This window comes from Cetorhinus maximus, chromosome 17, assembly GCF_964194155.1.
Source record: "Cetorhinus maximus chromosome 17, sCetMax3.hap1.1, whole genome shotgun sequence".
Classification (NCBI taxonomy): domain Eukaryota; kingdom Metazoa; phylum Chordata; class Chondrichthyes; order Lamniformes; family Cetorhinidae; genus Cetorhinus; species Cetorhinus maximus.
Window position 1 is genome coordinate 31316230 of NC_135895.1, and position 288358 is coordinate 31604587.

At 41.2% G+C, this 288358-nt stretch overlaps 5 protein-coding genes across 8 annotated transcripts in view; 3 read left to right on the plus strand and 2 right to left on the minus strand.

Moving 5' to 3' along the window:
- Positions 1 to 2473, plus strand: part of pcsk9 (proprotein convertase subtilisin/kexin type 9) — a 25865-nt gene extending 23392 nt beyond the window's left edge. Inside the window, 2 exon segments of the mRNA XM_078561829.1 lie at positions 27 to 190; positions 1237 to 2473. Of these exon segments, the coding sequence (XP_078417955.1) occupies positions 27 to 190; positions 1237 to 1440 (368 nt within the window). The 3' untranslated portion in view covers positions 1441 to 2473.
- Positions 2474 to 5104: 2631 nt separating this feature from the next.
- On the minus strand, positions 5105 to 205242 carry usp24 (ubiquitin specific peptidase 24). 2 transcript variants are annotated; one of them, XM_078560934.1, is made up of 67 exons: positions 204673 to 205242; positions 176744 to 176909; positions 175826 to 175893; positions 175303 to 175446; positions 171162 to 171284; positions 168224 to 168259; positions 166458 to 166523; positions 165822 to 165887; positions 165544 to 165618; positions 164374 to 164532; positions 160810 to 160924; positions 158969 to 159072; positions 158385 to 158492; positions 146798 to 146893; positions 146488 to 146649; positions 139039 to 139146; positions 127563 to 127712; positions 125488 to 125619; positions 125031 to 125142; positions 123323 to 123399; positions 119796 to 119936; positions 118984 to 119037; positions 118784 to 118899; positions 116500 to 116566; positions 115250 to 115360; positions 113625 to 113723; positions 108769 to 108927; positions 108115 to 108200; positions 107376 to 107469; positions 105112 to 105273; positions 104120 to 104217; positions 97267 to 97362; positions 95091 to 95322; positions 89505 to 89667; positions 88582 to 88737; positions 87655 to 87725; positions 84866 to 85026; positions 82006 to 82067; positions 76116 to 76307; positions 69071 to 69188; positions 68772 to 68916; positions 67308 to 67427; positions 65476 to 65604; positions 63428 to 63526; positions 63262 to 63344; positions 61437 to 61578; positions 59019 to 59138; positions 57080 to 57300; positions 56768 to 56892; positions 55956 to 56097; positions 54855 to 55005; positions 52751 to 52846; positions 49798 to 49901; positions 45947 to 46060; positions 43020 to 43116; positions 41022 to 41138; positions 40340 to 40429; positions 39629 to 39731; positions 37323 to 37423; positions 36773 to 36889; positions 34085 to 34150; positions 33332 to 33398; positions 25248 to 25326; positions 15975 to 16050; positions 15442 to 15528; positions 14218 to 14328; positions 5105 to 13187 (listed from the first exon to the last, which is right to left on the minus strand). In XM_078560934.1, the coding sequence occupies exons 1-67, from the start codon at positions 204997 to 204999 to the stop codon at positions 13125 to 13127; spliced, it is 7797 nt and encodes a 2598-aa protein (XP_078417060.1). In that variant the 5' UTR covers positions 205000 to 205242; the 3' UTR covers positions 5105 to 13124. The 2 variants fall into 2 exon arrangements, with proteins under 2 accessions (XP_078417060.1, XP_078417059.1); XM_078560933.1 differs by having other exon boundaries at positions 105112 to 105276.
- An 8657-nt stretch (positions 205243 to 213899) lies between these two features.
- LOC144692292 (selenoprotein Pb-like) lies at positions 213900 to 223869 on the plus strand. Its single transcript, XM_078560935.1, has 5 exons — positions 213900 to 214140; positions 214731 to 214952; positions 218634 to 218846; positions 220263 to 220395; positions 222098 to 223869. Exons 2-5 carry the CDS (start codon positions 214747 to 214749, stop codon positions 222332 to 222334), a joined length of 789 nt encoding a protein of 262 aa, XP_078417061.1. The 5' UTR covers positions 213900 to 214140; positions 214731 to 214746; the 3' UTR covers positions 222335 to 223869.
- Positions 223870 to 229818: 5949 nt separating this feature from the next.
- LOC144692744 (uncharacterized) lies at positions 229819 to 247216 on the minus strand. 2 transcript variants are annotated; one of them, XM_078561830.1, is made up of 3 exons: positions 247160 to 247216; positions 246805 to 247035; positions 229819 to 230896 (listed from the first exon to the last, which is right to left on the minus strand). In XM_078561830.1, exons 2-3 carry the CDS (start codon positions 246818 to 246820, stop codon positions 230127 to 230129), a joined length of 786 nt encoding a protein of 261 aa, XP_078417956.1. In that variant the 5' UTR covers positions 246821 to 247035; positions 247160 to 247216; the 3' UTR covers positions 229819 to 230126. The 2 variants fall into 2 exon arrangements, with proteins under 2 accessions (XP_078417956.1, XP_078417957.1); XM_078561831.1 differs by lacking the exon at positions 247160 to 247216 and having other exon boundaries at positions 246805 to 247095.
- A 745-nt stretch (positions 247217 to 247961) lies between these two features.
- On the plus strand, positions 247962 to 261519 carry dph2 (diphthamide biosynthesis 2). 2 transcript variants are annotated; one of them, XM_078560937.1, is made up of 7 exons: positions 247962 to 248239; positions 249389 to 249551; positions 249819 to 249931; positions 251196 to 251416; positions 252029 to 252745; positions 253006 to 253188; positions 261287 to 261519. In XM_078560937.1, exons 2-7 carry the CDS (start codon positions 249399 to 249401, stop codon positions 261409 to 261411), a joined length of 1512 nt encoding a protein of 503 aa, XP_078417063.1. In that variant the 5' UTR covers positions 247962 to 248239; positions 249389 to 249398; the 3' UTR covers positions 261412 to 261519. The 2 variants fall into 2 exon arrangements, with proteins under 2 accessions (XP_078417063.1, XP_078417062.1); XM_078560936.1 differs by lacking the exon at positions 247962 to 248239 and having other exon boundaries at positions 249378 to 249551.
- The last annotated feature ends 26839 nt before the right edge of the window (positions 261520 to 288358 follow it).

Genomic DNA, 288358 nt, shown 5'->3' on the forward strand with positions numbered 1-288358 from the left:
AATAAAACTTCATGTTTTTTTTGTAGGCTGCAGCTCCCATTCCTATGCAAGATTCAGTGATACAGTGATGCCTCGAGCAAACAAGCAGTGTACAGGACAAATGGACATGATCTCACATGCTACTTGTTGCCAAGCACCAAGCCTCGAGTGTGAAGTGAAGGAACAGAGCTCCACAGGCTTCACAGAAAAGGTGAAATTATATCCTAAATATTGGGTGATTTTATTTAAGAGAACAGTTAAAGTTAAACATGAGGACCACATTCTCAATGTAAAACAACAAAGAGCAATGGGCAAATCTTGAAGGTTCCAAATATAGATTTGTTAAAATTAGTTTTGCTGAAGGAAAACTATAGCTTCCAACATCTGTTAAATGTTTACACTTGCAGAATAACAAATCTTCACTAGTAGTAATTTTCTAAACACTGCCTGATGGATTCATTAAGAAAACAAGTGGAGTTACCAGGCAAGTAACTAAGAACCCGTAATTTCACTTCCATCAAACGTTTAACAGATTTGGAAATACAACAGCAGCATTCCACGTTTGTCACGTTCCAGTACTTTCTTAATTTTGCCTAAATGCACACTATCAGATGATGTGATGTAACATTATCAATTACCATGCAAAATACCATGCTGGATTCCAGTATTGTAGTCCTAACCTGTCAGTGTCTAGTGAGTTTATATTTTCAAAAATACATCTATCCTTAATTACTTATGTAAATAATAAAATCATAATTAGTATTAGATTTGTCTAAGTCTTACACTTACCATACAATTATGGTCAAAGAGAAACAGAAGATAAAACTGCTTTAGCAGCAGAGCCTTTTGCAAAAAGATTCCAACCTTTTTTTATAAACAGCTCCCATCTCCTGATCTATGGAAAAGGATATTTCCTACAATTTTAATGGTGTCAGTCCATGGCACAGTTCTGTTTCCATTGACCTAGTTTCAAATAAGACTTTGTAACATTTCGCTTTGATTTAATTTTGTTTTTATTTGACTTGTACTAGTTTGGGTGGGCCATCCTGTAATTTTAATAATGCTGACCTTTACAGAAACATTTGCTGCAAGCCAGTGAGGTTGGGTTTATCCAAATCATATTATTTTCAGTGGTCCACTGGAAATAGGACACTACATCTAAGGCAGTTGATTCTCTCAGGCAGGCAGTTGCAAGTTGTACATTGTCCAGATTGATAAATTGAAGTTTGTTTTACTGACCTGTGTTTTAATTTCCAGGTGATGGTGTCATGTGATGAAGAATGGACACTAACTGGGTGCAGTGCATATTCCAATGGTTCTCACACTCATGGAGCATACACTGTGGATAACAGATGTATGGTAATTTGTTCAGGAAAAGGGAAAGGTATGGCAGCCATTGCCATTTGCTGTCGCAAGCGAAAAAGAGTATTAAAGTACGACCCCAACCTTAATTACAAGTAAAATACAATCAGTTGGCTGTCCCCTCCTCCCTTCTTTTCGCTTTTCCTGCAGGCAGAGACTCTTGTTGAGGTGAGATTCTATGGGAAAGGGCGGCTCTGTTATTTTGCTCAAGTAGCCATGCTTGCTGCATTAGACGATGGCAAGTATTGGTGAGCTATTTGACTGTGGACAGCTGAGCTTAATCCTATCCTCAATAGACATTTATATACTTTACAGCATCAGTCATTGGATAGCAACTGGACATCATAAACTGCCTAATTTCCATCTCCACCCCCCCGTATAATGCCACAATGTCAAAAGACTACAGCGGTTTTTAATTCAACTTTTTTTAAAGCTTTTTTATTCAATACTCTAGTGAAGTGCTGACAGCCTATAGTTTTACAAAATTAAAAAACGCAAATAGTCATATAATCAGTGAGCACACTGATCATGTTCATTGTAATCATTTTTCATTGCAAGGAAAGGAACCGTCACAATTAATGGCTGTTGACTACTAGACAGCTGAAATGAGGAAAATGTGCAATGTACTATTCTGATACTCCATGGCAAACATGTTGTGTACCGATATACTACACCACCCACCTGTACTGTGAGCCTTAAATGTCCATTTTTGCACCTGTTCCAAGTTTATTCAAAGTCATCCACTGCAGGCAGCAGTACAAGAAAAACCACACAATACCTCATGCTATACTCATTCGGATTCAATGGTAATATTTTCAATTTTCATTTGAGATATTCATGGAGAAATAGTTAGTGAATAATGAAACTATTTCTACTGTCTTAGCAATATCATACTCATTTTATTGAAAACACCACTATTTTGATGGAATATTCTATGTATATCGTTAAAAGCAACTTTGATATTGACAATTTTCAGTTCCCATTAAAACTTAATCAAAACTATGGCAGTTTTTCTTCTACTGTTGACTGTGACCATCAGTTTTAAATGAACTGTTAGGTCTAAAAATGGACTTAAGACCCACAGTATAGATGGGTGATACAATATTTGCACCTCAAACTATTTATCATGGAGCAGTAGGAAGCATGATTCCTGGTGAAATTTAGAAGAAAGCAGAGTAATAGGAAAATTTCAAATCCTTTTGTTTATATCGTTGGAGGGAAAAAGACAGAGCATTTCAACATTTGTTTCTTTACTGAACTAATAAGCAGCATTTTAAGTAGGGGAAAAAACCCAGTTTACCAAAAAAATAGTTCACAACATTAAAACAAATAAGCAATGGAGTTTTCAAAGTTTAATTTTATCCTTTTTTCAAGGATCTATTTCTCTCATTTGCAAATCTCTGTCCACTATCTGAGGAGCAAACCAACCAATTGCACTGAGAGGTGAGCTTAGAATTTGTCCATTTCTAATCGGAGACACCCACCACCATAGCAATTCTGAATGACATCGATATTCTGTTAGGTCTCTTAAAGTTCAGTCATAAGGCTGTAGGAAGTGTTGAACTGATTTGGTGAAGAGAACTTGAAAGTCACATCACCTGCTCAGAAAAGCTAAAGAACTCATCTGGAGAAACACACATTTTAAATAATTGCTGAGGCTGATGATTTAAGTTTTATTCATTCACAGGACATAGGTGCCATTGGCAAGACCAGCATTTATTATCCAGCCCTATACATCTGATTGAAATGACCCAGCAAGGTAGAGGGCAGGTAAAAGTCAATCAACCACTTTGCTCTAGGTCTGGAGTTACATATAGGACAGACTGGATAAGGACAGCAGATTTCTTTCCCCAAAGGACATTTTAAAAAAAACAACCCATCTGGTTCACCAATGACAATCCAGTAGCTTCATGGTCACCATTACAGATACTATCTCTTAATCCAGACTTATTTAATTAACAATTTAAATTCCTAATTGGTATTTGAATTTATGTCTCTGGATCATTAGTCCAGATCACTGGTTTATTGGTCTATTAATATACCATTATGCTACTATATCTATTGAACAGGCAATTTAAATATATTTTGCATCTGTGAAGGAACATACTTTCAAAAGAAAGAAATTCATTCCTCAGTAGGGTAGGTTCCCTCTAATTCTACATGACTATTGATTATATAATTCACATTTTATTGGATGCCGGAAGATTAAAAGCAGTAGCTCAGTTGTGCTTTATTGTTAAAGTGCTGCACTTCTCAAAACTAAATTACTAGCCAATGTTCATTAATATAAAAGTTATTCCCTCCATCCAATAATAAAACCACCATGTATATAAATAGCCAGCACCATTGTTCCGAATATTTGTAAATATTTTTGAGGATGTCTGATTATATACTACATTTTTGTACTGATTTTTGTATGCTTGACACTTTTTATTAATAAAAAGCTAAAATTCCTTTATCGGTATGAAGTTTTTCTTTTGCCTCCGACACAGATAGGCATAGAAAAGATAAACTGAATTTCCTCCACCAGCAGCATTTAAAAAAAAGGAAAAAGCATGTCAACTGCATGTTTTAAATCTGCCTTTGCTATATTCCATTGCTATGGTCAGGTCATTGAGGTGGTAAATAGGTGAAATGAGTAAGGCAATCCAGTAATGAGAATAAAATTTTGATGTTAGTTGTTTTAAGCTTTCAATATCTAATTTAAAAAAATTTTACTTTCCTTTCTCTTTACATTCTACAAGCACATGGCATTCAGAAATGTAAGCTCACCTTTAAATAGTCTTTCCTGAGCGTGGAGATAGTTGCATTTACTTCAAGCTTTCCCTCTGATGTACATATGTGTACTATATTGCTGTAGAAGTTGTTCTACAAGGGAACAGACGCATTGGAACACCGCCACCTGCAAGCTCCCGTCCAAGTCACACACAATCCTGACTTGGATCATCGTTTCTTCACTGACATTGGGTTAAAATCCTAGAATTTGCTCCCTTATAATGCTGTGGGTGTACCTACATGGGCTGCATCAGTTCAAGACGTGGCTCACCATTGTTCTCTCAAGGGCAATTAGGAATGGGCAATAAATGCTGGTCTGGCCAGCAACACCCACATCCCATGAACAAATAAAAATAAATTCAGTCGTTAGTGAAAGTAGATAATTTAAAGGTGATTCCTTCAGTCACTTTGAGTGGAACATTCACCTTATGGTGTCCTGGTAATACTTTGGAAAGAAAAGTTAAAGACCCATATGAAATAGCACCGATTTAGGAAATCCCCCTAATAGAAACCCTTTCCCTGCTGCCAGATGCAAAAGCACTGTCCTGGCTGCAGGCTAAATTTAAACAGTAAAGCCTGGAAAACATGTGAGGGATAACAGTCAAGGTTAGGAGATTTTGCTCATTCTCCAGAATTAACTATGGAACCATTAAAAATGTTTTTACCTTGACATTGTGTGCAATTGAGAAAAATAATACATTTGATGCATTGAGCCATTCCGCAATAGTGTTCTGTTAAGAGCTATCCAAGGTCATCTTCTGGTATGATACAAATAATTGACAGGACCTTAAAAAGTCAAGTTTGGTCAAGATTAGCACTGAGCAAATTTACCAAACACAATTTGATGCTTACCTGGGTTAGGAGGTGGTGCATAATCTTAATTTCAGGGTTAACTGTTTTATAGAGTCTTTGCCATTCTTGGTTCCACTACATAGCAAGCTAGGTTGCTTCAAACTTTGCATATTAAAATCAACACATTAGGTGGCACTTCATTTTTTAAAATCATTTTATTTTATTAAGTTACTTTTCATACCATTTTTTTTTAAAAAGGAAGATTGACATTACAGCATACAAACATTCCCTGGGCAATACAGAACTCAACTGCCAACACATATGGGCAATGCACCATTACTTGTCTCGCATTGGTATTGATTTAGGAATGAAGGACAAAGCCTTGCTGGTTGCACTTTTAGCCTCTTAGGTTAAAGAACAAATTCAATTTATCCCCCCACAAAACACATAGGCTATTCATCCACAAACAGCAGTGTGCCTTTAAGAGTCTACTTTATGAGTCAAGGCCCATAATCTATGAGATACTGGTCAAACATGCAATCTAAATCACATGGACTGGAGTTTCTTCTTTTCATCCTCTCTTCCAATTTCTGAGTCTATGGGGTTATTCATTCAGCTTTTTTTTTGAAATTGTGGTTAAAGAGTTAACATCCTGCAGAACAATAAACACATCTTTCGCAGAGTTGGGTCATTAGAGAGAGGCAGCCATGAGGGAATGTACACTGACCATAAGATTTTTTTTCCAGAAGATCTGCAACATGACATGTGTTTTTCCTCCATGAAATATTTTGGAGGCAAAATATAGAACTGATGTACATCATGTCTGAATAAAACACTTCGATACTCAGTTTTCAGAAACATTTTCTCAAGTGAGAAAGCAAACAGTATCTTAAATGGCACACCTGTTTTCCCAGCAACAATGGGAATATAAATGGGATTTTTTTTTTGGATAACAAATGTTTTCTCCCAAACAGCACAAGATGATCAATGGCACTGGGAAGTGTATAGATCTCAAAATTATAATTGTCAGAGGAACATAGTTCTTTCCTATAACAAGAGACTGCAACATACTCGTTGCACACTCATAAATCAGATGATTAAGATGGTTACAAATTTTTAGAAAGTTAGTGTCAGCAGCTACTTAATACATTTACTAAATCAAAAATATTTTTCAGTGGTCATTAAATCAAAACTACCGAAGTTCTCACTCAAAGGAATATTATACCCAGGATTTTCAATAAATTCACAGATTCACTAAGTACTGCTAATCAAGACTGTATAGGATCTGTAAAAAAAACTCCACTGCACTTAGCATAGCCCTTCTTTATTTAATGAAGCCACTATTTTACTCATCTTTTGTCGACCCTGGAGGTAACCAAATTGTGATCAAGGGCCATTTCAAAAGGAAAAGGCACTGTTACACCAAGAACATCACAATTTCCGTTTCCATCATAGTTGTATCCCAAAAGGAAAGTGGCTTGGAAATAGGATTTTAATTTCCATTTTGCTATTATCAGTTACTATGCTGAATTAAAGTCAAATTTAACTTCCAATAACTGGGGTGATGACTAGTGTCTGGGAATCCGTTTACGAGGGAATGCTGCCTTTAGTTAAGGGATATCACAAATGCAATCAGTGGATTGTGGCAACATAACCTTTTGAGTACTATTTAGAGCTTTCTATCAAAATAAGATCAACAATTCTACTTTAAAATAAAACACAAATAGTTCCATCAAGTTTCAAGTGCTACTTTACATTACATACATGGCATCACATTCACATGCCGAGGTGAGAGGAGTAACTGTCAGAATCGTTAGTCATAAAGCGAGCTCTTGCTTTATCTTGCTGACAATGACAGTAATCATAAGGATTGTTTTATTATACTAGAATAAAACATACTGAATTCATTTAAACTATTAACTGGAAGATTAGAAAGGCATACAACCTTTAGCCTGTGGAAAGTGGGGTGGGGCGGTGAAGAGGAGTGCTTTGTGTGGGAACAAAAATAAACGTTGTCCATGCGCAATGCAAAATTTCTCAGAGGTTTTGTTTTCAGGCATTGACATAGAAAAAATTTAAAAGTCCAGTACTCAAAGGGTTAAAAGCTGTAATTATGTTCTCTGTAAGCCATCTTCAATCAACTGAAGATGAGCTATACATGGCTGGAAAAGATTTCCAATTCGGTGCAAGTTGGTAAGTCACAAAGGAAATTCTACCCTGGCACAAAAGCAGTAAGTGTTGATCTTGGAATACACACACATACCTTGTTACCTCACTTCAAGATCCAAAAATCTAATTCCAACCCTGTCCTTCTGTACCCATTAGACAGCCATCTGCACCAATTGGCAGAAGCAGCAACAGAAGTGGGTCATTTGTTTTTGATGACTGACCAACCTAACATTTTCCGTATTAGAATATTTTGTGTACTGCCCAGAGATAAGTTGTTTATCTCCTCTAAAATTTGTTCCAATTAAACAATAGCTTTTCTGAAACCTGCCATTTTTGATCTCAGCTAGATTAGAACCAACTGAATGATGCTTCTGAACCCACAAACTGTCTGCCCCTGATGTGATTCCCTTTGACTGGAGACAAAGTTTTCAAACTCTAACGTGCACAAAATGATAAGATTCTAATCTCTGCTCAGCTAATAGCGGACAGACTTTTTGCAGAAATCCAAGCTGCAAGTAATGGCTGCTTTGAACTGGAACAAATGCCCTTTTGGAGAACTTTTAAAAAGCACCATCTGTGTGTTGGGAAGGGGGAAGAACTTCAGTAATAAAGTTAGTCTGTTCTGGTGGTGATCCTTTTAATATGTTCAGCCTATACCTCAATTTAGTTCAAACAGTAATACCAAAACTATTTTGACAATGTATTACAGAAAAGTTGACTGACCATAATGTTAGTCATATAAAAAAAGTGGAAGGTAAATAGTAAATTGGTTGAAAAAATAAGTGGGCTGTATCATACCTGTTCAGTCAATTTTTGTTATCTAATTTTTCGAGGAAAAGAAATATACAAACCAATATTAAAGCAGTGCTAGAAATTTCTAAAGAGCCTGGGCTACAGTGGTCAGATAATTGGAATGCAGATTACATTTAAGTAAAACTATTGTAATCATAGCCCATCTTGGCGCCTTGTCCCAAATACAACTTCTCAGGCCTGTGTTTGGTGTTCGGAGATGGAGCAAAGGGAATGCAGCAAGGACTGAACTCAGGCATCCCTTTTACAAGAGAGGGTAAAAATCTCTGCCACTTTTGCTTACTTCCTTGTAGCATTTCAAATACTGTCATGAGGAAGTCTGGTAACTTTGTTCAGCTCATGGACCTGAATCCATGGGAAGGAACAAAACAAAATTTTGGGAGAGAGGTAAAAGAGAAGAAGGATTGTTGTTGGAACCTATTTTGTTAACTTGTTAGATTTAACTACCAAAACCAACAGTCGGGATTACCAAATATGTTATGTTCAGGGCTGAGCAGTGGAATAAGTTAAAAGGCTGTTCACATCAGTAATCTGGATTCAAATCCAGCTCCAACACAAGAGATTAAACAATCTTCTCTCCCGGTTGGCAGCCAAAGTTTCTCAAAATTAGTTTAAGATGATCTCTAAACTTGATTCATAGTGAACGTGTGCCTTCATGTCTTGCAGAACTGCCCAAAGGCTTGATATGGAAAATAGAAATGTCATACCAGCGTTTTTCTGAGACTGGGGATAAGGCACATAGTTTGGGACACAGCAGAAGGATCTTAACTCTGCATCTAGACTATGATACCTGATGTCAAAAGGTGGACAAGTTGCCTTCCAGCAGTAACATCCCTCACTTTGATAAGCACAAAGGAACTAAAAGATGTGGGCACGAGAACACTAGTAACTTTTAACTAATTTTAGTCTATTTTCAATTATGTCCACTTTAACGATAAATGGTCAAACTATGGCAGAACATACCGGGTGTCTACCCCATTGCCGCTGACTTAATTTGAAACAGGTACTGCAAGGTAATTTTTATTTGTTAACACTGACGAGCATGTAATTTTCAATATTTCTGCCCCTCAGCATTAGGATTATCAAAGTGGAAGTTGGGGATTTGCAATTAATGTTATTGTGCAGCTCCAACAGGTGCACACTTGATGAACATTTAAAAAGACAGCCAAGGTTAGAACCTAACCAATCCCATTATCACTACTTGGTGGCTTTTGTTGTGCCAAGGCTTCATTTTGCGATTCAGCAAAAATAATAAAAAGGCACTTGTGGCCATCGGTGCCTTTGGTTTCATGGCCCAGAGCGGACACCATCATCTGATGAAAGCCCTACCCCCCAAGATGTACACTCTTGGTATACTGTGACTGTACAGTAAGGCAGAAGATCAAAGGCTTATTCATTGAAATATTGGCAATAAGAAAAAAAAACACACCCATCATGGACAAATAAAAAAATCTCTTGCAACACCCCGCCAAAATAAATCATAAATTGGCACAATATAAAGGCTAAAAAGGTGACTGGGATGCTGACAGCAATTGTAACTTGTGTATTTCTCACTCACCACACAGTCATTCCACTTACACAATTCAGCTCATGCAATCTCATTGGTTTCCAGTGATTCCCAGGAGACGATTTACATTATCCTAATTGATTATTCTGTGGTAGCATTCTGGCGGACTGAATAGTCAGCTGACAATTCAGTAATGAGAAATGATGCTGCAGTCAATCCACAAATAAGTATTCAGATTTCGAAATATTTCCAAACACACTGGAAAAACAAAAACCAATGTGCTCTTAACCCTTTCACCGGCATAAACCTAAATATAGGTCAACATAAATGCCTCCAGGATGATTCACTTGTATTTAGGTTTACTCTGCTACCTTCATCTTTGTTTGCAATTAACATAAAGGCTCACATTGGTCGGGCATTTAAAGTAACCGTAGCCTGCTTATAACCATAATAGAATTTGAATACAGTGGATGTTAGCAGTCCAAGGTTTAACAGATTTAACCATTTTGATTAAAAAGAGCTGTTCAACATACAGTAACAAAACAAAGCACTTTAAAGAAAAACAGAAGTTCATTTTTAAACATTATACAAACATCTTTAAAACCCAGTCAGAAAATAGTACTCTACTATATGACCTATTCTAAATTTTTCACAGGCCGGTGAAGGGATTAAAGTACTGTGCACTTGAGCATTTTTTAAATTATTAGAACATTTAAATAGCAACCCCAGTCCAGCTGCTTACTCCTGGATCCATTTCAGCAGCTGACTTCATAGCTCCAATTCCAATTCTGTTTGGAGAGGAATCATTTTAACGAGTCCACACTGTCTAACAGTCACTGTCCTAGAGTTAGACAACTAACCATTTCAGGTATAGGTTTATATTCACTGGTTGTTTGAATCAAAGTATGGAGGGTGGGAATAGTCAGAGATGTTACAATATTCAGATACCCTACATAATATTGTAGCTTTTCTACAGCTAATTTAAATTTATACAGTATTTTAAAGTTTATACTATTACAACTCTGAGCCTAGAAGGTGATCATTTACCTTTTCAGGTGGAGATGATATGAGGTGCTGCAAGATTAACCGAATGAAACATTTTGGGGGGGTGGGGAGGGATGCAAAATCTCACTAAATATGTGCTGTAGTTAACATTGTGCTGCGTAAGATTGACAATCTTCCCCCTTTTTTTGCAGGAGACAATAATTATAATTACATTTTAAAATATGGAAAGGTCTGATTGTTCTAAATTAATACTTAATCCAATTTTTAATTGACAAGATGCTTTTGAGAGTTATGGTTAGATGAATGTTTTCACAATACTCCGAATGGACTGTTCTGCTAATTGTGAAATCTGAATCCTTTCATTCCTCAAAGTGGGGGTTATAAATTTTAAGTCTTCTTAGGTAGAAGCAAGTGCCTACCTGGTTTCAGACTGACTGGGGGGACTAGAAATTAATATTCTTTTGAGAATTACATCATTCATTTTGACATCCCTCTCTATGAATTATTAAAATAGCAGATCCAGGATTTTTGCTCATCAGTAAGTCAACTCAATCTCCACTGGGGTTACTAACTTAAAAGACAACATTCTCCCCTTGGTTAGAAACTGCTGAGAACCTCTTGGCCAAATCTTTATGGGTCAACACATGGTAAATGCAGATTTAAACTCTAAATAATAAAAAAAAATTCTGGACTTAACAGGCATAAATAACCAGTTAGAAGCCAAGGAAGAAACTAATAACTGCCTACAATATTCAAAATTTCCCACTGTAGTTAATCAGAACTTCATCATTTTAAAAATGATTTAATTTATATTTATTTTGTCAATTTTTCAATCTATGCCAAGTTTCTGTTGTAATGATTATATCAACGATATTCCACAGATTACAATTTGTTGCATCAACATTAATTTTCTCTCATTCCCCTCCCGGTTCAACATTTATGACTAACACTTACAACATGGCTGTTCCACTAAATACGAACAACTATGTAATGGACAAGTGGTCAATATCAATTATATAACTGACTGTATTATGTCTAATAAATGGTTGATAGTAATTATTCAAAATTTTAAATCAATAGGTCACAATTAATAACTCTTTAATGGGATGAAGGCGTGTACATGACATGGGACATACTGGAAATCAGCACCCACCATACTGCTGACATTTGAAAGTAAAAATAATTCTCATAAATAATACTCTGCTATAGCGCAGGAAGTTTGAAGTACCTGTAGTCTACACTACAAAATGGCCACATGTGGGTCTGTGCCAGCAATTCCCCACATCATAAGCTCATCTCACCAGAGCTACCACAAGAAGATGCAAGGTAAAGCTAGTAATCTTACAAAGAGGTGAAAACTCTCAGCCAAGTCAGTATGCACAGCTTCCAATGGATCGATTTACAGAATTATGAGGACTGGCCTAGGAGCAGGTCATCCACCTATTTGGCTGGAGATATTATGTCAAATGGGAGATAGATAAATATAAATATTTTAAAGGCATCTCACCTTCAAAAATGAAAGGACTTTTAAAAAAAAAAAGAGCTATTTCAAATTTTTAATCTGTCAGGGCCATGTCATGGTTATAAACTGCCCAATGTCATTTCTGCTGTCTAAGCCCACTGACCGGATTGCTGCCTTGTATTTTCAACCAATTATCCAATGATCTGTGTTCAGGAGCACCCTTCTCTCCAAACTTACCAGGGTTACTTCAGAAGCTACACACGACAATGTCATCAATTTATTAGTGTAGGTGAACTTCAGTCAAATAAATATTCCACACTTGCCAATTACATATTCTATTTATGTTATACAGGAGTGAAGAGTGATTTTAAAACAAATTATGATTATTTTAAAAATTGAAAACAGATAAGACACTTTATGATGTGATCAGAAAAGGTTTTGTGATCTTATAACATCAGTTATGAATAGTGAAATATCAGTTAATATCACCAACTAGAATTCTTCCCTATGGCCATAAAGATTGGACTTTGAGTTTCTCACAACAAAATATACATTCTCAATATCAACCTAATTGGAAAATGGCTGCCAGTCGTATGGATTTAAAAAAGAAAAAAGTTGCCTTTATTAAAGTATTCGTCTAATATTTAATAAAGTACCAGGTTGCTATTAAGGTTAAACCATGAATGTGCTGAGTCAGTACATTCTTGTAAACCTAAACTCCTTGCAAAACTCCTGGGACCTACTAAACATTCTGAGACAAAATTTCTGCGACCAAGTGAACAGAATTACCAGATGTTCTATTGTACAAATAAAATTAAATCTATATAATGTATTACCACACAGGATTTTGATACTCTGAAAAATCTGAACTCTGGGAACTATTATACACAAATCAACAAGTTCTCCTTTCCCCAAGACTGTACTAAAACCTTAATCAAATCCTCCGTAGTTACTACTGAAAGCATTTAGATAAAAATTTGTCTTTTTGGATATTCACAAGCACAACCACTAGTTATCCTTTTCCATACAAAACCTTCAAAGAACAGGGGAGGAACTTGCATCAAGTCTGGAGCTTCAACTGTTGACGTTTACTTCACAACAGTCATAAAGGCCTGCTGTCTGCAACCTGGGTGTGTGCACACCTTCCCCAAATCGATTGGTGCCTAAAGCCATCTGGTATGGTGCCCAGTCCTTCATCGTTAAAAAGGTTAACTGACACCAAGCAACGATAATTTACTATGCCCATGGCCATTCCAGTCATCTTTATGGATCCATGTCATCAAGGTCACTTTTAGAATCACCAAGCATCATGGGAGACTCGGAGCCCTTAGTTTGAAGAAATGAAGGAAAAGTTATTGGAACATACATATGGCCTTAAAAGGCAGTTTATGATATACCAGTGGAGTGATGATGGAAAGGGAAAGCTGGAAAATATGTTGCTTCACCATTGAGAACATTAACCTTTTAAGTGCTGGCTGCCAAGTGTTATTTTCTCACACACATGTTCCAATACACTCCATTGTAATTTGAGAAAAATATAGAAATTGAAAATGCACAGCAAGTTTGTCAGCATTGAAAGAGAAAGATAGGTAGGTTGGCTGCTATGAAGTTCTGGCCCAAAATATTAACCCCTCTTTCTCTTTGAGGTGTACACAGAAGATTCCTTGCATTGAAGCTTTATGTTTTGTCTCTATAGGGCTTCCTCATGTGATGACAGAATTCTACTTGTAATAGGTTTGTTTTATATTTAGAAGAAATTATTTGAGACAGTTTCATCATCCATGTTCAAGTACCTCTTCATTATACAAATAAAATATTCACAAAGGCATCAATTTGAATAGTTCCACTTTTCAACCTTACGGCAGCAAGTCTTTCTTTGGAGACAGATAGTTAGTGAATCTACTGCTCCCACCATTATACCATGCAGTGCCTATGAATGTGAGGAGGGGGCAGGGGTGGGTGTGCTGATCAGGAGCAATGTACTTCACCAGCTCATCAAAAAGGCAGCCTTGATAGAACAGGAGTGCACTTCTTTTCCAAACACATTTTTACAGCAGATCGCTGTAATGTAGCCCTGTAATATTGGTAATTCCAACAACAAACTCATTTAGGATTTTTTAAAAAATTAACATTTGTGGCATAGTTCTTTAGATAAAAGTAACTTGGAACTAATGAAATTATTGTTTTAGTATTTGTATTTTCTCTATTTTCTTGTGCCAAATTGGGGGACCAATTTTGTAGATTTGCAATATTTAGTTACAATTATTTTAAGTATTTTCTGTTAAAATTTAATTGCTTGACACATATCTAATGCAACAATTTAATGTTGAAACTCTCAGTAAGGAGTCCTTCTTACCTGTCGGAGGGTTCTATCTCCATTCTCTGTAGCAGGGCTGCCATCTGACCCATTACTGCTCCCAGATTGTTCCTTCTCATTCAAAAGGGCTGTAGCATAGGCTAACGTGTCCTGTAATGAAGTATGATCAATCTTAGGGTTGCATGTCTTAACTGTGGCAATTAAATTTAGGCTTTTTATACTGCTTATTTTTTTAGTTAAGACGGAATATCAATCTCAAGAAATACAAAAGAAAGCAATGAAACAAGGCAGTTTTTGTATGCGTGTAGCAGGACTTGGATTCATTTCTAAATCCTACCCCAACAAAGACGTTCTATTCTCACTCATGTGGTCAAGAAAGGCAGAATGGAAGCCAGTTCCTGTGGTTGAGAGAGGAAGAAAGAGAAAGACAAGGGAAAGCTACCCTGGGCCATTCCCCACATCTCCTTGTAGTTCGATTCAAGTTGTTCTGAAATCTGGGAGCAGATGATCCAGCCCCCAGATAGAGAGAGTAAACTCAGAGCTTTGCAAAAGGGAAGAGAAAAATCAAAATACTTTAGAAGTATTAGTTTGTTCTGGTGATAGCTAACTTACTGAGTTAGATGGTTACACGTTCCAGTTGCACCCCTGGACTTGGACATCCAACATTTCAGTGATATACTGAGGGAGTGCCACATTGTTGGATGAGGTATTAAACCAAAGCTCTGTCTGCCTGTTCAAGTGGATGAAAAAGATCCTATGGCACTACTCAAAGAGGCATAGAGCAGTTCTCCTGACCAACAGTTAATCCTGAATCAACATCAGCAAAACTAATTATTTGATCATTTATTTAATTGTTGTTTGAGACCTGGCTGCTCCTTAATTGGCTATGGCCCACATATCTCCAAAAGTAGTAGTTGGCTGTGAAATACTGTGCGATGTCCCTAGGATCTGAAAGACAATATTTAACTGCAAGTTCTCCCTTCCTTCTTTTGTGAGCAAGGTGTCAGGACCAATGATCAATATCAGAACCAGGATAAATAATTCTGACTCTAGTTTGTTTTGTAATATTTTTCCCAAAAAATATTTCTCTAGTCAAAAGCCAAGGGAAGAAATAGGGGATATGCACAGCATTGCTTTTTTTAAAACCAGAATGCTATTCCTCTTTCTGACAGTAGGAAAGAACCAAAGAAATTGCTACTTGAGGTTGATTTGTTTTGCCTTGCCTAGTTGTTGCTATAAGGAAAATTGAGGAAGCTGAAATACCTGTGCTGAAATTGTGCGCTGAAATGTCTTTGCTGTTGAAGTTTCATTTGATATGTTGCTCTGTGGGGCCCAATAGTGTTCTGACATCTAAACAGAAAGGAAAAGAAAAAGACACAGGCAGTTCAACTTTAGAACACACAAATTGCACCAGTCTCCAGGTAAACGACTACCTCCAGAAATGACATATGTCTTTAAGAATTGCTTCAATATTTTAGGGGCTCTAACATGGAACCCAGCCATAAGAAACTCAACAGATCTTAGGTCATTAAACAGCTTGGAAGAAGCAGGTGACTTGATCTCACTGGAACATCTGAATTATGAAAACAGCACACTTATCTTCCTTTTCCTGGATGTTACAGATCATTTGTTTTTGTAGCATTATAACTGAAAATAAAATGTGGCATCAAAGCCAGTTTTGCATTGTTAAGTATGGTTTATACAATCTGCTTCGTTCTGGTATTAAAGTGTTCGAAAAACATTAGTAGGTTACAAGTGGTCTCAAAGTGGATAAATACATTGCTGTCAGTCCTCACCTTCTTTTGTAACCATTGCACAGCCCAGCTCCAGTGGTGAGGATGTTCCCGAAAATAATCCTTAGCAGCTGAACATCTGTTGAAGAGGGAAGTGAATGCTTATTACGTGCATGAGTTTTTGGAAGAAGGCCGGAAAATAGGAAGATTTAAAAAAATCTGGATAGCCAAACAAGATGATACATGTTACCTTCTGGGGCCCAAGTTTAAACAGGTTAATCTGCAAGTTTTATTTCTCTCGAAACAAACTAGTGGGATAATTATTCTTGAGTGATGACAGCTGTTCCCAGGTTGGAAGAGGGTCCATGGTCAGGGGAGACCAAGTGGGAGGGCAACTAGACAGATACTTAAACAATCAGGTACAAAATATTGCTGGGCTTTTCATTCATCCTTGCTTAATTAGGCCTTTACTGGAATGTATGTTAATTAGTGTGTGAAATAGAATAGGCCTTATTTTAGTGAATCACTTCATGGTTCAAAAGTTTGATAAAAAATAGCAGTTGAACTAAAAGGCTGTTATGCACAGCTTGCTAAAAGGCCTTACAGTCTTAGACAAAGAACTGGTGGTAGAAAAATTAAAAATAATGAAACTTCTGCAAGTTAGCTTTGAAGGCTAGAGATGGAATGTTGTTGGCGAGTTATGGAACAGGCCATGGAGAACACCCTAGGATGTGATGAGGAAAGGATGATACAAGGCCTAGGGCCTGATTGATCAAGAACATCAGATAAGTGCGAAGGTTCAAGAAGCTAATGATTGGTGAATGACATTAAGGGCAGACTTTTCAACCCAACAGCTTAGATAAAGAAGTTGGCGTTTTATAGGGTATTTCAAAATAAAGCAACTCTTTATAGAGCAAAAGGCCTAGTTAATAAATCATCCATGTCCACCCCTGAAAAAGGGTCTAAAGTGAAAGAATTTGCTGCCTACTGCACTGAGCCCTACCAGAGGGAAACTCCTAAAGGTAGATCCATGCTAACACTCTTGGGTTGCTCGAGAAGTCACGAAGACATGAGGCAACAAGGGGGAAAAAAAGAACGGGTTATTCATGAACACCAGCCTTCCTACCCAACCTGGGCTGGTACTCGCTACTAGTCATGGCCATACATTTTTACTGTATAACTAGTGCGTTACATTCCATCTTAAACTCTGATTAAATTCAACATACCCACCATACTGATTATAGTTGATCCTGATTGAAAGATTGAAATCACTGCACCAGCAAGGGTGAGCATTCTCATTCCAGTTCTTAATGGCTGAAAACTTACAGTATAAGACTAGTCATTACCTTTGCACCTGTAGGAGAATCCCCAGAGAAGGGATCACAGCTAATGAAGGAAAAAAGAAATGACAGCGTACGTAGGATAGTTAGATCAAAGCATGTTGTCTGGCCTGTAGACAGAGCAATTCTGCTATTTGCTGTTCTGTTTAAACTGGAAGGATCACACACTGGTGAAAAAGTTCTATTTTTCAAACTGTATCTCCCTTATTTGAATAAATATTGTCTCTGAATAGTTGAATCAGATCACCTGGTGGGGTCTTTTTTTGTTAATTTATTCTTTCGTGGGATGTGGGCCTCACTGGTTAGGCCAGCAAATATTGCCCATCCCTAGTTGCCCTTGAGAAAGTGGTGGTGAGCTGCCTTCTTGAACGCTGCAGTCCATGTGGTGTAGGTACAACCGCAGTGCTGTTAGGAAGGACTGCACATAGACTGCAATGGACTCCCACCCCCACCTTAAACCAGCTTATATTTCACCTCTTATCTATTTTTTCTTAGTTCTGGCGAAGAGTCATACAGACTCGAAACGTTAACTGTGTTCCTCTCCGCAGATGCTGTCAGACCTGCTGAGTTTTTCCAGGCATTTTTGTTTTTGTTTCGGATTTCCAGCATCCGCAGTTTTTTGCTTTTATTATAATGGGCAATAAATGCTGGCCCAGCCAGTGAAGCCCTCATTAAAAAAAGGGAGTTCCAGGATTTTTACTCAGTGACAGTGAAGGAACAGTCATATAGTTCCAAATCAGGATGCTGTGTGGCTTGGAGGGGAACTTGCAGGTGGTGGTGTTCCCATGCATCTGCTATCCCTGTCATTCTAGGTGGCAGAGGTTGCGGGTTTGGAAGATGCTGTTGAAGGAGCCTTGGTGAGTTGCTGCAGTGCATCTTGTAGATGGGTACACACTGCTACCACTGTGTCAGTGTGGAGGGAGTGAATGCTGAAGGTGGTGGATGAGGTGCCAATCAAGCAGGCTGCTTTGCTCTAGATGGTGTCGAGCTTGGGGGCAAAATATTAGCATGGATAGAAGATTGGTTAGCTAACAGGAAGTAGAAAGAGTAGGGAAAAATAGGTTATTTTCTGGTTGGCAAGATGTGATGAGTGGAGTGCCACAGGGATCAGTCCTCAACTATTTACAATTTATATCAATAACTTGGATAAAAGGACCAAATGTATGGTTGCTAAATTTGCACATGGCACGAAGATAGGTAGGGAAATAAGTGGTGAAGAGAACATATGGAGTCTGCAAAGGGACATAGGTTAAGTGAGTGGGCAAAAATTTGGCAAATGGAGTATAATGTAGGAAAATGTGAACTGGTCTACTATGGCAGGAAGACTAGAAAAGCAGCATATTATTTAAATGAAGAGATTACAGAACTCTTGAGGTACAGAGGGATCTGGGTGAACTGGTACATGAATCAGGAAAAGTTGATATGCAGGTACAGCAAGTGATTAGGAAGGCAAACGGAATGTTGTCATTTATTGCATGGGAAATGGAATATAAAAGCAGATGTTTTGCTACAGTTATACAGGGCATTGGTGGGACCACATCTAGGGTATAGTGTAGAGTTTGGTCTCCTTATTTAAGAAAGGATGTAAATACATTAGAAGCAGTTTAGAGAAGCTTCACTCAATTGATATCTGGGATGGGGGGCTTATCTTATGAAGAAAGGTTAGACAGGCTGAGCCTGTATCCACTGGAGTTTAGAGGAATGAGAGATGGTCTTATTGAAACTTATAAGATCCTGAGGGGGCTTGGACTGGGTAGATGCTGAAAGGATGTTTCCCTTTGCAGGAGAAACTAGAACTAGGAGTACACAGTTTAAAAATAAGGGGTGTCCCATTTAAGATAGATGAAGAGAATTTTTTTCCTTCAGAGAGTTGTGAATCATTGAAACTTTCTTCCTCAGAGAGTGGTGGAGGCAGGATCAGTGAATACCTTAAGGCAGAGGTAGATAGATTCTTGACTAACAAGGGAATCGAAGGTTACTGGGGGTAGGCGGAATGTGGAGTTGAGGCCACAGTCAGAACAGCTATGATCTTATTGAATGGTGGATCAGGCTCGAGGGGCCGAATGGCCTACTCCTGTTCCTAATTTGTAATTTCAAATGTCCTTGAGTGTTGTTGGAGCTGCACTCTTCCAGGCAAGTGGAGAGTATCCCAACACTCTCCTGACTTGTGATTTGTAGATTGTGGACAGGGTTTGGGGAGTCAGGAGTTGAATTACTCGTCGCAGAATTCCCAACCTCTGACCTGATCTTGTAGCCACAGTATTTATATGGCCAGTTCAGTTTCTGGTCAATGGTAATCCCCAGGATGCTGATAGTGGGGGATTCAGTGATAGTAATGCCATTGAATGTTAGGGAGAGATGGTTGGATTCTCTATTGTTGGAGATAGTCATTGCCTGGCACTTGTGTGGTGTGAATCTAACTTGCCACATATCAGCCCAAGCCTGGATATTGTCCAGGTCTTGCTGCATATAGACAAAGACTGCTTCAGTATCTGAGAAGTTGCGAATGGTGCTGAACATTGTGCAATCATCAGCAAACGTCCCCACTTCTTACCTTATGATGGACCGAAGGTCATTGATGAAGCAGCTGAAGGTGGTTGGGCCGAGGACACTACCCTGAGGAACTCCTGAAGTGATGTCCTGGGACAGATGATTGAACTCCAACAACCACAACCTTCTTCCTCTGGGCTAGGTATGACTCCACCCAGAGGAGAGTTTCCCCCGTGATTTTCATTGACTCCAGTTTTGTGAGGGCTACTTGATGCCACACTCGGTCAACTGCTGCCTTGATGTCAAGGGCAGTCGCTCTCACCTCACTTCTTGAGTTCATACCAAGGCTATAGTGAGGTCAGGAGCTGAGTGGCCCTGGCAGAACCCAAACTGAGTGTCAGTGAGCAGATGATTTCTGAGTAAGTGCCGCTTGATAGCACTGTTGACGACCCCTTTCATCACTTTGCTGATGATCGAGAGTAGACTGATGGGGTTGGAATTGGCTGGGTTTTGTCCTGATTTGTATACACAGGGCACATTGGAGCAATTATCCACATTGTTGGGTAGATGCCAGTGTTGTAACTGTACTGGAACAGCATGACTAGGAGCATGGCTAATTCTTGAGCACAAGACTTCAATGCTACTAGAACCATAGAACACTACAGCACAGAAAACAGGCCATTCGGCCCTTCTAGTCTGTGCCGAAATATTATTCCGCTAGTCCCACTGACCTGCACCTAGTCCATAACCCTCCAGACCTCTCCCATCCATGTATCTATCCAATTTATTCTTAAAACTTAAGAGTGAGCCCGCATTTACCACGTCAGATGGTAGCTTGTTCCACACTCTCACCACTCTGAGTGAAGAAGTTCCCCCTAATGTTCCCCCTAAACCTTTCCCCTTTCACCCTAAAGCCATGTCCTCTCGTGTTTATCTCTCCTAATCTAAGTGGAAAGAGCCTACTCGCATTTACTCTGTCTATACCCCTCATAATTTTGTAAACTTCCTATCAAATCTCCCCTTATTCTTCTACACTCCAAGGAATAAAGTCCTAATCTGTTTAATCTTTCCCTGTAACTCAACTCCTTAAGACCCGGCAACATCCTAGTAAATATTCTCTGCACTCTCTCAATCTTACTGATATCCTTCCTGTAGTTAGGCGACTAGAACTGCACACAATTCTCCAAAGTTGGCCTCACCAATGTCTTATACAACCTCACCATAACATACCAACTCCTATACTCAATACTTTGATTTATGAAGGCCAGTATGCCAAAAGCTTTCTTTACAACCCTGTCTACCTGTGACGCCACTTTCAGGGAATTATGTATCTGAACTCCCAGATCCCTTTGTTCTTCCGCACTCCTCAGTGCCCTACCATTTGCTGTGTATGTCCTACCTTGGTTTGTCCTTCCAAAATGTAACACCTCACACTTTTCCGCTTTAAATTCCATCTGCCATTTTCTGGCCCATTTTTCCAGTTGGTCCAGATCCCTCTGCAAGCTTTGAAAGCCTTCCTCGCTGTCCACAACGCCTCCAACCTTAGTGTCATCAGCAAACTTGCTGATCCAATTTACCACATTATCATCCAAATCATTGATATAGACAACAAACAACAATGGTCCCAGCACAGATCCCTGAGGCACACCACTAGTCACAGACCTCCAGTCTGAGAAGCAATCATCCACTACCACTCTCTGTCTTCTCCCACACAACCAATTTCGAATCCAGTTTACAACCTCTCCATGGATACCAAGTGTCTGAACCTTCTGAACTAACCTCCCATGTGGGACCTTGTCAAAGGCCTTACTAAAGTCCATGTAGACAATATCCACAGCCTTTCCTTCATCTACTTTCTTGGTAACCTCCTCGAAAAACTCTACAAGGTTCGTTAAACACGACCTACCATGCACAAAGCCATGCTGACTATCCTTAATCAGCCCTTGGCTGTCCAAATAATTATATATCCGATCTCTCAGAACACCTTCCAATAATTTACCTACTACTGACGTCAGGCATATTGGCCTGTAATTACCTGGTTTACTTTTGGAGCCTTTTTTAAACAACGGAACAATATGAGCTACCCTCCAATCCTCCAGCACCTCACCCGTGGCTAAGGACATTTTAAATATTTCTGCCAGGGCCCGTGCAATTTCTACACTAGTCTCCCTCAAGGTCCAAGGGAATATCATGTCAGGCCCGGGGGATTTATCTACCTTTATTCGCTGTAAGGCAGCAAGCACCTCCTCCTCTACTGGAATATTGTCAGGGCCCATAGCCTTTGCAGTATCCAGTGCCTTCAACCATTTCTTGATATCATGTAGAGTGAACTGAATTGGCTGAAGGCTGGCATCTTATGATGCTGGGGACTTCAGGAGGAGGCCAGGATGGTTCATCCGCTTGGCACTTCAGGCTGAAGATGGTTGCAAATGCTTCAGCCTTGGCTTTTGCACTTATGTCCTGGGCTCCCCATCATTGATGATGGAGATATTTGTGGAGCCTCTTCCTCCTCCGGTTAGTTGCTTAATTGCCCACCACCATTCACGACTGGATGTAGCAGCACTGTAGAGCTTAGATCAGATCCGTTGGTTGTGGGATTGCTTAGCTCTGTCTATCGCATGCTGTTTCCATACAAGTAGTCTGTGTTGTAGCTTCATCAGATTCACATCTCATTTTTAGGCATGTCTGGTGCTGCTCCTGCACTCTTCATTGAACCAGGGTTCATCCCTGGCTTGATGGTAATGGCAGAATGAGAGATATGCCGGGCCATGAGGTTTTGGTTGTATACAATTCTGCTGCTGCTGATGGCCCACAGCGCCTCATGGTTACCCAGTCTTGAGTTGTGAGATCTGTTGAAATCTATCCCATTTAACACGGTGGTAGTGCCACACAACGCAATGGAGGGTATCCTCAATATGAAGACGAGACTTCATCTCCGCAAGAGCTGTGCGGTGGTCAGTCCTACAAATACTCTCATGGACAGATGCATCTGTGTCAGGTAGATTGTGAGGAGGAGGTCAAGTGGGTTTTTCCCTCTTGTTGGTTCCCTCACCACCTATCACAGACCCAGTCTAGCAGCTATGTCCTTTAGGACTCGGCCAGCTCGATCAGTCAGGTGCTATTGAGCCACTCTTGGTGACAGAAATTGAATTCCCCCATGTAGGTTACTTTTTGTGTCCTTGCCACCCTCAGTGCTTCTTCCAAATAGTGTTCAATATAGAGGAATACTGATTCATCAGCTGTGGGGAGGCGGTAGGTAGCAACCAGCAGGAGGCGTTCTTGCCCATGTTTGACCTGATGCTATGAGCCTTCATGGGGTTCAGAGTCGATGTTGAGGACTCCCAGGGCAACACCTTCCTTACTGTATACCACTGTGCTGCCACTTCTGGTGGGGCAGAACATACCCAGGGATGGTGATCATGGTGTCTGGGAAATTTTCTGTAAGATATGATTCCGTGAGCATAACTATGTCAAGCTGTTGCTCGACTACTGTGGGATAGCTCTCCCAATTTTGGCACAAGCCCCGGTATGTTAATATTGAGGACTATGCAGTGTCGACAGGGCTGGGTGCGCTGTTGTCGTTTCTGGTGCCTATGTCTATGCAGGGTAGTCCGTCCAGTTTCAAAGACTTTTTAAAAGACTTCATGGTGGTTTGATACAACTGAGTGGCTTTTCAAAAGGAATTTAAGAGTCAACCACATTGCTGTGGGTCACATGTAGGCCAGGCCAGGTAAAGACAGTTGAAGCAGATGGATTTTTATGACCATCGAGAATGGTTTCATGGTTAGTAGAACTGTGACTAGCTTTTTACTTTCAGATTTATTAATTGAATTCCACCAGCTGTCAAGTGGGATTTGAACCTATGTCCCCATAGCATTAACCTAGGCCTCTGGTTACTAGTCCAGTGACATTACCACTACGCCACCACCTCCCCATAAGTCTGAGAATGAATCACTGCATCTGAACTGCCACTTAAAAAGCAGAAAATGGCAGAAACACTTATCAGGTCAGGCAGTGTTATGATTATCTGAAACCTTAACTCTGATGCTGCCTGTCTTGATGAGTGCTTCCACATCTGCCATTTTTACTTCAGCTTTCCAACATATATAGGATTTTGCTTTTGTATCTGAATTGTTCCTAGATTAATTGTACAATTTAGAACATCAGGGCCTTTCACTTGATATCACTTGACCTGGTGTTTCCTTCTTGGACACACCCCAGAAGTTACACCCAAAAGTACAGCTAACGGCATCAACAAATTTGACATGACAAGTTATGCCTAAGTATCCTTCCAATCTCACTAGCATGGCCAGAACATAAAATGGGCATCGATAGAAATAAATCAACCTAAACAATTGGAGCTGAAGGCAAGTGTCAAACCTGCATCATATATTTCTTTAAGTATGAAAGAGTAAGTTTCAATTTATTTAACCACCATTAATAGACATCAGACAAATCATGTTTTGGAACCTGTAACTGGAGAAGCTTTTGGCTTTTTCATATGACTTATATAAATGCCATCCAAATTTATTCAAAGAAACAGAAAATAAATAGATCTCAATGAGGAAGAATTTTGTAAAAAGCTCAAATAATTTAAATTAAAAACAATAATGACTTTCTTTCCTGCTTGAAAATCTGGTTGAGGTGTTAAAAGATGCCCCAAACAAAGACACTCATAATGAGGTAAAGGACGTGGTCAGCCACGTGGACTGTTGCTCGTTTGGGTAAATGATTTGATGAATGGATATAAAAGGCTGAGTCGATTTGAGCACAATGCCGTTATACCCCTAACTCACTTGCGCTCAATTTTCTAATCTTTTAAGTCATACAATTGGTTTGTGCCTATGTTACACACATACCTAGCGCAAATGAAGGGAGCTCGAGGCCATCATTGCTGCTATTATAGGCTACTAAGTACTAGGGAATCAAGCCAAGGTTGTTACTTGTTTGGCAAATGCCACCTCAATTTACAGGAGCTGGTTACAAAAGTGCTCTAATTTAAAACTACTTCTATTTCACTAACTAACTATGCCTTTGAGAAGCAGCTTTCTTCTTAAAGACACCAAATGTGTGGATTGGAGAAAACCTAACCAGGTTTAAGTACCAGAATGAGTGGTAAGGTATGGTTGAGCCAAACAGTCTTGGCATTCAAAAACTTCAACTGTGTCTAATGCTTAAGACTCAACTTTGGATACAAGTTTGAGTTTCCTCCTAGCACACTCTGGCCTCTGTGCAATATCCCTCCCACCTTGGATAACAGAGCTTGCCGCTGCCTCAGTTCTACTCATCGTTACTCCTTGCTTCCCTATCTTCCTTTTTACCTTTGTAATGCTCACTTAAGTTTTGGGTCACCTCTTGTGCCTCTTACAAGTTCCTTTTTTGCTTCGTGAACCACCTTTACTCGTTTTCCAATGTTAAAGTGGTTACGTAAATGCAAGTTGTCCATAAGTAGCCAGCAAAATCAAAGCTTATCTTTTCAAATCAATTTTAAATTTGGAGTACTTACTTCTGAGCTAATAGGACCAAGAATTTGATACACTGGTAGCAGCGGCTGCTGTCAACATTGTTACTCTGGTGCATCAGGGCTGTGGAAATGAGGGAGAGAACCATTAATAATTTAAATCCAGATCACAGCTACAGAGTGGCAGAATGTGCTGTTGGAGACAAGTTAAATTACAGATCGTTCACATTGGACACCAGCTGGTGTGGTTAAGCTAGACACTGGGTCATCAGCCACCAGCTGTGTGCAAACTAGAGGGTACATACACAAACACATGCACACACATGGCAAGAATAAGAGGGGAGGAAGACACAGCTAACACAATTTGATTGGTTGAAAAATATTCAGAAATGTACCTACTTGTGGTTTAATGGGTAAATGCAGTACTAAGCCTTTCATACTTGGAAGGCTGAGGTGAATCCGTGGCATGTGCTGAGTTAGGTGATCTCAGCCAGAATGGCAGGAGAAAACTGGCCTAACCCTAAGCTTCCCCAGGGAAAGGGCAAGAGGAAAACAAAAGCCTTCCAGTAGTCCCATGAAAAAAAGTGCATTTGTGAACGTCAGGCTTAATGTGATGCCCTCATGGCTAGATAATCTGGCAATGCTCAATGTATATGCCACAGCACAAAAACAGTCCAAATCAAAGTTATAACCTGTGTGACTATGACCATGGCGCATTATAGCTCCTCCATCTCATATAGCTTCTGACTACAACATTCTCCTCTAACATCTCTTCACAATTACCCAGCTCAGCTGAAATTCCCTTGCTTGGTTTCAAGTCTTACTTATCCAATCACAATGACAAGATCTCCAGCAATGACGTTTCTTCTCACCTCGTTACCTGTGGACTGCCCTCAATAACCATTCCACTTCATTGTTCACATGCTGCTCTTTGTTGAGATCATGAAAACGTAGAGTCAGCGCCCACATGTACCTTGGCATTTAGCTCCAGCCCTCTACCACCTCTTTCCACCCTTCCGCTGCCTCTAAGTGGTCAGACTGCTTGTCTGATATCCAATCTTGGGTGAACCACAATTTCTTGTAGCTAAACTTGGGGAAGATTGAAATCTTAGCCTTCACCACAAATTCTGCAAAATTGACATTGGCTCCATTCCTGTCCTCAGCTACAGTCTTGGGATGAATCAATTTGGTTGCAACTTTGACATCCTATTTGACCAAGTTAAGCTTCTGACCCCACAAAATCTCTTCCATTTTCATAGTATCCCCACATTCCATTAACCCAGCCTTAGCCCAACTGTTGCTGTAACCCTCTTCCATTCCTTTATTACCTTCAGACATTACTATTCCTATGCTCTCGTGGCTGACATTCCACCCTTAGTAAACATCCACTCATTCCAAACACTGCTACCCAACACCCCTCTCATCCTAGCTCAATATTTACATTGCTTCCAATCCCCTAAAGTTCCAATTTAAACTGTTCATCTTTATGTTTAACTTACTTTTTATTTATTCATTCATGGGATGTGGGCTTCGCTGGCTGGGCCAGCATTTATTGCCCATCCCTAGTTGCCCTTAAGAAGGTGGTGGTGAGCTGTCTTCTTGAACTGCTGCAGTCCATATGGTGTAGATACACCCTATGTGCTGTTAGGAAGGGAGTTCCAGGATTTTGACCCAGTGACAGTGAAGGAATGGCAATATATGTTCAAGTCAGGGTGGTAAGTGACTAAGTGACTTGGACGGGAACTTCCAGGTGGTGGTGTTTCCATCTATCTGCTGCCCTTGTCCTTCTCGATGATAGCGGTTGTGGATTTGGAAGATGCTGTCGAAGGAACCTTGGTGAATTCCTGCAGTGCATCTTGTAGATGGTACACCCTGCTGCTACTGTGCGGTGGTGGTGGAGGGAGTGAACGTTTGTGGATATGGTGCCAAGTAAGTGGGCTGCTTTTTCCTGGATGGTGTCCAGCTTCTTGAGTGTTGTGGGAGATGCACTCAGCCAGGCAAGTGGAGAGTATTCCATCACACTCCTGACTTGTGCCCCGTAGATGGTGGACAGGCTTTGGGGAGTCAGGAGGTGAATTATTCGCTGCAGGATTCCTAGCCTCTGACCTGCTCTTGTAGCCACAGTATTTATATGGCTAGTCCAGTTCAGTTTTTGGTCAATGGTAATCCCCCCAGGATGTTGATAGTGGGGGATTCAGTGATGGTAATGCCATTGAACATCAAGGGGTGATGGTTGGATTCTCTCTTGTTGGAGATGATCATGGCCTGCCACGATGCAGGTCTTGCTGCATTTGGACATGGACTGCTTCAGTATCTGAATCGTTGCGAATGGTGAACATTGTGCAATCATCAGTGAACATTGTGCAATCATCAGTGAACATTCCCACTTCTGACCTCATGGTGGAAGATGGTCATTGATGAAGCAGCTGAAGATAGTTGGGCTGAGGGCACTACCCTGAGGAACTCCTGCAGTGATGTCCTGGAGCTGAGATGACTGACCTCCAACAACCACAACCATCTTCCTTTGTGCTACATGCTATATGACCCCAACCAGCAGAGAGTTTTCCCCTGATTCCCATTAACTCTAGTTTTGCTATGGCTCCTCGATGCCACACTCGGTCAAACGCGGCCTTGATGTCAAGGGCAGTCATTCTCACCTCACGTCGGAAGCTCAGCTCTTTTGTCCATGTTTGACCTCCTGGATTGAGAGTAGGCTGACAGGTAATTGGCCGGGTTGGATTTGTCCTGCTTTTTGTGTACAGGACATACCTGGGCAATTTTCCACTTAGCCGGGTAGATGCCAGTGTTGCAGCTGCACTGGAACAGCTTGGCTAGGAGCGTGGCAAGTTCTGGTGAACAGGTCTTCAGTACTATTGCCGAAATATTGTCAGGGCCCATAGCCTTTGAAGTATCCAGTGCCTTCAGCCATTTCTCATGTGGAGTGAATCGAATTGGCTGAAGACTGGCATCTGTGATGCTGGGGACCTCCGGAGGAGGCTGAGATGGATCATACACTCAGCACTTCTGTCTGAAGATTGTAGCAAATGCTTCAGCCATACCTTTTGCACTGATGTGCTGGGCTCCTCCATCATTGAGGATGGGGATATTTGTGGAGCCCCCTCCTCCAGTGAGTCGTTTAATTGTCCACCACCATTCACGACTGGACGTGGCAGGGCTGCAGAGCATAGGTCTGAGCCGATGGTTGTGGGATCGCTTGATTCTGTCACTTGCTGCTTATGCTGTTTGGCACACAAGTAGTCCTGTGTTATAGCTTCACCTCATTTTTAGGTATGCCTGGTGCTGCTCCTGGCATGCCCTCCTGCACTCTTCATTGAACCTGGCTTGATGGTAATGGTAGAGTGGGGGGAATATGCCAGACCATGAGGTCACAAGTACAATTCTGCTGCTGCTGATGGCCCATAGTGCCTCATGGATGCCTATGAGTTGCTAGATCTGTTCGAAATCTATCCCATTTAGCACGGTGGTGTCACATAACACGATGGAGGGTATCCTCAATGTGAAGATGGGGCTTAGTCTGGACAATGACTGTGCAGTGGTCACTCCCACCGATAAGGTCATGGACAGATGCATTTGCTGCAAGCAGGTTGGTGAGGATGAGGTCAAGCATGTTTTCCCCTCTTGTTGGTTCCCTCACCACCTGCCGCAGACCCAGTCTGGCAGCTACATCCCTTAGGACTCGGCCAGCTCGGTCAGTAGTGGTGCATTGAAGCCCCCCATCCAGAGTACATTCTGTGCCTTTCCCACCTTCAGTGCTTCTTCCAAGTGGTGCTCGACATGGAGGAGCACTGATTCATCAGCTGAGGGAGGGTGTTACGTGGTAATCAGCAGGAGGTTTCCTTGCCCATGTTTGACCTGATACCATGAGACATCATGGGGCCTGGAGTCAATTTTGAGGACTCCCAGGGCAACTCCCTCCCGACTGTAAACCACTGTGCCACTACCTCTGTCCTGTCAGTGGGACAGGGCATACCCAGGGATGGTGATGGTGGTGTCTGGAACATTATCTGTAAGATATGATTCCATGAGGTGACTATGTCAGGCTGTTGCTTAACTAGTCTGTGAGACAGCTCCCCAAATTTTGGCACTAGATGTTAGTAAGGAGGACTTTGCGGGGTTGATAGGGCTGAGATTGCCATTGTTGTTTCTGATGCCTAGGTCGGTGCTAGGTGGTCCATCCGTTTCATTCCTTTTTTGTGACTTTGTAGCAGTTTGATACAACTGAGTGGCTTGCTAGGCCATTTGAGAGGGCACTGAAGAGTCAACCACATTGCTGTGGGTCTGGGGTCATACATAGGCCAGACCAGGTAAGGACGACAGATTTCCTTCCCTAAAGGACATTAGTGAACCAAATGGTGTTTTTTTTTTTTTACAACAATCGACAATCATTAGACTTGTAATTCCAGATTTTTTTTGAATTCAAATTCCACCAGGATTTGAACCCGGATCCCCAGAGCATTACCCTGGATATCTGGATTACTAGTCCAGCGACAATACCACTATGCCATCGCCTCCCTTAGCTTCATGGCCATGCCCCTCCTGATCTGTGTAAACTGCGCCAGCCCTAAAAGCCTCCTACTCACAAAACACACCGGGCGGAATTGTCCGTGCCCGCTGGTGTCAGGCGCACTCGGCGGAATGAGCGGACAATGTGGTGAGAAGCCCAAAAATCGCTTTCACAATGTTGTGAAACCAGTTTGCATTCGCCCACTCTGCCAATCAATGTCGGGCTGCGTTCCCTGCCATCGGACGTTGGGAACCACATTGTAATACATCTGCATATCATTATAGGGCCAGCTCATCAAACTCCTTCTCCCACTGCTGGATCGTCTGTTGGTGTGATTGTCAACGTTGGTGTGATTGTATGCCGGTGCAGAACATGTCTCCACAAATGTGGCGTGCAGAAGTTGGGACTTGCTGCCAGGGCCTTGCTCACATCGCGGGCATCTGAGGAGCAAAAGATGCTGGAGCTCGACACCAACGGCACACTGGGGGAACGTCCATGGCATGCAGGGTGGATTCTATTGGATGTGGCTTTGCTGCGAAGCAGCCCATGGAATTTGGAAAAGTCACCGTTGAAGGTCTGCTCAGAATGGATGATGATCGAGGGGGTGGAGAGGATGGACTAAGTGTGGCAGAAGTAGTAAGGTGTCTGAAGGAGTCAGGAACGGGGAAGGACCAAGGGGCGGGGAGAGGGAGAGAGGACGACCAAGGTGGTTGGGGGGGGGGGTTCCTGGGAGGGGGAGCGGGGTGGGATGTCCAGGTGAATTTGCAAGGAAGGGCTCTGATGAGTCCATGACTGCATCCTGGGGAGCAGACTGAGGGTAGACGTGGAATGAGGAATGGTGAGAATGACCGAAAGCAAAGTGAGGTGGTAGGGTGAGGGTTCGACAGTAGCGAGAGAAGGGACGGCAAAGCTGGTTGGTGTGGACTCGTAGGCTGACATGAACCCTAGGCATGGGAAGGTGGTGGCCAGGGAGTTGAATGTGGATTGGGGTGGGATTTTCGGGTAGGAATGGAGCGTGCACATTCACACGGACATTCCCAAGGGAAAAGAGCTGTGACTCATAGGTCACAGAGAAGAGGTGGAAGGTGATGCCTGGGGGTCAACAGTGATGGGGGAAAGGAAATGGGTGTCTGGGGGAGGGGAAAAGACAGGGGAGCTGACGAGAAAGCAAATTCAGACCATGCGGCCTAAATCCAAAGTGAAAGGACAGTCATGGTGGGCAAGATCAGGTGCTGCATGGGAGTGTGGTCATTGGGTGGGTGGAGATGCAGGTCAGCTCATACAGCCAACTGAAAGTGAACCCCAGCAGGCAGCATTCAAAGTGCTCAGGACATTGAGGTATGATATGTGAAGGATCCATGTGCATGAAAGAGTGCTTGCATGAGGCATCAAAAGGCCCTGCCACACACACACTTCTTCCTCCGGAATCACTCGTTGGCCAGCTACTCCCTTTGCGGTGACAGAGAACGAGGTTGAGGGGCTCACAGGCAAAGGAGACTCAGAGGGAGAGGAGAGCCTCTGGGATTTCTGAGTGCATGACCCAGGGGTGCCCAGTTGCTGCTCCTCCTCCCTTCGGGTGCCCTGGCCTTGATGGGATGGGGCACCTGAGGGACGTCGAGGTGCCCCTTTTCCCTTTTGAATTGCCACTGCAGGAACTTACCCATGGCTCCCGCAATGGAGTGCAGGTCTGCACACATCTCTGCATTCTGCTGGAGCAGAGTCTCCATGGTGTCTGCCTATGGAGACATCCATACACGCACATGTGGGTGCCACTTTATCAGAGAGCAGGCAGACGCACTCCTCCGACTCGCGTGCCACTCTGTTGAGGGCTTCCAACAGCTCTGCGTGATGTTCCCATGCCTTCTGCTGACTCTCCAGGATGAGTGGGAAAACCAAATCCGGAGGCTTGTCATCTGACCTCACAGATGCCCGATCCCCAGCGGTCTTCCGAGTGCCAGGGAGCTCACACGAACCTGTCTCCAGCTGTTGTGGACATCTGTCCGTGTGGTGACCACCAGATTGTGAACCCGAGCCTGCTCTAGATCTAGGTCCTACCGAGGTGTGTCTCTGCACTGGTGGAGGGTGTTGGTAAGCGCTGTGACGGGTGTTCCAGGCTGCTTATTTCCAGCTCTTCAATGGAGAAGGTGCCCTCTTGGCTGCATATGAGGTTGTGGATGGAGCTGAGGGACTGGCTGGCTGAGAGTGTTGGACACTTGGCAGGGCTCCCTGTGAACCAAAGTAGAGATAATTAGTGCATGGGAGCAGAGTCAAAAGCAGGAGAGAGAACACTCATGTTTGCATTGAGAGAGAGGTGATGTGGTGCAGGATCCTCATGAGGATGTTCGCTACTGGCCTCACTGTCACTGCAGGCACAGTCCTTGTCTTCATCACCAGTCAGTACGATGGCGTGCTCCTCAGTGAGTGAGGTCCTATTGTGGGCCACTCCACCCCTGCTCTGGGACCTCTTCCTGCTGATGTGAGCAGGCTTCTCCTGCATGAAAATAGATGGCGAGTGAGAGAGCACGATACATGGCACTGCGTGGAATGTTTGTGCGGTGAGTGGAGCCATGGACAGGATGAGGACGCGAGCTGGAGAGGATATGAGCCTGATGGAGATGTGAGGGTTTGTGTGAGAGTTAGTGGTGTTGACCGTGGAGGTGTGAGATCCCTGTGGATGTGTGATGGAGTTGAGAGTGATGAGAAGAGTGAGCTACCCTGGCAGAACAGATGAGGCCATTCATCCTGTAGCAGCACTGGGCGGCTGTCCTCTTTCGCAGGGCATTGGCACTGACCGCTGCTGTCACTGCCTCTCATACTGGATTGGTGCTGCAGCTGCCCATCCTGCGGCTGGAGGAGGGGTAGAGGACATCAGAGCTGGTCTCCATGGCGTTCAAAAGCTGCTTGAGGGACGTGTCACTGAAGCAGGGGGCTGCAGTCTTGTCTGTCTTTCGGGGCCATCCTGTCTTCCGTGCGGCAGTCCTGGGCTGGAAGCACTGAGAGGTCTGTGCGTGGCCACACTTTAAATGTTGCACCCAGCGTGATGAAGCAGCGTGGTGATAGCCTGCCTATCATGGAAACGGCATGTTTCCTGTGAATGCAGTGGGTTTGGGATGATACGGCGTGAAAAGTTGTCACTGTGGACAGCAGATAAAACCCGCCCATTACTGCACTTAGTGCGGACCTGGAATATTCCACCCATAATCTGGCCTCTCGTGCATCTCCCCTTCCACTCGACCAACCAGAGAAGGCTGTCCCCTTACTGTCAGCCCATACTCCAAATTTCCTTTCCAAAAATCATCCACATCTCCGACTCTCTCTTCTTAAGATTCACCTTAAAATCCATCTTTTTGACTAAGCTTTTGGATAACCCTCCTCAATTGTGCAATTACGCTTCTATGAAACACCTTAGGATGTGTTTCTTTGTTAAAATGCTATTCAAATGCACGCTGGTGTTGCCGTTGGAGAGATATATGGGGAATAGCCCCATGAGAATGGCACTGAAGAGCTGCCAGTGTTGCAAAAATGTACCCCACAATAAGTAACAACATTTAGTGAAGAAAATTGATCAGGGTGAGGAGAGTGAAGACAAGTAACAAAGATGTACCTAGTAGCCCTTTTTCTGACTCAAAAGCAAACTTCAGCCGACGAGATTGCAATGGATCTTCAATGACCTTGATGAAAGGGGATAAACAGAATAGGTTACCAATGAGTACTTCCTACATAGTGACTCTTCACCTCATGGTGGGTGGGCTCCTGGTGCATTCTGCCAGCTGGCCACCCAAAAGTTAAAATTCAATGCTTTTTGTGTTGTCAATTACCACCATCAACTGTGACATGTCAGCCTGTTTTTGGTAGTTCTGCCCATAACAGAAGTAAAGCTACAATTACACAAAATTCATTTATTTTATAACAATTTTTCCTCCACATCATTTGTTAGCTTTCTTCAGTTTTTTCATTTGATCTCTTCCTTCCCAGACAAACTGTTCCAAACCCAGGAATTACTGCACTGAAAAAATATGTATAAGCCAACCAAGGATCCTATTTTCACTTTCTTAAAGCAAGATGGCTGTGGCAGAAGGGGATAGTCTAGTCACAAGTCTTTTCTACAGTCGCCCCCAGTCAGACTCCGATAAGCTTTGTCTTTTTTTGAATGTGGGGAGTTCCAAGATTGAACACAAAAACAAAGCAACATTGAAGGAAATTGAAGGAATACCAGTTGCTTGGCCCACTTTGACCATTTACATTCCGACAACTGGTTTTGGACACCAAAGAGTCATGTCCATTCTGACCTATTTATTTGTTACTTCTTTGCACAGAAGTCTAAGAAAGGCACCAGTTAGAACAGTCTCTTACTTACCAGAATTTCATGCAGTAACTGGAAGATGTTCTTCAGTTCATGAGGTGGAGCTGTCTCCAATTGATTCTACGTAACAGGAAATAGGCACAAACAGGCATACTTAAAAAGCCAAATCAAACCGAAACTTGACAATTCTTCAGTGAACTTTTTTAGTGCTATAACAAGATCCTAATAAACATGTTGAAATAGCTGAATGAGCAATCCTACTCAAGCACTAAATATGAATGGATCAAACTTCAAATTTAGCAATTAAGCCATAGAGTGCCACAGTAAGAACATGGCACTTTAATCTCCAAAACCAAGGCTGAAATCTTGCTTATATTGAGAGGATAAAAATCTACCAAATAGATAGGAATCCCCAATACAAAATTGCATACAACTGAGCATAAATCATTTGGGTAGCTTTCCAGGCATTAACCATAACTCAGTGAAAGCAGTTTGCCTGAGTTAGAAGGACGTGGATTCAAGTCCTATTCCAGAGGCAAGTATATAACTTAGGCTGACACTTCAGTGTAGTACTGAGGCACTGCAAAGGCTAAACAGAGCTATGTCTGTCCACATGGGTGGATGTAAAAGATCCCAAGGCACTATTCAAAGTGCAACAAGGTACTTTTCCTGGTGCCCTGGCAAATATTTATTCCTAAATCAACTTCACTTTTAAAAAAAAAAAGCCATTACCATATCGATGTCTGTGCAATCTAGGTGTGCGCAGATTATGCTATTTTATAATAGTGATTATACTGCAAGGGTACCATTCAAAGAACAGGAAGGGAGATTCTGATGGGTGCTGTATAAATGCAATTTCTTTCTTTACTCACCTTCAGTATGGGCTTCAATCTGATAATTCAACTCCCACAAAGAAAAGCACATTATTCATAGGGGGAAAACTACCAAGACACAGCTCTTGCAAAAACATGGTTCCACATAGACAAAGATGTGGGAGGTATCTTAACTTGCCTGGTGGGAAACAGACAGGATCAGATTTGCTTCCAATTTAACATCCCACCTGACTTTACTTTCCATTGTATTTCAATGGAAAATGTAAAATTGGTCAGGGTGTAAGCTGAGCAGTTGATTAAGTTCTATCAGTTTCCTGCTGGGTTAAAAGTTCAATCATTGCCTATATACAGTTAACCTTCTCCAACCAGGATAAAAGGTGAAATGCTACAAAAGGCTGCATTTTCTCCAAGATTAGAACCGTCAGATCAATACAATGATGTTTATGACAGTATACAGTCTAAGATAGCTACACAATAAAATATTTCCAAATTAGTTCATAACAAAAGAAAAATCAATTGTTACTTTATTGGATGGTTCTTGATCCAGTAACGATGGAGATGCATTCTATTACCATTTCAGATGCCACAGTGCCCTGGTAAGAGGTTTAATTCCTGAGTACTAATTCGTCAAAGTTCTTCCCTAATTGTGTGTAATTTTAGATCAGATGAAAACATAATTGTTTTTTTAAATGTCAAACTTCTTCCCTAACTCCAGACTACTCACTGACAGCACTGGCAGGTAGGAGTTACCTATAACCAGTCTCTATTGAATTTAACAGGAGTCAGACATTTAAACATGGAACAGCATAAGCCAAAGAAAAAAATCACTAGATTGGAACATCTTAAGCAGTTGGTCATATTTTTTCTCAGCATAATATACAATCAAAGCTGTTGAAAATCAAGTGCCTTTGGCAGCCTCTGTTGCATGGTGTGGTGCTAAGCTCAAAGGAGTGGTATCCTAGTGTTCTCTTCTCCCCCCACTCATTTATATCTTTGTTATTCTCACCACTTTCACAATGCTCCTACCTATGGAAGGGTAATCCCATTGCCCTGCACACTCATTACTGCCTTCCTCTATTTGAAACATTTATACAATTTTCCTTTTAAGGTGCAATGGTCTCTGCCTCAATCACTTCTTGTGTTAAAGTACTCCATGCTCCAACAACCCTCTGTATAAATACATTTCTCCTAACCCCTTTCCTCACTCTGAACAAAAGTGGACCCAGCACCAACCACAGGAATTCACAAGTTCCAACCATCTCATAGTCTACACCTATTATCTCTAGTCTATCAAACAACTTTTAATCCAAGTTGCCTCATTTTCTTCTATGCCATACACCTGAATTTTTCTAACAAGCCTCTAGCAAGATACCTGATCAAATATCTTCTGAAAGTCCATATGTACCTAGTTTATCTTTTTTTAAATATTCATTCATGGGATGTGGGCATCGCTGGCTAGGCCAGCATTTATTGCCCACCCCTAATTGCCCAGTTAACTGGGACTAGGGAAATTGCACATGCAATATGCTGAAATCCCAATTTTTTTATGACATGCATCTTCTAAAGCCTAAATTCAATCAATCAATTCTCCAAACATAACTCCTACATTTGTCAAATATAATTTGTCTTCAATAAAACGATGCTGACTGTTCTTGATTAACCAATGCATTTACAAATACTTACTATTTTTACTTCACAACCCTGCCACTTACTCATTAATGTCTGAGCTGCCAGGGAAACAGCTCTATGCATCTTGTGTGTTCCAATGTAGAGTATCTTTTCTGCCACATTGGAAGATGTGGAAATGTTCCACTTTGAATCACAGGCATCCTTTCCTTTTGTGAGTAACAAAAGCAACGCAAAATGCTGAAGGATAAAATGCTCTACTCCAAACAGTCTTGTCATTTACCTTAATTGTTTGTAGCACCTGCACCAAGGAGAAGTGCTCATTGCAGAAACAGCAGTAAGTCACCATCTCAGAGATGACTGACAAAGATCCAGTCAACTCTCGCATGGCATACATAACCTGAAACAACAAAAGCAACAGTTAATAAAAAAAATTACTCACCTCCTTCCAATTTATCACAAAATCATACGGAAGCACAAGTCTTATTTTCAATTCTTATGAATCATGAATTTGAGCATTCATTTTGCACCATTTTTCCAGGAATTTGCACCTTACAAATGGAAGGTCACAAGAACTGCCCTCAGTCCTGTGAACATCACACTGTTTCAAGGCTTTAGAAAGTGCACATCACTCAAAAAAATTTTGAATTCCAATATATTGCAAGCGCAATTTCCCTAGTCCCAGTTAACTGATTTGACTCTAATCATTTATATCTGCTTCCCCTCCTCTAATTTTAGGACCACATGTACTAACCATTTTACATATCAGTAGAGTTCAATAATAGAAAATAAAACACAAGATGCATCACTTCTTGAGAGAATAAAATAAATACCTCAAGCAGGTAGGCCTGTCCTTCAGGTCTGAAGAGAGTTTCTACATCTGGGTGCAAAGGTACTTGTGGGGTAGGTGTATGCCATTTATACTGTCCAGGATCTTGAACCAAAAACACAAACATATCATTTGCTGTTTGTATTCTTCCACTTGTTATTCTTCAATATGAATTCCTTGGTTCCCAAATCTAAAGCATGCAGCTGACATGAAGTGAATAACTGAAAAACTTATTTTTAATGAAAAATATGCACTCAATATTGAACAATCCACATTGGGAGCTGCTGACATTTAACTTAGAAAAGCAAAGCATTGATGCCATAGAATTTTACATTGCATTTACTAGTCCCAATATTACAAGTTTAGAATTTTAGCTGCATCAGGAAATAGCTCAAAGCAGAATCGTCATAAGCAGGGAGAGGAATGGATTGAAGACTGCCTCCTTTGGTTGCTTTTAATCATGCCCCAGTGACTGGTCAAGATGACAAGTTGCTTAACTTTTCCTGCCCTGCTGAAAGTATAGTGAATAGTGCAAAATGAATTACAAGTGAAGGGAACAAATCAGGAATTAACATTAAATTTTAAAAAAAGCACTTAGTTTCTCAATGAAGCACAAGTTGATCTGAGGAATGAGAGCAGACAGCTTAGTTTCCTAATATTGTATGGGCAACCTCCATTATTACTATTCAATCACAATTTCGTTACTGGTGGAGGTTCATAAACTGAAAACATCTATACTCAGAAACTCTTGCTCTGGTTCAAACAGGAGCAGGAACTCTCTGCTTCTATCAGCTCCTTGAGAAATGAATGGTTGACAGGATTATGTTTGAAGACAACCTCAGGAAATTTGCATCATTTGTGGTCACCTACCACAATGAATTCCCTACCCTATAGCACAGAGAAAATATGTAGTAATTTTTGATGCTAAGTTAGAAGTCAAAGCAAGTAATTATTTTGGATAGTGAAACACGAAGAACTGTTTACATAGAAGGCAGTGACAAGTGGTATATTCACCAACCATGAGGAGAACTGGTAGTTAGGATATAGGAATCGCTGCTGTCTAATAGAGGGAGATATATTTAATGATGCTCTTTAATGCAGCAAATCTATTCTGTGAGTAACTGAACCACACAGATCAGGAAGGTTCCATCCCAGCTCTGTGCTGACGTCATTTATCTGAGCCAGGGTGTGGTAGCTGGATAAAAGCAAAATACAGTGAATGTTGGAAATCTGAAATAAAAACAGAAAATGCTGGTGAAACTCAGCATCTCTGGAGGCAGAAACAGAGTTAATGTTTCGAGTCCATCTGGCTCCCCTTCAGAGCTAATTGTGGCAGCTGGAACTCAAAACACCTTAGAAATCTCCTCGGCTGTTCTTCAGGTAGGGAAAGCTGGCCAGGGTTTCCACTCCCAACAACATTACATCCTGCAAATGAAGATGTTGCACCAGGGCAGAATCGGGATCAGCAGTGTGCCTTTAACATGTGAACAGCTTACAGTCACAATGAAAACTCTCACATTTAACAACTGCTACTTGAGTGAGGTACCAGAGTTTATATAATACTGTTGAATAATATCCAGCAAAGCAAAATATAAAATTAATGTAGTGACTATCTCAGGAGTAAACATCACTTCAATCTATTATGTAATCAAAGGATTCATTTCAGCATTGTACTACTTCTTGCAATACAACTTCTGCAAAACTTTGTTTTTCATTTGAATATTTCATCTTCTACCTCCCCAACCATATCTTCTTCAAAATGGGTATTTATCACCTGAAAACCATGCTATTTTCCTTGTTTAGATCTCCTCAATGTTACCACTGGTTATCTTACACTCCAAGTGACTCACTGGCAGCAGTTTTAACATGGATTTAATCTCACCCTGCTCTGATGTTCCCAACCTTTTTTTCCCATTCAACTTCATCTTCTATAACCATCCCAATAAACTATTATACAAGACCTCATTATCTCCAGTGGCATGGTTGCTAATGGTGCAATCTTCGATTATGACAGCTCATTTGCCATACAGGTTCTCAATCATACTAACAAGTCAGTTACTTCTGTTAACTTGCTAAACAATGGTCTTAGTTCTATCTTCAAGGCCTCATCTCTAGTGGATCTTGGAGAGTCTCTCAACTCCACTCCATGGGTCACAATCCTCCTCTTTCATTACTTCCTTATTTTTGAGCAAACAAGAATTAAAATCTACATGGAAGTACAGGTGATCCAGAATTCAATGATTCCTAATTTTTTGGCAATATTGACTATAGACCTACACAAGTTAACTTCGAAAAGAAAGCTCAACTCACCAACAGTCAACAGAGATGAAATGTCTGAGTGTAAGACTAGTGATGCCAAAGTGATATGGAGATACCAGAATTCACGGGCCTGTGCCGAGCTCCAGCGTCGATTCTCATAGAAAAACAAAGCTATGTTTAGTGCTGAACGATGAAAACTTCATTTGGAGGGGTTCATGCCATACAAATATCAAAAAGCTCAAATGTTTCGTTGAGAGAGTAAAATATTATCTAATACTACAGCAAGTACTATGGATACTGGAAATATGAAATAAAATATGGAAAATACTGGAAATGCTCAGCAGCATCTGTGGAAAAAGAAACTGAGTTAATGCTTCAGGTTGGTTTCCCTCTGTCAGAACCGACTTGAAGCATTAATTCCATTTGTGTTTCCACAGATGCTGCCAGTCCTGAGTATCTCCAGCATTTTCTGTTTTTATTTATGTAAAATAGACTGCCAGCCTTAGGATTCTTCTTCTGCTTCATCCAAAGTTAAGAAATGTAGTTAGGAAAATGCAGGAAAGCATTACAATTGATCGACTGAAGACATAGCTAGAGAAAGGCATCCCTAAGCAGTAAGTGGATATTTTATCAAATGACCAGGTTGGAATTACAACACTGTTTACTTCACTGGCTAACTTAACAAAAACCAATTAGTAACATGTAGTATTCAATAACAAAGGCTCTAACTTTAGTAATGCCCTAAAAGAGCATCATACTTACTTGGTTGTTCTGTCTTGAAGGACCCAACAGGAAACAAAGCATACGTTTGAATGCAGAGTGTTTGAATAGTAGCTGGCAGGCCTTGAAACCCTAAATGACAAGAAAGTGACTGAGAAGAGAGCAGCAAAACATCACAAACAGTCTAACCTACTTAATCATTTCACAGTTCAAATACGTGAAAGAATCTTCTGAAATCAAATTGCCTGATGTTTGACTTGCAACAGTAATAGTATTTTGGGGGAAGAGGCAACAAGGCAGGGAACTAAATAAAAGCTCTCACTCATGAAACTAATCAAAGTCCTAAAGGTTTTAAAACATCCAGGATCAAAGCTTAAAAAAAAAGAGACAAATTTCTAGCTGAAATGCTGCAACAACAGATGCTCAGCAAGTTGCCAAAGTAAAGCTTAATTTATTAAATAAAAAGATTTAAACTGCATTCCAATTTACTTCACAGTTCATACATATTTTCTTTGCAGGGCCCTTGCCATAAAAATCACAACTGATTCTGAACTTGGAATGATACTCAGCTAGCTTGAAAACAATAGTTTCAGACAATTCTACTATGGCTAGTTTTGAATAAGTGTACAAGGACTCCCCAGTATTTGAAAACTTAAAATTATCTTGAGAGTTAATGTGGTTTCTTTTGGTAGCACAATTAAAATAGACCAGCTACATACTTTACCTTCTGTACAAAGTTGTTGAAGAGGATGAAGTACTGAGAGCAATTTTTACAATTCTCTGCTACATCTTTATCAAGCAAGGCAAGCAGCACATCCAGCAACTGGTCCAATCCTTTGAGCTGAAGAAACAAAACCTTTCTTAAAAACTTTCAACACAATTTAACAATTAAAACAAACACTGCATTGTTAAAAATGAGCAAACCAATTGTTTGTAATGGAACAGGAAATCTTCCACAGTAATTTTTTGTATTCTCATTGAACATGCCCTCCAAGGGTATCAAGCTTAATTTATTTTTTTATTCATTCATGGGATATGGGCATTGCTGGCTGGGCCAGCATTTATTGCCCATCCCTAATTGCCCTTGAGAAGGTGGTGGTGAGCTGCCTTGAACCGCTCCAGTCCCATTTTTGATATCCTGGCACTCAGTGTGGGCCAGTTCAGAGTTTGGATTCATCCATTTTTAGTGTGTGAAGCAGAAGTAATGTATACAAATTTTAGGTGCATGGTCTTGTACCTATCTGCACCAATGGCAAAGCTATCACCTTATTAATCCTTACTGTATCAGTGTACCTAATAGTTGCTTGGCATCAACCTTGGATCAATTTAAACATGCAAAATAGGGTCTTGCACCTGTTTTAGAAATGTACTGCAGAATGCATGAAAAACTATGTGGACCATGCGCCATGCAATATCTACAGCAGTTTAAGCAGGGATCACTGGAGGACACTGAAAACACTGTGGGTAAATTTTTTATATATCCCCTTCTGAGGAGGGTACTCCTCTAGATCAACACTACTGTGATCATCTGCCGGCCTGTACTTGGTTTTCAAACATGTCACTGCTCCATACATTGGAGCTTGCAATTCAAAACCAGGACATAGAGATACCATTACATAGTGAGAATCTTAAGTCTCTATTATTGTTCCTCATTTGCTCAGCAATGGAAACTATTAGCCTCTATTTAACAACAATAAATGCCCAGGTTCTATTAACTCTTTTAGTGGCCTCTCCTTTCTGATCTGCTTCCACTCATCACAGTTGCTGCTCCTGGTTCTGCAACAGACATTGGGCTCTACACCCACCCAACCACATTCCCCTTTCCTCCTGCCCTGCACCCACCCAGAGGAGCCCCAAGCCTTAATATCCCTTTCTTCCATAACTGACACCACCCCCTCAATTTCGTGACCACTATTTGCCAGTCTTGCTTTCTCTCCCAAACTTCCTTCTCCCTACCAGGAGATACCCTCCCCATCACCCTCTTCTCCCCTGTTGATCCCCGCAGTCTCAATCTCTCAACACCCATCTCCCACCCACTGACGGAAGTGGGGATAGGGAGGGGGCGATAACTTGTAAAAAAGCATAGCTCTCTCAGTCTGTAGGAAGCAGTGCCTAGAAAGCTCTGCAGCCCCAAACACTGCGCACACTGCAGGGTGGATGAAAGTTTTCCACAGGCAATATCTTCAACACTCCTGATGTAACAAGCCTCACGTCTAGCCCCCTGAGAGGCAACGGTTTTACATGTACTATTAAAGTACCAACTAGAAGGAACATTACCCTGCAAACAACCCTGACCTGGGAATAATCTGATGCTGGTACAAGCTATTAAAAAGGAAGGGTATTGCCATTTTTCAGAACAGACATTCAATAAAACCAATTTACAATCTGCAATGTTTTTCTTCAGGTAGTATTTTTTTTTAAATCATTAGTTGTGGAAGAAAGAAATAAGACAACAAAATTAAAGATGATTTTTAAAAATATTTTCTACCATTAATAATTTTAATAAGTGATCTAGTCTTTGCCTGAACTTTTAATAAATTAGTCAGTACAGGGACTTTGGGCTTAATTCAGTAAGAATTCTGCAAATATTGAGCTAATTTGTGACCCTATCACATGACGTGCAAAACGAACTGCTTACAGCTCTACATAACACAAACATATGTACAGTAACTATGTTTTTACTAAATTAAAAGCAGGCATTCCACATATGTAATTTACTAACCTTTTCCTGATAAAGCAAGGCACTCTCGAGGGCTTTTTCTAGGATGGTAGCAACAGTTACTCGAACCTCCCGGACAGAGCACTCCAGAAGGAAAATCCTGGTGTCCACGTGCAGAGAAAAACAAAGGGACTTTGTAAAGTCATTTCCTACTTTTCCCTCCCCATTCCCCCTCAAACTGTACTACCCCCAACCAAGTGTGACCACCAATGGGAGGGAGGAGATGATGGGAGAGAGGAGATGATGGGAGAAAGGTTGAGAGATGAGGGGGGAGGGGGTAGAGAAATGGGAGAGGACTGGGAATGGAGGGAAGTTTCCCCTTTTAAAATAACCACCACAAACAAATGCTGTATTTTAAAAAAACATAACAAAGCAAGCGGAATCAGGAGAAAGGGTTGCGATGTATCAGCTGCATTGCAAGTGCAAACATATTGGGCAGCACTTTCTGCCTACCAGGCGGGCGGGCCCGACCTAATCTCCGGCGGGCGGGGAACCGATCCCCGCCGGAGAAGCGGGCCTCGCTGCCATTTTACGTGGGCGGGCCAATTAAGGCCCGCCCAGCATGACGTCCGCCGGGAAGCGCTATGCGCTCCCTGTGCGGGCGGGGGAATTCTCCAAAAGCGAGTGCGCTCTTTCGCACATGCACACGAAAGAGCGCACATCTCCCTGGGGCTAAGTGCAGCCTCAGGGAGATCGCTTCCAGTTTTGAAAAACGTTAAAAATAGAAAGAAAAAAAAATCTTTATATGTCCCCCTCATGGGACAATGAGATGGGATATGTTCACAAATTACACTAAAACTTTATTAAACTTTTTAAACCCCTACATGAAACCTCACCCCGCCGGTGGATGAGGTGTCATGTTTTTTCTATTGCCCGCTGGGGCTCCTGGCCTGCCCGCCAACATTAAGGTTGGATGGGCAGGTCCTTTAATTGTTTCAATGATCCTGTCAATGGCCTCAATTGGCCATTGACAGGTCAGCAGGCCTGCAGCTGGTTTTGCTGCGGGCCCGCCTTCCTGAAAATTTAAATGGCGCAGGATGACGTCGGGGGGAACCCCCGACGTCATCCCGCGTCGGCGAGCGGGCCCTACCCCCTGCTCGCCGACGGCAAAATTCAGCCCATTGTACAGGGGCATATACGTTGTGGGCAAGAGCAGGAGATCTCAGCATGAGGGCTGTATCAGGAGCTGGGCCGTTATGAGTACACACATTGTCTGTCACCTCTCCTCTCCCCACTTTATTGTGTCTCTTCTTCCCTCTCTTACTACTGCCCCTCTTTGCTTTCAGTTGTCTTTTTGCAAATTAAGTTAAAGGAACAATGAGGGGCTATAAATAGGAAGCCCATTAAGGATCATAAAATATATTTCAGTGCTGGGTGGTAGAAGGAGACCAACATTAGGAGGAGTTTCACTTGAGTGAACGAGTCCTATCGTGTGATCCACACAGCATTACCTTCAACAGTAAAGATATTAGAGTGTCGTGATCAGTGTTTTTAATGTGCCAGACAGATTCAGCTTGGAGCAGTTAAGCTTGTGCAGATTCTGCTTCTAGTATTCTGGTACAGAATAAAGGGAGATTTACTTTTCATTTGGCTGTATTGTTCCAGATCTGAGGTGTCATAGGTCAGACGTACCCAGGATTTTTGCCTTTAAGGTCACATGAGCATGCACCATGGAGATTTAGGGAACTGCATGTAGTCTGATTACATCCTTGTTAATTTACATATTTATCTAAAGTTGTCGATACAAACAGGACCAAGTACTCTGAATTAGGATTTAAGAGACACTGATGATTCAGAATTGCAGAGAAATTAAAAATGCAGCAGTATGGCCCAAAGCTAGAAAGAAACTGAGGACTGAAAGCATCAAATGAGCCAAGCTAAATCTATTTTTCCATGTTTAATCTGATAACGTGATAACGTGTCTTAGCTTGCCTTCAATAACACACATCCTGTCCCCACCTCTTTTTGAAAGATTGCAATTTAACCTGTCCTTGAACATAGATGGGCTGATGTTAGCTCATCATTACCATGCGAGCCAATGAGCCAATCACAAAGATCAACAGTCTCAAGGACCACCTCCATTGATAAAGAGTTTTAACGACTAAACATTTATATTAGTGAACATGTTCACATTCAAATGCACAAAGCAGAATATAGACATTAGCTGGAGGTCAAAATGAGCAGGCTTCTCTGTAGATGCTTTATGACTTTACAAAATTATTGCAATGAGTCAGCGTGAAATATTGCAACCATAACTCCCAGACACTACTAAAACATACAACTGAATAATCTTCATTTGCTGATTTCAGAAATAATGAATTTACACTGATATACTTAAACATGAAGTAGTGCATTATATTCATCGAAAAGAAAATGAAAACAAGAAATTTTGTCATATTTAAAGAGCAAATTTCATTAGGGCTCCTCCAAATATTGGTAAAAATGTCAAAAGAACTTTTAAGTAATGACTCTGCTGGTAACATTAGAGCAAGTTCCTGAAATTATTACTGATCCTGACTGGGATAAACAGAAATTAATATCAAGTTATTGATAGTCAATGAACACTGACACTGGGGCTTCAGTTCTTCCTGCAGCATGTTCTCCCAAATTGTTCTCACATCCTGAGCACCAAGCAGAAAGATATGTATCTTTTTAAATATTAAAAACAATAGCAAGGTTTTGAATCTCTTCCCTCCCGCAAACACTTGTATTAGCATCATGCAAATATTAACAAAAAATCTAAGCCATGATGAGCCAAACAGAATTACTAACTTGAGAGTAATAGCATTTAGAGAAATCTGTCGTGCAGCCATTGGCATCCTAAAATTTCAAGGTGTAGAAATTCTACCATCTTCCTTAACAAATCCTTTAAAGTCACTCAAAAGGAATGAGCACGTTTATCAAAATTCAAAGTCCGTTTTTAGACTCACTTTATTAGTTCTCGTCCCTCAGATCCAGTCAAGAATTCAATCAGCCACTGGCACGCCTCACAACTATTTGAAAGCAACCTCTCGATGAGGGTAATCCATTCTCCTGTGTCCACCCTGTAATAAAGATCAGAATCACCACGTACTGAAAGGTTTAACATACCAACTACTATCAAACCCAACTATTAACAATTCAAAACCAGGTTAGTACAATATATAAAAGAACAAGTGTGGGGGCTTCTAGTGTGTTTAAAAACTAACAAAGCCACACACAAAACCAAATGCAAATTTGCTTCTATAGCCTTCTGACGTCTGTTATGAGGAATAGATATTTAATCTTCTAATGGAAACATTTCTCAGAATAAGTCCTTAGACAAAGGATGAATGGAGCAGTTAGAAACTTGGTGGAAGCCCAAAGCTCCTCAGCTGAGACCTGACTAGGGTGTTGCAACATGGCTGATGTACAATAACACAGATCTTGTTTATTACATTTACAAATGACCAGGCAATTAAAATGATTTAATACCTTCCAGACAACTTCTTTCAATCTTTAGATGACATAAATTTAAATGAGGGAAAGTTAAATTTTAAAAAGACGTCAGGAAGAACTTTGTTAAATTAAACATTGACTACTGTTTGCAATTACTTCCCTGGTTGAGGGAGTTAAAATAGAAATAAGAACAGAAAATACTGTACTCAGCAGGCCAGGCAACACCTGAGCAGTCACTAGGTCAAAAACCAGGAACTCCTTCCTAACAGTAAATGGCTGTATGTACACCACATGGATTGCAGAGGTTCGCGGTTCAAGGCAGTGGCTCACCTTTTCAAGGGCAAATTTAGATGGGGAACAAATGCCGGTCTTGCCAGCAACACTCATATCCCATGAACGAATTAAAAAAAAACATTTCAGGTTACCATTTCCAGCACTTTTGGCTTTTATTTCAGATTTCCATCATGGGCACTCAGTCAAATACAATTAGATAATTAGATGCCAGGATGACTTGGGTGGGGGGGGGGGTAAGGTTACATGAACTTTGATGTGCTGAATGATTTTTTCTCATCCTGACTTTCCTGTATATTTATTATTTATTGCAAGCTTGTTGCATGCAAACTTTCTAGAATTGTATGAACCATTTTGAGAGATTTTCTTCCCTTATCTTGACAGCTGTACATACATGTAATTAAAAATCCGAAGAGCAAATCGCAAGTGAAGCAAATCACACTTACTAACAAATTTTCCCTCCAATGGCGACTTACATCCATCTCAGTAGTACAGGACCAGGCAATCCTGCAAAAGCTGGAGGGCTAGAATGAAGCAGTTATGGACTGCAATACACATCTACCTCATCTCTGTACTGATTGCATACAAGATAAATGGAGGGGATGTTTAAAGAGGAAGGGATGGAGTGCAATCCTTCACTCTTATCCAAGTTCAATTTTTGAAAGGAGGAGTGTTCAACTCGAGGAGGTGCACTCAAGGGTAAAGGGTCCTCAGTGATTTACCATCTATATTAATGACTTAGATAGAAGAGACCAACAATAATCCATCCAAGTTTGCAGATGATACAAAGCTGTCAGTAAGCTGTCAGGAGGACACAAAGGCTGCAGAGAGATATAGACTGGTCAAGTGAGCAATAAGGTGACAGATGGAGCATAATGTGGGGAAGTGTGAAGTGATTCACTTTGGGAGGGGAATTAGAAAAGAAGACTATTTTTTAAAAAGATGTGAAACTTGTAAATGTGGATGCTCAGAGAGACTTGGAGCACTCTTCCAAGAAACACAAATTTAGCATGCAGGTACAGCAAGCAATTAGGACGACAAATAGAATGTTGGTCTTTATTGCAAGGGGATTGGAGTACAAGAATGAGGAAATCTTGCTACAATTGTCTGAGGCTTTGGTGAGATCACACCTGGAGTAGTACATGTAGTTTTGGTCTCCATAATTAAAGAAGGATTTACTTGTATAGGAGGCAGTACAATGAAGGTTCACTGGATTGGTTCCTGGAACAAGGAGGTCATCCTACGATAATAGGCTGAGTAAATCGGACTCCTACTTTCGAGTTAAGAATGAGAGGTGATCTAATTGAAACAAACAAGATTTTGAAGGGGCTTGACAGGATTTCCCCTGGCTGGGGAATCTAGAACATAGAGGCAGTGTCTCAGGATTGCGGGGTTGGTCATTTAGGACTGAGATGAGGAGAAGTTTCTTCACTCAGTGGGTTGCGAATCTTTGGAATTGTCCACCCGAGGGTTGTGGTTGCTGCATTGTTGAGGTTGCTGCATTGTTGAGCACGTTTAAGGCTGAGCTAGACAGAGTTTTGGTCTCTCTGGGAATCAAGGGATATGGGGAGTGGACGGGAAAATGGACTTGAGGTAGAAGGTCAGCCATGATCATCATGAATGGTGGGGCAGGCTGGAGGGGCCTTATGGTCTACACCTGTTCCTATTTCTTATGTTCTTATGAAAATTTAAAGAAATTTAGGCTTTTCACTCAAGACAGACCTTTGGAGTTCCCCCTGAGGCCATACATCTATTTAAGGCCATGAAGTATGCTGATGGGTTGAAATTTTACATTTACATATTTTCCGACATTATATTCCACCTGACAAGTTTTTTCCCACTCACTTAACCTGTCTATGTCCATCTGTAGACTCCTTGTGTCATCCTCACCACTTGCCTTCCCATCCATTTTTGTCTCATCTGCAAACTTGGCGTAGTCATTAATATATATTGTAACTAATTGCGGCCCCAGCACAGATCCCTGTGGCACACCACTAGTTACAGGTTGCCATCTCGAAAATGCCCCCCTTATCCCAACTCTCTGTACTGTATTAGTTAGCCAATCCTCTATCCATGCTAATATACTACCCCCAACACCACAGGTGCTTATCTTATTAAGTAGCCTTATGTGCGGTACCTTATCGAATGCCTTTTGGAAATCCAAATATACTATATCTACTGGTGCCCCTTTATCTATCCTGCTTGTTGCCTTCTCAAAGAATTCTAATAAATTTGTTAGGCATGATTTCATGAAGCCATGCTGACTCTGCTGATTAGATTATGTATTTCTAAATGCTCTGCCATTACATCCTTCATCATAGACTCCAACACTTTCCCAATGACAAATGTTAAGCTAACTGGCCTATAGTTACCTGTTTTTTTTGTCTCCCTCCCTTTTTGAATAAGGGTGTTACATTGGCTGTTCTCCAGTCCTCTGGGACTTTTCCAGAATTTAAGGAATCTTGGAAGATTACTATCAGTGCATCCACTATCTCTGCAGCTTCCTTTAATATCCTAGGATGCAACCCATCAGGTCCAGGGGACTTAGTGGCCTTTAGCCCCATTAGTTTCCTTAGTGCTTTTTCTCTAGTGATGCTGGAGGTGGGAATCAGGCCTGCTGGTTGAAAACAACCCTCTGAATGCCAGACTTTTATCTGAATTGTACAATCAAGATAGTTCCAGTTTCACAGACTACACATGGCCGTAGGCTTCATACTATGATCAAACTGTATACAGTGAAATATAAAATGGGGGTCTCTGATGACTTTGCGTTGTGGCATTGAGTCATACAGACCAGAAGGTCTCAAGTTCAATCTTAAGTTGATCTGGGTTAGCTACTATAGTAGTAGGAATGCTATAATTGGCCTCAATGTCTTGGGGTTAAGGTGAAAAAAGAAAACCAGTTGGGGGCTCCTGCTCCTGATCACTACCCGATGATCTCTTCTGTGTATGAATATTAGCTGAGGACAAGAAACAGGCTGAAACATGGTGTCTTCTGAGATTGAATAGCCTCTACGTTAAACTCCCTGTTAAATGAGATAAATCCATCAATATTCCATGGACATTTTCATACCTGAGTTTTTTCTTGGTTCGCAAATAGGTCTGGAAGAGGAACTGGATGGCTAGCTTCATGCTGACCTTTGCCATTGTTTGGTACATAGGGTGTTTCAGTTTAGTCTATAGGGAAAAAGCGCATCAGAATGAGAAACAGGGTAAAACTGAATTTTAAGAAAACTTAAGTTGTAGAAATTAGAATACGGGCTAAATTTGAACATGTGTTACAGGGATGAAAGCACCATACTCACACAAGTTCCCATTTCTCTTTCAGCTTTTGACAATTTGCTAATATCTGTTGTAACAAGTAAAGATGGATTTCCTCGAGGGGACTTGCCTGTTTTACAGCTTTTTCATTATCAACATTGGTTAATGACACTTGCCTAGGCATGTACAGGACATGATGCTCATCAGGAGCCATGCACATACTTTGTTTAATTGATATATTTCATTATAAGGAAATAGAGAAGTTTTTTTCTGCAAGGAGACTGGCTATGTTGTAGCACTACAGATACAAGTAAAATGTGAAACTAATGCAGAGGTAATTAGGGGGAAAAAAAAACTTACATTACTGAAAATCTGCCCATGTCCTCAGATTGTCCCCCATGTGCTTCACAACTAATTAGCATTCACTGCACTTCAAAAATAATTATGCAGTTAAACTCAGCAATCGATTGCACACAGCAAAGTCCCAACACACAGGTTAATCTGGCTCTCAAGAAAAAAACTGATCTGTTAGGCCGGAATGCCATCAGCCCTCACTGCTCTTGTTCCAATGCCTTCACTGGCTTTTTTGTGTCCTCCTGACCTAGACAGACAGACCCTTGGTTTTCATTCAAAAGACAGCAGCATCAACTTTGCTGTACTGCCTCAAAAACTCATTAAAGCATCGACCTGTATTACGATCAAGTACTGGAATGGATCGTGAACCCAGAAGCTTATGATTCAGAAGCAATGTGATAACATCCAAACAAAGCTGGATTAGATTTTGATCTCTGGATCAATCCCTGGATGATGCCCTGTCAGCCATGGCTCAGTTGGTAGCACTCTTGCCTTAAGAGTCAGGAGGTTCTGGATTCAAATCCCATTCCAGGACCTGAGCACAAAAATCAAGGCTGACACTCCAGTACAGTACGGAGGGATTGTGGCGCTGTCACAATTGCCATCTTTCAGATGAGATGTTAAACAGAGGCCTGTCTGCCCCCTCAGATCACTTGACACCATTTCAAAGAAAAACAGGGGAATTATCCCCTCATGTACTAGTCAATATTTATTACTCAATCAAAACCTCGACAGTTATTTGGTCATTATTGCATTACTGCCTGTGGGAGCTTGCTATATGCAAATTGGCCACTGCGTTTTTTACATTATGACAGTGACCATGCTTCAAAAGTACTTCATTGGCTGTAAAACACTTAGACATCCAGTGGTGGTGGAAAGTGCAATATAAATGCAAGTATTTTATTTACTAACACACATGGTAGTGAGAGAAATTTTACAGAAACAATTTGTTGTTGCACGACTCGAAGTGCTTCAAGGTTCTTAGCCTTTTTCAGGTGGTCATTAAATTGAATTTTGATGAAGGAAATCATAGCTTCAAGTGTCATAAAGTGCAATCTTTTATTATGGTCTTGCTCATTCTTTAAATGGAGCTAAAATCTCATGCAAAAATTAAATGAACAGATTGCTCAAATAGGAGAAAATCAAAAGACAGCATACTTTTTATCTTTTTAAATTAAATTAAATAAAACATCTTTTTAAAACCATGTAACTTTTCTCAATTCAAGCTGCACTTTGGACTGCCATCTTTAATAAAGATGTCAATAATAGAAGTGATTCAAGGCACTCTTACACTGCAAGTCAAACATGACATGGCCAGTACTTGCTCAGACCAGCAGCCTATCAAACCTGCTAAAAAAGAGTCTTCCCAACAATTGGCCTTTGCTAGCCTCAGCAAGTTTGCAACCATTTTGTTTGTGCTCTGGTTTTGATTGATAGTTTTTTGGGTAGAAGTTTCATGAACCACAGGGTTTACATGATAAGCTTTTGTTGGATATTCAGTTTACTTGGAAGTAGTAGTAACTATGGCAAGAAGTGGCCCCTTAGCACATGAAACTATTTTTTGCTCTGTTAAAACAAAGTTGAGTGCATGCTAAAAAGGACCACTTATTTTGATACGCTTGTTTTATTAATTTTTAAAGTAATGGTAAGAATTAAGGACTGTATTGGTCCAGAATTTGCTGTCCAAATAACAGTGAGGTTAATGGTGCTCACTGTTGTTCATACACATATGTTATAGCAACATCAGGTGAAAGCCAGATGCATGATTAAAATCAAGGTAGCCAAAGGTTGCTGTCCAAGTAGCACTGTTCCACCATCAGCTTCTCAAGAACAGCATATCACTGTCAGCTTCACTATTGAAATGCACTGAATAGCATGAAGTTGCTGTATTTGCATGGTAGATACAAGCTAAACTCACCACAGAAAGTTAAGTCTTGTCGTTTTTTTGCCACAGGAGAAAAAAGAAACCTTAATGTTCAAGAGCAAGTTTAACTAATGGCAGGTGTTAAATACTCTGTTATAGCAAATTATGGCTTATTGTCAATTTGGTCCAATATGCCTTTTTGTTACTGTAAACTTTGACTTATCACAATAAACTTCACAAATGAATTATTTTAGTGTGAGCAATGTGTTGTTTCTTATTTGGGTGATACAGCTGACCTGCAATGCTATTTTTAATGCTTTTTCAATGGCTTAATGTTTTTCTCAGCATACCACCGCATATTACTTCAAGAATGCAGTTCAGATTTGTAATAACCATGGGCTTGCTCATGGGAGCCAACATTTTGTACTGAATATTGGGAAGAAATTGGTGTTATAGTGGTTAGGTGAAAGGGATATCGTTTGTTTTGGATGCCACAGCTAACCAGATGAACCGTCAAACAGTACCTGACCACAGAAAAGACACTCACTGCATTGAGTGAAATCAAGGAAAGCATGAAATTGAAGTAGTCACTGTTGAAAACATCTCTGTTTTTCATGAACTTCAGGTTCTCATCTCGCACCATCTATTAGAGACAAAAGAACACAGACTAAATGGTTGCAGCTGTTTCCACTAATGGAAGTAATCTGAAGCTTTTTTATCACCAACAAGCAACCAACTATGTTTTTGCCATTATAGAGAGTCTAGAGAATTAATTAGCCCTTACTGTAAGAGACAATTAGTAAACACAAACACATTATAGGGTGTGTTATTTCCCAGATTTACCTTTCAGGGAAATTCCTTCCCCTCAACTTCCTCCCAACCCCCTTACTTGTGACTAGAAACTGGCCACGTGGAAACTGAAAGCGCAATGCATTGTTAAGTATCGTAACTTTTAATTATCTGATACATAACTTCCTCTGGTGCACACTCAAAAGAAATAATGTCCAAAAGAATGCAATATTGATACTTGAATTTCTTTTTAGAATCTGAGTTTGGAAAGGAACTGGCATTTCCAATTTGGAAGGAGGCCACATGGAGCATAAACACCACTGTGGATCACAGCTGGGTCGAGCGGTTCTGTCTCATACATTCTATGATTCCATAAGTTTGTGACGTTAATCGTTCATTAAGGAGGAGGGACAAAGCATATAAAATATTCTGAAGTTGTAAAATATCGGGAAGCAAATAACGAAACAAATCACTAGAAGAGCGCGAAAGGAATAAAATTTGCATTTTCTGGGGGGGAAAAAAAAAATAGTGGGTGAAACCCTCAATTGATGAGTTACAAATTAATACACCAACGTTCGAGTCTCAGTCATTTTTTTAAAAAACCACCTATTGCCTAAATAAAACATCTTTTATATCCTTAGGCTGTTAAATGCACTGGAGCAAGTTTGGTATCAATCCATGGCGCATTCTCAGTCAAATTTTGCTTATTTTTGATAATACCAGTTAAGAGTGTGCACAACCACTTAGACCAAATTACAGCAGCAAGATTGCTTGCCCAGTGGGCACCTATGTTAACAAAATTTTCAACTCTAATGAGGTTCTGTAGGTATTTTGACCACAGTATAATTTCTCATCATCCACTACTACCTCAATGACACTCAGTAGTGTGAAGAATACTTCCAACATTCCATATCATGGAATACTAGCAAACAATTGATTTTCTTTTGCCAGTGTTTAACTTTTAGACTTATTCTTTGTTGCTTAAAAAAGGGTATGATATGTGTTAAAAACCTTGTCAGGCAGGGTATTTCTCAAACGAACAGCTAGAAATTCAGCCATCAGGAAGGCTGGCTACAGTAAGCTTTATAACAGTGAACACATTAAGTCTAAGGTGCAAACTGAGTTAAAGTTTCCCAAATTTCAGATTACCTGGCAAGCATCACATTTAATTGTCAAAGATTGGCTGTAAGTTTAATTTTGATGCAAAAAAATGCAGCCATCTGCTTCAGTGTATCTGTTGGATGATTTATCCAAATGATATTATGTGGTCCAGCCACAGAAAAAAGTTGTGCTTAAAACTGTGTTGGCCAAATAGAATGTAGGTCAGTTTGCAAATGCAGCATCTTAGATATTTGAAATCTAGGTGTCGAACAAATATTGGTGGCATATTTATTATTTTATGTATGAAGGGTAATAGTGAAACATGTGCTTTATGTCCTATGTTGTTCATGTACCAATTTTATTTAAACTAACATTGGTTTACTATCTGAGTATTAGTCGGTCAAGCATATATTTAAGCCACTTTGCAAAGTTAGGGAGAATCATGTATACATTCTAGTAGCTACACCAGTTACTACACTTCAAAAAATACTTCACCGGTTGCAAAGCGCTTTGGAACTTCCTGACTGTAAAAGAGGCTACATAGATATTCTTTGATTTGTGGGCTTATCTACTGCTTACCTAGATATTGGGCAATAAGGGCGATGGGAGGGCTGCTTACCAGAGTGGCTGATAATGCCAACCCCAAGAAATAACCCAAAACATAATTTTTTTTTCCAAATCTCTTTCAATGTATATTTAATATACATTACGGATGGATGTGTTATGGCTTTCTCTTCAGTTAAATATTTACTGCTTCTTACCTGGTAAATTCTGGCTGGTAATTTTTCCACAAAAAGTCCCTTCTTTTCCCCCTTCTTTACTAGCTTAGTCAACAGTGAAAGGCGGTCGTTGTTCGGCCTATGAGGACGAGGTGACGACTGAGGTGAAACCTCAGGTGAAGAGGGAGCTGACCTACCCAAAGCAACGAAAAAGTTTTCAGATATACAACAAATGATGGGATGCAGGGTTAAATTCCAACAGCAGTCTGAGTTTTGCATTAAGTGTATAATTCTTTTGTTAAACTTCAGAAGAAAACAGGCTACAAACAAAAATTGATTCTGGTGTGCATTTAGTCTAATGTCCTCATACTTGGGATACATAGCTTACAAAACTATTCAGGAAAATAAAACTCACTGAAAAGCACTCATGAAAAAAATCAACAAAGCCACTAAAAGAAGCAAAACACTGCGGATGCTGGAATTCTGAAATAAAAACAGAAAATGCTGGAAAAACTCAGCTAGTCCAGCAGCATCTGTGGAGAGAAAAACAGAGTTGACGTTTCGAGTCCGTATAACCTGTATAAGCTCTGAAGGGTCATACGGACTCGAAACGTCAACTCTGTTTCTCTCTCCACAGATGTTGCTAGACTTGCTGAGTTTTTCTAGCATTTATTGTTTTTGTGTCAATGAAGAGAGATACAGAGTTAATGTTTCAGGTTGATGACCTTTCAACAGAACACATCAGAACTCATGAAAGGCCGTGGACGTGAAACATTATAATTCTCGCTCCATAGATGCTGCCTGACCTGCTGAGCGTTTGCAGCATTTTTCTATTTTTATTCTAGAAAGGCAGCCTTGAATTTTCAATCAGCTCACTTATCAGATTCATGATGAAAATGTTGCTCACTAGTAAAGAGTGAAGTAGCATCAGGGAATTATGGCAAATAGAATTCTTTCTATTTTGTAGAAGGACTTAGTTTTATACATGAAGATTGGCAGCTTGGATGTGTTACCAGCATCCCTTCAGGATACAAGGATAAAACACAAATTAAATGCCAAAGGTGATTAGATTCAGAGTTACAGGAATAGAATCAATAAGGTTACTGACATGATTTGTAGAATATTCAATAAGATTCTACTTACAATGATAGATCCTCTGCCTCCTGCCGAACAACACTAACTCGGCTTTTCTTTGGTAAAACTGGAGAGTTTTGGTCTAACATTCGTTGATAAAACAACATGTAGGCATTCCAGTATCGGCGACGGACTTCAGGATAGGGATTTGCTTTAAAAAAAAGACATTTGAAATGCAACCTTGATAAAAAGTTTGTTTCATTAATTTAAATGTGTGTGGTAGCTCACTTTAAGGCTGCTACTTAAAAGATTCCATTAAAAAGAATTAAAGCTTTTTTTTTTGAAAAGTAAACATTTCAAAACATTAATAAAATGTGTCTTGGGTTCTAATGTAAAAATTTAACATCCACAGCAGGTCATCATTGAGTTTAAGTGATTTTGATCATTTCTATGATTTTAATTCATTTTCGATATCTGGATGTTGATGTCAAGGATCAAATTTATTGCACATGTCTAGTTTCGTTCTGATGACGGGCCATCTTAAGACACTGCAGTCCAGTTTTCTACTTCATTTAATATTCAGGTGTGATGTGAATTTGTTTTAGTCATCACTTACAGAATTGGGCTGGAGCTTCAGTGGTCCTCTGCTACCCCACCTGCCACTAGAGATTTGCCAAAACAGGTTTGCTTCCATGTTTTGCACCACCCTTATTATCATATCAATGATAGGCTGGAAAATCAATTGAGGTTTTAATGTTTTTTTCCCTACCTTGTCTTTCTAACCTTACCATTAGCGAGCCAAAGCCTCTGTTCAGTAGAACTGCTAGTTTAAAGCAGAAACACAAACTCCTGGAGACCTTGAGAGTTCCAAACTAACTTACATTGATCATACACTTTAGGTCTGTACTCTCCACCAAAACATTCAAACTCCAACGTCTCATCATTTAGATCAAACTCTTCCACCACCGTGTCATTGAATTTGTACCATTTTCCTTTGCCACTAGCCCTGCAGAATCAAAGAGTGGAAAGTAAGCCCAGAACCAAACCAAATTTAGCATGAAGCAAGTTACTCATTAGCTCTGATCGGTTGCAACCCTGCAAAATTCCTTCCTTATGTTTATATTTTCAAATTAACAGCCTGCTGAAATCAAAAAATATTCAAGTTCTTAAACCATTTTATATTCTTCACTCGCCTCCTGTCCTTGATGAATGAGTAATAGTGTCCAGCGTGTGCCTGGCCACTGTGAACAATTACTCCAACCAGCTCATAGTTTTCAGTTGGGGCGCCTTTCTTTCGAGGAGAGCCTCCACCCACATGATCACCTGTTTTGCCATTTTCACCATGTTCGGAAGAATGCTCTTGCCGTGCCATTCCAGACACCGTATAAGGCTCCATGTTTAAAAGCCAAGGAAACTGGTAAGATAAAGAGGAAACAGATGGAGATGAATTGCCGAGCAGTTCTGAATTCATGCAAGTGATAAACATTGCTATAATAAACCAAACAGTAATAAGCATAGCATATCAACGGACAAATGTATTGACTCAGTGAGCAATTAAATTCTTAATTCACATTGTGACTCTGATATCCTATTCCGAGACAAACTATCTTGTGGTGCTGCATCCCTTTTCAGAGATTTTGTTAAACAACTGGTCTTTGTTTGTTTCTTTAAATTTGTGGAGCTAAGATGCAGAAGCTATTTTCTAAATTCAGAATGAATTGAGGGTGGTGAAGGGAAGGACTAAGATTTAATTTAAAGGGAGACTGTGGCATGGTGGTAATGTCACTGCACTAGTAATCCAGAGGCCCAGGCTATTCCTCTGGGGACATGGGTTCAAATCCCACCATGGCAGCTGGTGGAGTTTAAATTCAATTAATAAATCTTGATGGTTTCATGGCACCATATTCAACTATTGTCATAAAAACCCACCTGGTTCACTAATGTCCTTTAAGGAAAGAAATCTGCCACCCTTGCGCAGTCTGGCCTACATGTGACTCCAGACTCACAGCAATGTGGTTGACTCATAACTGCCCTCTGAAATGGCCTAGCAAGCCACTCAGTTCAAGGACAATTAGGAATGGGCAGCAAATGCTGGCCTTGTCAATGATGCTCACATCCAATAAAAGAATAAAGAAAAAAAAATACCCAAATGGATATTTTACATATAGCAGGCACAGAAGAAGCAGATGTTTGCACATCTAGACACGGGACTTTAGAAAAAAAACTTTCTATTAAGTTTTTGAGTTTTACATTACTTATTCTACTCTGGCTCAGTGTCACCAGCTGCCCCCATTAGTTCACTTTGCATACGTTATGAATCAGAGCATCAGCCCACTACCATGGTAAATCATAGTGAAGCCCTGAGATCAAAAAGACAATCCTTATCATTGTATTATGGTCCACTGGAACATACCACATGCTATCATGTGATCCTCTTCAGCTTTTATAGACAGGCTGAATGTCTATGAAAATAAACTATTATTTTAATGTAGCACAGACAGAAGAACAGTACTTAGCAAAAAATTTTATAAACACTTCTTTGCACTTTTCTCAACATACTCTGAACCTCTAAATATGTGCTCACAACACCTCTCACCACAGCTGTCTACCAAAATGATTACAGAGAAGTGATTATATTCTATGCACAGGTTTGAGCCATGTCTCCATCCTAGGTACAGCTGTTAATCTAGACTCACTACCTAGAATGTCCCTTAGAATTTTTGATTGAATGAGATGCGATTTCACTGCTTTGTGCCAAATACTTTGAATAAGACAAGACCTCATCCAGGTACAACACCTTCAATCAGAGTATTTACATCAAGGCTCTCCATAACTATTCCAGCCTTGCTAAGAGATGTGAACATGAGCCAATGAGTAATGCAAATTGCCCCCAGTTTACAGAATACAACTAGTAATAACTGATTTAAACTTGTGTATACTGTTAGTAGTAATAAAAAAGCAAAACACTAATTTATTATGGACAAGAATACATTCGTCAGATTGTCCCATTATTTTGTATATTTAGATGATGACACTCATTTAGTATATAGAATATATGAGAAATGATAAGTTTGGTTTTTAATTTTTTTATCTGCTTAAAGAGTTAGCACTATATACAGGCTACACATTTACCCTTATTTGTTCATCGTACTTGATAGAACGCCCATTTTCCCAGTCGAACCCGAATCTCATTAAATGGATGACTAACACACTGGGTAGAGACTTGATGCACATTCGCTTCACTGTTGTCCTCTGGAAGAAAAAACAAAAAAGGAACATAGTGTATAGGCAACAGCACTCCCATACCGAGGAAAAAAATCCACACAGTGTCATCTCTATTATTAAATCTATCTGCTGGCAATTGCTATTGAAGGAAAACAGAAAGGTGACCACTTGAACACAGCAAGGTTCAGTTCCATAATTCAAGAAATCTTATATCATCACACAATTTTTACCATACAACAATAACTTACATTTATATAGCATCTTTAACATGGAAAACATTCCAAGGTTCAAGATACCAAGCCAAAAAAGGACACACTGGGTAAGGTGATAAAAAGCTTGATTAAAAGAGTAGGGTCTCAAAAGAAGGAAGGAGAGCTGGAGAGGTTTAGGAAGGAATTTCAGAGTGTGAGGTCTAGATTGCTGAAGGATAGCCATTAATGCGGAGGTGAAGGGAGGGAGGTATGTACAAGAGGCTACGGTCAAAGGTAAGGTTGTAGGGCTGTTTGTAAGGCTGAATAAGTTTACAGGGAGGGAAGTGTGAGACATGGAGGGATTTATATAAAGAGATCAGATTTTAAAACTGGGGGCTAGGTTGGGAAACCAGGCACCAATGTAGGTTAGAAAGGACAAGGTAATGGGTGGACAGGACCTGCTGTGGATAGGAAATGGGCGACAAAATTTTAGGTAGGCTAAAGTCTATGGAGGGTGGAGAATGCGAAGCTTCCCAGGAGCATCAAATAGTTGAGGCTGAAGGTGGCACTAGATGGCTATTTCAGTGGCAGATGACCTGAGAAAGAGCTTAATTGGGTGAGAGTAGGTGGTCTTTGTGAAGGAGAGGAAAGTGGGTTGGAAACTCACTTACACTACAATGACACATGTCACCAAAATAAAAAGAAACCAGATTTGTGTTAGGTATGGTTCAACTTCTGAAATCATGCGAGATGAAATAGTCAGAAAATGACAAACGCAAATTCTTTCCTGTAGGCCTCAACAGGGTTGTAGTTCACGGCTTTGAACATTTCTTCCATGGATTTCAGATATTTTTTAGTATTAATGCCATAACTGTTTTACCAACAAGCATCATATGGAGAATAAGCACATTTTTCTTGTAACTCATTACAGAGAATGTCTTACATCGTGAGGTCTTATGCCACAAAACATCTTACATGATGTAGCTCTAAGGCAATGATATACAGTGAGCAATATAATGGCATAAACATTACCTCAACAAATATCAAAAATTCATAAATACAAAAACTTTTAGCAAGAAATAGCAGTGCAATCCAATCTTTCCCTTTATGTTTAAATCATATCAGGTGGAAAAAGTATAATCAGTGACTCAGTGAAAGCACCTCTCCCCAAATGTATAAACAGAAAAGGGGTAGAAGACTCCAATATTGATTTGCATGATAAAGGTGAAGGGCAGGCAGGCCCCTCAGCATTGGACAACCATATTTTGGACTCCACGGCATTTGTGGAGGATGAGAGAATAACAAGGTGTCACTAGTCAAATTGAATGTAGAGGTTATAAAAGCATGCATAAGGGGTGGTATTGCACAGTTGTTGGACATTCTAATGAACACTAACCATCCTCAGCTTTAAGCTGTATACTGACCAGTATGTTTTTACCTCAGAAATCAGGCAATTGCTTTCTCTCATTTCCAGTTTTTGTCTCGTCTTGGCATCCTGCTGACCCACAATTGAGCTTCATTTCATATGTCCCATTTCCATCTGTGAAACACTGATAGCTTCTACCTCATACACATGCTTTAGTCACCTCTGATGTCAATTTGACCATTGGCCTCCTTGTTGCTCGTCCATCCTTCACAAATGACAACTGGTCCAAAATACATCCATCAGCATCCCGTCCCACACTAAGCCCTGCTTGGCCTTCATCGTGTTCTTGCAAAACAACATTGGGGCCTGATAACCCAACCTGAACTCATCCTCTTTCTCAAACCCGTCCATGGCCTTGGTCTACCTTTTCTCTGCAAGTTTCTCCAGCCTTATGTCCAGTCTGTCTGTCTTTGGTCGCCTTAATCTAAACAAATCCAACTCTAGTGCTAAAGGCCACCAGCACCCAAATTTCAGATGTGGCTCTCACCATATTAGGACTCAAACTTCAAAGCTTTGTTGCTGACTTTTTTGCATTCAATTCTAGTGATGGTCAGCAAACAGGGTTTGGTGCAAGGTCCACCGACATGGTCTCTGGACAACAGCATCAAGTACACATCAAGGTAACTTGTTTAAAGTCATTCAATTCCTGATCAGTGTGAACTGCTGCACTCCATTTATAAAAATGCTGATGGCTTTCAGTAAACTTACCTTTTCTTTACATTTCTCACAGTAGTATGCATTGCCTCCTTCAAGCACCTCACCTCTCACAAACTGATCTAGTGAGATCTCCAGGCTTTGGCAGGACGTCACTCCCAAGTTCAGTGCCATAAATGCTTCCTCACGCTCATATCTACAGGAAAAGTTGATTAGAAACTCAAATTTCAAGTAAGTATATCTACTCTCATCTTCAGAGCTAGCAAATGCTAGCTGAATATGAGTGTTGAGCATTTATCTTATTCCATTAGTTAGAAGTACAATAAAGCCCTAAATAAAATTTGACTACATACCTTTGGTGCACAAATGAAGGCTGTGACCTGGTGGAGGAACTATTGAGATTTAAGCTTACTTAGCAATTTACAACAATTCTTTTAACGGAGGTAACAGAAGAATGATTTGATACAGGTGGACAATCTCCAAGTGCGCTAGGTTGGCAGAAGATTAAGAGGAACTCAGCACTGGAACAGGATACTAAAGGTGGAAGGCTCAAATGCACTTCAGAAACCATGCCAAATTTTGGCCTTTGTGAAGTGTTTTGGGTCATTTTGTTATGTAAATGCAATTACATAAATGGAAGCTGTGTTTTGGAATGTACAGTAAAGTCCTGCCATTCGCGAAGGTTACGTTCCCGTGAAACCTCGCAAATAGCAAAATCGTGAAGGAGGAATATGCTTTTGAATGGGACTCAGTTTTAGAGGTCTCAGCCATGTGAGAGCAGCATTGTTTTGTCAGTTACAGTATTCTACAATGACCTTTGTTTCTCGTCATTGAGGCTGTTAGATCTGCTGCGTGTACTGCATATTTTTTGCTTTTTGTTTCCGATTTTCAGCACTGGCAGTTTTATTCCCAGCCCATTTAAAAATCACAGTCAGTGAATAAAGAGAAAAGCGCAGGGCCAATAAGGGGTAAAATATATCCTTGAAAATTCCCCTCTGATCCCCCCACTTAGGTCACTGAAACCAGTGGCTGAGACTTTATGCAGGCCAAAGGAATTTTGCAACTACTGCCTTGCAAAGCCCTTCCCCCAACCACTGAGAAAGGTTTTAGAATAAAAAATAGTAACCAAAAAAATGCAGGCTTTATACCGAGGTTGGTTGCAGGCAAGTTCCTGAATGCGCAGTGAGCAGGCTGGACAAAGGGAGCAGCTAAAAATGTCTACTGATTGAGCATTGCTCTGCCTCCCCCACAACGAGTAGCAAGTGGTAATGACCTGGACCTCGCTACCCACGAGGATGGTGGGAGCAGACAATTAATGATTTCAAAAGGAACTTGGATGGGCATTTGATCGAAATAAGCTTGTAGTACTATGGGGATGGAACGATGAATGGGGCTGACTGGATTGGTGTACAGAAAGGCAGCATAGACTTGATGAGTCGAATGGCCTCCTTCTGTGCCTTAATGAACCTATAAAACTTACCAATTAGCTTTAGAGTGGCTTAGCAGCAGCTTGAGAGAATAGAGGTGTCAGCTGTGGCTCAGTTCATAGCACCCTCGCCTTTGAATCAGAGGGTTGTGGGTTCATGTCCCACTCCTGGAAACCAAGAACTGTGATTGTACTCGAAAGAGTTGCAATCTGTGACTGTTGATAACTCAAAAGAGTTTGAGAGAATGCTGCTTACGCCAAGATGAAATGGTCTAGGAGGGTTAGGTTTCTTTTAAAATTACACTACTTTCATCCTCTGCAATCCCAAAAACCTTGCAAAGATTAAGTTGCGGCATTCTTTGCTAAATAAAATAAACAATTCAATAAACCCTAAGGTTTGTTTTTTTTTAAAAATACATTGTTGTCAACCTACATGAAGATAAAGCTACTTACCTATGAGGACAATCTTTGCAGATCTTCTGATCGGAGAAGATGCCCTGGAAAGTGTTCTTGAAAAACTGTTCACGTCCAAGTTTCTGTCACAACATCAAACATTGTGAATTGTATCATGAAAATATAGGAGGATTCTGTGTATGTTCAAGTGTTGTCATGTACCTACCTTAAGGTGCTCATCCAATTGGTCTATCAGGCTGGTAAAAAACTCATATGCATCTTGCTGCTCACGTACATACAGCTCCTTATTCCATAGCTTAAAAATCTGAGAGAATAAGTGGGCATGCAAAGAATTAATATACAACATTTGCTAAAATATTGTCTGGACAACAGTTTATTTTGTAAGTTACATGTTCAGTTATTTTAATTTCTTCTTCTAGAACATAATTTAACTCAGTAAAGACAGAAGGTAGACAAATGGTTTTCAGGTCTCTTTCCCAGTGTCGTTGTACATTCAGCTGATAGTTTTCCAACTGGGACTTGTTCAAATTTTTTCCTCTATGTGAGTGGTGAACTAGCCACAACTCTGAACCTTGCAAAAGCATGGCTGAGATTAAGAATTAAGTCCTGGAAAAAGAGGAGGTGCAAGAGCAAGCCATGAAATGGGAAAAGGCCATTTGATTCATCTCTTCCAATGGCCCACTGCAATGCCAACAGAGCTGAAAATCACTGTGGTAGGGTGGAGCAAGGTCATGGAGAGGTTTGAAGGCAAGGACAAGGGTCTCCACATCAATTTATTGAGGCAACTAGTAGAGCTTGCTAAGGGTGGAAATGGTGGGGTGCAAATGAGGACATGGGTTACAGTATTTTAGGTAAGTTGTCTCTTGTGGAGAATGGAGCGGGGATGCCTGATAAACAGAAAGAAATTGAGTCAAGGTAAAAAAGACAAAACTAAAGTTTTCGCAGCAGACTCTGCCACGCGAACAGTGTGTGGGGGAAGTAACAGTATTGGGAATGCATCAGATACAGGGTTTGGGGAATCAGCTGAGATCACTATTAAGAGATGGTAGCCAGCGACTTTCAAAGTTTCCTTTAAGACTTGTACATGCACAGCAATCTTAAAGAAATTGTGCAGTGCAACCAGCAGGCTGTGTAAGCAAAAGCAAAATTCGAGGGGACATTGTTTGACCTTGAAAAGACATGCCAATCAATTCACTGACATATACAGTATAGGTTCACAGGCAGAGCAGCTACTGAAAGCTGCCTGAACTAAGACTGAATCTCAGCATACCACTGTCTGCAAACAGTAGAAAGGAAGACAGATAATTTCTTAGCTTGTTACTTCAGTTATTTAAGCTTTTAAGTGAAGTTCTGTGTCAGAAAAACTGTGTTTGTGGAATCATGGCACTGACCTCTGGTTAGTTTGAAGGCTTTTGTCAATCAGAAAGATCAGAAAGAAGGCTGAACACTCCACTGCATCTCAATGTATTTCCCACTTTTCTGCACAGGTCGACTATCAAGGACAATCCTAAGATTCATGTCCTACTTGATTTGATCATATAATTCTGGCTGACATTTCGGTGTACCAATGAGTCAGTTCCGTAGTCAATACATAGTAGGGACTACACTTCAAAGTAATTTATTGTGGAACATTAAGATATCCTGAGTGTGTGACAAGGTACTATATAAATGCAAAATTCATTTGCATCTGAATTCTTCTCAGCTGCATTTGTTCAACAGGTATAAATATGATGGTCACATATCAGCTACAAGCTCAGAATATAATTAATGTTTACCTTCATTAAAATTCGCATTCAGGGCCCGAACTATTTGCATTTTATTCAGGCTGCGGGTACCAAATCAATGTTTGTTTACTCCCTCCAGCACATTCACTGTAACTGTTAACAGCTTATTCCACAATTGATTGTGAAGTATTTACTCAAGTTCCTTAGTTTTGAAATTCCCTCATCTTTTCAAATGTTTCAGATTTCCTTCCTGGTTCGACACACAGCAACACACCTACATCCGCCCCAGTGTTCAGCATCATGCGCTGGGTTCGAGGCTGTGACGATTAGACAGCACTATCTGGAATGTTGGGCAAGGTTCTTAAGCTAGGTTTCTAAGTGATTTGGCTGAGGTGAGATATTATTGTTCAAACATCACATACTTCTCAAAAGATTTGTCCAACACAATTCATGCATTTTACTGAAGAAAATGTCCAATGAATTAATCGCTGAAAATAAGACAATTCTATGTTATTTCCAAGTTTCTAACCTTCCAAAATGTCTCTGGGACGTAATATTGCAATTTGCTTTCCATCAAGTGCCCAAAGAGAGACTGAACCTGATAGAAAACATTCTCTTCTGGATTCTCATCATCATCGTCATCTACTGACAGCATTGCCTGTAAGAAGGGACAGAAAAATTGACCATGAGAGAAATCTAAACCAAACCCTTAGACATGATTTTTTTTCTGTTTGCTACTGTACAGCATTTATTGAAGAGCACTGAGGGCATCATTCACAAGTCAGTTCCTTCTTTGTTATTCATTCTAAGGACGTGGGTGTCATTTATTGTCCATCCCTAGTTGCCCGAGATTGCCCTTGTGGGCCTTGCTTGCTAGGTCATTTCAGAGGTCAGTAAAGAATTAACCACATTAATGTGAGATTGGTGTCACATTTAGGCTACATCAGGTAAGAATGTCAATGTTTCTTCCTTAAAAGGATATTATTGAGCCAGTAGGGCTTTTTTAATAATCCTGCAGCTTTATGGCCAATTTTACTGATACCAGCTTTTTATTTATTTTCAGATTTAAAAAAACTCCAATTCTGAAACTGTCCTGGTGATCATTGGATTACTGGTCCAGTAATATAACCACTATGCTCTTGAATTTGTTGGAGGATATTGAGCAAAAGAAGAAATTATTTCTGCAAAATGTGTTTTCCTAATCTCTCCTTGACAATATGCACTGGTCACCTGTACAAGGGACACACCTGTGAAGCAATGAAGGATAAAGATAAACACACAAGTTCCTGCCTCCACAACATCTTTCTGGAGACTTGTGAACTGAATAGGGTGTAAATGATATTGAACTTTGAAGTCTGACACTAATATGTATCCAGAACAAATTATGACACCAATCCCAAACTAACGGTGTGAAATTAATGATCTGAAGTCATGGATAGCATCAGAATTATTGGGTTTGATACCAGTGGTTGTTGGCAGTAGAGTGCATTCTTCAAAACTGATTTGTTTCTTTGAGGATTTGTTTTTTAATACAAACTGTTTAATACAGGGTGTGGTTCAGATTAAAAATATGAAGTCCTATACATTTACAACAAATGTATTATTTTTACACATATTTTTCAAAATGTAATTCAAAATAACATTTACCCAAAAACAGAGCATTAATTGCTCCAAATGCATTTACCCAAAGCCATTATTAATACCAAAGATGTGCAATGTTATCCATCTCCGCATGGAATTACTTTTGTTTAGTACCTCTCTGACAGCATGCCAATTCGAAAAATCAATGCGTTAGGAATCAGAGGCAGAAACCCATCTTCCCAAAGTCTCGCTTAAAGATAATGGCTGCTAGCAATTAATAATGTAATATTTTGGTATTTGGTACCAAGTGTAAGTATTCCTAAGCATCAAACGTTATATACATTGCTTTTGGGTGCAGACTAAAGCTCACTCTACTGTTTTAAATTCAACAGAGAGAGATCAGTGTAAAATTTTTCACTTCTTACATCAACAAGGCGCTGAGAGTCCATAACTACTCAAAATATTCCAAAGTTAATTTCATATTCTAGTAAATTTTAAAATTTGAACTAGAAAAGTGAAAAATGTTTTTTATTAAAGTAGTAAGGAATGCTATGAAGGATAGTATTTGCATCTGCAATTCCTGAATCTCAATCTTGGCTGCACCGTCAAGGAGAGGAAGTCATTCCACTGAGGTCTCATCTTCATCTCTTAGCTGATATCTCTTCTGTAGCATTGAGCTAAAATTATGTTATTGCCCATTTGGGCAAGAGTGACACATGACTCAGTAGATCCAAAAAAAATCAATAAGGGGAAAAATTAAATAATTAAAAACACCATTACCTCTGGTAATCCAGGCTGCATGTAAAGTTGCTGGAATACTGCATTCATATAGCATGTGGCTCCTCCATTCTTCAATCCCACAAACCCAGAGACAGAGCGGCTATCAACAGGTGGCAAGTACTAAATACAAAAATTCCAAGTGCAGATAATAAAACACACAATGAATTCAAGAAATACATTACAGTTCAAGTAAACACAAATTGAAAAACATCATAAAATTGATTGGGACGTGACAGATAAAACTCCTACTGCTAGGCTAAAATAAGACTTCCTGCAGAAGAGCTGATACTTCTGGCAAAGTAAGATTTTCAGGACAAGTTTTAAGATAACAAATTGGGAGAATAAAAGAATAATTAAAAACTTGCTGCAGAAATTTAAAACAATGCTTTGAACATCAAAACGCAATATAGTCATAATTTACTCTGAGGGCTAAGCAACTTCAATTTGAAAACTTGAACTCAGACCAACTAATATAAACAGAAATGATATGGAAGGGTGCAAAAAGGGACTGCAAAGATTTAAGCATGAAATCACTGCATTTCCATTTTCTAGTTTTGTAAACAATCTCAATTTTTGTGATACAAACATCTGTTGATGGAAAATGTGTGAGAGATGTTATTGATGTTGCGGAAATTAAAACAAAAACTTCTATTCATGTTCTCTGCTGTAACACATTTTCTTACTTTTTTGAATAGATTATTCCTGGTTTAAATAGTCTCCTGCTCCTTTAGAAAATACTCAAGAATCTAATTATTGAGAAGTGTTCAATAGCGAGCTAAGGAAGGAGAAGAAAAACAAATGGATGCCTCTAGTTGCTCATGTTGCAAAATCAGAGTGGGGATAAAAGATGGAGGATTTGCACTGAGGAGGAGAAAAGACAAGTCATTGTTGATAAGCTACAGCAATAACATTTGGCAGTTATTTTTTGCTCAGGTGTTGGAATATGCTGTACTGCAGATTGGCAACATGTATGCTCCATGCTTGCGCTAACCATATGTTGACAAGTTTCTGCTTTCCCTCAAGGAGAAAGGTACAACAATGCAAAACACAGGTCTAATGATGAAAGCTTTTTTTTTAAAATGAGGAAAATTGTTACTTGAGGTGACCAATCCAATATGTTCTATCTGTATTCACTGAAAGTTTGAATAATTATATATTAAGCCTGAATTTGCGTGGAGTGGCAGAGTCGAATTGCCACACCACTCCTACTTTCCTACCTGGAAATCCAGGCAATCCTTTTTGCCCAACCGTCTGACTCAGGCCTGGTAGGGTGGGGGGGTGGGGTCGCATGCGGCAGTGGGAGTCTGTAGCCCGGGTGAGGGGGTGGGGTGCAGTTGGGGGGAACTAAATGCTCTCACCATAGCACCTGGTCGAGTTACCCAGAGACAGCAATGCTTAGAAGACATTTATTAACTTATCATGCATAATATTATGAGGCAAAAAGAAATCACTAAGAGCCATTACCTCAAACTCCTTTGTAAGTGCAGGGTCAAACTGGTGGTGCATTGAGAGAAGCTCATTGGAGATAAGCTGGAGATTACTCAAAGAGCTATCTGCTAACATAACCAGCACCTCATAAGCAGCAAGTCGGCTATTGACTGTACTGCACCTGAAGAGAGAATGAGAGATGGAATGGTGTCAGCATTTATAATTCTGCATCTTCAGGTGAAATCTAGCCCAGGTTGATGGGGCAACAGTTATGAAACCAATCAGAGCAAACTGTTTGGTTACTACAAACATTAAAAAGGACTGGTCTTACATACTTTGGATGAAAATCCTGTTGACTAATCGAGCAGCTCCCAGCTGGACTGCTGCTGGTCAAGATGATTTTCGAAGCACGGAACAGGAAGTCTTCCATGAGCTGTTTGATTAATGATGGTCCTGCATAAAATCAATCAGTTTAGTAAGATCAGAAACAGTCCATCCCTTGTCTCGTTGGTTCCAAAACAGAAAAATTATCTGATTAGGGGTGAAATCAAAGGTTAGTGGAGTTATAATCAAGTGGGTTATTTGGCACTGGGAACCAACAGTAGCAGCAATTTAAAAAGTGAGATATGGAAATCAATAGATACTCTAGTCTTTCATCTGATGGACGCTGAATCTTTGTTCTGGAGTTTAAAAGGCAGGCTAGTGTGTGTGGCACATGATCTGCGAAAGAGCAGGTCTGATGGAACAATCCACTTTTCTTGTTTCATGTTTTATTTGTGGGTTCCATAGGCATAGAATGCCAAAAGAAAATGGAGTTTCTACTATCAAGGATTTGGCTGGGGAACAGATAGATGGAAGTGGACACCACTTTTAGGATGAATTTTGAATAACCTTAATATTGACATAGAAATAGGCATCAGAAGAAGTATTCTTGACTATGAGTTGGAGTGCAGTGCCTAAAACAGTGCATAGTGATGTGTGTATCCCATACTTATAATGTAGGTTACCTACTTTGATATTTTTCCATGCTCTCTTCATGAAGCTAGACACAATGACATGGTCCACAAGGAACCTCTCCTCTGCAGTGAGGTACAAAAGTACTAATCAATACAATCCATACAATTTGGACACATACTAAACTGGTACTGCCACAGGGAGAATGGTACTGTGGTTGGGCCAGTGTGGAGTTGTTTTTTATTTGGACAACCATTCTTTCCTGAGTCAACAGGTAATTAAAATCAGCACAATGCCCCTTTTTTGTGCTGCTCATGTGAAAAAAAAAGGCAGAAAACAGCAAAGGAAATTGGCCACACATGATAGAGTCATAAAGTGAGTCTTGATCCTCGTCTCAAACATGCAACTGATATTTTGAGCAAGCAATTGAAGGCCTCAGGTTAAAGTCCACGTGACAGAGGAACATAAGAAACAGGAACAGGAGTAGGCCATTCAGCCCTTCGAGCCCACTCTGCCATTCATTGAGCTCATGATTGATCTACTTCAACATCATTTTCCTGCATTATCCCTGTATCCCATGATGTTTTTAATAAGTAGAAATCTATCGATTTCAATCTTAAACATACTGAACGATTGAGCCTCCACAGCCCTCTCTCTGGAGCAGAGAATTCCAAAGATTCACCACCCTCTGAGTGAATAAATTCCTCCTCATCTCAATCTCAAGAGTAAGGTCCAGGTCATTTAGGACTGTGTCCCCAGCTTCTAGATACCATATCCTTTCTGTATCTACCCTGTCGAGCCCTATAAGAATTTTGTATATATGAATGAGATCACCTCTTATTCTTCTAAACTCCAGAAAATAAAAGGCCTAGTTTATTTAATCATTCCTCATAGAAGAATTCCTCCATCACTGGAGTTAATTAGTGAACCTTCGTTGCACTCTCTCTGGGGCAAGTACATCTTTCCTTAGATAAGGCGACCAAAATTCCAGGAACAGTCACATCAAGGTGCTACATAATTGCAGTAAGTCATCTTTACTCCTTGACTCAAATCCTCTTGCAATAAAGGCCAACATACCATTTACCTTAATTGCTGGCTGTACCCTGCATGTTAGCTCATGAACAAGGACACCCAAGTCCCTTTTAAGTTCAGCAATTCCCAGCCTCTCACCATTTAACAGATACTCTGTATTTCTGTTTTTCCTACCAAAGAGGATAGCCTCACATTTCTCTACATTGTATTCCATCTGCCAAATTTTTGCTCACTTGCTTAGCCTCTCCAAAACTCCTTGAAGCATCTTTGCATCCTCCTTACAACTCACACTTCCACCTAGTTTTATGTAATCTGCAAACTTCAAAATATTACATTTAATTTCCAAATCTAACAATGGATAAAGATTGTGAATAGCTGACGCCCAAGCACTGATCCTTGTGGATCATTAGTCACAACCTGAAAATGACATTTATTCCTACACTTGGTTTTCTGTCCGTTAAACAGTTTCCAGTCCAAGCCAGTATATTCCGCCCAATTCCATGAGCTCTAATTTTGTTCACTAACCTCTTGTGTGGGACCTTACCAAAAGCTTTCTGAAAATCTAAATATACCACCGGTTCTCCCCTTATCTATTCTGGTAGTTACATCCTCAAAAAAACTCCAACAGGTTTGTTAAACATGATTTCCCCTTCATAAATCCATGTTGACTCTGCCCAATCCTACCATTATTTTCTAAGTGTCCTATTATCACATCCATTATTATAAATTCTAGGAATGTCAGGCTAACAGGTCTATAGCTCCCCATTTTCTCTCTCTCTCCTTTTTTAAACACTGGGGTTACATTTGCCACCTTCCAATCTGCAGGAACTGTTCCACGGTCTCTAGAATTTTGAAAGTAGACCAATGCATCTACTGTTTCTGCAGCCACCTCTTTCGATACCCTGGGATGTAGATCATCAGGTCCAGAGGATTTATCTGCTTTAAGCCCCTTGAATTTCTCTACTACTGTTTTTTTTTCACTAATATTGTCTTGCAGTTTCTCATTTACACTAGTTCCTTGATTTGCCACTATTTCTGGGAGGTTTTTAGTATCTTCCCCCGTGAAGGCAGACACAAAGTATTTGTTTAGTTTCTCTGCCGTTTCCTTGCTCCCCATTACAAGTTCTCCTGACTCCGCTTGTAATGGACCCGCATTTGTTTTTGCTAATCTTTTCCTTTTACGTACCTATAGATGCTTTCACAGTCTGTTTTTATGTTTCTTGCTAGTTTACTCTCACATTTTATTTTCCTTTTCTTAATATTTTTCTTGGTCCTCCTTTGCAGAATTCTAAAATGTTCCCAATTCTCAGGCTTACATTTTTTTTGGGCAACATTGTACGCCTCTTCCTTTGATCTAATGCAATCCTTGGTTTCTTTCGTTAGCCATGGTTGGAACACTTTTCTTGCTGGGATTTTGTGCATTAAAGGAATATATTTCTGTTGTGAACTATGTATTAGTTCTGAGGCCATTGTCTGTCTACCATCATACTTTTTAACATAGTTTCCCAATCTACCATAGCCAATTTGCCCCTCATACCTTCATACTTTCCTTTGTTTAGCTTTAAGGCCCTAGTCTCTGATTGAACTACATCACTTTCAAACTTAATGTAAAGTTCTATCATATTATGGTCAATCTTTCCTAAAGTCTCCTTTACAGCAAGATTATTAATCAACCCTCTTTTATTGCACAAAACAAGATCCAAAGTTCCCTAGTTGGTTCCTCAATGTACTACTCTAGAAAACCATCTTGCATACATTCCAAAAATTTGCCCTCCATAACATGAGTGCTAATTAGGTTTATCCATTCTATATGTAGATTGAAATCCCCCATGATTGCTGTATTACCCTTGCTACACAAAGCTCTAATTTCCTGATTTATATTCTGATTTTCATTACCACTGTTGTTTGTTAGCCTATAAGCAACTCCCATCAATGCTTTCTGCCCCTTGCTGTTTCTTAGTTCCACCCAAACTGATTGTCTTGATCTTTAGAACAGGGGTCATCACTCACTACAGTACTAATGCCCTCTTTAGTTAACAGAGCTACCCCCCACCACCTTTTCCCAGCTTCCTATCCTTCCTGAATGTCACACACCCTTGGATATTCAGGACCTAGCTTTGGTTTCCTTGTAGCCAGGTCTCTATAATGGCTATCATACATTTGAATTTCTATTTGAGTTGACAATTCATCTGTTTTATTGCAAATGCTGCATGCATTCAGATAGAGCCCTTAATTCTGTTTTTTTAAAAATTGTTTTTGTAAACTCTGGCCCTATCAGCTGGCACACTCAAGTTTGTAATCGCTGTCCCTTACTGCCAAACTTTGATTATCATTACCTTTATTACTACCTTGATCTATTGCCTTGTCATTTCCCTTTAATTTATTCAATCTTCCCCTACATGATCCCTCCCCCACCAGTTAGTTTAAAGCTCTCTCTACTCCCTCAGTTATATGACTCGCTATAACATTGGTCTCAGCACAGTTCAAGTGTGTACCGTCCCAACAATACAGCTCCCACTTTGCCCAGTACTGGCGCCAGTGCCCCATGAATCGAAACTCATTTCTCCCACTACAATCTTTGAGCGATGCATTCATCTCTCTAATCTTAGTTACCCTGCGTCATTTTGCATGTGGCTCAGGTAATAATCCAGAGATTACCACCTTTTAGGTTCTGCTTTTTTATTTAGTGCCTAGCTCCTCATACATATGCAGAACCTCTTCCCTAGTTATTGGTACCTACATGAAACACAACGACTGGATCCTCCCCTTCCCACTGCAAGTTCCTCTCCAGCCCTGTGCAGATATCCTGGACCCTGACAATGGGTAGGCAACATAGCCGTGAGGACTCAGGCTCTCAACTGCAGAGAACAGTATCAATCCCAGGCTATATCGTCTCTTATCATTACAACATCTCTCTTTGCTCCCCCCACTTGAAAGGCATCCTTCACCATGGTGCCATTGTCAGTCCGCTCATCCACCTTGCAGTCCTGTTCCTCATCCACAAAGGTAGCAAGCACCTCATATCTGTTGAACAAAGTCAGGGGCTCCATCACTACATGTTGGCTCCCCTTACCTGCAGTCACATCCTCCTGTCCCTGACCACTGACCAATTCTAAAGTTCTGCCTAACCTAAAGGGAGTTGACTGCCTCCTGGAACAAAGAGCACTTGGCGGCGGACACATGCCCGAACCGCTCGAGTGTAAAATGACGCGCATTGGCGTCAAGCGAGTGTCTCGACATCAGCGCGCAGTTGCGCGATATTTCGTTCGGTGGGCATGTGCCAGAGTCAGCAGCCCGCCTGCCGACAATTAAAAGGCTTAAGGCCACGAAGAAGATTATTCAACAAAATTTTTCGCTGCCCGTCCAACCTTAGTGTTAGCGGGCGGGATGAGGTTTCCTAAAGCAAATAAAAAATAAAATAAAAAATTTCAAATTTAATTAATAACATGTCCCTGCTCGTGTGACAGAATCACACGAGGGGTCATGTTTTAATACATTTTCCATTTTTTAATTTTTTTTTTAAAACACTTCATCTCCCTGAGGCAACTCTGTGCCTCAGAGATTATCAAATGTGGACTTGCGCGAAGTTCGTGCTCGGCCCGTTCGCACTCCTCCCGCCCGCAGAGGCAGCACTAAGCGCTGCTGCTTGCGTTGCATGCTGGGCAGGCCTTAATTGGCCTGCCAGTGTGAAATCGCCTTCCAGCCTCGATTGCAGGCGGCAGTCGGCTTCCCAACCGCCCCCATCAAGCCCGCCTGACAAGGGCAAAATTCTGCCCATAGTGTCCAGGTAACTCTCCCCCTCCCCCTCACATTTAATGTTGGACACTGTGTTTTGAGTTTTGCAAGCACAGGTTGGTTGGGTACAGTCCGTACCTTGTTCGTTGTAAACAGAAAGGACATGCTGTTTGATACGATCCACCAGTCTTTGGGACATACAGTCTACATACACAGCATGCCACTGGCACTGAAATTCATACACTACATTAAATATTTGTGTGACAGGCAGAACGTCTTTTTGGCTTGATGGCAGCATCCTGTTCGCAGTGAATATTACTCATGTTGCTACTGCAGAGTAGCAGTAGAGAAACAACTAGTTTCACCTGTTGCTCAAATTGTTGAGATAACTTACCATTCCACAGTAATCTGAGGTAGACTGGACACTTTTCAGGACCGAAACTGATAGCCTTGGGCCCGTTAATGATTTCGCGTGATATACAGTGTGAAATGATCTAATCAGGGTAGTCATTACAAAAAACAATTGGAAGTTCTGATACCAGAGATATCATGGTAGAGAGACATACAACAGGCCTCAATGGCAAGCCCTCCATCTGCATCATATAAAATAGGATAGGCATGAGACTAATGTCTTTATGTTGTGACACTACTTCTCAACTATTGTCTGCAATCTGACTTTATTTCTAATATGCAGAGGTTGCAAATATTGTAATATTTACTTGCATATTGCTAAATCTCTGAAAGTCGTCTCTGGTAATTGAGCAGTCCTGAGGACAAACAAGGTTAATTTCTCTGAGCTAAGAGACACTCAACAAACATTTCTTCTCTTTGCAACCTCCTCCCCCCACCCCCATTCCCTGCAACAACCCCACCCGACCCACCACATATTCCTTAAAATTTATGTGGGTCCAGTGGCAAGGTGGCACAGTTTCATTAGTGGATAATTAACTTCATTCATTGGGAAAATATAGTACTGAGAATGATTGCAATCCTTTATACAGTTACGCAAATGAGTGTGTATTTTTCCCTCTTAATTTCCCTCTATAGATCAAAGACTTATCACCTGATCCTAAATACTGCAAGTCCCACTCTGTAACCAGACACCAGAGATGATCGTACATTGAACCACCCCTGATTACCATCTTTATACACAAGTATTGTTAGCTTCCCAGATGATCTGGTTCAGATTGTGTGTTGGTATACTAGCTTGGGCTTTAGCCAATAATTCCTTTCCCCTTTCCACTCACTAGTTTGCAATCTCCATCACCAATGTGCTATTCTTAGCCAATGGAAGATCAATATACTACAGGATGGCAGTATCTATTAATTATCTCTCAAGTGAGATGAGGACAAACTGGTCTTGACACTTGCAGAACAAAATGGATTAAGTGTTACACTAGCACCAATTTGATCAGTTAATGTAGTTTGCCCGACCAATTATTTTTAGACAAGATGACGTTAATGCATGAGAGAAAGGTCACTAGTAAAGGTAGGAACCACATTAACTATGCTGTGGGGCAGGAAGTGGGATGGCGTCCATTGAATATTTGTACAAAAATCTCAGGCCTTCCAGTTTGCTTCTTTAGAATTATATGAAGATGGTTTTAATGATTCTGATGCACATTTTCAATAGCTGCTATAAAAATAAATTTACATTACCAAGTAATTCCTTCTCTGGGCCGCTGAGTGACAGAAGAGTTTTGATAAGGCGCAGATGTCCTGCAAGCAGAACATTATCTGACTCGCTAGTCTCTGATTCAGCAGTCCATGTGGGCTCAAAGTTGTCAAGCCAGTTAACCTCATCTTCTAACATGGCTGCAGGGCTAATTTGAAGCTGTTCCATTTCTGAAGCTAAAAAGAAATAGGTGATTAAGTTCTATGCTGATGTCCTTATTGCTGAAAATTAGAAATATCAGTGTTATTTAGAGACCGCACACTATTAGGTAGAACACTGTTCCCATATAGTGCTCTGAATTCAGCCCAGACAGATGTGTAACAAGTAACTTCCCTCTCTAATTAATACAACAATCTTAAATTACATTTTTAGGAATTCTAAACTAAATTCCAAATTGGTGTATATCCAAGGCACAAGCTATTCTCCATTTTACTCTAAACTGGCAACCCTATCCAGGGAAGCAAAAGAAATGGCTGGAGAGGGAAACAGAAATTTGACAATAATGGTCTACAGTGGTTGAAGTTAAAATGCACTGAATGGTATAGCAGTGAAGCATTCCCTGTGTCATGAAAATATAATAATTTCATAATATTGTGATTTATTGCAAAAGTGGGTTAATAGCGAGGTTTGGATTAGTTTGTGTGTGTGAGCGTGTGTGTGCTGGGGGGGATTTAATTGAATTGGAGACAGCTTGTCTGGAGCTTTTGAGTTATCAAAAAGGAAGCTAGGTTTGAAATGCTAAATACGTAAACATGGCTGAAGTTTCACAATGTGAGGTGTAAGGAAAATTTGCATTTTTAGATAAACCAGAGTAGTTGCAATTTAAAAGAGATGGCAAGTTGTTATACCTAGCCAGAAGAAGCTAAGCCAAACAGTGCGATTATTTTTCCCAAAGGTTACTGATAATATGAGCACCGTGAAAGATTTACATTATGAGAAAAGTAGATGCAAAGACATACTGGAACAATGGAATTTACATTTAAAAGGGAGAAACTAGTATAAAGGAGATGAGGTTATGTGTAAGGAGGAAGGCATTCTACGATCTGACAAGTGTGAAAAGCCTCCAGCCTCTATGCATCAAGGAACTGAAGCTGAGAAAACTCATTTTGAATTCTCCTATCAGGGTATTGTGTTGCTTTGCCTGGGGTTGTTTAAATCTATTTGTTTTTTGCTGTTACCTTAACGGAGGTGTAACTGGGAGCCAGATTAATTAGGGGAGTTAGCAGTTAGTATAGTAGTAACTTGTAGACCAATGTATATGCTTAAAATATTTTCTCCTATTAATAAATGTTTAATTTAGTTTTGTAAAAAAAACCTCTACGTCTTGGTGGACTTATTGCTACTGAATTCAAGGCACAAGTCTCGAAATAAAATACACATTGCAAAACAGTTGTGGCAGCTGTTTCAAGTTTCCCTCTGGGATTTGAGCAGCTCAGCATTTACCATCCACTGTGCCATAACACCTGTATCAAAACTTATCCTATTCCTGGCTAAAAAATGACTACTGCTGTTGCAGAGATAATGAAGCTGTTCAATTCCTCAGCACTATTTCTCTTACTTGGGCAGGTTGAATCGTGCAGCAATAATTAAGGTGAAGCTATACATTTCTAACCATTCCAATGATCGTTTTGCTTTTAGTTTTACCCTATCTCAATGAAGAAGCATTGCTCGATTTGAATAGGTAAAGCATCACAAAACAAGCAAAACATTTTTAGGTTTAATGTGCAAAGTAAACAGGATAATGAAGGGTCAATGATAGTGGTGTTAGACTTGGAAAGGCAAAATAAAATTTACTGAGATAAGGAGGGATCTGCTGGCCCAAATTTACTGGCAAAAAGGTCATCAAACAGGACAAAGATCAGGAATGGAGAACCTTCAAATACACGATAGAATACTAAATGGATATATTACTATACGGCAAAATGGGGTACAAAGAAGAGAGCTCCATGGGTAAGCAGGCTAAGTATAAACTAACCTAAAGGGAAACACAGAGCCACTAAGGTGTCTCACAGGAAACTCAATCATATACAATATGAGAATTTGTAGCAGCAGGAATGGAACGTTGGCTAACAGGTATGAAACAAAGGGTTAACGATATTGTTCAGAAATGGGCAAAAGTATAAAAGCAAAGAGATGACAGATTTGTACAAGGTAATGTTTAGGCCACAGTTAGAGCAGGGTACCTATACAATTTTGACATTCCATGACAAACTGGATATTGAAGCCATGCAGGGTATACAGTGTAGAGATCCCACAATAATACCTGATGAGAAACTATAGTTATAAGGAGAGACCCTAAATATTGGCATTATTGCAACTGGATAAGAGAATGCTAGGATATTGCATGGAAGTTTTAAAACTCTAAAGAGTTTTGGCAGGGTGAGTAGAGAGGGACTGTTTTTTTCTGGATGGGAAATCAGGGACAAGGGCTCATCAATTTAAAAAAGCAACTAGGAGAGGAAGAAGGGTTAGAATAAATTTTATGCAGCGAGTTGTTACAATATGGAACTTAAAAAAAAAAAATTCATTCAAGGGATGTGGGCTTCACTGGCTAGGTCAGCACTTATTGCCGATCCTGAACTGCCCTTGAAAAGGTAGTGGTGAGCTGCCTTCTTGAACCGCTGCAGTCCCTGTGGATTTTGACCCTGCAACAGAAAAGGAATGGTGTTATATTTCCAAGTCAGGATGGCGAATGGCTTGGAGGGGAACTTCCAGGTGGCGGTGTTCCCATGTAACTGCTGCCCTTGCACTGCTAGATGGTAGTGGTTGTGGGTTTGGAAGGTGCTGTCTAAGGAGCCTTGATGAGTTTTTGAAGTGCATTTTGTAGATGGCGCACATTGCTAATGTGCATTGGTGGCGGAGGGAGTGAATGTTTGTGGATGGGGTGCAAATCAAGCAGGCTGCTTTGTCCTGGGTAGTGTCAAGCTTTTTGAGTGTTGTGGGAGCTGCACTCATCCAGGCAAGGGGAGAGTATTCCATCACACTTCTGACTTGTGCCTTGTAGATTTTGGGCAAGCTTTGGGGAGTCAGGTGAGTTACTTGCCGCAGGAATCCTAGCCTCTGGCCTGCTCTTGTAGCCACAGTATTTATATGGCTAGTCCAATTCAGTTTCAGGTCAACGGTAATCCCCAGGATGTTGATAGTGGGTGATTCAGCAATGGTAATCCATTGAACATCAAGGGGCGATGGATCAATTCTCTCTTGTTGGAGATGGTCATTGCCTGCCACAAATGTTACTTGCCACTTGTCATCCCAAGCCCGAATGTTGACCAGGTCTTGCTGTATTTGGAGATGGACTGCTTCAGTATCTGAGGAGTTGTGAATTGTGAACATCGTGCAGTCATCAGCAAACATTCCCACTTCTGACCTTATAATGGAAGGAAGGTCATTGATGAAGATGGTTGAGCCTAGGACACTACCCTGAGGGGCTCCTGCAGTGATGTCCTGGAGCTGAGATGCCTGACCTCCAACATCCACAACCATCTTCCTTTGTACTAGGTATGATTCCAACCAGTGGAGTGTGTTCCCTGTGATACCCATTGACTCCAGTTTTGCTCAGGTTCCTAGATACCACACTTGGTCAAATGCTGCCTTAATGTCAAAGGGCAATCACTCTCTCCTCCCCTCGAGTTCAGCTCTTTTGTCCATGTTTGAACCAAGGCTGTAATGAGGTCAGAAGCTTAATGGCCCTGGCGGAGCTCAAATTGAGTGTCAGTGAGCAGGTTATTACTAAGCAAGTGTTGCTTGATAGCCCTGTTGATGGCCCCTTCCATCACTTCACTGATGATCAAGAGTAGACTGATGGGGCGGTAATTGGCCGGGTTGGAATTGTCCTGCTTTTTGTGTACAGGACATACCTGGGCAATTTTCCACATAACCAAGTAGATGCCAGTGTTGTATCTGTACTGGAACAGCTCGGTTCGGGGTGTGGCAAGTTCTGGAGCACAAATCTTCAGTACTATTGCCGGAAAATTGTCCGGTTCGATAGCCTTTGCAGTATCCAGTGCCTTCAGCCATTTCTCGAGAGGACGGAGTGAATCGAATTGACTGACGACTGGCATCTGTGACGCTGGGGACCTCTGGAGGAGCCAAGATGGAACACACATTCGGCACTTCTGGCTGAAGATTGTTACAAATGCTTCAGCCTTATCTTTTGCACTGATGTGCTGGGCTCCCCCATCATTGAAGATGGGGATATTTTTGTGGAGCCTCCTTCTCCAGTGAGTTGTTTAATTGTCCACCACCATTCCTGACTGGATGTGGCAGGACTGCAGAGCTTAGATCTGATCTGATGTTGGTTGCGGAATCGCTTAGCTCTATCACTTGCATGCCAAACAGCATGAGCAGCAAGTAGTCCTGTGTTGTAGCTTCACTAGGTTGACACCCCATTTTTAGGTATGCCTGGTGCTGCTCCTGGCATGCCCTCCTGCACTCTTCATTGAACCAGGGTTGACCCCCTGGCTTGGTGGTAATGGTAGAGTGGGGGATACATGAGGTTACAGATTGTGGTTGAGTACAATTCTGCTGCTGATGATAGCCCACAGCACCTCATGGTTGCCCAGTTTTGAGTTGCTAGATCTGTACGAAATCTATCCCATTTAGCACAGTAGAAGTGCCACACAACATGATGGAGGGTATCCTCAATGAAAAGATGGGACTTCGTCTCCACAACAACTGTTCGTTGGTCACTCCAACCGATACTGTCATGGACAGATACATCTGTGGCAAGCAGGTTGGTGAACATGAGGTCAAGTATGTTTTTCCCCCTTGTTGGTTCCCTCATCACCTGCCGCAGACTCAGTCTAGCAGCTATGTCATTTAGGACTTGGCCAGCTGTGTCAGAAGGGTTGCTACTGAGCTGCTCTTGGTGATGGACACTGAAGTCCCCCACTCAGAGTACATTCTGTGCCTTTGCCACCCTCAGTGCTTCCTCCAAGTGGTGTTCAACATGGAAGAGTGCTGAATCCAGCAGGGGGGGGTGAGGCTCCGGTATGTGGCAATCAGCAGGAAGTTTCCTTGCCCACGTTTGAATTGATGACATGAGACTTCATGGGGTCTGGAGGCGATGTTGAGGACTCCTAGAGAAACTCCCTCCCAGCTGCCTACCACTGTACCGCCACCTATGCTGGGTCTGTCCTGCCAGTGGGACAGGACATATCCAGGGATGGCAATGGTGGTGCCTGGGTCTGTAAGGTATGATTCTGTGAGCATGGCTATGTTGGGCTGTTGCTTGACTAGTCTGAGAGACAGCTCTTTACCACAGAGTATTTGAGGCAAAAGAGAAATTCCATCTTTTACGGGAACAGTAAGATTATTTGAAGCAGAGGAAGATACAGGGTTATGCTGACAGGACAGTGCAGTGGAATTTAGTCTTGGATTGGTTCAGAAAAGTGCCAGCATAGATGTGATAACCTGAATGTAGCAAGTCATAGATGCTTGCAGCATAAAAGTGCGTGCAAGTAAAATTTTAGTAGTACTATGTTTATTGGTGCCTTAAATTCAATGTTAAAAGTCACCAACTATAGTTATGATTCTGCACTGTAACAAATAACGTAACATTCCAGTACACATTTTAACTTTGATTAGTTCATTTGGTTGTAATTAACAAATCACATAGCAATTTGAAAAATTTGATTGTGTTGTGACCCTCAACGTAGCCCCATGCTCTTGATGCGCAAAAACAGTCAGACAGTATTTACTTGGACTAAAAATTGAAATGCAATTCATCAATTAGAAACTGCCAAAAAAATTCATTTTAGAATCAGTCATTTCTGCATGGTATACTGAGGATTTATCTAACACAGAGTGGATGAACTGAAGAAAGAACATGCTGTCCACTTACATTTAACCTGTAAATTGATCCATCATACTCACATGTTAAGTCATCCAAGAGTTGGCACCTCAAGCCAAAATATTCAGTACACTGAGACAAAAGCCTGCAAGGCAAGCAAGGACAAGTAATTTGCAAATACAGCAAAATGAAACATGGTCATTTTAAACAGAAACTTAACTTACATTCATATAATGGCCATGGGTAAAATAAATTCAGAGCATTTTGTAGGCAGGTGTTACCCATTCAATGGCATCTCAACGGTTTCATCACCTATTTAGGTAATTTCTCCATGGGGAATGCCTGAGCAGCAAATGAGTTAAAGGAACAGACTAGGGTAACATCTAACCATTGCAATTAAACTCCAAACTCCAGATTATGCTTAAAGTAATGCTATTGGTGATCTTCTACAAGATGGCTTTTTGGAGCAGCTTGTGGTGGAGCCCACTAGGGAACAGGCAATTCTAGATTTAGGGATGAGTAATGAGGCAGATTTGATAAGGGAGCTTAAGGTGAAGGAACCCTTAGGAGGAAGTGACCATAATATGATAGAATTTACCCTGCAATTTGAGAGGAAAAAGCTGGAATCAGATGTAACGGTATTACAGTTGAATAAAGGGAACAACAGAGGCATGAGGGAGGAGCTGGCCAGAATTGACTGGGAGATGAGCCTAGCAGGAAAGACAGTGGAACAGCAATGGCAACAGTTTCTGGGAGTAATTTGGGAGACACAGCAAAAATTCATCCCTAGGAAGAAGAAGCATACTAAAGGGAGGACGAGGCAACCATGGCTAACAAGGGAAATCAGGGACAGCATAAAAGCTAAAGAGAAGGTATACAATGCGGCGAAGAGCAGTGGGAAACCAGAGGATTGGGAAGCCTACAAAGACCAACAGAGGACAACTAAAAAAGAAATAAGGAGGGAGAAGATTAAATATGAGGGTAAACTAGCCAGTAATATAAAAGAAGATTGCAAGAGTTTTTTTAGATATATAAAGGGTAAGAGAGAGGCAAAAGTGGACATTGGGCCGCTGGAAAATGACACTGGAGAAGTAGTAGTGGGAACAAAGAAATGGCAGAGGAACTGAATAGAACTAATCAAAGTTAAAATGTGTACTGGAATGTTACGTTATTTGGGGGAAGACACGAGTGACATCCCCAAAGTTCAAAAGAGTCGGAGGGCAGAGGTGAGTATAGTGGCCATTGCCAAGGAGAAGGTGCTAGGAAAACTGAAAGGTCTGCAGGTGGATAAATCACCTGGACCAGATGGATTACACCCCAGAGTTCTGAGGAGATAGCTGAAGAGATAGTGCAGGCGTTAGTGGCGATCTTTCAGGAATCACTGGAGTCAGGGATGGTCCTAGAGGACTGGAAAATCGCTAATGTAACCCCCCTGTTTAAGAAGGGAGTGAGGCAAAAGACAGGAAATAACAGGCCGATTAGCCTGACCTCGGTCGTTGGTAAGATTTTAGAGTCCATTATTAAGGATGAGATTTCAGAATACTTGGAAGTGCATGGTAAAATAAGGCAAAGTCAGCATGGTTTCATCAAGGGGAGGTCATGCCTGACAAATCTGTTAGAATTCTTTGAGGAGGTAACGAGTAGGTTAGACAAAAGAGAGCCAATGGATGTTATCTACTTGGACTTCCAGAAGGCCTTTAACAAGGTGCTGCACAGGAGGCTGCTCAGTAAGCTAAGAGCCCATGGTGTTAGAGGCAAGGTACTAGCATGGATAGGAGATTGGCTGTCTGGCAGGAGGCAGAGAGTGGGGATAAGGGGGTCCTTCTCAGGATGGCGGCCGGTGACTAGTGGAGTTCCGCAGGGGTCAATGTTGGAACCATAACTTTTCACTTTATACATTACTGACCTAGATGAAGGAACTGAGGGCATCCTGGCCAAGTTTGCAGATGATACAAAGATAGGTGGAGGGACAGGTAGTATTGAGGAGGCGGGGAGGCTGCAGAAGGATTTGGACAGGTTAGGAGATTGGGCAAAGAAGTGGCAGATGGAATACAACGTGGGGAAGTGTGAGGTCATGCACTTTGGCAGGAAGAATAGAGGCATAGACTATTTTCTAAATGGGGAGAGAATTCAGAAATCTGGAGTGCAAAGGGACTTGGGAGTCCTAGTCCACGATTCTCCTAAGGTTAATTTGCAGGTTGAGTCAGTAGTTAGGAAGGCAAATGCAATGTTGGCATTTATTTCAAGAGGACTAGAATATAAAAGCAGGGATGTGCTGCTGAAGCTTTATAAGACTCTGGTCAGACCACATTTAGAATATTGTGAGCAATTCTGGGCCCCGTATCCCAGGAAGGATGTGCTGGCCCTGGAGAGGGTCCAGAGGAAGTTCACGAGAATGATCCCAGGAATGAAAGGCTTAACATATGAGGAACGTTTGAGGACTCTGGGTCTATACTCGATGGAGTTTAGAAGGATGAGGGGGGATCTGATTGAAACTTACAGAATACCGAAAGGCCTGGATAGAGTGGACGTGGGGAAGATGTTTCCATTAGTAGGAGAGACTAGGACCCGAGGGCACAGCCTCAGAGTAAAGGGAAGACCTTTTAGAACAGAGATGGGGAGAAACTTCTTTAGCCAGAGAGTGGTGAATCAATGGAATTCATTGCCACAGAAGGCTGTGGAGGCCAGGTCATTGAGTGTATTTAAGACCGAGATAGATAGGTTCTTGATTGGTATGGGGATCAAAGGTTACGGAGAGAAGGCAGGAGAATGGGGTTGAGAAACTTATCAGCCATGATTGAATGGCGGAGCAGACTCGAAGGGCCGAATGGCCTGATTCTGCTCCTATGTCTTATGGTCTTCTACAACGTCATAAAGAAACAGATATTCAGGATGCTTTTGATCAGACTGGGCTTTTATTTTATCTTCTGATATCCTTCCTACCTTTGGTTGATTCCACGCATGATGCTGGTTGGGGACCACAGCGGCAGCTGTGTTGTCAGGATGACATGTAGAAGGAACTGATTAGGTTTCTGTATTTCTGGGTTTGTGGAGGTATCCGTTTGGCTCAGCGTGTACAACTGATCCCAGGCAACTCTTCTGATCTGTGAGTATATGAAACAACTGACATCTTCAAAATACAACAATCCTATTGAAAGGTATAAAATTCTTAGAGGGCTTAACAGAGTTGATGTTGGGAGGTTGTTTCCCCTGGCTGAAGAGTCAAGAATTAGGATCTTAGTCTTCCATTTTTCCTACCAAGGTGGAGAAATTATACTTCCCTACATTGGGCTTCAACTGTCACCTCCTTGCCCAATCACTTAACTGGCCTATATCTCTTCAAAGCCTCTTTGTGTCCTCCTGATATCTACTTTCCCACTTAACGTTGTATCAGCAGCAAACTTTAATATATTAAATTATCTAAGCCATTGACACAAATTGTAAATGGCTGAGGCCCAAGCACTAATTCACGTTACATTGTGCTATCCTGAAATGTCTTGCTTACCCCTACTCTCTGTTTTCTGTCTGTTAACCAATTATTAATCCATGCTATTATTACTCCTAATCCCATGATCCCTAATCTTATTTATTTATTCTTTCAAGGGATGTGGGAGTCGCTGACAAGGCCAGCATTTGTTGCACATCCCTAATTGCCCTTGAACTGAGTGGTTTACTGGGCCATTTCAGGGGGCAGTTAACAGTCAATTACTGATCTGGAGACACATGTAGGCCAGGCTGGGTAAGGATGGCAGATTTCCTTCCCTAAAAGACATTCAGGGGGAAATGTTCGCACAGAAACAGAGACAAGAGAAATTATAAGGGGGAAGTTTCATGGCCACTGAGGCCAGCTTTCAATTCTAGGTTTCAGTAATTGAATTTAAATTCTACCTGCTGCTGTGGTGGGATTGCTCTGGATTACTAGGCTAGTGATATTACCACTACGCCAACATCTCCCCCTGAATCTTATGTAACAACTTCCTGTGTGGCATATTTATTATATTATATATATATATATATCTCTCTCCATTGGTTTCCATCCTGCTAGTTACACCCTCAATATATAGATAGATTTGTCAATTCCCCTTTTCTAAGACTCTGCCTAATCATAGTGATTTTCCAAATGTCCCATTACCAGATCTTTAATAATTGATTCATAGAATCACAGTGCAGAAGAGGCCCTTTGGCCCATTGAGTCTGCACCAACACGTGAGAAACACCTGACCTACCTACCTAATCCCATTTACCGGCACTTGGCCCATAGCCTTGAATGTTATGATGTGCCAAGTGCTCATCCAGGTACTTTTTAAAGGATGTCAGGCAACCCGCCTCCACCACCCTCCCAGGCAGTGCATTCCAGACCGTCACCACCCTCTGGGTAAAAACGTTTTTCCTCACATCCACCTCCTGCCCCTCACCTTGAACTTATGCCCCCTTGTGACTGACCCTTCAACTAAGGGGAGCAGCTGCTCCCTATCCACCCTGTCCATGCCCCTCATAATTTTGTACACCTCGATCAGGTCGCCCCTCAGTCTTCTCTGCTCCAGCGAAAACAACCCAAGTCTATCCAACCTCATTACTTCATAACATAAATGTTTCATCCCAGGCAACATCCTGGTGAATCTCCTCTGCACCCCCTCCAGTGCAATCACATCCTTCCTATAATGTGGCAACCAGTACTGCACACAGTACTCCAGCTGTGGCCTCACCAAGGTTCTATACAACTCCAACATGACCTCCCTACCTTTGTAATCTATGCCTCGATTGATAAAGGCAAGTGTCCCATATGCCTTTTTCACCACCCCACTAACATGCCCCTCCGCCTTCAGAGATCTATGGACACACATGCCACGGTCCCTTTGTTCCTCAGAACTTCCTAGTGCCATGCCGTTCATAGAATACTTCCTTGTCAAATTCCAGCAATTCCCTACCACAGATGTCAGCCCAACCTTCTACAGTTCTCCGTTTTCTCTCCCTCTCTTGAATAGCTGGGTTAAATTTACTACCTTTCAATCCACAGGGATCGTTCTCAGACCTGGGGAATTCTGGAAGGTCAAAATTAATGCATCCACTATCAATGCATCTGCCTTTTTCAAAACCCATGTAGGCCATCACGTCTAGGGGATCTGTCAAGTTTTAGTCCCATGAATTTTTCCAGTACTTTATCCTTACTAATATTAATTAAGTTCTTCACTCTAATTAGAGCCTTGGCTCCCCACAATTTACAGTATGTTCGTGTCCTCTAGACAGAAAAAATATTTGTTGACCATCCCTGCCATTTCCTTATTTCCCCCTTAAAATTTCTCCTGTCTCTGCCTCTAAAGGGCCCATGTTTGCTTTCAATAATTCCAAACTGTATACTAAAAATTCACAGGCCATTTTCAGGAGGGCCTATGCAAAATAGTGTTCCAATATTGTTGTAACTTTCACATCTCCACTGCAGGAAAGCATAAACAGCTGGAGAGTTAGTGAGGGTACTTTTTCACATTTGTTTGACTTGCTCATTCATACCGCGTAGCTATTGCTAAACAATCAAATCCATAATGGGAATCACAATCTCACTCAACCAACATCAAGCTCATTTAGCTTTGTCTATGGAAACCTTTCTAATTCCAGATATGCTTGCTGCTTGATCTCTTACTTGTTCCACATTATCCCAATAATGTAGCACTTGCTGGTCCCAGAGAAAATCATGATGCAAACCAGATTTTTTAGGCAATTTTTATTTTCCTTACCTCAGCACTGGGGGATCCAAGTAGTATGTCAATGATAAAATCACTCACACAAGGAAGAATATAAAAAGAACCTAAAACAAAAAAAGCAAAATCTGATCTTCTAGTCTATTGCTATCATTGAAAACAATCAGCTATTAATCTCATTTATCACAAAAATTAGCATAGATATTTTTCTAATTCAGTTTGTTAAAATATTTTTGGTTTCCTTCAGATCTCTACTCTCTACCTAATCTTGTTTTACATAATGCAATTCCTCTAATCTGCCCTCTATATGCACCATCGTATCCTTAAATTTGAAGACAGTGACATGGCAGTTACTTCAAATTGGATTTACTCAATTCTGTGCAGCTCCTCTTTCCAAAAGCCAGTTGCCATCAAGATAAATTCCAATTATTTCCAGTTTCTCTTTTCCTGTGAGCTTGTCTATCTGTGGTGATGTTTCCCATTTATCTCAGCTGCTTCATTTAACAAAACCCATACGTGTTTCTTATAATACATCATCAATTTTTAAGTACAACTGCATATAAGCTGTGTTTGTAAGTGGAATTTGGTTAAAAAAATTCTGGATTCAACCATGAAATTGAGTTAGAGGTTTTATAAAAAATATGGATTCTTTTTCTATTCAGTTAATTTGAAAATAAAGCAAATAAAAAAGTATCAATGTGAGGCAGAAATACATCGCCAAAGGGTAGCTTCCTGAACCTTTCTGCAAGAAGTGGAGATCTACCAAGGAGCCTTTCAATTACATATTTTTACTCTGGACAGAGAAAACAATTTCCATTGAGTACATGTTTTGACAGGTACAATTTTACTTATAAAATAAAATTATAATCTGGTGTTGCCACTTAGAGTATTAAGAAAGACAAGTGTAATTTTAAAATATATCCAACTTTCAAATATAATCAACTGATCTGTGAAGGACATTACCTAGTTGCTGACACCGGAGTTGTAAACATGTGACTAGAAGTGATAAGGCCTCTCGGGCAATGAGCGTATCTTTGGTGGAGACTGAGTGCTGCTTCACACATATGCCTGCATGTAGTGTGGTTGATTCACCTTCACTTCCTGTACTGCAAGTGCTGCCTGTAAAAAGTTAAAACAGTTGCAGTGTTATTCTACTTGAAGGGGTAGTTTACTCCCCACCTTACATTAGGATAACCTGACAGTAAATTGGATACTTTGCCAAAAAAAAATTGCTTCGCCTACCCACCAAGCTATGGAATCCATTTGTGATATTTATCTGATACCACAATAGGCACTTAATGAAAATTCATGAAAATAAATCAATGTCAAATCAATAATGCTAACATTAGATTTACTGTATCCCAACAATTGTCCCAAATTTGTCATTATAGAGAGAGTTCCAGCACAAGATTGGAGAATATACATTTAAACAATATGATTTAACAAATGATGATTTCCTGACATGTTATGCTTTGCCTGAGAAGTGATGAGTGGAGTGTACAGAGGTCTCAGGCTGAACAAAGAAACAAACCTGATGTCGAGCCCCAGATGCAAGAGCAACACTGGCAGAGGTCGGATTATGTCAATTACTGACCCTTGTGACCAAAAGTGATACTTCACATGGAGACCACAAAAGAGCACAGAAAATTACTTAGAGATTTCAAGAGCTGCAAAACAGCGTCCATATTTGTTTTTGCCAAATTTGGGAGCCACAACTCAGGCAGATTTTCTGTAAATCATCTATCAAGGTAAATATCCATTTTATGTTACTTGTCCTGGTATCTAATTTGAAAAGAACTATTGACAGTGGGACTCAAACACTAAAGCACACAAATAAAGGTTACTCAACCTAGGAAAAGCTTCAAGGGCACACAAGGTTTCCTCACCTGAACTGCTGAGCCTATTTCGAATACCAACAGAAAACAGAAAATTGGTACTCTCTCTAATTGGCTGACAGCTCCCCACCAGGTCAAGACGTCCAGCAGCTGCTGCCCATGTCAGCCTCATGAAGCAGGCTACTGTTGAGGTGAAATCATTCACATCCATTGTCTGCAACAAAGTTACACATGTTCACATTAACTAAAATACACAAATAACACTTGCTGGACAAATAACTGGCATGCTATACCTCCAAGGGTGAATGAATGAGTTTAGGTTGAAACACATATCTTTCCCCCAACGATTCCAGTAACAATTTTTTCAAACAATCAACATTTTATTCAAGAGTTGATAAAACTACAAATTGATTTGTCCCTTTGGTTGTGTCATGACAAGGTTGCCATAATTCCTTACTATCCTTTACGTTCACACATGAGCAGCTAGTATTTTTTTTTTATTCATTCACGGGATGCGGGCTTTGCTGGCTGGGCCAGTATTTATTGCCCATCCCTAGTTGTCCTCGAGAAGGTGATGGTGAGCTGCCTTCTTAAACCGCTGCAGTCCATGTGGTGTAGGTACATCCACTGTGTTGTTAGGGAGGGATTTCCAGGATTTTAACCTTCAAAGAAAAACTTCAGAGGTATTTGAAGAAAGCTGAATGTCGAAACCCAACTGTACATCTCAAAGGTTTTTTTGAGGGTACGAATATAAGAGGTAGGAGTAGCAGCACTCGGCCCCTCAAGCCTGCTCTGCCATTCATTAAGATCATGACTAATCTGAATGTAGCCTCAACTTCACATTCCCCCCTACCTTGGATTACCTTTCACCTCCTTGCTTATCAGGAGTCTATCTACCTCTGCCTTTTGAGGAAGAGAGTTCCAAGACTCACGACCCTCAGAGAAAAAATGTCATCTTTATCTTAAATGGGCAACCCCTTATTTTTAGACAGTGACCCCTAGTTCTAGATTCTCCCACAGGAGGAAACGTCCTTTCCACACCCACCCTAAGTATGTTATTTAAATGATCTCGTGTTCAAACTTGTGTCAAATGCCGTGGGGGGAAAAATATAAAGATTCAGTACCAAATTTTCTCATGATAATAAAACACTAAACCCATTTTGTGGATTAGACACGACAGGAACATACATAAGAAATAGGAGCAGGAGAATCCCATTTGGCCCCTAGAGCCTGCTCCGCCATTCAAATATTCATGGTTGATCTTCTATCTCAACACCATTTTCCCACACTATCCCACACTACTTGATACCTTTAATATCTAGAACTCTATTAATCTGTCTTGAATATACTCAAGTGTCTGAGCCTCCACAGACTGCTGGGGTAGACAGTTCCAAAGATTTACCACCCTCTGAGGTGAAGAAATTCCTCATCTCAGTCCTAAATGGCTTACCTCTTATTCTGAGACTGTGTACCCTAGTTCTCGACACCCCACCCTCGCCCCCTTCCTGCAGGTATCTAGTTAAGCCATGTAAGAATTTTGTATTTTACAATGAGATTACCTCTCATTCTTCTAAATTCTAGGGAATACAGACCGAGTCTCCTCAATCTCTCCTCATAGGACAATCCTACCGTCCCTGGGATGAGTCTGGTGAACCTTCATAGCAGTACATCCTCCTTAGGTAAGGAGACCAAAACTGCACACAATTCTCCAGGTGCAGCTTCACCAAGGCACTATACAACTGCAACAACACTTCTTTACTCCTGTACTCAAATCCTCTTGCAGTAAAGGCCAACATACCATTTGCCTTTCGAATTGTTTCTTGCACCTACATGTGAGCTTTTCGTGACTTCTGAACATGGATATAAAGGTCCCTTTGGACATCAGCACTTTCCAATCTCTCACCATTTAAGAAGTACCCTGCACTTGTTTTACCTATCAACCTCACACTTATCCACATTATATTCCATCTGCCAAGTTCTTGCCCACTCACTAAGCTTGTCCAAATATCCTTGAAGCCTTTTTGCATCCTCCTCACAATTCACACTCCCACCAAGTTTTGTGTCACCTGCAAACTTGGAAATGTTACATTTGGTCCCCACATCCAAGTCATTGATATAGGTTGTGAATAGCTGGGGCGCAAGCACTGATCCTTGCGGTACCCCACTAACTACAGCCTGCCAACCTGAGAATGACCGATTTATTCTTACTCTCCATTTTCTGTCCTTTAACCAATCCTCAATTCATTCGATTATAATGCCCCCAACCCCATGAGCTCTAAATTTTTCTAACTAACCTCTTGTGTGGAACCTTATTGAAAGTCTTCTGCAAATCCAAATACACCACATCCACTAGTTCTCCCTTAACTATTCTGCTGGTTGTATCCTCAAAAAATTTTAACAGCTTTGTCAAACATGAAATCCCTTTCATAGATCCATATGACTTTGGGCGGCCGGAGGTCGAGGGATGCGGGTGATCGGAGGTCAGGGAGTGAGGGCGTCTGAGGTCGGGCAAGTCCCTCGGGGTCGGTCTGGGTCTTTACAATAGTTACTCAGAAGTTAGAAGAGGTTTTAATTCTTCTAACCTTTTCCTGAGTAACCATAACCCTGGCAGAACCATCTGAAGTTTAACGATTTAAACTGCATTTTCGAATAGTTCCCAGCACAGTGCAACTGTCCATAGGAAGTGCGCACTCTGGCCAAATGCTGTGCAAACCCTTACCTGGGAACTTAACAGAGGGACTCCCCAGAGCATCTTTGGGAGTACCTCCCAAATCCGACACTGGGGAGCTCAGAAGTTACGGGCCAAAATCTTTGTTTAGTTTCTCTGCCATTTCTTAAATTCTCAAGGCTGTCTATAATGGGTCCACGTTTATCTTTGCTAATCTTTTCCTTTTTACATACCTTTTGATGTTTTTATGTTTCATACTAATTTACTTTCATATTCTATTTTCTCTTTATCAGTTTCTTGGTGCTCCTTTGCTGAATTCTAAAATGCTATCAATCCTCAGCCTTAACACTTTTTTTAAAGCAACTTAATAAGCCTTTTCCTTTGATCTAATACAATCTTTTACTTCTCGTTAGCCATGGTTGGAACATATTTCCTGCTTGGGTTTTTGTGCCTGAAAGGAATGTAAATTTGTTGGGAACCATGTATTAATTCTTTAAATGCTAGTCATTGCCTATCTACTATCATACCTTTGAATTTAGTTCCCAATCTAGCACAGCCAATATCTTATATCTTCAAAGTTTCTTTTGTTTAGGTTTAAGACCCTAATTTTGGATTGAACTACATCATTTTCAAATGTAATGTAAAATTCTATCATCTTATGGTCACTCTTCCTTAGAAGCTCCTTTACAACAAGATTATTAATTAGCCCTTTTTCATTTCACAATGTTAGATCTAAAATAATCTGTTCTCTAGTTGGTTCTTACTGTTCTGGAAAACCATCTTGTATACCTTCCAGGAATTCATCCTCACAACATTAGGGCTAATTAAGTTTACCCAGTCTATATGCAGATTGTAGTCCCCCGTATTACCCTTGTTTCTTGCACCTCAAATTTCCTGATTTACCTGATATATACCCAATTTAGAATTTCCTGATAATTATAATGGCCTGGGCTTTCTGCTCAGCTCTTCCACCATGGAAGTGAGGCAGATAGAAACTTCTGCCTACTCCTTACTAGCCAAGGTTGATGCTGCTTGTTTTTTTTTAATTCCCCCCTCCAAAATACCAGAAGGCCTCCCAGACCTCTGCTGAAGAGATGCCCCAGTCTGGAATGCAATTCTAGGTCTCTTTAGCAAGAGGTGGCCAGTGTATTGCCTTCCAAAATTTTTCTTAATTAAGCATTTCCCTCTTTCTTCTGTAGGGCCTTACTATTAGGAATATTTGCACAGGCCCCCAATTCTAGGTCTGGCCCCAGGTACACCCTTCCACTAATTTCTGAATCCTGGATGCTGGGTCCTGAGAGGTGGTCCATGTGTTCAACATTCTTGCAATGCAAATAGTAGTGAACACAATGGCCTTATTTTCACTTTGTTGCTTGGACTGGCAGTTTCTCAGGCTGCAGCTGGACAACAGAAAGCAAATAAAATAGATGAATAACTATCTATTTAATGAGGAGACTCACCTCTACTGTATTACCACCTTCCCTTTAAAAAGCATCTGGACATTAATGCACAAATACCAATGTTACACAGACTGCACAGTTACAAAAAGTCTTAAGAGAATGATAATGCAGATGCTGAAAATCTAAACTAAAAACAGAAGTTGTTGGAAATACTCAGTATGTTTGGCAGCATCTGTGGAGACAGAAGCAGAGTAAACGTTTTGAGTGGAATATAATCCTTCCTCAGAACTTAAGGAAAGTAGAAATGTGATGGCTTTTATGCTGTTGAAAGGAGGGAATGGGAAAAAGAGCAAAAGGGAAGGCCTTCAATAGATATAATGGAACAAAATGGAAAGGGAGTGGTAATGGTTGCAGTAAATAAACAAACCATTTGTCCAGAATGAGTGTGAATGGCAGAATAATGTCCGAAAGCAAAAACATGAAAAATAAGATCAAGACTGGTGGCACATGGCAAAAAAAAGACAATTAAAATGGGGTACAGAGTTCATGGCCTCAAATTGTCAATATCAATATCAAGTCCAGAAGGCTGTAAAGTGCCTAATTGGAAGATGAGTGCTGTTCCTCCAGCTTGCATTGAGCTTCACTGGAACACCACAGCAGGCAAAGGACAGAAATGTGAGCGTCAAAAAAAGGTGGTGAATTAAAATGGCAAGCAACCAGAAGCTCAGGGTGATGCTTTCAGACTGGGTGAAGGTGTTTCGCAAAGCAGTCACCCAATCTTCAGAGAAGAGTGCATTGTGAACAGTGATTACAGTATTCTAAATCAAAAAAAGCACAAGTAAATTGCTGCTTCGCCTGGAAGAAGCGTTTGGGGACTTGGACAATGAGGAGAAAGGAGGTAAAAGGGCAGGTGTTACAGCTCCTGCAATTGCATGGAAAGGTGCTAAGGGCATGGGGATGATTGAGAGGTAGACTAGGGTGTCGTGAAGGGAACGGTCCCTTTGGAATACTGACAGCAGAGGGGAGGAGAAGATATGTTTGGTGGTGGCAGAAATGATGGAGGATGATCCTTTGAATGTGGAGGCTGGCGGGATGCAAAGTGAGGAGAAGGGGAACCCTATCACAATCCATGGAGGAATGGGGAGGCCTGAGAGTTGAAGTCCAGGAAATGGATCAGATCTAGGGTGTCAGAAGAGTCACAGATGTAGATGGGAAGAGACTGGACAAGGGAAGAAAAAATAGAGTTAAGGTAGGAAGAAATCAGTTCAGTGAAGTAGGAACAGGCTGAAACGATGGATTTACCAGGACAGTCCTGTTTGTGGATTTTGAGAAGAAGCTGGCTGCTCAGGATTGGGAGAATATGAGGTGGGAAGCTGTGGAGGAAAGATCTCTAGATGAAATGAGGTCAGTGACAGTCCTGGAAACAATGGCTTGATGGGTGGTGGGCTCATGGTCCAAAAGGAGATAGGAAGAAATGTCTGACAGTTAGCGCTCAGCTTCTACAAGGTAGAAGTTGGTGTGCCAGATAACAACAGCATCACCCTTATCAACAGAGTTGACTTTACTCACCTGTATTGCCACTCTGGCAGCAGGTATAATCTCCTCAATTCTGATAGATGATCGATCTGAGGTCACACTCATCTGTCTCATTGTTGATTTTTCTTGGCTGCCACACATTGATAACTGTCGACTGCTCTGCCGACTGACATTGCGAAATGGGCGGGAGGACAATGCTTCCATTCCATCCTTCAGGAAATCATCATCTAAAGTGGGAGGCATGGTTTGGCCAACTAACAGAAACCTGATGAAAAAAATAAGAATAGAGTGCCCTGAGATTCTAATGATGCCACAAAATTTTGCCCTTTTTGTGGAGCGGGTAAATGGGAAGAAATCAAGTTTCACAAATTATTTTAAGGATATAATCATTTTAGCTTGACTGGATTTTGATGGTGAAAACTGTCTAGAAAGGGACAAAAAGCAGGTTTAAAGTTTATTTGCAGTAAAAATCTGTGCATGTTTTCTGCCACATTTCCCTACACCCTCAAGTCTTCTGTGATTCCCAAAGCATCCTCACTTATGTTGCCCAAGTCTGTAGCTTTTGAATGGCCGATTGTTCCCGAACTTTCAAAACAGCCATACTGTTGCACCATCTGGATTTTATCTCTCCTTGGCAGAGACCACATCACCCATCCCCTGCTAGGAGCTTTCCCTTGATAACTCCATTGAAATGTGCAACTTTGCCATGTAGGAACAGGCCATTTTGGCATTCTATTAAGTCATTACTGATATGTACTATTTACCCATCTTTGTTTCCATCCCTTGATACCCATTCCTAAAAACATCTATTGTAAACATGAAAGTTTCAGTTGACCCAACATCCACATCCTTTGTGGGTGTGCTGAGTTCCAGATTTCCACTACCCAATTAGGAAACTCCAGTTGAGAATCCATCACCCTGCCTCAGCAGGCTGACGCATCAAAATCCTACACAATCAGATTGCAGTGATGAAGAATTTGAACAATTATTTATATGGCAAAGTTCTGCAACAGGATAACTGTTATTTTCAGTAATGATGTAACAAAGGATTAGGTGTGAGAATCTACTTCACACTGCTGGTCAGATTTCTGAAAACTTTGCAAACTAAATTCCTCCATTAGCTTCCATGTCACTTTAATTATTGCATAAAACAATCATACACATCAATACAAACACCAAGCTGGCTGGCACAATTATCTTTGAAGTTTTATAAGCAATTATTTTCAGAATGATTTCAATAATTCCAAAAGTCTGAGTTATAGCCTCATCTTCATTATAGTTACGAGATGCTGAATCTATTTAAAATAAAATCATTCTCAGGATGAGGGCATCGTTGGCAAGCACGGCAATTATTACCCATCCCTAGCTGCTCAGAGGTGGTGCAAAGGCTTGATACAACGAAGTACTTGCTTGGACACTTCAGTGGACAGTTAAGAGTGAATCACTTTGGTATGAGACTAGAATCACATATAGGCTAGTTGGGATAAGAATGGCAAGTCTTCTTCCCTAAAGAAGATGACTGAATCAATTGAGTTCCTTATGACAATCCACAGCTTTGTGGTCACTTTTACTGATGCCAGCTTTTATTTCAAGGTTCTTTTGTAAATTAAATTCAAATTACCAAACTGCCATGGAATTTAATCTCACTTTACCTGGTTTATTAGTCCAGTAAAAATAATCAATATATTAGCATATCCTTGTCAAATCAAATTGCCTCATAAGAATGTTTGACAAGGTATTTTACATCTACAACACTGTGAAAACAGATATTTTCTATCACAATTATTAAATGCTACAACAAAATGTCTTAATTCATAGCAATGAATTGTGATAATGTTGGGTATTGTGGATATGCCCTTAACTGTACTTTAAGTGTTGGTGTTCAAATGCTGCTGCTTTGAATGGTCAGAACATCTTGATTTCCAATGCAGCTCACTAAATAGTTAAATGTTTCCTCCCTTCCCCTTCTCAAAGGCTTTGAATCCTCACTGGGCTATGCTTCTGAGCTCCAGTCTCTGGTATCTCGTTCAAGTGACCATACTTTTTGCATGAACCTGTACAGAAAGTGCTGTTATCTTATTTGACTGTGGGAAGCACCACATCAGGCCCTGATCTTATTCTTGGCTGACATTGCTACTCGCTTCCTTAGCAGCCATTGGGGGAGCCTAGCTCACTACGCAGATGATGGCTTTACTGTTGAGTGACTCACCTTGCAAGCTGTAGGCAGATTGAATAAACTCCCTGCCTCGTCTCATAATCCACCTCAGATGGAATGGAATCTCTTTGCATAACATTCACTACCAAACTGGAAGATAAGAAATGAAAATATGTATAGTTTTATCAATAACAGCAATATCAGCTGTGTCTTTTGGGTGATAATTACCAAGAAAAGCAGCAAAGTCACAACCATACTCACCAGCAACATTTTGAACATGCTTTCCATTATAGAATCGTAACCTACATGCCTTATAATGAAGTAATTCAGAGAATAGTCAGAATTACAAAAGAGCAATCTGAAAGAATTCAGGAATGCCATTTTTATGTTCCAACACCACCCTCCCACAACACTTCTGCTTTGGTTTTGTGGTGAAAAGGGTGTTTCCTAAAAGTAATCAAAGTCTCTTACGATCTTAAAACCTGCATCCTCATACATGTGTGTGCAGCACCATGCATGTTATTAATCAGTTGCAGTACATAGTGCCCTTGGTGATCACAATGGATGCCTACAATGTTTTCATGTCTCTCAAAAGGCTACAGGTACAACACTGACAGGGCAATGCATATACAAAGTTACTAACAAGTTAAATGGGTTAACAGATGCTAATACAGAAAAATGCTGAATACAAAAAATACTGAAATTAGATACAATTATAGATCTATCTATATACATACACACCAAAGTTGGGGGAATGATACTTTGGATCAAGGGGCATGTTGTAAGGGAGTTGACATCTAACCATTGGATGGGTTTTGGCCTCTTAGCAAGAGGTCCCATGGTTCTGCCTACACAGTCACTGCTGATGCCATAACTCAGACATGCTTTAACCAACCTTAACCAAGCAGTCCAAGAAAGAATTAAACAAATTTACATCACAAATCCCCCTTTTGTATTTCATTTGTTCTTTTTGTCATATTTTGTTTCATGTAAGTTAAGTTCTGAGACCCTACACATTATTACTTGGTAAGGGAAAGCAACAGGCAGCAGGCAGAACCAGAGAAGGTGAAAAGGCTAGGCCAAAAGGCAAAAAGTTGAGAGAAAGCACCAAGTAGCAACTAAAGAAAGGGAAGATGAAGAGATTAGAGCAAGAAGGCAAGAACTTGACAAAGAGCAACAGGATGCAAGAACCACCAATGCTGCATGCAAGGGACCAAGACTCTTTAAGGAAGCTTTCGCCTATGGATCCTCAACACAATTCAGTCAGACACAGAATATGATATTGGCAGTAGATCAGAGGCACTTATTATGGCACAGCTGATGGTAAGCGTTTAGAAGGAAACTTGAGACAACTGCCACTGCTATTTTTGCAATTTGTATGTTTCGAGATGCAGGCTCTGAATTCAGTAGTAATAAGACCACCAAGCCTTATAGGTTTCTACAAAACTAGACTAAACATTTACTAATAAGAGTACCTCAGGGTAGTGTCCTCGGCCCAACCATCATCAGCTGCTTCATCAATGACCTTCCTTTCATCATAAGGTCAGAAGTGGGGATGTTTGCTGATGATTGCACAATGTTCAGCACCATTGTGTCTCCTCAGATACTGAAGCAGTCCATGTCCAAATGCAGCAAGACCTGGGCAATATCCAGGCTTGGGCTGATAAGTGGCAAGTAACATTCGCGCCACACAAGGGCCATCTCCAACAAGAGAGAATCTAACCATCGCCCCTTTATGTTCAATGGCATTACCATCACTGAATTGCCCACTATCAACATCCTGGGGGTTACACTGACCAGACATGAACCGGACTAGCCATATAAATACTGTGGCTACAAGAGCAGGTCAGAGGCTAGGAATCCTGTGACAAGCAACTCACCTCCTGACTTCCCAAAACCTGCCACAATCTACAAGGCACAAGTCAGGAGTGTGATGGAATACTCCCCACTTGCCTGGATAAGTGCAACTCCCACAAAACTCAAAAAGCTCGACACCGTCCAGGACAAAGCAGCCCGCTTGATTGGCACCACATCCATAAACATTCACTCACTCCACCACCAACACACAGTAGCAGAAGTGTGTACCATCTACAAGATGCACTGCAGGAATTCACCAAGGTTCCTTCGACAGCACCTTCCAAACCCACAACCACTACCATCTAGAAGGACAAGGGCAGCAGATAGATGGGAACACCGCCACCTGAAAGTTCCCCTCCAAGTCACACACCATCCTGACTTGGAAATATATCGCCGTTCCTTCACTGTCGCTGGGTCAAAATCCCGGAACTCCCTTCCTAACAGCACTGTGGGTGCACCTATACCACATGGACTGCAGCAGTTCAAGAAGACAGCTCACCACCACCTTCTCAAGGGCAACAAGGGATGGACAATAAATGCTGGCCCAGGCAGCGAAGCCCATATCCCATGAATGAATTAAAAAAAAGATTTTAAGCATATACATATGTCTACAATTGCTACTATAACAACTTCCAAATCCCTTAAATAATCTGGCTCCCAGTTGCACCTCCATTAAGGCAACAGTAAAATACATAGATTTTAAAAGGCCCAGGCAAAGAACCATGATATCCTGAACAATCCAAATCAAAGTGAGTTTCCTTAACTTCAGTTCTCTGTAGACAGCTGCTTGAGACTTAGATGCTGACGGCGTTTCATATTTGTTAGGTCTTAAAATGCCTTCTCTTGCACAGTCTTTTCTCCTTCATCCATATTTTGCCCTTTGAATGCAAATTCCCAATGTTTCACTATGTTTTTGGACTTTACCTCCCTGATCATAAGAATTTATCATAACACCAACTTTACCAGTAATCTTTGGGAAAAATAAACACACTGGGCAGAATCTTCTGTTCGGCGAGCAGGGCCTGCTCGCCGATGCGTAAAATGACGTGGGGTGACGTCGGGCGTGCGTCCTGACGTCACCCCGCGTCATTTAGATTTTCCGTTAGGCTGTGCGCCCACCGAACTGTCAAGGGCCTTTTAAGGCCATTAAAAAAGTAATTAACATGATTAATGGACCTACCCGTCTAACCTTAAAGTTGGTGGGCAGGCCGGGAGCCCAGGCGGGCTTCTGAAAAAACATGAAACCTCATCCATGGGCGGGATGAGTGGACATGTCAGTAATTTTTTTCCGCCTTCTTTATTGAAATTTTCAAACCTGAGCCAATCTCCCTGAGGCAGCACTTTGCCTCGGAGGTCCGTGTGCTCTTTCGCACACATGCGCAAAAGAGCGCACTCCTGGCTCAGGGATTCCATCCCCCCGCCCGCACAAGGAGCACATAGCGCTTCCTGGCGGATGTCACACTGGGCGGGCCTCAATTTTCCCGCCCACGAAAAATGGCGGTGCGCCCCCAACTGGGAGTTCCAATTGGGAACCTGCCCGCTCGCACCCACTCCCGCACAACCCCCCGGGGGTGGGGGGTCCTGTCCCGTTTCTGAACTTCACTTGGCTACGTGACGCATTTCACCCCTCCTTTGAAAACAATATAGTCTGAGCTATTTAAAAATGCAAATGTCCTTTTACAGCTTACATTCCAAACTTCCCCCATGTTTACCTACTTAACATTTCAAACCTAACTTATCTTCTGTTACATCAAAGCCTTCAGGCCAGCTGCCTTTAATCCAATTAAGTCACACACACACACACAGACAGACACATATTGACACAGATACCACTATTTTCCAATAAATTCCAATAACAGTATTATATCTTCCAGACATGTGAATATTGTGGAAAAGGATACACCTTCAATGTGCTGCACAAATGGTAAGGTACAGTTGTCAACCTTAAGTAAGCCACCTGACTCACTGAATGTTCTTATGGAATCAACAAAAATTAAACACTGCTTGAAATAAAACAGAAATGTAACAGCTGGGCAGGATCACCAATAAATCTCTTCATTCTTCCTCAAGAAGGAAGAAATTTTAATGTGCCCCATCATGAAATAGTTAATGTTTCCACAAATAATGAAAATACAGACACTGAAAATGACTGATAGTACAGATGTTGCCTGGCACTGATGATGAGGTATTCAGAATATTAACAAACACTGACAAATAGATGTAGGTTTTGATCCTGAAGATTTTAAAAGTGACACTGGGGATGTAGAGAGTCATTAGTGGAAATCATGTAGTTAAAATTGCATCTAATTAAATTAGTCAAGCTAAGTCAAGTAGCTTTACTTAAATGAAAGTAAATTCATTGTGAAAAGGATTTTTTGGGGTCAAATAATGGTTTTGAACATACTAATGTGCAAATTTAGGTATAGTATTTGTGGAATTTAAAATGTTAATTGAAACAGTTGTGTGAAAGAAGGTAACGAACTGAATTGCTGAATGAAATCTACTGGATATTTAGTCCATATGCCCATAGGGCAAAAATCTCAGCTTATCACTTCATAAAAATATTTAATCTTGTTTGAAACTTTTATACCTTGATTTTCCAGGCGTAGAGTGGGTAGCCCAGCTTGTACTTAAAACTAGAAAAAGTCTAAAAAAGGTGTAAAAAAAGTCCTCCTTTAAAATGTATTTCGAGTAGGATCAACTAAGTGAGAAGACTCACCAGGTTAGCAGTCTCTAACAACCTCTTAAGTAGTTGTTTGGTAGTAGAGAACTTGAGTACTGCCAAGATAAGCAGATGACTGGGCAAAGTAGTAAATCGTCAGAATAGATAAGGCAAAGTTCATGATTCACTGAACTGTAGGCATAGTTTGTATTAAATATCACGTCATCCGTGACTATTTTGTAAACTCATCTGTAATTGCAGACGTACTGAACAAGGCATACAAGAACATTGAGAGTTAATGATGAGGTATCACAAAGGTGGTATAAATAACTGAAGGAAACTGTATCTTTGAATTGCCTCTTAGAACATTCTGAGAGCATTCTCCTGTATGCATACTTGTATTGAATAAACTGCAGCCTGCTTTACCTACAACTGACTTTGTGTCGAGTGTCTTTAGATACTTCACAACAAGGGGAACCTGTAGATGTGGTGTACTTAGATTTCCAAATGACTTTTGATAATGTGCCATATCAAAGGTCACTACATGGATAAGAGAACATGGTGTAGGGGGTAACATATTAACATGGATAAAGGATCGATTAGCTAACAGGAAGCAGAGATAGCTGGGTTTTTTTATGGCTTGGCAAGCTGTAATTGTAACAGGGATCAGTGCTGGGGCCTCAACTATTTACAATCTACATCAATGATTTGGATGAAGCCATCAAATGTATAGTAGTTAAATTTGCCAATGACAAGATAGGTACGAAGTAAGTTGTCAAGAGGACGTAAGGTGTCTGCAAAGGGATGTAGACAGGTAAGTGAGTGGGCAAAAGTTTGGTAAATGGACCACTCTGGTAAAATGTGAACTTGTCCACTTTGGCAGAAATAATAGAAAAGCAGTATACTATTTAAATGGAGAGAGAGATTACAGGACTCTGTGGTACAGAGGGATCTGGGTGCCCTGGTACGTGAATCACAAAAAGTTAGTATGCAAGTACAGCAATTGATTAAGGCGGCAAATAGAATGTTGCCATTTTTTGCAAGGGAAATGGAATATAAAAGTAGGAATGTTTTATGCAGCTGTACAGGGGACTAGTGAGACCACATCTGGAATACTGTGTACAGTTTTCATCTCATTTGAAAAAAAGATATAACTGTGTTAGAAGCAATACAGAGAAGTTTCACTCGACCCACTCCTGGGATGAAGGGCTTATCCTAAGAAGAAAGGTTGAACAGCTTTGGTTGATACCCATTGGAGTTTAGAGGCATGAGAAGTGATCTTATTGATACATATAAGATCCTGAGGGGACTTGACAGGGTAGATAGCGGGAGGATGTTTCCACTTGTGGGGGAGACTAGAACTAAGGGGCCTAGTTTAAGAATAAGAGGTTTCCCTTTTAAGGCCGAAATGAGGGTAATTTGTTTCTCCAAGGGTCATTAGTATGTGCAATGCCCTTCCCCCAGAGAGCAGTGGAGGCTGGGTCATTGAATTTATTCAAGGCAGATTCTTGATAGACAAAGGAGTCAAATGTTATGGGGGAGGGGGGGCAATCGGGAAAGTAGAGTTGAGATCACAGCCAAATCAGCCTTGATCTTATTGAATGGTGGAGCAGGCTCAAGGGGCCAAATGGCCTTCTCCTGCTCCTATGTTCCTATGAAAATAAATCTCTTGGTATACTAAGTATGGAATGTGCCAAAAAGAATGCCTGAATGAATGAGGCCAGTGATTGAGGGAATACACAGCTTAAGGGAAGAAGCGGTATGCTATAGTTGATACTTGTGGTGAAAGCTGCTTGAAAAGATGGAGTTCTGATGTTCTCATCATATTTGGATGTTAGGCTATTTATATGGGGGTAAACAAATAGAGGGAAAATATGTATTATTGCAGTGATACATCAGAAAAACAACAAGACAGTTTAGTATTCAGCACAATTATTGAAGTATGTTCCTGCCAATACTATAGAGGCCACATCAAGTTTTCACAACAAAAACTAAATTTGAAGTTTTAAGCAGATTATTCAAGTAGGGTCTACCCTTCAAAATTTTAAAGCTTTATCAATTCTGGTTTCAAACTCCAAGAATGCATCTGACAACAGATTCTATTGAAAAGCAAATTGGCAGAGTACAATTTCACCTCCTCATTTGTTACGTTAACATTGAAACATTAAGTCAGGCAGTTCCTTTTACTCAAGTTACTTAAACGTAGCATACTCCTGAAATTTGAAGTCTTTGTTAATGAGTAATCTAACCACAAAAATATATCCTAACAAATGGAGAAAATAAAATCAGTTGGATCAAGTTTTGTTTTATGGTGCTTGTTTGGCAGGTGGAATAAAAAAGGCAATGGGAAAAAGCTGGGAACAAAATAATACATGTACACATACAAACCTTAAACCCCCTGCTTTAAGGAAATTTTCACAGAACGATTTAGCACAGTTTCTTGCCATCTCATCATCTGATGTAGGCATCAGCTTGGAACTGAGAACCTGCATGAACAGCATAAAAGATTAAATCAGCAGTAACCAAATGATTTTCTCCACCAACAACAGGCAATACGCACATATATTTTCAATGAGCGGAGTGAATAAAGGCTGGAAATTAGTCAAGGAAGTGGCAATTTCACATTCTTGAGCATTGTAGGTGTGGGCCAAGAACCAATGCATAAAATAAGTAGAAAAAGTATTGCATGTTTTTGTTGAAGATGTTTTTCATCGTGTCAATAAAATATCCAAAATTGAAAGAAGTAATTCGCAATTAGTTTGATGCCTTTCAAGATGTAAGGCGAAAATGGAAGACTTGAGGAACATTGCATCAGATCGAACTATTTTTGTCAGAAGGTTGAACCTGTGAGATATGCACAGGTCAATTAATGCACTTTTTCAACAGGTTTAGGAGCTTACTGTTCCTACCCAATGCAGTCCCCGGGATTACCTTCACTGCTTGGGAGTTTATGAATGATTTATTTGTACAATCAAACTGAAGGACATCCAAGAGAAAACGCCGACATAGGGAATTAAAACCAGCCAACATTACAATTTCAATTTAAACCATTATGGTTTCTGCTTAAAATGAGCTAACTTCTATTGGAAAGTTGCTGATAAATCCATTTTTGAGCAGAATAAAAAAGAATCTATCCTTTTAACATGGTTTAGGGAGGGGGATGTAGCTGATGCCTTCTCAAGTTTCTGAGAACAAAATGGAATCAGAGTTAGAATGGGTGGATGCTACAAACATCAGCTATGATGGAAATTAACTCCATATATAACGAAGCTTTAATGAGTCAACACGGCAGCATGAAAAAACCTTCACAGAAAGTTGCCACAAGATGATCTAGTCTATTGCAAGTAATCCAAAAGTTTTCCAATTTGACGAATACATACCTCTAGGTTATACAGTACTCTGAAGGTGGACATCCCTGGTGCCGATGATCTGAACAAACTCTCCAAAATGGTGTTTGCACTAGGCTGATGCTGATGCTGTTGCTTCGAAGAAAGTGAGGGTGACTTCGATGTTTGGTGACTTGAATCAGTCAGCAATGTTTTCTGCTAAGGATAAAATCAATCCTCAGTTTAAACCTGCTATTCTGCATGTCCTCATTCTCTGAACGCATTTCTGAGTCCATGTAATGAACAATCTGCCATCCAGGCAAAATAAACTCTGCAATAACTTGGCATGAGGTACTTTGGGGTAGGTATGTGTTCTCCCCAGCCTCTGCTGCATACAAGTACAAGCCCATACAAGTCCACTCAATAATCTTTTGAAAAAATCAGCAAGGGAGATAGATTGACACAACAAATGGTACGTCCAGCTGATTTGATGAGAATCAGGTATAAGTAGGAGCAACTGGATATGTTTGACACCAAGATACGAGGTGCCTGGAACTACACTCATTCTCCAGGTGTGTCGTGTGTGAGACACACGGCAGGGGGTGGGGTTATATTTCTAAGCATTATATTTTAAATTTTTTTGTCATTCAAAGGTAGAGGTTTAATCAGAGGCCCCAAAAACTACCAAGTTTCATGATACAAAATTATTTTAAAAAAAGAGATTTTGCAGATCCTCAACAGTCACTGATACTCAGTCCTGCAACTCATCTGTGACTCACATAAACCCCTGAAAAAGAAAATATTTGCGCTGCACTTTTGAAATCACAGATGAAGCAGGTAAAAAGACACACTTCATTATAGGAACATACATCTTTAATCCCCAAATTCCACAGGGCTGCAATCAAAGCCCCAGGGAAACTTGAACCAGGTCAACTTTTGTTAAGGATATTGACCCTGAAATAAGCATGCTTATCTAGCAAAGCTAAAAATTAGGCAAGGACAGTGTTTCATGATCATCCAACCACAGGGGAGTTGATATCTCTCTAAATATAACATTTGATCAGGACAGAAATAGAAAATGTTTGGAAGTAATTGATAATTCCTGTCATGACATTGATATATACTTATTTTGTGTGTTACACCCAATTTGTGAAACTGCCCATTTCATGAAATGGGCACTGGTAGAACCCATTTTATGAACTGGGCAAACCCATTGCATAGATCATGAAATAGGCAGTGTATATATACTGCGAGGGAGATGTTGATGTAGTGATAATGTCAGCGGACTAGTAATCCAGAGACCCAGGCTAATACTCTGGGGACATGGGTTCAAATCCCACTACTGCAGCTGGTGGAATTTAAATTCAGTTAATAAATCTGGAATATAAAACTAGTCTCCGCAATGGTGACCATGAAACTCATCAATTGTCATAAAAACTCATCTGGTTCACTAATGGCCTTCAAGAAAGGAAAGCTGTCATCCTTACCTGGTCTAGCCTACACGTGACTCCAGGTCCACAGCAAAATGGTTTACTCTTAACTCCCTCTGAAATGGCCCATCAAGCCACTCAGTTCAAGGGCAATTAGGGATGGGCAACAAATGCTGGACTTGCCAGCGAAGTCACATAAAAAAATTTTTAAAAATTGCTTGGATTATTTATATTTATCAAATGAGGTAACTTGTTTCAGGAAAGGATTTTATTTACGTGCTTTAAACGTCAAAAGCTGTACTGTATTCACAAAGGGATTTTAATTCCATACAATTGTTAATATGAAAGTTAGGGCTGATCTGAAGGGTTATACTACTCCATAAGCACGGTATTGTACCTAAATGACCTTTTTTGCTGGTAGAACTTTACCCTAATTTGTTTCAAAGTTGCTTAGACGGAGCTAGTCAGAGGATGGATGGTTCTTTCTTGGGCTATTGTAGTCAAGCTACCATAGAGTTGGTGTCTGAAATGGGAGGTCGAGCATGTTCTTTATATGGAGGTAAGAATTTTATAATTTCTTGCTCTTTGTTATAGCATGGTTAGTATTCACTTTCTCTGTGCATGGACCCACTGACAATATTGTTGGTTATGGTTCTTAGAGATTTGGTTGTTTCAAATAGAAAAGGTTTTCTTCATGCTACACTGACCCAGCTAATATCAGGATTCTTGCACAAAATATTAATGGACTGAGCTACTGTGTTTAAAGTTCAAGGCTCCAGCTTGGGTGCTCCCATTTTCCCACATCATAAGAAGGGAGACGGTTGCTGCGTTTCATCTAAAAACAATTTTAACAACATTGAGAAAATATAAAAGATTGCAGTCACTTACTTTCCTGCCTAAAGCATCAAGTGTATCCAGTGCCTCCTGAATGGCTGGATCAGTAGGAACCAACAACAGCAACTTTCTAACACGCACTGTTATCCTGAAAGATGAATAGATAAATAAACAGGTTTTCTATAGTACAAACCAAAGTTGGAAGTGGCCTCAGAATGCAATCATTGTAAGTTGGCAGGATTTTTTGTTCGCACTCTGCACAAATACTGTCTTTTTTTTACTTTGCTTTGTGTTTACAAACTTTTTAAATGATTATGAAGCAAAATATCAAACAAGTGCAAAACATTTGGAACTTGCATTTTACAAAAACAGATTTTTTGTTTTATTTCACAGAATTGAATTTCAACTCCTACTCAAAGTAGGAACAGTTTGTGTTCTATGGATCCCTCAATGCTTGACCTTTTCTCATATGCGACATGGTGCAGCAAGTTTAACGTCTGTGCCTGTAACTCCCATACCATCAGTTACCAATTCTAGTGGTCTCGCCACATAAATGCCCGGAGTAAAGGTGAGGACTTTGTTCTTTCAATGGAGAACTGCAAATTACTATTGGGGGTTTCTCACACTAACTATGCGTAAAAAGGGCTTTCTCACACTAACCATGTGTAAAATATTGTCAATGCCCAAATATCAAAAATAGTTCTACAGGTCCTACCTGACTGTTAATATTTTGCTTTTGAAACAATATAATTACAAATAAACAACTATTTTATTTGAAACTTTAGAATCTCACCTTGGTTCTTCAAGGTTGGCAAGCTGGTAAAGCATATCAAACACATTACACACCAGCGCCATCACAACACCAGGCAGTGACTTCTCCTGTTGCAAAGATAAAGAAACTAGTCAGAAACATGCTAGCAGAGACCAAAACAAATATATTCATCAATTTCTAACAGTTTAAATCCCACTTGAATATGGAAAATTTAGCTCTGTACTGAATGTGTATTCAACAGAAAAGTTACACTAAGTTACAAAATGCAAGACTAGAAAGTACAAACGGTTTAAATAGAATTATTATAGAATGTTCTGCACAAACACATGTTTAGAAAGCCCTGCTTTATGACTGGTTTCTGGTCACTATAATTTGCACTAAACAATGTGTCTCTTTCGTTCTGTCAACAGCCAAAAGTTATGCCATCCCATTTTTAAATAATACAGGAAAGCAATACACCTCTGCAAACACTGTAGCGGAGAACTGAGGACAATTCAGTTGATTGAAGGGCTAAGGTTCAGACTGCCTCATATGAACATATGGAAGCCAGAGCCTAAAGCCAAACTCCAGTCTCAAGCAACAACTTTCACTGTCTCAGTTTCAAAGAACTTGATGCCGAGGCATTTTGATTGTTTTTAATTAATACCTGTAAAATTTACATAAACTTTGTCTAACCTGTTCCATAGCATAAGCTGAGTTGAACACACCACTGCTGGCAGATGTATCCACTGAACTCCCCGATGCTGTGCCCATCACGGGCGTCTTTATAGTTAATGTTTGCTCATCTGAAAACCCCAGCTGGTGGAGCAATTTTTGATCTTTGTTCATGGTCAGCTAGGAGAACAACACACATGATTTTCATTTTCAGAAAATAAGCAGCACAATGAAGACAATGAGGTTACAAAGCCACTTGACTTATCTTTGCTATCACTGTAAAACAGGTAATAAGAACTGGATGGAAAGGAGGAATTGATTTTTTTTTAAAATGGGAGATATTGAAACATAAAAAACAGTGGTAAAACACTCCTGCACATTTCCTTTTTGTTCCCCAGAGACATTATCTTGCAACAATTTTTCCCCCTCATCTTTCACAGCATGGGAGCATCGCTGGCTGGGCCAGCATTTTTTGTCCATCCCTAATTGCCCTGAGAAGGTGAGCAGCCTTCTTGAACCGCTGCAGTCCATGTGGTGTAGGTACACCCACAGTGCTGTTCGCAAGCTCTAAGATTTTGACCCAGTGACAAGTAAAGGAACGGCAACATAGTTCCAAGTCAGGATAGTGAGTGGCTTGGAGGGAAACTTGCTGGCAGTGCTCCCATGCATCTGCTGCCCTTGTCCTTCTAGGTGGTCGAGGTCACGGGTTTGGAAGGTGCTGTCAAAGAAGCCTTTGAGAATTGCTGCAGTGTATCTTGTAGATGGAGCACATTGATGCCACTGTACATCGGTGATGGAGGGAGTGAATGTTGAGGATGGTGGATGGGGTGCCAATCAAGCAGGTTGCTTTGTCCTGAATGGTGTCAAGCTTCTTGAGTGCTGTTGGAGCTGCACCCATTCAGGCAAGTGGACAGTATTCCATCACACTCCTGACTTGTGCCTTGTAGATGGTGGACAGGCTTTGGCGAGTCAGGTGGTGAGTTACTCAACACAGAATTCCCAGCCGCTGAGCTGCTCTTGTAGCCACAGTACTTATATGGTTGGTCCAGTTCAGTTTCTGGTCAATGGTAACCCCTGGTAACTCCCAGATGTTGATGGTGGAGGGTTCAGTGATGGTAATGCCATTGAATGTCATGGGGAGGTGGTTAGATGTTCTCTTGTTGAATATGGTCACTGCCTGGCACTTGTGTAGCATGAATGTTACTTGCCACTTATCAGCCCAAGCTTGAATGTTGTTCAGGTCATGCTGCATATGAACATGGACTGCTTCATTATCTGAGGAGTCATGAATGGTGCTGAACATTGTGCAGTTAGTGAACATCTCCATTTCTGACCTTATGATGGAGGGAAGGTCACTGATGAAACAGCTGAAGCTGGTTGGGCCTAGGACACTACCCTGGGGATCTTCTGCAGTGATGTCCCAGAACTGAAATGATTGACCTTCAACAACTACAATCATCATCTTTTGTGCTAGGTACGGCTCCAACCAGTGGAGTGTTTTCCTCCTGACTTCAGTTTTACCAGGGCTCCTTGATGCCACACACAGTTAAATGCTGCCTGGATGTCAAGGGCAGTCGTGCTCACCTCATCTCTGGAGTTCAGCTCTTTTGTCCATGTTTGAACCAAGGCTGTAATGAGGTTAGGAGTTGAGTGGCCCTGGCAGAACCCAAACTGAGCGTCAGTGAGCAGGTTATAGCTGAGCAAGTGCCGTTTGAAAGCACCGTTGATGACGCCTTCCATCACTTTGCTGATGGATCACGAGCAGACTGATGGGTCAGTAATTGTCCAGATTGGATTTGTCTTGCTTTTTGGGCACAGAACATACCTGGAAATTTTCCACAGAGCTGGGTTGTTGCCAGCGTTGTAGCTGTACTAGAACAGCTTGGCTAGGGTCACAGCTAGTTCTGGAGCACTATAAAATTCTAACAACCTATAAAATTCTAACAGGACTAGACAGGGTAGATGCAGGAGGGGTGTTCCTAATGGCAACGGAGTCTAGAACCAGGGGTCACAGTCTGAAGATACGGGGTATACCATTTAGGACTGAGATGAGGAGAAATTTCCTCACCCAGGGAGTGATGAGCCTGTGGAATTTGCTACCACAGAACGTAGTTGAGGCCATAACATTGTATGTTTTCAAGAAGGAGTTAGATATAGCTCTTGGGGCGAAAGGGATCAAAGGATATGGGGAGAAAGCGGGAGCAGGCTATTGAGTTGGATGATCAGCCATGATCATAATGAATGGTGGAGCAGGCTCGAAGGGCCGAATGGCCTACTCCTGCTCCTATTTTCTATGTCTTCAGTACTATTGCCGGAATGGGGCCATAGCCTTTGCACTATCCAGTGCCTTCAGCCATTTCTTTATATCACTTGGATTGAATGGAATGAACTGGCTGAAGACTGGCATTTGTGATGCTGGGCACTTCTGGAGGAGGTTGGGGTGGATCATCCACTCAGCACTTCTGGCTGAAGATGGTTGCAAATGCTTTAGCCTCATCTTTTGCACTGATGTGCTGGGCTTCACCATCATTGAGGATGGGGATATTTGTGCAGCCTCCTCCTGCTGTTAGTTGTTTGATTGCCCACCACCATTCACAACTGGATGTAGCAAGACTGCAGAGCTTTGATCTGATCCGTTAGTTGTGGGATTGCTTTGCTCTATCTATCCCAACAAATGGCAAAGATACTAACTTACAGCAGGCTGCTTTCCCTTTCCATAACATAGCCAAGCATTGATTAAACCTGAGTTCTAAAGTGGAAACAAATACATTCATACATGTAAAATGATGTTGCAAATTTTCGTAACAATCTGTTTATTAGGAATTCTGGCCAACATAAAAGAAGAATATTAAATAGGATGGTCTAGGAATCAGTGTTGGAATCACTGCTGTTTCTAACTTTCAATGACTTGGTTCAGAAACTCAAGGCAAATGAGTTAAATTGGCAATGCAATCTAAGAAGGTAGCTCAGATGCTCTCATCAGGCTAGATCTTGATTTTATCCACTTCTCGTCAGCAATGCAAAGCGCCCATTCAAATCCATGAACATAGGAACAGATTCTGATAAAAGGTCATAGCCCTGCAACTTTAAATATTTCTCTCTCCACCGATGCTGCCTGAGCAGCTGAGTATTTCTAGCATATTCTGTTATTATAGGATAGGAACAGAACTAGGCCATTTAGCCCCTCGAGCCTGTTCCATCATCAACAAGATCATGATTGTGAACTAGCTCCACAGGCCTGCCTTTGAGGTGGTGCAGAGGAGCATAAAACTGATCCCAGTGTCAGAAGCTTCTGAGGAACAACAACTTGCATTGATTTAGTGTCTTTTAATGTAGAAAAATGTCCCAAGGTACTTCATAGGAGTGGAAACAAAAAATTTGACACTGGGCCACATGATGAGATTATTAGGGCAGATGACAAAAAGCTTGATCAAAGAGGTACGTTTTAACAAAGGTCATAAAGAAAGGAAGAGAGGCAGAAAGGTTTAGGAACCGAATTCCAGAGCTTCTGGGGCACTGGCAGCTGATGGCATAACTGCCAATGGTGGAGTGATTATAAGTGGGTATGCGCAGGAGGGCAGAATTGGACGAGCTAATATCTTGAAGAGTTGCATGATAGAGAGAGAGGGTGGATGCCAGGGAAGGATTTGAAAATAAGGATGAAAATTCTTAAATTGCTTGATCGGGAGCCAATATAGTTCAGTGAGTACATGGGTGATGGATGAACAGAATCAGAGCTTGGTATGAGTTTGGACATGGGCAGCAAAATTTTGTATGACCTCAAGATTATGGATGATAGAATGTGGGAGACTGGCCAGGTGTGCATTGGAAGAGTCGTGTATAGACTTAACAAAGGCATGAATGAATGTTTCAGTGGCTGACCTGATATTTGTGCGATATTATTCATGTGGAAATAGGCAATCTCAGTTTGATGACATGGATATGTGGTTGGAAGCACATCTTGGGGTTAAATATGACACCAAGGTTGCAAACAGTCTGGTTCAGCCTCAGATAGTTATCAGAAAAGGAGGTAGAGTCAGTGGTTAGGGAGCAGAATTTGTGGTGGATAGCGATGGCAATAACTTTGGTCTTTCTAATATTCTGTTCGAAGAAATTTCTCCTCATCCAGTACTAGATTTTGGATAAGCAGTCTGATAATTTAGGGACAGTGGAGGGGTCAAGAGAGGTGGTGGCAAGGTAGAACTGGCTGTTGTAAGCATACATGTGGAAACTGATGCTTTTTTTTTGGATGATGTCACTGAGGAGCAATAGGAGTGGGCCAAGGATAGATCCTTGGGAGACTTCAGAGGCAATGATGTGGGAGTGAGAATACAATCCAATGCAGATGATTCTCTGGCTGTGATTTGATAGGTAAGAATGAACCAAGCAAGGGCAGTTCCACTCAGCTGGGTGATGGAGAAGAGGCTTTGGAGGAAGATGGTGAAGTCAACTGTGTCAAAGGCTGCAGATATTTTAAAACAAAAAGGCTGAGGAGGGATAGTTCAACATGGCCACATTCTTAAATGTTGCTCCGTCCAGGCTGGGCACATGTCAGCTCCTTTAAGTTACCATCTGTACACAAAAACAATTTTAAAGACCCATGCACTTGAATGAATAGGCACAACAAAAAAAGGGGGAGCATTGATTGGGAGAGGCAACAGATATGGTATTGCCCACCTCATGACAGCAATTTGTTTTTGAAAAAATGTGGAAATTAAAACACTCCCTCCTGATGTAGAAATTTAATACCAATTAATAAAATGATGGTGTCCATAGATCCAAAACCTTCTCCCCATTCCTAACCAAACGTAATACAGACCTCAAGTCAAATTTTCATCTCTGGCTTGATTATTTTTCCTCATTTTTTCTTTACTCACCAAACTATCATTGGCAAATATTTGCAAGTTTTCCAAAGGACAGTTGACCTGCGATACTATCTTCCACCTGACACTCCCAATAGTCTCGTTGCTGTGAGCCTGTAAAGTGGGCACAATGTCATTATAATTAGGTACTAGCTAAACATATGTCAAAAGGAAAACTGGCATACTTGGTTGAGATAGGTCGTGTCCAATAAATATGGTTAAATTTCAGACACTACTGACCTTAACCTGGCCAACTGGACAAATTCTAATCAAAATATTTTACTGAGGAGGCTTAGATAAGCAATGATTATGTTACATATGAAGTCAGATTTGAACTAAAGCTGGAAAGAAAAATGCAACATTTTGCCAACCATATTATGACAAACTAGAATCAGATCAGGCTCAAAAAATCAAAATACTCTTTATAGGACTAACAGTTTAATCCCTATGACGCTGCCAGTGCAGCAAATGCTTTGATAGCATCCACTTCTCTAGGCTGCCAACGAGTTATCATTGCAAGCTGAAGAGCCCAATGTTTCAATGTGTTGTTGAATGTAAGATTAACCTCATCACTTCCATAATGTTTTTAAATCAACCTTTAAAATCCACAGCTTTGACTGGTCTCAACAATCTGCACTCCCAATCATTCACTATTTCATTTATTTGAACTATACCATAGAAGGTCAAGCCATTTGGACAGCTTTTGTGAATCCTCTAGCATGGAGGTGCTTAATTAAATTCAGGTACAACTCAGTTTTCTTTGAGATCTGCAAATAAAACATGACAATACAAAATGACATTATGCGAACAGCATAATGCTTTTAGTATCCAAAATGCCTAGATTTTTGAGTGTACCATACCCTTTAAATTACTAATATTGACTAGATCTCCAAAATCTTTCTTTCATATTGCTGAAAAAAGACATCTTGTCCAAGCTTTTCGTCTTGCACTCATTAACGTCAGGGGAAGCAACAATCTCACTTTCCTTTTACTAGAGGTGTGGAGCAAAACACGAGCAACAAATTCAAATAAAAATGCACAGGTCAGGTTTGCACTACCATATTTCTTCTTAATGTACATGTTCATTTTATTTTCCTCCTTTCATTCAATGTTTACTTTCTCGTAGGTTGCAATTTCCTTCTTTTTAATTTGAATTTTGTTACGTTGCCTTCCTCTGATTTATGAAGTTGTAATCATTTGACATCTTTTCTGTTAACTTTCATTTTTTTTTAATCACTGTAATTTATAGAAGGAACAAATTCTTCCCTAAAGCTTTGCTTCACATGGGGAACTAATTGCTAATTTGAGGTCAGAAAACAAAATCAGTAAAACGCAGGGTCTGTCAAGGAAACTGTGGGCCACAAAAACTAGGACTGGCTATCTTGGCCTAGTCAGAATTTGCCTTCTGCAATTCCCATTATAGTTTTCACATGAGTTTATTTGCTTCCCCCTATAAAGGGGCAATGAAGAAGAAGCTCTAAAAATTAAGAGGAAAAATAGAGGCTTTATAAAAATGTAAAAATCATTCCTAGCTTCAGAAGTAGAGGAAAGAAAACAATTGACTGAACATATGGGTTTTCTGTGGAAGATTGAAATATTTGTGTGTGGGGTCACAAATGCAAAAATCTAACAGCACTAACCTCTATGCTAAATGTTTCTTTCGTAGATTCGCAGATGACCGAGATAGTTACAGGATGTCCATGGAAAGAGGCGCCGTGAGGTAGGATAGTCCGAGGAACAGAATATAGATCCTGCAGAAAAGATGGTCACAAATTTAACACAAAAAGACACCTGAACCCCAAAATAAAGATAGTCCAGTGGCAAAGCACACTGAGATACCAACACCCACACTATCCCAGAACAGAAGTTTGGCATACTCTGCAAATTGTCCACAAATTTCCAATGCCAAACAGGGACAAGGTGCTTCTGTACTGGAACAAAGGAAACTCATTCGAGTGGATGACCAGAATTTCTCCAAAGACAATAGATTAAGTTAAGGTAAAAAAAAAACAAAGGACTTGGAGTACCAAGCCTGTACTTACGATACTGTTTTCTACGTTCAAGTGAAAAATATTAGTACAGTACAAATACCACAGGCCCACTAGCTTACCTATTCCTACTTTTCAGAGTCTTCATGGCTTATGTACCAATTTATTTACTTTTCTTTTTTTTAAAAAAGGAAAGGTTTAATTGGGCACTTTCTTCAACTGCAGAGCATTTATCTCTTTATAGCTGGTGCTCACCGTTCCCCTCTCCTTCACCCTTCCCCTCTCCTTCACCCTTCCCCTCTGCCCCGACTTACCATATTGGTGCCACTGATTGCAATAATACATCCACTTCCTTTGGGCTCTAGCCCTATTTAGACATCATCCCATGGTCTTAAGTTTTCCATCGGCAAAGCTTTCAAGCCTGTTCACTCTTCCCCCTCCTTTGTGGCCTCTAGCTTTTCTCTACTTTGCCCCTCATCCAGCCAGCTTTTACCCATGTCAGATCTTCTTTCCTTTGACTTTCAATATTCTCCAGCTTCTTCCTTGTCCCACCACTAGCTATGCTTTACCTTCCCATTTAATAAGCTCAGTCTCCAAACCACTTCTATTTTCCCTTTCCCCAATGACGCTACCTCCTTTAAACTCCAGAGTCACAGTGCTTCAAGTCTGGTTTAGTTGTGCTCTACCAGCTAATTCTACTCGAGTTGAAGATTCTACTTTCCCTGTCTCGCCTCCCGTATACAATGATTATAGGAGATCAACTACCAAATAAAAATCTTTGCATTGTGATTCATCCTGGTGTAAAAGAAGATATTAAACTTGGAGTATTAAATATGAATAAATGAATTCGTGATAGAAAAGGTATCACTATTTATTGGAGATATAGTCATCCATTTGCTCACCTCTATTGTAATCACGTATCTTTCTGCAAGCAACAGCAGCCGCTCAATTATGACAAGTTTACTGGACCTATAATTGAGAGGTAAACATTATATAACTGGTAATAGTACCTTGACACGTCCTTACAAAAACACAATACAATGAGTTAGATGGAGCTTTTTGGTAAACTTAAGTTCTGTAACATAATATTGAAATAGGCACGTAATTGAAACATAAGCATACAAAAATGATAAGTGGGGAAAGGCCATCTGGGACATCCAACCTCCCCCACAGTTGTAATGCCTGAAATATTATTAGATACCCCAGCCCATCAGTAGCCATGTGATCACATGGATAGTCCAGGAGATCCCAATGACCGTGCTTATATTTCCTGGTATTCACGCAAGATGTGACCTCTGCCCTGGCAGAAACTGAGGCAGCCCTCTTTTCAAGGCTTGCTGAGAGTCAACACTCACCACACAAATCAGTAACTTAGTCCGAAGATCCATAATCCTCAGGTTAAAGAAACAAAGTCTAACATCTAACCCTATTTGGACATCATCCCACGGTTAAACTTTCTTCAAGCCTGTTCACTCTTCCCCCTCCAACCGTTCTCTAGTTTTCCCCTCATCCACCCAGCTTTTACCCATGTCAGGCCTTCTTTCCTTCAACTTCCAATATTCTCCAACTTCTCCCAAGTCCTATCTCTGGCTAAGCTTTACCTCTCCTATTTTCCCTTTACTCTCATGATGCTACCTTCCTCCTCTAAACTCCAGAGTTGCAGTGCTTCAAGTCTGGTTCAGTTGTGCTCTGCCATTTAATTTTACTCGAGTTGAAGGTTCCACCTTCCTTGTCTTGCCTCCCATATACAATTGCATAGCTTTGATGTACAACTCCTTTGCTTCTCCAACCAATTAATAGGAACATAATCAAATTCAACTATTTTATATACCTCTATCAATTCACCTCAAAGTCTACATATATCTAAAGTGAATAGACCCAGCCCTCCTCTGAAGCTATTCTATATGCTCGATATCACCCACAATATGCAAGGGCCAAAACTAGACTCTATTGTAAAATAAGGTCCAATTATGGTCTTGCCCAAAGATAAAACCTCAATGGCAAAATGCAAACAGACAGAGAAAGCTGAAAAATGTAGTTTAAATGTGATTAGCTTAAGTGGCATTTGACACACCAGTACTATCTGCTGAAAATACATTTGAGAGAGTCAGGCAACAGTCTTGTTCCCACACATCATATCCATACTGAAAATTGCAAGGAGCAACAAAGCGTCGAGGAAAGTCAGCATCGCATGGCAAGAGAACTAGGGGCAGGTTGATTTTCATGATTCCTTCACATTTTTAATTTAGAAAAGTGGGGAGGGAAGTAAGGGAGGTGGAAGAAAAAAAACTGAATGGAGAGCAAATTATTGCCCCATAGGAGGTTTACAGAACAAAAGGAAACAACTTGGACCCATGTGCCTGTACCAGCACTTTGGTAAAGCAATCCAAGATTCATCTTAGTGTTCCACATGTGCTCTAATGCCCTGCATTTTCCTCTGATTCAAACATTTATCCAAATTTTCCTTAAAGATGCAATGTTTCAATTGCTCCTTATGGCAAAGTTTTCCTGATCCATCAATCCTCTGAATAAAGAAATATCTCTTAACCCTCATCCTTTGCAATGACTATTTTAAACTGATGACCCTTCATCCCAACTACAAGAATTATTTACTCTGGTCACTTGATCAAATCCCTTCATAATAAAAAGAAGCACCATTAAATATTTTATTCTTCACCGCTCCAGTGAAAATAGTCCCAGTATCTTAATTTTCTCCTAACTGTACTTTCCAAATCAGGTAACATCCTGGTGGATCTACAATCTTCTGGCTTTTTTCTCTTTTCTATAATAGGTCACGAAACAGCTCACAGAGTAATGTATGGCTTAAACAATTTTTTCTGGGGTAAGGTGTGAGATAGAGAAGAAAACAAGGTGGTTTATTAACTGGAATTTCAGTTAGTAATCTGTGTGATGACAAACAAATATGGGCGCAAAGATGATTATGGATTGCTAGCTAACTGGCTTATCAATGAGCATTTTCAAGCCTGGAAACCATAGCCCTGATTTTAATCTAACTTGCTGACCATTAATAGGCATCTGAACTAACTCTGATGCATTTCCTGGGTGGGTGTGGTTAAAATCAGAGCATGTGTGTTTACATTTTCAAAACATGTAACCCATCAACATTTAAAATCTAAAACAGGAGTTTACAGAGCACAAAAACATGAGAATGAAAACTAGATTTACCTAGATGGAGACTGTACTGATGTAGCTACAGTAGGCATGGCTGTAGCTGTCAGCATTTTAGTCGCTCTTGTAACAGCATGTGTCAAAGTGGGGCCACCTAGTGCTGAACTAGCAACCTGCAACGGCAAAAGATAAGCAAAAAACTTTAAAAACAAGATCACAATGATAATGAAACACCACGTTTTAAATTTTCCACTTACTTCCAAACGTTTGTAGCAGTCTGCTATGAATTTCTTATGAAGGGAAACAGAGTCCTAAAAGAGAAATTAAGTAATAATGGTCAGTCTTTGGATATTTTTCCCCATGTTATGCAGACAAGCTTAATATCTTTCATATCTGAAATTCATTTCTGCTGCTTCATCAAGAGCTTCAGAGAAACCAGACTGCTCCAGAATGGATCACTCCCAAGCTATAAACCCAGTTTGACTACAAAAGCTATTTTTCCTCATCACATACTGTTTTTTAAAAGCACATTTATGAGGAACATTAAGTAGAAGAAATAAAAATGATTCTCATCACATCAGGCAATTTCGCATTACAATGCAGAATTTTTTAAAAATCTACAGTAGTGCGAAATTACAGTTCAACCATGCCAAAGCTAAGTATCAGAAAATGAGTAAAATGTCCACATACAAATTAATAGGGCATCACAGTTAGTGAGCAAAATCACTGGGGCACTATTTTAGTGCTAGACAATTCCTATATCCTAACATAACCTCTCTCAGTCAATATAAGGTCATGGGCTTATGCTTCATTTCTTTCATAGGAATCAGAATTATGGATAATGAATTGATGCAATAAACTCACAAAAAAAAGGTTCAAGATCTGCAGGTCAGAGAGAAATCTATGAAGGCAGAAGCAAAGCTCATTTGTGAATGAGCTACCTTCACAGAATGTTAAAAGCCATAAGTAAATTTAGTCAATTTAACAGCTTGATGCTCTTTAAATTAAATTCTGTCATGCTATCCATGCCACTGACCGATCTCAGACATGCTTGATTTTTGCAGTGTACCTTTTTTAAACGCGGATTGAGGCTGATGTAGCTGTAATTAATGATCAGATGGATTGCTTCATGGGCAATTTCTTCATCCGGTGACTCCATGGCAATTCTCCAGATGAAGTCCATTCCTGTTAGCTCCAGCTTTTCAACATGCTGGTCATTGGAAACAAGAATGTACAGCAGTTAATTGTCCCCACCCAAGCAGCAACTCCTTTTGCTTTCTTTATGTTGCCATGCATTTCCTAAAACAGTTCTTCACAGTACAGATTAATGCACTACAGACCCACCAGACCCAGTGAAAACCCACCGTTTTCAAAAAATACTCATAAAAGACAGTGATGCAGCCAATTCCTTCCATGAATGCAATCCAATTATCCACAGAACATGCGCATTTTAATTGTGTGCCATAAGGCCATCAGAATAGGCTTTGTGACATTTTACATGAGGTAAACCATCCCATTTTGTTTTTGCTGGTTACCTAGCAAAGCACTCATTTTCCCAACTTTTTGACCAGGCTTTTGGTCATCTGACCTAATTATCTCCTTGCATGGCTCGATTTCATGCTTAGTTTCATATTGCTCCTGAGAAGCAGCTTGGTTTTATTACGTTAAAAGCGCTTTACAAATAAAAAGTTGTTGATGATATAAGATGGCCACTTATCTGTCTTCTCAGCTGAGAAAGGTTTGCAGGGACATATTTTGATTATCACATAAATCATATGCCCATTACACCCGCCCCATGACACCTGGATGAGATCAGATACATCTTTGTGGCTGGAATTCGTTTTAATATTCAAGGTAGGTTCCAGCATTAATTATACTCTCTGCTGGCAACTAGTCTCCTGGGAGGAAGGGAAATCCAATGAAGCTACTGCTATATAAAGACAGCCAGAAGATCAGTTGGATCACTGCGACACAGTGCCATGACAGAGTGAGTGGCAGTGGCGCAAAGGGAGGGGTATATACTGCCCTTTTTAAGGATGATCTAGTTACCCTGCCAGAAAGTCAGGTGCCCAAGAATGCCTTGGAAGTTGCTGTAGCCTGCAGCCAGGTCAAAACACCTACAGCCACCAACAAGCATCACAAAAGCCCTTGAATGTGTCAAAGCAGCCTTTTACCACACATGCTACAGCCACTTGTTGAAGCACTGAGCTTGGTAAGCGCCCTTAAGACATGCATGTGCGAAAAAAGTGTTACATGGATTTCAGAACAGGCGTGAAATCATCACTTTTGAACAAAAAAATGGAGGCCCAAAGCATCTAAGGGTCCATATATATGGATCATCAAAGTGTCATGGACATCTACAGAAAATAACCAAAAAGGCCTTTATACATAGAGGACTAGAATATAATGGGGTAGAAGTCATACTTGAAAGCCCTGCTTTGACAACACCTGGAGTACTCTGAGCAGATCTCAGGGAGGATATACTGAGCTTGGAGGGAGTGCAGCATAGATTTACTAGAATAATACTTGAACTCTAAGCGTTAAATTAAAAGAGGAGATTATACAAACTAAGGCTGTATTTTCTGGAACTGAGAAGATCAAGAGATGATTTGATGGAAACGCTTAAAATACTAATGGAGCCGACAAGGTAGAGAGAGAAACTATTTCTGCCCATTGGGGAGTTTAGGAATAGAAGACATAGCCTAAAAATGAGAGCCTGGACTTTCAGGAGTGAAGTTAGGAAACACTTCTACCCACAAAGGATCGTAGAAGTTTGGAGCTCTTACAAACAGCAACTGATGCTAAATCAATTATTAATTTTAAATCCGAGATTGATAGATTTTTGTTACCCAAAGGAATTAAGGGACAGGGGGCAAAGGAGGGTAAATGGAATTAGTTCACAGATTAGCCATAATCACAATGAATGGTGGAACATGCTTGAGCTGCTAAATTATTTATTCTTGTTCTTATGATAGGCACTGGGGTTTATCACATAATTGACCACCCTGGTGAAATGTTGATAATTGGTAAATTATAAGGCTTTTTGAAATCTGAGTGCGCAAATTATGTTCCAGAAGCAGCTGCCAACTTTCTGATGTTAGTTGACATAATACCAATATTGGTATTTGGACAAATTCAGTTTATTGGAGGGTAAAAGATTGGTAGAGATATTGTTAATGCAGGGGAACATAGATTGTTCAGCTGAAGCACTGTTCACTAAGGTGCTGCCAATGATGCTGTCTGCAGGAAACTATTCCATCTCACAGCCATCTCACTTCCTCATCACCTTAATGTCATTGCCTCCATTATACTGAAGGTCCAAGTTCAAGGTAGCTTCATCTGTTATCTCCTTGCAGAGTGAAGCTATGCAGCACAGAACAAACCACTATCATTAGGAGACACTCTGAGTTGCATCAGGCAGCAGAGTGATTACTTGAGGAGCCCAATGGTTTGCTCAATGAGGGCTCTACTCAAGGCTTAGAACTGGTTGTAGTGCCAATCAGCTAATGAGCATGGGTTTCTGAGAAAATCCCCAAGCCAAATGCACAGGGGATTGCCTTGACCAAAAGCAGCCAGCTTGACCTGCTGTGAAAAAGGGCGAGGGGTTGGGCGATATGGAGGATTGACACAAGATGCAAATGCTAAAGCAACTTCCAGGATGGCAGGCACAGGCCTACATGATTTACTTCTCGTGATCACACAGATGTTCCTTACTAAAGGAATGGAAACCCATGTAATTAACAATGGCAGTGTGAAGGCCACTGGATTTAACGCATGAGGCCCTGGACTTGGGGGAATCCTGCTTTCTCAGAAAAACTTAGTGTACTACACTACCACTTGCAGATACCATGGGGAATGTGGTAAAATCGTTTGCTCTGGATGAGTTGTTTATTGTAAGCATGATGTGTAGGCCGACAGGTGTTGCTGATGCCCTGTGGCGGCTGAGGACAAAAACGTCGAGGGCTGTAGTGAACTTGACCACAACGGGCAATGCTGTGTTGGCTGTGGGCAGCTGGTTTCAGCAGGCGACATAACTGACAGCTTTCCTGGAAAAGCATAGCCTAATTTAAGCAAATTGTCTCCCAAAATTTTCCAGCCTTTTATTTAAAGAGCAACTTTAAATTATGGGGAAAAAAAGACATCTCTTCCTGATTTGGACAGCCCCATGATTTGTGGGCAATTTGAAGAACTGTCAATAGCAACCAAAGTGGCATTTGGGTAAAAAAAAAAGCTGGCATACGACCTTAACTTGCCTATATTTATCAGGTTCCTACTGGTTATGGGTGGGAGCTCTCAATGCCTAAATCACATTAAGTGAGAAATTGGCATTTTCTTTAAAAATTGATGCGCTACCACCCCATTCATGCCAAAAGACACTGTGGTTGGCAGACAAAAATCACTCCCATTGTTTAGAGAAAGGAATAGGATCTAAAGGCTTTAAAAAAAATCAGCATGCAACAGCACAATATAAAATTTTAAACTCTGTTCCATTTACTACGTCGCTCCATCCTATTTTGACCAGTTATAAAACTAGGGGCAAACTTTAAATGCCCAAGCAACATTTTCAGCAGAAGCACCAAATGAAAAACATCTTACCAGCTGAGCACCTTGTTTTTTCAAACGATGATCAGAAAGGTTTACAATCTCAAAAAAAGTTTTGAAGAGATTAAACCCTACAAAAAAAAGAGAGAACCAGGATGGGTTTAAAGAACTGTTGGTAACTGAGCTAGATTAAATCAGAGTCTCAAGACAAACAACAAAGGGTTTCATGAGGAAGTTATATGCTGCCGGTTACCTACTTTTTTAAAAATATGAAATACTACACTGCCACAGAGTAGGAACTCAATGGTTTGTGCCTGCAATTAGTCACTTCAGGCAATTCCCAAAAGCAAGGAGAAGTAATATTCTTACCATTCCCATACAACCCTTAATGGTCTGATGCAAGTATGAAACAATCAGGTCAGCTGCTGATTCATTTCGGTAGGGGAATGGTACACAAGAGTAAATAACTTTTTAAAATATATTTTCCACAAGTATTAAATAATTTAAACTAACTGCTTCTCCATGTCTGACTCAACTCCTTGAAGCACAGTCATCAAGAAACGTAACAAAATATGGAGTTCTGAAAACTGACAGTGAAAACAAAAACTTGAGTCTTTAATAGCTGAAAAGTGTTGGAAATGCCTGAAGGAAACTGGAATGTTCTGGTGGCTCAAAGCAAGTGTACAAGTTTAACTTTGAAGATCCAATGCAGCAGGTAAATAAAAAGGCAGAAAATAGCACACAACCTTTCAGAACAGAGGAGATATTTTAACAAAGACATGATCATGTACTGAGAATGAATGATACAGCCTTGCCTAAACGAGATTTAGACTCTTGACCCCAAGGAACACAAGAATTAGGAGCCGGAGCAGGCTATTTGATCCCTTGAGCCTGTTCTGCCATTTGAGAACTTCATGGTTGATCTGATTATGGCCTCAACTCTACCTTCCTGTCTACCGCCTATAACTATTGACTTGTTTACCAATCAAGAATCTACCTAACTCAGCCTTAAACATACTCAATGACCCTGTCTCCACTACTCTCTGGGGAAGAGAATTCCACAGACTAATGACCCTCAGAGGAAAGATTTCTCATAATTTCCATCTCAAATGAGACCCCCTTATTTTTAAATAGTGTGCCCTAGTTCTAGTCCCTCCCATCCAGGGAAACATCCCCTGAATATCCACTCTGTCAAGTCCCCTCAGGATCTTATATATTTCAAGATCACCCCTCATCTTTTAAATACCATTTTGGTGTAGAAACATAGCATACAAACTCTTTTGCGAAGTGTAAACCATTAATCCCAATGCAAATTATTTGCTAAAGACAGCCTAGGATAGAAATGATGTTGTTACTTTGCCACCCTTTATGCAGAGGTCCAGGATAAATTAAACTAATTAAAGCAAAAAATACTAAAATGGCAGGGTAATAACCTTACATTTCATCAAGTTCTGTTTCCATACAATGGGAATCTCAGCACTTATTTTTTAAAAAAGTTTATCTGCCCCATTTCACTCGCCTATATCTTCACATTCCAACCTAATCCCAAGAGAAATGACAAACAAATCTCTTAGCAACATGGCTATTTGGACACAAGGTCATTATTAGCAGATTGTTGTGCAAAACTTCAAATTACCAGCCATTTACAAAATAATAGTGACAATAATGGTTGTGAAGCACATTAAAACATCCCAAGAATATAAAGTGCTCAGGATGGATGGAAGTTCATTTTTTCTTTGTATATAAATTGCCAACCACATACCGTTCATTGTGATCTCATAGGGTTCCAGTTTGAGGATTTTCTCCTTAAAAAGCTGCTGTTGAATATCGCTCTCCAAGTCTCCATGTCCTTTGGTAAACCATTCAAAACACAACTGGAGAAGATTTGTTCAGAAAATAATTAAATTTCCAAATTATTGAATGGTGTTTCCTTTGAAAAATACTGAAGTTTACATGCAATAATAAAAATTTACTAATTGACCAATGCCTTTAAAGAAAATCAAATCTTTTACAATCTCTTTTATATTTACCATAACCATCCCTGAATGCAGAAGCAGTGAGAACAACAATGTCAGATCCACCCCTGGCAAGGGTTGACAGTAAAAAGGGGTTCTAAAGTTAAATGCCAGGGTTATGAAAGGAGGAATATCTAGAGATGTGATAATAGTATAGAGCACAACAAATCATGCAGATCAATAAATAATACAAAAACGCTGTACCTCTCGATCTAGTTCACAAATATCTGTTCCAGACACCAAGCACTCCCAAATCTCCTTGGCACGGTTCCAGCCTATGTAAAGGCTGGCTTCTTGAAGAAAAAATGCAAGAAACCTCAGGTGTGCTTCTAGGTACTGTGGTAAAAACAGAGACAAGACAGCAAAATACCATTAGCACTGAAGCAACAGCAAAAAAGAATTTTGTTGATTCTGGTGTGAAAATTTGACTAATATTTATTCATCAATCGACATCACAAAAAACTTCATTGCATTGCTATTTGTGGGTGCCTGTTTCCTACATTACAACAGTAGCAACATTTAAAAAAGACTTAATTGGCTATAAAGTCCTCTGAGACATCTAGTGGTAGTGAAAAACACAAAATAAATGCAAGTCTTTCTTTCTTTAACATGCTTTAGGTGCTACACAAGGAAATTACTTAACAAATTTTGGACACTTGACAAAATGCAATTATATAATAGGGGAATGGCATTCACATACTGGGGAGAAGAAATACTGTGTGGTGGATTATAGTTTAATTAGGACTGAAATGCATTTTGCTAAAATTTTAAAGAAAAACAAAATTCCAGACTTTCAGAACATAAAAAAGCCTAGAGTGAAAAAGAACCATTCAACCCATCAAACCAGTTCCATCCAAGCACATCTATCGTTATATCAATGCCTGTAATGCCAATATTCCCTGCACAGCATCCGTTGACCATCTACTTTAGAAACATTGATAATCTTTCCCGATCTCCCTAAAAATAAAAATCAGGCAGTGTTAAAACTCTCCCTCGCTGCCTGTTCTCAACAGATATCAGTCAAGTTCCTTTTATAGATGTTAATTAACCTCACATCATCTCCCTTTCTGGGAGTTTGTTCTACATGTACTTAACTATTGGGATAAATGTTCTCATTTCCAACCTTGATCGAGACTTGTGAATGTTTTTACTTCTGTGCTTGCTGTCCAAAATAAATAGTTTGCTTCCTGCTTGGCTATATGTTTTATTACTGTGAAGACCTATATCATATTTTTCTTCAGTTTAGCAGATATAAATTGTCACTTGAGCCTTACTTCGCAACTTAGCCTGCTAAAACTAATATTCTGGCCACTCTTTGCTGAAGTCTTTCTAAAATCCATAACAAAAAAAATTGGAAATAAACATCAGTTAGCATCTGCAATGAGAAAATATAAGTTCTGATGAAGAGCTATATTCATAACATGAACTTGTCTTTTCTCTTCACAGGACACTAACGGAGCTGTACATTTTCTAATTTTATTTCAACTTAAAAGCTCAATCTACAATTACCAATCCAAAAAATTGAGAAAAATCAACGGGGTCAAAGCAGAGAAAAAACAACCTTGTTTCTGAATATTAAGCTGAGGGAGGAAACTAAATATTGTATATTCTCAATTGAAGAAACAAACAACATTGCCCCTTTAATTCAATGAGCTATTCCTTACTCAGGGTTAAACAGATCTTACAGTAAATTTTTTAAAGATTTAAAGGTTCAAATCAGAAATAATAAATCGAGGGATGATCCTTTCAGTCAATAGGCTATAATTTAATGTCAGGTGCAGATTAATTTAGAAAGATCAGTTATCAGTGTTAACAAAGTGTTTATGGCGCAAGGAACAGAGTTCAAGTCCAATCTGAAGGACATTTCAACTTCATTACAATGAGAACTAGGAATTGCTAATATGAAAAATGAAACTTCCTGCATAAAAACTTAAGAGCAGTGCTGCTCTAGATAAAATGATGGCAGCAATTTTGCTAAAGTTTTAAAAGTTCCAAAGGAACAGTCTAAACATCAGCTTCAATAAAGGTATTATAAAATGGCAGCAAGCTGGCACAGGTCAGTGCTCAATAATTCGGGCATCCCAAATTCAAACCAGTACTTACACAGAATGATTTTTGGTTTAAACAAACTTCTAACATCAGACCTGTATAATACCTGCCATACTTTGTGCCCATTCATTTGGTACATAAACTGGTTAACCCCACATTTAAAAAAAAAAATTCCATGGTTATATTACAAATAGAATGTACACGTTGTGAATTTTCCCCAAAACACTTACATCTTGATGTGTGTATCTACCATCTACGATTGTCAACCCTGTCAGTCCTCCTGCACCAGCTGCAGAAACAGCTAGTCGGTGGCAAGCCACAAGGCTACTTGTAACCAGCTTCACTATTTCAAAGTTCTTCTTCAAATCTTGGACAATGCTCTGGAAGAACAGAAACAGAAGAAAAACACTAAAAGCCAGCCACATTTTACATTAAATATACATCATTGAAGGATTGGGTACCATGGTCCTCTCGGCTTGAGAAGTCAAGATAAAATAAAACAGGTTTCCTCTCTTCATAACAGCTGTATTGGCCTTAAGTGAAATCGGTTTGGGCAATTCAAGGCCCTAATACATGAAATATCAGTAAGAAAAGTCACTCATGGAAGCTATAATGATAACGGGGACATTGGGAAAGAGATATAATCCAGGAATTTAAAATATGAAGGATATGAATTAGGTTAAAATACCAATATTATAACAAACTGGCATGGCTCAAAATGACAATCATAATTCGAAGGAATTCATAAGTCCCATGCCAAACTCCTGGCACAAATCTGTTGAATAGATCCAAAGTCAAACACAGTTAAAACTTTTTCACTGACTTCTTTGTAAATAAAGTGACAATATTTATCAAAGGGATTAGCACAAGATGCAAGTGTTCAAATATAGTTGAATACCCTAAACATAATGGTTCCAGTCCCACTTGATCTATGATTGCGCTCACAGTAGAAAGCAACCATCAGGGTGAGTAATGTGAATTACAATGCTCAATTGCTAGCCTGACTTTTTAACTCTTGGAATAACGTAGGTGAAAACAATGGCCCTGAACTTCCGTGGAATGACAATCAGAGTCGGATTGCCATTCCGTTCCTAGCTTTTTACCCTGAAATCCAACCGCTTCTTTCTCTCCCGACCTTCCAATTCAGGCCGGGCGACAAATGTCTAGTGCAATGGGTTCCCGAGGCTTCGTGTTGAAGGCTAGAGAGTCGGAGGTAAGGGAGCTACAACCCCTTAGCACTAGCTGACATAAAGCAGGTAAATTTAAAGGGCCAGCCACTTTGAGAAGCCAGGGAGAAAGTAAGTTTGTAAGATAAGTGGGTTGTAAGATAAGTGGGTAGGATTGGGAGTGGGGGTTGGGTGCAGTCTCGTGGGAATGTCAGTACCAAAGTTACCCAGGAGTGGTTTTAAATCTCTAAACTCTTCCTGGGTAACTATTCTGGTAAGACAGCAAGAACTATCCGAAGTTTACGATTTATATCATACTTTCAGATGGTTCCAGTTGCAGGGCAATTGCCCAACAGAAGTTTAAACTTCCCGAGCAATTGCCATGCAATCCTTACCTGGGGACTTCTGGTAGGGGTTTCCCAGTGCATCTTTGGGGTACCCCCACCCCAGTTACGATGCCCCAGAGCTCGGAAGTTACGGGCCAATGTTTTCACTGGCACTTAGTAGATTTAGAAATACAGGAGCTGCTTAATATTTATAATTTTAAAAGTTGCTAGATATTGAAAGAAATCTCAGATATGATCCTCAAAAATCCACAGCTAGCACCAAGTCCAATGTTACCAGCCCCCAAATTTGCTGCTCAGGATTCTGACACCTGCAGAAAGCCATTACCAAAACAAGCTAAGAAAGCATGGGAGCACAGCTTCTGCTTTGTTACCAAGCCAGAAAGGAAGTGGAATCAAATGAGGCACTCAAAATCTACAGAATACAAGCGTGTGCCAAACAATTTAATGCAGACAAATGCAAAACACTGCATATAGGAAGGAAAAAAAAACAAACACACATACTCTACGAATATGATAAAATAGCATTGGATGAAGCTGAAAGAGGCCTTGGATTCTTAGTGGACTGCATGCTTAACAGGTGCAACAAATAAGAGTTACAAGAAACAAAGTTAATAGGATCTTGAGCTACATAACTAGAATAGTAGAACCCAGAGGAATCAGGAAATCCTTCTTTACCCAGAATGATCAATACTTAGAATGGAGAAACGATTAAGTGCCATTATTGGGGGAGGGTGGCGAAAGAGGTGGGGGGGTGCAAAAAGAGGTTTGGAGGGCCTTTTCGGATGCATGAATTAAGACGGGCCTTCACTGACTCAAAATCTCTTTGATCTTGCAAGTGATTATGTTCCTATTATAGAGGCCAGAGGGGGTAGAAACTGAGATGGAATTAGAAGCTAAAACACTAGTGAGTGAGTCTGGAAGGCAGAGGAAGCATAGGCTAGATAAGAAAGTAGTGAGTTTGGCAAGGCTAAATCGAATATATTTTATTGCAAGGAGCCTGAGGAATAAGACAGGCAAGCTGAGGGCACAGATAGGCACGTGATATCATAGCTATGACCGAGATTTGGCTAAAAGGGCAGGTTTGGCAGCTCAACATTCGTGGTTATAGGGTATTCAGACGAGATAGAGAGGGGGATAGAAGAGGGGGGTGGGGGGGTTTGCAATATTGATCAAGGAATCATTTATAGCAGTGAGGAGGGATGATATCTTGGAAGGATCATCAAATGAAGCCACATGGGTAGAAGTAAAAAACACAAAAGGGGCAAACACGCTGTTGGGTGTGTAGTTTAGGCCCCCAAACTGTCAAGGAGAAATAGAGGGTCAAATACGTAATCAAATTTCAAAGAAGTTTAAGAATAATTGGGCAGTAATAGTAGGGGGTTTTAACTACCCAAATATTAACTGGGATAGTTTTAGCGTGCAAGGTAGGGAGGGAGCATAATTTTTAAGTTGCATCCAGGAGAACCTTTTTATCCAGTACGTAGAAAGCCCAACAAGGGAGGGAGCAGTTCTGGACCTAATATTCAGAAATGAGCCTGGGGAGCATTTTGGAGATAGTGACCATAACTCAGTTAGATTTAGGATAATTATGGAAAAGGATAAGGTTGGGCCAGGAATAAAACTTCTAAACTGGGGAAAGGCTAATTTTACTAAAATGAGATGTGATTTGGCCCAAGTGGACTGGGAGCAGCTACTTACAGATAAAACTATGTCAGAGCAGTGGGAGGCATTCAAGGAGGAAATAGCGAGAGTACAGGGCAAAAACATTCCCATAAAGACAAAGGGGGGACCAAGTCCGGAGAACCCCGGATGTCAAGGGGCATAAAGTTTAGGATTAAGAAAGAAAGAGAAGCTTATGGCAGATACCGAGGGCTTAATACGGCAGAGTCCTTAGAGGAGCATAAAAAGAGCAGAGGGGAACTTAAAAAGGAAATTAGGAAAGCTAAGACAGAACATGAGGAAGCACTAGTGGGTAGAATAAAAGAAAACCCAAAGCGATTTTTTAAATATATAAAGAGCAAGAGAATAACTAGGGAAAGAGTAGGGCCAATCAGGGACCATAGAGATAATCTGTGTGTGGACCTGGAAGTCGAGGGAGCAGTGCTCAATGAATACTTTGCATCGGTCTTCACAATGGAAAAGGATGACGCAGATATGGACATCAGGTGGAGGACTGTGAACTATTAGAGGAAATTAATGGAGAGAGAGAGAAGGTACTAGTGGGTATAACAGCCTTAAAAGTAGATAAATCTGCAGGCCCGGATGAGATGCATCCCAGGCTGTTGAGGGAGGCAAAGGAGGAGGTATCAGGGGCTCTGGCAGTAATTTTCAAATCCTCTCTAGTCACAGGTGAGGTACCAAAGGACTGCTAACGTTGTCCCATTATTAAAAAAGGAAGGGATAGACGAGGAAATTACAGGCCAGTCAGTCTAATGTCGGTAGTGGGAAGTTTCTAGAAAGAATTCTGAGGGACAGAATATATCTGCACTTGGAGAGACACGGATTAATCAGGGAAAGTCAGCTTGGATTTGTTAAGGGAAGGTCGTGTTTGACAAATTTGATTGAGTTTTTTGAGGTAACTAGGAGTGTTGATGAGGGTAATGCATTTGATATGGTGTACATGGACTTTAGCAAGGCTTTTGATAAGGTCCCTCATGGCAGACTGGTCAAGAAAGTAAGAGCCCATGGGATTCAAGGCAAAGTGGCACGTTGGATCCAAAATTGGCTGAGAGGCAGGAAGCAGCGGGTGATGGTAGAGGAATGTTTCTGCGACTGGAAGTCTCTTTCCAGGTGGGGTTCCGCGGGGCTCAGTGCTGGGGCCCTTGCTGTTTGTGGTGTACATAAATGATTTGGACTTAAATGTAAGGGGTATGATCAAGAAGTTCACGGATGACGCGAAAATTGGTAGGGTGGTAAATAGTAAGGAGGATGGCCGTAAACTGGAGGATATCAGTGGACTAGTCAGGTGGGCAGAGCAGTGGCAAAAGGAATTCAACCCAGAAAAGTGCGAGGTAATGCACTTGGTAAGGGCTAACAAGGCAAAGGATCACACCACGAACAGTAGGACTCTGGCAAGTACTGAAAATCAGAGACACCTTGGTGTGCATATCCATAGATCCCTGAAGGTAGCAGGGCAGGTAGATCAAGTGGTTAAGGCGGCATATGGGATACTTGCTTTTGTTAGCTGAGGCATAGGATACAACAACAAGGTGGTTATGCCGGAACTGTATAAAACACTGGTAAGGCCACAACTGGAGTACTGCGTGCAGTTCTGGTCACATTATAGGAAAGATGTGATTGCACTGGAGAGGGTGCAGAGGAGATTTACCAGGCTGCTGCCTGGGCTGGAGGGTCTGAGCTATGAGGAAAGATTGGATGGGCTGGGGTTGTTCTCCTTGGAGCAACGAAGGTTGAGTGGGGGCCCGATAGAGGTGTATAAGATTATAAGGGGCATAGATAGGGTAGATAGGAAGGCACTTTTTCTATTAGTAGAGGGGTCAATAACCAGGCGGCATAGATTTAAGGTAAGAGGTAGAAGGCCAAGCGGGGAGTTGAGAAATTTTTTCACCCAGAGGATGATGGGAGTCTGGAGCTCACTGCCTGAAAGGTTGATTGAGTCAGAAACTCTTGTAACATTTAACTATTTAGATATTCACTTGCATTGCCGTAGCCTCCAGGGCTATGGGCCAAGCGCTGGAAAATGGGATTAGTGTAGTCAGATCTTTGTTGACCAGCGTGGACACGATGGGCCAAATGGCCTCCTTCTGTGCTGTAGACGTCTATGAGGTCAACTTAACTCAAATTCAGATCCTAGGCATGGGCTGGCACCCATTAGGGCCTACCATGTCTGCAGATGTACTAGTGGAGATTAGTTTTTAAAGTTGCAGTATACCAGCAAAAGGCACTTTGTCCAGCCAGAAGCACCCTACTGATTAAAATATTGGCTCGGAAAGCTATCTGAAGCTGATCAGGATGAACTCAATCCCTAGTAACAGTCGAACCCTTCATGTCTATCTAGTGAGCCAGGCTAGCTGGTCTATCAACATTTGCCAACATAACAGTGACTACTTCAAAAGTAATTATTTGACTATGAAGGACTTTGGCATGTACAGACTATATAAAAGCAAATAATTTATTTTCTTCAATAGTGCAGATTTGCCTAATGCAGGTACCAGATTAGCAAGTATACCACAGAAGGATGGCTTAATTCCAATCTTTCATTGGCATAAACCTTACCATGAAGACACTTCAACCCAAAGGGATTCCTGCCATGAAAGGTACCAAATAAATCCAAGCTCCTTCTTAATTCATTAACCTACACTGGAACGTTGTTACCAATAAAGAAGGAATAAATTATATTTTGCCCCTTCTTGGGAAGGTCCTGGAAGACTGCAGCCAGACAAAGGTAATCAGGATCCCAGGTATTGATAGGAAAATAATTTGGATGGATGTTGCTTTTATCTTCCAATCAATATCCTTGAGATTTCGTAGTAAACTGTGCAAAGCTACAACTGGACACCCTTTGGTCAGTTCATTATTCAAGATAGCGAGTTAGATATGCTGGTTTCCCAGATGAGTCCGTAAACACCACAACATCTGCTACAAGAAGGCAATTCTTCCAAAACTGCCTAGAAAAGACAATCCGAGGTGTTACTATCTCATCCAACACGCGATTGTGCGTGGCTCATGTCAAGTTCTTAAAACACAAACTAAGGAACAATGGTTTATTGCAAAACAAAAACTTGTCTATTGTAAACACTGAAATTTACCAGCAACAGATTACACCATCATGAGTTAATTTCATAAACAAAAGTGATGATTTTCCTGCAAGAATTCTTAGTTTACCCTTTTTGGATTCAAGGTATCGGCCCAATATCAGCAGACAATTAAGGAAAGAAATTGAGAGGCTGGTGTAGGAAAGTTCATGTTTAACAATAACTTTTTAGTTTAGTTATGTGTAATGACCAAGTAATCAAAGCATATGAATCAATTAACCTAATATTATATTAGATTAATACGCTGTTCAACTGCAAGCGCTGTTCAAATTCTAAGTGTCATCCAGGGGCCTAAGCAGGGAGATGACAGCTATCCACTGGCAGGCACCTATATAATTAACTAAGGAAACTAACTAGCTTGAACCGGTCTTGCTGTAGCTGGGCTCAGCTAGTCCCTTGGATTAGAACATATAAATTCAGGCATTCTCAATGCGACCAGCACTGGGTGTGTGGCCCTAACATAGTGAGTGTGTTTGGGGAGCTGAGGTAGTTTAGCGAGGAGGGGAGGGAGGTGCTCTTTTGCATTTTCTAACTTTTTCATCTGTAGGAACTGGTTCTTGCTTTGCGGCTTGAGTTGCTTTGGCTCAGAGTCATTGAGTTGCAGGTTGAGTTGTGGACACTGCAACACATCAGGGAGGGGGAAAGTTACCTGGACATTTTGTACCAGGAGGCAGTCACACCGTTAAAATAGGATCTTCTGATTCGGAAGGTGGTCAGGGACAGGAGGGTGTGACTGCAGCTGAGGCAGGCAAGAATACCCAGAGGGCAAGAGTGTAGGAGTGTCAACCTCAGTTGTCCAGCGGGTTAAAGGTTCTTTCAGCTTGTCTGGATGAGAGTGGGGGCTGCAGGGTGGATGAGCTAGCAGACCATGACATTTTGGTACAGGAAGCCATACAAGTGGGGGGAGCACAAAGCAATGTAGTGTTAGTAGGGGACAGTATGTTAAGGGGTATGGACTGTTCTATGCAGCAAGGAGCAAGAGTCCAGACGGCTATTTTGCCTGCCTGGAGCCAGGGTTCAGGACATTTGCTTAAGGCTGGAGAGGAACTTGCAGTGGGAGGGGGAGGATCCAGTAGTTGCCGGAGGATCCAGTGGCCATGGTCCATGTAGGTACCAACAAAGGAGGTTCTGCATAGTCAGTATGAGGAGCTAGGCACCAAATTAACCTGGACCTCAGAGGTAATTTCTGGATTATTACCTGAGCACCTGAAAATTGGCATAGGACAAATAAGATTAGAGAAATGAATGTGTGGCTCAAAGACTGGAGTTCGAGAAGTGGGTTCCAGTTCGTGGGGCATTGGCACCAGTATTGGGAAAGTGGAATTAAACAGGTATTTTGCATCGGTCTTCATTATAGAGGACACATCCCAGAAATAGCTGTAAATCAGGAAATGGAAGGGAGGGAGCAACTCAGGAAAATTACAATCACCAGGGAAATGGTATTGAGCAAATTGTTGGGGCTGCGGGCTGACAAATCCCTGGGCCCGGATGGGCTTCACCCTAAGGTTTTGAAAGAAGTGGCTGGTGAGATAGTTGATGCATTGGTTTTAATTTTCCAAAATTCCCTAGTTTCAAGGAAGATTCCATTAGATTGGAAAATAGCAAATGTAACCCCCTTATTCAAAAAGGGAGGGAGACAGAAAGCAGAAAACTACAGGCCAGTTAGCCTAACATCTGTCATAGGGAAAATGTTAGTAGCTATTACTAAAGATAGCAGGGCACTTAGAAAAATTCAAGGGAAACAGGCAGAGTGAACATGGTTTTGTGAAAGGGAAATTATGTTTAACCAATTTATTGGAATTCTTTGAAGCTGTCACATGTGCTGCAGATAAAGGGGAGCTGGTGGGTGTACTGTATCAAATGCCTTCTGGAAATCTAAGTAAAGTGCCACATCAAAGGTCATTGCAGAAATAAAAACTCATGGTGTAAGGGGTAACATATTGACATGGATAGAAGATTGGCTAGCTAACACGAAGCAGAGAGTTGACATAAATGAGTCTTTTTCTGGTTGGCCGGATGTGACAAGTGGTGTGACACCGCGATCAGTGCTGGGGCTTCAATTTTTACAATTTATATAAATGACTTGGATGAAGGGGGCGTAAGGTATGGTCGCGAAATTTGCTGACTACACAAAGATAGGTAGGAAAGTAAATTGTGAAGAGGACATAAGGAGACTATAAAGGAACATAGATAGGTTAAGTGAGTGGGCAAAGATCTGGCAAATGGAATAAAATGTGGGCAAATGTGAAATTGTCCATTTTGGCAGGAAGAACAAAAAAAATTACCTAAATGGAGTGAGATTGCAGAGCTCAGATTCAGGGGAATCTGGGTACCCCAGTGCATGAATCATAAAATGCTAGTATGAAGGTACAGCAAGTAATTAGGAAAGCTAATAAAATGTTATCGTTTATTGTGAGGGGAATTGATTACAAAAGTTGGGAGGTTATGCTTCACTTATGTAGGGAAATGGTGAGGCCACGTTTGCAGTACTGCGTACAGTGCTGGTCTCCTTCTTTAAAGAATGATATATATGCATTATAAGCAGTTCAGAGAAGGTTTACTACACTAATACCCAAAATGGGTGGGTTGTCTTATGACGAAAGACTGGACAGGTTAGGCTTGTACCTACTGGAGTTTAGTAGAGTAAAAGGTTACTTGATCGAAACTTTTAAGATCCTAGGGGTCTTGACAGGGTGGATGTGGAGAGGATGTTTTCTCTTGAGGGAGAATCTAGAACTAGGGGCCAATGTTTAAAAAATAAGGGGTCATACATTTAAGACAGAGATGAGGAGAATTTTTTTCTCTGAGGGTTGTGAGTCTTTGGAACTCTCTTCCACTCAAGGCAGTGAAGCAGTGTCTTTGAATATTTTTAAGGTAGAGGTGGGTAGATTCTTGATTAACAAGGGGGTGAAAGATTACCAGGGGTAGGGAGAAATGTGGGTTGAGGTTACAATCAGATCAGTCATGTTCTTATTGAATGGCGGAGCCGATTCAACTAACCGAGTGGCCTACTCCTGCTCCTAATTCTTATGTTCATATATGCTACTTGATTGTAATTAATATCACTGTTTCCATGTGGCTGCATCCTCTTTCTGTGAATAAGTAACCGCATCGTTTCTTGACAAGTGAAATGTACCACGTGGCCCAAGGACTGTGCAAAGCTACACTTGCATAGTTTAATTGCAGGCTGTTGCTGCAAATACTGTCGAGGTTGAACGGACATCAGTCTGGAACTGTTACAATCCCTAGCAATTAACACTTTTCGATTTGTACTTGTTACCTATGACTCAAAGGTGTGAGGAGAACAGCTATGAGATTTTAAGCCTTCAACCCTGTGTCTTAAATTAGCTGTCTTTTAACTTGTAGTGCCTTAAAAAGCAGTCATTTTCTTGTAATTTATATAATGAGCCTATGCATTGCTTTGGTTCTATAAAATCAAGAATTAAGCTGTAATTAGTTTTGTAAATAGTTTTCTCTCTTGTTACTTATGAACATATATCAACTAAATATATCCTGCTGCATTTTGTAAGTGTATCTTGCTACCTCATCTTTACAAACGGATTGTCTTAATGCATTGATTTTACACATGCTTTGTGTAAAATTTATACATGAAGTAACTTGTAATTTCTGTATTGAAGGCTGTGTGCCACTCTGTTCTCTTTTATTTTAATTAACTTGTGCCAAGCATCAATAGTCACAATATAACTCAACATCAGTGAAGTAATTCTTTTTGCAAAAACACTGATAAGCATCCTGTCTTAATGAGAATTCAATAGGACATCCAGTATTGATACCTATATCTCAATTAGGCACCTGGACGATTAGCCCAGAAGTTAATCATCAGTACTTGACACTACATGTTCACTTATCTCAAATAAGATGACAAAGAAACCATTTTAAAGGCGCTCCATTATCTTAATAGAAATCCGTCACATTTAATGAAAGGGCAGAAAAACACTATGAGGAAACTGGCACCTTAACCGGTCAGGAGATAACAGGAAGTGACATCTCTAGATGACCATCACCCCATGAAACCAGAGACTAATCAGGCACTAGCTAAACTAATCAGAGACTGATCATGCACTGCCCAAACCAGAGTCCAGAAACATCACTGATCACGAGGGTGGACTATGTATCATAAAGGAATAATAAACACAAGCTTCCAGCAGCAAGACAAGCAGAGTAGGAAGATGAAGAATTGAAGAAGTTGCAGGGAAGAGAGATTTCATGCATGATGTGAACAGAAGAACAAAGTCCAAGGGACAGGAGCCAGCCCATGTGTTGAATACTTCCAAGGCTGAACTGGGTGTCAAGACCAGCATGATGTCAGTAAAGTCATTGTCTAACTTTGTTACTTAATAAATATTTCCTGAATTACGTCACTGACTAGACTATCTTGTGTTGCCTGAATGGTCAAAGTTTCAAAAGAACAAATTAATAGTGAGTTAAGATTCATAGAATCAGAGTCCAGATACCCCAAAAACTCTGAAAAACTAGTCCAGAGGCTTAGTAGGCACAAACACAAATTAGGGGTATAATATCGTAGCTCCAATTGTTCTAATTGTATTGAGTAAGGCTCCATGCTGGCAGAATGTCACTATTTCTGCTCTCTAATGTTAACCACTAAATTTTACTGTGGTTCCACTTTCTTCAATCTGAAGAAACGAGAATAGTGATTTTCTGAAGTGGGCTGGTGCAACAACGTGATGACTTCACACTACACAGTCATGTCCAGGATTCTCTACTTCAATTGTCTGATTTAAGCTGACCCCATGTGTTTTAGAAGAGGGCCAGAGAACATGTTAGACTTCATCCAAGGAGAAAAAAAATGACTACATCTACCATCATATATCTTCAGTTTATTATTCCAATATTTTAGAGTTCTGGGAAGAACTAATCCTTGAGCCTCATCAGCTGAGAAGTGAATTGCTAAAATGTTGCAGAAAATAATTTTTACTTCATCAGCATTAAGATTGGGGAGTGGTGAAGTTACCATCTGACATGCATGTTAATGCATGTGTTGTGCTCTGAAAATCAATGTGGGAACCAGATAGTGGCAGTTAGAATATTAAAATATCTAAAGAATGTTGAATTGTGATTAAATCTTACATGTTAATACAGTACATAAAATGAAAGCTCTGAAGTGTTTTCTGGAATGCTCATTTAAATTGGTGAAAAAAATTCCTTAAAGAATACAACAGCTTTAAAGTGCAGAAACCCTATGAGTAGAATTGGAATTTTACTGCTTCAGCCATCTGCAGCACTGAGCTGGATGTCAATGAGAATTAGTTGCTTTGTGAGCATCTTGTCTGCCAGACTTACCTTTAATAGCTTTCCTCTTATTGGATTAAAGTTCTAGAACCCTTAGGTTCCTCCATCTTATTCAGAGGCCATTATAGGTCAAAATCTACTTTTTACCTTGTCTTGTTTCTGACAGCTCTGCTTGATGAAGGATCTGGTAATCTCATGAAGCTGACGCAAAGCTGGAACCACCCATACTGGCTGCTGGTTATTTTGCTGGGAGGACTGAGAAGAAAAAGCACAATTTGCAACACAAAAAAATCCAAGAAGTTTTTACTGCAGTTTGAACAATACTAAATATTTAAAATATTTACAGATCTACTGGAGATTAAATTTTAGTTCCCATTCAGTGATTGCATCAGCATACATCAATGGAATATAGCAGCTTGGCTGACCACCCTTTACAAATAAAATTATCTACTTTGCGCACAGAAGTTAATTTTTATAATTAAAATAGCATTACATGTTTCAGTTATCAAACAAGAGTGGGGAAGTGGTGAATATCATCACAGGCTTCAAATGGCTCCTTAACCCAAGTTTATCTGTGCAGTCCTCACAGTTGGGAGACATTTGATCTCCAAGCCAGGATCTGATCGTTCTAGGCCATCTTTTGCTCCAAGAAGAAAACTTGAAACATGAAAAGCCATATTTTTATTTGAATGAGTACTGATTGAGTGTTTAAGAGCTTTAAGTTATGAAGCTAGACATTGTAAAAGTGACAGTTTAATATCAGCAGAGTTACTAATCAAACAGTACTGCAGCTTCTTCAAAGCAGTTGTAATTACTAACTCACAGTGCCAGTTCTTAGCTTTTCAAATGCAACAGTGTTAAAATATAGAAACAAGCCTATTCCTGAGTTTTCTTCATATAGGTCACGTTGATTAATCTTGCTCCCTCACTTATCCCCTAAACTGTAATATTCCTCTTAGTCAAGAGACTATTTTCCTTTTAAATGAAGTCAAATAAAGTATAATAAAGTTTATTATTTGCTTAAACGGCTTGTGGTAGAATATTCCACATTCAAGTATTCCTTTAGTTCAATCCCAACACCTACCAAATTGTTATGCATATAGGGAGTCAAATTCATAATCTTCAAGTGAGGTTCGGTTAGATGATGGGGTATAACTCGACTAAGGCACACAGGCATAGATGAAATTATGCCTGACAGCATGTCTCTTTTTAGCAATACTAAAATTCTGTACTACCAAGCAACTATTTTACAGAATGCTAAGTAAAGGCTACCCATAAGTGTGTAATTAGAAGTCATATTTTCTCTCACAAACAAAGCCTTTTTTCACCATTTTCATTTCGAATGTTACCTCATCCAAGGTTTTAAAATTTGTCCTCTCACTTTATTTCAATTATATCTGAAAATCTTTGAACAGAAACTACTGAATGAGGAAACAATCCTTTGCATAGCTGAGTGGTGCTGATGTATCCAGGGAAATTAGAAAGTCTAGATGCGTTTAAAGTGCTTAATTCAAATTCTGCTCTCGGTAACACAGTCTGAGGGGAGAATTATCAACTCCTAACCCAGATTTTTTGGAAATGCCAGAGGCCTTCAGCAAAACCTGAATTAAGGCTTTAAAATACAAAAGAGAACTCCAAGCACAAATCTAATTGTGTTATTGTGAATTGTGTAATTTGTTGAATTTTTGCTTTATTTTGATTACATCTGTTAACTTCAGCAAAAGAGAATTTAGTTGCTGAAGAACAAAATGGTGGGTGAAAACGTTTCAAACTATTTTGAGAGAAATGTGGCTAGACTGTGCAGTGATAGGCTTATAGGCATTTTTCACCATAAATGGGAGCACAGGAATTAATAATGAAAAATATCAACACAAATCATGACTAGTCTCTCTTCATAATGTTGACAAATATACATACAAATTTGAAGGAGTAGGCCAATCGACTCTTTAGGCCTGCTCAGCTATTTGATAAGGTCATGGCTGATCTGATTGTGACCTTAACTTTACTTTCCTGTTTATCCCTCGTCAATCAAGAATCTATCTAATTAATGGCAAGAATAATCTAGAAGATGAATTTGTAGAATGTTTTCATGATAATTTCCTCAAGCAGTACGTAGTGGAAACAACTAGGGATAACGCTATCTTAGATCTAGTATTGTGTAATGAAGCAGGATTAATTAGTAATGTCATAGTAAAAGATCCACTGGGAAATAGTGACCATAATATTATTCAATTCCATGTTAAGCTTGAAAGTGATGTATTCTAATCGCAAACAAAAATCTTAAACTTAAACAAAGCCATTTACATAGGTATGAGGGGAAAACTGGCTAAGGTTAATTAAGTAGACTGAAAGGTATGGAGGTAAATGAACAGTGGAAAACATTTAAAGAAACAATTCAAAATGTTCAACAAAAATACATTCCACTCAGTGAAAGATGACTTTAGTTCTAAAGATCAAGATGTAGAAAAGTTTGTGTGGAGATAAGAAATAGCAACGGTAAGAAGTCACATGCGGGAGTAGTTTATCGGTTCTCTAACAGTAACTACACTGCAGGACAGGGTGTGCAGTAAGAAATAATGGGGGCTTGTAAAAAAGGTACAGCAATAATCATAAGTGATTTTAATCTACATATAGATTGGACGAATCAGATTGGCAAAGGTAGCCTGTCTCAAATGTCAATTTGCTCGTGGTTCAGATAATAATCCCTATATTATTACCTTTGAGGTTCTGCTTTTTAATTTAGCCCCTAACTACTCATACTCCCTAAACTTCTTTTCTAGTCCTATCTATGTCACTGGTATGTACGTAGCCCACAACAACTGGAATGCTCCCCACCTCCTTCCCCTGCCCCACTAAGAAATTGAGGTCTTTAATAAGCGGGCATTTTCTAGATTTTATAGGATTAACCAAATAGCCTTGATTCTCTCTCTGGAAAGAGTATTTCTAAACACTTTGACCTCTAAACAGTCTTAGTTCAGGCTTACATGTTGACATTCCTAAGAATGGCATCTTGTGCACCCTTTTATCTATGCAACTGTTTAGAAAGGGCCAGGATATGACCCTCAGCAAGATGTAAACTAAAAAGCTGACCTCGAGCAGAGTGACGCATAAGGTGGGTGGTAACCGCTCTGACATTTTGAGTACCTGTCCTGTATTCATTGGCCAGAATAGTTAGATAGATGCTTGACACTGGGTAAGCTACCAGCTCCCCAAAAAGGGTCTATATATTGGTGGTTGGGGGGGGTGCTGAGGCGGTAAGGTGCAGTGCTCATTCAGCAGCTGCCTTCATTAGATGAAAGATGGACCAGAGGGGGCGGGGGGATAGGAATAGGAAGATTGAGAGATCAAGGGAAGAGTTTCCTAACAATTTGTCTAGAGAGCAGAGTGCTGTTATCACAAGCTGTTGCCAGTTGTATATGTTTTCTAATTCATTAATATATCATATCTAAACTGTTGTTTCTTAATAAACCATCTTAAAATTACTTACGACTAATCGACTACCTATTTAGGTATCTGTGGCCCCCAAACCCCGAAATCTTACACCACTGCAAGTTCCTCTCCTGCCCCAAGCAGATGTTCTGAACCCTGGCACTGGGCAGGCAATACCGCCTCTGGACTCTTGCTCTCAGCTACAGAGAATAGAGTCTATCCCCCTGACTATACTGTCCCCCACTGCCACAACATTGCTATTTCCGCCCCTCCCTCCCCAACGCTTGAATGACTTCCTGTACAGCGATGCCATGGTCATTCATCCTCGCTGCAGCTCCTGCTCTCAACTATACAAGCTACAAGAACCTCCAATCTGTTGGACAATTGCAAACGCTAAGGTTCCTTCACTTCCCCTTTCTCGATCCCCATTCCTGTTTCACTCAAGTCACACACTCCTGTCAATGACCACTGACCAAATCAGCAGACCCTAGCCTAAAGGGCGTGATTGTCTTCTGGAACTCTCGCCCTCCCAGATGCATCACAGTGTCTGTAGCTTGGCCTCAAGCTCACTGACTCTGAGCCAAAGTTCTGTAGACACTTATTGCAGACATTGTTGCCATGGATCACACTGCTGTCCATGAGCTCCAACATACTGCAACATATCACCTGCCCAGCCATCCTTATTGCATTTTAACTAATTACTTTCTTAATTTTTAATTTAATTAATTTAATGATTTCCTCATCATTGATAACATTATGCTGAACCTATAAGACCATAAGACATAGGAGCAGAAATTAGGCCATTCGGCCCATCGAGTCTGCTCCACCATTCAATCATGGCTGATAAGTTTCTCAACCCCATTCTCCCGCCTTCTCCCCAAAACCTTTGATCCCCTTACCAATCAAGAACCTATCTATCTCAGTCTTAAATACACTCAATGACCTGGCCTCCACAGCCTTCTGTGGCAATGAATTCCATTGATTCACCACTCTCTGGATAAAGAAGTTTCTCCTCATCTCTATTCTAAAAGGTCTTCCCTTTACTCTGAGGCTGTGCCCTCGGGTCCTAGCCTCTCCTACTAATGGAAACATCTTCCCCACGTCCACTCTATCCAGGCCTTTCAGTATTCTGTAAGTTTCAATCAGATCCCCCCTCATCCTTCTAAACTCCATCGAGTATAGACCCAGAGTCCTCAAATGTTCCTCATATGTTAAGCCTTTCATTCCTGGGATCATTTTCGTGAACCTCCTCTGGACCCTCTCCAGGGCCAGCACATCCTTCCTGAGATACGGGGCCCAAAATTGTTCACAATATTCTAAATGTGGTCTGACCAGAGTCTTATAAAGCCTCAGCAGCACATCCCTGCTTTTATATTCTAGTCCTCTCGAAATAGGACTAGAATATAAAATATACTTCTCCACTGCTTTTTAAATCCTTTCTAAAATAGGGCACCCAAAACAATACTGTACTCAAGACTACAACCTTAGCTCTTAAAATTCTAGAGGGGCGGAACTGAAAAGCAAATAAATTGTTATATTTGTATAAAACCTTACTTAGATCACACTTTGGAGTGCTGCGAATAGTTTTGGTCTCCATATTATAAAAAGGGCATAGAAGCACTGGAAAAGCTGCAAAAAGATTTATGAGAATGATACTGGAACCATGAACATGGAAGACTGAATAGGTGGGGGTTCATTTCTTTAGAAGGAGGGCTGAGCGGTGTTGGGAGGTCTTTAAGATCATGAAAAGGTTTGATATGGTAAGCATAGAGAAGATATTTTCACTTCCTTGGAAGGCCAGAGCTAGAAGCCATAATTAAGAAAGTCACCCATAAATCCAACATGGAAAATTTCTCTCACCCAGGGATTGTTTAGCTTGTGGAAGATATTACTACCAGTGATTGAAGTGAACAGTATCAATGCATTTAAGGAAAAGTTACATAAGCAAATAAAAGGATAAAAGAATATGTTGATGAAGTTAAGTGAGGAGTGGGAAGAGGCTCGTGTGGACACAAACACCAGCATTGACCTGTTGGACCAAGTGGCCTGTTTCTGTAATAATTTTGTCATACAGGTTGGACACGCCTCTAGATATAAAAAATCAAGCATTCAATTTTCCTTAACAATCTTACCTGCTTACACCATTATTTATGCAAAGTTATTCTGTAATCCATTAAAAAAAATCTTACCACTATGAGTACCACCTTCCTGGTTCTTTTATCCAAACTGGATTATTTCAGAACTTTTTTTTAAACCATGAATTGGGGGTATCTGTTCATCCTGTTAACCTATGTCCTCATTCCATAATCCTTACAGTTTTCCATACCACTAATTTGCTATCAACAAATTTTAAAATTGCTTCACATTACAAAACCTAAGTTGCTCATGAATACCAGTAGACCTTATGTCAGCATTCATGGTGAGCCAGAAGGTTCACCACATTGCAACAACTGGGGTTCCAGTTAATGTAGGTGGGGCAGGGGGGAACATTAGGGTCATTAAATTAATGGTTGAGTAAGGCAAATTTTATATTTTTTCTATAAACTGATCTTTTTATTAATGCACTAGAATTTCACAGCTCTACAATATTTGAGGGGTGAAATATGGGTCAACTGCACCTTGCCGGCAGCCCCAGATTTTGAGAGCATTGGGATACAGTGCTGGAGATTAACCATTACATTAATCACACGGTGTGGAGTACTTTGAAGGGGGATATGGGAAGGCAGAATTACGTTGGGCGGGGCAGAGGGGGAACAGACGGTGTGTGGGGACAATGCAGAGGAGGTTATAAAAGGGTGAGTTTTAACTCAATGATGGATTCTTGGTATCTGTCAGCAGTGAGGAGAATGGCAGGGATAGGCCTGACAGAATCAGCTAGGGAAAGGATGGGGAGTGGGGGAAGATGACGAAAATCCAATGTCCAGCAGCACTGGTTTGTGACTAAGGGTTCTCCGCAGACATTCAGTTTAGAGTTTTGCTGCTGATTCCTGGGTGTGTATCCCTTTTTATATCTGACTGCTGTAAGACAATGTGAACATGCTTATTACAATCAACAAAACACTGGTAGTAATTAGAGCTTTCAAAGTTTGACACAGGCTTTTTTTTCCTTTGAAAAACAAAAGAATAAAGACACTGTGGAACTCTAACAACCATTAATAATTAGTATGTTTGTATTTTCTAACAGGCGAGTAGCAGATGAGATAATTGGAAGATGTTTGCTTCAATATTCAGGGTTTTTTTATTGAACTCAAGTATTCTGCCTAAGCTTAATGCACTTTTTGAACCTAAAGGCATTAGAGAGGGTGCAGAAAAGATTCACAAGAATGGCTTCAGGGATGACAAACTTCAGTTAAAAAGATTGGAGAAGTTGGAACTGTTTTCCTTGGCAAAAAGAAGGTTCAGAGGAGATTTGATAAAAGTATTCAAAATCATGAGGGATCTGGACAGAGTAGGTAGGTAGCGGAAGGATTGAGAACCAGAGGGCACAGATTTAAGGTAATTGGCAAGATGAGGAAAAACCTTTTCATAGCGAGTGGTTAGGATCTGGAATGCACTGCTTGAAAGTGTAGAGGTAGAGGCAGAGGCAATGGAAGTTTACAAAAGGGAATTGAATCATTATCTGAAGAGGGAAATTTTGCAGGACTAAAGGGGAAAGGGCAGGGGAGTGGCACTAAGTGAACTGCTCCTTCACTGGGCCAGCACAAACATGAGGGGCTGAATGGCCATCTTCTGTGCTATAATTATTCTATGATTCTAAAGATCACAAAAAACACCACTGGCATGTAAACAGTAGTTGCTGATATCATTTGGATCTGGCATTCTGATGAGGAGTTATACATATCAGGCAACAATACTAAAAGCAGTCCATTCAAACAAGGTAAATCAGCAAATATGAAACAAGCACAAGTAATACTAGGTTTGGGGGTTAGTTGCCCAGGGCTTTAGGGATGCGAGTGATGTACAGATTAGTTTGGATATATAAAGGGAGGCACATGGAATTAAAATTATTGCACGTGTGGAGCACAGAAGGCAACATTGACTGGTTAGGCTGAACAACTTGCTTGTACTGTAACTTATATTTAATTCTATGTAATGTTTCCCAAGTTCCTTTAAATCGAGTTTAAATAAACTCATCCAACATATTATTTCCTCCAAAAATTAGCCTACCTTCTTAATGTCTTCTATACATTTGATGATGTAACTTCGCTTGATTTGCTCCTTTACTGCATATGCTTCACTAAGTATGGTGAGGTGTTCTTCCAGTGCCTGCTGGACCAAGTTAGTGGGTAGTGCTGGTAAATGGGCAAGTTCCCAAAGCACCTCCAGCACCTGTTGTTGGGGAAAGGGGGTAGGGGAGAAGGAAATATATTTTTTAAAAAGTTTCTTTAAAAAAAACACCAGCACAAGTTCAAACTCCATCCCAAAAATCACTGATTCAGTTGCAAGATCTCGTCAGGTCTGCCATAATGGTTCTTACCTTTCCTGTGGTATTTTCAGAACGAGCTTCTCGGCCAATTTTTCCGATGAGGCTGAGCAGCTTTTGTCGGATTCGGTCACTTTCAATCTCCCAACTCTAAACAGGAAGAGAGAGAAGATGAATCTGCCAAAAGGAATTATTCTATCACAGATCAAACTGTTTTCACACTTTGAGGAAATTGGTGTGGTAACTTTTCACTAAACATATGTCACTGGCATATAAGTAATGTGCTGTACAATACACAAAGTACAATATCCCAGTCTAGCGGAACCAAACCTGCAATGTAAAGTTGCCATAACATAACATAAAAACAAGGCTATGAGGACTGAAATGAATTTGTTCTGATGGAAGGTTACAGACCTGAAGCTCTGTTTTTCTCTCCACAGATGCTTCCAGACCTGCTGAGTATATCCAGCATTTTATGTTGTTATTTTCATTCCACTTGGCCTCTAATACAATGGTTTTTATAACAAGCAAGGCCATCTCCAGACACTTCCTTGCATTATTATTCATTAGCCAAATTCCTCCCAACTCTCTTCTTACCTCTGTTCCTTCTGGAGAAAAAAGCCTCTCCCCCAATTTTACATTCCAGCAGTCAACTCCTGAGCACTTGGTCTACTATTTGGCATACTTCTGCAGCTCTCGATTTGATTAGTCAGAAATCCATATTTTTTCTAAGTTAGTTTGAGAAATTCAAAGAAAAATTAAGAAATAGCCTTCTCAAAGATTATACTCCTGGGTAGCCTAATTATGTAATTTTGTTGTAGCATTATCTGAGTTTAACACTCATTCATGCCTTTGTTACCTCTAGACCCAACAGGTCCAATGCACTCCTGGCCATTTCTCACATTCTGCTTTCCGTAAACATTAGATCATCCAGAATTCTGCTGGTTGTGTCCTACCCCGTAGCAAATCCTATGTTCACTGATGTACATTAGCTCCCAGTCAAGCAACATCTTAATTTTAAAATTTCCAACCTTGCTTTCAAATCCTTCCATGGCCTTGTCCCCCATTCCCCCATCTCTGTAATCTCCTCCTGCTCCATAACCCTCTGATGTATCTGCACTTTAATTCTGGCCTCCTGCACACCCCTAATTTTAATCGCTCCAAATTGGTGGCCGTGCTTTCAGTTCCATGAGCCCCACGCAATGGAATACCTCTGGAATCCCTACACCTCTACCCCTCTCTACTTCGCTTTTCTCCTTTAAGCCACTCCTTAAAACCTAACTCTTTGACCAAGCTTTTGGACATCTGACCTAAATCTCCTTAGATGCTTGGTGTCATACCTTGTTTTATAACAGACCTGTGAAACGCCTTGGGATGTTTTATTACGTTAAAGATGCTGCATAAATATAAGTTGCTGTTCTAGTAATATGGCCTTCAGGAAGGAACTCTATCAATTTCTTTTTTACAACCTATAAGCAAATTTAACCTGGCCTTTTGTGGTAATTATGGTTTTATCTATGTGTAATGTACATTTAAGAAGAATGTTATAAAGGAAGATCACATAACCTTAGTAACCAAAGAAGAGTAGCGAGGGCTACCTCTGTAGTTAGCAGTCAGTAGTATGGAGATAGGGTTTGAAGTGAAAGCACACATGTAGTTGCTGCTAAGTACCTTTGTAAATAAACAATGTTTTCCACCTAAGAAGTGTCTGCTGATCAACTCTATAATACTAACTTGGCCACCACTTACAACAAGCGTGTGATGAGGATCCACAAGATCCAACACCAACTATGTAGAAGGATGCTTAGGATGCTACTGGATGCAGCATTCGTTAAATAGAAGCATATACAATTTACTCGTAATCTGAAATTCAGCCAAATAGAATTTAAGAATGAACAAAAGTAAAAGGGGAATGTGACAACTAAACATGAAAGTCTCAATAAATTTTCGAAACCAATTAAGTCTATTATAAGCTTTTTTTCCGAATCCTCTTCGTTATAATGCAGTTATCCAGCACAAATTAATACATGTATTTTTTGGTTGGAGGTAGGGCATAGAGCACTGCTGCACTAAAAAAGCAGATGGTCATGTCTAACTTCCTTGCACAACTCTTAGCAATGTAAATTGTCAGTGGCGGGGTGGAGACAAAGTAAAAAGTTCGGAACATATCTCTTTATGCAACTCAGTAAATGTTTACGAAGTAGCATAAGCAGAATCCTCGTACCAGATTGTTCACTCGTTCTCTGAGCTTTGGGGAAAAGTAAAAGCGAGGCCTCTAATGGCAAATCCATGTAATCTTTAAATCACAAAAATTTACACCATAGAGGAGGATACGCAGCTTGTTTTGCTGCAGAAGGCTCTTTGATAAAGCAATTATGTTTAGATCCACATCCTCGCTTTTTGTCTGTAACACTAAGTCCCCATGCTCACGTACCGGCCAATCCCCTTTCAAATTTTAGGTCATCGGTTTCCACTACCTTTTCAGGCAAGGTGCTCAATTCCCATTGAAAAATTTCTCATCCCACTTCTTATTCTTTTACCAATGTTTTTTGTCAGACAGATTAATGGCTATAATGTTATTGGAAATTATTTTTTAAAATAGAATTCTAGTGGGGGTCTGTGCCTAGGTATGTGTCTGTGTGCGTCTTGATTGGATTAAAGCCAGCTAGTCTGGGTGCTTTGATGTATAGTAGTTTTGAGATGTTAATTGGGTGAACAGTAAGGAGAATGGGAAGGTAACATGTTCATTTGCATTTGTTGAATGAACCATTTAAGACTGCGAGTAAAATCTTGCAGCTAGCTAGAAGAAGCCAAACAATGTGTTTATTTTTTCAGCTTACTAATAAAATTGGTGTGATGAAAGGGGTTTTATTGTTAAAAGAGCTTATGTTTAAAAGACCTAGTGATACAATGCAAAATTTACATTCAAAGGGAAAGCTAGGTATATAAAGAAAGGAGTTTGTGTGTGTAAGGTAGAGGCATTTAAGGCCTAACCAGCCTGTACGCCTCCAACCAATAAGCCTCATTTAGAATTTGTAAGGACAAATGTGCTTTGCCTGGTGTCTATTTAAAGTCTATGGGCTGCTATTGCCTTAGTGGAGATTTACATGGGGGTGATTAATTTGGGGATTTGCTAAAAAGTTATTATAGTAGTAATTTGTAGCCATGTGTGTGTGTTTAACTTGTTAAATTAATAAATGTTTAATTTACTTTTATATAAAAACCACAAGACTTGGTGGTCTTATTCCTACTGAATTCAAAGCCTGCATCTCAAAATTACAAATTGCAAAAATGGATTATGACAGTTGTTTCAAGTTTCAAGTTGCAATTTGAACAACTCAGCCTTTACCATGGGGGCTCTTGACAGGATATATTTGTAATTCCTTGATTGGTTTGGAATTTGTGAATCTCAAGGCTATGAGTACAAGAAGCGATTTGAATTCTGCAGTTGGTGAGGCTTTTTAGAAGTGGTGAGACTGCAAAAATGACTGTATCCATGGATGAATCTTTTTTGGAAGTGGAAGATATAACTCTAATTGGGTTACAAAAAGTAACCAAGAGTAAGTTAACACCCTACAACATATCAACAATTTCCAGTTCCCTGGCCCCAACCGCCTCCTCTTCACCATGGACGTCCCATCCCTCTACACCTCCATCCCCCACCGGGATGGTGTGATCGCTCTCCGTTTCTTCCTCAAACAGAGGCCCGAACAATCTCCATCCACCACTACTCTCCTCCGTCTGGCTGAACTTGTTCTCACACTGAACAATTTCTCCTTAAACTCCTCACTTCCTCCAAATAAAAGGTGTGGCTATGGGTACCCGCATGGGCCTCAGTTATGCCTGTCTCTTTATGGGGTATGTGGAACATTCCTTGTTCCAGTCCTACTCCGGCCCCCTCCCACAACTCTTTCTCCGGTACATCGATGATTGCTTCGGTGCTGCTTCATGCTCTCATCTGGACCTGAAAAATGTATTAATTTTGCTTCCAATTTCCACCCCTCCGTCATTTTCACATGGTCCATCTCTGACACTTCCCTTCCTTGACCTCTCTGTCTCAATTTCTGGTGATAGACTGTCCACCAATATCCATTACAAGCCTACCGACTCCCACAGCTACCTTGAGTACAGCTCCTCACACCCCGCGTCCTGTAAGGAGTCCATCCCATTCTCTCAGTTTCTTCGCCTCCGTCACATCTGTTCTGATGGTGCCACTTTCAAAAACAGTTCCTCTGACATGTCTTCCTTCTTCCTTCACTGAGGTTTTCCACCCACTGTGGTTGACAAGGCCCTCAACCGTGTCCGGCCCATCTCCCGCGCATCCGCCCTCACACCTTCCTCTCCCTCCCAGAACCATGATAGGGTCCCCCTTGTCCTCACTTATCACCCCACCAGCCTCCGCATTCAAAGGATCATCTTCCGCCATTTCTGCCAACTCCAGCATGATGCCACCACCAAACACATCTTCCCTTCACCCCCCGGCGGCATTCCGCAGGGATTGTTTCCTCCGGGACACCCTGGCCCACTCCTCCATCACCCCCTACACCTCAACTCCCTCCCACGGCACCTTCCCATGCAATCACAGAAGGTGAAACACCTGCCCCTTTACTTCCCCTCTCCTCACAGTCCAAGAGCCCAAACACTCTTTTCAAGTGAAGCAACATTTCACTTGCACTTCCCTCAATTTAGTCTACTGCATTCGCTGCTCCCAATGCCGTTTCCTCTACATTGGAGAGACCAAACGCAGACTGGGTGACTGCTTTGCAGAACACCTTCGGTCTGTCCGCAAGCATGACCCAGACCTCCCTGTCGCTTGCCATTTCAATACTCCACCCTGCTCTCATGCCCACATGTCCATCCTTGGCCTGCTGCATTGTTCCAATGAAGCTCAATGCCAACTGGAGGAACAGCACCTCATCTTCCGACTAGGCACTTTACAGCCTTCCGGACTGAATACTGAGTTCAACAATTTTAGATCATGAGCTCTCTCCTCCATCCCCACCCCCTTTCCAGTCCCCCTTTTTTCCAATAATTCATATAGATTTTTCTTTTCCCACCTATTTCCATTATTTTTAAATGTATTTCCATCCATTGTTTTATCTTTGCCTTTTAGCCTATTTCGATCCCTTCCCCCCACCCCACCCCCACTAGGGCTATCTGTACCTTAATTATCACATTCCTTAGATAAATATCACCAGCTTCAACACCTCTTTGTCCTTTTGTCTATGACATCTTTTGGTGATCTCCACCTATCACTGGCCCTCTATCCAGCTCTACTTGTCCCACCCCCCTTAAACCAGCTTATATTTCGCCTCTTTTCTATTTTTCCTTAGTTCTGTTGAAGAGTCATACGGACTTGAAACGTTAACTGTGTTCCTCGACAGATGCTGTCAGACCTGCTGAGGTTTTCCAGGTACTTTTGTTTTTGTTTTGGATTTCCAGCATCCGCAGTTTTTTGCTTTTTAACAGTAATTTAACAGAGTTGGTGGATAAATTACAACTGGGGTTACCTGCAGAGGCTAGGAAATCAGACATAATTGAAATGATAGCACAGCATTTGAAATTGGGGAGAATACCTGAGAGACAGAGTTCTCCAAGGGGTCGTTCTTTGGAATGGGCTCAAATTCAGTTGCAAATGAAAACAACTGAATTAGAAGAAAAGGAAAGCAACAGGGCATTCAAAAGGGCACAGGCAGAAAGGCAGGAGAGAGAAAGAAAACAGGAAAGGGAGTTAGAAATTGTGAAGATAGAGGAGGAAAGAGAAAAAGAGACAGAATTTCAACTGAAAATACTGGCAGCTAAAAAAGAGACGCCAGGAGGTGAGGAAGGACTTATCTCCAGAATAGAACCCAGTGGAGAAATGTTTAAATTTATACAAGCTCTTCCAAAGTTTGAGGAAAAAGGTGCTGGAGCGTTCTTTATTTCATTTGAGAAGATAGCTAAACAAATGAAATGGCCACAAGAAAGCTGGACATTATTGTTACAGTCCAAGTTGGTGGGTAGAGCGCATGAGGTGCATTCTTCGCTCTCTGAAGAGGTATCGGTGAATAATGGTGTGGTAAAAAAGGTTATTCTGAGTACACATGAGTTGGTTCCTGAAGCATACGGGCAGAAATTTAGGAATATGACAAAACAGCCTGGGCAAACTTATATTGAGTTTGAAAGAGTAAAACAAAGCAATTTTGACTGACGCATACGGGAATTCAAAATAGAGACAACATATGCAGCTCTTAGAGAAGTAATTCTTTTGGAAGAATTTAAAAGTTCAATCCCTTCAGTAGTGAGAACTCATGTGGAAGAACAGAGGGTTCAAACTGTCAGGCAAGCAGCAGAGATAGCTGATTATGAGTTAGTTCATAGAGCTAAAACCTTTTTATCGTCACCCTTTTGAATTGGAAAAGGATAGAAAGTGGGAAGGTTAAAGGAAGGTAGGTAGTCAAGGAAGAGGAGTGGCTGGGAATTCCCAGAAAGTTTTTTCTCAGAATAAAAAGGAAGGTGCTGAGGGTAGAAGTGACATTCAAAAGTTGAGGTGTTTTCATTGTAATAAAGTGGGACACACAGTCAGTGTGTTGGAAATTGCAGGGAAAATCTGTTGGAATTATTGTTCTGGAAGTAAAAGTACTGTGGGCTCTGAGGTTCAGGCACAGGAGAAACCAATGGTTTGTGTACAGATAAAACAAGGAGAATCACTGATAAGTAAAGAAGTGGGAATGTGTTCAAAGTCTACCCAAAAGAATTCTGAGGAGCAGGTTGCAAAAATGTTTAAAGACTTTGTGTGTGAAGGGAAAGTCTTTTCATGTGTACTGGTTGGGGTAGGTAAAGATGTTAAAATGTTGAGAGACACAGGGGCTAGTCAATCCTTAATGTTGTGGGATAATGATATTTGTTGTTCAGAGGGAGTATTGAAGAACCAGGTGATAATAACTAGGGTTCATGGGAGATGCTAAATCTATTCCATTGCGCAAGGTAAATTTAAGGAGTAAGTGGAAAGCTGGCGAAGTTATTAATGGAGTAGTGAAAAAAATGCCCATTGCAGGGGTTCAATTTATTCTGGGTAATGATATAGCTGGATCACAAATTTGGGTGATGCCTATGGTAGTTGAGCAGCCTGTAGAAGTGTTTTCAACAGGTGTTACAGAAGGAGCATCCAGGATTGTTTCCAGGTTGTACGATAACGAGATCACAGTCACACAAGTTGAAACAAGAAAAAAGGCAGGAAGAAGGTACTGAAATCCAATTAGCAGGCACTGTATTTGATAACCTTATTCAGAAAGACACAACAGAGGACCATTCAGCTGAAGTGTTTAACCCAAGGCAGTTAATTGAGTTGCAGCAAAAGGATTTGCAATTAAAACAGTTATATCAGAAAGCTTACTCGGAAACAGAAGCAAAATATATTCCTTAAGGGTGATATTTTAATGAGAAAATGGAGGCCAGATCATGTTTCAGCAAATGAAAGATGAAGGGAGGTACATCAGATTGTAATCCCATTAGATATAGAAATGAGATTCTGAGAATTGCTCATGAAATTCCAATGGGGGAACATTTAGGAATTAGAAAGGCACAGGCAAAAGCATAGAAACATTTTTGTTGGCCAGGATTGCATTGGGATGTAGTCAAATGCTGTAGAACATGTCACACATGTCAGATAATAGGGAAACCACAAGTAGTGATCAAGCCGGTACCTTTAATTCAAATACCAGCATTTTAAGAACCTTTTACTAGGGCCATGATATATTGTGTAGGACCCCTCCCTAAGACTAAGTGGCAATCAGTACTTACTGACAATAATGGATGTGTCTACCAGGTTTCCTGAAGCGATACCTTTAAGAAGTATTACAACTAAGAAGACTGTGGAAGAGTTAACTCTTTTTTTTTTACAAGATATGGTTTACGTAAGGAAATAAATTCAGATCAGAGTTCAAATTTTATGTCACAGTTGTTTACGGAAGTAATGAATTTGGGGATAAAACAATTTAAGTCAACAGTTTATTATTCGGAGTCACAAGGGCTTTGGAAAGATGGCAAACTTTAAAAACTATGATGCGAGCGTACTGTCAGGATTATCCACAGGATTGGGATATAGGAATTCAATTTTTATTATTTGCTATTAGGGACGCTCCTAATGCATCGACTGGATTTAGTCCTTGTGAATTAGTCTATGGTCATGAGGTAAGGGGACCACTGAAATTGATTCATGAGAAATTGGTGGGTCAAAATCCAGAAACTACTCTCCTGGATTATGTATCAAACTTCAGAGAGATTGGACAGAGCATGTGAGTTGGCTAGGGAACATTTAAAGATATCACACCAAGTAATGAAAGTGAAGGCAGGTTTATTGCTGGAGAGAAAGTGCCAGTTCTGTTACCAGTATTGAGTGACTCATTAAAGGCAAGGTTTAGTGGGTCTTGCAGGATTCAAGAGAAATTGAGTGAAGTAAATTATTTAATAAATACTCCAGATAGAAGAAAGAAGCAGAGGGTGTGTCATGTAAGCACGCTTAAAAAGTACGTTGACAGAGAAGAGGAACAAAAAGAGGTATTAGTGATAGTTGGTCATGAGAAAGAAGTAGAAATGCAAGACTCTGAAACTGATTTTCCTCTAATCAAATTGGATAATGAGGGGATACTTGAAAATTTAAATGTAATATTTAGTTACCTTCCATACAAGTGTCAAAGTGATTTTGAAAAGCTAGTGCAGTCACACAAACGTATTTGTGGGAATAAGTTGGGCAGGACGGATTTAGCTGTACTTGTGTTTGTAGCACTTTCATCTTCGATAAGGCAACATCCTTATAAACTAAATCCGGCAAAGTTATCACAAGTACAGGAAGAAATTGATCTTGTGCTTCAAAATGATATCATTGAGTCTAGTTGCAGTAACTGGAGTTCGCCTATTGTACTGGTACCGAAACCTAATGGAACACAAAGACTGTATGTGGACTATGAAAAGGTGAATGCGGTGACAAAAGCGGATTCACATCCTATACCACGGTTGGAGGGCTATATTGAGAAAGTGGGACAATCAAAATTTATCACAAAGATCGACTTGCGAAAAGGATACTGGCAAGCACTGTTATCGGAGAGAGCAAAGGAGATATCGGTTTTTGTGACGCCAAATGGACTATTTCAGTTTAAAGTCATGCCATTTGGTATGAAGAATGCACCTGCGACATTTCAAAGACTGACAAACAAAGTAATTGCAGGTCTAAGCAATCGCGCTGTTTATATTGATGACTTTATAGTTTTCAGTCAGGCTTGGGATGAGCATTTACAGCATCTGGAAAAATTATTTTCTTGCTTACAAGCAGCTAAATTGGTGATGAACTTGGCTAAAAATGAATTTGCAAAAGCGCAAGTTACATATCTAGGCCATACCACTGGACATGGTGAGGTGGCTCCAAGAGATGTGAAAGTCAAAGCTATCATAGATTTCCCAGTACCTACAACAAAACGAGAAGTTCTGAGATTTCTGGGCATAAGCGGATTTTACTGGAAATTTGTACCAAATGTTAACAGTGTGGTTGCTCCACTGATTGAACTATTAAAAAACAAGAAGTTTCAATGGGCACTGGAGTGTCAGAAGGCATTTGATAGTTTAAAAACTGTATTAACTACGACACAAGTTGAGGCAGTACCAATTATGCCAAGCAATTTAATTTGGCTTTTGGCGCAAATGATATAGGCATTGGGGCCGTACTGTTACAAGATGACAACACTGGAATTGGAAAACCGATAGGGTATTTTTCACAGAAGTTGAATACACAGCAGAGAAGATATTCAATGATTGAAAAGGAGACTTTGGGTTTGGTGTTGGCATTGCAGCAATTTGAAATCTATGTGGCAAACAATCCGTCAGAAACAATTGTTTAAGCAGCCCACAATCCTTTAAAGTTTCTGGGCAAATTTCGAGACAATAGTGCAAGGCTATTCAGGTGGAGCTTATTACTGCAACCATTTAATCTACAGATAATACATGTTGCTGGATGAGAGGACCTGTTTGCAGGTGCGTTAAGAGTTTGAAGCTTAAAGGAAAATTGGACATTTTAAAACCTGGACACTGAACTGGAATGATTTCTCTGATACCAAGGATTTGTATATATATGTTAATGTACCCATCTGGTAGCGTAAATATATAATTAAGTAAAGGAGAGCATGTAAGATGGGTTAATAAAAATGAAGCAGTCTTTTAGAATTATGACGGTTCATTTTTCGATAAGGAGGGAGATGTCGAGATTATTGTCTATAATGTTATTGGAAATTATTTTTTAAAATAGAATTCTAGTGGGGGGTCTGTGCCTAGGTGCATATCTGTGTGTGTCTTAATTGGATTAAAGCCAGCTAGTCTGGATGCTTTGATGTATAGTAGTTTTGAGATGTTAATTGGGTGAACAGTAAGGAGAACACGAAGGTAAAGTGTTAATTTGCATTTGTTGAATAATCCATTCAAGACTGCGGGTAAAATCTTGCACCTAGCTAAAAGAAGCCAAACAATGTGTTTATTTTTTCAGCTTACTAATAAAATTGGTGCTATGAAAGGGGCTTTATTGTTAGAAGAGCTTAAGTTCAAAAGACCTAGTGATACAATGCAAAATTTACATTCAAAGGGAAAGCTAGGTATATAAAGAAAGGAGTTTGTGTGTGTAAGGTAGAGGCATTTAAGTCCTAACCAGCCTGTACGCCTCCAACCAACTTGCAAAGGAATCTCATTTAGAATTCGTATGGTCAAATGTGCTTTGCCTGGTGTCTATTTAAAGTCTATGGGCTGCTGTTGCCTTAGTGGAGATTTACCTGGGAGTGATTAATTTGGGGATTTGTTAAAAATTTATTACAGTAGTAATTTGTAGCCAGGTGTGTGTGTTTAGTTTGTTGTTAAATAATAAATGTTTAATTTGTTTTTATATAAAAACCACGAGAGTCGGTGGTCTTATTCCTACTGAATTCAAAGTCTGCATCTTGAAATTACAAATGGCAAAAAATGGATTATGACAGTTGTTTCAAGGTTCCCTCTGGGATTTGAACAACTTAGCCTTTGCCATTGGCTATGTCATAATAGTTTTAAGTCGATGACTTTTGGTTAATGACCCACTCAGCAAAGAGAATACTTTACCCTCTAACAAAACCTCTTACCTTGACCTCATAACCTGTCTGTTCCAAGGAGAACAGTTCTAACTTTTCTAATCTCTCCTCTTAACTGAAGTCCCTCATCGCTTGTGGCCTATTGACAAATCTCCTCTGTATCCTTTCCAAGGCCTTTACATCTTTTCTGAAGTGTGGTGTCCAGGATCATCCATATACTTCAGCTGAGGCCTAACCAGTAATTTAAGAAGTTCTAGCACAATCTCTTTGCTTTTATATTTGCTGCCTCTAACTATAAACACAAGTAACCAACATGTTTTAACCACCTTATCAACTTGCCATGTCATCTTTTAGGATTTGTGTGTATGGAAAGTAAGGATTCTCTGCTCTACACTTTCAAAATCATACCATTTATAGTCTACTTTTTTTTTGTATTAACTCTCCCAATGTGCATTCCTTCACACTCTCTTGCATTCACCTTTATCTGCCATCTTCTGCTCAGTTTATCAAATGCGCATATGATTTTTAAAAAAAATTGGCACTGAAACAAGCTGGTCACTCACCTTTTGTATCAAGATGAAGAGGTGGTTCAGTTGATCACAGTTAAATTTGGCAGCAGCAGCAGCAATGATGGTGTGAATATTTTCAATGACAGTTGAAGATTGCCCTGACTTAATACAAAACAACGCTATTAGGTTTTAAATTACATAGTCTTTAAATCACATTACATCTGTCTTAAACACAATAAATCTGTCCTTTGCTGCAATATGTTCATCTCTCTGACCCCCTCTCGCCACATAAAATACAACCTTACTATTACCACATAAAAAAGGACTTTGGAATTTTAAACAATGCACTTAATTTTAACATACCACTGTTCGCATAAATTTTAGCCCCTAAATCACTTCTTCAAACAGCTTCTAATGATATCTACTAAGTAAATTACAATATTGTGACCTTTTTCAGTCACATCAGCACACTTCAAAGCAGCCTTACTGGATTCAACTCTATGACATGTGATAGTTGCTATGCAACGCTCTCAAAACATCTGAAAAATTAGGTTAGGACTTAAATCCACCAAAAACAAAAATTCCTCTTCCTTGAAACCGGTTGTAATATGTAAATCATTGCCAGCTTTACTCAGTACCTGAATGCGCCAAATCTTGGTAAGTTCATCCATAGAGAGTTTACTGCCCAGCAGTTCAATAATTCCCTTTATTCTATCACAGTACTGTGCTTGATCAATGTTTCCTGTAGAAGTTAAATAAAAAATTGAGTTTTTCTGAACATGGCATAGAAACTGAATTGTCTAAATTAGCATACTTAAACAGATCCAGTCACAAGACAATGTATTCTAGGTGTGGGGCTTCTATGCCCATCAAGAGTAGCTCTGCAACATCATTACTGATGGAACTGGCCAAGTTCTGAAGGGCACAACTTCCAGACTGGACCTGTGGCAAGTGATGAGAGAACAAACACACAGAAAAAGCCTACTTGCCACAGATGTATCTGCCCGTGACAATAATGGTAAGAGTGAACACCACACTGCCCCTGTGGAGACAAAGTCCCACCTTCACACTGAGGACACCCTCCATTGTGTTGTGGCACTACCACCACACTCCACGGGATAGGGTCTTGGTGAGGCCACACCTGGAGTAGTGCGCGCAGTTTTGGTCTACTTACCTAAGAAAGGATATACCCGCCATAAAGGGAGTGCAACGATGGTTCAACAGGCTGATTCCTGGGATGGCAGGATTGTCTTATGAGGAGAGACTGGGTCAACTAGGCCTGTATTCACTGGTGTTTAGAAGAATGAGAGGGGCTCTCATTGAAACGTATAAAATTCTGTCAGGGCTGGACACACTGGATACAGGGATGATGTTTCCTCTGGCTTGGCAGGGGAGGGAGTGTAGAACAAGGGGTCACAGTCTCAGGATACGGGGCAGGCCATTTAGGACTGAGATGAGGAGAAACTTCTTCACTCAGAGGGCAGTGAACCTATGGAATTCTCTACCGCAGAAGACTGTGGAGGCCAAGTCACTGAATATATTTAAGAAGGAAATAGACTGATTTCTAGATTCTAAAGGCATCAAGGGGTATGGGGAGAGAGTGGGAGTATGACATTGAGATGGAGGGTCAGACATGATCATACTGAATGGTGAAGCAGGCTCAAAGGGCCAAATGACCTACTCCTGCTCCTATTTTCTACATTTATAAGATTCAGAACAAGTCTAACAATCCAAAACAGGGCATCCATGAGGCACTGTGGGTCATCAGCAGCACAGCTGTATTCAACCATAATCTGTAATCCCATGGCCCAGCATGTCACCTAAATATTGAATAAAACTCCTCACTAGTGGTGCTGCTATGAGAGCTAAATGACATACACCACCACAAAGATGGATTTTATCATTTTTAACAATGCTACCATGATGCTGCCAATATATAAATATGTCTCGGCACAATATATGTATTTGGGTGTTGTAGGAGCAATCTCACTGTGGCACAAAGCACTAGTACATTACCGAGCTGTACACCTCTCCGTCATAGCAGTAAGTTAAACAGGCTTTAAATTTCCACTTATTGATTAAAATTTAAGCTGAATTTGATGGAACTAGCTAGAAAATCAGTCGGTGTTTTTGAAATCGTTCACTGTTAAAGATTTCTGTGTCTTAGATTCTAGAGATTTAGTTGATTTTACAAAAACAGCCAATTTTAAATTTCCACCATAGAGACTGAAGGTACATTTAATTGCAATGATAATTCGCAACCTACTCATAATTCAATCAGAAAATAGACACCCCAAAGTGTATGCATGTGTATAAATTCAAAAGTCACAAACTAAAATTTTTTTTTAAAAAGGGAAATAGTAAATCATCCTCAATAAAGGTCTCAATACAGATATAGCTGACACACCAGTTGGTGCAATTGCTGCAGGTTGAGAAGTCTAAATTACATATTGTTAATTTCCCCTCAAATCTACTGTACCTTCAAGTGCTATTGACAGTACGGAATTTTCTACCAGCCAGTCCAATAACCGGTCTGTATCAATTGCATTTTTCACAGATTTGGATAAGGTACTGTCTTCAATCAGTTTAGTAACCTGAGGAATAAGATGGAAATATTCTGGTTATTTCTGAATGAACTTCTCAAAAAAATTCTGCCTCATTTTTGACAAGAGGGAGGAAAAATTAATCAATGCTACAAGATGCAGACAAAATATATAAGTGCATCATTTCATTCAATGCAGGTTATACAGCTAACTTCAGATTTATGACCATTAATCTTGGTACAATTTAATGCGTTGAAACTGCCACTGATGCATTGAGTGTCAATCCAGCAATTTCCCGTTGGAATGAGAAAAATGCTGATATAAGCTGAAAGAACACAAAAAACAAAAGAATGAGAAGACAAATCAGCCAATTCAATTCATTTTTTAAGTCTCTTTCAGAAGCACATTGACCTACTTACGCCTCAATTGACGAGCTCAAATCTCTCTTCTGCCTATAAACACTGTCCATTTTGCTTTTAGTACTTTAAACACTATACTGGCAGTCTATTCCGAAATGACCAAATTGTCAGTGAAAATAAATTATTAAAATATGGCTGCGCCACCTGTATAATTAACAATTTTAATTCTTGATTTTGTATAATCATTCTTCCATATCCACCTCATTGATTTTCTTCGCGTGTGCAAAATACCAGCAATCTGTGCATATTTAATTATTCATGCAGAAATTGTGTTTACAGGAAGATTTTTAGTATCAACTATCTCTGAACAGAATCATTAAAGTATCGGTACAAACTGTACATTGTGTTTGAATCTGAATTACAAACAATGTTGCTGAATTCCAACAATCACTGGTCTATAATCTGTTCATTTACCACCCTCTGCTTTCTATAATTTAACCAATTTTCAAATCAGGTCCCTAAGTTAACATAAATTTCATGATACAACCTACTTTAAAGATTCAGATCTAACACCTTTATTAATGAAAATATGAGTATAGTATATCCCACTGGATAACCTTCATCTGCTAATTCAATTATCTTGTCAAAGAACAACAGCAAATTGAAGATATGGCCTGTCTCTAAAATCATGACAACTTTATCATGTGGCAAAGTATTAATTTACAATATGCTGAAACAGCAGGAATACTAGTGGCTGTCTTTTGACGGTTAGTGTGCAGTTGACATGTGCCAGAAGAACATAAGAAACAGGAGCTGGAGGAGGCCATTTGGCCCATCTAGCCTGCTCTGTATTCAACAAGATCATGGTTGTTTTTCTATCTCAACTCCACGTTCCTGCATTATCCCACATCCCTTAATTCCCTTTGTTATGATTCCCAGCTGATGTTACTACTGGACAAGTCAGATCCTCAAGTGGAACCTGGCTTGATAGATCCTAACTTTTATTGTTTGTTTAGAAACATGACAGGCAGCTACTGAACAGAGTCATAGAAGTCAGCTGAACTTTTAACAAAAGAATAAAACAGTTATTCAACAAGAGATGAACCATATTACAATACTCCTTCACCCACAGCTATACTTTTACAAATAAATACAGGTTCGTAAGAATGACACAAGTTACAACAGCTATCTTATACTCAAATGTTCACAGTAAGTACAGTCCATGTAAACCGATAGGCGATCTGTGGTCAGACACACCATACTCTGAAACCAAGTGACAGATGGCATCCCAAACTCCCATCAACTCCCCCCGCAAACACTTGTCACACTGTGTGCCAACCAGTCTCACTGAACTGGCTGAACGTGAGGAGTTTCCAATCCCCACTCTTAAAGAACTCACTTTGGAATCTTCTCCCAAACGGCACCCTCTCTCAGATGCCTTCCACCAAGGTCCACCTCCAGGGTTTCAAACTCTTTTTCCGACGTTCCTGTTCCCTGGATCACCAAATACATTCAAGCTTTGCCTTCCACTCACTCTCTCTCCGGTGCTCAGCCATGCCAACAGAACACCACTGCTTCACATGCCTATAGCTAGGAGTCACCAACCTTTGGCTGTCTCCTCGGATCTTCTGGTTTCTTGCAAGCCTACTTTGCCTTGAGTCGGCTTCCTGAAGCTCTCCCTAATTCGAAGCCTTTCCCTCTGCTTCTTGCTTTCACTTCCACTGAACAGAATCTTGTTTCAGATTCCTACCCTTGTCCTTTGACTAACTTAAAGGGCCTCTTGGGACCATTTTCCTTTTCCTTTAAGACCTGCTCCCTGCAGTTTTCTCTCACAGTAGACTGCTAACAACTTGGTATCTCCTTTGAGATCCAGAAATCACTCAACATTCACTGCTACTTTATTTAACTCACCCAAGAATCTCAGACTTATTTTCCTCAGCAATCTGCTGGTATGCCCAGCTAGAGATTTACTCTGCTCCCTTCACCTTAGAGCATAATCACCAACTGAACTCAAATTGCTATTTGTTTCTGTGTCTGTGGGCCCCATGTTGCTAGGCAACAGCCCAGTTTTTCTACTTTGTTTTAACTTCCCTAAACCACTTCAAGACTCATTAAAAATGAAGGTACACAAACAAGCCACAGACCTGTAGGCAACATTCTTTAAAGTGAAACTAGACCCACATTTCACCCTTTTAACCCACAAATAAAATATACAACTTACTTAAATTTGAAGCAAAAACTTAAACTTACAGCTTATTCCTAACACCCACAAATACAACTTACTTAAACTATATCTAGTTCCTAACACCTTAGTACCCAAAAAATCTATCGACTTCTGCTTTGAATTACTTAATGACTGAGCATCTGTAGCTCATTGAGGTAGAGAGCTCCAAAGGTTCATTATATTTTGAGTGAGGAACTTTTTCATCTGTCCTAAATGGCTGACCCTTTACTTTGAGACTGAGACCTCATGTTCTAGATCATTTTCTTAGCACCTACCCTGTCAAGACCCCTAAGAATTTTATACAATTCAATTGGATCACCTCTCATTCTTCAGAACTCCAGAGAATATAGACCAAGGCTACTTAATCTCTCCTAGGACAATCCCCCTCATCCCAGGAACCAGTCTATTAAACCTTCATTTCCCTCTAGGGAAAGTATGTTCTTCTTTCGTTATGTGGGCCAAAACTGCACAAAGCACTCCAGGTGTGGTCTCATCAATACCCTGTATAATTGTAGCAAGACTTCTTCACTCTTTCATGCTCCAATCCCTTTGTAACAAATGCTAAATACCAGTTAGCTTCCTAATTGCATGAAGTGCTTGCACGCTAACTTTATCATCCTTGCACATGAATGAAAACATTTCTCACCATTCAAAAAATATTCTGCCTTTTGGGTTTTTCCTACCAAAATGAATAACCTCATACTTTACCACATAACATTCCACCTACCAAGTTCTTGCCCACTCACCCAATTTGTCTATATCCCTCTGCAGCCCCCTCATCACTTACTACCCCACCTAAACTTGTAATATAATTATCGATGATCAATAGTTCAAATCTTCAGAATCTCAAGTCAATCTAACCACTAATACAGTAGTAGTCAAAACTATAAAGCCACCAAAAAAATGAATTATGTTACCTCTTTCAGTGAATTCATTTTTGCACTAAAGTGGGGAGTTTTCAACATGCGCAGGAGTATATCCAAACGGAGGTCATCCACTACTGTTACCAACTCTGGCTGAAATCGCATACACAATAACTTGATGGCAGAGAGGAGCTCTGGAATGGTGACAAGTTTCTGGATTGGACAGGAAACAGAAATTTAAAAACAAATTTTTGCAATTTTCAAAACAAGGGCTAAAAATGTACTATGCCGCAACATGCAAGACAAGTGAAAGCAGACCCTCTCTCTTCTTTGGGCACAATACCTTTGGTGGAGCCATTCTACTCTCAGAGACACTTATGAATTAGTTAGCCTACAAGTTAACCTGTACCAAGTGTTGCATGGGGAACCAAACTAGATTACATTTGGGCATTAAGATGCAATCCCACTGCTCTCAGGACAGTTTCAGCATGATGAATATGGCTGAGATTCATAAATGAGAGCTTGTATTTATCAAACGCCTTTAATGGAATATAATTCCATAAAGTGCTTCACGGTAGCAATATATAACAAAACTTGACGTTGATTTGCAAATATTAGACCAGGTAAGGTAGACTTTAAGGAGCCCCTTAAAGGAGAAAAGAGAGAGATAGAGAGACAGTGGGGTTTAAGGAAGGAATTCCAGAGTTTGGGGCCATGGCAGCTGCAGGAATGACCACCAATGGTGGAATGATTAAAATCGGGGATGCTCAAGAAACCAGAAATAGAGGAGCGCAGATATCTCGGAGGGTTGTGTGGCTAGAGGGGATTACAGAGGAGAGGTGAGGCAATGGATTTGAAAACAAAGAATGAGAATTTTAAAATTGAGGCATTGCTTAACGGGGAGTCAATGTAGGTCAATGGGTGAACAGGTCTTGGTCTGAGTTGGGGCTCGGGCAGCTGAGGTTTTCGATGATCTCAAGTTTATGGAGGCCAGCCAGAGGTGCATCATAGTAATCAAGTCTAGAGGTAACAAAGATATGGATGCGGGTTTCAGTAGCTGAAAGTAGGGGTATGCACTGTCTGTGCACACTACAAATTTGGGGAAATACCTCAAGGTTCAAGAAGAAAATCCAGACTTTTTAACATGTTAGAAAAGAGATTAAGAGCAAGGAGACAGAACACTTGCTTTAATGAAGGCAACTCAGAAAAATCTAATGAAGTTACCTTGTCTTTCAGATCTTTTTCTTCTAAACTTTGTACATATCGAATCATTTTATCAATGACTGGGTCCAGCATGGGCTGCAAAAGAAAAAAAAATGCAAAAAATATTAAATTTTTATTTCAAGTTCACAACATTTACTTTGGAACAAATATTATGGGCCTTAAAAAAAACTTATGCAATTAGCTTGGTGTAAAGCTGATGCAATCTCAATTTTCCTCATTTATTACAAGTCAATTTCTATTTTAACTATTCTACTAGAGATTTTACTGGTATTGCTTACCTGTACTACTGTGGGATTTAGATATTCAGCACATACTCCCAAAGGCTGCACCAGTGCAGACACAGCCTAAAGGAAAAACGCAACAAAGGTTTAAACTAGAAGTAGGTCCAATAGTAACCAAGCAGGTTTATGCAATACTATTAGGTCTATAGTTTCCATCATTTTAGCAATTATTAGTAACGGAAAGTGAAAAAAATTATGACAAAATATCAATAAAATGTTTTCCCCTTCAGATAAAAACTTTGATTGCAAAGCGCTAAGATTTGATACTAACAACTGTAGCATCATGTAACTGCAGTTACAATACAAAATATGGAGCAATACACAATAATGGAATGTACATTTGCATTCATGTACACCACTGTACTGTACTTATTTGGTATTGGATAAAAAAGTCCTAAGCACAGGGTTTGATAAGTGGACGATTTCAAAGCAGAGTTTTATAAGATGATGGAAATGTGTTGTATAAGGAGAACTATCAAAATAGTAAATTAATCGTAAACTATCTACCACAAGAAGGGGTTAAGAGATTTAAAAGTTTGCCATACAAACTGCATTTAAAATGTACTTGCTTAAAGTGCATCCAAATTACCTAGAAAAGGTTTCTATTACATTGTTTTGAAAGTAATTACTTACTGCAGTTTCTATATCTTCTGCACCAAGCTTCAGCTGGATTGCTGAAAACCCACCCATTTCTCCAAACTAGAAAATAAAATATAATTCAACAACTAATTTGATGATAATCGTTTAATGCAGTTGTAGTTCTAAAACAAAGTTAAAATACAGAGTGGAGCTGCTAGATGGAAGCCAATTTCTCTAATTAACCAACCATAACATTATCTGGGAGTAACTTACATGGATAGCTATTAGACACTGAATCAGTTAGACACAAGCAGGCACCAAACCTCTCTGTTGGATGTTTTATCAGAGTTTGTACTTTCCAATGCCATTGCTGTTAAGGTTGAAGTTTTTCTATGTAGTTCCAAGCCACGTATCATAAAGAAACGTTTACAAAGGTATGATCCTGAAGTATAGTTTATAACATAGGTAAGAGGTAGGGGAGAAGACAGTAAAGCCTCTTGTTATGTTACCGAGAAGTTGGTTCTGCTAAGGTGAGGACTCAAACCTCCTCAGTCTTGGAACAGTCCAAGGATATGAAAACCATCAAGGCCAATTGATACTGGGTACATATGAGGTACCCTAAGGTTGGATGGGCAGGTCCATCAATCAAATTAATTAGTTTTTTAATGGCCTTAATAGGCCGTTGACAGTTCGGCAGGCGCGCAAGCCAATGTCCGGACACACGCCCGATGTTTCCACACATCATTTTATGCATCGGCGAGTGGGTCCTGCCCCCGCTCGCCGACCAGAAAAACCTGCCCCTAAATCTTGCCTGTAATGTGGAGACTAAAACTGACATGGGGGGCTCCAGATGTTCCACGTTCAAGGCCAAACAATTTCAACATAACAGCACTCGCTATACATTCCAACATTTTACTCTATTTCTTCACCACCTTCAACTGACAGTTTTAAAATCTACTCACCAAAATGCTCGGATCTATTTCCTTGCCTGTTATTTCCAGCAGATCACTGTTTAGTATGGAATCTACATTCTTTCCTCTTCTGTCTAAATGTATGACTTTACACTTATCCATGTTGAATGTCAGCTGTCGCCCTGCTATCCAGTCTACCCAGATCACTTATTATGGTTTGCTGATTAGCATCTTAGGCCACTCCATCAAATTTGATGTCACCTTGGACAAAATTCTATCTTCAAGATACCACCTCCCCCTTTGAACCAAAGTTGAGTATCTTGTATCACATTTGTCCCTCCAAATGATCCTATTATTTATTGCAATGAACTCTGAAAAATATTGGTGACAGCGTCTACAGTCAACTTTATCACTGCCCTTGAAAGAAACTTTTGAGTTTTCCAGGGCCTTGTTTACCTTCATTTTCCTAAAGCTTTGCACTATTGCAAGACTATGAGGATACAGCAGGGGAGTGAATAGTTCTTTCAAAGAGCTGGCAGAGGCACAATCAGCCCAATGGCCTCCTTCTCATCAATGGTCTCTCTATGTTTCTATTCCTTCATTGTATTACTAAAAAGTTTCTAGGGCAAAAGCAAATAAAACAACAATTCAGGAGTTCTGCCACTACCACTGCCCTCTCCTCGACACCACCTTTGCATTGCCCTGACAAAAAGTCCAATATTCCTTCTGTACCCTTCCCTGCAGTATTTATTATATAAGAATAAATAATACAGTAAGATGGCCAGATCATTTACAATACATATACAGGGATACAGTGTCCTTTAGGTTCATTTGCAATCTGACAAGTATATATGAAAAAAAGTGAGGTGGGTGGGGGAAGGGGACCATGTAAAATAGTGGAATGCCTACCCGATTAACCAGATCTATAAGCCATCCATGAGGTTCCTGCAAGAACAAGATAAAAGCAAAAAAAAAAGTCAATTATAATCAGCTAAACCCATGATATAACCGTACGACAAAATGAAAACAGCAACTCACAATCTATACCACCAAGAAGGACAAGAACAGTGTGGGCTGTGGGAACATCATCACCTGCAAGTTCCCCTCCAAGTCACACACCACCTTGACTTAGGAAAGTATCATGATCCTTTCAGTCCCTGGGCCAAAATTCTGGGACTCCTCCCCTAACAGTGCTGCGGGAGTGCCTTTACATCACATGAACCGCAAGAAAGTGGCTCACCACCAACTTCTCAAGGGCAATTAAGGGTGGGCAATATATGCTGGCCTTTTCAGCATTGCCCAGTCCCACACATAAATGGAACAAAAAAAAAAATCCGGGCTAGCCAGCAATGGAAAACAAATATTGCTTCATGGGCTACTGAATGAACTCTGCTGTTACTGTATCACATATACTCAATTTCAAGAGCTTTTTCCCATGGCAATTAGTAAACTCTATCAGCAGTTTTTATTTGGTGCCAAGGGATTAAATGCAAGGTGGAAACTGTACAATACAGAAACAAGTTTTACTGAGTGACACCAGAAAAATGTCACCAGAAAGTGGTCGGATTCCAAACATACCACACCATCCCTCTGAAATTGGTGATGCAGTATGAAGAGACACAGAAGAGTAAATATTCACACATTATTTGACATAACACAAGCAGAATAAGCAGCAGCTTTCCTTGGTGGTTCACGATTAGCTAAAGAATAATAAAATGCATTGGCCCAGATTTTGCAACCGGCAGCAAAGCAATGGCACTTGCCATTAACCTCAAAGAAAACTACCACAGCATCTAGTGATCTCCGTGGTATGGATTTCACCTTTCCTGACGCTAATTTGAAACTGGAGCCAAGTCAAAGGGATCTCCTGGCATGCAGCAACAGTAATGTCATCAAGCAGGGAAAGCAACCAATCATACTGAATAATTCTGACAGCAAACCAGGGAGTAAAAACCAACAATTACCTTTAATTTTTTTTTAAACAGCATGAAATAAAGATGGAGACATATCTGTCAAAAGCTGACATTAAAAATCATTTTAAAAAGTGTTTGTTACATTAAAAACTATGGAATTATCATAATGGAGAAATCTGACATCACACAAACATAACATTAATTTTCCAGGGCTAGGGAGGTTATTCAATAGAATTATGAACTCAGTACACCATAAAAAAACCTAGTTACACCTTATCAACAAGGTGTGATGTGGAGGTGTTGAATGATAGCTTTAATACGAACATACACGAGGAGCAGGAATATGCCATTCGGCCCCTCGAGCCTGCTCAGCCATTCAATATGATCATGGCTGATCTGATTCTGGCCTCAACTCCACATTACGCCTATCCCTGATAGATTCATGACTAACAAGAGAGTCAAAGGTTATCTACCTCTACCTTAACAATTTTCAATGACCCTGCCTCCACCGTTCTCTGGGGAAGAGATTTCCAAAGACTCATGACCCTTAGAGAAAAAAATTTTCCTCATCTCTATCTTAAATGAGATCTCCCTTATTTTTAAACTGTGTCCTTGAGTTTTAGCCTCTCCCACAAGGGGAAACATCCTTTTAGTATCCACCTTGTCAAGCCCCCTCAAGATCTTATATATTTCAATAAGATCACCTCTCATTCTTCTAAACTCCAATGGATACAGGCCCAGCCTGTCCAACCTTTCCTCATAAGATATCAGTGAAGTGCCAGACAACTGTAGCCTCAAGTCCATGTGTGCTGCAATGTGAACTTAGATATACCTTCCTGCTCTCATCCCAGGTCTCTTTTGGATATTTCCATAGTGACAGTTTCTGAAAAATTAAGTATAAAAAATAGAAGTCTGCAGAGGTTGGGGTGGGGGAGAAAAAAGGTGGAAATCTTGGAGACACACTACTACACTCAGCCCTGCCCATGTCTTCAGTCAGGTAGAGCAGTAGGCCTATAAGTCAAAAGAATCATGCCATGGACTAATAGCCCTTTAGAGATCAACTTGGGTCTTACTTAGTCAAATACCTATAACTTTAAAAATAGTCAAACTGAATAGCCATTCCCATATTTTGTATTTGCCTCAATATTGCTGTTGAGTGGCATCACGTTCTGATCACATTCTGTACCATACAGTACCAAGTTAGAGCTCATGTGGAGAATTCTCCCCCCGTAGGGGAGGGGGGGGTGTGTGGGAGCGGGCGTGGACCAGATCAGCACCCCCGATCGGGTCCACACCACCATTTTACGGGCAGGCCAATTAAGGCCCGCCCAGCGTGACGTGCGCCTGGAAGCGCTGAGCACTCCCTGTACGGGCGGGGGGGGTTCCAAGTCAGGGCCCGCTCTCTTTCGCGCCTACGCACGAAAGAGCACAAAAATCTCTGAGGCACAGAGCTGCCTCAGGGAAATTAGTTGAAGTTCCCAAAATTTTAATAGAGCAAAGAAAAAATTAAGACATATCCCCTTAAGTGACAGCGTCACACGAGCTGGGAAATGTCAATGAATTTTTATAAAAAATTTTATTCAATTTATAAACACTTCATGAAACCTCATCCCGCCCAAAGGCAGCCTGGGCTCTTCGCCTGCCCGCCAACTTTAAGGTTGGACAGGCAGCTCAGTTTATTAGTTTAATTGATATTTAAATGGCCTTAATAGGCCTTTGATAGTTCGGCAGGCACACAGCCAACTCGGCTGCGCGCCTACCGAACTGAAAATCTAAATGACGTGCGGTGACATCGGCACGCCCACCCGACGTCACCACACATCATTTTACGTCTCGGCGAGCGGGCCCTGCCCCCGCTCGCCGAGCCGAAGGTTCAGGCCCATGTCTGGGTGGACAAACATTTACTTCCTCACATGCAATACTGTCCAACCCACCTTCTGTAGATTGACTGGTGGTGAGATGGCATACATTTTGCCATCCCCAAAAACATCTGCCCAATTCCTTTGACACACTTTCATTCGGTTCTTGAAATGGTACTCGTTGCCTGGATTGAAAGCCTGGAAATCGAAACAAAATTATCATTTCACGTGAGGTATAAACTAGAGTCACTTAAAAATGCAAGGCACAATCATTTTAAAGTGGCAAAATGTCAAAGCATTAATACTAAAACGGAAAATAAATTCTCTGAATCCTTAATTTACTTCCTCCTTTTCAGCACCATTACCTGGTTGCAATTCTCTGTACAGATTTTCACGTATATTCTTTTGCATCTGTCTAAAAACTGAAAGATCTGACGTAACTGGACTAGATTTTCCTTCTATTTAGTGAATCAATTTTGTGTTGCACACGGTAAATGGGACATAACATAATTCAGCTCCTCTAAATTTTACAGATAACAATTAAATAACTTTCTGTTGTTGAACTTTAAAGGAGTATTAACAAAGAGGAAAGAAAGTACTTCAATATACTCCACCCAGAAACATCAGTGGCTAGAATAGTTGCAGCACAGGAAACCATTTGGCTCACCATATCCGTGTCAACTCTGCAAAAGCAACTCAGTTGGTCCTACTCACTGATTTTGCCCAGTAACCTTGCAAATTTCTCTTCAGGTGCTTATCCAACTTCCTTTTGAAAGTGCAATTGCATCTGACTCCACCAAACTAAGGCAGTGCATTTCAGATTCTAACCACTCGCTGTATAAAAAAATTCTCATGCTTGCCGTGGCTTCTTTGGCCAATCACCTTAAATAGTGTCCTCTGGTTCTTGGCCCTTCTGCCAACGGGAAGTTTCTGCCCATCTACTCACTCTCGATCCCTCATGACTTTGAGCACCTCTTTCAAATCTCCTCTCAACCTTCTCTTCTCTAAGAAAAACAACCCCAGCTTCTCCAATCTATCCATGTATCTGAAGCCCCTCATTCCCAGAACCATTCTTAAATATTTTCTGCAGCCTCTCTTTAAAGCCTACGAATTCTTCAGAAAGACTGCTGCCCAGAATTGGACACAATAACCCAGTTGAGGCTGAACCAGAGTTTTATAAAGGCTCACCATTACATCTTTGTTTTTGCTCTCCATGCCTCCACTTAGAAAGCTGAGGACCCATTTGCCTTTTAAACTATTTTAGCAACCTGCAAATAAGTTCTGATGGCCTAAAAAGTACTAGGTCATAACATAATACATCAGGGCCAGGGATTCTGCTTTAGGTGCAATCATCAATTTGTACACAAATTGTGCTAGGTTTCCAAAGTGAAGTTATGGTTCAAGTTTCCACTCAAACACATCCGGATATTGTCAAATGCAAAATCTTCCATGAACCAGCATAATTGGACAGTGCTCTTCAGAACGTAATTTTTAAAAGAAAACATGTTTGCATTAATGCTATGACCACAGCCGGTGTTAATTGCTGCGCAAACCAAAGGGAAACATGGCTTACGGGCCACAACTTTTTTTTTGTACTCTAATACGAGAAGATGACATACCAATCTCAGCAGTTAAGAGGTCCAGTAACACTTTTGGGTTTTTAAAAATTAAAAGTTTTAACAGAAAAAAAGAAAACTTAAGCACACAAGGTTACAGTTACAGAATTATGGTTAGTCTTACAAAACATTCCCAAAACACTCTACTTGGTCAAATCCATAAGTAACACTTTCAAGGTAATGCTCCCTAATAGATATTTAAATATGGAATCCAGTAATATCACACAAGGCAGACTGCTGTAGCTTCAATAAAGGTGTACCACATGACCTGTACTCTCTTCCACTTTGCTATGGAATTCACTTCAGAATCAAACTACTTGCTGCAGCCCAAAACTTTTCAACAGCTCCAGTTATCTCTAGCCATCCCCAGCTTAACAGCTCGACAGCCATCCAACTTAATAGCTACCTCTAGCTCTCTCTACCTCAACAGCTATCCACAGTAACTCTACTATACATTTTCCCCATTCATCCCATTGTTCTCACACTCCTTTGAAACTCAAATCCTTCCAAATATACGATCTTGTGTCTTTGCTTTGGAGTCAATAAAAATATAATGTCCCTACTATTTACCTATGGACACTTGCAAGATGTAAACATTTTCCTTTCTACCTCTGATTCTTCTTTGAAATTCAACAACCTCCTAACTTAACTAAAATGCAAATGTTGGGTCTAACCTATTTACTTGTACCTCAAACTTAACACCTTTAACCTTTTCATGTTTCCAAATACCCAAACAGCCCAACTCCTATCAACCTCTTGTCCAGCTTAATTAAATCACACACCACGCACACAAATACCCAGCCTTCTTTACAGAATAACACAATATTCCCCAAAATATTTTTAAAAATCCATTCTCGCAAATAACCAAATTCCTTGATATATTTAAGAATGGTAAAATGATGTAGTGATATTAATGCAACTGAGAATGGGTTAGTCAGTGTCTAGTCTACCACTTGTGTTTAACCCAATTTTAAACAACTAAAAGTGACTCCAAAAACATAGAACCAATTACACTGATAAAAGGTAATTAGTTTCTTAGTAATAGTCATTTGGTTGTACAGGATTTGAGCATTGTTAAAAAGAGAGACATTTTTTGTTGAAGCTTTCCATCTTGCACTCATCAGGACAATTCGCAAGAATACCAAATGTAAAGGGAACAACAATTTATACTATACAAGAAGAGTGTGCTGATTGGTTGGCAAGTGGACTCTAATTGGCAAGGAGAATGCACCAGTGACTGACAGTTAACTGCCAAGCATTGTTTAAACATTGTTTAAAATACAGACCAGGCAGCTTGACTCCGATTGGTCAAGGCATGCTCTTAGGAATGAGTCAGCCAATGGCCGTGACTTATTTTGTTTAGCTGAAACAGGCGCAATGTGTGGCTATGTTCTTTCTGTCTGCAAAGAACAAGACCCTGTGAATTATTTTATGTAGCTTCCAGTACATGCAAATGCACCACACAGAGCCCGATTGACAATCTTAAATTGGTTGTCAGCGTAATTCTTAGCATATTGAGGGTTATTTGGCAAACGTCGTCCAATCACAGAATCACATCTAAAGTTGGACACTGTGTTTTGTAAGTATGGGCTGGTTGGGTATGGTCTGTACCTTGCCCATTGTGAACAATGGAAGGGACATGCTGTTCAATACGTTCCATCAGTCTTTGGGAAGTACGGTCTACATACCTAGTATCACACTGGAACTGAAATTCATATACCACATTACTCATTTGTGTGGCAAGCAGAACGTCTTTTTGGCTTGACGGCAGCATCCTGTTAGTGGCAAACGCCACTCGTGTTGCTATTGCATAGTAGCAGCGTGAAACAGCTAGCTTCACCTGTTGCTGAAATTTTTTAGATACCTTGCCCTTCCACGGTAATCTGAGGTAGGATGGACACTTTTCAGGGCTGAAAGTGACGGCCTTGGGCCCATTCATGAGTTTGCGTGATCTTCAGCACAAAATGATCTGATCAGGGCAGCCATTATCCTGCAGGATGCCTTTGGTATACCCCATTTCAGCATTAAGCTTGTATGGTGAACAAATGGCCTGGGCCCTATTTACAAGGTTGCCAATAAGACCAATCTTATAGCGTGTGGGACTGTAAGAATCCCAAAATAAGTGACAGTCATTCACTGGTTCATTCCTCAGGACAATACCATGATCAGAGTCAAGCTACCTGGTTTAAATTTCAAACAATGCTCGACAGTTAACTGTCAGTCACCATCAACTGGTGCATTCTCCATGGCAACGCCTCTACAAAAGTCCACTTGCCAACCAATCAGCACACTCTTCTCATATTGTATAAATTGTTGTTCCCTTTACATTTGGTATTCTTGCAAATTGCCCTGATGAATGCAAGATGAAAAGCTTCGACAAAAGATGTCTCAAACATGTCTATTAGTGTCTTCATGTGGCCAGTTTTGTGTTTCTGGTGTTACATTTTTACACAAAAGATTCAGAAGCTTAATTAGTGGTGCAATTTGCACTTGAAATTCCTCAATCTTTTATGGTTTAGCCAACTGTACTGAACGAAGCCGGAGCAACCTACAGAAAATCAAGATGTCTATATTTATGGATGCTACAATTGTCTACATACCATGGTGAGCACTCCCATAAGGCCGATGGGAATTGGGTCCTGTTTGATTCGCTCTGCAACCAGATCTACTAAAAGCATCACCATGTTGTAGATGCCCTCATGGATTTCAGTACCCCATTTATGGACAGCATTTGATGTTAGTAACTGAGAAAAGACCAAGCAAAAATAATTTACATTCCCTGCAGGTTTAGCTGTTGAATGCAATAACAAAATTCAGTGACAAGTCAAATAATACATTTAGCAGTCTATTCAGCAGCTGAAATAATAATTTGATAAGTTTAAGACTTTCATGTACATGCTCACAATTTTCTCCAGTTTTATATCATTGAAGTGATGCAATACTCGTAACACACAAAATGACGCACTACCAGATCAGCATCTCCCCCTCACCCTGAAAACATTCTTACAAAGTATTTGGAAAAGATCAGAGTACAAAGCATAGTTCAATCCTACAAGTTGGGATGCAGACAAAACTTGTTTTATGCTGATTATCTGAGTGCCTAAGTTGCTTCTTTTACCTTACCTTTTTAAAAGCTTCTGGCATACATCGATCTGTAAATCGTTTGCAATTTTCATCAGCATCAGCAAGACCTGCAGTGATCAGACATAGAAGTCAGAGAAAGGCAGGGATAACAAAAACTTCTGGTAGCCAAAGTTGGTCAGTCTAATGGGGACAAATGTGAGGGTTTCTCACCTGCCTGACTGCTTTAAAATCTAACTCATGTACCATTGCATGAAAAGTAAAGGACAGATTCTCAGATACTAAATATAACAATTTTCTCAACCATGTCCCATTTCTGTCACCAGGTAATTGGCCTGCTCCTAGACCTCTTTCACTCTGTAATTAGTCAAATGCACAGATAACATCAGGGTGATTCAACTTCTGATATTTTTTGGCAAGGGTACTTTCATGTCCCAACTAAATTAAATGCTTGGAAACAAGGCATTTCACTCCCACATAAAAACAAGGTTATCTGGGGTTACCCTGATACCTCAGCAAGTGACTTATTTATATGGATGGGCAGGGCAAGTTGACAAGACAATCAAGAAAGCACAAAGGATACTTAGTCTTGCAAGTTATGGACGTTTTCCTACTTTAAAGACTAAGTTACTCCTGACAACAACCAAGAGTCTCGCTATACCCACCACCCCTCATCCCCAGTCTCTGCAAAATGGCCAGTCTGCCATAGGGGTGTGCAGGAGAGACTCTCCATTACATAACTATGTGTTTTTAATTCACAATCTGATCAGCTTTCTCTAACATGAAGGTTACCTGTCTATTGGTTGATACCACAAGCAGAAAATGCCTTTTCTGCCCTATTTCCCCAATTCTCATTCTCCATATATGGTCTGTGCTAGTAAACAAATTATTTCTGGTCTCACATATAGGGAAGCAGACAAGCTGCTGTAACTTGGCTCCTTGAATCCTTGCAGTACTTACCAAGCCGTGCTAGGCACGTGGATGCTATCAGGCACTTGCCCAATGACTCTTCACGTTTGTAAGGAATCGACCAGTGATCAGTAAACACTCGACTTTCCAATTCATAAAGATTTGTGGTGGGAAATTCAATGCTCCCTGAGCAGTTTCCATTCTCATCATTGCTCCTCTGCAACAAAAGAAATCTAAATTAACACAAATTAACTATTACAGTTGATCATTTTCTCATTTTTCCTTCTTCCTAGTATTACCATCAAAACTGTAAAAATGTTCTCCTCTGCCCCTAAGCTCACTATATAAATATTTACTATTAAAGAACAAATTAATCCTTAGTTCCATTATAAATAATTAATAAAAGCATCTCTATTTTGGTGCACAGGGAGCTCTGCCAAGCGAATGACACTCTCAGCCAGCCAGTCTCTCAGCTATATCTAGGTCCTCACCTCCAGCCAAGAGGGCAGCTCCTCCATTGAAGAGCTGGAAATAAGCAGCCTGGAAGACCCGTCACAGCACTTACCCACACCCTCAACCAGCGCAGAGAGACACACCTCGGTGGGACCTAGATCTAGAGCAGGCTCAGGTTCACAATCTGGTGGTCACCACATAGACATGTATCCACAATAGGAGGAGCCAAGTTCAGCCTAGCTCCCTGGCACCCGGGGGGCTGCCAGGGAGAGGCATCGGTGAGGTCTGAGTCAGGTGATGAGCCTCTGGATTTGGCCTTCCAATTCATCGTGGAGAGTCAGCAGAAGGCAGCGGAAAATCACGCAGACCTGTTGGAAGCTCTCAACAGAGTGGCACGCGAGTCCAAGTGCGTCCGCCTGCTCTCTGAAGAAGTGGTGCCCACATGTGCATGTATGGATGTCTCCATGGGAAGGATGACAGACACCATAAAGACCTTGTTCCAGCAGGACATGGAGATGCACGCAGGCCTGCACTCCACCACAGTGGCAACGCGAGGGGGAAAGAGGGCACCTCGACATCCCTCCAGGTGCTCCTTCCCCTCAAGGAGTCAGGCTGGGGCCCTCAGGTACCTGAAAGGAGGAGGAGCTGCAGCTGGACACCCCTGGGTAATCCACTCAGGAATCTCAGGGGCTGTCCGCTCCCTCCAAGTCCCCTTTGCCTGTGACCCCCTCAAACTTGTCCTCTATCACCGCAGAGGAAGCAGCTGGCCCATAAGAAGACAGCCAAAGCAAGCTGGGGCCCCCAAGGCCTCGGCTCCCCAGAGGACCCATGCCGAAGTCATCAGGGGCAGCAGGGACAACCATCGCACAGGGTGTCTCCACCCCTGCTGCAGATGTCAGGGCAGCACCTGGAGTGTTAGGCCTAGAAAAGTTAAATTCTGATCACAGTTGGTGCACGGGTAAACACATTTTGTCACTTTATTATCTGATTATATTCACTTTCCCTGAATAATGTGCAATGGTGTCTTTCAGCTTCATTTACAGGCCTTGCGAGTCCTCCCCCTGCATCCGCCCGCCCCACTACAGTTCAGCTGCACGTAACCAGGCCACGAGTGATTCTGGAAGGAGAAATGTGCGTGTGGCAGGGCTTTTCAGAGCCTCATGCAAGCACTCTCCCACACGTGAATCCTTCCCCCATCACGCTCATCTGTGTCCCAAGCATTTTCAATGCTGCCTACTGGGGTTCCCTTTCAGTTGTCCATCTGAGCTGACCTGCATCTCCACCCACCTACTGATCACACTACCATGCAGCACCTGTTCCCGCCCACCACGGGTCTCTTTTCTCTTTCAGATTTGCAAGCATGGTGTGTTCAACATTCTTCTTCAGCTCCCCCCATCCTTTCCTCTCCCCAGTCACCCATGCCCTTTCCCCCATCACTGTTGACGCCGCCACCCCCCCCCTCCACTGGCATCACCTTCCACCTCCCCACTGTCACCTACCAGCCACAACCCTTTTCTTTCAGGAATGTCCAAATAAAAGTGCATGTTCCCTACCTTCATGAAAATCCCAGCCCCATTCACATTAACCTCCTGGCCTCCTCCTTCCCACCCCCAGGGTCCATGCCTGCCTCAGAGTCCCCAACGGCCCTCACTGTCCCTTCTACTGATACCCTCGCACCCCGACCCTCCCACCCTACCGATTCACTCTACTTTCTCTCTTTCTCACCATTCCTTCCTACCACGCCCACCCTCATTTTGCTCCCCAGGAGGCAGTCATTGACTCCACAGACCCCGCCCTTCCATGGTGACCTGCACAGCTCCCTGCACAACCCTACCCCCCTACACTCTGACACCCCTCCCCCTACGCCTTCCTCCCCAGTTGCTGTATGCGCCAGCCTCCCTTCTTCCAACCTCTCACCACCCTCCCCACCCCCGCTCTCCAGACACCTTCACTCCCCTCCTCCCCACCTTCGTAACCCCCCCGACATACCTTTCTCTTCCAGTGAAACCTAGACTTTCCCCTCTCATGCACCTGGTACATCTGCCTCTCCCACTCACAGCTGGACCTTCCTCTCTACCCCCTTGACAATCATCTACAGCAGACCATGGCAAGGATACTGCGTCCTGAAGCAGACCCTCAACAGTAATGTTCCACCTTCCATGAGTTGTTTCGCTGCGGAGCCATATCCATGAGAATCCACCCAGCATGCAATGGATGTTCCTCCAGGGTCCTGTTGCTGTCAGGCTCCAGTACCTTCTACTCCTTAGATGTCCGCAGAGTGAGCAAGGCCCTGGTGCTAAGTCCCGAATTCTGCAGGTCACACGTGTCAGGACACGTTCTGCACGGGCATGTTTACCTGCCGACGCGGGCGGTAAATTTGATGTGGGAGGATGATTCTGGCGAGCTGAGCTTATAATGATTTGCGGATGTATTACAACGAAGTTCACGGCATCTGACGGTGAGAAACGCAGCCCACCACTGACGAATGGAGCGGACGGTTGCAAATTGGTTTCACGACGGCACGAAACCAATTTTTGACCTTCCTGCCATATTGTCCGCTCACACCCACCAGGACGCCCGCCGCCAATGCAGGCGGACGATGCCGCTCTCAGGATTAGCTGAATAGTTAGAAAGACAGGTTAAGTTAACCCATCATGCTTAACAGTGTTCCTCTTTTTTTGTACTTCAATCTCCATACACACTGGATTAGTCAGCCACCGAACAGGGGACCACCTGGAGCACCACTCAGTAACAACCATGGTTAGGCAATTTCCTCAATTACAAGGAATGTAGTCTAAGCCAAATGAGGCAGCAGTAACACCAAACACAATGAGAAGGGTGTTTGCACACACACACACACACACACACACACACACACACACACGCAACAATAAAGGTCAGAAAAGGAAAACAGTGCAATAAAGGTCAGAAAAGGAAAACAGTGCAATAAAGGTCAGAAAAGGAAAACAGTGCATTAGTGGAGTGGAATAGAGTGAAGGTCAATGTGAGCCTGCCACTTCAAGGGTTTAAAATATGTGATTCATTCAAATCAAGAATCGATGACTTTTGCTCTAAATATGCACAATTTCATAATTGTGCAAAAAAAACACCAACCACACAATTCCAATGCCTCAAGATTCAATTTGAAAATTGCTCTGATGCGCATGTGCATCTTCACTCAAGCCTATTTTACCAGCTCCAGTTGTGCCTCTTCTGTCTGAAAGCCTGCATTAAAACTTGGAATACTTGTACATATCCAATAAAAGTACACTTTTTGGATTGCTCCCAAATTCCATTGTACTTTCAATTTTGAGGAAGTCATTACTTTAAGTGTCACCCCTGTAAATCACAACCGTATCTAATCTACACTGTGGAGACTCAAATTAACCAGATAAATTAAGCTAAGATTGCTATATCTGATCCATTCGTTACACAACTTTCAAAGTTAATCATCAGCAGCAAGAACTAGATTAAAGCTTTAAATGTCAAAAATCAATATTCAGCCAAGATCTGATGCAAAGGGCTTGCAACTGCATATGGGAGTTGTAGCACCAATTACAGGGCACACATACAAGACCAATACTACTATATGGATGTCTACAGGCGAATTAAATGGATTTCAGTCTTTTCTGGAAGTTCAACTTCCATATATAAGCAAACAGCCCAACATCTCAACCAAAGGAAGTCAGGCACTGCGTCAAGGAACTGCCCAACCTTTTCCATTCTGTGGGATACATAGGTGAGTGCCAACAATCCTCAGAAGCCACATATAAAGTTTGATTCCTTGCTTCCATTCATTTGAGTAGATCTCCATTTGCTGATACAGATAGATCTGGTAGTCTGATGTGGGATTTATCAAGTGAGGCAACATCCTTTCAAAATCTCCAGGTCCACATAATTCAGGCAAAGTATATGAATAATTTTAAGCACCAAGAAAACGGAGTTGTATGGATTAGCTGGATTGCTTGAGCAGTGTACGGGCCACCACCCATATTTGAATACACCACTATACAAGACATTTGTCATGTAGCCTCCTCCTCTTCCCCACATTCCTCCTATTAATACAAATCAATTGTACCAAAATAGTTCTGAAAGCAGAAGTGGGAAGCCCCATAAGCCATGACAGAAATCTCATGGCTCTATGGTGCTCCTCAATCTCAAGCCTATATTGCTCTGGAAAAACATAGGCTAAAATTTTGCAGTTGTAATGACAGTAAACCATCAGCATTTGCCGTCATTACAACTGTGAAACTGACAGATTCCTGATATCCACACATGTACAGTTAAACACAGAAATCTTGAAGTTGTTGCTAATGGTACTCTTTCTCCGAAGGGTGCAAAGTTCCCACAGATGGAGATCTAAAGAAATCACATGAAGTGACTTTTATGCCACTGGTTTTGCTGATAAAAACCTGAGAAGTTACACCTTCTTGAATGAGATGTAACTGGGTCTTTAATGGCATACTAAGTTCATAATTATTACTGAACAACCTCTCTGGCCCTAAAAACTAGCTACGTATTTGCGGAATGTCAAATTTCTTAATTATGATAAAAATTCTAAAGGTTTTTAACAATTTTTTGATAAGCTCATGATATTTCAGCTTCTAGCATATTCCCCAATCCTTATTTTGCTCTGTAAAATTTATAATTCCATCACTTTGATGCTGACCACACAATGTGGGTCTATAGTCAAATTTCTTGCCTTGCACATTAGGGTGAATTTTTCCACACTCCAAAGCCAACATTGATCCTTGCTTAACAGAAGTATCTAGAGAAATCATTGCACTCAATATGCAGAGATCTCCATTTTTAAATTATTGATTTTAGATGATATAAAATCTGGAGTGCCACAAATCATGCATCCTGATGACTTGTTAGTGGTTCTCAATTCTGTGCTTCCACCAGAGTCAAAAAAAAAATTACCTTAGTGTCGAGGGGGAGGAAAATATGTCCAGAATTTGTAATAAATGTTCACCAGCATTACTGTGTCCAATTCTGGAAATGCTTTAGGAAAGGTTTCAAGGCCTTGGAGAGGAGGAATAGCGGAGATTTCCTAGAATGTTACCAGGCATGCAAGACTTCAGTTAGATGTACAGACTAGAGAAGCTGAGGTTGCTCTCCTCAGAGCAGAGAAGGTTGAAAGATTTAAAAGATATGCAAAATCATTGATAGAATGAGTAAAGAGAAAACTGGTCCCAGTGGTAGCGGGATCAGTAACCAGAGGCCACAGATTTAAGGCACTTGGCAAATGATCCAGAAACAAGACATGGAAAAATTGAGTGTGTCAAGTAGTTGTGATCTGGAATGCACTGCCTGAAAGGTTGATGGAAGCAGAGTGTTAATCAGAGTCATTCAGCATGGATTTCTAAGATCCAGGTGGTGTTCGCCCATCCTTATAGAACTCTTTGAAAACAGGCAGGATAAATAAATGTGGTTTATATAAATTCATAAAATTATTTAACACATTATTAAATTAAGACATGTGTCAAAGATATATGATATACGGCTCTAAAAATTGAAAATGTAAGCACATGGCCAGGAAGAAGGTTAAATGGAAGAAGGCAAAGGGAGGCGGTAAAAGGAGGCTTTGGACTGGAAAGATGCAGTGAGGAGTGTTACACAAGTGCATGTGTGGGGTTGCTCTTCCTTACTGTGTACATATTTGGATTTAGGAATTGTAAGGAGGTATAGCAAATCATGATGAGGATTGTGAAAAACTTCAGAAGGAGATGGATAGCCTAGCACGATGAGAGGATAGGTGGAAGGATGGGTGGTAGATGTAGTTTAACGTAAAAAGTGAAGTACACACATAAACACATACAAATTGGGAACTGGAGTAGGCCACTTGGCCCCTCGAGCCTGCTCCACCATTCAATAAGATCATGGCCGATCTTATTTTGGAAGATGATAAAATACACTTTAAATAGTAAGACTTTAAATGGGGTGAACAGAGGGATCTTGACATGCAGCCAAAAAGATCACCAAGAGGTTACAGCACAAATAGATCAGGTCAGAAAAGAAAGGAAAACTAAATCCTTAGTTTTAAATTGGATGTTCAGTATATAAAAGCAAGAAGATAATGTTGAACTTGTGCAATGTCTTAACATCATGTGCAGTTTTGAGCACTCGTTATAGGAAAGATAAAAACAGCACAGGTTGATTAGAATGTTACCAGGAATGATTATTGATATGAACAGAAAATCGAGATAAGGATTGTTTTTCCACCAGAACTAAGAAAGTTAGAAGTGACTTGATGGTCTACAAAATAGCGAATGTTCATGATGGAAAAGTGAGCATAAATTTAAGATAATCAGAGAAAGAATTCAAAGATAGAAAAAAAATCCTGTACACAGAAGCAGACTGGAATGGGAATGCTTCGCCACAAAGTTCTTTTGAAGTTGCTTGGAAAGGGGAATAGCCTTGAAGTGAAACAAGATTAGATTGGTGGCTCAAGTGGAGAAAGATACCAGCACCAGCTTGATGGGTTGAATAGTCTGCTTGGATTGTAACATTCTCTGGTTATATGTTAAAGAAGAAGAAATCTCCAAGTCAACATATTGGCCCAATGTGCCCTAAAAACTTGCACTGCGACAAAGGTAAATGTGGCTTAATGCTAATTTTAAGCAAAAGGTCAAAAAATTCTGGAGCAAATGACTTGTGTCCGTTTTCCTAAAGCCTTTATGCCATTCTGCACAATCGACAAACTCTGCTTCTTACTAACATCGTAGTCTCCTCTTCATCCCCACTTCAGATTTTTCTGAATTTACATCAGTTCTGAATAGGATGCAGATTTACATCTAAAACTTTAAGCAAAACAGGGACCAGTCAGATTTCTGATGTATTATTCCGATTTTTATTTATGTAAATTATGTTAAAAGTTTGTCCTAATAATGTATTTTCTGTATCTTTGAATACATCTTTACTGAACTAGAATGATTTGGAAAAACTTGCACGATTGCAACTTGTATGCATATTGGGCCCAGTACTACACACGATGGTCACTTGTCTCAGTTTTTAACCTGTGCGCTAATGAGATTCTCAGGAAATTTCAGCACAGCTCACTGACTGGCATAAATGGCATAACAACTGGCACACATCACTGAAATGAAACTGAGCAGATTAATTTTTGAGTATGGAAAGTCTTTTGAAACTTGCACGTCCATTATCTGCTAAAAATGAAATTGATGTTGGTTGTGTGTTAGTTATACCATTTCCAAAAATTCAAGGCTATGGTCTTTAAATTACACATTTTTAAAATAAAATTCCCCAAGCAATTCGAAAACGGTTTCAATTAAAAAAGCAAATGGCATGCTGTACTTCACCACAATTAATTATATTGATTGTATTTTTAGAAAGATTTCTGAAGAGTACTTTCCTCTAATGGTAGGGATGGCTAGATAGTGTTCCAGCTATAAGATATAAACAGATGCAGTCAATTAGGAACATTAGCAGTTATTTTTCAGCAGTTGAGGCAGCATCCTTGCCTTAGATTCAAAAGGTTGTGAATTTAAGTCCCATTTTAGGTCACAAAATCCAGGCTGACACACCAGTGCAGTACTGAGGGAGGGCTGCACTGTTGGAGGTGCTGTCTTTTGGATGAGACATTAGATCATTGAGCCTGGACTTCTGCCAGGTGGCAGAGTCAGATTGCCATTCTGCTCCTACTTTCTTACATTTAAATTTTCTCAATCCTGCTTTGCCCGACCTTCTGACTCAGGCCGGGCAAGAGCTGTGCAGTGCAGCGGACTCTGAATTCTTTAGTTGAGTGCTGTTGCATTGGAGGGAAGGAGGCCACACTCACTTTTTAAAAAAAAACAGCACTAGCTGCCATAGAGCAGAAAAGTTTAAACGTTCAGCCAGGTTTAAAGGTCTTCGACAAGCCAGGCAGAAGGGAAGCGTGTAAGGTAAGCGGGTAGGATTTTGAGGGGCTTGGGTCTTGGCGGGGCGGTGGTGAGAGTCGGGAGTTGGGCATTTTAGGGTGAGGGTGGGTAGGGGTAGTTCGATGGGGGAGGGCTGGGGGAAGAATTCCATAGTGGTTTGGTTTGTACAGCAATTACCCAGAAGTTAGAAGTGGTTTTAATTCTTCTAACTTCTTCTGGGTAACTATTGATGTAATGCACTCAGGACCATCCGAAGTTTGCGACTTAAGTTGCATTTTCGGATGGTCCCAGTGCAGGGCAATTACCCCTGGGAAGTTTGCGTTCCACAAGCAATTGCTGTGCAAACCTTACCTGGGAACTTCTGGGAGGGGTGAGGGGTTGATCCACCCCCTGCATCTTTGGGGTACCCCCAGATCCTCTGCCCTGGAGCTCAGAAGTTACAGTCCAATGTAAAAGAATCTATGGCACTATTTTGAAGAACAGGGAAGTTCTCCCTGATGCCCTAATCAACATTTGTGCCCAGGTATTTAATACCTAAACACAGATTTTCTGGTCATTATTTTATTGATCATCATGGGAGATTACTGTGTACAAATTAGGGTCCACGTTTCGTACATTACAACAGTGACTGCAGCCAACTAAGTACTTTTGAAGTGTAAAGTTATTTTGGACGTCCAGAGGTTGTGAAAGGCACTAAATAAATACAGGATTTTATTTCTTCTTTCTTTCTCCACAGATGCTGCCTGGGTTGCTGAATATTTCCAGCATCTGCTTAGCACTAATCAAATTAGTATAAGACAAAAAGAATTTGATTATTGGCTGCCAATATACTGCCACGCTTGCATTAGCGCAAGAAGCTTCAGATGTACACTGCTGCACAAGTTGGAAAACCTTGACACAAAAGAATTAAAACAACTTTAATGTCCCAATTCCACTCCAGAATGCTTACGAAGGTCATCTCAAACCACTTGGGATTGATGTAGTGAGGCATAAATTAAGCAAGTCCTCATTGTGAGTCTTTTTCATTCTCATAAACTCTTATTCCTCATATCATTCGAGAGACTCTATATACTATCCCACTGTGCTATCAATCACAGGTTTGGATCTTGCTTCCATATGTAGGCTAATGACACCCAGCTCCTCTTTTCCACCTCATCCCTCAACCCAATGACTTATCTCCAAGCTGTTAGGCTATGCCTCACATTGGCATGAGTCAAAACTTTCTCCAACTGAGGATCCAAAAGCCTCCCCCCTACTACAAACTCCACAGCAGTATTTGGTTCAAGCTAAACAACAGTGCACAAATTTTGCATCATAGCTACATCCAAAACTTTCTCCCACAAAGACTCAGGCAACATTTTCCTCAGCCTATCTCAGCCCCTCTCCCATTGAAACACAGCCATGCTATTATCACCTCTAGATTTTGACTGCTCAATATCCTCTTAGCTTGGCTCCCATACTTCAGCCTCCATAAACTCGAACAGAACTTAGCTGCATATATCCTTTTCAAAGTAAGTCCCAATGATCCATTATTTCCAGTTTTGTTGCTCTACATCCCTGCACCCAATGCATTAAATTTAATACATAGTTTTCAAATCCCTCCACAGTCTCATTACATAAACTCCTTGAAACCTCCTCTTGCAGCCTCTCTTTTCTGACTCTGGTGTTTTATGCATCCTTAGTGAAGTCTATGTTATGAGCTGATGGCTCATGGTCTAAACAGATGACCTTTATAATAGAATAAACTCCTTCCTCTATAAGTATAGTTAAGAAAGAAAGAAGAATGGAATGACAAATTTTCTATAAGATTTCTAATACTGAATGAATGAAACAGTGAGGGAATTTGAAACTCCGTGCTTAAAATTTAATGCATTGGACAAATTTTTGTTCCTACAATGCAAAAACTAAATGAAGAACCATGACGCTAATCAATAACACCTTTGAGATAAATCCAAATGGAACACTAATTCCCACATAATATCCACTTTCCATGACAGCTGTTTTGCATTTTAGTATTGAGAAATTGTCTTCAAAGCGTCAGCACATTTTTCAGGGAAAGGGGGGAAAAAATGACCATTTATACACATTTTACAGCATCAGCTAGTTACTTCATGGGGAATTTCTTTCCTCAATTCCCTTGTTTGTTTGAATCAATTTGTTTATGCCCTTCAATTCTAGCATTTAAATTTAAAATTGCTCAATCAAATATTCTATACTATGTCTGAATTTAAATAATTCAAATAAACTAAAAGACCATCGTCATACTTAGGTGCAGGAATTTTAAGCAGTTTTTAAAAGGATTAAAGTGATCACGGTTGAAAGGTGTATGAATTCAACTATCATGCCTAAATAAAACATTACAATTCTCAAACACTGCGCTTATAAATCTTCAGGAACCAATTAGTACAAATGAAAGACAATTTGTAAGCATCCCATGCTGTTTAATAGTGTATTTCTTGTAAACAGGGTGGCGTTTTAGAGTGTAAACAGCAGAAATTAACCCCATGGATTAAGAACAAGAGCAAAATAATGTGTTGTGATGCTATGGTCAAGAGCTGAGCCCATGTATAATCAAGTGCATGCTCCAACAACGTCCAACTTCAACAAGTGGTTATCTGGAATGTATTTATAAAAGAATTGCAAGTTCACAAGGTCTGGATGATGATAGCAGAATGCATAACCAAAGCATCATGAGGGGGCTTGGAAAGTGTGTGGTTTATAAAAAGCCCGGTGAAGCTTTGTGTATGCCTCACAATAAAATAAATTCAGATAAGTTTTAGAAATGTTGGATTAATACAAATGGCCTAAACATCAAATTATGCTTGCTTTCATCTACCTTACCCACTGCTCTAAGAAAGGTTCCGTCATTAAATCTTAAGTATTCTAGTTTAGTTCCATTCACTATTCCTCAAAGAACGAAGCAGTCCATGCTTACATGCAGGAAGTGGACAACATTCAAGTTTGGGTTTATAAGTGGCAAATAACATTTGCACAACGCATGTGCCAGGCAATGACAATCCCTAATAAGAATTAGCCTAACCACTTGCTCAACATTCAAAAGCATTACATTTGCCAAGTGCTTCATAGTCAACATCCATTGAGCAGAAATTCAACTGGACCAACCACAAATGTGCTGTGACTACTACAGAAGATTGAAAGTTGGGTTTCCTAAGGGGATGGTGGAAGCAGATAGTATTGATTCATTCAAATGGAAATTAGATAGGTTTTTCTCAATTTTTTAGGGATACGGTACTTGGGTTATTTGAGACAAGGCAAATAGCATTGTTTGTCAGGACAGATGACTTTTAGGCTATTGTTCTCAATCCTTTCCACCATTGGGGGTTTGCTCACCTAATACCTCGGTCAGTTGTAGACCGATTATTACATCATGTGACATGATTACATCAGATAGTACAAGGCAAACTAGATAGACTTTTTTTTATTCTTCCAGAAATTCCTACACTTCCATTCTGCACAAATTACCTCTTGATTCCTCAGTGCTTCTCTATCACCCAAAAGGCACAAGTCAACTGTGTGATGGAATACTCTCCTCTTGCCTGGATGGATGCAGTGGCAATCAAGTTCAATGTAATCTGTGACAAAGCGATGCACTTGATCGGCAATTCTGCCACTAACTAAAACGTTCACTCCCTCCACCACTGGCGCAATGTGCCTGCAGTGTGTACTATCTACAGAACACACTGCAGCAACTCACTCAGGCTTCTTCAACTGCACTTCTCAAACCCACAACCTGCGCCATCTCGAAGAACAAGGTCAGTTTGTGCATTGGAACATGATGACCTGAAAGGCCCCCTCCAATATGACTTGGACATATATTACTTTTCCTGTCGCTAGGTCAAAATCTTGGGACTCCCTACCTAACAGCACTATGGGGGCACCTTCACCATACAGACTATAGTAGTTCAATAAAGCAGCAAACCACCGCCTTCTCATGGCAACAAGGAATGGACAATAAATCCCAGCCTTGCAAACAACACACACATCCTGAGAATGAACTCAAACTCGGCCTCCTCAGACTTGTCCACCAGAATAGTACAGGTCAACTCTCTCTTCAGCACTTCTATCACAATACAAAAAAAACTCATCTGCTCAACAATCTCTGATGTTAGTGGGGCAGGTAACTGAAAAAAAGAGAGGAAAAGGAAGAGAGGAAAGTGGTATCCCACTATATTTTGTAGTGTGTGCCATCAAATATCTCATGTATAAGATGGTATTCTAGACAAACTTTTGAATTGCTGCTGTCAACACAGGTTTCGCACATCAATTTTGATAGGAGTTGTTAATCAGAGGTTTCATGCCCAGCTACCAAATCCTTGTGCGTAAACCCAATTCCAAAGGTAGAACTGATGCTTTCTATTTACATTGTGGCTATTTACTGGAAAGATAAAAATAGATGGTTACTATATATGTTGCTAGTAATCTTTTGGCCTATTAATGTCATTGCAGTGGTAGCAAGTGCTTAGAATGCCAACAACTGGCCAATTGCCAGATGAGGTCCATTTCAATCTTACACTTTCAACCCTGCAGTCTGAGCACAATATGAAGTTGATGCTTTGAATTAAATAAGTTTTTTGCATTTGTGTACATATATCAAGTTATGTAACTTGTACAAATTTACAGCAAATAATTCAGAAACCTTTGGAAAATTGAGACATATGTGTATATGTATATATACACACAGTGGCCAAACTGTGGTGTTTAGAGTGAATGTGAGTAGAACTGAGGCTGCATGGTTATAAGTGAAACCCTTTGAAAGATAGGACTTCTCCCTTATATACATATACACACAAGCGCGCACACAACTGGACATTAAAAGACAATTATATTGTTTTATCTCTGAACAGATTAAGTGGCTCCAAGAGATACTTGGATCATAAACAATTCCAGAGTATATTCTCCTTTGGAGAAGGAAGAAATTTTCTTATTTAAAAAAAAAGTGTTTGCTTGAATTGTTCTGCTCCAACAAAATGGATTTCAGGTTAATTGGTTTGACTAGACAGTTAGTAATTGGATCAATTTTAAATTGGAGGGTTACTGGCAAAGAATTACACCATAATTAAATCTTTCATTAATGCCAAGTGAATATAGCTCCTTTTAAAATGCTGTTGAAACGAGGCCATCAAGCTGATTTTAACACATCAAAGAGCATTCGGAGGGAGGATCTTCATAAGGTCAAAATCACCAGACAGGAAGCTCTGGTAGAAATCAAAACTTTTTAAATTCTTAAATTACTGCCAATACTATTTAGTGGAATGTAAGATCTCCACCATTTATCCAGAGCCACTTAGTCCTTAGCAGAGGGAGGAGAGAGATAGATACAGATCGGCCGCATTGGACAAAATTGTAGCATTAATTTAGACTAGGAATGCCAAGGAGTAATGACAGAAAAGTGTTTATCCTTAGCTGTGTCCCAAGTTTGTTTTGGGTGGCCCATGAATTTGTTTTACAGGAACAAAGGACTTAAATTCAGAATCAGAAGTACAATTTCAAAATTAGCAGACAATATTTATCTTGGGGACATGGATAATATTGTCAAATGACTGTAGCAATATACAGTAAGATATTAATAAATGTGCAGAATGGGCATGTAATTGGCAAATTAATTTCAAAATACTTAAGTGTGAGATATTCCATTTAGGAAGGTAGAATAAGGAGGACACACACTGCTTGGAAAGTGAGTCCAATTGGATCAGGAGCAAAAGTATCCAGGAGAACAGATAAGCTACCACAAAGTAGCAATGCAGGTTAATAAGGCCTTTAAACAAAACCAAACCAAGCACCGGGTTTCATTTCTAGAGGGACAGAACAAAAAGAGTAGAGAGAATTATGTAAAATTTTCTGTGACCCTGGGTTAGTGGTTAGTTTGTAATTGGAGTACCATGTACTTTGCTGGTCTCTCCATATTATAAAAAGGATTAGAGACAGTGGAGAATGTGGAAAAGAGATTTGCATGGATGATACCAGTCAGGAAAGGATCAACAAACTCAGGCTCTATTCACTAGAAAGGGGAAAGTTAAGAGGTGACCGAGAGATCTTTCAAATTGTGGAAGTGATTATGGTCTTAAGGGAGACCATTAACTTTTCAAAAGAAATTCAAACTCCCAGTTATTAACTGAAAGAATCATGCCACAAGATTTTATGTTTTAAACAAAAAAACATTTACAAGAATTAAACAAACCAAGTATAAACACTTAGATTTTTAAAGCCAAGACACTCCCGATTCTATTTTCATTTCCACCCAAGAGTTCCACCATATTTTACAGGATCTTGGGGTTTACTTTACTTCTCCGGAGACCCAACCTAGGTGTGCCACAGCTCTCAGGAATTCACGCTGATGCTCCTCAGCATTCTAGCTTTTCTCCAAGGTATGAATTTTCTTGGGGTCGGTCTACTAGCATTCAGTCAGTTAATGCTCTAACTCTCCTTAAGCACCTCAAGATTGTGGACACCCCAGCTCAAGCATGAGTTTCACTGCCTTCTTGCTTAGTGGTCTACTGCTCCAGGCAGTTTGCTCTCTCTGCCTGTTTCCAAGCTGTTCCAACTCTGGACTTAAACTGCCTGTTTCAAAGCTACTCCCAAGCTAACTAACTGTTTCTGTGAGAAAACATACAGATGGACCTGAAACAAAAGACTATTTTTCCCTGCAATCTAGCCCCACAGCAACATGGCAGACCTGGGATGTCCCAGAAGAGATTTCAACTAATTAACTTCAATTCCCGAACTCTCCTTCGATTGGAAAAGTATGTGGATAACTTAAGACCTTCCCTTGTTTACCTATTGCTTCCAAAACCTTTTTTGATCTGGGAAAATTAGATTAATAATTAATAGCTCTAATGGCGACAACAGCAATCCTACTGGGTTCCATTCTGAAGCTATGAGAAGACCATCTATTGTTTATTATTTTCACACCTCTAACTCCTGGACCATCCTTTGAATGACAATTATCTTAGGGGTGCTGGCCAACTTCTCAAACTCAGTTTTTTTCCATTTATCTTGCATTTAACACTTCAATCTGCAGCTTAAAAATGATATTCCTAAAACATATGAAACATGAAATTAGCCATTTTCGCAACAGGTTTGATAGGCAGGCATACAGAAGATTTTCCTACTTATGAGGGAGTCCAAAACTAGGGCCCACAAATACAAGATCGTTTCCAATAAATCCAATAGGAAATTCAGGAGACAGTTCTTCATCTACAGCGGAAGCTAAATGCACTTAAGGGGAAGTTAGAAAAGCACATGAGGGAGAAAGGACCAGAAGAATATGCTGATAGCGTTAGTTGAAGTGGGGGGTGGGGGGGGGGGGGGGGGGCGGGGAGTAGAAGGTGGCTCGTGTAGACCATAAACACCATCATAGACCAGTTGGGTCAAATGCCCTGTTTCCGTGCTATAAGTTCTATGTAACTAATAAGGAATTACAACGCTCCATTAGCCCGCATGTACATCAGTTTCTCAAGATCAAATGAGCTGAAATCACTGTGCAAGAAAATGTATTTATAAGCAGCAAGGACAGGATTAGGTCAAGCTTAAAATATTCCTGCAAGCAACAGCATCACATCTCTAAATGGACTGCAGAATTTATAATTCACTGACAAGTGTCTGTTAAAGTACAAACACTAGCCTGAAATTTTAAATAAAGGCTGCTTTAACAGCACAAACACCACTTTCCCCAGTGAATGTACTATAGTTTCCTAACATTAATAGATTTCATCTACCCTCTCACAACAGATATTAGAGCCCACACAAGCGCTAGAATGTATATTTACAAATGGCTTCACAAAACATTGGGTTTCCAATCTCTGGTTGTGTGGATTCCTACAGGTTTGACTGCGTGATGGTTTTATCAGCTGGTCACAATAGTCGAGCACAATCATGGACAAAGTCACAGGCAAATTTGGGTTTCCTGCTCTGCCACATTTCCAGTTGTAGAGCAGATCTAAAGAATTTTAGTCTTACCTCATTTTAATTGGTCTAGGATATGCAAGATTGATGGGTGGAATTCCTCTGGCTACTTGTTTTGAGCCCTAGTGACATTTGCATACCAACATGGTGTAGACTGACTCACTGGGCGTCTTCTGTGACAACTTTTTTTTAACCATTCAGGTTTGATCATGTTTTATTGTGGTGGTTATAAATCATCTTTTTGGGGTGAGAGGGTGGGAAGAGGAGGGAAAGGTTCCCTTAAATTCCAGCGTCTGCCAATTGAGATGATGCACTTTGTTTATTCCAGTGGGGCTGGCCCAATGCAATAGAAATTAGGACACTGCCCAACTGCAAAATAGAATCACTGTACCATCAGTGTCCACATGGAGTTGTAAATAAGCCTTGATTTGGTGTCTTGACCTGGAAAAGCCAGATGTCAGCAGCAATTCAATTTCTGATGTGTCCACAATTACTTTTCCTACAAAATGACTTCCTCATTGTGTATAATTCATATTCCTCTTCCAATTTATATTATCTTGTATTTACATTCATTATAATTTCCTGTAGGACTCAGTAGTGATTGGTTAAAGGCCCCACGTTTAGTTCCATGTTTTGTTTCGTAATGTCTCTTTTCAGTCTATCGGATATAGATTCCATCCACAACAGAAACCAGCATTTGAACCTAATTAACCCCCATTGTCAGCTGCCTTGCAATTAGTTTACTGCAAAGTGGAGCAGCAGAAACTAATGGCCACTTTAAATAAGGAATTTTAATTGCTACATTAAATATTGCAATATCTAATTTACACTCTACCTCTGCATAACACGTTAGTTGTAATGCTTTGCATAAAGTACAAACCAAAACATATGGAGAACTTACAAACTTTATTTGGATTATTGGTAAATCCAATTTAAAAGTGCATTCTGATACATGCCTTTAATACAACACAACTTGTCCTGTTCTCAAACACAGTCTCCTTTGTAATGGCAACTTATACATATTATTCAGCATCTAACATACACGGAGTTGAATTTGAGATTTACACACACAATTATACAAAAAACCTTTGGCTCGATTATATTATGATCAAGTTTTTATATGGCTTGTCTCCTCAACATACCTTCTAGGACCCAATGGAATTATTTTCTCCACCAATTACTGGGAGTGTGGCATGGGTACAGAAAGGAGAAGCTAAGATACTAGGTCTGTGGGGCCTCAACTCAAGAACCAGAGGTGGGCTTGGTTGGGAAGGTGATCTCCACCTGGTCCCACTGATTGTCAGACAAGGCCATTAGTGGTGTCTGACCAGTGGTTGCCACCATCCCATGTGCTCGCTCATACCCCAGGATTCCTCCAGTGTCTCCAAGTGACTCAGCTACAGCTCCCGGAAGCAGTGGCTCCAAGGTCCAGAAATTTGACCCAGTGCTGCTGCTGAGTCGAAGGGTTCAGGAGTCCAGTGGGCATTCAAGAAGCATACAGGTAGTGTATAGCGGCATGTTCGGCATGCATTATTCACTACCTCTAACACTGTGGCAAGGGCATATAAGAAATAATGGAAACTTTGTGGTAAACTTAAAGCTTAATATGAAGGTACTTTTTTTTTTAAATTAGGGTTTAGGGGCTGAATCCAATCAGTTAAGAAAAAGCATAGTTTTCACTACTCATAGAATCTGCCAAGAAAAATGTAGAAAAAATGCAAAGTCTCACATTAACATAGTTTTGTGAAGCAAGAGCCTTAAAATCAGACTGTAAAAGCTTCTATAGGTATGTAAAAAGGAAAAGATTAGCACAGACAAAAATGTTCATTATAAGCAGAGTCAGGATAATTCATAATGGGGAATAAAGAAATGGCTGAGAAACTAAACAAATACTTTGTCTGTCTTCAGAAACCTCTCAGAAATAATGGAGGATCAAGGGACTCATGTAAATGAGGAACTATAAGGTATTATTATTTAAAAAGTGCTAGAGATATTAATGGGACTTAAAGTAGATAAATCCCCATGTGATCTACATCCCAGAGTGGCAAAATAGGTGGCTATAGAGGTAGTAGATGCATTGGTCATCTTTCAAAATTCTATAGACTCTGGAAAAGTTCCTGCAGATTGGACAGTGGCAAATGTAACCCTACTATTTAAGAAAGGAAGGCGAGAGAAAATGGGGAACTACAGATCTATTAGCCTGACATCAGCAGGAGAGAAAATGCTAAAATCTATAATAAAGGATGTGATAACAGGGCACTTAGAAAATAATGATAGGGTTGGGCAGAGTCAACATGGATTTATAAAAAGGAAACCATGTTTAACAAACCTGTTGTGGATTTTTTTTGAGGAAGTAACTAGCAGAATAGATACAGGGAACTGGTGGGTGTGGTATATTTAGATTTTCAGAAAGCTTTTGATAAGGTCCCACACAAAAGGTTAGTGAACAAAATCAGAGCACATGGAATTTTGGGGACTATGCTGGCATGGACTGAGAACTAGTTAATGGACAGAAAACAGTAGGAATAAATGGGTCATATTCAGGTTGGCAGGCTGTGACTAGTGGGGTACCACAAGGATCAGTGTTTGGGCCTCAGCTATTCACAATCTATATCAATGATTTGGATGTGCGGGTTAAATGTAACATTTCCCAATTTGCAGATGACACAAAACTAGGAGGAAGTGAGAGTTGTGAGTATGCAGATGCTTCAAGGGGATTTGGAAAGGCTAAGTGAGTAGGCAAAAATTTGGTAGGTGGAATACAATGTGGAGAAATGTGAGGTTATCCGCTTTGATAGGAAAAGCAGAAATGCACAGTATTTTTTAAATGGTGAGAGGCTGGAAAGTGTTGAACTTCAAAGGGACTTGGATGTCCTTGGTCACGAGTCACTGAAAGCTTACATGCAGGTACAGCAAGCAATTAAGAAGGCAAATAGTATGTTGGTCTTTATTGCAACAGGATTTGAGTATAGGAATAAAGATGTCTTACTGCAATTATATAGAGCCTTGGTGAGACCATACCTGGAGTGTTGTGCGCAGTTTTAGTCTCCTTACCTAAAGAAAGATATACTTGCCATAGAGGGAATGTAATGAAGGTTCACTAATTAATACCAGGGATGGAGGGATTGTCCTATGAGAAAAGATTAAATAGACTGGGCCTTTATTCTCTGGAGATGAGAAGATTGAGAGGTGATCTCATTCAAACATACAAGATTCTTAAAGGGTTCGGCAGGGTAGATGCAGGAAGGATGTTTCCCCTGCCTGGAGGGTCTAGACAGGGGACACAGTCTCAGAATAAGGGGCAGGTCATTTAGGACTAAGATGAGGGGAAATTTCTTTACTCAAGAGGGTGGTGAATCTTTGGAATTCTCTGCCTCAGAGGGCCGCAGAGGCTCAGTCGTTGATTTATGTTCAAGACTGAGATCAATAGATTTCTACATATTAAAAACATCAAGTGATACAGGGATAGTGCAGGAAAATGGTGTTGAAGTAGAAGATCAGCCATGATCTCACTGAATGGCAGAGTGGGCTCAAAGGGCTGAATGGCCTACTGCTGCTCCTATTTCTTATGTTCTTATTCCACTCACACTGAAACACAGTAATAATAAAAACCTTGGAGAAGGGAAGAGTGCAACTGCAAGTGCATCATAAGCAAGTCTGTGATACTAAATCTTGGAAAACAACTCGAACTACACATGCTATCAAAGCTGGGAATGGGAGGGTGAAGAAACATCATCTTTAGTCTGTATTGTGCTTTCTGTGAAAAGGTTGGGGAAATTGAGTTTCCTCTCTAGCCTATAGCGTGTTTTGTGGTGAGGCTTGGGGTTAAGGAAACACCACCTGTAATTTGCTTTCTTTTCAACTGCTTATCAGCACTGTCACAGGACTAGCTGCAGGTGCCTTCTCACATGTAGGTAATGCATTTCTCTGAGACACATGGGTAAGTGGGAAAGTGAACTAAAACAGTGTTACAATCCACACAGTTAAGGACTGACTCATTAGCACCAACCAAGTTCAATTAATCTCTAGGCTGTGTTAAATAACAAGCACAATTTATGTGAATCAAGTCATCAAAGTATGGCAGGATATTAAGATATCTGAACAAAATATTTCACAAATGCATTGTAATTTTCAAGCTTCAATTTCTAATGCATCTCAATTAGAGGTGTGGTTTCAGGAAACTTCTTAGCAAAACGCACATGTGCTAACAATGCAACTACGTTGACTGGATGAATCAGTTTATTCAAGTGCGTGGCCTGCTGTAGATAGGGAATATCTGTACAAGACCAAAAAAAAGGAACTAAAGGTTTACTGGAAAGGAGGGAAAATAACAAAGAGAAATCATGTTTCAAAAGCAATTTATAGGGTTTAAAAGCAAGTTAATTATCCACTGAAGTGGTTCACAGTGCTCAGTTGCTGATTTTGCTTATTTGTTGACTGAATTAAACGATCCTCAGAGTCCAGCAATTTTGTGTAACAGTACAAACACTGGAGGAAGCCCAGAGATGGAAGTGGGGACATGGGAATGGTCGCAGCTGCCACTCAGACTCAGTGAACAGCCTTGTCCAACTATCAGCGACACCAGCTGGAGATCGCCTCCCCATCCAAACCCAACCATAGTTCTTGAGTCGAAACTCACAAACCACGGATCTCATCAAGTTAAAGATGGCAACAGATTTCCTTTCAGTGGAGCCGTTTAACAGCAGGCAATTAATATTTATAGCGCATAGTAACAGAGACTTGCTGTTTGCCAGACTACCGCCAAATGCACAATGGTACTTTTTTGAGTGGGAGGGGGTTGGGGGTGGATGGTGCAAGAGCCGAGGGCCCAGGGAGTGCATATTCACAAATGCATGAAGGTGGCTGGACAAGTTGATAAAGCAGTTAAGACAGCATACAAGGTACTTGTCTTTGTAATTAGGGACACTGAATAAAGAAACGAAGAAGTTGTGCCAAACCTTTGCAAATCATTAGTTAGGCCTCAGTTGCAGTATGATGTACATTCTAAGCACCACACTTTAGGAAGGACGCCAAGGCCTTGGAGAGGGCAGAGGAGGTTTGGCATGGATGAGGGAGTTCAGTTGTGTGCAGAGATTGGAGAAACTGGGGTTATTCTACTCAGAGCAGACAAGGTTAAGTGGAGACCTCGTGGAGGTGTTCAGAATTGAGGTGTTTTGAGAGAGCAAATAGGGAGCAACTACTTCCTCTGGCAAGTGGGTTAATAACCAAAGGTCATAGATTCAAAATGATTTGCAAAAGAACTAAAGGGAAATGAGAAGAAATTACTGCACAAAGAGTAGTGATGATCTGGAATACACCACTTATAATTATTCTTATATTCATTTGTGGGATGTGAGCATCACTGACAAGGTGCCATTCTGTCTAATAAGCCTCAATTTGTCTATCATTTGAAAGAATGCAAGATATATTAATGATTCAGAATTTTATAGATTAGAAAGAGTGGGAGTTTCTTTAGTTATTATATTCGACTTTGGAAAGCAGTATTCAATTCAAGGGTTTAGACAACTGTACTAACTTAGTCTTGTCTTGTAACAGTCTCTGAATTCTATGATTTATTGACTTGTAGATTACCCCCGCATCCTTTCCATCTCCACAATATTATAAGATGGCAGCAGACTCCAAAAGAACTTTCATAGGATCGGATGTTTAGAAAAGGATACTTGCAAGGTCCTAGGCATCGATTATTGCGCTGGGAATCATTAGCTGACGACAGAAGAAAATGGCAGCACCTCCATTAGGCTGATGTGCACCACCGCAATAACCAGTGGTTACAACGACTTGGCAACAAATACCAACATCAAAAATAACAACCCACAATACTTGGTAGTTTCCTGTGTGGCACTTGTGGCAGAACCTGCCTCTCAAGGATTGGCCTTTTCAGCCATCAACAAAGGTGTGCCATATGAAGATACCCCACCTGAAATGGATTTGTCTGTTGTGTGTCCATCTTCTTACTTGAACAGAAGGAAGCCAGCGAAAAGAAATCTGCTAAAATATCACTAAGATCTGCACTTGAGTGTCTCCCCAGATTACACACTGAACTTGTGCACTGAAGCTTAAACACAGAAATGTAACTAACTGAGTCAAGCTGATATCTTACAAAGATTTTGCTTTCATGAGCCACTGACTTGCATATCATGGAATTTTATGGCCACATACAGAAAGAAAGATTGGCCTTTATATAGTGCTTTTCATGTTCACCAGACACCTCAAAGCGCTTTAGAGCTAATGAAGTACTTATGAAGAGCATTCACTTTTGTAATGTAGGAAACACATCAACCAATTTGCGCACAGCAAACTCTCAAAAGTAGTAATACAATAATGACCAGATAATCTCTTTTCTGTAACGTTGATTGAGGGATAAATATTGGCAGGACACCAGGGAAAACTACACTCCACTTCTTTAAAGTAATGCCATGTGATCTTTTATATCCACCCAACAGGCAGATGCGGTCTCATTTACTGATTCATCCAAAAGATGGCACCTCTGACAGTGCAACAGTCCCTCAGTACTGTACTGGAGTGTCAGTATTGATTTTTGTGCTCAAGCCCTAGAGTGGGATTTGAACCTGGAATCTTGTGACCGAGAGGCAAGAGTGCTACCAACTGAACCAAAGTTGACACTTCAAGTTGCTTCCGTTAATTTGCACAGATGGCAAACTGCAGTGATTAGCAAATCTAGGCATGGACTCAATTATCCAATGTCACTATGCGAACAGTCCAATTCAGCAAGCTCACAAAGTTCAAACAGACAAAAAGTGAGGATGCACATAAATGCAAATAATCTAAGTTTCTACAATATTTGGGGCTGTTGGTCAGAATTTTTAGCTGCAAATAGCCCACAGGTCATTGTTTAGGCACAACTGATTTACGCATTGACTTCTCAAGCACAACTTCTTGGGCACTAGGCAACCACTCAGGTGGTTACGCTTCATCTGTGGCCAAGACAGTGAACACTAACAGATAATTCTACCAAAAAATCTTCATTTCAAGTAACTGGTCAGCAATCAGAGCCCCTCCCAACCGTGTTACTGAGGCCAAATGTAACACCCCAACTTCTATCTCCAATAAGACCAGTTCATTCAGCATAGGCCGGCGATGAAACTTCAAAACCTTCTGACCTGTGCGAATTAGTACTACTCAAGGTTCTGTCTTTATCCACTGGGCCATAAGGCCAGTACATTTAATGCAAACAAATCTGCCAAATAGAAACAAAACAAAATCACGGAAAAAAAAATCTATAACTACCTTTCAACACATCAGATTTTCTTTGAAGCATTTTGTTTGTGTTCAGCATGTAGTGTAGCATTCTATATATACCTTGTCTGACCCATGGGCTCTTGATGGCCTACTACAGATTCAGAACTGTTTCTCAATGCACTTTAAAACCCATCTGCTTTTCTTGGTGAGAACGTCAGAGACGCATTCACTCTTAGAAAATCAAAAAATAAGTATGATTGTTTCAGGATTTAGGAAACATAACATATAGAAGTCTCAGAACACGAAATAGAAAGCAAATGAAAAAACATGAGCGAAAGCATGCAACAAGCTGCATAGGAAATATTACCAAAATGGAAAAAGAGACAAGGAATGGATGACAGATGGGGTACTAACAATCATGATAGAAAGGGGAAAGAAAATAAACACTCCCAAGTATGATGAAATTGAAAAGAAAATAAAGAATGCATGTATGCAGGCTCAAGAAAAATTATATAACGAAATGCATGAAGTAGAACTGGTGCTGGAAAGGAATCACAAAATGAGAACTATGCACCAGAAGGTAAAATCTTGATGGACAGAATATATAAGTTAACTGTACAATGATCCAAATAGGTGATCCCTCAAGATATGGAAGCAAACAATAGACCAAGCATTACGATATCAGAAGTAAATAATGCTTTGAAATTTATAAGTCCAGGAAAAGCTCCAGGCATAGCTAAAGTAACGACAGAATATCTAAAAGCCCTTGGAAAAACAGAATTAGAAATAACAATGGAAATTTGTGATCAAATATATACCAAAGGATAAATTGCAAGTAACTTGAGACATTAATTATTTGTTAAATTACCCAAGAAACATAAAGCAAGGAAGTGCAATCATTTTAGAACTATAAATTAATGAGTCACCTCATTAAAGTGATCTTGAAAATAATAATAGAAAGAAATCATAACACATTTGAGCATAAGTTGGTGAAACACAATCTGGATTTAGACCTGGAGTAGGAACAAGAGAGGGAATGTACAACCTCAGGACAATCTTCTATAAATATCTTGAAGTAAAAAAAAATTTACATTTGCTTCATAGGCTATGAAAAAGTATTCAATCTTGTTTATCACCAAAAGCTAATAGACGTGTTACTGAAATGTAACATTGACAGTAAAGATGAGAGATTTATCCAGAGCCTAAAGTGGGACCAAATAACGAGCATCAGACTAGAGGGTGGACAATCAAATATGTTTCAAATGAAGAGAGGAGTACAACAAGGCTGTGCACTGTTGCTAAAATTATTCCATCTGTACACAGAACAAATATCCAGAGAATTAGATGTACTTCCAGGAGTAGAACTTGGAGGCAAGAATATAACAAACTTGCGGTATGCTGATGACACAGCGCTACTTGAAATGAGGCCCGACAAAATATCAGAGATCAAGTAAAATCTAGAAGCTTAGAATAAGGGTTGAGTATGAACACCCAAAAGACAAAAAACAGTGGGAGTTAGAAGGAATACATTAGAGAAACTAGAGTGAAAATTGAAGTGGATGGTGTCACACTGGAACATGTAGATAAGTTTGTCTATTTAGGACAAATGATAACAGAAGATGGTAGATGTGATGCCGAAGTCAGGAGGATAGACACAGCCAGAAGTAATTTTGTAAAGGTTGTGGTAACAAGGAAAAAACTCATAAGCTACTACATTCTATCCACTTTCCTGTTTGCCTCAGAAACGTGGATAATAAGTAAAGATCTGTGGAAGAAAATAGAGGCCTTTGAAATGAGGGTGCTAAGGCATATGCTTAAAATTCCATAGACCATAAGACCAATGAAGAAGTGCTTGAAATTGCAAGAATGACATCCAGAAAAGAAAACGTCAGTATTTTGACCATTTGATGAGAGCTGAAAAGCCACAGAAATCGCTTCTGGAGGGCAAAGTGGGGTCAGCAGAAAGAGAAGTCAACCTAGGCATAGTTGGATGACAGATGTCATGAAGTGGTTGAAGACGAGCTACAGTGGCTATGTGAGGATGGTGCAAAACTTGATGTGACATACCGTGACAGCAAATCTCCTGGTAGGGAGCATTACAAGCAGAGAGAGAGAGCTTTTCTAGTAAATATAAGCTATAGACTGAATGGAGGTACATAATGAGTGCTATGGCTATCTTAACTTAGCTTACTGCAGCTACCTGGCAAAAATTCTATGGTTCCCTTACACTCCTTAATTACATTCCAACACAACTGTCTCAAATAACTAGAAAGAATAACTTTGGATTTATATGGCACCTTTCATTATTTCAGGGTGTCCCAAAATTGTTCACAGCAATAAAGTAGTTTTGAAATGTAGTCGCTATTAAGTAGGCAAATGTTGCAGATAATTTACACACAGCCTTCTCCCACAAACAGCAAAAAGCAAGTAATTTTTCTTTTAAATGACATTGGTTCAGGGATAAATATTAGCCAGGGCACCAGAAGAAGTCTCTACTCTTCTTTCAGTAGCATTGTAGAATCTTTCAGATGCACCAGACGGAGATTTCAGTTAAACGCTTCATCTGAAATGTGACATCTCCTGACAGTGCAGCACTCCCTCAATATTGCATTGAAGTATCAGCTTAAGTTATGTGCTCAGGTCCCTGGAACTTCTCAAGATTAACTTTGTGCTCAATGGCACAACTGGCAAAAAAATTAAACATTCTTCCACTTTACACTTGGTAGTCAGCGATGGTAATAAGTTAGATATAACAGTGCCTCAATCTATCTTTTAACTCAAACATCATATCTTGCTTTCATCACAAATGGGGAAAAATCATGGATCTCATTTAGACAACGATCTCTGATAGAATAAGAAAAGGGATATCCGGCATGATTCACCCAATTTCAATCCCAAAATGTGTATGACAGTATGGAGGAAACTGGATGCTCACTGGGACATCATGGGCACAAACTTTCATTGTCATGGTAGCACTCTCACCTTGAGGTCGGAAGGTTGTGGGTTCGAATCCCATTCCAGAGACCCGAGCATAAAATATAGGCTAACGCACTATTACATAGAGGGAGTGCTGCACCGAGGATGCCATCTTTCAGATGAGACATTAAACCAAGATTCCATTTGTATCTTCAGGTGGATGCAAATGATCCCATGATGCTGTTTCAAAGAACTGGGGAATTTTCTTACTGTGTCCTGCACAATAGCCCTTCAAACAATATCACAAAAACACATCATCTCATCAGTATCACATTCCTGTATGTGGGAGTTTGCTGTATGCAAATTAGCTGCTGCATTTCCTACTTACAACAGTGGCATTTCAGAAGTATTATTTTAGCTGTAAAGTGCTAGTGGGTGTCCAAAAGCTGTGAATGGTGCTATATCAATGCAAGTCTTTTGTTTAATTATTTTTACCATTTTAGGATACAATATCCTGAAGCATCACATTATACTTTCAATCTCAGTCACTGTTAACCTCATGGATAAAAACAATTCATGGTGTAAGTCATTAAGATCACTTACATTACCAATCTTAACAGGGCAGGCTTCAGGATGCATGAACAAAAGAACCAATTTGAAATATATTGGTAGCTAAACGCCCCATCTAATGTGATGCAGACAAAAAAACTGCAGGTTTAATCAATGGTCTGAATTGAATTAGCTCATACTCATTAGGATGGTGATTCGGTCTTTGCAGTTGGATTTTGTGGCCCTGGGTGAGGTGAATTCAGAGAACTGCTACTTATCACCGCTTCACTACAACTCCAGGAACATGAAGGTATGTGTCACCTAAACACGTTCTTAAACTGGTAGAACAACTTGCCAACATTCAGCATCTTTGCTCATATACAAAAGCAAGAACATAAACTAGCCTACTGGCACCTATGCAATTATACCTCAGCATGAGCCAGTGCTCTGAAAGAGAAAATTAAAACCAGCCACAAACTGATAACTGCTTTATCCAGGGAGATGTTTTATCCGGGGGAGATATTTAATGTTATGAGCCAAAAAGCAGTTGCATGGCATGTTATCCCTGTTGTTTCGCTAATATCAATGGACAGGCACATCCAGTGTAAGATTGCAGCAGAGAGGTACGGCTATTTCCAATGGTAAAAAAAAATTAAATCTATAGAAAATTAAAAATTGATACTTCAGATTTTGGTCCTTCAAAATATACAAATATGCGACTTCCCCAGCGTACCATCACACTAGCGCGCAAATCATCTTGTGAATCCTTGTCTCGGTATGCCTCCACTTCTGTGAAAGTGACAGGTAATGTTGGGACGCCACAGTAATGCAATGACAGAGCCGGGAATTTTTAATCTCACCAGTTCTTCTGTCTAATGACTCAGAGGACATGATTCAGAGAATGGAGCTAAACGAAATAAGCTATCAGACTACAAAATAAGAACCAGTATAAAGCTACTTGTTTCTATGGGAGCCTTGAAGTCACCAGGGAATGCAAGTGATGACAGCTCACACTCTTATTAATGCAGTAAACCTTACCTCCACTTCTACAACCTCGTCGTAGGCGGGTGGAGGGTCGAACCCACTCCGGCTGTAGTCCCCTCCTCCTCCTCCTCCCCCACTCCCTCCTCCTCCTCCACCACCGCGGGAGCCGGTTCCACCACCACCACCTCCTCCTCCTCCTCCTCCCACCTGGCGATCGCCGCTCTCCATGGGCTCATAGCCGAGGCCAGGGCTCTCGTTGGTGAGGAGGGCCACAGCCTCGTTGATGTCGTTCTTGGCCATGCGGAGCGCCTTGCGGATGGCGGCGGGCTCCGAGAAGCCCATGCACAGCAGCGTCGTCATGTGCTCTTCCTCCACGTCCATCCTGGCAGACACAGCCTGTCACTTCAATCCTCCTCTCCCATAGAGACTCTCCTGCACAACTCTCCGGCCTCAGGGTGACTGACAGCACAGCACCGCGCCCGCTCTCCCTCTCACTATAATGTGAATGAAGAATCCCTTGTCAGCCTGACAGTTTGCTGAACTAAAACTCCAGCACCGGATCTGGGCCACTGGACGCCATGTTGACAGGGACCTGCTTCCGGTTCCTACTTCACTGAAAGAAGCCGCGCCCACTCCACCGGAGGTGACGCAGTCGCCATGGCAGTTCAGCTGGGTTAAGGCACTTCACCGCCATCTTAATGAGGGCGCCCCGCCGCCATCTTCGTGAGGGCTCTTTACGTCATCTTAATGAGGGCGCCCCGCCGCTATCTTCGTGAGGGCCTTTACGCCCCGCCGCCATCGCAGTCTCTCTAAAGTCTCTCCTGTGGGGAGAGAGAAAGAGTTAAGGTCTCAGCACCGTATTAAAATAGGTCATCGACCTGAAACTTTAACTCTGTTTTATTTTCCACCATTTCTGCTTGACCTGTTGAGTATTTCCAAAATTGTCTGTTTTTTCAGCTTTCCAGCATCTGGAGTGTATTTTGTTTAATTAATGTAGAGAGTCCTGGCTGCAAGTTAGTGAAAGCACCTTCCACCGGGCCTGTGGTGCCCTGGAGCAGGAAGAATGTGAAAGAATTAGGTCAGGTGAAGAAAAGATTCACCAGAGTAGTGCCAGGGATGAGGAACTTCAGTTACGGATACAGTTGGGGAAGCTGAGACCATTTCAGGGTCCATCAAGCAGGTACAATTCTCAGATGGTCCTTCTATCTTGGACTCTAGGCGTGGGACTTGGTTAGTAGACAGACTGTAGACATACTCTGGTATCTGCTTAACACTTCTTTATTAGTACTGTATCTAAACAGGTTACTGAGTAGACACGTAGCTCCTAGGCATGATTCCAACCTCTCTTGAGAGAGTCTAATACATGACTGACTGATGTCAGTGATACATGATCATCTATGTCATAGATTAGCATGTCCCATCTGTTAATCCTTTATACTACACCTCGCCACAAGTATAATATCCTACTTTTTAACAACAACATGAAACTATGTCTTTAACTTTTTAAATTGCATTTCTATATTGCCCCTTTTACCACCACAGATTCTACCCAACTCCAATCCTACTCTTCTCCTCCCAAGTCACAGTCCTGGGGAGTATTCTTGGCCCTTAGGGATCATGCAGGGTTTCTTCTTTGTCTTGTGTCATGATTCCCAGCTTATGTTACTGCTAGATAAACCCGATCCCAGGGTGGAACCCGGCTTTATAGATCCTAACTTTTATTTTTTGTTTTGAAACGTGGAGACTTGGACTCTACTGTGAAGAGTCACAGGAGTCAGCTGATGAACTTTTAACAAAAGAATAAAACATTTATTAAACAAGGCAAGATGAACTATATTACAATACTCCTGCATCCACAACTATACCTTTACAGATATATACAGATTCGTAAGGATAACACAAGTTACAATAGCTATCTTATACTCGCATGTTCAAAGTAAGTACACAGTCCATGTTAACCAATAGGCGACCTGTGGTCAGACACACCACACCCTGAAACTAAGGCCAGAATTTTTTGCTTGGCGTGCGGGCATGCACTTGACATGCTCAAGCGTAAAATGACGTATGATGATGTAGGGCGAGTGTCCTGACATCATCACGCACTTGCGCAATATTTCAGTCGGCGGGCGCTCGCGGGAGTCGGCAGTGCGCCTGCCAACAATTAAACAGCCTATTAAAGCCCTTAATCAATTAATCAAGTACGATTTTTCACTGCGCGTCCAACTGTTCGGTTGATGGGCAGGTGAAAAGGCCAAGCGGCCTTTGTGTTTTTGGCAAAACCTCATCCACGGTTGAGATGAGGTTTCGATCAGTGATTAAAAAAATAAAAACTTTTTGCACTCCTATTTAACATGTCCCTGCTCATGTGGCTGAGTCACGAGGGGATGTTTTCATTATTTTTCATTTCTTTATTTTGAGTGCGGAAAATCTTCAGCTCTATGCCTCAGGGAGCTTTTACTGCATGTATCCGTGAACTTCAACGCTTGCGCTCCTCCTGCCCCAACCCCGGCAGCACTGAGGCTCTGTGCCTTTCACGCTGGCTGGCCATTAATTGGGCGGTGGTCAGCTTCCTGACAACTCCCGGGCCCACCTGCTCGATGAGGGCAAAATTCTGCCCTAAGTGACAGATGCCACCCCAAACAAATGCCATATATCTCCGCCACCGGCCCCTCCCCCACCCCCCCAGACGATTGTCACACCGTAAGTCAACCGGGCTCACTGAATCCATCTTTCACACGAGGGTTTCCAACCTCCACTCCAGAAGGACCCACTTTGGAATCTTCTCCCAAACAATGCTTTCTCTCAGACGCCTTCCACAGGAGTCCAACTCCAGGGTTTCGAACTCTCCTTCCGATGTTCTTCTCCCCTGGATCGCCACATACGTTCAAGCTTCCTTCCACACACTTTCTTTCGTATGCTCAGCCGTGCCAACAGAACACCACTGCTTCATATGCCCATAGTAAGAAGTCTTCTTGCAAGCCTATTTTACTTTAAGTCTGCGCCCTGCAACTTTTTCCCTTCAAGCTTGGAACATGCCTCTCTGCTCCTTAACTTTCACTGCCATTGAACAGGATCTTGTTCCAAATTCCTGTTCTTCCTTTGACTATAAGATCATCTTGGGACTTTTTTTTTTCATTTAAGACCTGGTTCCCTGGTTCTTGGGACCTTCTCCTGTTCTTATGGGAAATCTGCTCTTTTTGCAGTTCCCTCTGCCATGTCCAGCCTCTCCTGGCTCCAACTGAACTAAAAGCTCTTTTTATTTCTCCCTGTCTCTGTGTGGGCCTCCTGTTGCTGGGCAACAGCCCAGTTTTTTTTATCTTCTGTTTGTTTTAACTCCCTTCAAGATTCGTAAAACCTCATTAAAATGCAGGCATCATTTAAAGTGAAACTAAAACTCAAGTTTCCCCCCTTAACACACAAATACAGACATACAAATTAAACTTAAACTTAAAGCTAAAACTCATTTCTAACACCCACAAATACAAATACAACTTACTTAAACTATCTCTAGTTCCTAACAGTTGGAGGATATCAGCTGCAGCAGAATGGGACAGCAATTTAGCAACATTGCTGGTAAGCAGACTGTAGGTTGCAGGATAACTAAACTGTAAGGATAACAAAGACTTTTCAGTGAAAGACTGATCCAAAGAGAAGACTGAAGAACAGCAGACTTTGGACTTTCTGGGACTAGAAGAGAAGAATTCAGGACAATCTGAGGAACTCGTTTCTCTCTCAAAGCATACAGGGAATGACTGTCAGAAGAGGAATGATCTTCAACTCCAGGCAAGACCGTCACAGCCATATCATCCACAGCTGTATCAAAGACTAAAAAGGCAATGAAAATCTGAGATTTCAATTAATTTAGATGAGGGAAAAAATAGCACATTCTTGTAAGACTGTCAGGAAAAGAAGGAGAGATGATTTCCCATTGACATTTTAGGAGAACTGTCTACTTTCTGTAGACAGTGGCAAGAGAGCCACACTTCTCTGTGTGTGAGGTTGCTCCACTAAGGGCAATGGGAAGAATTGCTGAGGATATGAGGACAAGACAGCCTCATCTTCTGTAATGAGACAAATTTCCTGTAGACAATCAACTCTGGGACAAAATTGCTGTACAGGATTCTGCAGCTTCAGAAGTGCTAAGGATTCTGCTGCAGCTCCTATGCTGACCTCCAGCTGTGGAGGGAATAAGACTTTCAGCCATGACTGAAGTATGGGTGTAAATTGACTTTTATCCCTGGAAGGTACTAACTCTTTAGTAGTGCGATATGACCTGGACTCAGGTAAGACATCCCCTCTGGAAGATTCTTCATGGACAACAGAAGATAGGTTAGATAATGCATTGGTAGGTTCAGTGGAATGAATATCTGAATGCTGCTCAACCACTACAAACACAACTGACTCCTCTGAAAAGACAACAGAGACTTCACAAAGTGCACCCATCAGCTGGAAAGGCGATTCACCCTTTAGGATGTCAACTCCAAGAGATCACTCAATGCTGCAAGGGATTCTTCCTCATCACTTTCTAAGAAGAGCCAATTCAGGTCCAGCAGGTTTTCATGGGGATGGTCACCCTCTGCTGCAGTGTCTTCTGTATCCACTATTTCTGGCCTTACTTTATAAAGAACTGAGAGATTCATAACTTCAATCTCCATCTGGGGTCTAGTGGATGGTATCTCTTGAAAGAAAGGAACTTGCTACTGATTGTATAAACTTCCTCAACGTCTGAAGGCTGAAGTTCTACTGCTTCTAAATAAAAGATTGAAGATTGTTGCATGAAATACAGTGAGTTGTTAAATGGTGGGCATCATCTGGTTTTTCTAGTATGCCTAGAAGTATGCCAGCATTGCCACTCAGTAAGGATGTCCATTGATTGTGAAGAACATAGAGAGAATCAATGATATGTCACCCCTTGTAGCTAAGAGGAGCAATAATCCTACCTTTAATTGGAAGGTCTATGTCACCTGGTCCTTTGATGTCTGATGGATAAAGGGTCATTAGTTGAAGCCAGTCAAGATCATCTGCTAATACATTAACAGTAGCTCCAGTATCAATTTTAAAGGTGGAATCGAAGCCTTGCACTTGGACTGAAACTAACCAATAGCCTAGATTAAGACTATCAGCTTCCTCTAGGAACTCTGTAATTTTGTCTTTTTCTTAACTTTCCATTTCTTGAATGTGGTGTGTTTCATAAATGTGTTCTTACCTTTTACGTCGATTAAAATTGTTGGATTTGCAGAAACGCTTGAAATGTCCAGCTTTGCTGAACTGGAAGCCATTTGGGCAGTCCTGGCATCTAAACTGGGTGTTCACACCACAGCACAAGCATCTCAAAATGGCTGCCAGCGTGGAGTTTCCCGCCCTTTTGCTTGGTTTGGGGGGCTTTCCTGTGGGTAGGGCCGCTGCCCATGAGCCTACCCAGTCAACGGAGTCATGTCAAGGCTGGGAGTTGTGCCGAATTATAGCCTGGTTAAATGCTCTAATCTTGCCTTTCCTCGCATACTGAACTGCTTGATCCAAAGTCAGATCATCTTTGGTCTGCAGAAAGTCTGAGAGTTTTTCATTCCGGGCACCTAGGACTATGTGATCATGGATTAGTTCGTCCTTCAGCGCCCCGTATTCACAAGAGCTAGCTAGGTGATATAGGTCAGGTAAAAGAAATTCAATTGATTCCCCAGGTCGTTGCGACCACTGGTTAAAACATGCTTGATCAATTACTAAGTTTCACTTTGGGTGAAAATAGGTATCAAAGACTTTAAGAATGGACTGAAAGTCCATGGAGGAGTCCTGCACTTCCGCCTTAGGAGAACGTCATCTGCTACTGGACCTACAACATAAAGAAATAAATTAACTTAAAGCTTTTGCTTTGTTTCACGACGGCCTGATGCTGCTCAGTACCAGACAACATGGCATTTCCATAACTCCCATTGCTGGCCTCTCTGTGGGCCCTTGAGGCAGTCAAATGGGCAAGGCAGAGGCAGGGACTGCTCAGCAGGTATGGTCATTGTTACCTCTCTCTAGTGTGCCTCCTCCTTCCGTTGATTTGTTACGAGCTGCTATCAAGGCGTTCCTAACTGTGTGGTTCCTTCAATAACACCAATGTATTTTTTCCATCAATCTCTCCATTGCTGCCACCATGTTCTGTGATGGTCCTTCTATCTTGGAGTCCAGCTGTAGGACTTGGTTAGTAGACAGACAGTAGACATACTTTGGTATCTGCTTAACACTTGATTATTAGCACTACATCTAAATAGGTTACAGATTAGGCATATTGTTCCCAGGCATGATTCCAACCTCTCTCCCCTTTGAGAGGCTAACACATGACAGACTGTTGTCAGTGGTACATAGCCATCTACGTCATACATTAGCATATCCCATCTGCTAACCCTTTGAACTACATCAGTGAAGTGGGGAGGGTTTCTTCCAATGGGAGAGGTCCTTGCCGCTGGGGGGGTGCCTCCATGGGCCACAGGGCGTCCAATCAGGAGGGAACCCTCTGCACCAAACCCGCAGGGAGGCTGCTAGGTTTTACTGGGTGTCCTCCCCATGTGGTAAGATGCCCATCTGCCATTGTTAAAACATTGATGGCAGTGGAAAGAGGTCCTTTAGTGGCCATTAAGGGCCTCAGTTGGCCCAATGGCGGGGGGAGAGGGTGGTGGGCATGATGCCCCTCGCCATCTCACCTGATTTTATGCCACCCCACATAAAATCACATCCTAGCCCGCACCCAAGGGGACATAAAATTACAGCCTGTGTAGACAATAACTCCTCATGTGGCAAATAGGAAGTTATTATCTAAGAACGCTGCCACAGTTAGTATTTAGCTTGAAATGCACTAACTGCTGTAAACAAGATACATAGACAAGGCGTCACTCCAATGCAAATACATTTAATTTGCATAATTCATCAAGAGGCAGGGATGCTCTTCAGCTGTGAACTATTTATCACAGTGATTGCAGATGGTTTTTTAAGACTAAAGGAATTTGCAACTATGTGACAAAAGGATTTGTTACCAACACCTATGGATCCTTCAGTCATCCTCTGTATATGTAGGTATTTCTCTGAAAACTTTGATTTGATTTTGAGAGATTCATTTGCTCAAGCTTCAAATGTTCCCATCGGTAGATCCAGGAGAGCCTGCTGACAGTAATCAGTTCTTCTGAGGCTTTTAAGATAGAGACTGGAGAGAATGTGATTTTGATGAAACCCCACCAACGTTATGGATGCTAATCCAAGTTTAATATTAGTAGAGTTAAAGGTGAAGTATCTTTTACCATCTTTTATTGAAAGGCAAAATGTGAATTAAAACTTTTGTAATAATAGTGCAAATTGCTGTATTGTCTTTGCTGAGGATAGTTGCCTGCAATTCCTGAGTTATGTGGGAACTCCAAGATCGAACTCAAGCTCAAGGTGTCTGAGCTTTGGGAATGGCTGAAGTCACTGCAGGGCTGAAAATTTTCTGGATCACACATCCTAGGAGGTGATCACCTCGAAGCTATAGAGAGTTCAAGAGCTTAGTAAAGGGATGCCAGCTGTCAGAGTAGGAAGAGGTGAGCAGTGCAAAAATCCTCTGAGATTGTGGCATTCTCAAACTGATTCTGAATATCGTACTGTATATTGGTGCGGGTGGTCTCAGTCTAGCGCACAGCCATTGCAGAAAAGGGCAAATGACTGCTTAGGAGGTCACAGCAAAATGTAGAAATGCAGTTGTTGTAAGGGATTTGATAGTCGGAGGGCTGGACAGGCATTTCTGCAACCACAAATGCGAGTCTCGCATGGTGAGTAGTAGCCTCCCTGGTGTCAGGTCAAAGGACATTAGTAACAGGTGAAAAACAATTTCTTCAGGAATGGGGACCAGCCAGAATTTGTGGTCCATGTTGTAACCAATAATATTGGAAGGATAGGATTGAGGCTCTATAGACAGAGTTTCAGTAGCTAGGGAGGAGGTTAAAGAGCAAGATCTCAAAGGTTATAATGTCCGGATTACTCCCAGTACCGCATGCTAATGAATATAGGAGCTTTAAGCTAAGACAGGTTAACATATAGCTGCAGCAATGGTGCAGGAGAAAGGGCCTGTAATCATGAGGCACTTCTGGGACAGGAGGGACCTGTACAAAATGGATGGATTGCATCTCAACAGGGCTGGGACCAATGTTCTTGTGGGAGATTAACTAGTGCTCCGGGGGAGGGGTTGAAACTAGTTTGGTAAGGAGAGGAACACCAAGATGTAGCATTAGAGAGGAGCTACAATATGTAGAGAGGACAGGGAGAGACAAACAGCATTTGAATAAAAAGTAGTTCAGAACGAGGAGGAATCAGATGGAGGAATAATGCAAGGCAATGTAAAATGGATTTGGAATGTATGGTAAATAAGGTTGGTTAGTTGCAGGCACAAGTAATCTAATGGGACTATGATGTAGTGGCAAAAACAAGGACTGAGCTCAAAGAAACCGAGATTAAAAACTTAACATTCCTGGTTACAAGGTATTCAGGAAAAATAGGGAAGGAAAAGAAGGAGGTGGGATGCCAGGATTGATTAAAGAAACTATTATAGCATTGGAAAGGGATCATATATTTCCAGGATTAAGGAACTTCAGTTACGTGGACAGATTGGAGAAGCTGTTATTGTTCTCCTTGGACAAGAGAAAATTAAAGGGAGGTTTTATAGAGGTGTTCAAAATCATGAGGTGCCTGGACAGAAACTGCGAGAAACTGTTCCCTTTGGGTTTAAGGATTGAGAACCAGAGGACACTGATTTAAGGCGATTGGCAAAAGATGCAACAGCGACATGGGGAAAACCTTTTTACACAGAAAGCAGTAAGGACCTGGAATGCACTGTATGACAGTGTGGTGGAGGTAGATTCAATCAAGGCTTTCAAAAGAGAATTGGAAAATTATCTGAAGAGAAAAAATTGCTGGGCTACGAGGAAAAAGCCAGGCAGTGAAGCTAGTTGTGTTGTTCTTGCTGAGAGCTGACACAGACATGACAGGTCAAATGGATTCCTGTGCTGTAACCATTTGTTTCTATATATGATTCTAACCTTTAATGGATGACTTTTCATTCATAAACGTGAAACATATTAATTCACCATGACATTGCAGACTGCACAGGAGCTTTAAGCTTTCACTTTGTGTCATTCATGTTGTTGGAAGGACCCTTAACTAGAGAATTTATTAACCTGTTATGTTTTTTACCAGGGTCCCTGCTTACTGGTGGCAATTAATATTGCTAAGGAAATACTGGGCGGGAAGAAATGTTTCACTTTAAAGAGTCTGGTGCCATATAAGAAGAATGTTGTAAATTGGTGATGGCCACTATTCCAGCAACCGTTTTAACTATTCACTGTTCCCCACATTTACCCAGAACTGTGAAAAAATCATACAGTCCACAAGGAGTTAACATTCAACAAACAGATCGTTTCCAATCCGGGAGATAGCCTGTGGCTGAGAGTTGGCGGATCAGGGAGTCCAGAGCTTGGATCGAACGCCCAGGGAGAGAGAAAAGTGAAAATCAGCAGGAAGGTAACGTGTTGACTGATTTGTTTTGTCCCTAACAGCAAAACAGTTTTACACGAACAAACGAACCAGGTGTTTTAAGAAAACGTTTCCATGTTCATCATCTGAAGTGCATGGAGTTTCAAACGTTTCCTTGCTAAATCTTTTCTAAACGTCCGAATTCAATCCATTACAATTGTGTTTTTAACATAAGTCTCTAATCTTCTTATCGAAATTGCAACAAATTCATGTTACAATTGTGTGTGGATTCTTTTCATTCAGTGGTGGCCGGATGCACTTTTGCCAGTTTTTTTTACATTCTTGCATATTGTCCGGTTTTATTTGTTCTGGCCATGCGCTTTTTTGCAGCACAAATCGTCGATTGCTTAATTTTGGCATTATGTGAACAAGTCAGTAACATTTTTGAAGAGTAGAACTTTGCATAAACAAATGAGTCTCGGTGTTTAGAATTTCCGTTCACACCAGAAAATGTTTGTTGTCTTTTCTACACACAAAAAAATTGACACACCAACTAATCGGGTTCTTTTGTTCTCTGTTGCTTTTTTAAAAAATGTTAATTTAAAAGAAATTTATTGTCCATCTACTCTAAATTGTAGGGATATGTAAGAGATCATGATGGGGCTGGAGATGCCTTTACTCACTATTGTTTTGGGCCTAACAATCACTGTGGCAATAGCGGGGAATGAAAGCAGAATCTGTAATGTGGCCCCTCACTGGGAGATTGCCAACCAGAACCCAATGGAGGAACAAATTGGCCGTGTGGTGGTGGTGGCCCTTCTCAAAGCAAACTGCCGGTTCTGCTTGACACAGGCAACTAAGTAAGTATCGCACTTCATCATTATTTTCCGCCGCCGCGCTTAAGTCATCTTCACGATGCCTCCTTCATTCAAGAGCACAGACTGGAATTCTATTCTGTCGTTAGCTATTAGGTGAAGCACAAGAGTGGTGAATGTGAAAAACTCTCTTGATTTTTCCTTTCCTCCCCTTCCACTGGGAGGACCCCATTCTTTTTTGTTCATGACATCTCAAGAGTGGCAGAGTTAAGACCAAGGACTCTCTTAGGAATTGTGCCATGAACTGATGTCGTATATTAATGTTGGAATATATTGAACACTCTTTTGTTTAATGTTACTTTAAAAGATGACTTTCTGTTCAAACCATTGCTGCTCATTTTCATTCTTTTATAATTTTTTTCCCTGTCCTGTGTAATTGAGTAATTTCTTTTGAGTCTTTTTTATATTACTCGAGTGATTGGCTATTGTAGTTGGAACAATGTCCTTTCAACAAGGAACTTCGGAACAGTTGCCAAACTCATACATTCACAAGTCCTACAATTTGTGGGTTTTTGTCCCTTTTTATAATGTTTTCTTCTACATAAATTTACATCATCTTGAGATATACACCACATCCTATAGTTTATGGACATTTTAATGTTTCTGATGCAAATGAGAAATTGTAACTGTACAGAAATCTTTATTTACATTTTTCATAAACATTAACACAATCTGCAGATTGCTAGACTTGTGAATGATCCACAAGTGTTGGCAATAAAAGCAGAAAATGCAGGAAACACTCAGCAGGTCACGCAGCATCTGTGGAAAGGGAAACAGAGTTAATGGCCCACGTCTTCCGGTCTCCGCAGAGATGTGCTACAGGAATTGCCCAGGAAGTTTGAACTTCTGGGCAATTTCCCTGCTCCCCTGGAGCCTCCAAAGAAACAGTTCCAACTGTTTCCAACAAGAGTCAGAGGCTTCGGACGGTTCCAACTTACTTACCTGGATAGTTACCCAGGAAATGTTAGACAGGAAAAAAACCCAGTCTAACATCTGGATAACACCTCTGACTCCCCACTCGATATACCCCCTCCCCCCAACTACTCCCCTTGACTCCTCCAATAATCCCACTGACCCCACCTGACTAGCCCCCGCCACCTGACTCCCTCGTGACCTGACCTGATTAGCCCCCTATCACCCAACTGCTCTCCTGACCCAAACCCGACCTGACTCCCCCGGCCTGACCTGAGTAGCCACTGACCCAACTACCCCGACCTCACAGCCCCTCCCGACCAAACCCAACTGCCACCCTGCCCATCTACCACCTCACCCACCTGCCACCCTATCCTCTTACCCACTTATTCACTCACCATACCCCTTTACTCTTTATCTTATCCACCCTACCCTCTTAGCCACTCTTCCCCCTTACACACTTATCTTCTCTCCATTGCTTTTCTAAGAGGCTCTTTACTTTCTGGAATAGGCCAGCTAGTGCCATAAAAAGGGGGGCATGGCTTCTGCACCCAGATCTCTGTGCTGCTCCTTACTAGATTTGCTGCACTGAGTAAGTTGTGAACCATCCTCCATCAAAAGAGCATTCAGAAAAACCAGAACAAGGTAAGTGTGTATTCTTTTGTCTGATCAGGGTCGGAAATAGGGATTCCGAACCTGATCAGAAGATCTGGCCAATGTTTTAGGTCAATGACCCTTTCATCAGAACTAGGAAAAGTTAGAAACGTAATTGGTTTTAAGGAAGTGAAATTGGGGAGACTGGGAAAAAGAACAAAATGAGAGAGAGTAGGAGACAGGAGAGATTAAATGACAAAAAGAGCTGGTGGTGCAAGGACAAAGGGAGTGATAATGGAACAAGTAAATAAATAAAAGATGTGTTTAGAGGAGGTGTGAATGGCAGAATGATATCCTACCTCACTGCCTGGTTGAATTTATTCTCGCATTGAACTCCACTCATGTTCTCTAAATAAAAGATATTGCTATGGCTACAACTAACTTTTTGTGGGATATGTGGAACATTTCATCTTCAAGTCCTCCTCAGGCCCCTTCCTCACCTCAATATCCTGTATAGTGATGACTGTACTGGTGCCCTTTCTTGCTCTCACCCTGAATTTCACGAACTTTACTTACAATTTCCACCCTTCTGTCACCTTCACATAATCCATCTCCAATTCTTCCCTTCCTTTCCTCAACTCCATATCTGAGGATAGGTGATCCACCAATATCCACTATAAACGCACTTACTCCCACAGCTTCGACTATACTTCTTTACACCCAGCAAGGACTCCATTCCATTTTCCCCATCTCCATTGCATCTGCTTTGATGATGCAACCAGCGCTTCTCATATTTCTCCCTTTTTCCTCACCAAGGATTTCCCCCTTCAACCCCCACATGGTTGACAGGACCCTTGGCCATGTCCATACAGTTTCTCACACTTCTGCTCTCGCCCCTTCCCTTCCTTTCTAAAACTATGATAGGGTTTCCCTTGTCTTAACCTTGCAACCACCAACCTCCACATTTAACAGATTTCGGCCACCTCAAGTGTGATGCTGCCACCAAAAATATCTTCTCCCTCCCCTCTCAGCATTCTGAAGGTACTGTTCTTTCCACAACGCCCTGGTCCAATCTTCAATTATCCCAACATCCCCTCCCCTTACGACAGGACCTTCCCATGCAAGCGCAGGAGGTGCAACATCTTTTTAACCTCCTTTCTCCTCATCATCTCAGACCCCAAGTACTCTCCTTCCAGATGAATCATTGGTCAACGTGCACTTCTTTCAATCTAATATGTTGTATTTGCTGCTCACACTGTGGTCTGCTCTACACTGGGGAGACCAAACACAGATTGGGTGACTACTTTGCAGAACACCTCTGTTCAGTCAGCAGGTGTGACCGTGAGCTTCCCCTTTAAATTTTAATTTTCCACCTGGCTTTCACAACTTACTCTCTGTCCATGGTCCCTTGCAGTGTTCCAATGAAGCCCAGTGTAAACTCAAGGAACAGTACCTCCTCTTTGAATTCAGCACTTTACAGTCTTCCAGGATCAACAGTGAGTTCAACAATTTCAGATTGTAACCCTTGCCCCCATTTTATTTCCTTTTTCTTTGCAGGGTTTGGTTTTACTCTTGTTTTTCTCGTTTTCATTTTCGTACGGCAGCTGTTCACTATTCTGCCATTCACAGCTCCTCTAAGCACATCTTTTGTTTCTTTACTTGTCCTGTTGCCACACCCTTTGGCCTTGCACCATCAACTTGTCTGCCATTTAATTTCTCCGGTCTTCCACCCTATCACAGACTTTCCCTTTTGTTCTTTTCCCCATCCTCCCCCTTGCCCCTTTCACTTGTTAATTCCTATTTCCTATTACATTTCTAACTTTACTCAGTTCTGATGAAATGTCACAGACCTGAAATATTAATTCTGATTCTCTCTCCACCTGTTTCTCTCTGCCTCACCTTTTGAATATTTCCAGCATTTTGTGTTTTTACTTCAGATTTCCAGCATCCAGAGTATTTTGCTTTTGTACAAAGTGTTGGCAAAGTTGATGTGAACCAATCCAATATTTCAATGACACCATCAGGATTATAAATTAGCTCCATGTTTTTTTTTAAGAAAACATATCCAATCTGAAATGTCCTGTATGCATATTCAACTCTGCAAAAGTACCAACCAAAGTAAATGCTGTTCACTGTTCATCATTTTTATTGCATTGGTAGATTAGGCAGCTTGCGAGACAAGCTCGATCATCAGGGCCTGAAGGATATACGCTATATGATAGTGAATGAGAAAACACCTCAATCTAGGGCCATGCTCTGGGAGCTCAAACGGCATACTCCTGAGGATATCCCTGTCTACCAGCAATCACCATTTCAACGTGATATCTGGAGCATTCTGCAGGGTAACAAGGACGACTTCCTCATCTACGACAGGTTGGTTACTTTAAATGGTAGCACTGAGACTATTTGTTGCTATCGAACAGATTCTTCCCCCTTCAATTATTTGTGTGCAATTGTACTTAGGACTGCTGGGAAAGTAGAAATAAGGGATGATTTATTCTAGCACCCTGTTTTGTGCTAACAAAATAGCAGAACCTTTCTGTGTTTACCATTGAAATATTTAACAAAATGAGCAAAATTTATTCCCCACCAATTTTTTCCCCTTTTATCATGAAACTGATGCCTCGTGCTGAGATATGATTACATGATGGTAACAGCCCTTTGGTATTTTGCCCAAGCAGTCATGTGTGAGCATGTTTGCAATTATAGTCAAACCTGATCCGGTCCTCATGTGCATGCACATATGTGATTTCTAACAGGAATCACCTTTACAGCTATCGGCAGCAAGAGTCCTGGCTGATATTTTATATTTTTGTCCTTCTGTATTCTTGGGTCACCTAAGGCAAATTATAGCCATCTGCAACTGAGATGAATCAATTAAACAGGCTATGGGAAAAACTTGGAGTCTTTGGGAAGAATTTTCCCCCCCTAATTGGGGGCGTGCCACCATTTTACATGGGCGGGCCAATTAAGACCCACCCATTGTGACGTCCACCAGGAAGCGCTATGCGCTCCCTGTGCAGGCGAGGGGGGAGGGGAATTCCCTCAGCCGGGAGTGCGCTCTTTTGCGAATGCACACGAAAGAGTGCACAGATCTCCCTGAGGCAAAGTACTGCCTCAGGGAGATTGATGCCAAATTCAAAAATGGTCAATGCACAAAATTAAAATTTCCCTGACATGTCCCCTCATGTGACACTGTCACATGAGTTGGGACATGTCCATCACTTTCATTCAAACTTTTATTAAATTTTAAAAAACCTACGTGAAGCCTCATCCCGCCCATGGATGAGGTTTCATGCTTTTTCTGAAGCCCACTAGGGCTCCCAGCCTGCCCGCCAACCTTAAGGTTGGACAGGCAGATCCATTAACTAGTTCAATTACTTTTTAAATGGCCTCAATTGGCTGTTGACAGGTCGGCAGGCACACAGCTGATTCAGCTGCGACCTCGCCGACCTGAAAATTGAAATGACACGGGGTGATGTCGGGAGTTCTGCCTCATGTCATCCCACATCATTTTATGTGTCAGCGAGCGGGCCCCGCCCCCCGCTGGCTGATTTCAATGTCCTGGCCTTTGTAGCCTGTGTGGCTCAATGCTACACAATGTGATATTTTTTATTCACTGTGAGACTAGCTGTCATATCTTTAAAAATTGAGCAGTTGTTCAACTTGCATATTTATCTTCTAAAGGATCTGCACCAAGACTTACAAGGAATTGGGCTGTTTACAATGCCACTCACATGTCACTTCAAGGTATTTAATCCCATTTTTATGATTTTCCTTTTCTTCTAGATGTGGTAAATTGACCTTTCATATCGTGTTACCATATAGCTACCTCCATTTTCGGTATACTGAAGCAGCAATCCGGGCTACATATAACAAGGATGTTTGCGGGAACTGTGGAATCGGCAATATAAGTCTTGAGGTAATTGTTAGTGTTAATTAGCAATGTTAATTTCAGAAAGACCACGGAGATGCTTGGTAAACAGGGTGGTTATATGTCCGTGCAAAAAGTATAATGTTTGTGGCATTAGTATACCTCAGAAATTGTGTCTTCAAGCAAATAGAAGTAAGCTTCCGACCTCATATTCATGCCATCACTAAGACCGCCTATCTTCACCTCCATTACAACACTGAATTTCGCCCCTGTCTCAGCTCATCTGCTGCTGAAACCCTCATCCATGCCTTCGTACCTCTAGCCTCGACTATTTCAACACATTCCTGGCTGTTCTCCCACATATAGACGGGATGGTCAAATGGGCAGATAAGTGGGAGATGGAATTTAACCCTGAAAAGTGTGAGGTGATACACTTTGGAAGGAGTAATTTGACAAGGAAGTATTCAATGAATGGCATGACACTAGGAAGTTCTGCTGAACAAAGGGACCTTGGCGTGTGTGTCCATAGATCTCTGAAGGCGGGGGGCATGTTAGTGCGGTAGTGAAAAAGGCATATGGGACACTTGCCTTTATCAATTGAGGCATAGATTACAAAAGTAGGGAGGTCATGTTGGAGTTGTATAGAACCTTGGAGAGGCCACAGCTGGAGTACTGTGTGCAGTTCTGGTCGCCACATTATAGGAAGGTTGTGATTGCACTGGAGTGGATGCAGAGGAGGTTCACCAGGATGTTGCCTGGGATGAAACATTTAAGTTATGAAGTAATGAGGTTGGATAGACTTGGGTTGTTTTCATTGGAGCAGAGAAGGCTGAGGGGCGACCTGATCGAGGTGTACAAGATTATGAGGGGCATAGACAGGGTGGATAGGGAGCAGCTGTTCCCCTTAGTTGAAGGGTCAGTCACGAGGGGACATAAGTTCAAGGTGAGGGGCAGGAGGTTTAGGGGGGATGTGAGGAAAAACTTTTTTACCCAGAGGGTGGTGATGGTCTGGAATGTACTGCCTGGGAGAGTGGTGGAGGCGGGTTGCCTCACATCCTTTAAAAAGTACCTGGATGAGCACTTGGCACGTCATAACATTCAAGGCTATGGGCCAAGTGGTGGTAAATGGGATTAGGTAAGTAGGTCAGGTGTTTCTCACGTGTTGGTGCAGACTCAATGGGCCGAAGGGTCTCTTCTGCACTGTGATTCCGTGATTCTACCATCCATAAACTTGAGATCATCCAAAGCACTACTGCCCATGTCTTTACTCGCAACAATTCCCATTCCCCTATTATCCCTGTACTTGCTGACTGACGTTGGTTCCCAGTCAAGCAATAACTTATTTTAAAATTCTCACTCTTGATTTCAAATCTCCCCATGGCCTTACCCCTCCCTATCATTATAATCTCCAGCCTCATAAATCTCTAAGGTATCTTTGCTCCTTTAATTCTGGCCTCTTGTTGCATCCCCAATTTTAATCACTGATTACTGTGATGACTGTGCCTTCAGTTATCTAGGACCAAGCTCTGGAATACCCTCCGTACACCTCTCTGCCTTTGCATCTTGCTTTCCTCGTTTTAAGACACTCCTTAAAACCTACCTCTTTGACCAAGCTTTTGATTATCTGACCTAATATCTCCATATGTGGCTCGGTGTCATAATTTGTTTCATAATGTTCCTGTGAAGCCTTTCGGATGTTTCATTACATTAAAGATGCCATATAAATATAAGTTGTTGTTCTTTCTTGCAGACAGAGAAAAACATCACCACCACTTACAAGGCAAACTTTACTCAATCTAAAACCACAAGTTTGGTGACTAGTCCAGCTTTTGAAAATCGACCAATTCATCCAGTGCAACAGCGCATATCTAGTAAACCTCATCCTGACCCCAACCTGGCTCCAAGTGCTATCCATCCACATCATTTCAATAACAGCCAAGATGGAAATCTGGAGAGTGATGATACTCAGAGATCGGAATGGTTGTAGAGAAAACATCAGGAACAAGAGTTAAAATAACTGGCAACCTCAGAACAACTGCCAGCATCAAACCTAATAATTCACAAGTTGCCAAAAAATAATCCTGGTTTAATATTAACAGTTTTGAACCATGTTCAGTTTTTAATTGAAGGATGTCATGTATGGCACCTCCCACAACAAACACTTCTGTGTTATTGTCAAATGTTCTTTCGATAAAAGAATCTAGCGATGACAATTTAACAAGTAAAACCATTAAAGGCAAGATTGAAGTGAGCACTGAAATAAACATGTGTCTCAGTGTATTGCCCTTGAGCAGGTAGCCATTGTTTTTGGACCCACAATAAAGTACAGTCCAGATCAAAGGCATTCCCCACTCCAGATGCCGCTGTGAGCGTAGAAAAATCAGGGGGGGCTAATCACCATGATCTGATTCCAAGCTGTTCTCATGCATCTCCTTTGGGGATAGGTAGAGAATAGCAATCAAGGGTTGGTAAGAAGACAAATTTCAGCTGCCTTAGGAAGACTGCAGAGGGTCCTTTGGAAAGATTGAGGGAAACATATGGATTAAAAATAGTTTGCCGCATGTTTCAGGTATTTTGTCTAATCCTCAAAGAATATTCTATGCATGTCCATTTATTAAAGAAAGGAATTGGAGTACTGCTCTCTTATCACAGAAGATTCTTGATGTTACAAGGAAAACATTGGCATTTCTTTTATTTGCTAATCAGTGACAGTGTTTTCTCTTTAATTCATGTGCTCAATGAAGTCTTTGGTTCAAACTAATTCCTCATGACTACAGCCACATTTGAGATAGCTCAAATTAAAAACTTTGACCGACGATAGGCTGTCAGGGTACTTTCAAAAGAGAAAATATACAATTATCCTGCTTTTGCAATTTTCTCACCTGTCGTATTCTGTTGTTTTTCAGTGGAAAATATAGGAACTCCATAACTCAATTATCAATGCGCTAAAACAAATGGTTACCTCAAGTTAGCAGTACTAATTCCAAAACATTTGTACATTTCTCATTTCCCTAAACCATTCTCCCATTTTGTTTCCACTTTTGGGTATCTTACCTTTGGTCACTTTAGCTATTCCACCCATGCCAACAAGAGATGTGGTAGCAAGCCTGCTCCCAGTGACTCCTATATATACACTGATTAGAAAATGGTGAGGTGTGTGCATTAGTTACACTCTCATTTTTCTCTCCACCTACAAAGGAACGCTGCCACATCCACATGGCATGCCCCAGATCGATGAGTGGAGTTGGAGACTCTAATTACACACTAATACACTGCTTTTCCCCCTTACCCCTTCTTTTCTGAAGGCAGTGACTTGTGTTAAGATAGAATTCTACGGGTTGCAGCAATCCTCAAATACTTCACCTTGGTTTGTGATTTCAGACTGTGCATAGGTTGTTTTAACATGAAAGTGTCACAACTCGGGCAGCTTCCAACCTTTTTTAACATCCTGATCATTACCTTGACCTATTTTGTCTGACAAAATCTCTTAGAATCATCAAAATACATTTTTATTACCCCCACACAAAATAGTCAAATGTGTGTGCATTCTTGGAATATTTTCTGCTTTGCTGGTTTCAGATATTTAGCAAGATAGATGAGATACCAGCTGGGCTATTGGCACTCAGTAGGGTCTGTTACATTTGAACAGAAGATGGAAGACTGTTTCTGGCTAATGATTATGACTGATTTATCTGAACAGGAAATACGCTGCAGTCCACCTAAAGATCGATGATTTTAAAAACTTCTTAAAACTGTAATTTTAATAAATAATTCTTATGTCTTGTTATGAATGATAGTGATCAATAAATTACTAATGAAGTTGGATTTACAGTTACTCTAACATGTATAAACAAATGAAAAAAGTCAAATTTTTATCAAAAAACACTGAATTACGTATTAGTGAAGTTGTACATTGTTTTATGCAGCACTTAGAAGCATTTATTTATGAGTCTGTTGACATATTGTATATTGGTAAAGCGGATCTATAGATTACAGCATAGATGGTAACTGCTGCAGGGCTGTCAGCGTCATCAGTCCCACGAAATGAGGGTTATTGATGGGGGAATAGTGACAATTGGGCAGAGGGTAACCTACCTTGAGGTGGTGCCTATAATAAGTGTTGCTGTTCTTCCATCTTCCCCACTGTATCTGCCTGGTCTTTACTGCCAGGGAGTCATTGGACTTATATAGGTCTCTAGACAACTCAGTACTCTCTCAGGTCTAGACAGAAAATGAACATTATGCTCTATCAATATGCGTCATAGGTGCTTGATCAGAATGTAAGGCTTCATCATTTGGGGAGGGGAGTTGGGGGGGAAAGACGTGTTTTGTGTTGAGTGAGTATTGTGCAGGTTTTTGTTATCAGCAATTCTCAGGCACAGATCCATCAGGAAGGCAACTGGGAGTAGGGATCCCATAATCTTTTGTAACTTAGATTGCTGCCCAGAATTGTTGAATTTTGGAGCAGGATCATAACTTGTGCTGAAGCAAAGGAGTTTGGCTTCATACTTTCCATCTTTTCTTAGACAGAGGGGTGAACTCTATGTGTGGTATGTTGGTGCATGAACTTTATCTGGCCCACCCCTTACATTTTACTGCACATGATTGTCTGGGTTTGTTTCCAATATTCCACTATTTTTCTTGTTATTTGGTTCTGTTTGATAGCAGTCCTGCCTCAGTCAGAAGGCTATGGGTTCAAGCTTACACTCTAGGCCTTGAGCACAAAAATAACGGCTAGCACTCCATGCTGAGGGAGGGCTGTACTGTCAGAGGTGCTGTGTTCACTGCAACTCCTGCAGCTGACTGGAAATGCGTCAAGAACGGTTGCTCATGTGCACTTGGCCTGTAGCGCCGGTGCATGTGCAACTGATCCTGATAACTTTCCAGTCAGTGGCAGGAGCATCAAATCCCACTTCAGATTTCTTCTTTATTAAGGGGATAAACTTGTTGAACTTTCAATGCATTGCAGATATACAAAATGGAAATAGTGATTTTATATATTATGTAAGTCTTCTGAAGCAAATTGAAGGCTTTATGGAGGTGATGGGGCTCTTAATCCTGGCGTTGTCTTGAGCCCACATTGGGTCTTAATTTTTTTAAAAATTCATATTGTTTACTTTTTTTATTCAAAACGCTTAAGAATTTGACTGAATAAAGGCCCTGGTTGCAGGTACAAAAACTATCAAGAGTGAACATAGGCTTCCCTGGAGAGCCCAGCTACTAAAGAATATGTTCATTTGTAGAAAACAGGAAACATTAATAAATAATGCGAGATGGAGTAAGCCCATACATTGTGATGCTTCTCAAAATCTTATTGATAACACCTGCAAAAAGTCCTATTAAAAAAGCAATACCCCAAAGTATTTCTGATGAAAATTTTAATGACTGGCAAATGAACAGAACATTTTGGGGAAGTTCTGCTGAAGGGTCGTGAAGACTCGAAACGTTAACTGATTTCTTCTCCACCGATGCTGCCAGACCTGCTGAGTTTTTCCAGGTAATTCTGTTATTTTGAGGAACTGTCAATCCTAACGTGATTCTGTTTTAATTTACTCTCTATTGCCAGGTTTCAATTTACATCTCCAAAATTAATTCAGGATGCCTGTCTAGTTGTAAATGCTAAAATGAGTTCTCAGGCACCAGCTGCACTTAAAGGCATCTCACATTTCAAACAGTCAGAGAGTGATTCACTGCGACTGACACTCTGCACATGTGCAGGAATGCTCCCCCCTAGTGTTGTGGCACTAATAAATGCAGCCTGCTGTCTTTTGGATGAGATGTTAAACCAATCGAGGCCTTGTCTGCCCTCTCTGACCTAAAAGATCCCATGGCACTGTTTTGAAGAAGAGCAGGGGAATTATCCCGTGTCCTGGCTAATATTTATCCCTCTATCAATATTGCAAAAAACAGATTGTTTGGCCATTATCACATACATTGCTACTTGTGGGAACTTGCTGTGTGCTAACTGGCTGCTGTGTTTCCTACACTATAGCAGTGACTACACTTCTAAACTGCATCATTGGCTGTAAAGCGCTTTGGGATGTCCTGTTGTCATGAAAGGCGGTATACAGATGCAAGCCTTGTTTTCTTTATGTAACATCTATCTTTGAATACCACTGATTTATTATTTTAAGGACAAAATGCACAACAATAGAAAGGAGGAGGTGCAGGATTAAGGGGGAAAAAACACTGGAATTAGTTTTGGATTGTTCTAGCAAAGGGCTGACATAGACCCGTTGGGCTGAATAGCCTCTTTCTGTGCTCTAAACTTTTACGATTTGACTTTACAATATTAGTGTTACACAGCAATAGTTGTAGATCTAAAAAAGACATTTCCGTTGTTCCTGTTAGTCTACAGGAATAAATATTAGCTTACGAACAAAATAGTCAAAAGTCTATAGTGTATGAAAGGGGTGACATTGCCTCTTGGGTTCTATCGTTTTTGGGGACTTTCTGATTTAAAATTTCTACTTGAGTGTTAGCTTCAAAGAAAGGTAATAACTGCAGCTTATAAAGGGTAGTCGTTATTGGTTTATAGGCAAATGTGGTAGCCGGTTTGCACATAGCAAGGTCTCAGGTGAAACAATAAGATAAATGACCATGGTTAATCTTTTTTTTTTGGAGGTGTTAATTGAAGGATACATGTTAGCCAGGGCACAGGTAATTCCCCTGTTCGTCTTCAAATAATTATGGGATAATTTACTGCTTCCTAGCTCAGCGTATTGGAGACAAATTGTGATGCCCCAACCGTTGTTCTGTTTGGGATTACTAATGCAACATAGGCAAGGTAACAAACCTGGGAACTTCTGCTCTATGAGACAGGGTCACACTGGCATTGCATTTACCAAATTTCTTCCTTTCCTAGAGGTGTTGACTCATGCTGGGCTATAGTGCTTCACCCAATTGTCCATTTTTCATGATTTAGCCTACACGTTGAGTGTTGCTGGCATTTTGATGTAATATCACAGCTGAACTATCCTCTGAAAATAAATTTACACATTCCAGCAGAGATCATAGGATAGCAATCAACAGCAACATAATTGGACTGTAATTCTTTTTCACATCAATGTTCTCCAGATCTCTCCTTAAGACAGTAACTGTTGGCTCGTTATTATTCTATGAAGGGATTCCAGTTAAATAGTATTATAGGACTTAGGAGCAGGAGTAGGCCATTCAGGCCTTCAAGCCTCTCCACCATTCGATAAGATCATGGCTGATCTGTTGTGGTGTCAACTCCACTTTCCTGTCTGCTCCCCCCCCACCAAATAACCCTTGACTCCTTTGTCTATCAAAGATTTATCTAACTCAGCCTCGAATAAATTCAATGACTAGGCCTCTACTGCTTTCTGGGGGAGAGAGTTCCACAGACTAATGACCCCCTGGGAGAAAAAATTCCTCCTCAATCTCTGTCTTAATCTCTTATTTTTAAACTGTATCCCCTAGCTTTAGTCTCCCCCACAAATATTTGCCCAAATGGTCATTATTTGTTAATGAGAAAGAGAAAGAAAGGCTTGTATTCTGAAGTGCCATTCACAATCTGAGCGCATCCAAAACTGCTTTACATCTAATGAAGTACTTTTGAAGTTGAGTTACTGTTGTATTGTAGGAAACACAGCAGTCAATTTGTACACATCAAGGTTCCACAACAGCAAAAATCAGATAATCTGTTTTAGTGATATTGATTAGAGGGATAAATATTGGCCAGGACACCAGCAATAACTTCGCTGTTATTATTCAAAATAGTACCATTTTGCATCCACCCGAGAAGGTTAAACGCCTCCTCTGGAAGATGGCACTGCAAAATGTGCAGCTCCCTCTGAGTACTGCACTGGAGTGCTTGAGCTCTGATTGTGAGTGTTGGCTCTGCTTATCTGCAGGAGGCATTTTCAATCATCCACGTTAGACCTGATGTCCACACAAGTGTCAGGCTGAATTTTCCTCTGGAATGCATTTGTTGCTAGGAATGGGATAAGGCAGAATTTCTGTTGATCCTGCAGAAGCCCCGAGCCATTTTCCTGCTTGGGGCTCATCAATTTTGCAGCACAGGCTCCAGCCAGCATCTCCAATAGGTAGTGGAAACCTACTAACACTAATAAAATAAGTTGAGTGCTGCAGATAATTTAAAGAAGTCCCCTGAGACAAATTCTCAGAAACGGCTTTCTCGAAGCTAAGGAGCTCATTCTTCAGGTAAGGGGCATGAAGAGAGGGAGAGATAACAGCTACTAGGCTTTCCTCTTCCAACAATGGCCATAGCGAGATTCTTGGTACTATGTCAAGGTGTATCACAAACTCTCTCCTGGAAACCTCAGGGGTTATCTGTGAAAGTGGTGATAAAGAGAGTAACTGGCCAGGTTGAGTATGGTCAATGTATGGCTGACAACATTTCCTGACGGAGGAAGATCCCTAACAGCGATGATGGGGTGGGGAGGCTAAAGGTAAACTTTCCAATCCCAATTTCTCTTTCATACTACCTCTGGTACCACCTGAAGTCAGGTGGGGCTTGCCAGAAAATTCTAGGCTATAATCTCAGCAAGAGTTACTGGAAATAGATCAGGAACAGGAATCCTAGTTAATTTTCGTCCCCTCATCCTGAAAGATCAGTTAGTAACATAGCTGGAGGTAAATGTTACTCTGGATTAGAAAATGTGTGAGGAAATGTCACCTTGCCCTGGAATTAAAGCAAGGAGAGAAACCAAACCTCTAAATACAACTACCATGGGGTAGAACTTTCCCCCCATCGGTGGGGTGGGGATTGTGCAGGGGCGGGGGCGGGCGCGAACCCAATCGGCGCCCCCGATCAGGAACGCGCCGCCATTTTATGTGGGCGGGCCAATTAAGGCCCGCCCAGCGTGACACGCACACAGGGGTGCCTCAGGGAGATTAGTTTTAAATTTTAAAAGGTTAATAAAGCGGAGAAATAATTTTTATGACATGTCCCCTCATGTGAAACTGCCGCATAAGCTGGGACATGTGCATTCATTTTAATAAAAATTTGTGTGAAAATTTAAAATCATTCATGAAACCTCATCCTGCCCGTGGATGAGGTTCCATGAAAAATGCGAAGGCTGCCTGGGCGCTTCACCTGCCCCCCAACCTTAAGGTTGGATGGGCAGCTCAGGTAATTGCTTAATTGTCTTTTTAAATGGCCTTAATAGGCCTTTGACAGTTCAGCAGGCACGTAGCCAAGTTCTAAATGACGCGCAGTGATGTCGGGATGCACGTCCGACATCACCCCACGTCATTTTACACCTCAGCGAGTGGGCCCCGCCCCCCGCTCGCCGAGTCGAAGATTCAGGCCCATGTTAAAATCATAAAGAAACAGCATCAAGCATTTAGGTTCGGTTCAGCTTTGGGGCATCAGGATTTGAGTTATATTTATTACTTATACAATAGATTTGCGCTTTAAACCATAATAAGTCAGCACTGAAATAGACGTTTTATTTATTTCTTATTAACTGACTGTTTAAAAAAAAACTAGCTGGCCAATATGTGTTAAAATGAAGATGTTTTATGTTGTTTAGAAAAACAGTTCTAATGTGGGCCACACCAGGTGTGGAATAGAAGACAAAAATATTCTTAGATTATAAACTGAAATTTGGAGACAGTAGCTTTGAGAGGATCTGAAAGTGATTGAGACAAGAACAGTTGAAAACCAAGCTGATTATTCAGACTGTGAGAATAGTGGAATTTCTTAAAATACCTCTATTTGGCATGTTAAACATATTTGAATACTGCCAGATGCAGTGGGTATATAGAATCTGAAAAAAAAGAGAAAACTTTCACAAAGAGACAGTGTCAGGGACAGAATAAACATTGGATTTCTGGGTATCTGAGTTTGATTCAGACAACACTGGCGTCTTACAGCGCTTCTGTTTGATGGTTGAAGCCTCATGCTTTGCTGCTTTTAAATCAGATAGTCTAGTTGAAATAGAGTCTGAACACTCCTGGTTGTCTGAAGAACTTACTGAATCATTTACATCTGGGCCAGCAATGCCAGATTGCTGTTCTTCAAGTTCCACTACATACTTGTGAATAGCAGCACATTTTTCATCCAGTAAAAGAGAAGTTGGAAAGACTTGCTGTTGGTATTTCTCAGTATTTAAGGAAGACCTACAGTTGGCTTGTTCATTATTAATTTGACTATACAGGGAACTGGCTTCGCCAGAGGCGACATACACTGGTGACTTGGGGAAAGGCTTGTTTCCAATCGGCATGCTATTACTGTCACCTGCTTCACGATTAAGCACACTTGGTTCCTCCATTATCTTCTTGTATTTCACTGGTAATATGGTGCGAGTTTTCCAAACCTTTCTTTTCTTGCATTCCTCATTTCCTGAGCAACACACTCTAGTTTTAATGGATAAATCACTGTTGTTCTTAATCCAGTGTAGTAATGGATGGTACACTTTCCCCCCATATTTCATGGCATTCACCCATTCTGTTATCTCTTTTTTCCGGTTTCTGGTCTTCCTCAAGTGAAACAGACAACAGGTAATAGTTGCTAGTATCATACATGCTCCAAAGGTGATGAAAAAGGGACAAACCCAATCTGAAAATAAATAAATATTTGTATTCTTATATATATGTATGACAGATATGAAAATGAGCTAACATTTTCACTTATTTCTGTCTTCAATGCTATGAGAAATGTGGTCAATATGTCCTGAATTACTGCCTTCAGCATTACTGGGGCTCTCAGTGAATTAAGAGAGGGCAATCTCTCTCATTATTTATTCATTCCTGAATGTTAATTTCAAACAACAACCAAAATTTATGTTTAATTAGCACCTTTAACATAAGTCAAATATCCCAAGGTGCTTCACAGTCACATAAAGAGATATGGGGGCAGGTGACCAAAATCTTGGTCAAAGAGGTAGGTTTTAAGGAGCATCTTAAAGGATGAGAGAGAGGCAGAGGGGCTTGGAGAAAAAATTCCAGAGCTTCAGCCTAGGAAGCTGAAGGCATGGCTTTAATGGTGGATTAAAATTATGTATATACAAGGGGCCAGGATTGGAGGAGTGCAGAGATCTCAGAGGATTGTGGGCCTGGGAGAGATAGGGAGGGAAAAAGCCTTGGATTTGAAAACCAGGGTGAGAAATTTAAAGTCAAGGTGTTCCTGGACTGGGAGCCAATGTAGGCCAGCAGGCACAGTGGTGATGCACAGGACTTTGTGTGAGTTAGGACATGGGGGCAGAGTTTTGGATGAGCTTAATTTTACAGAGGGTGCAAATTGAGAGGCCAGCCAGGAGACCAATGGAGTAGTAGAGTCTAGAGGTAACAAAAGCCTTGAGGAGTCAGGAGGTGAGTTATTTAGTGTAAAATTCCTAGCCTCTGACCTGCTCTTGTAGCCACAATATTCATATAGCTGGTCCAGTTCAGTTTCTGGCCAAAGGTGATCCCAGGATGCTGATGCTGGGGGATTCAGCGATGGCAATGCCACTGAATGTCAGGGGGAGGTAGTTAGATTCTCTCTTGTTGCTGATGGTCATTGCCTGGCACTTGTGTGGCAAAATGTTACTTGCCACATATCAGCCCAAAATGTTGTCCAGGTGCTGAATTTTCCATTCATCGGGCGGGTGGGCCTGACCCAATCGCGGGCGGGCGTGGAGCCGATCACCGCCAGCGATTGGGGCCGCACCGCCATTTTACGTGGGTGGGCCAATTATGGCCCGCCCAGCATGATGTCCGCCGGGAAGCGCTATGCGCTCCCTGTACGGGTGGGGGGGGGAATCCCTAAAATCGAGAGTGTGCTCTTTCACGCATACACACAAAAGAGCGCACTCATTTCCCTGAGGCTAAGAGCAGCCTCAGGGAGATTGCCTCGACTTTTAAAAATATTAAAAATAGAGAAAAGGAAAGTCCCTTACATGTCCCGTCATGTGACAATGTCACATGAGTTGGGACATGTTCATAATTTCCATAACAACTTTATTACAATTTTTAAAACCCTACATGAAACCTCATCCCGCCGCTGGATGAGGTTTCATGTTTTTTCTAGTTGCCGCTGGGGCTCCTAGCCAACCCACCAACCTTAACGTTGGACGGGCAGGTCCTTTAATTGCTTAATTGATCCTGTCAATGGCCTCAAGTGGCCATTGACAGGTCGGCAGGCCCGCAGCTGATTTTGCTGCGCCCCCGCCTTCCTGAAAATTTAAATGGGGTGGGGTGACGTCAGGGGATTCCGCCTGAAAACATCCCGTGTCATTTTACGCATCGGCGAGCAGGCCCCGTCCCCCGCTCGCCAATGGTAAAGTTCTGCCCCAGGTCTTGCAAATGGACACAGACTGCTTCAGTATCTGAGAGTTGTGAATGGAACTGAACACTGCGTCATCAGCGAATATCCCCACTTCTGACCTTATGATGGAGTGAAGGCAATTGATATAAGCAGCTGAAGATGGTTGAACTTAGGATACCACCCTGGGGAACTCCTGCAGTGATGTCCTGGGGCTGAGATGATTGGTCTCCAACAATCACAACCATCTTCCTTTGTGCTAAGTATGACTCCAACTGACGGTGGACAGTAAATATTAGGTCTGTAATTCACTCCTATAATTCACTCTACAAAAACAAAATAAAGTATTATGCCCTTGTAACAACAATAATTAGTGCTTTAGGATATCACAAGGCAGTGCAAGTTCTTTCTTTCACCACATCTCTTGACTCTTCCACTGTCTCTAAATTGTCAGGGGTTGTAGAGATAAGCCGGGGAACTACAGACCAGTGAGTCTCATGTCAGTGGTAGGGAAACTATTGGAGAAAATTCTGAAGGAGAGAACCTATCTCCACTTGGAGAGGCAAGGTTTGATCAGGGATAGTCAGCATGGCTTTGTCAGAGGGAGATTTAACTAATTTTTTGAGGAGGTGACCAGGTATGTAGGTGAGGGTAGTGCAGTTTATGTAGTTTATATGGATTTCAGCAAAGCCTTTGACAAGGTCCCACATGGGAGACTTATAAAGAAGGCAAAGGCACATGGGATACAGGGTAATTTGATAAGGTGGATTCAAAATTGGCTCAGTTGGAGGAGACAGAGGGTGATGACAGAAGGCTGCTTTAGTGACTGGAAGCCCGTGTCCAGTGGCATACCACAGGGATCTGTGCTGGGTCCCCTATTATTCGTCATATATATAAACGACATAGATGACTATGTGGGGAGTAGGATTAGTAAGTTTATGGATGACACAAAGATTGGCCGGGTAGTTAACAGAGGTTGAGGCTTGGGCTGCAGGAAGATATTGATAGGGTGGTCAAATGGGCAGATAAATGGCAGATGGAACTTAACCCTGAAAAGCGTGAGGTGATAGACTTTGGAAGGAGTAATTTGACAAGGAAGTATTCAATGAATGGCATAACACTAGGAAGTTCTAAGGAACAAAGGGACCTTGGCGTGTGTGTCCATAGATCTCTGAAGGAGGAGGGGCATGTTAGTGGGGTAGTGAAAAAGGCATATGGGACACTTGCCTTTATCAATCAAGACATAGATTACAAAAGTAGGGAGATCATGTTGGAGTTGTATAGAATCTTGGTGAGACCACAGCTGGAGTACTGTGTGCAGTTCTGGACGCCACATTATAGGAAGGATGTGATTGCACTGGAGGGGGTGCAGACGAGAGTCACCAGGATGTTGCCTGGGATGAAACATTTAAGTTATGAAGAGGGGTTGGATAGACTTGGGTTGTTTTCATTGGAGCAGAGAAGACTGAGGGAATACCTGATCGAGGTGTACAAGATTATGAAGGGCATAGACAGGGTAGATAGGGAGCAGCTGTTCCCCTTAGTTGAAGGGTCAGTCACGAGGGGACACAAGTTCAAGGTGAGGGGCAGGAGGTTTAGGGGGGATGTGAGGAAAAGCTTTTTTACCCAGAGGGTGGTGACGGTCTGGAATGCACTGCCTGGGCGGGTGGTGGAGGCGGGTTGCCTCACATCCTTTAGAAAGTACCTGGATGAGCACTTGGCACGTCATTACATTCAAGGCTATGGGCCAAGTGCTGGTAAATGGGATTAGGTAGGTCAGGTGTTTCTCACGTGTTGGTGCAGACTCGATGGGCCTAAGGACCTCTTCTGCACTGTGTGATTGTGCTTCTTTATCATCTAGTAGCTGAAGAGCAGAAATTTATTCCAATTAAATATTGGGAAAATCAAAGCTTTGGTCCCTATCAGAAACTTCATTCCCTAGCCAATGAGTCCATCCCTCTCCCTGGTGTGGTCTGAGGTTAAAACAGACTGTTTGCAGCCTTGATGTTGAATTTGGCTCAGTGATGAGCTTCCGACCACGTATCTGTGCCATCACTAAGACAGCCTTTTCTACTTCTGCAATATTGTCCGACTCCGTTCCTGCCTCAGCTCATCTGCTGCTGAAACCCTTAACCATGCCTTTCTTTTATATAGTCTTGGCTATTCCTGTTATGTTTTCTGGTTCCCATAAATTCGAAATAATCACACTTTAAGATGCTGCAGCTTCATCGAATGTATTTCTTACAGCTCTCCATATAGCTGATGGACTGCTACTTTGTTGCTTGGCACCTGACTGCAGTGCAGCAGTAAATGTGCCATCCTGTAGATTCACATAATTAGTTCCTAACTTTTTATAAATGTAACAATATAACAATCCCTCTTACTTTAACAAAATATGCCTCTTTATTAATGCAACTGTTCTATCATTAACTTTTTAAAATTATGTTATACCTAACAAAACAAGATTAACAATCAACTTTCATAATTAAACTGAGCACCTTTACAGTCTGTTGTAGCTTGTTCTCTTTTCTAAAAGTATTATTCAGGGTATCGTTTAGGTGGCAGGATGTTGTGTCTCCATCTTGCAGCTCTGGCATTTACTGCTCTCAGTAATGTGTTGGCATGGTGCATGGGCAATATTGCTCCTGGTGTTGTAGGAGTCATGCTTAATGTCATTAATGTTGTGTCAATTGTTGGTGACATTGCTGATTTGCACAGCTAGTTGGCGATGCTGTTGATGTTGTCTTGCTGGTTAATGACGTTACTGCATTGTTAATGATCTTTTCTGCTTTCCCAGCTCAGGAATAGATCAAATATGGACTCTGTTCCTTCTCTTTTGCTTACTGGTTTCAGTCTCAATGATGTATGACCTTGCAGTCTCTGCTTCACCAACAGCTTGTACTGGATTCCGGGTTTTCAGGATTGGATCCTGAACGTGTACGTTTTGTCCTTTCTTGTTTAAGTGCCGACCTCCTTCTACCTATGCATCAGTGAGTTGCTGTCTTACTTCCTCCTGGTCACTTGGAGGGAGTATCTTGTTTGGCAGAATTGTCTTTTACATTCTATTATTCAACGGCTCTGCAAGCCATGAGAATTGTAGATCGGAGGGTTCATTTGACTCTCCGCATGTGTTTTTCTATAAACCTGTGTCCCATTGCGTAATGTGGTGTTGAGGTGATGATGTTACACCTATACTTTTCAGAAAATTCCTTAAATTCTCTGGAGGTGAATTGGGTTCCATTGTCACATATCATTCTTTCAGGAATCCCTTGTACAGCGAACAGATCTCGTACTGCAAGAGAACAAGCTACAACATTCTGTAAAGGTGCTCAGTTTAATTATAAAAGTTGATTGTTAATCTTGTTTTGTTAGGTATAACGTAATAAAAAAGTTAATGATCGAACAGTTACATTAATAAAGAGACATATTTTGTTAAAGTAAGAAGGATGTTATATTGTTATATTATTTATAAAAAGGAATTAATTGTTATGTGAATCTACAGGGTGGCACATTTACTGCTGCGCTGCAGTCAGGTGCCAAGCAACAATGTAGCAGTCCACCATATATGGAGAGCTGTAAGAAATACATTCGATGAAGCTCCAGCATTTTGAATCTAAAAGTGTGATTATTTCGATTGTTGTAGCTCTCAAATCTTTCATCTTTCGGGTAAAAGAGAGTTCTGAGTAGTAGTCTGCAACTGTGAGATACCATTCTTGATTGTGTGTGATTAAATTGGTTCCCACAGTTTGCCATGGTCTAGCTGGTAATTCAGTAGCTATCATCTCCTCTTTCTATGGACATATGTTGCATGTAGGCACCATATTTTCAATGTCTTTGTAGATGCCTATCCAGTACACAGCTAATTTGGCTCGGAGCTTATACTTCTCCACTCCCCTGTGGCCTTCATGTATCTTCTGGGGAAATTCTTTTTGCATTGTTTTAGGTATGATTATTCTGGATTTGGCTAACAGAGCACCGTCTTCTAGTGAGATGTCTTCTCTGATAGACCAATACTGCCCGATTGCTGGCTGTGTTTGCTGTATCTTATCAGGCCACCCCTAGGTCACTTGCTCAGAAAGCAGCTGTAACTTCTCATCTTTGCTGGTCTCATCTCTAATTTGACTCCATTTTGGTGGTATTACATTCACTAGGTGATGGATCTTTATACCTAGTCCTTTTATATCATGTTTCACCTGAGACAACAACTGAGATGGGCCATCTGCCAGCACCATTTTATTCTGGCTTGTATTTCAAAGTGAAATCATGACTCAGAAGCCTCAAGAATAATCTCTACAGCTTGCTGGAGCTGTACACAGACTTTTCTCGTAGATCTGTTCTAGTGGACAATGTTAACTCTCCACTATCAATAGAGATATGTGCAGAATTTCTCACATCCATACACAACTGCTGAAAGCTCTCTTTCTATGTTGACATATCTGGTCTCAGCTGAGGTTAGAGCTTTGGAAGTGAATGTCATTGGCTTTCCCTCTTGTGCCAAGGCTGCTCCCAGTCCTTTTGTAGAAGCATCTACTTGCAGGGTGGCACGTTTCTTTCTGTCATAGTATGACATGCTTGAGTCCTGGCATATTACCTTTTTGAGTTTGTTGAAGCTCCTGTTGTGTGACTTTGACCACTGTACTCTACACCTTCTTCCATCAGCTCCCACAGGTTTGCTGTGTGTTCTGATATGCGGAGCAGAATATTGCCGTCGGCATGCGGGGAGAAGCCCAACACGTGTAAAATGATGCGAGATGATGTCGGGCATGCATCCCGACATCAGCGCGCGTCATTTCAATATTGTGTTTGGCGGGTGCGCGCCAGAGGTGGTTGTGCGCCCGCTGAACTGTCAACGGCCTATTAAGGCCATTAAGAAAGCAATTTACCTTATTAACAACGCTGCCCGTCCAACCTTAAGGTTGGCGGGCAGGCGAAGAGCCCAAGCGGCCTTTGCATTTTCCAGGAAACTTCATCCACGGGCGGGATGAGGTTTTCTAAAGGTTTTATAAAATTAATAAATAAATTTTGTAATCTTCACAAACATGTCCCAGCTCATGAGGGGGCATGTTTAAATAATTTTTTACTTTATTTTTAAAAAACTTTTATTATCTACTTAATCTCCCTGAGGCAGCTCTGTGCCTCAGGGAAATTGCTGCGCTCTTTCACACGCATGCGTGAAAGAGCACAGGCCCCGACTCTTCCTCCTCCCCCCGCTGGCACCGGTAGTGCAGCGCTACCGGCTGTGTATTATACTGGGCGGGCCTTAACTGGCACTCCAATGTAAAATGGCAGCACGCAGCCAATTGGCTCCGCGCCTGCCCCCACCCGCTCCTGCCCAGCCCACCCGCCATAGGTAAGGTTCTACCCGTGAGGTATGAAAGAGCTCATGTACTGGATCAAGCCAAGGAAACTTCAAAACTCTTTCTTGTCTCTTAGAGCTTCCATCTTAGAGATACCTCTGTCTTTTCCAGGACATCAGGCGCGAACACTATTCTGATGAACTGGCATTCTGTCACCTTTACAATACATTTTTCTGCATTTAGTTTGATCCCAGCTTTTCTGGTTCTCTCCAAGGCTTCATGTAGATGGTAGTCATGATCTTTTCCATCTACACCATAGATCTGGATGCCATCAGGTATGCTGACTGCTCCTTTACATCTGTATGTCTTTTTATTTTCTAGTGGCATATATCCTGGCTTACTTTAAGGCCATAAGGTAAGCACAGGAATTGGTACTGACCAAAAGGTGTGATAAATGCTGTCAACAGTGAAGATTCCTCATCATGCTTCATGTTCCAGTAGCCATTTCTGGCATCGAGCTTGCTGAATACGTTTGCCCTGGCAGTGCTGGTATGATCTCTTCCAGTGCTGAAATACTAATGATTCCTCTTTATTTCTTGATTAATATTTTTGGGATCCAGGTAAATTAACTGTCTATTTGGATTCTCTTTTACCATGATGGAATTTACCCAATCTGTGGACTCTGTGACTCTGGCGATTACTTTATTTTCTTCCAACTCTTGGAGCTCTCTTTCAATCTCTTCTTTTAGATCTATTGGTACTTTATGTGGGGGATAAATCACTGATTTCTTCACTGGTTCGATAGTAATGTGATACTCAAAATCTTCAAAGCATCTCATCAAAACGCTCTATATACACTTGTACCAGACGTCCTTGACTCTGATTGGAAGGTGTTTTTCAATGGGTACACTACCTTCAACCCTCAGTGCTATGTCCTTCATGTCATGGTTTACAGAGATAAGCTGCAGATCTTTACAACTGCTCAATGCAGGACCATCGGTTTCACACTTTTAGAACATACAGTTAACATCTTTTCCTTTGTGTGTCCCTCTGATTTGAGTTATTCCCAGCTGCTGAATTGTTAACATGCTGTTGCTTGGTTTCAGGGCCTCTTTCCTTGGGTAACTATTTTCTTTCAAATTTTCAGGAAAGATCTTCCGGTATAGTCTGAGTGGGATGATATTGCACTGTGCTCCGGTATCAAGCTTCAGCTTCAGATTTATGGCTGTGGGCTTATTTCTCACCCTCTTCCTGATCTGAATGATTGTGTGAATTTCTTTTCTCTGGGAGCTGTCACATTAGAGTATTTCATGCAGTTCTACGGTTCCTATGTCTATTGTGTTCTCAAACTCAGTGTCATCTTCCTAGGTATGGATGTTTTGGTTTCTTTTCCTTCTCATTTGCGCTGTTGCTCTGTCTCTGATAACTCGCTTACCACATTCTTTCTTTGTTCTGCATATCGGCGTTTTCCCAGTGACTTGCTTTTCCACAAGCTCCGATGAATCTATGTGCAGGACATTTCCTTTAGTCTGTGAACTCATGTGGTCGTCCACAGCTCTTGCATATCTTTCCTTCTGTCTGGTATGCATGCTTTTGCTGTTGTTTCACTGCATTGTCCCTGCTGCTTTTCTGTTCACTTATCTGAAAGCTAGCTATTTGGGTAGTCAGCCTCTTCATTTGTCTACTCGTGGCTTCATGTGTTCGGGAAGTATCTACAGCCTGCAATATTGTGAGCTTGTCCTATTCAATTGAATCTTTTCTAATTCAGGTGTGCGCAAAACCCCTAAATGAGCTGAACTATCAGTCTTCCATCCTTTTCCTTGAATTTACATTTTCTCGTTGCATTTTTCAATCTTGTTAAGAAATTGTCAACGGACTCGCCTGTTTCCTGCCTCACGCTTTGATTCATATCAATGGACCTGATGATTTGACTTTGGCAGGAGATGCGTACTGAATTTTTCAAAAATGTTGTCAGGGTTACCATCGTCCTCACTCATTACCCAGCTATTAAACAAATTTTAACCCTTTCTCTCCTGCCCACAAAAGGATGTAGCTGACTATTTCCTCTTGACTACTGCCTTTCAGAAAGCTAATGAATGTCAATCTGCACTTTTTGTTTAAACTTCTCAAAAGCTTTTACGACATCATCAGCTTCCGAATTCATTATGGGCTGTAGCTGTGCTACATTCATTGCAGTGGCACTGGCCATTTCATTTTCACATGATTTACTCAGTTCTCTCTCTCTCTCTGGCACTAATTCGGATTGATTTTTCTCAATCTAATACAGCGTTAAATCCATTTAAAATGTTGGGGTCTTGCTCACAAACATGTGCTGCCACCATGTTATGTCTTCTGTTTCCCATAAGTTTGAAATAACCACACTTTTAGGCTCAAAATGCTGCAGCTTCATCAAATGTATTTCTTACATGTTCTCCATGTGGTTGGTGGACCAATACATTGTTGCTCAGCACCTGGCTGCAGTGCAGCAGTAAATGTGGCACCCTGGAAGTACATACGCATAACAATCAGTTCCTGTAGTAATTATGGTTTTATTTAGTGCATAATGTACTTTTAAGAATAATACTTGTTAGGCAAGATCTGTAGTGACCAATAGAAGTAACGCGGGCTACCTCAGCAGTCAGTGTAGGGACGGAGTTAGAGTTGAAAGCACACGTGTAGTTGCTGCTGAGTATGCTGTAAATAAACTTAAAGTTTCCTCCCAAGAAGTGTTTGCAGTTCAACTCTATCATTAATAGTACAACTCAGCCACCCTACAACAAACTGGCAAGGAGGATCAATCAGATCCGGTGCTGTCCCTTGCCCTGTAATTGTGAGTGTTTGAGATGATTAAAAAGAAAGGAAGATGTACACACCAGGTATGCTGTCGCTTTAAGTTAAAGAAAAAAACGGTCCCCAATGCAAATGGCTGTGAAATTTCCAGGAGCACTCCCGACATTTAAAAAATAATACCAAAATTGCAAGACCTCTGAGTGAGAATCCACAAGACAGGTGAGCAAAACAAAAAAACAAAAAGAGAATCTGCACTTAAATTGTAAAACGGGTGGCAGCCCCGCAGGCTCAGTAGGTTAGAGAAGCTGGCACACAGCTTGCAAGTTTTTTTAAAAAGCAGCAATCAGAGCAGAAAGCAGCGCTGCAGTTTTTTTTTAAAAAAAAGAAAAAACCTAGCAAAATTGCCCAGGAAAGGGAGAAGAAATCGCTGCTGTGTTTTTCCGAACAGGAATGAAGTCTTACAAAGTTAAAAGAGAAGAAGGCTCACAATTGTGGGGATCCTGCCAAAACTAAAAAAGCACGGGAAACACAGCACAGAAAAGCCGACAGTTGCAGAGACAGCCCAAGTAAAAAAAATGGTGACTGCTCTTAAAGCGGCAATACATTTAAAGTAGTAAATACAAGTAAAAATGGCTATGGACAGAAAATTAGAAGAGGCCCCAGAGAGAGGGCAACTCTGCCAAAAGGAATAAGAGACCTCAGAGAGAGGGCAATCCTGCAGAAGGCAACAAGAGACCTCAGAGAGAGGGCAACTCTGCCGAAGGGAACAAGAGACTCCAGAGAGGGGCCAACTCTGCCGAAGGGAACAAGAGACTCCAGAGAGGGGCCAACTCTGCCGAAGGGAACAAGAGACTCCAGAGAGGGGCCAACTCTGCCGAAGGGAACAAGAGACTCCAGAGAGGGGCCAACTCTGCCGAAGGGAACAGGAGACTCCAGAGAGAGGGTACCTCTGCCGAAGGGAACAAGAGACTCCAAAGAGAGGGCAACTCTGCCGAAGGGAACAAGAGACTCCAGAGAGAGGGTACCTCTGCCGAAGGGAACAAGAGACTCCAAAGAGAGGGCAACTCTGCCGAAGGGTACAAGAGACTCCAAAGAGAGGGTAACTCTGCCGAAGGGAACAAGAGACTCCAAAAAGAGGGTAACTCTGCCAAGGGCAACAGGAGACCCCAGAGAGAGGGCAACTCTGACAAAGGGAACAAGAGACCCCAGAGCGAGGGCAACTCTGCTGAAGGGAACAAGAGATTCCAGAGAGAGGGCAATTCTGCCGAAGGGAACAAGAGACTCCAGAGAGAGGGCAACTCTGCCGAAGGGAACAAGAGACTCCAGAGAGAGGGTAACTCTGCTGAAGGGAACAAGATATTCCAGAGAGAGGGCAATTCTACCAAGGGCAACAGGAAACCCCAGAGAGAGGGAAACAAGAAATTAAACAGTTGAAAGAGCAGTTGAATATCCTTCAAGATCAAATGCAAAAGGAACGCGTAACCATTCAGCAACATGAAAACATGAAGGCCATCTCAAACAGTAGAATGGAAGCACAGCAGAAGAAATGCGAAGACGGCTCAGGAGAAGCCCTGGTGATCGAAGACGGCTCAGGAGAAACCCTGGTGATCGGAGAGAGCTCAGGGGAATCCCTGGTAATTGGAGAGGGCTCAGGGGAAGCCCTAGGAGTCACGTATAGCTGGATACAGCCAGGAGACAGGAGTTTGGATAAACTCCAAGGCGATGCCAGCTCAGTGAAGCTACCTGTCTAGCAAAGAGCTGAAGAATTAGTTAAATGAAGCCTAAGGGGCTTTGGAAGCAAAAGTCGCAAAATTTCCAAAGAAGCAGACAGATAATGAAATTTTGGGAGACTCAGCCACTAGCTCAGACAAGTTGAGCTTACATCTGAGAGAAGTCTAGCCAACAGTGAAGTCAAAAGGAAGGCCGAGATTAAAGTCTGCGGTAGAAAGAAAAGTGCACGTTCCAAGCAAGGGAGGTTATCTATTTGGATCACCGGGTAGATTCACAGGGCCTCCACCTGGTAGAAGAAAAAGAGAGAGCCATAAGAGAGGCACCTGTGCCAAAGAACACCTCAGACCTCAAATCATTCCTAGGAATGATCAACTATTATGGGCGGTTCTTACCCAATTTGTCTACAGTGCTGGCCCCTCTGCATTCTCTACTCAAAAAGAACCAAAGTTGGTTTTGGGAGGCGCCCCAGAAAGAAGCTTTCATAAAGGCGAAACAATTGTTGCGCTTGTCCAATCTATTAGTGCATTATGACCAGACCAAAGAATTGGTTGATATATGACGCTTCTTCCTATGGAGTGGGAGCAATGTTCTCTCATCAGTTAGACAACGGCACAGAACGGCCAATAGGTTATGCATCAAGGATGCTCACCACAGCGGAAAAGGGATACTCGCAGATAGAAAAAGGCCTGTCCATCACCTTTGGTGTCAAGAAATTTCACCAGTACATACATAGCCACCATTTTACAATTGCTTCAGACCACAAACCATTGCTAGCATTGTTCAATGAGGACAAGGCTATACCACCCATAACCTCAGCAAGAATACAACGATGGGCTTTAATTCTGGCAGCATACGAATACACTTTCATACATGGGCCTGGCAATCAAATCGCAAATGCCGATGCCCTTAGATGTTTGCCTTTACAACAAAATGATGAGCATGTCCCAGTTCCACAGGAACTTGTTTTACTGTTAAATTTCTTAGATTGCTTGCCGGTACGTGTTCGACAGATCAGAGGCTGGACATATCAGGGCGCAGTCCTATCTCAAGTACGAGAACAAGTGCTGCATGATTGGTCACAGGAGCTCGTATCCAATGAAATGAAATCGTATTTCAATGGAAGACATGAAATAACCAGCCAGGATTGCATCTTATTGTGGGGAGCACGAGTGATAGTTCCTCCAAAGGGAAGGGAGCCACTTTTGATGGAACTATGCAGCGCCCATCCAGGGATTTCCCGAATGAAGTCCATAACACACAGCTATCTATGGTGGCCAGGGATTGATGGCGAACTATCATATAAATACTGTGGCTACAACAGCAGGTCAGAGGCTAGAAATCCTGCAATGAGTAACTCACCTCCTGACTCCCCAAAACCTGTTCACCATCTACAAGGCACAAGTCAGGATTGTGATGGAATACTCCCCACTTGCCTGGGTGAGTGCAGCTCGCACAACACACAAGCTTGACACCATCCAGGACAAAGAAGCTCACTTGATTGGCACCACATCCACAAACATTCACTCCCTCCACCACCGACGCCCAGTAGCAGCAGTGTGTACCATCTACAAGATGCACTGCAGGAATTCACCAAGGCTCCTTAGACAGCACCTTCCAAACCCACGACCACTGCCACCTAGAAGGACAAGGGCATCAGATGCATGAAAACACCACCAACTGGAAGTTCCCCTCCAAGTCACTCACCCTCCTGACTTGGAAACATATCGCAGTTCCTTCACTGTCACTGGGTCAAAATCCTGAAGCTCCCTTTCTAACAGCACTGTGTACCTACATCACATGGACTGCAACGTTTCAATAAGGCAGCTCACCACCATCTTCTCAAGGGCAACTAGGGATGGGCAATAAATGCTGGCCCAGCCAGTGAAGTCCACATCCCATGAATGAATATAAAAAAGAGAATTTAGTAAAGTACTGTGTGCAATGTCAGCAACTGCAGAAGTTGCCAGTGACAGCTCCATTACACCCATGGGAGTGGCCAGGAAGACCCTGGGTGCGACAGTTACACATTGACTATGTTGGACCTTTCCTGGGAACAATGTTTCTGCTCATTGTCAATGCCCATTCAAAATAGTTGGACGTATATGAGCTGAAGTCACAAATATCAGGGGTTACAATTGAAAAACTACATCAGAGTAGTCATTTCCGATAACGGTACGGCATTTAGGAGTGCTGAGTTTCAACGGTTTGTCAGCCACAACGGTATCACTCGTGAAAACTGCACCGGAGTACCCTTCCTCAAAGGGACTGGCCGAAAGGGTGGTTCAAACATTCAAAGCAGGCATGAGAAAGGTAACTGGTGATTCCTTGACAACTGAGCTAGCACGCTTTCTTTCTCATTACAGGATCACCCCTCACACAACAACAGGTGTCGCACCTGCGGAGTTATTGTTGAAACGCCATCTCAGGACGAGACTGAGCTTAATAATGCTGAATTTAGAGCGGAAGGTGGAAAGGAGTCAGGGGAGCCAGAAAACCAAACACAACTGGCATAGTCGCGAGAGGAAATTTACTGTGGGAGAGCCAGTATATGTGAAAAACTTCGGGGAAGGACCAAAGTGGTTACCATTTGAAATAAGTGCGGTGACTGGACCTCTATTTTCCCACGTGGAGGTGGAAAGCCGTGATCATCCGTAAACATGTGGACCATTTAAGAAAGAAAAAGACAAATCACCAAGATTTGATTCCACAGTAATCATGACCGGGTCTGCGTTTCCTGTTGAGGATACCCAGCATTGAAATATCTGATGTTCCTGTAAGAGTTGAGGTTACAGAACTGCATGTGCCCACCGAAACACCTGATGTTCAGGCAACTCCAGAAAAGGAGGTTCCTGACAAAGAATCTGAGGTTGTGGAGCTGCGACATTCCACACGTACCAGGAAACCACCTGAAAGACTGAACTTGTAAATTCCCTATCCAATGTAAATATTATATTGTCTTGAAAAATATGTACTTGCAAAAACAATATGAATAGCTGAGTTAAAGAGGGAGGAATGTAGTAATTAAGGTTTTATTTAGTGAGTAATGTACCTTTAAGAATAATACTTGTTAGGCAAGGTCACATGATCTGTTGTAACCAATAGGAGAGTAATTCAGGCTATCTCAGCAGTCAATGTAGAGATGGAGTTAGAGTTGAAAATACATGCGTAGTTGCTTCTGAGTATATTGTAAATAAACTTAATGCTTCCACCCAAGAAGTGTCAGTTCAACTCTAACATTAGAAGTACAACTCGGCCACCCTACAACAGTTCCTAACTCTTTATGAATAATATAACAATAGCAACGCACACCTGGCTGGCCTCCCATATTTTATTAAAGCAATACACTGCAGATGCTGGAGATCGGAAATAAAAACAGAAAACGCTGGAAATGGTCAGCAGGTCAGGCAGCATCTGTGGAGAAAACCACAGCTGATGTTTCAGATTGATGGCCCTTCATCAGAATGTTCTGATGAAGGATCGGCTATCTGAAATGCAAGGTGACCAACCATCCCAGCTTTCCCAAGATTCTCCAGGAATTTGGATTCTTGTCCCATGTCCCATGCGTGAGCTTCCCAGGATACCATATATCCCAGATTCCTCCAGGCAGTGACTGAGGAGACTGCTCAGTCTCCTCTTGGTGCTAGCTAAGCATCTTTTGTGTCTGCACATGTGCACTGTGGGGACACAAGCACACACTTATCCACGAGGGAGCAGGTGTGCTGGCTGGCACTCTCCTCTCTGAGAGTTGTCCAGCTCCAGCAAGTGGGTGGTTAGGGTTCGGGGTGGTGGTGTGCCTGGGCAGGCTCGATGTGGAGGGAGGGGTCTAGTAGGTTCCGGGAGGCAGGGCGGGGCGGGGGGGGGTGGCAGATCTGGACAGCCCTGGTTGGGAAGGGTCTGGGCAGGCCTGATGAAGAGGGGAGCTCCGGACAGGCCCAAGGGGGAGGGAGGTCTGGGCAGGCTTGAGGGGGAAGGAGGTCTAGGCAGGCTTGAGGGGGAGGGCAGGCCTGGTAGGCACTAACAGGAGGGTCTAGGGCACCTGAGCGAGATGAGGTGTCCAGGCAAACCTGGAAAGGGGGTCCTAAAAGGCATGATGGGGAAGGAGATCTGGCAGGGCCCTATGGCAGTTTTCTTTGATCAGCCATTCGTGGCCACGCCTTCAGTTGCCAAGGACCTTAGGCCTGGAATTTCCTCCCTAAACCTCACCGCCTCTTACTTCTTGAAACCTAACTCTGATCAAGTTTATGTTAAATACCCTAATATTTCTTTCTACGGCTCAAGTGTCAGAGTTTGTTTGATAATGATTCTGTGCTGTGTCTTTTGGATATTTTAGGATGTTCAAGGCGCTATATGAATACAAGTCGTTGTTGTCTCTAGTTATCTAAAACCCTAATGACATTTCATACTTACTATTTGGTATTATCATCTAAATTAGGGGAATATTTCCAGATGTAGCTGTAATGATTTGTTTGGACTGAGAGATGTGTTGAATCTGGTCCAATCCCTCTTCAGCTCGGAATTCACTTGTGAAGGTGACGCCATCGGTCCTTATGACGTAATAAGTCCTCGCTTGACGTAAAGGCGGAATCTGTGCACGCGCCGGTCCGGCCGCTCAGCATTCTGGGATTGCAGTACCCGGCTCTACTGGCAAATTTATCGCAAATTTTGTTACTATCCTAACTGAAAGATCCAAAACCAGCAAAAAAAACAGTAATACATGGCTGGAAAATAATTTTAAACAGAGACAAAATAATACTGAATGTACCTCTCAGATTAATAGTATAATCCGCCTTCTCGCCAGCCGACGTCGGTCCTAATTGGCCGAAGGCGAGTTGAGCTGTTATTGGTGGATGCTGACCAATCACGCTCTACCAAGCGCTTTTCACAGTTATGATTGGTTGGCCGTTCTTCAGTGAGGAGCGCGTTGATTGGTTGACGATCGAGACGCTGCTGATGGCGGAGGAGAGTAGAGTGAGTTTGTTTAAGGGGCACATGGTTCATTGGTAAACGGCTGGGTGGTCCTTGTACATAAAGGGGTATACACCAGTTCTTCTTTTCTGTGGTTGCTGTGTGATTCGAATGAGTCATGCTGGTACAGAATGGTTAAAGTGCAGAAGGAGGCCGTTCAGCCCATCGTGCCTGAACTGGCTCTCCGAGTGAGCAGTTCACCAGGTGCCATTCTCCTGTCTTCTCACTGTAATCCTGCACATTCTTCCTTTTCAGGTAACAGTCTTAATTCCCCATTTAATGCTTCAATTGAACCTGCCTCCATCGCACTCTCAGGCAGTGTGTTCTGGACTTTCACCACTCACTGCCAGCTCCTCCAAATCATTGCACATTGCTATGATAGTCTGCTGTGCCATTCAATTGTGTACGTTGGGGGCCAGATTCCACAGTCTGTGGTGCAGCAAAAAAACAACTGGGCTTGAATTTGGCTTCAGTTTCTATCCAGTGTCTGTGCAGAAAGTCAATGGGATAGCCTCTTTATGTGGTTAGGCTGAATAGATGATTTCAAATTCTCCAGTTGCCATGGTGTGATTTGATTTGATGCGTTTTCTGGATGGTTCCTCCAGGCTTGTGGATGATTAGTTCAGCAATATAACTATATGCTAAAAGACCCATAATCCTATAGCCATTAATGATGCTGACCAATCTGTTCAAATGCTCATTTAACTTTGTTCCTAAGTTCCACTTCTTCCCATCTAACCTGCTCTGAATCCTGTTTCTAGTCACATAATGCTCACCTTGATTCAGAGATACTCTTAAATGTCACACACGTATCTGCTATCGCCTTCACAGTGACACTGCTGGAATGGTGTTCGGAATAAGTCCTGCCTTGTGATCGGTAAGTATTCTGATCCGTAGTGAAAAGTGGATGTGAGATTCGATTGCCTGGGATCATTTTTGTTTTAGTGCCACGTAGGAACAATTATACAACAAATTTATATACTCATGTAAACCTGATGGAGAAACTAGCCTGCAAGCATCGACTTATTGTGACTATTTAAACTGTAAGGAGTCTGCATACCAAGTGCAAAGTATGATGCACTTTGGCCAGAAAAATTATAATTCATGACCAGCTCCCCCCATTACATTCAATTTTTTACTTTTAAAGGTTCTACTGTATCTGAACTCTGTTAAACTATTCTAAAGTGTTGCAATCTGATCCTGAATGATATGTAGGCAGCGTATTTTAAATTTTTTGCATTTCACTGCCACTAGAGATCACTTTAGCTTTAGAATACATTTAGGTTGATATCTTGAGTTGAATCACGTTTATTACATTGGTAAGGGGAATTTGAAAGAAACTTACAACAGAACAGTGGCCTTTTTTTACTTTGTTACTACGATAGGCATTGAATTTTTTTGTTTTATCTCGCTTTGTTCCCCCCTCAAAGCAAAGGCTCTATTTTTATTCTAGGCCATGTTCAAAAACCTTTGCACTTCAAGAATGTTCATGGGTCAAAGATTTGTGACTTATTTTAAAGGCAAACTGTTTAGTTAACCATGCTAATTGGCTGAAACATCCTATTATCTGAATGGAATTTTTTTTATTCTTTGCATTCGGTGGGCAATTGGGAGATATTAATAAACCCAACCAAAAAACAATTAATGTGGAATGCTATTAACTAGTTCTGAGCCAGTCTTCTACCATGCTAGCTGTAACAACTGTTTTAAAGCATAAAAACAAAATGGGAGACAATTGAGATGATGGTGCCAATACCTCCTTTTATAAGACAGAATTAGGTGACAATATTTTCCATTTTAATTAACTTACCAATTATTTGTTAATGTCTAAAAGATGTTCATTGACCAGTTTGTTAGTAGGGGAGAAAACATGAATGATGCTGAAAGCAAGTCTGAATATGTATACAACTGCCCACAACCACTGGCAGTTTGATGCAATGTTTTCTATGAAGTTTGGAACCTTTTGAGGCAAACTAATTAACAATGGGAAACTTGCTGAATGTTGTCGACATCTTTTTTCTTTTAGTTGGGTCGTCATGGCTACAGCATTCAGTGATGATGGTTCTAAGGCAATTCAGCGGTCCACAGATGTTCTTGAAAAGACCAACAGAACCAGCTTTAGGGAGATTGATGTTGTGTATGAAATTGAGAAGACCTGCAGCTTCATCACAGATCATGGCTTCAAAAAGGTTTGTATCCCTTGGCACTGTCCATAATTTCATTCCCTCTTTTTGTGGGGAGGCTTTAAATCTGACACCCCTAGAAGCAGGGTCTAAGAGCAGGAGCTGATTGTAGGCACAGATATGTAACCTCCTGTGATCCATTGTAAGGGAAGGAAGATAGATCAGAAAGCAATCAACTTGTTCTTCAGATTGGTGTGCACTACCTAATGGCTGTTACGTAACAGGTGTTTGCTGATGTCTGGGAGCAGGCTGAAAATATTTCAATCCCCACAGGTGGCGCTTCAGTTTCCTGATGAACTTCTCACAGATGCTCCTGCCATTGTATCAAAACTGGAGAAAAACACCACAGCCAAGCTTTTCATATTGGGTGACACATCATATGGCAGGTATGAATGAATTTGATGTTGGCTGCTTACTACAAGTTGTTTCTGAACAATGAGCATTAAGCTTCACTGGAGTTGGTATCTTAACTGGGTTTCTTTCTGTGAGGGATAAATTGTGCACCTGTCGTGAATGCTGCATTTGTAAGAATAAAATATTTAACTGGTCTATTGGATTGAAACCTTCATTGTAATTTGGCTAAATGCAAAAGTCTCTACAGTGCAAAATTCACTTTTATTGTAGCAGGTGATGTATCAGACCAAGATTGCTATAGTATATTCTGCTGCTGGTGGTACTCTTAGAAATTAGGTAGTATGAATAGCTGGACATACTGATCTTTCATCTTTTTAGAAGGTTGGGTTGAATCTAGCCTGGACTGAGTAATATGGAAAGTGGTAGCGGACACCTTTTCTAACTTAATGGTTTGAGTCATAATTAAGATAATGGACACTATTCATGCGGTTTCTATTTGGGCAAATGCCAGCAGCCAAATATTATAAAGCAAAAAATGGTGGCAGTGTTGCATTTTAATCTTAATGTTTCACAGAGCAATAGGACATGGGTTCTTGCCTATAATTCTCCATACATAAATATGCAATATCTACTATGCTGGTTGGAGAAGTGGAATATAGAAGTTAGAGGCATTCCAAAAAGAAAGAAGAATTAAAAAGTGAGTTACCTGAAGCTTCTAGTAGTCGAGGAATAGTGTGTACCTTGAGAAAATCTGAAAAAGCGGAGAATCTATCACATTTTATCTTTTGTCCTTCCATGGCCAACCGGAATTCAAAATTAGAATTATTTTTAATGACAGATATTAAGACTGAGCACTTATGCATCACAAATTTGGATTGCACTTTGTGTCAAAATACAATATCTTTGTCTTTTGGAATGTGGGGAATACTGGCAAGGCAGTATTTATTGTCCCTTCCTAGTTAATCCAAGGGCATTAAGGGTCAATCACTTAATGTGGAGTTGAATTTGTGCATTGACTGAACTGGACGTGGTTGGCAAGTTCTGTACCCTGAAGGACATCAATTAAGTTTTCACAACGCTGCAACAGTTTTCATGGCCACCATAGTTGACAAATTACCAGATTTGTTGAATCACAATTTTCCATGGTGGGATTTCAACTAGTGACTTTTCAGTTACTGGTCCGATACCATAATCACTAAGCTACTGTACCTGCAAATAAATTTTCTTCGTGGTGTGCAGTTCATATTCACAGACATATTCCAAAATTTCCCTGAAAATCTCTTGTCTATTGTGTAGCTGCTGTGTAGATGAAGTTGCTGCTGAGCACCTTGAAGCTGACAGTATAGTACATTATGGAAGAGCATGCCTCAGTCCTTCCAGAAGACTCCCGGTTATGTATGTGTTTGGACAGCAACCAGTGGATGTGCATCAGTGTGCTGCCTCCTTCCGAGTCCTGTATCCAGACAAGTATACCCATGTTATAATCCTATGTGATGTCATCTACTCGTATGTACTTGGTAAGAGCTTTTCCTCTTTATTCCCTCATTTTATGCTGTACACTTTTTTCTCTCACGCTATACAATTAGAAAAGGGACTTTAAGTGAGAACCATTGTTCTGGACTTGGTTGCAAATCCCAGTCTTTGGGATTGTCAGGATTGAATCCCCTGTGCTGACTGGAAGTTATGAGCTGTCCAGGAAGAAATTCATAATTGAGGACAGTCCTGTGAGAATTTTTTAAAAAATGATTACTGTAGGAACTGAAATGGCTTTTGCAGTGTGATTGCTTTAAAAAGATGGATTGTACTTTTATTTTCTCCCCCTTCCCCTTGTTTTTACACGTGGTGGGATGCAAGGACTTATAGGCCTTTAGTTCCCAACCCCTTTGCGTCTCAATGCTTCAAAGGATATTTCAAACAACCCAGTTTGTCCTATTTACCAACAGATCAGCAGGAGTAATTAAGATGGAGAATTGATAAAACTAGGTAGGATGTAGCTGCATGGGAGCACTGCCTTCACGACCCTAATCCCACTGGATCTGTACAAGTGCATGATATAATTTCTACCTCTTGCTTTATATAACTATCCATTACGACGTCCTTTTTAAGGCATTTGTTTGGTCTTTTTTCAGAAGAACTACAGCAACTTCTTCACCCAGAGTATGAAAACCTTGTTGTTTCAATGATTTGCAGTGGCCAAAATGAAGCAACTGATCCATGCGGAACTGATGATTTTCACAGTGGAGGTGATGTTGATTCCTGTTCTACCTTCAGATCCTGCAGCAATGTATGCAATCATCAAGTTATTTCTAAGTTTGGCCGACACTTCACCATCAGTGCCAATAGCGATGTGAAAGACTACGGCATATTCTACGTTGGACAGGAGAGCCTGACATTGACTAACTTTATGATGACATGGAATCAATGTTCCTTTTGCTCCTTTGATCCAGTGAAAGGGGTCGGGAGACGGGAAACACTGAATGTTAACAGGGCTTTAATGAAGCGATACTACATGATTGAAAGAGCCAAGGATGCTCACGTTGTAGGAATTTTAGTGGGGACTCTTGGTGTCGCTGACTATCTTTCTACTATTGGACATCTTAAATCAATTGTCAAGCAGGCTGGCAAGAAAAGCTACACCTTTGTAATGGGTAAACTGAATGCTGCCAAGTTAGCTAATTTCATGGAGGTGGATATATATGTACTTGTAGCCTGTCCAGAAAACTCTCTGCTGGATTCCAGTGAGTTTTATAGGCCAGTTATAACACCATTCGAGATGGAGGTTGCTTGCAATCAAGCAAGGGAATGGACCGGAGAGTACATTACTGACTTCAGGGACCTGCTTCCAGGTGCGTTTGGATGCATGTGAACATTGGTGAAGTGTGAGTGTATAATTGGAACTTGGCTACGTCAATATCTTTTAATTGAAAGTGACATGATTTTATCCCCTCATTTCCTCTCTCCTTTATCCTCAGTTCTCCCCTTGCCAGGACCCACAGTGAATTTTGCATTTGTAATCCAACTATCAAATCTTGCATGTAGGCTAGGTTGCAATTAACTAACATAACCCTCCTTATATATCACAATGTTCTCCTGTTCTCCTTCACAGGTGCTTGCTGCCATGTTGAATTTCCAGATGAGGCCTTCAATGGTGAGGAGACTGATGTCTCTCTCGTAACTGGAGCCCTGCGCGCAACACACTTACTAAAGTCGGAGTGGCAGAACAAAGCATCAAGCACATCTCTGATCCACAGGAATGATGCTTTAGCAATCACCCAGTCACACTCAGCAGGTATAAATCCTAATACTTAAATTTTAAAGATTGAATATCAAGGTGGGGCATGAATAGACAAAGGTATCTTGTCTTATCCCTTTTTATTATGGAGTGGCATCTGGCAGTTATGTAGCTTGTGGGGAAACCCACACGCAGGCTACACTGTTCAGCAACCCAAAACCGTTTGTTCTGTGTAGTGCTCTGGCCACTTAACCATCTTATTTGCTCAACTTTGGACTGGCCTATACCTATTACATTTTTTTATTCATTCATGGGACAGGGGCATCACTGGCTAGGCCAGAATTTATTGCCCATCCCTAATTGCCCTTGAGATGGTGGTGGTGAGTTGCCTTCTTGAACCGCTGAGGTCCATGTGATGTAGGTACACTCACAGTGCGGTTAGGGAGGGAGTTCAAGGATTTCAGCGACGGTGAAGAAACGGCGATTTATTTCCAAGTCAGGATGGTGAGGAGGGGAACTTGCAGGTGGCGCTGTTCCCATGAATCTGCTGCCCTTGCCCTTCCAGATGGTAGTGGTCGGGGTTTGGAAGGTGCTGTCTGAGGAGCCTTGGTGAATTCCTGCAGTGTATCTTGCAGATGGTACACCCTGCTGTTACTGTGCGTTGGTGATGGAGGGAGTGAATGTTTGTGGGTGGGGTGCCAGTCACACAGGTTGCTTTATCCTGGACGGTGTCAAGCTTCTTGAGTGTTTTTGGAGATGCACTCATGCAGGCAATTGGAGAGTATTCCATCACACCCATGACCTGTGCCAAGTAGATGGTGGATAGGCTTTGGGGAGTCAGGAGGTGAGTTACTCACCGCAGAATTTCAAGCCTCTGACTTGTTCTTGTAGCCACAGTATTTATATGGCTAGTCCAGTTCAGTTTCTGGTCAGTGATAACCCCAGGATGTTGATAACCAGGGATTCAGCGATGGTAATGCCATTGAATGTCAAGGAGCAATGGTTAGATTCTCTCTTGTTGGAGGTGGAGATATCTTTTGTGCTGATGTGATAGGTACCCCTAACATTGAGGTTGCCTCCTCCAGTGAGTTGTTTAATTGTCCTCCACCATTCACAACTGGATCTGGCAGGACTGCAGAGCTTAGATTTGATCCATTGGTTGTGGAATTGCTTAGCTCTGACTATCGCTTGCTGCTTATGCTGTTTGGCATGCAAGTAGTCTTGAATTGTAGCTTCACCAGGTTGTCACCTCATTTTTAAGTATGCCTGGTTCTGCTCCTGGCATGCCCTCCTACCCCCTTCATTGAGCCAAGGTTGATCCCTTGGCTGGCTGGTAATGGTAGAGTGGGGGATATGCCGGGCCATGAGGTTACAGATTGTGGTTGAGCGTAATTAAACTAAGGAAAGGTAAGAATTCTAGTTTTTATTTAAAGTACATAAATAATTTAACTTTTTTTTTTACTGTATTTAACTTAAAGTAAGGGTTCCTCTTTTTCAACTAGAGGCATGGTAGGGCAGCTCAGTCCTGTGTTATGTACCGCCTGCAACATGTGCAAAATCCTAGACGTTCCTTGCGCTCTGACCGACCACGTGTGCAGGAAGTGCCACCAGCTGCAGCTACCTGAGCTCCGAGTTTCAGAGCTTGAACAGCAGCTGGAGGCACTGAGATGCATCTGCGAGGCTGAGAGTTTCATGGGTAGCATGTTTTTAGATGTGGTCACCCCACAGCTTACGGAAGTGCTGACAGAGAGAGAATGGGTGACCATCAGTCAGAAGAAAGGTGTCAGGCAGGTAGTCAGGAAATCCCCAAGGTACTCTCACTCAAACCGTTTTTCTGTGTTGGAAAAGGGTGAGAGTGACGGTTCATATGGGGAGTGCAGCCACAATCATGGCACTGTGAGTGGCTCAGCTGCATGGTGGGGGGGGGGAGGGGAGGAAAAAGAGGAGAAGAGCAATAGTGGTAGGAGACTCAATAGGAAGGGGAACAGACAGATGTTTCTGCGGCTGTAGACGTGACTCCAGGATGGTACGTTGCCTCTGGATGTCACTGAACTGCTGCAGGGCATTCTAAACGGGGAGGGCAAACAGACAGAGATCAAGGTAGACATTGGTACCAATGACATAGGTAGAAAGAGGGATGAGGCCTTGCAAGCAGAAGTTAGGGAGCTAGGATCAGATTAAAAAACAGGACCTGTAATCTCTGAATTACTCCCGGTGCAACACGCTAGTGAGTATAGTATAGGAGGTTAGTCCAGATGTATGCGTGACTGGAGAGATGGTGCAGGAGGGAGGGCTTTAGTTTTCTGGGACATTGCGACCGTTTCTGGGGGCGGTGGGACCTGAACCGGAATGGGACCAATATCCTTGTAGGGAGGTTTGCTAGTGCTGTTGGGGAGGGTTTAAACTAACTTGGCAGGGGGATGGGATCCTGAGAGGAGGTTCAGCAAGGGGAGATGCACAGCCAAAATTAGAAGAGAGTGCAAGTGGGTCTGGAAGGCATAGAAATTATAGGTCAGTTAAGGACAGTCAGCATGGTTTTGTTAAGGGGAGGTAATGCCTAACCAATTTGATTGAATTTTTCGAAGTGACCAGGTGTGTAGATGAGGGCAATGCATTTGACGTAGCCTACTTTGACTTCAGCAAGGCTTTTGATGAGGTCCCACATGGAGCCCATGGGATCCAAGTCAATTTGGCAAATTGGATCCAGAATTGGCTGAGTGGCAGGAAGCAGAGGGTGATGGCCAAGGGGTGTTTTTGTGACTGGATGTCTGTGTCCACAGGGCTCGGTGTTGGGTCCCTTGCTGTTTGTGGTATATATAAACAATTTAGACTTGAATGTAGGAGGGTTGATCAGTAAGTTTGCGGATGACATGAAAATTGGTGGGGTGGTAAATAGTGAGGAGGATAGCCTTAGATTACAGGAGGATATAGAAGGGCTGATCAGTGGCAAATGGAATTTAATCCGGATAAGTGTGAGGTGATGCATTTGGACAGGACAAACAAGGCATGGGAATACACGATGAATGGTAGGACCCTGGAAAGTACTGAGGATCAGAGGGACCTTGGTGTGCACGTCCACTGGGTCCCTCAAGGTAGCAGGACAAGTAGATAAGATGGTTAAGAAGGCATATGGGATACTTGCCTTTATTAGCCGAGGTACAGAATATAAGAGCAGGGAGGTTAGGCTGGAACTGTATAAAACACTGGTTAGACCACAGCTAGAGTATTGTGTGCAGTTCTGGAATCCGCATTATAGGAAGGATGTGATTGCACTGGAGAGAGTGCAGAGGAGATTTACCAGGATGTTGCCTGGGCTGGAGATTTTTAGTTATGGGGAGAGATTGGATAGACTGGAGTTATTTTCTCTGGAGCAGAGGAGATTGAGGGGGGACAGGATTGAGGTGTATAAAATTATGAGGGGCATAGATAGGGTAGACAGGAAGGAACTTTTCCTCTTGGTGGAGGGATCAATAACCAGGGGCATAGATTTCAGGTAAGGGGCAGGAGGTTCAGAGGGAATGTGAGGAAGAATTTTTTCACCCAGAGGGTGGTGGGAATCTGGAACTCACTGCCTGAAAGGGTGATAGAGGCAGAAACCCTCATAACATTTAAGAATGTTTAGGAATCCAACATTTGGATGTGACCTTGCGATGCAATGGCATACAAAGCTATGGGCCTAGCGCTGGAAAATGGGATTAGAATAGTTAGGTACTTGTTTGACCGGTGCAGACTCGAAGGGCCTTTTCCTGTGCTGTTGACCTCTATGATTCTAATTCTGCTGCTGGCCTACAGCACCTCACGTTTGCCCAAAAATCTTGAGTTGCTAGATCTGTTTGACATCTATCCCATTTAGCTTGGTGGTAGTGCCACACAACAATGGAGAGTATCCTCAATATGAAGTCAGGGTTCCACCTCCACAAGGACTGTGCAGTAGTAACTCCTACTGATGCTGTCATGGACAGTTGCATCTGCGGTTGGCAGATTGGCGAGGATGAGGTCAAGTATGTTTTTCCCTCCTGTTGGTTCCCTCACCATCTGCCACAGAATCAGTGAAGCAACTATGCCCATTAGGACCTGGCCAGCTCAGTCTGTGGTGGTGCTACTGAGCCACTCTTGCTTATGGACATTGAAGTCCCCCACCCAGAGTACATTCTGCACCCTTGCCATGCTTGGTGCTTTCTCCAAGAGCTGTTCAACATGGAGGAGTATTGATTCATCAGCAGAAGGTGATGGGGGTGATGCGGGCAGTACGTAGTAATCAGTGAGAGGTTTCCTTGTCCGTGTTTATCCTGATGCCATGAGACTTCATGTGGTCCGGAGTCGATGTTGAGGACTCCTGGGGCAACTCCTTTCCAACTGAAACGTTATCTGTAAGTTTTGATTCCATGAGTATGACTATGTCAGGCTGTTGCTAGACTAGTCCGTGAGACAGCTCTCCCAATTTTGGCACAAGCCCCCAGTTCTTTGTAAGGAATGCTTTGCAGGGTCGACAGGAGTTTGCTGTTGTCATTTCCAGTGCCTAGGCCAATGCCAGGTGTTCTGTCCTGTTTCATTCCTTATTGTTGACTTTTTAGTAGTTTGATACCATTGAGTGGCTTGCGAGGCCATTTCAGATGGCATTTAAGAGTCAACTATATTGCTGTGGATCTGGAGTCACATGTAGGCCAGACCAGGTAGGGACAGCAGATTTCCTTCCATAAAGGGCATTAGTGAACCAGATGGGTTTTTACGATAATTGCAATGATTTCATGGTCATCCTTAGATTTTTTAATTCCAGATTTTTGTTGAATTCAAATTCCACCATCTGCTGTGGTGGGATTCAAACCCAGGTCCCTAGAGCATTGCCCTGCGTCTCTGAATTACTAGTCCAGTAGCAATACGACTACACCACCATCTTCTCCCAAATTGAGAGGGAACTATGGTACCACTAAAATGATTGTGAAGCTACTTCAGGGCATTATGGGAGAAGAGCTGTTTGGAGCAGATATTAATTATGTTTGGCCATCATTGACTCCCATTCAATGATTCCACTCGTGAAAAAGTAAATATAGAAGCTTGTTTAGCTATTTAACATCTCCAAGTTTGGGAACCTGACAAAGAAAGTCTGCTTCATCTGTTAAAATTTAAAACCAATGTTTGCAGTGCGAATTTGAAATAGGATTGTGTTCTTTTGGCTTTTATTTGCTACTCCAAATGATGTGCTACAGTGAAAGTAAGTCACTGCATCAAGTAAAGCATTAAAAAAAGTACTGTAATGTACTGTGGGGGTCTCAATACCCTGGAATAGAGTAATAGAAAAAGCCGGCTTGTCCATCTTTTATTTGATCTGTTCTGGGGAAATAAAGATAATCAACAGCATGTTTGGTTCACAAGTATTATGGAAAAGGAATGTTGTCTGTTAATGAGTATAAGTATTCACTAGTTTATTTATTCTAAGTTGCAACCATCTTCCAATATCTAATCAATACTCCCAAGTCAGGAATAACACAAATTTACCTATTCCAATAATGTATCTAGATTTCAGACCTCAAAGGCATAATCCCACTTAAACTGGTAATTGCACTTATATTACATTATAAATTCTACAAAAGCTATGTATGTAGCTTTTCTCATGGAAATACTCATTGCAGAATTTTGAGCAATGTTTTGTTATGAACTGATGTCCATTAGGAACTGGATTGAAGTGGGATAAATGGTCTTTGCATTGATTGCAGTTGGCAAAGAGAAGAGAAACTCATGCTTTGAGTCTAGCCAGAGTTGAATGTTGGGTTCCAGTGCTGAAAGGATAGTCACCACCTCCACCCACCCTCCTCTCCCTCCCCTCATCCCGTCACCCATTATGCATTTCATAATCTTCTATTTTGTAAAATAAAATGTTTTCTGCTTGTGCTTTTTTAAGAAAACTATACTGTGCAGCGAAATTTTGATCCTAATTATAACCCAATTTACAAGAAGTAGTTTCCATGAAGATACTGAAAACTGTGACACTTTGATTTCACTGCCATTTCACAAATTTTGTTATTGAAATGATAGTTGGGTGTTAAAATCAGTGACTTGTATTTAAATGGCTTATCTTTTTGTATTTCCTGTAGAAAATATGAAGTTACAAGACCAAGCTATAGCCAAACCATAAAAACATACACAGTTTAAAGAAAGTCAGTGAGATCAAAATTTCAGACAGATTAATTTAAATGATTTGATCATGCTGTAGATCAGAATTGGCATAGCAATAAGTTGTAGATTTCTAATTGCTTGCTTATTGGGGGTATACCTTCCAGTTACAAAAGCACATATGCATTTTGCCACTTAGTGCGTATAATTTCCCTCTCTCTGAAAGTCCTTGGCATTTGTTATGGTTCATTAAGTTAGAGGCAGTCTCTAGTATCTATCCCAAGTATATATCACATTCACAATTTGAGCTGTTCCTCAAGTTTGAACCATAGAAAAGTTATGGTGCAGAAAGAGGCCATTCAGCCCATCATATCTGCACCAGCCAAAAAGAGAAAAAAGAAACTAGCCGCTCATTTTACTAATTTTTTTAATGAGTTGAGCGTTTCAACCTCAACCACCAACATAGGCACTGAATTCCAGATGCCCACCACCCTCTGGGTAAAAAAGGTTTTCTTCATGTCCCCTCTAATCCTTCTATCAATCACTTTAAATCTATGCCCCTGGTAATTGAGCCCTCAACTAGGGAAACCAAGTCTTTCCTGTCTATCCTATCTAGGCCCTTCATAATTTTGTACACCTCAATTAGGTCACCCCTTAGCCACCTCTGTTCTAAGGAAAACAACCCTAGCCTATCCAATCTCTCTTCATAGCTGCAATTTTCAAGCCCTGGCAACATTCTTGTGAATCTCCTCTGCACTCTCCAGAGCAGTTATGTCCTTCCTGTAATGTTGTGGAGCAAGTGGCCACATCTTCCCTGGCTTATCCATTGGATGTGTCCAGATATTACATGGAAGGTTGAACCTGGGACTTCACTCAGGTCAATTACCAGGTTGCAATTGGTGATGTTTGCAGTCAACCAGGAGCTAGGGCTGTTGTGAGTTTGTAGAGTGTAGTGTGTTCCACTAGGGGCTATGGGATTTTAGACCTGTATGTGGGTTTTTTTGAGGTCATATGTCAGCGGGTCAAAATGAGAGTGAATGTCATACAGAACTGGCGAGTACCACCTGGGACAGCAGAGCCAACACACTACACGCTGCTTCATTCACCCTGGTCAACCAACAACAGAGTCCAGCTGTTCAACCTGGCTCAGAGCTGCCACATAATTGTGGTAGATATCCACCTCTGGGAAATTGAGGATTGTTTCTGAAATGTTGAAACCAACACTGCTTGAGTGGGTTCCTGTATTAGCACACGTTAAACCTCCTGATGTCTGCAGGGAAAATGTCCTCCTCAAAGAACACCACCAACTGACAGCTAGTGTAGCACTTCCCCTGACACAGGACCTCTAATCCAATTGACTAATATTCATATATAAGCCAGCCAATGAATGTCAGCAAGCTATTTATGACAACGTGGTGATAGTTAAGATAACTGCACTCTCACAGTCAAGGAGGTAACACCGACATAAAAGCTCTCTTCTTCGGCTGCAATTCCTATGTTTCAATGCCTGCAATACCTAGAACGTGCCTCTTTCCAACAGAACTTGCTTAATGCCAGTTATATAGTCCAGGCTAATTGTGATCCATCTACAGCCCTGACTCAGCACACAAGAGGTTTAAATCTTGGAGCTTCCAAGTCTGTTTGATCTAGTATAGTGTGCATTTATCAACTGAACTATCAAGGTAATTCTATTTAATCATCTATTCTGAACAGTTTTGAACTTTGAGGAAATAGAATAACATATTATATTGGAATTTACTACTTGTCATCTGAGTAGCTAAAATAATCATTGCCCCAGCTATTGTCCATACATACTCCTTCATTAGATTAGAGTGTATAGCTCAGCCCATGCATAGGTGGTTCTAATTGTAATCTGCCTGAACTGCTGGATTTGATTCATCCCTTAATCATCATCTGGGTATTTATTTGTGTATGTGTACACACATTCTATAAATGTGAATCCTTCTATTAGACAATCTCATATTCATTATGCTCTCTTCTTCCTCAATCTATAGCACTGACATGAAAATTATTTATTTTACAGCCTCGTTCTTAGCAACTAGGAGCTGGCAGGGACTGGAGCAGAAACTAGGGAAGACTTCTGTGTCAAAAGCAGTGGAAGGGCGAAAGGGCATTGCGATTGCCTATGAGGGAGAGGACACAAGTTGAAGGAACTGGGATTGGGAAGTTATCAATTGTGTAAGTTTTGGGCTGAAATTGAAGCTAAAGGATAACAGATGAACTGACGAGATTTATTAAAGATGTTTTTTTTAAAAACTGTCTTATGACTTTCCTTTAAATATCTTCATAAATGTCCTGCTAATTCTAAACTCCACATTTGAATTTTCTGTGCATAGCAAATTCCTCTTGCTGGCTGTCTGATAGCTTGAGTGTTGCTGGGCAGTATGTTCCCTTGTGATTGAGTCAGCTCATGGACCATGAGAAAGTTCAGCATTTTCTGAATCCTGAGGTGTTCTGCTGTCTTGCAAGAAATTGTTATTTGTATTATTCATAGCAATTACTCAAGCTAAGCATTTGAAGATGATATAGCTGAGCAAGGAATTCATTAATGTTCCACTTAACATGGACAAAAATGTGCAACTATTGTATAATTCAAGCTGTTATTGCTGTGTCATTCATCAAAAGGAAAGGTTGGATGAGGGTACAATTGTGTGAAGACCAACCATGCTGGGTCTCATGATGGAAAGAAGAGCTTTGATTTCTAATTACTTCATAAACTACTTTCTGATCTGCACTATTGTCAGATATATAGAAATAATGACAGCAAATTGGGCTTGTGTAGTATTCTCGATACAGAAAAATGTCCAAGGTGCTTTAAAGGACAAAAAGAGCAAACGTTGAAGTATTTAATATTTGGAAAAATATTTTGAGGGTAGGGAAAGTTTTGGAAGCCTTTTAAAGTGGGGGAGTTGAGAAGTGTAGACCCAAGATGCCTAATGGCCGCACCACTAGATTGAATAAAGGGAGCGAGATTGCACAGGAGGCTGGAGGCAAAGGAAAATAGATGTGGAGAAGATGTGAGGTGCGGCAATGGAGTTGTTTGTAGACAAGGATTTTAAATTCAATCCATAGGAACAAGGGGAGCCAGTGGAGGTCAGCAAAGGGATGATGGGCAGGGTAGGTTGTGGTTGATTTAAAGTTTTGAAGTTCATAGATATAGGCATTAAGAGCCTGACAAGGAAGGTATTGGAGAAATTGAACCTAGAGGTAGTTAAGGATTCTGGTGACAGTGGAGATTAGTTGCCTCACCTCTCCAACGTATGTGTGGAGATGAAAGTTCATGGTCTTGTTAGGATATGGGTTTGAAACTTAGCAAAGTGAAAGCCATCCGATGGGCTGAACTAGTCAACTCACAACCTGTGAGCAGCAAAGGAAGGTTTTAAAAATTCTTTTCATGGGATGTGAGTGTTGCTGACAAGGCCAGAATTTGTTGCCCATCCCTAATTGCCCTTGAGAACCTGGTGGTGAGCTGCCACCTTGAACTGCTGCAATCCATCTGGTGTAAATACACCCAGAGTGCTGTTGGGGAGTTCCAGCTTTTTTGATCTAGCAACCATGAAGGAATGGCTAAATGGTTTCAAGTCAGGATAGCATGTGCCTTGGAGGGGAACTTGCAGGTCATGGTGTTCCCATGTGTCTGCTACCCTTGTCCTACGTGGTGGAGGTCTTTGGTTTGGAAGGTGCTGTTGAAGGAGACTTTTCAAGATGCTGGATTACATCTTGTATATTGTACACGCTACTGCCACTGTACACTGGTGTTGGAGACAGTGAATGTCTAAGGTGATGGATGAGATGTCAATTAAGCAGGCTGCTTTGTCCTGGACGGTGTCAAGCATCGAGTGTTGTTGGAGCTGCACTCACCCAGGCAAGTGGAGAGTATTCCATCACATTCCTGACTTGTGCCTTGTAGATGGTGGACTGGTTTTTGACTTTACAGCAAAAGTGTGCAGTTTTGGCAGGAGCTGAAAATTAACTTTTTGATCTTCCCAATATGCAGTTGTAGGTTTACACATGACTTAATGACTGCATGGAGATGGTTGTGTGGTTGAAGAAACGGCAGGATCAAAGCAGAGTTAAGATCCCTTCAGGTTGCAAACAGAGTTGCAACTGAGGGTGAACAAAACAAGTCAACACTAATTGATTACTTCCTATAAATATTGCTGTCAAGATTTTTCCAAACAGGAGCAGTTCTACAATTAAACATTTTTCTAGCACTTGCATGTACATCTAAAGGGATCTCTACCCAGCCTGCTGCTGGCACCTGACTGCATTTTCCTGGGGTGCAGAGACAGGCACCTAGTTTAGGGTGGGTTTAGAGGGGGAAATCTGCCTCTGGCTAGTGAAATCATATTACAATTCAAAGGCTCCGGCTGCTGATAGGACTAAACGCAGCAATTTAATTTGAAAGTGAAGGTGATAGCTAGTGCGAGAACTCTTGACAGCTCCAATGGCAGGAGAGCAACACCGGGGATAGTTGCATTAACCCATTGCTAATCCCACTGTCTCATTTTGCTAAAGTTTGCATTTACAGAGCGCTTTTCATGACCACCGAATGTCTCAGCACTTTAATGAATGCTAGTCATCGTTGCCAGAAAATGAGACAAAGTTAAAGGTCAAGAGATTTGTTTAAAAAATCGTGTTTCTTTTTTTTTTAAAAACAGCCAATATAGATTGACAGTCTGTTTTAAATAAGCCACTATTGAAGTTTAAAATCTCCAACAGGTCTGCGCTCTCTTTACAATATATTAAAGCATCTGAAAATACTTTTCACAAGCTTACCTGTTATCTGGATATGATCTAGCCCCCCATTCTCTTAGAGGCCAATGAGCCTTGCCATAAAAAGGCACCATGCAGAACTCTGGCATCGAAGCTGTTGGATACTCGGCGAGGAGAGGAATCATCATCATAATACAGAAAATGCTGGAAAAACCCAGCAGGTCTGACAGCATCTAACAATGAGGTTGAGTGTCTTGGGCTACAGGAAGATATAGATGGGATGGTCAAATGGGCAGATAAGTGGCAGATGGAATTTAACCCTGAAAAGTGTGAGGTGATACGCTTTGGAAGGAGTAATTTGACAAGGAAGTATTCAACGAATGGCATAACACTAGGAAGTTCTGAGGAACAAAGGGGCCTTGGCGTGTGTGTCCATAGATCTCTGAAGGCGGAGGGGCATGTTAGTGGGGTGGTGAAAAAGTCATATGGGACACTTGCCTTTATCAATCGAGGCGTAGATTACAAAAGTAGGGAGATCATGTTGGAGTTGTATAGAACCTTGGTGAGGCCACAGCTGGAGTACTGTGTGCAGTTCTGGTCGCTACAATATAGGAAGGATTGCACTGGAGGGGGTGCAAAGGAGATTCACCAGGATGTTCCCTGGGATGAAACGTTTAAGTTATGAAGAGAGGTTGGATAGACTTGTGTTGTTTAAGTTGGAGCAGAGAAGACTGAGGGGCAACCTGATCAAGATGTACAAGATTATGAGGGGTATGGACAAGGTGGATAGGGAGCAGCTGTTCCCCTTAGTTGAAGGGTCAGTCACAAGGGGATACAAGTTCAAGGTGAGGGGCAGGAGGTTTAGGGGGGATGTGAGGAAAAACTCCTTTACCCAGCGGGTGGTGACAGCCTGGAATGCGCTGCCTGGGAGGGTGGTGGACATGGGTTGCCTCACATCCTTTTAAAAAGTACCTGGATGAGCACTTGGCACATCATAACATTCAAGGCTATGGGCCAAGTGCTGGTAAATGGGATTAGGTAGGTAGGTCAGGTGTTTCTCACGTGTTGGTACAGACTTGGTGAGCCAAAGGGCCTCTTCTGCACTCTGTGATTCTGTGATCTGTGGAGAGAGGAACAGAGTTAATGTTTAGAGTCCGTATGACTCTTCAGAGCTTTTCTCTCCACAGATGCGATTAGACTTGCTGAGCTTTTCCAGCGTTTTCTGTTTCTGTTTAAGATTTCCAGCATCTGCAGTATTTTGTTTTTATCTGCTGAGTTCTAGCACTGTTTTTATTCCAGATTTCCAGCATCCACAGCATTTTGCTTGTATCAATACATTTGTATTAGTCTGTTAGATCGATGTATTTCATTTTTGTTTAAATAAATTGGGCTGTAACTTAATTTTTTAATGTATCTGATAACTAATGTAAGTACTCAATGTTATTTATAAATACATTTCTGTATATCTTGTGTATTTGATTTCTTTTAGGTTTGGGATGTTTATCAATGTATTTATGTGTTTCTCTCAATTGTAAGTGTAATTCTATGATCGTTATCAATCTTTGTATTTTTGTATTATCTTTGCATTTATTTAAGTGTATCCATTTTGTTTTTGGATGTATTTTCTTGTTTCTCTTATTTCAAATTCTTGCTCGCTCCTGTCAGACAACAGCAACAACATCTGCACACTTTCATTGCTGGTTGCTTGCAGATGGCAGGGGTGGTTGAATTGCAGGCAGAAGGAGAATCACTGGCACTGAGTCTAACCAGCAGCCTATGGGTGCCACCCGTGGGTCCTAGTACCGTCATGGACACAGAGCCATCTGAACACCTCGAGCCAGGGTGGTGATGGTGGTCAGGCACGCTTCCAGTTGATCCTGCAGTCGGCTTTACAAAGGCCATGTGCAGGCAGTCTGATACAACGTGCTAGTATGGTATGTTCCCAGATTTCAGAGCCGCCTAATGAGTACAGAAGCAAGGCTTAATTTTACTTCAAAATAGCGTTCCCTGCGCTAAATTCATTTGAGTTAGCATACCTGCAGTGCTGGACTAAAAAGGAGAGATTGCTGCATTCCTATACCTGAAGATATGATCGCAATAGAATTCTTGCAAAAACCTGGGTGAAATTGAAATTGTGGAATGCTGAGAGTCCTGACCTCAGACGTTGATTACCTGTAAAAGCCTCCCATTATTGCTCATTCACATCTTCTGATTAACGAATGACAGTGCACCCTCTTAAAGTGCCTTATCTGCTTTCTTCCCTTTTTTCCCTCCTATTGAATCATGTAGTCTTTTACCATTTAAAAGAGATATTCATATAAATGAGATATTCATAGACAATGCAAATGATCTGTGCAAGCTATGCGGTATAGGTACAAATATATTAAAAGGGGGCTACCCTTTTAAAAATAAAAGTTATAAACAATTATGATTCGATTCAACATTCATTTGGGGTCACTTTTCAGTATTTATCAGTTGCCACAAATTCTAGTGAAGGACTTGATACAAATATGTAGAATGGTTCAAAGGTGGCTTCATTAATCATAAACATCAATAAAGGAAAAGACAGGAGAGATTGCACTATTACAGCGTAAAAAAGAAATTCATATGAATTGTGCAGCTGGTAATACACTGAGTAAAAAAATTGTCTTGGAAACACACACACTGCTGGACTACTGGATTTTCATGGAAATACTTGCAGTTAGAAAATAATGAATCTGACCATTAATGCCCTTCACCGCTTGTAATACTGGGATTTCAGAAAGCGGGCTTGCCAACATTGAACATCGATATTAGTTTTAACCCTTCCCCTTTCTTAAGAAAAGCTTTTGATTGCCGGGGAACTCAGTGGGACTGTTGCAAGCCTATCAGCCCTGTGACCTGAGTTCCAATTCAGCTTAAAGTGACAGGATGACAGTTTGTTTTCTGTTGGCTGTAAGGCTATATGAAAAATACACTTCAATAGTCAATCCAGTTGCAAACAAGCATGGAACTACAACAAAAAACAACACCCAGAAAAGGCCTGATGATTGGTGTAGAAAATGCAAGAAGTGCCATGCTGGTGCTGTAGATGGTGCTTTTTTAGGGTGAGGGCTACTTCTGGCTTGAGAGTGCATGAACCTGAACATTGTGTGTGTTCCCAACTCAGACATCCATCAGCTGAAGAGCCAAAGAGGTTTAAAAAAATCACTGGAGAAATTTACTTATCTCTCTTGCCTATGATGACAACAATGGCAACACTTCATTACTGATTTGTGTTTACTGCTCAAAAGTATTACATTTATTTTATAGACCTTAGAAAGGCTGGCTGATAAAGTTAGAACATGCTCCTTTCATTCTGGGTTCAAAGTGCAAATCAATGTCAAAGTGACTGGCTCCAAATTTCATTCTTTGTTGGGAATTTGACAAAACATCTAGAAAACAGGGTGGGACAAAATACGCTGACAGCACACTTGACTGGAAGTTCCAGCCTTTTGTGTGGGAAGAAATCTGAGGACACTCTTAAGGCCAATAATACTAAAGGACAGGGTTGAGATTGGGGAGTCCCAATGCTGGAAAAGCTGTTTTTTTGGCCCTGAGGGAATCCGGTGTACCTGGGGGCTTACTGGGGGCCTCTGGAAGGGTACAAGTGAACTCCACTAGGGGTTTCAGGCCAGGGAAGACCAAAACAGAAGAGATCTTAGAAAGAAAAGTTTGTGTTGGTTCCATTACAGATAGGGCTAAGAGGAATCTCCAATTGGGATGTCTAAGCCCACCTCTCCCACTGGTGGTAGAAGTCAGAATTCCTAGCAGTAATGGGCTGCCAGGCACTGGAGATATGTCAGCCTCATGTAAATTAGATCCTGGAAAGTCTAGCAGGGTCAGCATTGCAAGTCATCAGCATGTATGATCCTGTCATAATGTTCAGAGCCATAGATAAAAAAGCTCTCTCCCTGTTGCTTCTGTGGGTCCCAGCAGTACACATTTCAGCATCCTCAAGCCAGGTTTGTGTACATCCCTCAAACTGACCAACATTTGATTCTAACTAGCATGAAGTTAGCAATCTTAATCAGATTGCTGATGGGGTAAGCAGAAATATTAGATTGGTTATTATGACACAGCAACTTTTAAAGGCTGAGTTATTTAAAACCCAGAGAGAAACTTTAAACAACTGTCGTTACCTATATTTTCAAGTCCTATGTTCTGAGTTGGAGCCCTAAATTCAGGAATAAGACCACCAGTTCTAGGGAGGTTTTTATATCAAACTAAATGAGACTTTATTAATTTACAACAAGGTATTAAACACATACATATGGCTACAAATTACTACTATCATAATTTTTTAACAAATTCTCAAATTAATCTTCACTAAGGCAACAACAACCCATGGACTCCAAGCAGACACCAGGCAAAGCATTTTCACCTTACAAATTCAAAATGAGGCTCCTTTCAATTTGGTTCCTTTGCAGACAGTTGTAGGCTTACAGCTGCTTTGATGTTATATGCCTCTGCCTTTCACACACCAACTCCCCTCAAGTTATACCCAGCCTGTCCTTTGAATACAAATTCTCATTGTTTCACGAGGCCCTTTGAACTCCAGTTCTTCTAACAATAAAACCCCTTTCATAGTACCAATTTTATTAGTAATATAAACATTGCTTGGTGACTCCTAGCTAGATGCAAGATTTCGCTCCCCTTCTTGAATGCTCTATTCAACAATATGCAAACGGACTCTTTACCTCTCTGTTTACATCTCAAAACTACTATACATCAAAGCATCCAGACTAGCTGGCTTTAATCCAATTAACACACACACAGACTAAACTATTTAAAAAAAATAATTTCCAATAATATACATTAATAGCTCCATGACACTGGTGCAGTATAAGTGGTAGCCTGAGACTAGGTAAAAGTTGAGTAGGAGGAGCACAACATTTACAGAACAAGAGAAAACCTTTAAATATTTTCTAAACTTTGTTGCTGCAAAATTTTAATTCAAAAATTTGTTGACCATTGTTGTGAAAAATGGGATGACTGGGGTTATTTTAAAAAGAAATACAAAACAAAATAATTCTTGATTGTAAAGTTGTGTTATTGGTAATATCTGCAAAAGCCTAACTGAAGGTGCCTGATGCTGTGCATCAGCAGCTGTCACTTATTGAGACATTTCCAATTTGTTTCTCTACAGCACTAAAGTAAAGATAATAGTCTTCCCTCAGGCCGCCACATTTAATTTGTCATCTTGTCCATCTATCATGTGGTAACAGCAGTGGTGATGGTGCTGGTATTATTGGCCCAGTGGGATAGCTTTCCAGATATTTTGCTCAAGAAACTAGGTTGATTTTCACACACAGGAAGACTTCAGCCTCGTTTTGAAGAGGTGAAAAAATGAGCTTGAATACAAATTTGACAGGTAGCATAAAAGTAAAAGGAATTATAATGAGAGTTGTTAAATTACACCCCATAACTGCCTATTACTACTGCACGCCAAAAGTAGAAACATGTTGTTTGACTTTGTGAGTTACGTTGGCTTATTTTAAAAAAATTAATTTAGGGGATGTGGGCGTCGCTGGCTAGGCCAGCATTTATTGCTCATCCCTAATTGTCCTTGAGAAGGTGGTGGTGAGCTGCCTTCTTGAACCGCTGTAGTCCTGAGATGTAGGCATACCCAGAGTGCTGTTAGAGAGGGAGTTCCAAGATTTTAACCCAGTGACATTGAAGGAACAACGATATGTTTCCAAATCAGGGTGGTGTGTGGCTTTGAGGGGAACTTCCAGGTGGTGGTGTTCCCAAGTATCTGCTGCCTTTGTCCTTATAGATAGTAGCGGTCGTGGGTTTGGAAGGTGCTGCCTAAGGAGCTTTGATGAGTTTCTGCAGTGTATCTTGTAAATGGTACACACTGCTGACACTGTACGTCGGTGGTGGAGGGAGTGAATGTTTGTGGATGGGATGCTAATCAAGTGAGCTGCTTTGTCCTAGATGGTGTCAAGCTTCTTGAGTGTTGTTGTAGCTGCACTCATCCAGGCAAGTGCAGAGTATTCCATCACACTCCTTCCTCACTTGTGCCTTGTAGATGGTGGACAGGCTTTGGGGAGTCAGGAGGTGAGTTACCCACCACAGGATTCCTAGCCTCTGACCTGCTCTTGTAGCCACAGTATTTATACGGCTAGTCCAGTTCAGTTTCTGATATGTGTATGTCTTAATGTCATCTTAATGTATATGTCTTAATGTCATCTCTTGTAAATATAAGGGGCAGTTTTATATCATGTCCGACGCTCAATTTCACAACTTTGGGAGAAGCTTTTCTCCTGGTAAACTTCACATAAAGTGGATATATATCAACTGAATAGGTGAGGCCTGCTTTGAATTAATTCTGAAAGGGACTTATTCAGTTAATATTGAAGTGTAGTTCATTGGCTGTGAAAGAAAGACTTTCTTTTATGTCGCGCTCTGGACCTCTGGTCATATCAAAGTGGTTTACTGCCTGTAGAGTAAAGGGTTAATGGTTATGTTAATGAGACAATGATGTGAATGATGATGTAAGCATGACATCAGGGTTAGGTGGCCAAGAGGTTCTAAGAGAGCAAGACACAGAATAGACTGGGTCCATAGAACCATGTACTTAACATGCAGTCTTGTAAATAGTGTAAATAAATAGTTCTAAGGAAACCTATAAACTGATTATCTTCATTCACTCATAGAGTAAGTGAAAACTCATTGAAACATGGTGGTAGTGCTCAAGGCTGCAGTTTAAGAAACTAAGGTCACAGATTGGTAACCCATGCATGAAGACCTTGGAACAGCTTGACTTTCAATGAAGAAGAACAAAACTGAAATGTACATTGGTAGGAGACACACGCAATGTTGACAGCCATTGAACAGCCACTACCCCTTCCACAGCCTTCCAACACATCGCGGGTCCACAGTAAGGACAATGATGGGAGTTCTTGAGGAAACAGTTTGAATGGCATCGAATAGCTTTGGGTTTACAAGAAAAGTAAAAAAAAAAACACCAGGTCTGTACCCTTATATATGTAATTGGGGCCATAGTTGATGATGTCTTGATGACAAGGAGTTGAGGAGATTTCAGCATCCATCAAGGAGGTTATGATAATTACTTAAGCCGTAAGAAGAATCTAATCATTGAAAGGGCGAGTTTCAACCAAACGAGCCAAAGGCTGGGTGAGTCCATTGATTCCTTTATCAATGACTTATATTGACTGGACAACAGTTGTAGCTACTGAGTTTTAAAGCATGAGCTAATTTGTGACTGCATTGTAGTCAGCGTGGTCAACAATGCGCTGTCGGACCTTCTGCAAACCAAAGAGGATTTAATGTTAGAGAAGACCGAACAGTTTGCAAGGCAGGGGGAGCTGCGACAGCACAATTGGGATGGACTTCAGGGAGATGTGGAGGCTTGGGAGAGTTCAATCCTGTATGTAGGCTCAAAGGTGGGAGACCCATCCACCGAAAATTCAGCAAAAAAGCCCACCAAAACTGCTAAAAGGACCACCTATTTTAAAATGATCCAGATGTGGCGCCAAAAGACAACACCACCATGGAGAATGTCCAGCAGGGGGAGCCAAATGCTTTCTCTGTGGCGAGGCCGGACATTTTAAATGCTTCTCCAAATCTAAAGCACAATTGAAGGGAAGAGAGTGGGAACAAGCTTCTCGTCATTCTAACGTTCAGCAGATTGGAAATAAGAATATTCAGGATGAAGATTTCTTGGGGGAAATAAGAGGTCCAAATAAACAGTTCTGGTCTGTAGGGTTTGATGTCAAAGGTTACAGAACAGAATTTAAACTGGACGCAGGAGCTGGGGTCACAGTCTTAGACAAATTGGACTGGCTTAACAATGTTGAGATCCAGCCATTAAATATAAAGTTACAGGAGCCAGGATTCACAAACCTCAAAGTGAAGGGCCAGATCACTACAACCCTTAAATATAAAGACAAAGAAATTAGTGAAACTCTACGTCCTACAGAATCAGCAATTTTCTCTGCTCAGCAGGGCAGCTTGTTCAGCAATGTGGTTGACTCTTTAATGCCCTCTGAACAAGGGCAATTAGGGGTGGGCAATAAATGCTGGCCCAGCCAGTGACACCCACATCCCATAAACAAATTTAAAAAAACTTGGTCTTCTACAAAGTGTCAATAAGGTAACACAAGATGAGAGCGGAGCCATATTTAGGAATGAATTTCCTAGGCTGTCCTGGGCACTGGGAAAGCTCAAAAGTGAGTATCACATCACTGTACTCCCAGATGCCGAACCCATCTGCTTATTTACCACCCACCCCACCAAACCCGCCAACCCCCCATGAGTGTATCACACCTTCTGATCAGAAAAGTCAAAGAGCAAATTGATAAGATGCTGCATCAGGGAGTTATCTCTCCTGTTACAGTGCTTACAAAATGGTGCTCAGATCAAGTGATAGTCCCAGTCACTAGCCCTGAGCAACAGAGTACGGGCCAGGGAAAAGTCAGACAACTGCCAACAGTCTCTTGAGAACTACAGTCAACCAAGCTACAGAACTTGACACTCTGAGGTGAGAGCATATTCTTCATCAGTAACAGGTACCTTACTGGCCTCTGCACACAAACTCCAGATCAGACAAGGCTAGCTGAAGGACACAGAATGCAGTCAGGTCAGAACATACTGCCAAGCTGGGTTGGCCTGAATATGTCCCAATCAATCCGCTGTAAAGACAATGCCATGAACAACAAACACATCTGACAATTGTTGACGACCTTCTAGTCTTCAATGACAGGCGAGTAATCCCGAGAGCAATGCACAAAGACGTTCTCTAAAAACTCCATGGTGGTCATTTGGGTGTTACCAAATGCAGAGCAAGGGCACAACAATCAGTATTGAGGGAATTTTGAAACCTATTGAAGCATTTATTTTGATGTGCCATCAACAGCCAAGAACCAACAGAACCATGACGACAATCAACATTTCCATCCAGACCTTGGCAAAGGCTAGGAACTTCAGAAGGAAAATCTACCTTATAGTCATTGACTATTAATTTCACCAGTTGGAAATCAGCAGGCTCCACAACCACAGAAGCTGTGGTAAAAGCTTTGAAACATATCTACTCTACCCATGACATTCCAGGGGACATGGTCTCGGACAATGGCCCACAGTTCATGAATAAACATTTCTGACAATTCGCAGAGGAATATGGATTCCATCATGTGACCAGTTAGCCACACCACCTACAGGTGAATGGAGGAGCAGAGAGAGAGGTAAAAACCATCAAAATGTTGATGAAAAAGAACAATGACCGAGAGCTAGCCTTACTCAATTACAGGGTGATGCCATTAAGGAATGGCTTTTCACCAGCCGAATTGCTGATGAGGAGAAGGCTAAAGACTCAACTTCTTTCATTGCAATATCAACTCAGACCCAACATCACCTTACAAGACCATGACTGAGCAAACACACAAAGAGAAACAATCCAACTGCTATAATTGCTGGCATGGCGCAAGGACAATACCCATATTAGAACCTGGGCAAAAGGTCTGGATCAGAGACTGTCAGGCGGAAGATACAGTCATAGCCAAACCCAGCAGCCGCAATCGTACTTTGTAAAAACACCACCCAGGGTTCTCTGAAAGAATAGAAAGGGCCTGATACACCTAGAAACTGCAAGGAGACAATCATTCCAGTATTATGATGAGACTGATGAGATAGACTCTACTGCAAATCCCCACATAAATGACGCTCAAGTCCAGGAACCAGGCACAGACCAGCACCCTCAACCGGGAATACTCAAGGCGAGATCAGGGAGTGTTGTCAAAGCACCAGGCAGGTTCAGCTGTAAGGTTATGACTTTGGGGGGATATTGTGGAATGAAAATAGTTTTGTAAATAGCTTGACAAAATAATTTAACAGTTTTGAGATTATATTTAGAGGGAGATGTAGAGTAGAGGGTTAATGGTTATGTTAATGAGACGGTGATGTTAATGATGATATGACATCAGGGTCAGAAGACCAAGAGGCTCCACAAGAGCAAGGCACAGAATAGACTGTGTCCATAGAGCCATGTACTTAACATGAAGTCTTGTAAATAGTGTAAATAAATAATTTCAAGAAAACTTATATACCGGCTATCTCCACTCTTATCACTCATATCTCGACTTACTTATACAGTAAGTGAAACATCATTGAAAAACTGCTGTCAAAGTATTTTTGAAGTGTAGTTATATTTTTGACTACAACACGCATATTTTTTCCTTTATGTTTATGCCTTTTGCTGACCACGATAACACACCCATTTGCTTGATAAGCTGGTTTGCAGTTCACATCTGGTATAAATTAAAGGGCTACAGCAATGTTTCCAAGGGGAAATACAATCACTTTCCCAGTGGAAAGGGACTGGAGGGGGCACAGAAGCTTTTTGGACTGCCAGACTTCCAAAGAATCCAGAGGTTCCATCAGGGTCACAGCTCTTGACCTCACTAGAGCCTTGGTCCAAAAATGGACAAAAGAGCTGAACTCAAGAGGTGAGGTGAGAGTGACTGCCCTTGACATCAAGGCAGCATTTGACCGAATGTGGCATCAAGGAGCCCTAGCAAAACTGCAGTCAATGGAAATCGGGGAAAACTCTCCACTGGTTGGAGTCATACCTACTACAAAGGAAGATGGCTGTGGTTCTGGGAGGTCAATCATCTGAGTCCCAGGACATTGCTGCAGAGTTCCCCAGGGTAGTGTCCTAGGCCGTTTCACCAAGACCTTCCCTTCATCATAAGGTCAGAAGTGGGGTGCTCGCTGATGATTGCACAATGTTCAGCACCATTCGCGACTCCTCAGATACTGAAGCAGTCCGTGTTCATATGCAGCATGGACAATATTCAGACTTGAGCTGATAAATGGTAAGTAATATTCATGCCACACAAGTGCCAGGCAATGACTATCTCCAACAAAAGAGAATCTAACCATTTCCCCTTTAGATTCAATGACATTACAATCGCTGAATCCCCCACTATCAACATCCTGGGGGTTACCATTCACCAGAAACTGAACTGGACCAGCCATATAAATACCGTGGCTACAAGAGCAGTTCAGAGACTGAGAATTCTGCAGAGAGTAACTCACTTCCTGACTCCCCAAAGCCTGTCTGCCATCTACAAGGCATGAGTCAGGAGTGTGATAGAATACTCCCCACATGCCTGGATGAGTGCAGCTCCAACAACACTCAAGAAGCTCAACGCCATCCAAGACAAAGCAGCCTGCTTGATTGGCACCCCAACCACCACCTTCAACAACCACTCCATCCACCACCAATGCACAGTAGCAGCAGTGTGTACCATCTACAAGATGCACTGCCGCAACTCACCAAGGCTCCTTAGACTGCAGCTTCCAAACCCGCGAGAAGGACAATGGTAGTAGATGCAATTGGAACACCACCACCTGCAAGTTCCCCTTCAAGTCATACACCATCCTGACTTGGATCTACATCACCGTTCCTTCACTGTCGCTGGGTCAGAGTCCTAGATCTCCCTTCCTAACAGCACTGTTAGTGTTCCTATACCACACGGACTGCAGTGGTTCAGATGGCAGCTCACCACCACCTTCTCAAGGGCAATTAAGGATGGGCAATAAATGCTGGCCTAGCCAATGATGCCCACATCCCATAAAAAGATGAATAAAAATCAAAGCCATGATAATGGAACCCATTTGGCATTAGGACTCCATGTCATGATGAATGCAGACATAAACATGAAGAGAAACCACTGCATAAATGAACACATTGTGTCTAATTGCAGAGATGTGATTCTCCATGTCAATGACTGTTAGTCAGAGTGCATGCCTTGATACTTTTATGATGCAGTTGTGGACTGTACCTGCTGTATTTGCAGATCCCTAAAGAATGACTGCATATTTGTTGGAAGATCAGGAATGTTTACTTAAACTGTTTGAAAGCAGTGCTCACAGCTGGCCATCAGTGAGTTAGAATATAATTTTTGCTCAGATATTTGAATGTTTCTTCCTCTTCTTTGATTCTGTAATGCAATATAATTAAAGGCACGTTTCCAAACGCCGTCAGTGATATTTTGGATAGTGGAATCTGACAGTGGATATGATCAATGGGAGCCAGTTTGCCTTTCTGTATAATAAAGTAGATAATTTAATGAGGAGAAAGTAATTTTTGAAAAATCAAATGTCATTTTGGTTTTTATGATGTCTCTAGAGGCAATAAAAATCAATGCTCACAAATGCACAGAATTCATAAGGTTGCATTAAGCCTTTTCAACTCACCCTGCCATTTAAAACCTCTTTCCTAATGTTCATACACCATTTCAAGTTTCTTTTGTTTTAATGCAGAGTCTCATAAATGACTGCTGTTCAAGGATTTTATTCTTATTAAAAATCATTTGGAACATTTTACAATTTTAGGAAGTGGAAGGAAACAACTATCTTCTGGTTGCTGTGCACAGCTGAACACTCAGATAACAACTTTCATTCCCAAGTGTAAGCAGCGACTGCACAGATGGAGACTTGTGTCTCTCAGGGAGGATAATGATGTGAAGAACATACGATTGTCTGTTCCATCCTGATTAGCCTTAATTACAAATAGACAAGAAATTTTAAGGAGTGCAACATTTTATGAGCAGCAAAGGAAGAGATAAAAAAGTAAGTTCAGCACAGGAACATAACTCATCTAACTCACAATGGGAGGCTGAGGATGGCGGGGAGGGGTGGGAGGGGGTCAAGAATGTTAGGGGAAGATGTTAAAAATTAAAAATCAAACTGTTCCCACCTGTCACCTAGGCACCTGGGGCCATTTTTAATGTATTCATCACAATAGAGACACTGCTTAGCGACCTGGAGTCAAGTAAGCTGCTGGGAGAGGCGAGAAATGGATAAAGATCTAGGGCAGGAAGGTGAAAAAAAGCCTGCAACATTTCTATCTATTCCCTTTGGACGATTAAAATCAGTCCACGAGATCATATTAAGCTTGACTTATGTTACAGAAATCAGCATTCACTGCATGAGCTTACATCCTGCTTCACAGGACCACTATTCCCTGGCTCAAGAAGGACTGCCTAACATTCAACCTAGTCTGACCTGGCATAACTTGTATGCATGATCCCTGGTCCTCCCTAACCTATCCAGTCAAAATATTTGATCCACAGGAATACAAATTATTTTGCAAACCTCGCTCAATTTGCCCCTTAGTTGCCTGTGGGATCACATCAGGCATCAGTAATGCATTCTATTAATATTAATGAGGCTTGAGACTCCATTTTGGGCTGGCCTTTGGCTTCCTAAAATGAAAAACCAGTAAAACTTTGAAATGAAGTGTACCCAGTAAAACCTGGCCGAACTGGTCTTGGATACCTTAAAATGGAGCTCCAGTATTACTGGTGCCAGTATTACTGATTTTAACTGGAATTCGAAAAAATTAAACTGGTTTGTCCTTCTTATCCATTTAGGGCACGTGTTGTGGCTGTCACACTGCCTCAGGGGTTCACCAAAATAATCAAAGCTGCTGCTGTTCTGGGCCCCCTCACGCCCCCCTCTGCAATCAGCCCTCTAACCCCACCACATGTACCTTGCTGATGGCTACTCTGGTTTGACATTTTAGGCCTTAGTGTACTCTCACTTCTGAATCAGAAGGTCTTGGGTTCAAGTCCCACTTCAGAGACTTGAGCACAATTACCAGGCTGACACCTTAATGCAGCACTGAAGGAGAGCTACATTGTTAGAGGTGATATTTTTTGATGAGACTTTAAAGCGAGGCCCCATCTAGCCTCTTAGGTGGAAATGAAAGATCTCACGGCACGAGTTCACAGAAGAGCGGAGGAGTCCTCCTTGATATCCTGGCCAATATTTGTACGTCAACCGATAACATTAAAACACATTATCTGGCTATTATCACACTGTTGTTTACTTGGAAATTGGCTGCTGTGTTTCTTACGTTATAACAATGGCTACACTTCAAAAGTACTTCATTGGTTGTAAAACTCCTTAGGACTCCCTGAGACCATGAAAGGTGCTACATAAATGTAAGTTCTTTCTTTCCGCATTTCACCTGCCTGTTTGGAGTTCCACGGATTACCTGCCAAATTTAAACGTGGCAAAGTTTCAAAATCATGGGGGCCTTATTGTCACAGGAAGGGGCAGCTGGCCAACATGCTCTGCTAACTGGTTACAAACTTTTGCTCTATATGAGGATTAAAGCTGACCTTGGGTAACTCTCAAGCACACCCTAGTGGTTCAGAGCTGGAGCCTGGGACAGCGCTTTTCAAACATTTTTGTATAAAGAATGCCTGCACATGTTGTCACATTCCCAAATATCCCTTGTTCCAACTTTAACAAAAACAGTGTAGTTTACCTAAAGGAAAGATGTGCCCTCATCACACAAAAATAATGGGGTGAATCGTCCCAGATTTGCACTAAGTGCGGTAGTGAGCGGCTAAAATAACGTTTTACCCGCCGGCTGCAATGGCGGCTTTTGACGCCGTATCGTCCCAAACCCACCGTATTAGTTATGCATTCCCGGGAAACACGCCGTTTCCATGGCGGGCAGGCTGACATTCACCCGCCATGCCATCACCTCGCCGTCTCAGTATGCCAGACACCATTTTTAAAGTCCAGACGCGCGCACACCTCTCGGTGCTTCCAGCCCACGACTGCTGCAAACAAGACGTGGCCCTGAAAGGCAAAAAAGACTGCAGCCCCCAGGTTTAGTGACACTTCCTTTGGATGCCGTGGAGGCCCGCCGTGGTGTCCTCTACACCCACTCTGGCCACAGAGCTGGCAGCGGTATCACCACTCCAGCATGGCAGGCAGTGGAAGCGGAGGTCAGCGCCAATGCCCTGTAAAAGAGCACTGTCACCCAGTGCCTCTACAAGATCAATGGTCTCATCTGCCAGTGTAACTCACTCTTCTCATTACTCTCAACTCACACACTCACAAACCTATCACACATCCACAGGGATCTCATATCTCAAGGGACAGCACCACTAACTCTCACACACCCTCACATCTCCATCAGGCTCATATCCTCTCCAGTTCACATCCTCATCTTGTCCATGGCTGCACTAACCACGCAAACATCCCATGCAGTGCCATGTGTTCTGCTCACACTCTCTCCATCTGTTTCCATGCAGGAGAAGCCTGCTCACATCAGCAGGGAGAGGTCCCAGACTGGGGATGGAGTGGCCCACATTAGTCCCCTCACTCACTTTGAGGAGCGTGTCATCGTGCTGACTGGGGAGGACGTGGCCTGTGCCCGCGGTGACAGTGAGGTCAGCAGCGAACACCCTCATGAGGATCCTGCACCAATCATCCCTTTCTCAATGCAACTATGAGTGCTCTCTCTCTCCTGCTTTTGACTCTGCTGCCATGCGCTATCATCTCTACTTTGGTTCACAGGGAGATCTGCCACATGACTGACACCCTCAGCTAGCCATTCCCACAGCTCCAACCAGGTCCTCACCTCCAGCCAAGAGGACACCTCTTCCAGTGAAGAGATGGAAATAAGCAGCCTGGAAGATCCGTCACAGGACTGATCCACACCCTCCAGCAGCGCAGAGACACAGACCTCAATGGAATCTAGATCTAGAGCAGGCTCAGGTTCACAATCTGGTGGTCACCACACAGACACGTGTCCGCAGCAGGAGGAGGCAGGTTCAGCCGAGCTCTCCGGCACTCGGAGGACTGCTGGAGAAGAGGCATCTGTGAGATTGGAGTCAGATGATGAACTTCTGGATTTGGCCTTCCAACTCATCATGGAGAGTCAGCGGAAGGCAGGATAACATCATGCAGAACTGTTGAAAGCCCCCAACAGAGTGACACGTGAGTCAGATGAGTGTGCCCGCCTGCTCTCTAATGCAGTGGTGCCCACATGTGCGTGTATAGAGGTCTCTGGGGGAGGGATGGCAGACGCCGTGGAGACCCTGCTCCAGCAGAATGCAGAGGTATGTGCAGTCCTGTACTCCATTGCGGGAGCCGTGGGAGAGTTTCTACAGTGGCAACGCGAGAGGGAAACGGGGCACCTCGACATCCCCTCAGGTGCTCCTTCCCCTCAAGGAATCAGGCCAGGGGCCCTCGGGTGCCCAAACAGAGGAGGAGGAGCAGCAGCTGGATACCCCTGGGTCATCCACTCAGGAATCTCAGAGGCTGTCCACTCTCCCTGAGTCCCTTTTGCCTGTGACCCTCTCAACCACGTCCTCTGTCACTGCAGAGGGAACAGCCAGCCCACGAATGATTCTGGAGGGAAAAGTGTTTGTATGGCAGGACATTTCGGAGTCTTATGCAAGCACTCTCCCATGCACATGGATCCTTCATGTTTCACAATCATCTCAATGTCCTGAGCATTTTGAATGCTGCCTGCTGGGGTTCGCTTTCAGTTGTCCATCTGAGCTGACCTGCATCTCCGCCCACCCACTGATCACACTCCCATACAGCACCTGATCTCGCCCACCACAACTGTCGCTTCCCTTTTGATTTGGACAGCATGGTCTGGATTCAGTTTTCCATGCTCTCCCCTGTCTTTTCCCCTCCCCCTAGTCATCTATTTACTTTCCCCCATCACAGTTGACCTCTCCCCCACCCCCCAGCATCACATTTCACCTCCCCTCTGTGACCTACCATCCACAACTCTTTTCCTTCATGGATGTCCAGATGAACGTGCATGTTCCCTTCCTTCCCAAAAATCCCACCCCCATCCACATTAACCTCCTTCCCACCCCCAGGGTCTGTGTCTGCCTCTGAGTCCCCACCAACCACCCTCCCCATCCTTTCCATCGCTACAGGCGAACCCTCACCCTTCCACATTACCGCCTCACTCTGCCCTTGGTCAATCTCACCATTCATCCATACCACGCTCACCCTCAGCTTGCTCCCCAGGAGGCAGACATGGACATATCCGACCCCTCCCTTGCATGTTTACTTGCACATTCCCTGCTCTAGATCTCTTCCCCTCTCCAGACCCACCCCCACTCAGAACCAATTAGTCCTCCCACCAACTCCCTCCCCCCGGACTAACGCCCACTTAGTCCCTCCCGCTTCCTGACTCCTTCCTCCACCCTTACTTCTTCCGCCTCCCTTAGTCCTTCCCCCTTCCCAACTCCTTCCTCCAGCCTTACCTCTTCCTCCAGCCTTACTTCTTCCTCCAGACTTACTCCGTCCCTCTTCCTGACTCCCTCAGGCACTCTTAATCCTTCCTCCAGCTTTACTTCTCCCCCCTTCCCGACTCCTCCCTCCACTCCTACTCCTTCCTCCCCTTGGACTCCCTTCCCTCTCCAAACTCCTTCCTCCCCCTGGACTCCTTCCCCTCTCTGCACTCCTTCCTCCCCCTGGACTCCCTTCCCCCGTGCACTCCTTCCCTTACACCTTCCACCCCCCCTTACACCTACCTCCCCAATTGCCATCTTCTTCTGTTACCCCCTCCTCCCCATACTCCCTCCCCCCACTCCCAACAAGTGGCTATCAAGCCAGCCAGGTGACCTGCAGTCTGAAAGGAAAAATAGAAGTTCACTCTTAAATTATGAAAAGCAATCATTTGGACGAAAGCCCAATTTTCAGGCAATATCTGGATGGCCTATAAAAAGATGGCACAAAATATATTTCTTGTAAGGCTGAGGATGGTGCAATAGTTGAATATTACAAACGATCTCCAGTGCACATTTTCTTTCACACTTCACCCATGTCTCATTAGTGTAGAGACAGACAACAAAAATCTATATTGATGTCATGAAATCTGACAGCACAGATTGTGCTTCATTGCAATTTCGTCACTCATTGCTCCACTTTATTATTGCATAAGGTCCTTTAGTCTTAGCATACACCAATACGTCAAAATACTGGTCTACAAAATTCCTTAATCTAATAAATTTGTATTTGCTTGCAATAAATGGACTGAAATGAAATTACTTTAGTTCAGATATTGGTGGTACGTTATTCATGCTTACTTCATCTTACTTCAGCTGTTACTGTCAATCTTTGACACATTGGGTGAAATCGTCCCAGATTTGCACTAAGTGGGGTAGCGGGTGGGAAAAAGGACATTTTACCTGCTGGCCACAATGATGGGTTTTCGCGCCATATCATCCCAATCCCGCCTCATTGATCATGCATCCCGGGAAACACGCCGTTTCGCTGGCGGGTGGCCTCTGATTCACCCGCCACACTGTCACCTTGCTGCTTCCTCATGCCAAGTGCCATATTTAAAGTGCAGCTGCGCACACCTCTCAGTGCTACCAGCTCAGGACTGCTGCCCAGAAGACATGGCCCCAAAAGGCAAGAAGTCTGCAGTCCCCACTTCAGTGACACATCTCTGGGATGTCTTCTGGATGCCGTGGAGGCCTGCCACGATGTCCTCTACCTCCGCTTTTGCCGCAGCAGGCCTATCAGTGTCACCACTCTGGCTTGGGAGGCGGTGGCAGTGGTGGTCAGTGCCAACGCTGCACAGAAAAGGTTTGGCATTCAGTGCAGAAAGAGGATGAATGATCTCATCCATGTCACTAGAGTAAGGCAACCATCTCATCACTCTAAACTCACGCACTCACAAGCCCATCACACATTCACTAGCATCTCACTCACTGCCAGCTCAAGGGATATCACCACTCACTCTCTCACACACACCCTCACATCTCCATCTGGCCTCATCCCCTCTGAAGACTGCCTCCTCAATCCTCACCCTCTTGAGGCCACTTTCAAAGATCAACATGTGTCTACACACACCTGGGATATCCCCCTTCCTCAGTACAGCCCTCATCTTGCAGCCTCTTCCCTTGCCTGAGGTCACTTCTCCCCCTCCCGCATGCAAGCCCCAGTCCTGCAGCCGTTGAAAAGCCACCCCCACCTTACGGCTGGTCTGGTAGGTAGAGACCTGCCCGTGAGCCTCCCTATAAGTGATGTAGTGCTGCCTGCGAAGCCTGGTGCTGATGACCATGAGTGCTACCAGAAGGTAGGCAAACAAGCCTCAAAGTTCCAAGCGAATTGCAGCTCACTAGGTGCATGTCGCTTATGTTCAGTTGTGAAACACATTGGCGTGAAACCACGCCGACATGCCCAGATGATCCAGCGTCGGCGGATGATTCTGGCGAGCTGGGCTTACAATGATATGCAGATGTATTACAATGAAGTTCCCGATGTCTGGCGGTGGGAAACGTGGCCCGCCATTGACGGGCGGAGCGGATGATCGCAAACTGGTTTCACGGTGGCGTGAAACTGATTTTTGGTCTTCCCACCATATTGTCCGCTCACTCCCGCCATGACTCCTGACACCAGCAGGCACAGAAAGTGCCGCCCATTGGCTAAAACATGCTTTAATTGGACATTTACTAACTCGCAAAACAGCCCTAAGTAGACCTGAAACAACTGATACTAAATAAATCTGAATTTGATGTTATACGTTAAAGTCACAGAATCTAGGCTTCTGTTCTCAGTTTTATTGCTGTATCTATGAATTACCCAGATGGAAGTAATTAGAAAATGAGTTGCAGGCGGGCTTATATAAGAACAGAATAAAATTACAAACACAGTGAAGGGTAACTTAATAAAGCACAAGCTGGATCATCATCAGTCTAAAAGCAGATCAAACATAATGACACTGGCAGCAGGAAGTAGACATGTTGCAGGTGAATCTATTTCTTGTCTCTTTAATATTATGGGTTGCCTTTTTCTTGCATTCTCTAGGGCATAACCACATGTTTGCAAACCAATGCAGGGGCAGGATAAAGTTATACTTATTGTTCACTTCCGAAGCCCTGACTTCACCCTCCCAGCCCAGGTCCTGCTGCCCTTAGCTACCAACAGGCTGTTTCAATCCAGCACTAGCCGTAGTTTGAGGCTCCGGAATCATCCTCAGATTCAAGGAAAAACACACCTCTTATGCCCTGGACGGCTGAATGTCATGGAAATCAATGGTGATGATTGGAATGGATGAGCCCAGGCCAGAATGCATTTTAATTCATCAAAGTGGTGTAATTGGGATGTTGATTGCCTTCAAGATTCTGACTGACATTGTCATAGTTAGGAATGCGGTGCCAGATCTCTACATTTTTCTCAAGAATCTACGATTGCCGCAACATGCATTAATCCAGGACCTCAAGCACAACCAGTGGACATCATGTGACCTTTCTGCAGGGTCACCTGGGTGTGGGAATGAGAGAAGTTGGGGGTCACCCTTCTGGTGGATCCTACACATCCTGGAACTATGGGTGGCAGGTTTAGCAGACCTGAAAACAGACCCAGCTGGAGACTCTCCAACTCTCTCTCCTTTCCTCCCTCCTACCCTATACACCAGATGATTGAACAGGAGAAAGCCATTTATCCCCCAAGCTTGTCCTGCCATTCAGATCACGGTTAATCTGCGACCTAATTCGTTGTGTTGTTATATTTTTCCAACATGATTTAGGAACTATATGTTCATGCATATGCATGCATAAGTATCCAGAGTGCCTCATCAGTCACTACTGCACTACAATCTATGTATGGAACTAACAATGTATCAGTCCGCAGCCCCTGGTATGATCTGAGAAATACATTTAAACTGCAACTGTTGAAAATTTGAAATAAGAAATTATTGGGAAAACACAGCAAGTGTGCAAGCATCTGAAAAGAGAAAAGACAGGTTAGTGTTTCAGGTAGCAACTCTCCCTTGGGACTGACAATGGCTCATTTGCTAAAATGTAAGGTACCTTTTTCCTTTTCAGATAGTGATAGACATGCTGTTTATTTCCAGTATTTTCTTCTCCATTTTACATGTCTGAGTCTAGATAGAGCTGTTCATTTTTTTTTGATCCATTAATTCTTTTATATTTATTTCATATAGTTCAGAACCATTCACCTATTCAAATGAGTCATCCTCCATTGTGCTGGAGATTTACTTTTTTGTATAGTGGCATTTTCATTGGTGTGTACATTTAGGGAATGTAAGTGCTCTGGTAAATCAAGATATGTTGTTTGGCAGTATCTGTTGTTTGAGAGGTTGAAAAGACTTATTCAGTAACCTCCTACACTCAATCTCTTAGGTTCACAAAGCGATGGAAAGAGGGATGAGAAGGTATAAAAATGTAATTTATGTTTTAAAAAAGCACTATTTACCTCATAGACAAATGAACCATATCATGGACTGTACTGGCAAGATTTCAGAATTCCTTGGACAACTGATATTGTTTATTTTTTGGGACCTGGTTTAAATCCAGTCCAGACTGATTGGATCAAAAAAGACAAACAGAAAAAGCTGGAAACACTCAGCAGATCTGCCAGCATCTGTTAAGAGACCTGGCAGAGTTGTGTTTCATATGTAGATTCTCCATCAGAAGTGGACAAAAATATTGCAGATGGACAACATTTAAAATGGAGCCAAGCTGAGAAAAGAGATGGTGAAAACATAAACATACACACATATACATGATATAATGGAAGAAATTAAAGACATAGGACCACCAGTAGGTCATTTAGCCTGATGAGGCATTTCCTGCCATTCAATCACCATCCGTTCATCAACTCCATTTACTCACCTTTGATCCATATTCCTTGATACTCTTACCTAACAGAGACCTTTCGATCTCTGAGTTGAAAATTTCAATTCACCCAGCATCCGGAGCCCTTCAGGACTGCAAGTTCTAGATTTCCTGAAAAGAGAGACACGTTGCCAAAGCTTTTTGTCTTGGAAATATATATTCTTTTATATTCAAAAAAGAAAGAGCTTAAATTTATAAACCATCTTTCATGACCTCTGGATGACCCAGAGTGTTTCATGGAGGCATGAGGAAAAGACATGTTGCAAGATTGCCCAACTTAGTTTCCTCAGTATCTCAAAAGGGGAATGTACAGGTTAAAGAAGATCCAGGATTTAGCCCAAGTCTGTGCTGCTTTACTGATCTCAGCCAGGATGTTAGTGGTAGGCTTTAGTGTTCATTTGCTAGTCAGAGGAAAAAATCACCCAGAGTTTGTACTTTTGATTCCTATCTAGTGACTCCTGCTGTAAAGCACAAATGTGCAGACTTTGTGTTGAGGACAGGAATAAGCTTGGCTGTTACCTGCCCTCTCCATTCCCATGATGGAATAGTTTGCTGATACTAGGTTTATGCATACGAATAGCAAATTTTGCAAGGTGTAGAGGGTTTCATCTCCTGTGCAGCAGTATTTCAGAGATCAACACTTCAAGCAAGGAAGATAATGAGACCAAAATAAAAGCAAAAAACTACGGATGCTGGAAATCTGAAACAAAAACAAAAATACCTGGAAAAACTCAGCAGGCCTGACAGCATCTGTGGAGAGGAACACAGTTAATGTTTTGAGTCCGTATGACTCTTCACCAGAACTAAGGAAAAATAGGAAAGAGGTGAAATATAAGCTGGTTTAAGCGGGGTGGGGACAGGTAGAGTTGGATAGAGGGCCAGTGATAGGTGGAGATAGCCAAAAGATGTCATAGGCAAAAGGACAAAGAGGTGGTGATATTAGCTAAGAAATGTGCTAATGGTGACATTAAGGGTAGAAAGAAGGACGAGCAAGTGGGGGTGGGTGGGGGAAGGGATCGAAATAGGCTAAAAGGTAGAGATAAAACAATGGATGGAAATACATTTAAAAATAATGGGAATAGGTGGGAAAAGAAAAATATATATAAATTATTGGAAAAAGGGGGATCGTAAAGGGGGTGGGGATGGAGGAGAGAGTTCATGATCTAATGTTGAATGCAATATTCAGTCCGGAAGGCTGTAAAGTACCTAGTCGGAAGATGAGGTGCTGTTCCTCCAGTTTGCGTTGAGCTTCAGTGGAACATTACAGCAGGCCAAGGACGGACATGTGGGCATGAGATAATGAGACCAAACTGGGAGGATTATGGACAACAAAAGAAACAAGGAAATGCAGGATCAACTTTTTCCGCTAAAAGGGTGATAAGTATGTGGAGCTATTTGATAGCAATAGTGATGGAACATGAAACCAAGGGAGTTCAATAATGATCTAGACTTACAGGGTATTGTAAACAAACGGTAATTAGAAACAAGCTTGGCTATCCATCCTACATCCAGGAAATAAAGGGTTGAAAGTTAAAAGTAAGGTTGAGAAAATAAGATAAAGCAAGTGTTTTAATGAAGTAATATTCACCCTATGAGCATATGGACTGAATATCCAACAGATTTTATTCAACAATTAACTTAATTATCTTCCTTCACACAATTATTTTAATTAACAATTTTAATACAAACAAATACGAAACACAAATGCCTAAATTCACTCAAAATGATTATACTCCAAAACATTATTTTACAAAAAATATTTAGTTTCATAATTAGTTTACTTTCATTTGCTTTACTTTACTTGGCTTGATTAATTAGTTTAATTAGATTTACAATTTTTACTATATGGCATCTACTAATCATTCTCTACACCCTCAGTGTCATTCTCAAAGTCCTCAGGATCAAAATTTACATTTACATTTATTTCCTCAATGTTTGTTAATACTCTGACTATTTTGTCATCAATGTCAAAGGCAACATTTGTAGTATCAGCCTGTACACTTTCAGTGTCATTGTCTGCATTTTCAGTGTTTGTTGAAATATTAGATATTTCATGGTATACCACACTAGAAGTTCTTCTTTTTTCAACCAGAATAGAGATTTCTAGGTGATCCTTGTCAGCTGTTATATTTTGTGTTGTTTTTCAAGAAGTGTTTTGATTTTGTTGTTCCCATAAAAATAATTCAGTGGGACAGGTGGCTCAATTAAGGGTGGCAATTGTACTTTACCATTTGTGCAAAACATTGAAAGTGGCTCTTTTTTCCACTTTGCTGCACCATAAATTCACATAACTCTGATCTACTGCCAATATCATATTCTGAGTCTGAATCATAATTATGATGAAAGCTTACTTAAGGAGTCTTGGTCTCTTAATTGCAGCATTGCTTCTTCTTGCATGTTGTTGTCTGTCAACTTCTTGCTCTAGCCTCTTATCTTCCCTTTCTCTAATTGCTGCCAGTTGTTATTTGTCAACTACTTGGCTTTTTGTTCTAGCATCTTCATCTTCCCTGGCTTTGCATGCTGCCTGTTGCATTCTCTACCGGGCAATAATGCACAGTGTCTCAGAACATAACTGATACAAAAAAAATAAAATATGTGAAAAAGAACAAAGGAGATATGATACAGGCTAGGTAAGGATGGCAGGTTTCCTTCCCTAAAGAGCATTAGTGAAGCAGATAGGTTTTTATAGCAATTGATGATAGATTCATGGTCAACTTTACTGAGACCAGGTTTTATTCCAGATTTATTAGCCAAATTTAAATCCCAGCAGCTGCCATGGTGAGATTTGAGCCCATATCCCCAAAGAATTAGTCAAATCCTCTAGATTACTAGTCCAGCGATGTTACCACTATGCCATTGTCATAGAACTTGAAAAGTTGATTCTTAATGCCATAATTCATAATTTCCTAATT

Coding starts and splice junctions, on each gene's coding strand:
- usp24 (XM_078560933.1), bottom strand. CDS start 204,999: ATGGACGTGGAGGAAGAGCACATGACGACGCTGCTGTGCATGGGCTTC. Junction 175,894..176,743: donor CACGTGCCTAGCACGGCTTG/GTAAGTACTGCA, acceptor TGATCACTGCAG/GTCTTGCTGATGCTGATGAA. Junction 175,447..175,825: donor TGCCAGAAGCTTTTAAAAAG/GTAAGGTAAAAG, acceptor GTCTTTTCTCAG/TTACTAACATCAAATGCTGT.
- LOC144692292 (XM_078560935.1), top strand. CDS start 214,747: ATGATGGGGCTGGAGATGCCTTTACTCACTATTGTTTTGGGCCTAACA. Junction 214,953..218,633: donor TGCTTGACACAGGCAACTAA/GTAAGTATCGCA, acceptor TTGCATTGGTAG/ATTAGGCAGCTTGCGAGACA. Junction 218,847..220,262: donor GACTTCCTCATCTACGACAG/GTTGGTTACTTT, acceptor CTTTTCTTCTAG/ATGTGGTAAATTGACCTTTC.
- dph2 (XM_078560937.1), top strand. CDS start 249,399: ATGGCTACAGCATTCAGTGATGATGGTTCTAAGGCAATTCAGCGGTCC. Junction 252,746..253,005: donor CTTCAGGGACCTGCTTCCAG/GTGCGTTTGGAT, acceptor TCTCCTTCACAG/GTGCTTGCTGCCATGTTGAA. Junction 253,189..261,286: donor CACCCAGTCACACTCAGCAG/GTATAAATCCTA, acceptor TTTATTTTACAG/CCTCGTTCTTAGCAACTAGG.